Source organism: Sorex fumeus, unplaced genomic scaffold (genome assembly GCF_029834395.1).
Source record: "Sorex fumeus unplaced genomic scaffold, SorFum_2.1 ptg000043l, whole genome shotgun sequence".
Taxonomy (NCBI): Eukaryota; Metazoa; Chordata; class Mammalia; order Eulipotyphla; family Soricidae; genus Sorex; species Sorex fumeus.
The window spans coordinates 8,820,819-9,089,391 of NW_026606100.1; the positions used below are offsets into that span (position 1 = coordinate 8,820,819).

General features: G+C 42.5%; 2 protein-coding genes and 1 pseudogene across 3 annotated transcripts; 2 read left to right on the forward strand and 1 right to left on the reverse strand.

Annotated features, from left to right (window-relative positions):
- The first annotated feature begins 12,040 nt into the window (after window positions 1-12,040).
- On the forward strand, window positions 12,041-47,602 carry ATAD1 (ATPase family AAA domain containing 1). The gene is made up of 10 exons (XM_056120835.1): window positions 12,041-12,091; window positions 16,968-17,142; window positions 24,990-25,088; window positions 25,403-25,523; window positions 30,435-30,635; window positions 32,302-32,408; window positions 37,416-37,505; window positions 38,962-39,012; window positions 43,958-44,091; window positions 45,944-47,602. Exons 2-10 carry the CDS (start codon window positions 16,981-16,983, stop codon window positions 46,062-46,064), a joined length of 1,086 nt encoding a protein of 361 aa, XP_055976810.1. The 5' UTR covers window positions 12,041-12,091; window positions 16,968-16,980; the 3' UTR covers window positions 46,065-47,602.
- Window positions 47,603-50,361: 2,759 nt separating this feature from the next.
- On the reverse strand, window positions 50,362-151,586 carry PAPSS2 (3'-phosphoadenosine 5'-phosphosulfate synthase 2). Of its 2 annotated transcripts, XM_056120457.1 has the most exons (13): window positions 151,312-151,586; window positions 86,014-86,131; window positions 81,928-82,163; window positions 80,872-81,010; window positions 79,747-79,865; window positions 79,511-79,624; window positions 76,671-76,782; window positions 69,776-69,790; window positions 66,731-66,936; window positions 58,279-58,414; window positions 55,445-55,713; window positions 52,861-53,090; window positions 50,362-52,101 (listed from the first exon to the last, which is right to left on the reverse strand). In XM_056120457.1, exons 1-13 carry the CDS (start codon window positions 151,336-151,338, stop codon window positions 51,960-51,962), a joined length of 1,863 nt encoding a protein of 620 aa, XP_055976432.1. In that variant the 5' UTR covers window positions 151,339-151,586; the 3' UTR covers window positions 50,362-51,959. The 2 variants fall into 2 exon arrangements, with proteins under 2 accessions (XP_055976432.1, XP_055976433.1); XM_056120458.1 differs by lacking the exon at window positions 69,776-69,790.
- LOC130029956 (uncharacterized) lies at window positions 78,440-78,564 on the forward strand (annotated as a pseudogene).
- Window positions 151,587-268,573: the final 116,987 nt, after the last annotated feature.

Below are 268,573 nucleotides of genomic sequence, written 5' to 3' on the forward strand. Positions count from 1 at the left end.
GGATTGGAAAATCAAGGTGCTGGGAAGAGTAAATCCATCTTTTGCATATCCTGGACCCATTCTGGTGACATTCTACACCAGGGAATTTTCTTTAGGGCCATTCTCTTTCTAATCTCACCCCACCCATTTTCACTCCAGTCCCTATATTACCATATCAGTAGTGGGTAAATCTTCTTAGAAACCTCCATAACTTCTTCATATTTTAATGTAAGCTCCCAAAACTGAAGTTCAAATTTAGCATTTCTTTAATCAATTCCAAAGGTGAAAATGCAAGCAAACATTTCCTCCACATTCCAGACAGACAAAAGCACTAACTCAGGGAATTAGAAAAATGGGTGAAACATACTCGATTTCTGAGGAAGACGTTCAGAAAGGCTTCCTAAAGTGGGTCAACTCCTGGAACTGGTTCGTTCCTTACTTTACAATTTCTAAAAATCTCAGTATTTAATAATTTAGACTTTTTCAAATATTCTTCAAATTATGTGATAGTGGTTTTATTTGTTCTCCCCTTTCTGGCATTCCGAAATACTTTTTCTGTGCTTCAACAAAAAGAGAACTTGGGGAAAAACAATTAAAATGGAATATCATAGGCCTTATTTTCCTATTGGAAAAAAAGAAGAAAATAATTGCTTCCTTCAACCCCTGCAGAAACTTTAGATGTTCTCTGTTTTTGGCCTGTAAGTGTGAGACATGTGTTGACAGTCCTAATATTTCACTCAAATGATTTCACTCAAAGGCAAAATGTCATCATTCTCTCTCTTCACTCCTCACCCCTAAAACCCAAAAGGATCACTTGTAGCTCAGGATTTTAAACACTAAACATTTAAACTGTTTCCTTGTTTGCTTCTAAGAATCCCAAGAAGAGGGAAGGGCCATTGAATACTAGCTACTGAGAACACGTAATAAAATACGGAAGCCAGTTTGTCTAGCTTGAGTAGGATTAAATCATGGATGGATTGGAATGTGAACTCCGTTCAGCCAAAGGTTCAGGAACATTGAAACAGAATTCTAAAACTGCTTTCAGCTGGTGAAGAATCATTAACATCTCTTCAGCTTTTAACAAAACCCCAAGGGGAAGAAAACACTGCTGGGGAGTCCGCCTCTTTGTCTCCTTTGCTGTACTATCCCTTCCAGATCTCTCATTCACCTGAGAACTCAGAAGACAAAGAAAAGGGTGTAGTGCAGGCCTCTGGCGCTAAGCCTTCGGTCAGCATTCAAAGCTCTCAGAATGGTTCTGTTATTTAAACATAATAAAGCAGCAGACTGGAGAGTAGAAAGGTTTGTGAAACTCTACCAGGTATGCTATTTTGAAGTTGAATGCAACTTTGAACCCTGCTAAAATAGTACACTTAATTTGTTTCCTGCACTTCTCTAACTCAAATTACAGGCCTTCTATTTCTATTCTCTTCTACTTTCCCCGGTTTGCCTTTTTGGTTTTAGAAACATGACAATAAGAAGCGGGGGCGGTTGATTTTATTTATTTTCCTACCCTCGGTGGCTTTGCTGTTTGTATTGCAATGATCAGGGTTGTGTCCATGTCTGGCTGTGGTACGCATGCCTGGTGGTGATGCTTACAGACTCAGCTGAGGTCCCACACATTTAGCGGCAGTGCTGGCACACATGCTTACCACATGTTGGACCTTTTAGTAGTTCCAGTGTTGGCACTGTTCAGTTGTGGGATTCTCGCCATTTTTTAACACGTGATTATCCTTCACAGATTAAAGATAAAAAAATTGAGACCTGGAGAACTTATTAATTTGCTCAGTCATAGTGCTAAGTAACAGATCTTAAATTCAAATCGGTGTCTGTTGGGTTCTTTAACCTCATGCAGGCTGGAACCCAGAAAAATAGTACAGGAGTTCAGGCACTTGTCTTGCATGCTTGCATACAGCCAACATAGGTTCAATTCCTGGCAATCTATGTGGTTTCCCTCAAGCATCACCAGAAGTGGTCCCTGAGCAGAGAGCCAAGCCCTGAGCATAGCACCTGTTTCCAAACAAAACAAGAAAATGTGTGGATTTCAAGACTAACCCTGATGGAACTGGGACTGCTCTCTGGTGAAGACATCGGGGACATCAGGAGCAATACAATAATTATAGTTCGTAAAGACAGTTTGATTCCATCCACCCTATCTTTGCACATTTGCATTTTCTTCCTTTTATTTTCTTTCCCCTAGTAGTTTAGATCTATGGGAATGGAGTCTGAAAAGTAGATATATGAGATGGGGAGGTTGGGGTTGGGGGAGAATCTACTGAAGGGGCTGGCTGGGAGATTTGTAAAGGGCAAATGTGCATCCTTTCCATACAGGTGACCCAGGTTTGGTTCCTGGCACCATATGGTCCCTAGAGCACTTCTAGGAGTGACCCCAGCAATGTACTGGAAGTAGCCCACTAAGTGTGACCCTCCCCGAAACAAATAAAAATGAATGATATGTTTACTAAGCCCCTCTTATGGTCAAGACATCTCTCTTCTTGGGACTGGAGCAATAGCACAACGCGTAGGGTAGGGCATTTGCCGTGCACACAGCCGACCTTGGTTCGATTCCCAGCATCCCATGTGGTCCCCTGAGCACCGCCAGGGGTAATTTCTGAGTGCAGAGCCAGGAGTAACCCCTGTGCATCACCAGGTGTGACCCGAAAAGCCAAAAAGAAAAAAAGACATCTCTGTTCTCAAGAAGTTGACAACTGAAGCTGGAGAGACAGTACAGAGACAGACAGACAGACAGGTAGGCATTTGCCTTGCATGCAGCCTATGCTGGTTCAATCCCTTGCACCACAAATACACCCCTCAGCATCACCTGATGTGTCCCTGGAGGCTTCTGCACACAGCCAGGTGTAGCCCTGGAGGTCACCCAGCACCCCAGTGACCTGGGTTTTCCCCAGCCCTGCGGCACCACATCTTCAGGTTCTTGCATCGAACCAGTGACCACAGTGGAATAATAGTCAGGAGGGGCTGATGGGCCTTCTGAACAATACCTGGGAGGCTCCAAAACAATAGAAAACAAGCAAACAAACAAACAAAAAACAAAAAAAGAGTTCACATCTGATAGGTGAGCATAGAAACTTAAACCCCTATTGTAATTCTGTGAGATGAAGCCTAAGTCAGTGTTAAGAACAGTAAATTATTGGGGCTAACAGAACAAATGCACATTTTAGGATATTTGTATCTAGAAACAGAAGATCTCAAATTCTTGTCCATGTTTTAGTTTCATGTATGCCTCAAGATTATGTTATTCTGACCAGTGAAAAAAGTTGGACTGGCAAGGGGAAGGTTTTAGGCAATCTTAATTTTTTCAAATGCTCAGCAACAGCACACATTATTTTCAAAATGTTTTTCAAGGGCATTTTCCTAGAATCAGGTAAATGAGAGCAAGTAAGTGACCTACTTACAGCAAAAAAATGGTCCAGGTTATAAAAGATGGGAAGCCAAGAGCATACTGGAAACCACAGCATCTGGTCTTGTTTTATGCCTCATCTATCAATCTGCTGTTACAGGAACTGAGAATTAATGCTTCAACTACTGTTTCTTCTCCTTTTTTTTAACTAATGTATTCCCATCTTTGATCTTTGTTATTTTTACTCAATCCCTCCTGCCTCCTCTTCCACCTAAAAAAATAGGCATTTATTAAGTCCCAAAGGAAGATCTCTTATTCTTCCCTGAAAATTTTTATAACACAGATATAGTAAGATTAGACTAAAAGCTACATTACCAAATATGGGTTTGGGGGGGGGGGTTGCTTGTTTTTTGTTTTGTTTCTGGGTCATGCCCAGGAGGGCTCAGGGATCACTCCTGGAAAGGTGCTCAGGATCTAACCTGTGTCAGTCACATGCAAGGCAAGCCAAGGCAAGCACCCTAACCTCAATACTATTTTCTGGTCCCTAATTCTCTGTTTATCATCTCTAATGCTCCACAGATAGTATCAGTTGAGAAATATATTTATTTTTAGTATTAAATTAAAGCTAAATAACAAAATGCTGCTGGCATTTAATAAACATCTGAGTTCTAGAGGCAAGAGAGATAGTGCAGCCAGTAGGGCATTTGTCTTATACACAGCCAACATGAGTTTAATCCCGGTATCCCTTATGGATCCCTGAGCCTTTCCAGTAGTAATTCCTGAGTGCAGCAGAACCAGGAATAACTGCTTAGCACAGCCAGGTGCGGCCCCCAAGTCCACCCACTTGCACACACACACACACACACACACACACACACACACGTACGTTCTAAAAAGAAGTTAATTCTTAGCACAAACTGTGAAAAATGTATAGTTGGGAGCAATGCTTGACAAAAGATTATGTAACAATATAAGAATTACATATACATACATTTTCATATTCATTCATTCAAATTATATATAAAGTCTAAAAACAGATCATGGAAAGTAGATATACAATGATAAGCAGCCAACCCAGGTCTGATCCCTATTAGTTTCTCTGAGCAGTGCCAAGAATGACCCCTGAGCACAGAATCAGAAGCTCTGAACACTGCTGGGTAAGATGAAAAACCCAGAACCAAAACTAAAACAAAACCCCGATATGCTCTTTTGAGACTGTGTCTTAGTTTTGTTTCTTTCTTCCTTTTTTAAATAGAGAATGAAGCTATCAATTCATCTCCCTACTTCCTCCAATTTGTTGAAATTTCCGTTTCCCATTACTTTTGCCTAGACTGCATCACTTTCTATTGGAACGTCAAATATGTAACCTTGGTCTTTCTTCGTGTCTCATAACTTCAGGTACAGCTGATTCTTTCCCCCTTTCTTTCTCCACTCATTTACGTAGTTTAACTTACCAACTACTAAGTAAGGCTACTCTTTAAAAAATTTTTTTGAAGTTAAATACCATCATTTACAGATGTTTATAATACAGTTGTTTCAGGCATTCAATGTTCTAACACCAATCACCTCCACCAATGTCCCCAGTTTCCCATCCTCCACCCTATGTCCTCCCCCTTAGCAGGTACAAAATAATTTATTTTATACTGCTTGTTACAGCATATATCTCACAATGGTGTTACCTAAGTCATTGAGGATTTACAGAGCTGTCAGGTGCTAGTTGAGCCTTCTGTGTTATTGCTCTTACTCATTGAGTTTAGTGGGCTTTTACACAATTTTCTCATCTAATTTGCAGTGCTCCTACTGGGCAGGCAGCACCATGAAATTTAGAGGTGGTTGCACATGCATTCCAGGAGCTGTGGAACTGGGATAATTCCGTAGCTTGGTGTCTCTTTAAGAGCAGAACCAGAGTTGTGAAGCTGCACTGCTTATATGCCAGAGGATGTCAGGTGTGGATTGGGCACAAGGCCTTCCAGCAGGTGGGGGCTCACCCATTCCATGGAAGCTCCAGAGACTCCAGCCCAGAGACCAGGCCTGTCTGGGACAACATAGCTGCAGCGTTTTTCCCAGTAAGGCTATTCTTTGTCAGAGAACAAAGGTTACCAAGTGACTATTCTATTGGTAAAACAACTACTGTGTGATTTTTATCTATTTGTCAAAACTCTACCCTTTTTTTTTGGCTTTTTGGGTCACACCTGGCGATGCACAGGGGTTACTCCTGGCTCTGCATTCAGGAATCACTCCTGGCGGTGCTCAGGGGACCATATGGGATGCTGGGAGTCGAACCCGGGTTGGCCACGTGCAAGACAAATGCCCTACCCGCTGTGCTATTGCTCCAGCCCCAAAAACTCTACCCTTCAAAAGTCGCTGTCAAGTGAATCTTTTCTAATGAGCAACAAATAGTACTAGGTTTACTGTCCTTAATCACTTAATCACTTAATCCCCGTTATTCATCAATTCACTCGAGCGGGTGCCAGTAACGTCTCCAGTCATCCCGGTCGCATGCTAGCGTAGCCCAATGGTATCTGTTCATTCTAGGAACATGCAGAGCCTCAAACCGATCATTCAGGGTCTTAACGAAGAAGTCTGACCATCTTGTAGGTGGGTGTCCATGTGATCTTTTTACTGTCCTTACTTATTAAAAATTTTTCTTTCTTTTAGGCTTTTGGATCACACCTGCCAATGCTCAGGGGCTATTCCTTCCTGGCTCTGCACTCAGGAATTACTCCTGGTTGTGCTTGGGGGTACCATGTGGGATGCTGGGAATTGAACCCTAGGTTGGCCGCATGTAAGGCAAATACCTTACCCACTGAACTAAACACTCTGGGCCCAACTTATTCAAAGATTTTTGATTTGTGTGGTCTCTAACTGAGTTGTTTTTCTTTTCTTTTCTTTTTTGCTTTTTTGCTTTTTCGGTTACACCCAGCACAGGGGTTACTCCTAGCTTTGCACTCAGAAATTATTCCTGGCAGTGTTGGGGGTGGGGGGGACCATATGGGATACTGGGAATTGAACCTGGGTCAGCCGCATGCAAGGCAAATGCCCTAACCGGCTATACTATTGCTCCAGTCCCTACCTGAGATGTTTTCGTCATCTTGAAGTTTTCTTACCTGGATTTTTCATTTTTTGGTTTTGATTTTTATCTTGAGTCTTACCCTAGGGTTGCTCCCTGAGGTAAGACCATGTGGTACCAGTGAATAAACCTGGACCTTTGGCATGTAAATCATGTACTCAGCCCATTGAGCTATCTTTTGGCATGTGTTTTGATTTCTTAAAGCACTCCAGTTTATTTAATGGTTCAGTTTATCAGATAGACCTTTAGGCAGTACAGATTTTCACAAGGATTAGAGCAGTAGTACTGCAGGTAGGGCTCTTACCTTGCATACTGCAAACTCCAGTTCAATTCCCTACACCACTTAAGGGTTCCCTGATCCCTGACAAGAGTGATCCTTAAGTGCAGAGCCATGAGTAAGCCCTGAGAAACCATGGGTCCCCAAACCCAAAACCCAAATAAAACACAAACAAAACACTCCACAATCTTCACAAAAACACATCTTAAATAGTCAATGACTTGTGCAAAGTTTCTAAAAGAGTAGCCTAAACTTCATATTCTCAAATCATTTACATGCTTATTCAAAATGTAAATCCTGGGGGCCGGGAAAATAACTCAAAGGTTATAGTCCAGGCCTTGCATGTGTGATGGCCCATCTTAGTACTCACTGGCCAGCACAGCTGGGCCGAGTATGCCAGGAGTGGCTCTATGGCCTCCAACTATTAAGAGGGAGGTCCCACAAAATAAATAAAGACAAATAAGGGGGAACCCAAAATGTGAGTCCCTAAGCAAAAACCTAGAGCACTTAAATGGGACCCAGGAATCTGCATTTTTCCAAATTGTCCAAGTGAACAGATCTACAATAAAAGTTAAGAACTCCAAGGCGGGGCTGGAGTAATAGCACAGCAGGTAGGGCGTTTGCCTTGCACGTGTCCGACCCTGATTCAATTCTCAGCATCACATATGGTCCCCCAAGCACCGCCAGGAGTAATTCCTGAGTGCATGAGCCAGGAATAACCCCTGTGCATTGCCAGGTGTGACCCAAAAAGCAAAAAAAAAAAAAAAAAAGTTAAGAACTCCTAATTAGGGCTGGAGCAATAGCACAGCAGGTAGGGCGTTTGCCTTGCATGCAGCTGACTGGGTTCGATTCCCAGCATCCCATATGGTCCCCTGAGCACCGCCAGGAGTAATTCCTGAGTGCAGAGCCAGGAGTAACCCCTGAGCATCGCCGGGTGTGACCCAAAGAGAAAAAAAAAAAAAAGAACTCCTAATTAAAGAAAACCTCATCCTTCAGGGTTTAGGACATGGAGTAACCTCAGGTTCAGAGAAAACTAACCACACCCCTATCTAAGTAACAAAAACACTGAAAAATTCATTTCCATGTGGAGAGAATTACCATGAACTGCTTTTAGAGACATTAAAGTTAAAAAAAATCTACAAATGAAGTGGTTATTTTTAGTATGTTGATTCTAACAAACACAGAGGGAACACCCAGGAAGTCTACAAAAAAAAAATCTGTTGTTAGAATTTCCTGATTAATATTACACATAATGTATTATTTATTGAACCCCTACTGTGGTTCAAATATGGTGTTTTGTGGTGCCAGGGATTATATAAAGCCATCGTGAATGAAAAGCATATGTTCAGTCTTTTCTATTCTGAAAGAACGAACTTAATTTAGTGATATCTGGAAATGAACTGGCATATAATGAGGAAGATCAGTAATTTGATGTTAGGGCACATCTAGAGAGGGCATCCTAAGGATTTTCCAAATTACAAAAAAAATAGACCAAATAAAAAGGTATAGGTTCCTACTTAAACCACCAGAAAAGCAGTAAGTTGATTCATTTAGGACTTCAGAGGTACAAACTATATGGTCAGTCTAGATTACTTTATTCAGCAACTCCCATTCCTCTACAATCATTCTCAAGATACTAGAAGAATTTCAACTAAATTTCAACTGGCAGCTCTATCTCACTCTGGAATTCGTTCAGGATGTCCTCATAGGGTGACCCACTATTTACCCTATGCCTGAGTTAGTTTGGTGTTTTTGGGGTGGTAAGGGTGTTGGTTCAGGCCATCGAAGGTGGGGCTCTGCTCTCAGAGATCACTTCTGATGAACTCAGGGGACCAAAGGGGTATCAGGGATTGAACCCAAGTTGGCTACGTGCAAGGCAAGCACCCTATCTGCTCTACTGTTGCTCCTGCTCCCGAATCTTTTAGTTTTAGTACTGCCAAGTCCTATGCTCAAGAATTCTTGGGTCAAGAAATTACTCAAAGGAATTTTAGAGCACATGGGGTAGGGGTGGGGGCCTGGGCTCAATCCCTGGCACAGCATGGTCCCTGAGCACTGCTGGGAGTGTTTAGAGCTGAGAGTAGTCTTTGACCATGGCCAAGTGTTACATAACACTCCCCTACCAACCCCCAGTCCCCCAGGAAATCCTAAATTTTATGCAAACTGACTAGGTTGGTTACCCTAATTCTTCAAGTAACACATGTGAGTTTCTTAGTTGACCTGCACCTCTCAGTGAATGACAGAGGTTCATTACCATCTCTCTTTTCCTTTTTCCTTTCTTCCTCCCTCCCTTCTCTCTCTCTCTCTCTCTGTCTCTGTCTCTGTCTCTCTGTCTCTCTGTCTCTCTGTCTCTCTCTCTCTCTCTCTAGGCATGGAACCTATAGGACCTCACACAGGTAGGTCTTTGCTCTATCACTGACCTATATGCTCTGCCTTCCACAACCATCTGAAATTTCATTTCTTAACTCATTTTCCTTACAGGTGGCAATGGATCCCAGTGGACCCAAAACTTCAAAGCTCTTTCCTTTAGTAGCACTACCTTTTAGCCTAGGTAAGCATGTTCTCCTAAGCATCACCATTCTGTTCCAAGACTTCCAAGGACTGATGATTTTCTTTTCTCTTCCTTTTTTTGTTTTTCCTTTCTGCCCGATCCGCAGATTTACCTCCATTCTGTCTCTCCAGCCTAATAATCATTTCAAAACTTTCAGTGCTGGGCTGGAGAGATAGTTCAGTGAGTGACTCAGGCACTTGCCTTGCAGGCCGCTGACCCAGGTTCTACTCAAGCTCCCCTGAGCATCTCTAGAAGTGATTCCTGAGCGCCAGGGGTAACCCCTGATCTTGCCAGTTGTGCTCCCCCACACCTCCTCCACCCCTGCCAAAAAAACCCTAAGTAAACAACAATAAAATCTATTCAGGATCAGGGGCTAAATGAGAATCAGAGAGGCTCAGAGAAGAAAAAAATAGTGGGGTGCTTTTCTTCACAAAGCAGACTAGGGTTCCATCCCCTGCACTATGTATGGCTTCCTGAGCACCAGCATAGTGATCCCCAGAAATCAAATCAAGTCAGCCTATTCAGGACCAGGCCTGCTCCCATTAGATCAGGGCAGCAAGTTTTGCTACCATGTACCGCCAGGAGCCACCCCCAAGCACTGCAGGGCATCTCCCCACCTCCCAAGCAAATAAACGAATAAACAATGAAAAACTTTCAGGTATCATTGTCATCCCATCTTTACCCTTTGAAGACATGATTTTTTCCATTTCTTTCATTCATTCATTGAAAATTTAAATTTGCATCAAATTACTACCCCAGAGGAAAACTGTTAAGAGGTGCAAAAAGAAAGTGTAAAATGTAGAGTTTGAATTAGATCCAGAATCCAGGAAAATTTGGCCACTTTGTAGGCACATGAACTTTCTCTGGGTTTTAAACTTTCTTCTTTTTTTGCTTTTTGGGTCACACCCAGGGATGCACAGGGGTTACTCCTGGCTCTGCACTCAGGAATTACCCCTGGTGGTGCTCAGGGGGACCCTATGGGATGCTGGGAATCAAACCCGGGTGGGCTGCGTGCAAGGCAAACGCCCTACCCACTATACTATTGCTCCAGCTGCGTTTTAAACTTTCTTGCTTATAACAACAAAACACACCAAAACCTGACAACAAAGAGAGAAGATAATAGCTATTTTATTTGGTTTGGGGGCCACATTGGGCAGTGCTCAGGACTTACTGCTGGCTCTGTGCTCAGGAACCAATCGTGGTGGGCTAGGGGGACCATATTGGGTGACTGGGGCAGACCCTCTGGTAGGACCTGTGCAAGGCAAGCACCCAACCTGCTGTACAATCGCTCCAGCCTGATAATGGCTATTTTATTTTATTTTACTTATTTATTCAGCTTTTTGGGCCCCACCCAGCAATGCTCAAGGTTTTTTTCCTGGTTCTGCACTCAGGAATTACTCCTGGCAGTGCTTGGGGGGCCATATGGGATGCCAGGGATTGAACCCGGGTGGGCCGCGTGCAAGGCAAACGCCCTACCCGCTGCACTATCTCTCCGGTCCCCTGATAATGGCTATTTTAGAGGACTCCCAGCCCCAGGAGAAATTTACATTACGGTCATCAAGAAACATAACAAGTATACTTCCTGACTGCTAGTAGACTACAAATTGTAGCTCTTGTCCTCACCACAGTAAGACATGTCTGTAGCAACAGTAGCATTCGCCCTGCCCAACAATTAGGCTGCAGTCAACTGAGACCTTCCTAAAAGCTGAGAGGGACCAAGTGCCTCCCATGGAGGGTAAGAAAAGGAAAACCCTAGAGGAAACGTGTGGTTGCTCCAGTCTCCTCTGAATGAAGCAATACTCTTTCTCTCGGGGTCCAGTGTGGAGCCTCATGCCTGCTCTCAATCTGTGTGCAAGAGGCACTGACTTTCAGGTTCACTCCCTTGGGGCCCCAGTGTCACCTCTCTCATTGAAGAAAAGGGAACGGGGTACTAAAAAGGGGAAGTCACCGATATGCAAAACCTGCCACCAGAGGCCCTTTTCTGTCTCAACCGTCAGCAGGTCTAGGTGGGCTGGCCAAGATTTGCAGGTACCACCCTCAACTAGTCAGCGTAGGGGCGGAGGTGATGAGCTCATCCTAGAAACTGAAAAGGCAGTTGGAGCGGGGTGAGGGGTGGCCACGCGAATCTAGCTAATGACTTGCTGCCCGGAGACCCGGCAAGGGGAGAGGCAAGGGTGCAGAAATCAGAGAGGCGTGTCTTTGCAAGAGACCCAGAGAGAGCACCTCTTCACGCTCTGCAGAACACTCCGGATTTGTCGGAGCTGGCACACAGGGCAAAGACAAATAAGAAAGAAAAAGAAAGGAAAAAAGAAAGAAAGAAAAAGAAAGAAAGAAAGAAAGGAAGGAAGGAAGAAGGAAAGAAAGAAAGAAAGGGGGCTGGAGCAATAGCACAGTGGATGGGGCGTTTGCCTTGCACTCGGCCAACCTGGGTTCGATTCCCTGCATCCCATAGGGTCCCCTGAGCACCGCTAGGGGTAGTTCCTGAATGCAGAGCCAGGAGTAACCCCTGTGCATCGCCAGGTGTGACCCAAAAAGCGGAAAAAAAAAAAAAGGAAAAAGATCAGCGCTTTGGGGAGGCCGGAGAGATAGCACAGGGGTAGGCAGTTTGCTGCGGCAGCCTCGGGCGAGCCTCCGCCGGCAGCTTGCCAGTGGAGCGTGCGCAACTCAACGCCGCCGCCGCCTGGGCCGCTGCCTCCGCCGTCAAACCCGGAAACGCGCTGCTGCCGGCGGCGGGCCGCGGGCGCGCATGCTCGGAGCGCGGGGGCGGGGCCTAGTGCCCGCCGGAAGCGTTCTCTCGGCGGGGGCTTTCCCTTCCTGGGTGAGCCGGGCTCGGGCCGCTCCGCTGCTGCTTTCCTGCTCGGGGTGAGTAGCGGCTTTCGGCGGGGCCTCGTGGGCCGGTTTTCAGGGTTCCCGCTGAGCTCCTTCTCGGAACCGGCCGGGATCCGGGCAGCCGAGCCGGAGAGGGTCGCCTCGCTGCCTCCTGGCGTGCCAGCCCAGTGTCGCCCCCTCACTGTCCCCCGGCCCCCGGGTTCCTCGCAGCCCTGGGTATCCCGCGGATCAACCTCCAAGGGCGTCCGGGCCTTGACTCTGCCCGGGGCGGCTCGCGGTCCCCAGGGGTCGGCCGGCGCTGCCCCCCGAGTGTCCTGCCGTTTCCGGAGGAGTCCCTGGGGCGGCTGCAACCTCTCGGCGCCGGCGGCGGCCGGCCCCGGCGCTGTCCGAGCCGGGCCGCGGGGTGGAGGCGGCCCCGGCGCGCCCGACCTCATTGTTGCACGCGCCTGGCACCCACCTGGTGCAGGAGGCGGAGGAGGGGCCCGGCCCGCTCCGGCGGGAGACGGTGATGTAGGCGGTGACCTCTCCGCTGTGAAGGCTGGCAGGCTTTAAAGTCCTTTTTTTTTTCAGTCACACACTTGTGTTCCCAGGGCCTTGGTGGCTGCAAAACGGGCGCTTGTGGCCCGCAAATAACTTTGTGCCACACTGTAGTGAATTAGAGAAATCCTCGAGTATGCGCACGGGCTCTTCGTGTCCGCGGGTCGGCTCGTTGGTTGCTGGGGGGATCGCGTCTCACCAAAGTTCCCCTCCTCCCCTAAAATGAACTCTTTTGCAGACGAAAAGAGTCTCTTCCTTGCGTGTTAGATAATTCTGGCTTTTCTTTTTGGGGGGTCTATTTCTGAGTTGTATGTACATATTTTTTGCATATGTAGGCATTCACTTAATTGATCTTAATGTTTCGGCAAGATCGAAAGCCCTTAGGAGAGTATGCTAGCTCATGGTACTTTAATTTTATATTGTGCTGTCTTGGTGTTAGCAGTAACCTCTTAACATTGTTATATTAATATCGTATGAATGATAGATGAATGTAATCCCAGAGTACACGGGCGAAACCTACAAGTTTCAAGTTTCAGTTTCATTTTAGGATTTTGAATCAATTTACCAAAATGTGGACTATGGTGTTAGGAGTGACCTTAGATCTGGAGGACTGTTGCTGCAATTAATAATTTAAGTATAAGAAGTTATATAAAGAAATGTTCAAATAAATAATGAATTACCTTCCAGTGTACCACATAATTAAGTTTATAATTAAAAATTTTATGCAATATATTTTATATGCCAGAGTTGAAATCTTAGTTATGTAAACGACAATAGGCAATATGTTATATTGAATTAAATTATTTTAATTTCTTTATTTCCATAGGTTAAAATCATATTGCAGTCAATTAACACAAGTTGACTTTTGTTGATCATTTTTTATAATTCCATTTTCCGTTTAAGTTTTTTGAATCAAGAAATATGAAATAAATTATTTATATGGCTGCCATCGGGGGCAGTCTGAAGATTGGGAGAGAACATGGGGACATTGGTGGAGGGAAGGGGACATTGGTGGTGAACAGTGTTAGTACATTGTTTGCCTGAAACAGTTCTACTATGAACAACTTTGTAAATCACTGGTGTCTTAATAAAAATTAAAAGAAACAACAAAAGAGTTATATAAAGAGGTTTTTGTGTCAATATTTTTGTAACTTTAGAAGTTAATTATATTGATTAACTTAATTATATAGAATGTAGATCTTCCTAACAGCACTAGTGCTTGTAGTTCAGTGAACAGCCAGTAGATGGCAATCTTATAATTCTAACAGACTAAAAGAAAATGTTTCATTGAAATATTCCTAGTTTCTACAGATTGTTAATGAGCTCGATTTTGCCTATTGGTTTATTTTCGCCTACAGATGAGGCCCCAGCAGAATCATGCCACATATTCTAGTGGCATTTTCAAATTAACTTTCTTGGAATATTATTGACCAAAGAAGACAGTTTTTTACTTCCTGTTAGGAGTGAAGTATTGTAGACCTGTTTTCAGGAATACTAATAGAAGAAAGCACATTTTGATTTACTTGAGCCAAGATATTTCCAAGGTACCAGAAAGATATGCTAGAGGAAAAATAGCATGTGACAGTTTGAGATGACATGGACTCCAACTATTGAAAGGTTCTGTTAAAAAATGATGAGAAGGAAAGTGCTTAAGAATTACACATTCGGTTTAGATTAGGAGTCTTTAATGCTTTGGAATCCCATAAAAGGGAAAGTTTTGGGGGGAACTTCTGTTTGGGAGAAACAGATTTTTTGTGGGGGGGGTGGATTGTGCACACCCACCTAGCAGTACTCAAGGGCTACTCATGACTCTGATCTAGGGAGTCATTCCTGGTGGTACTTGGGGGCCCATAATTGTTGGGGATTGAACTAGGGATTGTCTGTGTGCAAGGCAAGCCTCTTACTATCTCTCTGACCCAGAACAGATTCTTTAATGGAGGTCAAGGTATCTTAAAGGATTTTAAAAATTGCTGTGAGCTATTCTGGAGGTAAAGAGGAACTTGAACAAGTGTCAGTGAAACATGGGACCTGGTGTGATAGTACAGTGTATAGGGTGTACACTGCTTGTGGCCTTGCATGTGGCCAACCCGGCTTTAATCCCCAACACCCATGTGGTCCCCTGAGCACTGCCAGACATGATGCCTGAGCACCCTCAGATGTGCCCCCATCCAATAAAAGAAAAGAAGTAGTAGTGAAAGAATTTTGATTTTGTTGGTTCTGAGCCACACTCTGAGGTTCTCCATGCCACTCCTCCGGGGTCACTTCTAACTGTTCAGGAGACTGTAGTGCCAAGGGATTGAACCCAGGAAATGACCCCGGTGTGCCTGTATGCAAAACCATGTGTCCAAACTCTTTTAGCTATCTCCCTTCTCTAGCATACAAGTTTAGAATTGTAAGGACGTTCAACTTTTTTTTTGGGTCACACCTGGCGATGCTCAGGGGTTACTCCTGGCTCATGCACTCAGGAATCACTCCTGGCGGTGCTTGGGGGACCATATAGGATGCTGGGAATTGAACCCGGGTCGGCCATGTTGGCTGCGTGCAAGGCAAACACCCTACCCGCTGTGCTATTGCTCCAGCCCCAAGAACGTTCAATATTAATCTGTGATTAGTGCCTAATTTTCAACACTGCAGATTAATCTGTATAAATTCCTTTTTACATATGTGCAAAGGCCACACATTTGTCTTATTATAGTCCTATGCCATGAAGAGTATAATAGAGTTATTTAAAGCATTTATTACCTTCCAAACTGTAATGGTCACATCATTCCCCACTTGCTTATTCTTCTGGGTAGTTATTGCCTTTCAGCAAGGGAATGTGTGCTTTCCATTATCGTAGCTGGGATTGAGGTAGCTGCTCAGGGATATAAGTAAAAAAGTAAGCATGGTGCCACTTGTTTTCTTTTTGGGCTGAGTGCTATATTCTTGACTGAATTTTTGTTTTAGTTTCCCTTCTCTCCCCCACTTTTGTTTGGTGGTTTGAAGCAGTAGCATGGCCCCAGAATTTAATGTCACTAATTGATAAAGTGTTTGAAATATAAGTCAATTCATGTTTGAATTTCACTAAAAAATTATTGTAAAAATTATTCTACTTAGCAGAAATTCTTTTAAAAATTGGGGGGGGAAGGACATAGCCCAGGGTGCTCGTGGGCTCTGTGCTTACCCTTCTGGCCTTCTCGGGGGAACATGAGGTGCCAGGGATTGAAAGTAGGCAAAGAATGTGCCTCCCACCGATTGAGCCCGCAGAAGAAGTTCCATTTTTGTTTTGTTTTGTTTTGTTCTGGATCCATACCTGGTAGTACTTGGAGTTTCCATCTGGTGGTGCTCAGCGGACCAGGTGGTCTGGGGCATGGAACCCTGGCGTCCTGTGTACAAAGCGTATCCTCAGCCTGTTGAACTATCTCCTCTTTGCCCCTTGGAAGAAATTCTTCCTGTCATTTCATTGTTAAGCTGCCTTTTTGGAGGGGCTAGGGGCGCCACACCCAGTGGTGCTCAGGGCTTATTCCTGGCTCTGCACTCAGAAATAACTCCTGGTGGTCTCAGGGGATCATGTGGGATCCTGGGGATTGAGCCTGCAAGCACCATACCCGCTGCACAATTGGTTGTGGCCCCTAGATTTGTTTCTGAGTCTCTGGGATCATGGTTGTTAAGCAGTTTGATCAGGAACCAGAGAGGCCATGCCTCCAATTATATAGCGGAGCTGGAGGTGGTTTGTGGGTGTGTCTCTCACATACCTAACTTTTGGCCGTTTACTTTCTTGGTAAACTTTGCCCCATGTTTTTGGGGTCTGGCCAAAGGCACAGAAGCAATTTTGGGGTATCTGGAAGTCTGAAGGCGCCAGCAAGCTGCTGATGCCCTCGCCTCTCTGGTTCAGATTGACCATTAGTTGTTTACTGAATTCTTAAAATAGAATTACTTTCTTAAATCATATGAGCTTTTAGGACATTTGATTAAAAAATGGTGATACATATCAGTTTCTAAGGGGGAGCTTAAAATGTGTTGGCTTAAAAAAATGCATGTTTCTAGACCGCTACCGTTAGCTTGCCTGCATTGCAGGCTTGAGACTGAGAATTTGAAACCATATACCAACTGCAATCCCAGTGGCACAAGTGAATGATCTCCAGGACATCACAACCAAGTGTGTGACCCTGGCAAGCACTGCAACCAAGTGGGCAAGCACAATTAAGTTTATGACTCGTTGAGTAGCTCCACAAAGGAAAGGGAAGGGAATAAGAATAAGAAAAGCCTATTTCTCCATAAGACATTTTAGAGGTAGCTAATGTTAAATTTGACTAGAAGTTAATTTCCTTTGTTTCAGCTACTTACCAGCAATTTTGTTATTACCTAGTGACATTTCTGTTTGTTTTTTAAGGTTAACAATCAAGATGGTACATGCTGAAGCCTTTTCTCGTCCTTTGAGTCGGAATGAAGTTGTTGGTTTAATTTTTCGTTTGACAATATTTGGTGCAGTAACATACTTTACAATCAAGTGGATGGTAGATGCAATTGATCCAACCAGAAAGCAAAAAGTAGAAGCTCAGAAACAGGTATGATTACAATGTTAAATGTTTGAGAATCATTTTCTTATAGTTAGATCTTTTTTTAAAAAAAAAAATAAAACAATATGGTAGAATTATAAATTAATGAGTTCTACAAAACCCAAACGAAACTATCATATTTAGTATAATTCTTAAAATATTTATTTAAATCCTTTTTAACTCTACAAGCTAGTAGGGAAAAAAAGAAAAATCACAAAATTTTTGTGTAAAGCATCCTCATTAGAATATTTTTGAAGAATATTATTTGAAGCACTCTGAAGTTTTCAAAGGACTGAAAGCTATCTTCTGTTATAAGTATTGGTAAAAATATACATAATACAATTTTCACTCCTTAGAATTAGAAAACACTCTAATTAAGGAATTGCTTTAAAATATTATCTCTTATATGTTACAGTTTTTATTTTTAATTTTTATTCTTTTTAACCATAGCCTCTCATCATTTCCTTACTAAGATGATCTATATGTTTCAGTTTCTAATCTTTCTCAAAAAGGAAGTGTGCTTAAAGGGAGTCTCTTTTTTTTTTCAATGTCTTAAGGACAACTTATATTACATAAGGTTCATAGACTCAGATTTCTGTGAGTTATGATTTTGATAGTAGTAATTTATTGAGTTATTAGTAAATGCTTGGCAACAGGGATGAAATGTGTTATTTCAAAATGCAGTAGCATAGCAGGGAAAATTTATATGAATAAATGACTATCCACAGCTCTTACATCCAAGACCCAAGTTTTATGAATATTGTTTTCTGTATCTATCTGAAAAGCAATTGAGATGTATATAAGTTCTCATGAATTTGATTGTGAAGTAGTTGACTCAAGGTCTATATTACTTCATCAGTCAGTTGGTGAATAGGAAACTGGATCAGTATAGATATTTAGTTTTGTTTAGCTTATTTGGGTATATCCATGTGTCAATCTAAAAGCAGCATTCATTACTTCCTTGAATTATAAAAATCCAGTTTGTGGTCAAAACGTTGATGTCATACCACTTTTAGAGCATTTTTTTTTTTTGAGATTGGGCCAAACCCAGTTCTTGCTGGTGACCACCGCATCTGCATGCCTTACCTCCTTACCTATCTCTACCGATTTTTCTGGCTCCATTTTTGGAGATTTGGGTTTTGGGCCACACCCTGTGGTGTTCAGACCTGCCTTGTAACTCTGAGCTCAGGGGTCATTGCAGTTGGTGCTGGGGGATCATGTGCAGTGCTGGAGGTAGAATCCAGGTCAGTTGCTGTGAGGCATGCACCTTAGCCCCTCTCCTGTCTCTCCAGCCCCTTTCATTAAAAGTTTTTTAAATTTTGTTTTTGGGACAAACTCCAGCCTTTCCTCGTTCCACTCCTGACTTGTGGGTCTTCACGGCAGTGCTCAAGGACCGATTAAGTGCCAGGAATCAAACCTGGACTTCCTGCAAACAAGAACCATTGAACTATCACTTTATCCCTATTGTTTTTAAATTTTTTGGGGAATACTTGGCAGTGCTTAGGGGGCCAGGTGGTATGATTTCTAGCCTCCTACATGTAAAAACATGCACATTTTCTCCTTGTACTATCTTTGTGGCCAAGGTAATTTTTGGTCATACCACAGCTGGTGGTACTTAGGGGTTACTCCTAGCTCTGCACTCAGGAATCATTCCTGGTTGGGGTTGGGGGACCATATAGGATACTGGGGATGGAACCTGGGTTGGCTGCATGCAAGGCAAGTGCCCTCCCTGCTATTCTATGACTCCAACCCCCAAAGTATCTTTTAAACAAAGAATTTTGTCATCAATTTTCTTGACTTGGTATAGTTTTCAGGTATGCAGACATATAGGAAGCCAAAGAAATATCTATTAAATACCACGTTTAAGGCTTTATTGAAAACAGTGTTTAAAAGGCTTTATTGAAATCTGTACATATGTTCTAAGTATCTGGAATATGAAATATTAGACCCAGGATCTGTTCTCGTAGTGTGGTATGAATAGTTCTTATGTGTAGGGAGAAAAGCCTTGTGCATGTTCATGTTAACTGTAGGTTTAAGTAGCTCGTCCTAGTGAGCACTATAGATGAACTGTGACATTTAGAAAAAGGTACTTTTGTCTGTATCAGTAGTCATACTCATCTGTCAGTGAATGAGGCAGTTGTGGATGGCTTTGTGAAAGAGATTGACCTCGAGAAGATTCATAGTTTCATATAGAAAGATAATTACAAAGAGAACCGTAATGGCGTTTGGATGACAAGCTCTGTTAAAGGAACAGAAAGTAAACTGGTTTAGTTGGAGTAGAAGGTTCATGTAATTTTAGGAAAACTTGGAGAGAAAGCTATGGAAGTAAAGATAAGGGACTCTATTAGTATGAAGTTGGTAATAGAGCTGTACTTTTTTCTTACCCTGTCCTTGTAATTTTTTGGGTGGGTGAATACAAGCTCATAAATGCCACAGCTTTTCAGAAGTTGAGAAGTACAAATGGTTTTGGTTTAGCCTCCACTGTCTTTCTGTTACTCCTCTCTCACCCCTTCTTTCCCTCCCTTGCCAACTATTGAAATATGCTGTTGTTTTATTAGAAATTTTCTATATAAACAGTAATTTTCTGTATAAACAAAAATCTTAAAAGATTTTTGATTATGTGGATGCTGTGCAAAGCAGTATGTTAAGGGGACCAGCCATGTGGTTGACCCCAGTTTAAATTCCTGGCATCACATACGATCCCCTGAGTACACAGAATCAGAAATAGGAGAAATTGGAATCAGGGAAAGTCAGCAAGATCTGCTGCTGATAGACAGCGGTAGTCCTAGTAATTATGTAGAGTCTAGGGGGGAAAGTCCCGAAATGGGTGAAATACATGAATAAGAACAAATGCTTAGAAATACTTTGTGATGTTATAGGGAAAATGAAAGGACGTATTACAAATGAACCCAAGAATTGCCTGATGTTTTCAAAGAAATTGTCTGGTGTGTGTGCGTGTTGCGTGTGTGTGCGTGTGCGCTTAGAATCTGGTAGGTGGAAAAAGTGTATAGGATATAATAGTTTAGCCTTTATATTTTTTATAATTAAAATTTTGCATTTATATAGTGTTTAAAAGGTGTTTTTTTTTTGGGGGGGGGGGCGTGAACCTAGTATTGCTCAGGATCTATTCCAGCTCTGTGCTCAGGGTTTGCTTCTGGCAGTGCTAGGGATGAGGGAGATTGTGAGGTGGTATCCTGGACTTTATGCTCAACCTGTTGGACTATCTCTCTGTTTGGGGTTTTGATGCACCTCATCACCCCCAAGGTATCCAAGATCCTTCACCATTGTCCCTATGTTACTTTTAGTCTCTCTCTTCAGTATCCTCCATCATCTACTCCTGATTTGGTCATACTGAGATTGTGTTAGTGGTAGAAATCTATGAAAAAATGCTCATCTAGTTGTGGACATTTTTAAATGAAATTTTGCGTCCAAATCTCAAATAAAGGTCTGTACTTAGAGATCCTTTATCATATTCTCATAAATAGTACTTATTAGAGCTATGTGTTTCACTGGGATGGAAATAAAGCCCAGGGTTATTCCTGTGTAGATGAGTATTTATGAGTTTCCCCCTATGAAAAATGTTTTTTATTTGATAAATAAGGACCACTCCCAGTGTTTCTTTGGTGAGGAGGGGCTGTACCAGGTGATGCTTTAGAATGCTTACGACCTGGCAGTACTGGGGCCTCCAGAGATACCTGGCTGTGCTCAGGGACCCATATGCATGTGCAGAGCATATGCTCAGCCCTTTGAGCTAGGTCTCTGGTCCCATGGAATATTTTTATAAAATAGGTTTTTGGGCCACACCCGGCAATCTCAGGGATCACTCCTGGTGAACTTGGGGCCATGGTGCACTTGTTTCAATGCATGCATGGAGCACTTAAAAAGAAAATTAGTAAGGATATAGAAGATAAAAACATTCAGCAAAGTTTACTCTTGTGGAATTTATAATATAATGTAACCCCAAAATGAGAGTGCATATCACAACCACAAGCACATGAATGATACTTATGAAATTGTACCAGATGCTAAAACAAGTTTTAATTTTTTTTTTTGTTTGTTTTTGGGTCACACCTGGCGATGCTCAGGGTTTACTCCTGGCTCTGTACTCAGGAATTACCTCTGGCGGTGCTTAGGGGACGGTATGGGATGCTGGGAATCGAACCCGGGTCGGCCGCGTGTAAGGCAAACTCCATACCTGATGTGCTATTGCTCTAGCCCCACAAGTTTCAAATTTTATAATACTGGTAGAATAATAATTATCTATTTCCAGTCTACAGTGCAGCATTAGAAATAGCCAGTAATGGGGTCAGAGAGTTAGTACAGAGGATACTGTGCTTGCCTCACACTTGACCAACCTGTGTTCATTCTATGGCACCACATAAGGTTTTCCCAAGCACAGCCAAGAGTTATTCCTAGCTAGGAGTAAGTCTGACTGAGCACCACCGGGTGTGTTCCAAGCCCACCCACCCCCCCCCCCCCCCAAAAAAAAAAGAGAGAGAGGAAAAGAAATGAGTTTGGAAAGTGGGAAACATTTCTAGATAATTTGTAAATAAAGGAAAACATCCTTTGGTTATTGGTGAGCTTGACTGTTTACTGGCAGTCCTTGAGTGTTTGCTGTGCTGGTAGCTAGGGCTGAGGTCTCAGCCAGCTCTCATAGCCCCTTGAGCATGAACTACTCAGGTAGCCACCCAGGTCTGCAAGATTGATCCCAAACTAGCAGCCTGGCACTTATGAATGCAAAACTCACTGCCAGATGTCTGCTTAATTTTGGCAGTAGAGCCAGTGGCAGCTATTCAAGACTGCAAATCCCAGCAAATTCCCAAGCTTCCTTCCTCTAGTTTGGTGCCATGGTTGTGGTCAGGCACTTGTGACTGTGAATCCCTTGTCAATGCCACCCTCCCAGATCTAAGCGGCCTTATCATCACAGTCATTCACAACTGCAGAACCCAGCCATTGTTGAGAGCTGAGTATAAGCCCGTTACTCCCAGTAGCACTAGACATAATAGGAAGATGGAGGGACTCATCACATGGATGAATCAAGACAGTAGTCTGGAGAAAATTACCAGTACATCAGCTGTGCAAGCTACCTGATGTGATAACACACTGGAGTGAACCCCTAGTACAGCAAAAGCTATGCAAGATACTTGGACTTCAAATGAAGCTCCATCCTCTCGATGGCTCAGTGAAATGAAGGGTGCAGTGGAAGTTTCCAGCATGAGACAGAAAAGTATGAGAAAGGTTCAAACAAAATGTAGCACTAAAGAATGTGTGACTGTACTGGGGGGAAAATGTAATAGATGGGCTCAACAGCAAAATGGAAGAAGCTAAAAATTGAATTAGAGCTAAGTGTGTATTCAAAAAATAAATTATGAAAAGCCACGTGGCTCTCTCTCAGAGCCTGTGTTCAGTGGTCTCTCGAAGGTTCCCCCGCCCTGGGGTGGCCGGTGGGTAGACGAAGGAAGGAATGAGGGTCAGGCTGGTTGGTATCAGTTGCAGTTTATTCCAATCTCATCTCCATTCTCCTGATTCTCCTGCTTCTTCCTTATTCTCCACCTGATCTTCCCCTTCCCCTATACTTCTCATCCTCCTCTAGGTAGGATCCTGCTCCGTCGTACTTCTCCTTCTGCTTCTGCCTCTCCTTGGGTCCTTCTCTTTTCCCCAGCCCACTCTTATAACCTTAGTTAAATCCCAAAGCATGAGGGGTTGGGGCTTACTCATAGGTATGGTCGTACAATCAACAGAGGTAACTTCCTTCCCTCAAGGGAAGCTGCTTCTAGGACAGATTCTCATTCTGCAGGACGACCCATCCAAGAGCCACCCAAGAGCAGAATTTTACGGGTGTGTTTCTCCTCTCCTTGTCCAGCAAACATATAAACATTCATAACACAAATCATTACATATGAGATACAGTAAGAGATACATTAAGTTTATAGGATTGCTCTCCTGGGGCCATCTTGCTATAGATCTCAAACTACAGTGCTCAGACCAGATTGTAGCACTCTAGCACTGTCCTCCTGTTGTTCATCGATTTGCTTGATCGGGCTCAGTAACGTCTCCATTGTGAGACTTGTTACTGTGTTTGGCATATCGCCTACGTCACGGGTAGCTTACCAGGCTTTGCCATGCAGGTGCAATACGCTTAGTAGTTTGCCGGGCTCTCGGAGAGGGGCGGAGGAATCGACCCTGGGCCGACCTGGTTGGCTGTGTACAAGGCAAATGCCCTACCCGCTGTGTTATCGTTCCAGCCCAGACTAGTCTTTCCTAACCCTAGCATGGTCCTAATTTCATCTTTACTTTTTGGATCATGACAGAATTTGTCCATGACCACACTCTTATAGTTAAGTATTGTGGCACTTTGGCCTAGCCCATTTTGATTCCAGGATAGCTCGCCGCTTGCCCTGGGTCCATTCAGTCCCTTGTCGGGACCCTGCTTTTGAAGTGCTAGGAACTAAGGGCAACTGAGGCTTAAGCTGAGAAAGCAGATGCCTGGGAGTGAATATTATTCAGAGTCAGTTAACTCCCAAGTTCCAAAAGCATAATATTAACTATCTTCCTGTGTCTATACAAAAGGACATTGCTTTAAAGTCAACCATGCAAGAGATATAAGGAGAGGAGAAAGGCAATATATCACTCATGAATACACATCAAGTGTCCTTAAGAATATCTGATATTAGAAGTTAACAGAGTCTTATTAGGGGGAAAAGGTGATTGGTTGAGCACAGAGAAGTTACAGATAAGCAAAGGAATGGTAGTGGCTTGGGAGCACAGTGATGGGTGTTACCCTATAAAACTAAGCTCCCTGTGGCAAGGGAGAAAGACAAACCAATATTATCTATCCTACAGGTAAGCATCCAAAAACCCAAAAACACCAGTGAAAAGAAGGAATTGGAAACAATGAAGTTCACATAGGGACTTTATTGGAACTGTATCAAGAGGAGTAACATTTGCCTCATAAGATGGAGAAAAGAGAGAATGGTTCACAGTATATGTTTGAGAAATAATCAGAGAATTCCAGGTTGAAAAGGAATTAGGCACCCAGATGAAGGAAGCCACCCAAATCCACCCTGATTCAAATAGTCTGAAATTAATGAAATCCAAACAACTAATAAAGATAGTGGGCTGGGGAGAAGATGCCAAGGGCAAGAGCAAGAGCACATGCTTCATATGCTACAGCCCCAGGTTTTATCCCCAGTACCACATGGTTCCTTGAGTACAATTGTGAGTGAGTCTCAAGCACTACTGGGTGTGGTCCTCCAAAAAATTTAAAATTAGGAGCAAAGCAAAACAAACCAAAACCCCAAACACATAGACTACTTGTAACACTATCAAGAGACATAAGACTATCAGGGGAATGTTGCTTCAGAAGCTATACTCTATAAAAGAAAGTGTATAGTACAAAGTCCAGAGTGTAAAAGACTGCTAATCAAGACTGTTATTATAACCAGCTAGATTATAGTTTAGTTTTGAAGGAGGAATAAAGAGCTTTTCTGACAGCTAAAGGAATTTATCTCCACTAAACTACTAGTCCAATAAATATTAAGATTTCCATAAAAGGAAAAGAAAGCATTTGGGGACCAGGAATGTTACTCTGTGGTAGGCCTTGGGTTCAGACCTCAGCACTGCAATGGGAAACAAACAAACAAACAAACAAACATAAAAAGAAGCACCATTTGAAGTAGCAAGATACCTAAAAAACTGAAACTGTGGAAGATGAAATCTAAAGGCCTAGAATATCCCTGGAAAAATCCTTAGATGTCTGTTCACCAATTAGTATAGTTTTTAGGGGTAACAGTTTGGAAGTTCCAACATCGAAATATCAAACTAGAAGCATTTTATTGTTTATTTTACTTTCCTAGGCAGAAAAATTAATGAAGCAAATTGGTGTGAAAAATGTGAAGCTTTCAGAATATGAGATGAGTATTGCGGCCCATCTAGTAGACCCTCTTAACATGCATGTATGTATACACTCTATTCTGATCTTATTAAAGTTTTTTTTTTTTCCTCCTAGCAGTTTGTCAAGAGCTAGATCGTTCCTGGGTCAGCTACTTATAAGGCTAGTGCCCTACTATCTGTATTATATCTCTGGTCCTTAAACTTAACTGTTTTATCATCACCATTCAAATCTACTCACTGTGTATCATATTACAAAAGAACACATTATAAATTTTTATATAATGAGATTAAAGTGTCAATTGTGGAGGGTGTGGGGTATTTTTTTGTGTGTGAGTATTTACTGTAAATGTGTGTTGCTATTGTTGCCTTTTACCAGGTTACTTGGAGTGATATTGCAGGTTTAGATGATGTCATTACAGATCTGAAAGACACAGTCATCTTGCCTATTAAAAAGAAGCACTTGTTTGAAAATTCCAGGCTTCTTCAGCCTCCAAAAGGTGTGGTAAGGTTTTTATTTACTTTACTTTTATTTATTTAACAGCGGGTAGGGTGTTTGCCTTGCATGCAGCCAACATGGCCGACCCGAGTTCAATTCCTCCGCCCCTCTCGGAGAGCCCGGCAAGCTACCGAGAGTATTTGATGTGCCAGACACAGTAACAACAAAGTCTCCAATGGAGACGTTACTGGGCCCGCTCGAGCAAATCGATGATCAACGGGAGGGCCTTTACCTTTTTACCTTTACCTTATTTAATTATTTAAAATCCGGGGCATTTAGGGCCACCTCCAGCAGTGCTCATAGGCTGTTCTGATGGCTCAGAAGTGACCCCTTTTGGTGATGGGGTTCATAAGATCCAGGTGTGGGGATTCAAACCAGAATTGGTGGCCATTATGGCCGCGGGCAATTGCCCTTCTTCTTGCACCATTTCTCCATCTCCCAAATTTATGTTTATTAAAAGTACAAAAAATCTAGAAGACATTGAAATATTCTCCTATTATAGGATTGGTATTTTGTGACCATATCCTGTGGTGCTTTGGGTCTCCTCTTGTCTCTGCTTGGGAGTGGCTCTGGACAGTGTTCGGGGGACGATGTGGTGCCCAGAACTGAACAAAGTATGATAGGACACAGTGTAGGGCTGGTGTGTTTGAAATTCGATTCCCTAGAGTGCTGAGTTCAGTGAACCGTTTTATAGATAATAGTTCTTTCTCTTTTGGGGGGAAGTTGGGGTGAGAGCACACAATTGGTTATGCTAAGGGCCTACCTCCAGCTCTGTGCGCACTTCTGGCAGGGCTCTGGGGACCATCTGCAGTGCCTGGCAACAAGCCCTGGTCAGTCATGTGCAGGAAAAGTACCTCACCCACAAAGCAGTTTCTTTTTCTTTTTCTTTTGTGTTTATTGTTACTTTTTTTCCTCAAAGAAAATTTCAAATGATTTTTAAAAATTTTTTAGTTTGATGAGTCACCATGAGATACAGTTACAGATCTACAAACTTTTGTGATTATGTTTCAGTAAAACAATGTTCGATACCCAACCCTCCACCGGTGCTCATTTTCCACCACCAGTGTTCCTAGTATCCCTCCCGCCACCTCCACCTCTTCCCAACACCTGTCTCTGTGGCAGACACATTCCCTCTTATTCTCTTTCTCTCCTTTTGGGTGTTATGGTTTACAATATAGGTACTAAGCGGGTATCATGTTTGGCCCATAGTCTACTTTGAGCTTTCATTACCATCTCGAGCGAGCCCTCCAACCAACATTTGCTTAGTGGTCTCTTCTCATCCCACCTGCCTTTTCCCCCAGCACTGAGATTGGCTTCTGAGCTGTGGAGTGATCCTCTTGGCCTTATCTCTGCTATCCTTAGGTTTATTCTCCAATTATGTTACTTTATATTCCGCAAGTGAGTGTGGTTATTCTGTGTCCATCTCATTTGACTCATTTCATTTAGCATGATACTCTCCATGTTGATCCACTTATAAACAAATTTCATGGTTTCATCTTTTCTGCATAGTATTCCATCGTCTAGATATCCTAAAGTTTCTTGAAGAACCAATCATCTGTTGTCCGGCACTCAGGATTTTTCCAGATTCTGGCTATTGTAAAAAGTGCTGCAATAAACATACAAGTGCAGATGTCATTTCTATTGTACTTTTTTGCATCTCTGGGATATATTCCCAGAAGTGGTTTTGCTGGGTCAAATGAGAACTCAATTTCTAGTTTTTTGAGAAACGTCCATGTTGTTTCCAAAAAGGCTGGACCAGTCGGCATTCCCATCAGCAGTGTAGGAGATACCCTTTATCCCCACATTCACACCAACACTGGTTGTTTTTATTCTTTTGGATGTGTGCCAGTCACTGTGGTGTGAGATGATATCTCATTGTTGTTTTGATCTGCATCTCCCTGATGCTTAGTGATGAAGAGCATTTTTTTCATGTGCCTTTTGGCCATTGGGATTTCTTATTGAAGAAAGTTTCTGTTCATTTCATTGCCCCATTTTCTGATGGGATTGGATGTTTTCTTCTTGTAGAGTTAAATCAGTGCCTTGTATATCCTTGATGTTAACCCCCTTATCAGAGAGATAGCACTGTAGCACTGTCCTCCCGTTGTTCATCGATTTGCTCGAGCAGGCATCAGTAATGTCTCCACTGTGAGACTTGTTACTGTTTTTGGCATATCAAATACACCATGGGGAGCTTGCCAGGCTCTGCCGTGTGGGCCAGATACTCTCGGTAGCTTGCCGGGCTCTCTGAGAGGGGCGGAGGAATCAAACCCAGGTTGGCCGCGTGCAAGGCAAATGCCCTACCTGCAGTGCTATTGCTCCAGCCCCCCATATTGTCTCTCTCTCTCTCTTTTTTTTTTGCTTTTTTTGGGTCACACCTGGTGATGCACAAGGGTTACTCCTGGCTTTGCACTCAGGAATCACTCCTGGTGGTGCTCGGGGGACCATATGGGATGCTGGGAATAGAACCTGGGCCAGCTGCGTGCAAGGCAAACGCCCTACCTGCTGTGCTATTGCTCCAGCCCCTCTCCATATTGTCTCTTAATAAGGCTCCTTTATGAGTGATCTCTAGAGCCAGAAGAGGTCCTGAGTGCCACTGGTTATGGCAAAAACAAAATACAAAAAGGAAGGTTGGACAGACTTTCTACATGCTTTACTCTTTTAAACAGTGTTAGTGAGTTTAGGAAAGTGGGGGAGTGATATGGTATTAGAGGAAGCTTTTCTCATCCAGGTAATTGACTTAAATTACCAGGTAGATTTGTTTTAAAGTCCCAGTTAGTATAGAAGATACCAAATTATGAGGGATAATTTCTTTTTTTTTTAAATTTTTATTAGTGAGACATCATGAGGTACAGTTGTAGACTTACAAATTTTTGTGCTTGGGTTTTAGTTATACAGTGATCAAATACCCATCCCTCCACCAGTGCCCATTTCCCACCACCACGGATCCCAGTATCCCCCACCCCCCCATCCTCCCCATCCCACCCTGCCTCTGTGGCAGGGCATGAGGGATAATTTCAACACAAAATATCTGCTTGTTTGAAAGGATTTTCCAGAATTGAAGGTGGTTTCTTGTATTTTTGACTGTTTTATAAATTACATGAGTAGCTCCTGTTATATAATCTAGAATTTTAATATTCCAGCCTTTTTTTAGCTTTGCAGTTTGGGTAAGCTTTTTTGTCAAGAATGAAAATTGAAAAATCATTATTGACTTTTTGACAGACAACATATATCAGATATTCTCATACAGGGGCTAGAGTGATAGCACAGCGGTAGGACGTTCGCCTTACAAGCGGCCAACATGGCCAACCCGAGTTCGATTCCTCCGCCCCTCTCGGAGAGCCCGGCAAGCTACCGAGAGTATTCGATATGCCAGACACAGTAACAACAAAGTCTCCAATGGAGACGTTACTGGGCCCGCTTGAGCAAATCGACGATCAACGGGAGGGCCTTTACCTTACCTTTTACCTCATACAGGTAGAGTATAAAAAGTCAGTTGCAAGGTCAGGGAGATAGCTTAGAGGACTAGAACATACTGGTACTGCGTGGTTCCTTGTGCTTGGCTAGGAACAACTTTTTAAGTGTGGAAATTAGAGTAGCCCCTGAGTACTGCAGGGGATGCCCCAACCTACCTCCTACATCAGCCCTCCATAAAAGAAAAGAAATACCGGTTGCACCATTCCCTACTTGTTTTATTTTTGGGTTGAGATAGTTTCCTTAGGTAATAATTTTTATGGCCAATGTCATGGTCATAAAAATATTAATATTACTATTAAAATGTTGTGAATCATTTTATTTGGAAAATGGTGATGACTCCAAATTGTTGAAGGTCTTCTGCCGTTTGCAATCCCTTAATATATTAAAAGATTTAACTTTAAATTGTATTTAGCAGCAAACTGCTTTCAGTGTAGACTCAAGTTGATAATACAGCTTATAATTTTTGGAAATTAGTGCAGGAGCGATAATTTATATTTCTTTTATCTCTTTGAAAAAAGACATGTGTCCTTTTGGCTAAAATGTGTCTGTAAGGATACCCCAGGGCAGCCAGAGGTGAAAATAGCATGAGACAGGGGGCCGACTAGTATGTCGGGGTACCAGAGGAAGGGAACACGGTTGGAAGGGGACCATGAGAAACTCTGCTCTACCCAATATTAAAATAATGGTGCTTCTGTCTGTTTTGAAGCTGTCATTTTCTTGAGGCTGTTATGCAAGAGCTCCTAGCTTGTGGAGGTAGAGGCATTAGACTTAACTATTTTTTGTTTGGGGGAGTCACACCCTGTGAAGCTGAAGAGTTACTCCTGGCCGTGCTCAGGGGACTGTATGGGATGCTGGGGACTGAACCCCAGGTTGTCCACATTCAAGGCAAAACCCTACCCACTGTGTTATTGCTCTGCGCCGTTCCCCCCCCCCCCCCCCCCCCCCGCCATTTATTTCTATTTAAGTTTTTTTCTTTTTTGGGGGGAGGAGGACCACACCTAGTGGTGCTTACGGCTAACTTGACTCTGCTCAAGGATCACTGCTGGCAGTTTTGGGGGGGACTATATGGGGTTCTGGGTATTGAACCTGCATTAGCCATGTGCAAGGCAAATGTCCTGCCTGCTCAGGCCCAGACGACGTGTTTATTTTTTAACTCTTGATTTAGTGATGTGAATTTGGATTGCAGTATGATAGTCTTTGGTATTTTGAACTGGATCTTTTTGTGAAAGATGAGGGGTACATCCCAAATATATATCATTACTAAAATTGAGTATTCCTTCTTTGTTTTTCTGCTATAATAAAGGTTAATCTTTCTTATAAAAGCACAAACCTATATTGGGGAAAATTTTATTGTGGGAGAGTTAATATGTTGATTGTCTTATAAACTAAAGAAAATGTCTCATTTTCTTAGAAAATGAAATATCACTTTAATTTCTAGGTGTTCTCCTCTATGGGCCACCAGGCTGCGGTAAAACTTTGATTGCCAAGGCTACGGCCAAAGAAGCAGGTTGTCGATTCATCAACCTTCAGCCTTCCACACTGACTGATAAGTGGTATGGAGAATCTCAGAAGTTGGCCGCTGCGGTTTTCTCCCTTGCCATAAAGCTGCAGCCCTCCATCATCTTCATAGATGAAATTGGTATGCCTTGCGCACTGTGTGAACATTTTGGTAGTCGCTATAATTTTGTTTTGTTTGGGGGCCCATATTTGGCTGTGCTCGGGCTTATTCCTAGCTCTGCACTCAGGGAGACACTCCTGGTGCTGTGTGGGGGACTATCTGGGATGCCAGGGATCGAACCTGAGTTGGCTGCATGCAAGGCAAGTGCCTCACCCCCATAATATCCAGCCCCTGTGTGAAGATTTTAAAATCTTTTTAAAGGGTGGTGTATAGATGATCATATTTATTTTTTAAATTGTATTGAATCCAGTAAAATGAGATTTTAACCAATTTTAACCGATCTCCTTATCTGCTGTGTGTAAATTTTATGTGGTAGAATGAACCTCCCTACTTGATTGTTTTTGTTTCCTCTTATAAACAGTATGCAGTGGTTGTCCATGGAGTGGTTTTCTCTTACTGTCCAAGGTACATAAGTAGAAGTGGAACCATCAAAGTCTGGGGTCAAACACATTTGGTTGGGTTGGGAATTATATACAGATGAATTGTAATGGTTCGGCTTAGGAGTTTTTCAGTTGTCGTGGTAAGATCGAATAAAAATTTTACAGAATAAGCTTTCTGAAATAAATGTACTTTGAATTTTGAAAGTATACTTTCACTATTCAATGATTACATGAAATACTTAATATTTTATTATAGAGTTTATATTAGGTCATTTTGCCCAGCTGTAGACTAAAATGGAAGTATTCTGAGTAGAGTTAGGTAGATAAGGGTAAACTATGGTGTGAGGAAGGTTATGTATACATATTAAGTTACATTTTCAGCTTACAGTATTAACTTAGGTTTATTGTAATCCTCCCATTGTAAATTGAAGATTTATATTAGTTTTTTAAGAAAACTTACAACTCATGAATATGTATTAGTTTCCTTTAATATCTGGGCTGGAGCGATAGCACAGTGGTAGGCCGTTTGCCTTGCGTGCAGCCCGCCCAGCCGAGCCGGGTTCGATTCCTCTGCCTCTTTCGGAGAGCCCAGCAAGCTGCCGAGAGTATTCAATATGCCAGCCACAGTAACAACAAGTCTCAAAAATGGAGATGTTACTGGGCCCACTCGAGCAAATCAATGAACAACGTGAGGACAGTGACAGTGACAGTGTAATATCTAATGTGCTGTTAAGCATTTATTTTTCTTACTTTGTATTCCATGTTATTTCTATACATCCCATGTTGGAGGGTTTTTTTGTTTTGTTTTGTTTTTGCTTTGGGTCACACCTGGCAATGCACAGGGGTTAGTCCTGGCTCTGCACTCAGGAATTACTCCTGGCAGTGCTCAGGGGATCATATGGGATGCTGGGAATTGAACCCGGGTCAGCTGTGTGCAAGGCAAACACCCTACCTGCTGTGCTATCACTCCAGCCCCTGGAGGTTTTTTTTTTTTTTCTTTTTTGGGTCACACCCAGCGACGCTCAGGGGTCATTCCTGGCTCTGCACTCAGGAATCACTCCTGGCAGTGCTTGGGGGACCATATGGGATGCTGGGAATCAAACCCAGGTCAGCCGCATGCAAGGCAAATGCCCTACCTGCTGTGCTATTGCTCCAGCCCTGTCAGCTTTTTTTTTTTAAACTGATAAGTTTTGTACCAAGTAAATATTTATGATTAATTTCTAAGATTAAGGGTCTTTTCCTTCTAGACTCCTTTCTACGAAATCGTTCAAGTTCTGACCATGAAGCTACAGCCATGATGAAAGCTCAGTTTATGAGTCTCTGGGATGGATTGGATACTGATCATACCTGCCAGGTATTTGAGAGAAATTTGCCTCAAATAGTTGGTGTTTGTGTTGTTCATAGAAAGCTTCTAGGCTACTTGTTATGACATAACTATACAGAAATAGTGGGGATCCTAGAGAATATGACACAAACACTTCCATTTGTTTGAGGGATTTCCTAGTTTAAAAAAGTGCAAATTCTTTTTATCACTGTCATCCCATTGATCATCGAATTACTCGAGCGGGCACCAGTAATGTCTCTATTACTCCCAGCCCTGAGATTTTAGCAGCCTCTTTTTACTTGTCTTTTCCCAATGATTGGAGGCTCTTTCAGGGTCAGGGGAATGAGACCTATTGTTGTAACTGTATTTGGCATATCGAATACACCACGGGGAGCTTGCCAGGCTCTGCCCGTGCGAGTGGGATACTCTTGGTAGCTTGCTGGGCTCTCTGTGAGGCATAAATGGGTAGGAAGTGTCTTGATATGTCTTATAATGTGATGCGTGGCCGAGAAGTGGCCTTGCAGTCTGGAAAGTGGCCTGGAGTGTGGCGGTGGTTGGGCAGTGGAGGTCGGCTGCTGGGGCTGATTCCCTTGGGGTGGGGAGGGCTCTCACCCGCCCCACAGCCTGGTGTGGAGTCCAGTGGCATGGTTCTGGAGCCTCCTTTTATACTCCTGTCTGGGAGGAGCATCCATGAGTTCTGGTGGGTGGCCGATGAGGATCTGGTGCTGGCAGGGTGTGGCTTATGGGTGTGATCCCTGGGTCACTGGAGACTGGGGGAAGCAGGCAGAGGATCTCTGTTCCGGGTTCCCTTGAGTCCAGAGTCCAAAAAAAAAAAATGCAAATTATGTGATCTAAATTCCTGAAATAAATTTCATGAAAAGAGAAAGTCAGGGTAAAGCTTCTGTCCATGGAGTTTGTTTTGTTTGTTTTATTTGGGAGCCATAGTCTGTAGCACTCAGGGCTTACTCCTCGTTCTGTGCTCAGGGATTTCTCCTGGCAGTGCTTAGGACCATAAAGGATGCTGGGGATTGACACTGCATGCAAGGCAAGCACCCAATCCACTACTCTGGCCCTGTTTCTTACTTTTTGACCAAATTAATGTATTTTTGAAGAAAAATACACTATAAGAAAAAAATCACTGCTGAAAGAAGTTTCAGAAACATTTTTATTTTCATGAATTACCTATTTTAAATGTTTTTTAATTTATTTGTTTTATTATTTAGCTTTGGGCTGGAGCGATAGCACAGTGGTAGGGCGTTTGCCTTACAAGCGGCCAACATCACCGACCCGAGTTCGATTCCTCCGCCCCTCTCGGAGAGCCCGGCAAGCTACCCAGAGTATCTCGCCCGCACGGCAGAGCCTGGCAAGCTCCCCGTGACGTATTCGCTATGCCAAACACTGTAACAACAAGTCTCATGATGGAGACGTTACTGGGCCTGCTGGAGCAAATCGATGAACAACGGGAGGACCTTGATTTAGCTTTATGGGATCACATCTGGCGATGCTCATGGGTTCCTCCTGGCTCTGCATTCAGGAGTTACTCCTGGCGGTGCTCAGGGGACCATACAGGATGCCGGGAATTGAACCTTGGTGGGCCCTGTGCAAGGCAAATGCCCTCTCTGCTGTAATATCCCTCCGACTTCCCTATGTAATTTTTTTTTTCTTTTTTGCTTTTTGGGTCACACTTGGCAATGCTCAGGGGTTGCTCCTGGCTCTGCACTCAGGAATTACCCCTGGCGGTACTCTGGGGACCATATGGGATATTGGGAATCGAACCTGGGTTGGCTGCATGCAAGACAAATGCCCTACCCGTGTGCTATAGCTCCAGGCCCCCTATTTAAAAGTTTTAAAAAATTATAACACCATGATTTTCCAAGTTACTCATAATACAGTTGTTTCAGGCCTTAAATGTACCACCACCAGTCCCAATACCAGTGCGACCTTCTCTCCACCAGTGTCCCCAGTTTCCAACCCACCACCCTAGTCTGCCCCCTTGCAGGCACAAACATGCTTACCTCATATTGTTTGTTACAGCATAACGGCAAATGGTATTATCAAACCTTAGATCAATAGTTGTCAATTTGTGATCATTTCACAAAGATGTTACTGAAGTCATTGTCTGAGGATTCCACTGTGCTGATTGAGCTAGTTGAGCCTTCTTTGTTACTGTTTAGTCTCACTGAACTTGGTGGGCTTCTATGCAACTTTCCCATCAGATTTGCTGTGATCCCACTTGGCTCTGAAATTTTATAGTGTGTGGCTCTAAATGTGGCTGCATGGTACAAGAGAAATAGATCTGAAACAATTTGGTGGCTTGGCAGTTTAATGAAATCAGGTTGTGTTGTGCCGTTTCTATGTCGAGAGTGTCAGATATGGTGTGGTCTCTAATTTTGGTGTTGAGGGTCAAATCCAGGATGTCCGCATGCAGGTGAGGTGTTTACACTGAGTCATATTCCCTGCCTAGATCTTAATTTTTTAAAGTGTAAGATGATTGGTGGATAGGGGGCCACACTCGCCAATACTCAGGGCTTACTCCTGGCTCTGTGCTCAGGAATCACTCTTGGTGGGACCCAGGGGGTACTAGGGATTGACCCTGGGTCACTGTACTGTCTTTCTGGCCCTATGTAAAATAATTTTTTTTCAAAGTTGAGCTTTTATATCATTTTAAAAGATTTTGTAGTTGGGCGGATGTGTATTTGTGGGAGTGGTGAGGGGTTTGGGCCACACCTTGCTGTGCTTTATGGCTTCCTCCTGTGTCCAGGGCTCACACATGGTGCTGGCAAGTACCTTAACCCTTTTAGTATCACCAGCTCCTTTTAAATGATTTTAAAAATCTTAAAAAAATACCTAAATGGGTACATTAATTTTGCTGCTTAAATACTAAAACTGTTGCTACTGTTTTACATTTTAACTTTAATTTTATACAGTAGTTAATGTATATAAAGAGTCTGTTTTTGCCCTTTAAATCAGTCTCTAATAAATGATTGTGATCACTTTTTTTTAAACATGAGTATCTTTTATTGTCTTGTATATATTCATTAGAATAAGTAATATTTATTTAGATTCCTTGATCCTAAATTGTAGCATTTTTATCTTCCGTTGTGGAATTTTTGTTGTTTTGTTTTTGTTGCTGTTGTTTTGACCATTCCTGGCCGGGAGGGGGGAGGGGGGTGGGAATATGCAGTGCCGGGGTCTACATTGGGGCTCCCATATACGGGTTTTTTTGTTTTGTTTTAGTTGTTGCTATTCCTAGAATGTTTCTCAGTTTGTCAGTTTCTTGTATAAATTTTCTTAATGGTTTAAAAAATTTCCTAATTCTCTCCTACCTAGTATGGTCAGTCTTTGCTATCTTCCATATTAATTTGAATCTGTCTTGTAGCACTTAAAGGTACAATCCTTTATATTCATCCTTTGCCTTATTAGTCTTTTGATCTACGGCTTGTCTTAATTTTACAGCAAATTTTAGGGAGTTGTAGAAGTCAGTAAAGAAAAATAGTATTGATGCTGTGAATGTAGGACCACCTAACTGAAATCTGAAATTGAATTTTACTGAGAAAGTAACATTTCTCAAGATTTATTTTTATATTTGTATTTATTTTTCCTCTAGGTGACATCCTTTCATAGTTAATTGGAAATAATTTGGCTCTTGAATATCAGATGTAAAGAATGGGTGCAGAATATAAGATTCAGTGCACCTTTCAATGTTCAGAAGTTCAGAAGTTAGATTTCAGATTATTTTGGGAATCAGAAATCTTTTAGGTTGAAATAGAGTAGTTATGAAATGAAACTTTCCACTGAATTTCATTTGTGGTAGCAGATGCCTGCTGTTCATAGGTTATACAGAAATGTCAACAGGCTTGAAGCCCTTCAGAAACAAATGCTTTTATCTTTGTCTTGTTCAGTCATATTTTATAAATGACATTAATCGAGAGGTTTGTCAGGGTCATTAGCTTTTTACTTTTTAAAATTCTGCCAAGCATTTTGCTGCAGTTTTTATTCTGTAGCCCTTTTCTAAAGTTTGATTTGAAACTTATTATCATTACGGTTTCACTTTCAGGTCAGAGAGGTTATTCAAAGGGCTGGAACACGTGCTTTGCATGTGGGAGCCCTGGGTTCAGTCTCTGGCACTTCATGATCTCGGTTTGGCCATAAAGCAAAAGATAATTGCTTATAGTGTTGAAATAGTACTTTGAGGTGAAGATATGAAATCTTGAGCAAGATAATCCTTGTTATTTATTACTATTACCAGAATCCTCAGACTGGGGGAACTGATTTTTTCCTTTAATACTATTATTAAAAGTCTTGAAGTTCTACCCAAGCATGTATATTCTCATGCTAAGCTATAATGTAAATGACTTAAACTACTTGGCCTGTAGCCACTGAACAATTCTCTCTTGGAGAATTTAAAAAGTTAAAAATAAATTTTATATCATTTAGATGTAATTTTTTAAAATACAATTTAGTTTTATATCATTTAGTTCTCTGAACTTGACTGGTTTTACTGGCTTTGCTTACTTTGGGGATTAACAATAATTTGTATCTAAATATTTAAGTAATAGTTGGCTTAAATCATATTCTTTTGGGGGCTGAGTCCTGGGACCACATCTGCTAATAATCTACTCCTGTCTGTCCACTCAGGGGTCAATCCTGGTGGTGTTAGGAGACCATATGTAATGCTGGGGATCAAACCAGGGTTGGCCACATGTAAGGCAAGTGCCTTGATGCTCGACTATCTTTTCGTCCCTATAATCACATTTCTTACAGAAAATTCAGTTTAAATGGTTCTTAATTTTCAGTACCTTATCAATTCTAGTAATAACACCATATTTGGGGGGGGCAGTAGGTGGACTGGATATGATACGAAGGCATGAGGGGGGGGATTCCTTAGGCACTTGGACGATGATGAGTTGCGGTGACTAACACCAAGACTAAACATCAACACCATTGTACACACATTACCTAAACTATAATAAAGTTATAAAAAAGAATGCAATTGTTAGATTTAATTAATACCTTGTGTGTTCTTTGTTTATGTAGGTCATAGTGATGGGAGCTACTAATCGTCCTCAGGATCTTGACTCCGCTATTATGAGAAGGATGCCAACAAGATTTCATATCAATCAGCCAGTAGGTGGTTTTGATTGATAACTAAATAGTTACACAGTCATCTTTTATGATACGTCTTGTGATTTCAGTAGGGAATGTTTTGGGGTGGTAGACAAGATGGCTCATACTTGGTGGTGCTATGTGGTACCACGGTTTGAACCAGTGTGAACTGGGTGGAAAGCAAATGCCTTAACCCCTGTATTGCCTCTCTAGACCTTTTTTTGTTTTTTTTTTTGGGTTTTTAAGTTACTGTTATTTTTTGTTTGTTTTGGGGCCAAACCTGGTAATACTCAGGGGTTACTCCTGGCTCTACACTCACTGGTGTGCTTGAGGAACTTTATAGCATATCAGGGATCGCACCCAGTTGGCTACGTGCAAGGCAAATGTTCTCCCTGCTGCACTACCACTCCAGCTCCTTTTTGTTTTTGTTATATTTTGGGGCACACCTGGATATGCTCAGAGTCTATTCCTGGCTCTGCTTGGGAATGACCCCAAAATGGTGCTGGGGATTTGAGCCTGAATTGTGGCAAACGGAGTCTCAGGTAAGGCCTTCACTCCACTAATACTTCTTGTCAAAGGATTATTATTATTATTATTATTATTATTATTTTTAATGGGAGTTAATGGTAAAGAAGAAAGAAATAGAAAGGAACTGTCCCCAGTTCCTTTGCTGTCTTGCAGTCCTTCCATTCCCTTTTTTTAATTCCGTTTTTGGAAGATCAGTGCGATTTATTTCTACAACATAGTTAATCTCATTTTTATCTGTTCATTTACTACTGCTGTGCTTCGCTCCATAAGATATATATATATATACATACATATATATATATAATGCTGGAGTGATAGCACAGCGGTAGGGCGTTTGCCTTGCATGCAGCCAACATGGCCGACCCGAGTTCGATTCCTCCGCCCCTCTCGGAGAGCCCCGGCAAGCTACCGTATTCGATATGCCAGACACAGTAACAACAAAGTCTCCAATGGAGACTTACTGGGCCCGCTCGAGCAAATCGATGATCAACGGGAGGGCCTTTATCTTTTACCTTTTATAGTCAATGATAATCGCTAGACATTGTGCTAGTCAGTGTTAGGAATTCAGAAGAAAAAGATCTAGTAGTAAGATTATTCAAAGTGACTAGAGCATTGTTTCCCAAAGTAGGTGATACCATACCTACTGGATGACTGGAATGATCCAGAGATTAGTAACCTTTTAAGTGTTAATTAGGGTTGCTTTCTGTTTTATTGCTTGATGAAGGTAGGTTTCTAAGGGGATACTGAGTGATTCCTGGCCCCCCAAAAGAGGGAGAGTAGACCACATAAATTTGGAACCTCTGCTCTAAAGAGAGGTTTAGCTACTAGTTTGCATGACTTCTGTCAATTTCTATTATTTCCTACAGCTGTTATCTTGACAAAAAAAATTGGGAAAGCAAGTTAATCCTTTTTTTTTTAATGCTAACTAACCTAGAAATTATTTTTTTAGGCTTTAAAACAAAGAGAAGCAATCCTCAAACTCATCTTAAAAAATGAAAATGTAAGTAGCAAATTACACTTTGACCCATCCTGTAAATATGACATTTATGTCTATAAAATGATTTTAGAGAGAAATGGTATAATGATCTTTTTAAAAAACCTTACAGTTTTCTATCTGTAGATTAAAAATCCTGCTGTTGGAATGTCACTTTGTTACAAAAGAATTATATATATATATATATTTTTAAAGGAATATGGTTGGTTTTTTTTGTGTGTGGGGGGGTGGTTTTTTTTTTTTGCTTTTTGGGTCACACCCGGCGATGCTCAGGGGTTACTCCTGGCTCATGCACTCAGGAATTACTCCTGGTGGTGCTCGGGGGACCATATGGGATGCTGGGAATCGAACCTGGATCGGCCATATTGGCTGCGTATAAGGCAGATGCCCTACCCGCTGTGCTGTCGCTCCAGCCCCGAGGGGGGGGGGGGTGGTTTTTAATTTTTTTTAATTTAATTTAAATTTTTTTTTTGTGGGATGGGGCACACTTAGTGTTCCTTAGGGATTGCCCCTTGCTTTTTGCTCAGGAATCCTCCTGGCGGTGCTCAGGGAACCATATGGGGTGTCAGGGATCACCCTGGTTGGTCATATGTAAGGCAGGTGTCCTTTGTGCTGTGCAATCTCTCTGACCCCTGTTGTTTTAAAAAATTTAATTGAAGTAGGGATTTAGATTTTTGTTACTGTTTGCGTTTGATTCTTCAGGCACACGTGGCAGTGCTCAGGGCTCACTTTTGGCTCGCTACTCAGGCATCACTCCTGGTGAGGCTTGGAGTATCATATGGGGTGCCAGGGATCAAAACCTGGTCTGCCATGTGCAAGCAAGAGCCCTACCCTACCCGCTGTAATATCTGTCCAGGCCCAGGAACTTAGATTTAAAAGGCACACTAATCAAATTCTTCAGGATTCTTGTATTTAACATTCAAAAAACAAGTAATGTTTCAAAAAATTAAGAATGTATAGTAGATATAGAGAAATGTCTATCATCTTTTAGCTGACGTTATGCCTATATAAGCAAGTTGCAATATTAATTTCTCTTCCCTTTTATACAAGAACTATATTTAATCACTTCCATATTGAAGGATGTTTGGGTTGATTTCATTCTTTCACTATTAAAAAAATGCTGCATTGGATAGCCTTTCTACATCATAGTATCGCTTAGCCTGGTAGCACTGTAGTACTGTCCTACCATTGTTCATCGATTTGCTCGAGTGGGCGCCAGTAATATCTCACAACAAATTGTGATACTGTTTTTGGCATGTCGAATACGCCACAGGGAGCTTGCCAGGCTCTGTCATGTGGGCTGGATAAACTTCGTAGCTTGCCAGGCTGTCCAAGAGGCTTAGCCTGGTGTATTGTAATTTTAATTTGCAATCTTTGGGGAAGAAATAAGCATGAAGTATTTAAGAGACACTTGAATATTTTGTTCATGTTTATATGGGAGGGTTTTTGTTTTTGTTTCAGGGCCTTCTTCATTTTGGCAGCCTAGTTTGGCCTTGAGATTTTTATCAGCCTCCTTCCTCCTTCTTAATGCTGCCGTATTGGTGGCTCTTTCAGCATCAGGAGAAGCGTAACGACAGCGTTAAGAAGGATGAGGAAGGAGAGGCTGATAAAATCTCAAGGCCAACCTAGGCTGCCAAAATGAAGAAGGACAAAAATGACTGTCTGTCCTTTCAACGCATGTACGCTGGTATCAGAAGCATCCATCGAGGGCCTGATGGTGCAGCATGAAAGATCAAGTATGGCATCATAGGTCTGACCGGAGACGGGAAGGCATTAATCACATCATGCCGTTTTCGACTCTGGAGAAGAACTGTTCCTCAGAACATGTGACAAAAGAGGCGAAGGTGGTGACCGTATCCTTGTCAACATGAACTTGGCCACGAGCATTGATTCATTCGAATGCCTAAGAACTTGAACCAGATGATTACACTTGAATAGATGTGGCTCACTGCTGGCAGTTTCTATCTTTCTTGTCTATGCACCAACATCCAGTTACAATGAAGAAAAAAATTGAGAAGTTCTACATGGAGCTGGAGAAGTTATATAAAGATATATACCATATCTTCTACAAGATCATAGTCTGTGATTTTAATGCCAAGATAGAACCAAGGAGATCGGCCGAAGAACTCCACATCGGGACCCATGGCCTAAAATGGAACAAACAGGGTGACAGACTATCCGAGTTCATCATGTCGACCAAGACCGTCTATGGTAACTTACAGTTCCAGAAGGCCGAATCTAAACGTTGGACATGGGAGTCTCCCAGTGGATGGTTCCACAACAAAATTGACCACATCATATTCAGTTGATGGTCTTGCCTGACCGATGTTGCTGTTGTCCCAAAATTCCCAACGGGATCGGACCACCATCTCTTTCCTGCAAAATTCTACTTAACGGAGCAGGGAGAAAGGGCTGCAAGGTTTAAGAAGAGAACTCCCTGAACGACCACCAGCTGGGAGCTCTTTGGCACTACTGCGGCAACGTGGGAAGTTGCCGTCATTGACAACATTGACGAGGAATATGATCGACTGGTTCAGCACCTCCATGATTGTGCAAGGTAAGCTGAGAAAGAGATAGCCACAAAAAGACGCCTGTCTTCAAAAACTCTCAAGCACATTCTCCAGTGTGGCTTGGCTCAAGCCTCAGACGACCACAAGCGAATGTCCGAGTTCACAAAGCAGTGCAGAGAAGTAATAAAGGAAGACGTAAAAGAGAGAAGAGCAGCAGTGCTGGCAGATACAGCAGAAGCTGGGAAAAGCATTCACAACGCCCACCTGTCTTTCACCAACTACAAGACCAAGATGACTGCCCTCCGATGTCCTGATGGATCTATCACATCTTCCAGAAGGGCAATGGAGAAGATTATCTATGACTTCTACTCAGATCTCTTCGAGAGCCACGTCCACCTGTTCACATACCAAATTCCGCAGGATGGATATGTCATTCCCAGCGTTCTCCCATCCAAAATCCAACACGCCATTTTGTCAGTAAAGAAGCGAACAGCACCTGGCCCAGACAAAGTCATACCCGAACACTTGAAGAATCTGCCGTCAGTACTCATCGGTACACTGGCTCGGCTCTTCACATGCTACCTGTCTGAGCAGTACTGTACTACTATACAAGAAGGGAGACATCCACGACATTTGCAACTATCGCCCGATCTGCCTGTTGTCTGTCATCTAACAAGCTGTTTACTCGAGTCATCCTGAATAGGATGAAGGACAATCGTGCAAGCAAGTCAGGTTCCGAAAAGGATTCAGCACGATCGACCATATGCACACGGTGATCACAGCTCATTGAGGTTTTTCGGGAGTTCAAGATGCGGCTCTGTCTAACGTTCATTGATTTAAAGAAGGCCTTTGATTCTTTTGAGACTGAAGTGGTCATTGAAGCCCTAGCTAAACAGCTTTCAAACTCATTACATCAGGATCCTCCATGAGCTGTAATGGTGAGATCCTGGTTATGGATTCACTACCAGGATCTCACCATTCTACAAGGTAGTGATCTTCTATGTCAAGAGAGGGGTTCGGCAGGGTGATACCATTTCACCGAAACTTAAGTGCCACCATTGAGAACATCATGCAACGACTGGAATGGGAAGGAATGGGAGTGAAGATAGACGGTTAGCAACTACACCACCTCTGCTTCGCTGATGACATCATTTTAATAATACCAAACATTAGCCAAACAGCACAAATGCTGGCCGACTTCGAGCGTGAGTGTGGAAAGGTCGGACTACAGTTGAATCTCACGAAGACAATGTTTATGAGAAACGGACTTGTTCCTGACGTTCATTCGCTCTCAACCGAACGAACATCTCCGAATGCAACAGTTAATGTGTACCTAGGTTGAGAAGTCAACATGACCTGACAACTGAGTTGCGTAGGAGGAAGACAGTGGCTTGGGACGCCTTCAAGAGCGTCAAAGAAATAGCTAAGAGGATAAAGAACCTCCGGCTCTGGGCACATCTCTTTGATTCCAATATTCTTCCTGCATTAACATGCCTCAGAAGCCTGCACCCTAGGAAAACAGGATGAGAACGCTCTCTGGGTCTCCCAAAGAGGAATTGAAAGAGCTATGCTTGTAGTATCACGCTTCACTCAAGTGAGAGAAAGAATCTGGAGTTCCGACCTCCGTCCACGATCAAGAATCAGGGACACTGTTGCATTTGCCAAGGCATCGAAAATCAGATGGGCTGGAAACATAATGAGATTTGGAGACAACTAGTGAGTGTACTAGAGCCATTACCGACTGGATTCCACAGGACGTCAAAAGAGCGCGTGGCCGCCCACCTAAGAGATGGTCAGACTTCTTCATCAAGACCCTGAACGATTGGTTTGAGACTTTTTGTGCTCCTAGAACGAGCAGGTGCCATTGTGCTATACTAGCACGTGACAGGGACAAATGGAGACGTTTCTGGCGCCAACTCGAGCAAATTGATGAGTAACTGGATGTCAAGTGATCAAACAACTTGGCGATGCTCAGGGCTTACTCATGGTTCTGCACTTAAGAGATCACTCTTTGTGGTGCTTGGGAGACCGAACATATGGAATGCTGGGGATCAAACCCAAGTCAGCTAAGTGCATGGCAAGCCCTGCCTGTTATACTCCTCGAGTCTATATATTGCAGTTTTTTTTAATCAATTTTTTTAAATACAGTTTCTCAAAGGGGTGTGGTGACACACCTGACAGTACTTGGAGGTAACTCCTGGCAGTGCTTAGGGGAGCATGTGGTGCTGGGGATTGAACCTGTTCTATCCCCAGCTCTAGTTCTTTGGATTCTCTTTCTAGCCCTACTTTTAAATGATTCTTCTCCCAAGCTGCTGCTGACCCCTTATACTAATGTTCTTTAATTCTAATAAGTGTTTGCATATGTTGTTTCCAGCATATTACATATATACATATCTGTGTATATCTTATTTTTTAAATGCATGTTTCATATTTGCTTGAAGGTGGATAGACATGTGGACCTGTTAGAAGTAGCCCAGGAAACTGATGGGTTTTCCGGAAGTGACCTAAAGGAGATGTGTCGAGATGCTGCCCTCCTCTGTGTTAGGGAATATGTTAATTCTGCATCAGAAGAAAGGTATGTGTATTTAGAGTTGGTCTCTAATTTCTCTAATGGCCGATATCTTTTAAAGCTATTTAATTTGTTTTGCAACACCAGCTTTGCTACTAATTCCTCCAGTTCTGTTTACTTTTTTTCCAAAAAGAGATTTTCATGGAAATGGTCTGGAAAGAAGAGTAAGAAATTAAAAAATTAAATTTCTACTACAAACCTGTGGAGTAAGTCACAGAAAGTTAACTGATTACTAAGATTACTCCTCATCTCTTGGAAATCAGGGTTCTTAAGTTTTATTTCACATGGATATGAATGCCTTGTCTCAGAAGTTTTTATGTTGCAGGAGCCTGCTGGGGACTAGACTTCCAGTCTAATTAAAATACATGTTTATTAAACCAAGGCATGATTTATGACTGCTGAGAATTGTGCTTAAAACCAGTTTCAGAATATGATGAGCTTTTGAGAAACCACTTGAAAAAATTATTTGGTTTGGGGCCAACACTCACTTTTGCTCAGGGCTTACTCCTGGCTTTGTGCTTGGAAATCACTCCTGCATGGCTTGGGATCCCAGATTTGATCCCAGCACGACTATATGTGGTGCTGGGATCAAATCTGCGTTGGCCACATGCTCGGAGGTCCCATGCCCGCTGTACTACCTCTCCAGCTGCAGGAGACCAATTTTGTGGCAACCCTGTTACAGCAGCAGTTAGTGAACTGGAATAATTTAGTTTCGATAGACCCTTTAAAAAGTTTTTTTGGAAGCAGAGAGAGAGCTCTCTGGCTGAGTACCTACTTGTGGGAGGCTGGGTTCCATCGTTGCAATGCCAGGAGTGCTTGTCTGCCACCCCCAGTTGTCCAGTCAGTAACCTTTGATTTCTGTTTTTGGAATTGCCGGTCCATTTAGATTGACACTAAACTCTTTCACCTTATGATAATCTATAATTATATTCTTAGTGTAAAGTGGGCTGGAGTGATAGCACAGCGGGTAGGGCATTTGCCTTGCACGTGACCGACCCAGTCGACCCGAGTTCAATTCCTCCGCCCCTCTCGGAGAGCCCGGCAAGCTACCAAGAGTATCTCGCCCGAATGGCAGAACCTGGCAAACTACCCTAATGTTTTCGATATGCCAAACACAGTAACAAGTCTCATAATGGAGATGTTACTGGGCCCGCTTGAGCAAATCGATGAACAACGGGAGGACAGTGCTATGACATTGCTACTACTACAGTGTAAGGTATTTAATTTATAGTTACTACTGCTATAATGTTTATCACTGTCCATCGTAGCTTTCTGTGCCTCTTAGTGAAACTTTTATTGATTGATTGATTGATTGATTGGTACTGGGGATTGAACTATTTTGGGGTCACACCCGGCATTGCACAAGGGTTACTCCTGGCTCATTCACTCAGGAATTACTCCTGGCGGTGCTCAGGGGACCATATGGGATGTTGGGAATCGAACCTGGGTCTGTCGTGTGCAAGGCGAACACCCTACCCACTGTGCTATCACCCCAGCCCCTGAATTAGGGTCTCTTATCGCTAGCACATGGTCAAAGCTTAATAAAGATTCACATATGGGACTGAGTCTTGTACACAGCTGAACTGGGTTTGATCTCTGGCTTCCCATATGAGTACCACCAGGAGTAATTCCTGAGTGCAGAGCCAGGAGTAACCCCTGAGCATAGCTGGGTGTGACCCAAAAAGAAAAAATGTCAAGATTAACATAAAGACAGGTGATAGAGTAATTCAGAGAGAGTCTGTAATTATGGTTGTCTTTGGTCTTGGATAGGATGGAAACTTTTTTAATCTTGATAAATATTTAAAGAAGTATATTATTTGATGTTATTTCATATTTGATGATTTTGCTTGCATTTTAGCCATGATGAAGATGAAATTCGGCCTGTGCAACAACAGGACCTGCATCGGGCAATTGAAAAGATGAAGAAATCAAAGGATGCAGCATTTCAGAATGTTTTAACACACGTTTGTTTAGATTAAGAGTAAAGATCATTTGTACAGTTCAGTGTGACCCGGTTTGGTGTGTCCTTTTATTAGTGGAAATAGAGTCGAAGGAGTGTTCTTTAACTAGTGAGGGAGTCAGATGTTTGACACATTTTTTATACTCTGAATTCTAAGTTATTGAGATACAGTTATATTACTACTGTCACAAATCATGAGGAGGAACAATTTAATCCATCTTGACTGTGGGTGCTTGTGTTTGACCTCTTTAGCCATATGTTGCAGCCTTATAGCATGGTCTTAAAGTAACAGATGAGTCATTGAGACATTAGTGAGAAATGGGGATGTGATTTAAGTGCCGGTTTCTAGATAAGTATGTGTGTATGTATGTATGTGTGTATATTAAGTGTATATATTCACACATTTTATATTGACATTCTGTAGATATGTTTGAATACAAAACCTTTTTTTTATCCACCTACTGAATCAAAAGGTACCAAATAGTCTATATAGAAAAATGAAGATTTAAAGTTGTGTCTGAAAGGTACAGTGATTCAGTTATTTCCAGTTGTCACTTTTTTTTTTAAAGTTAAAGTATTCCCTGTGGTTCAGTAGTTAGAAGTCAAGTACATCTGAATACTTTAGATGTAGTTTAATTATTGTGGTTGCCAGGATAATAAAAATACTCCTTGAGTGATCACATTGAATGGTTGTCATGCAGTTGTGAGAGTGAAATCATTTTCACTTCTTTCTGCAAGCACAATGGGCTGAACATTGTTTTAGTTGCTCTATGTAAAGGTGGACTGAAAGTCTTTCACAGAATGGCTTTGAAAAAGCCCAGTACCATTCAGTCTATGAATGTGACTTTCCCTTCTTCAGCTAATGTGACATAGTTCTGTTTTAACCATATTTTTCAAATGTTATTTTAAAGTTGTTCCTTTATTAGGATCAAATACCATGAGGTAATTAAAAAAAAGAAGTATGTTTAAAGCTAGTAGGTGTTACTAAATGTGCTAAAATAATCATTAAGATTTTTTTTTTAAAGTTCTCTTAGTATAAGTTGTGCCCAGGTAGGGCAGACATCCACATCAGAATTCTCATATTAACGTCTATAGTCATTTGATGCTCTGTGCACTACCTATGAAAAATATTTTTATGACCAATATTTCACTAATCGGAATTTTGTTATAAGCACTTAAACACAGCATGAGGAAAATGGCACAATATGATCTTGAAGTGCGTGCCTTCTGAATCAACCATAAGATTAAATTATGCTGAATATATTTTGTTTTTTTTTGTATTTCTTTGAAAATTTTGTCTTTATTTGTGAGTTACTGAGTTAATTTCTTTTATAATGAGTCTCTCAGTAGTCTACTGGATAATTTATTCTCTTAAATTGTGTTTTGGTGGGTGGCACAGAGATTGCAGGAAAACACTTCATTCGATAATGAAAAGCCAGTTTTGAAAATAGTCAAGATGATTGAAAAATGCAAAACACAAGATACCAAAAATAAAAATTTCATTTCCATTTTTAATAACTATTATGTTATTATTTAATAAATTGTAATAAAGAGGTACCTCTTTGAGTGTTCTCTATTCCTTGGTCTTTTTGGTCATGAAATTCCTGTTTTTTTCTCCTCTGGTTTATAGAACTTGCCTTTGGACTGCTTTTGTCTTGTTGTGTAGCTTTCAGTCATTTAAAGCATACATTCTAGTAATCTAAATAATTGCTTTTAGTACGAATTTTATGACTTCATTTAGTAAGAACTTAATAACTTCCTTTAACTTTGATGACATGTTGATTTAAAATTAGTGCTCTCTAATTCTCATGTTCTTTTTATTTTCTCTTAAATTCAGAGTGTCTAATAGAAGTAGTTACTAAAGTTTTGTCCTTTTAAAATGAAGTTTGAAATACACTAATTTCAGCAAACATAACTTACTGGGCACCATTGTAATGTAATTAAGGAAATTTATATTATTTATAAAGCATTTTACTGTCATGATTTATTCATCTGTAAACATGCATTTGAAAACATTTGGTTCCAGGCTTTGAAGTATTATCTTTGTGGTAAAGGCTGAAAGTACAGAATCTCGAATTATACTGCCCGAGTTTAAATCCAGGCTCCCTATTAGTAATTATGTATTCTTGGGGCTGGAATAATAGTACAGCAAGTAAGGTGCTTGCCTTACACACGGCCGAACCAGGTTTGATTTCCAGCACCCCATATTGTCCCCTGAGTACCACCAGGAGTGATTCCTGAGTGCAGAGCCAAGAGTAACCCCTGCGCATCATTATGTAGCCCAAAACATTAATTCTTGAACTTGTTTTCTAACTTGTCCTCATAGAAATTGCAAAATAGAGAAGCAGTGGCACTCACCTTATACAGGGTTGTGTAATAGTATGACAGTACAGTATAGGGGCAGTGGGCACAGAGCCCAGCCTAGTCACTGCTGAATAGCTCTTTCGTTAATTTTACTATGTTTACACTTTGATTTATATATCTGTTGAACCATGCTGTTTTATAGCATTTCTTCCTTCTGAAAACCATTTTGCTAGGCCTGTACTCCAGGGATCAAGATTGATTTTGGGGCAGGTGGTCACACCCAGTGGTTTTCAGTACTTACTCCTGGCTTTGTACTTAGGGGTCATTTTTGGTGGAACTCATGGGATGGCAAGTGCCCTACCTGCTGTTATTGCTCAGCTCCAAGATTGAAAGGATCAGCTCTGTGACGTTTCTCTAGGGTTGAAGTCTTCTGATAAATCTGTTGTGTGTCAAACTATTCCCAGGCCTTTTCCAGGAATAACTTAAAGACTTGAGTCAATTCAGTATCTCTGATTTTTTTTCTCCTGTCATTCAACAACCTCCATCCACCCCTCACCCCCAACACTCTCTCTCCCTCCCTTCCTCTCTCTCTCTCTCTCTCTCTTCCTCCCTCACTCACTCACTCACTCTCCCCCTCCCTCCCTCCCTCCCTCCCTCCCTCCCTCCCTCCCTCCCTCCCTCCTTCCCTCTCTCTCCTGTAATGGTTTGGGAGTGGTGAGGCTGTAGCAAGCTCTGCATGTGCCTTTATAAAAATGGCAGTGGCATTCCTCATTTGTAGGAGTTCGTTTTTACTGGAATTGTGTTCAACAAATATTGCTACCTTCTGGATAAAGACAATAAATTGGATTATGTATGTATTCTCTATAATTTCTCATAAAGTCAACATCTCTGTTTCGGGCTTTTTCAGCTTTTGTTTTGGTGCTAAGTGCAGTGTTTGGAGGCTATCCTGGCTTAGTACTTGGGGAAACTTGTGGTGCCAGAGATAAAACTTGGAGCTTCTGCTTGCAAAGTCTGTACCCCGCCCCTATGAGCCATCTCGCTAGCCCCTCAGAAATCAGAACATTGAATAGAATTATAATATATTACATTATAATATATATATATCACTGGAGCGATAGCACAGCGGGTAGGGCGTTCGCCTTACAAGCGGCCAACATGGCCGACCCGAGTTCGATTCCTCCGCCCCTCTCGGAGAGCCCGGCAAGCTACCGAGAGTATTCGATATGCCAGACACAGTAACAACAAAGTCTCCAATGGAGACGTTACTGGGCCCGCTCGAGCAAATCGACGATCAACGGGAGGGCCTTTACCTTTACCTAATATTTGCAGTTATAAATCAGCATTAAAAAAATTTGCGGGGAGGAGAGTAGATTGGGCGCACCCAGAGGTGTCCAGGGCTTCCTGTTGGCTCTGTGCTCCTGGTGGGGCTTGAGACCATATGTTCTAGGAATCAAACCTGGGTCAGCAGTATGCAAGGTAAGCACCTTACCTACTGTATTTACTCTTTTGACCCAAACAATTATTATTATTATTATTTTGCTTTTGGGCAACACCCAGCAGTATTCAGGGCTTATTCCTGGGACTATAATCGGGTCACTCCTGGCAGGATTGGAGGAACTATATTGGGTGCTGGGGATTAAGTCCTTCATGAAGAATAATTTGAATTAACCATGTTTTTCTAGTCAGAAAAGTTGTATTTAAATTTTACCTGGATTTTTCATGTTACTCTAAGTGAAAATTTTCACATTCTACGTTGTAACAATCTGCAAGACATGTAAAGTTCATTTTTATAAAGTTCATTTTCACTTACAGGTTTTGTTCCTAGCTGTGGAATGTATATGTGTGTGTAAGTGCTTTACCCACTGTACAGTTTCTCTGATCCCGAGGACAGCCTCTTAATTATGATCTGAGAAAGACTTGCCGGCTGCCACTGTTGCCAGTTATATAAAGTCACAAGCACTCACGAGGCTGGTCAGCTGCACTTCAGAGTTAAAAGCAGGAAAATGTCAGTCTTCGTATTAAGAAATTTATTAAAACAAGATAAAGCTTCAGTTGTACATAGAAACATCATTTGCACTAAGTATAGTACTAAAGCATAAAGGCAGTTTTAAATCTACCTTAAAAAATCACATTGGTTAAGGCACTACATTCTGTCTTATTTTCAATAAATACACTGTATCTTTCAAAAGCCTCAGTAGCGAGCATTTTGGGTATAGGCACTATATAATTTGGAGCAATTGAAGTCTGTTGTGGCCATTGTATGTCACATTCTCAAAAGAACCTTAATTTGCTAAGATCATCAACTTTTTTTTTTAAATGGAGAATATGGGGTGTAGAGGGGTGGAATCACTTTTCTTTCCAGTTTGTCTCCAGAAAGACCTAGGTAAGGTGCGGTTTCTTCATATAATTCCTTAGTAATAAAGAATTAGACATACAGTATGAAAGATTGTCTCCCAGAAAGCAAAGAGGGGGAGGTCTCAAAACAGCTTAAAAGGGGAAAGTCATTTTCTCAACTAACAAAATTTGTAGTTGGGTTCAGAAAACTGGATCCTTATGCATCCAAGATGCTTGACAGGTGCGCCCCAATGGGAATGCTAGAGATGTAACCTGGATCAGCTGTGTGCAAGGCAAGTGAGTGCCCATCAGCCTGGCCCCTCCTGTCAGTCTGTTGCATGTAGTGTAGTGCCCCAGAGCTCAGGAAGCACACACATTGTGCATCTTTTCAGTTTGGTCACCCCAAAGATGAAAGGATTGGTTTCAGTGTTTCCTGCTGTCTTCCAGTTCTAGCTTCAGACCCCAGCTCTGTGAATTGTTCTTAGTTAATGCTGACTCAGTCTGCAGGATGCCAGGGCTCTCAGTCACCCAGCAAGGAGGAGAAAAAGGAACTTCACAACATTGCCACTCTGTCTGAGCCTGGCAGCGAATCTTTTCAACATGGCACTCACTCCTTGTTACCATTTAGTGGAGTGAATTGTACTCACAGGAGGTCATGAAGACATATTAATAGACAGTATCAACTTTTGTGGTAGAGCTAGGTTGCATAGATTTCTGAGGTTGAATTCACATTTTCACATACATGGTTTCTCCAAGATACATAAGAGATTGGGCAGTGAGGCTGTTTTCACATGTGGCTGAAAAAATTAGCAAGAATCTTGAAGAATGAGCCACATCTCTTGAAGGGCGAGGAAAAAAAATACTTCTTTAGTGTCAGTTGCATAGAAGATGCTGCTAGTCTATTTTATGACATTCAGAGTTCAGGTTGGCAGGACATAAGGAAATAGGCTTTATTTTTGGCCAGTTAACCAGATACATCAAAGTTTTAAGAAATCTGGGACCTACCAGCTCAGATGTAGTAGATGCTATGGCTTAACTCTGAAGTCACAATATTATTTTCACCTGCCAAGATTTGGTCTAATGTTTTGAGTATTTTAAATCGTGAACTTGAGTTTAAATTATAGACACTTTTGCTTATCTCATTGTAAAACTCTAAAAAATCAAATTGAGAAGCAACTGGATACAAAGCATCTAATCACAAAAAAAAAAAAAAAATAGAAGAGGAACTATGAAGAGCACTTCAGGGAAAAAAAAATCAGTGGTGCCAAGGGCACTTTTAGTTGTTCTTCTCCAGGGACCTGTAATAATCCGTCAGGACCTTCCATGCTTTGGGAGCCATGAAACCATCTGGAGGATTTTCTCCTTCCCGTGCAAGCTTCCTCATCCGAGTTCCTGAGATGAAGTCAAACTCGTTGTGCCTGTCACAGAACAGCAACAAAGAACTCAGGTGATGTTCGCCCCAAAGGGTCCTGGACTTCCTGGATTCTGTTTTGTTTGTTTTGTTTGGGGGCCACATTTGGCCGTGCTCTGGGGTTATTACTCCTGGCTCTGCACTCAGGAATTGCTCTTTGTGGGCTTGGAGGGACCACAGAGGGTGCCAGGAATTAAACCTAGGTCTGCTGTATCCAAGGCAAGCACCATACCTGCTGTTCTAGCTCCAGCCCCAGTTCTAGATTCTTGAGGGTATATTTATTTTCTGGGAAATGCGGCGTGTTCTAAAATGATCAGTTCACTAAAATGATCAGTTCATTAAAAGAACTTTCCAGAGGAAAAGGAAAATAATATTTATTATCACTATCTTCCTACTCCATTCAAGAAGTTCCTACTTTTCTATTATTCTGCCCACCTCTGAGGTTTGGGAATGGTGAGTGCATCACAAAGACTAAAATCTTTTTCTACATTAACCTCCCCCCTCCCCTTCACCCCACTTGTGCTAGGCATATAGTGCATTCTCTAGGAATCCATGTGGAAAGAGAAATACTGAGTGACCATATACTATATGCAAGGGACTGTGTTCTAGCTTTCCAGGTCTCAGAATGTGAAAGACAAGGTTTTGGTGATTTCAAGGGGCTTAGATTAGGAGCCCGCACAGACGCACAAGTTTCTCAAAGGGTCCAAACTGCCTTCCCATCTGTTTGCACAGATGTTAATGAAATCATCTCTCTCTGAAAACATACCTTGTTGAATCATAGAAGTCCATAGATTTTTTGGTTTTGTTGTAGGCAGCCACTCGGAAAGGAATGATTTCCACAGAGGTGAGGCCGGGGGCCATGCTCAGGACCTTCCCACCATGAGTAGCCTCGTATAGGTCCTTCTTGGTCTCAGGGTGGGGCATTCCTGCAGGGTCCCGTCCCACAATGTAGAAATTGGCCCCTGCAATCATCCGGGCCCTGCAGTGCCATTGAACCTAGGAAATAACATGTTAGGGACATGATCATCATCACTGGCCAATTCTGGGTCCCTGTTAACCAAACTGCCTTTATTCTGCTTTAAAAGAATTCAGTGATGTGAACCAGTGACTAATAGCGGAAAAGTAAGGAAGGTATCTTTTCCTCATGACCCGTTACATGAGGTGGGGCAGGAGTTTTTAGCCTTTCAGAACCAGAGTTTCTATGTCCCAATCTTTCCAAAGAGGCTATCTGACCAAGAGCACGAGATCTTTTCTGTTCTATATAAAAGTACATGAATTTTACTTTATAGTTTCCTCCCTATTTGGAACAAATCACAGTTGAAAGGAAATGACACAATCCAGAATCTCTTAGTATCTGACAGCCACTAATGACTGCCTTTTATGTGCAGACACTGATTTCAGTTCCACACAACATGGAGGTTTCAAAATGAATTGCTGTCTTTTTAAAGCTCAGATAGAAATCTAGAGACAGAGAGGAAAGCCAGGGACCTCGAACTTTGATCTGGTTGAAAAGCATTAATTTATTAAACTCAGTTTAAGGCATTCCAAAGGGTTGAGACCCTTTCAATTCATCATACTTGCCACAAACTTGTTCAAATACACTACAGTGGAACAAAGGAAATCTATTTGATAGCCTCACGATGTCATGATGAAAGGGAGACATTCAGCTTTTAAGGACACACTCTTCCTTTTAATGTAGTGAATCACTTAAAGTAAATGCAACTTAAGAAACCAAATAATAGGTTGCATACAACTCGCCTCATAACCCAGGTAAGATGCATTATCGACCTCATTTGCATGCTAACTGCCGTATTCTTAAAGGCAGGTTATTTCTAGCATTGAAATTTCATTTATTATTTATTTGGAGTTTTGGACCACACCTAGCGGTGTGGTCTTACTCCTGGCTTTGCACTCAGGATTTACTCCTGGCACGGCCCAGAGGTCCATGCGTGGTGCTGGGGAAACAACCTGGGTCAGCTGTGTACAAGGAAAGCAGCCTATCCTCTGGCCTTCTGACACTTTTAGATACATTAAATGGGAACATTATTAAATGTTTAAATGTCTTGGTATATCTAGATGTTTTAATATATGAAATATTTTAGTGTATCTAAAATTGTCTAATTGGAAATATTAAGTCAGGTAAAGGAGAAATGAAACCAGTACCAAGGGAGTTAAAATCTGGACTGGAGGGGCTGGAGCGATAGCACAGCGGGTAGGGCATTTGCCTTGCACGTGGCTGACTCGGGTTCGATTCCCAGCATCCCCTGAGCACCGCCAGGAGTGATTCCTGAGTACAGAGTCAGGAGTAACCCCTGAGTATCACCGGGTGTGACCCAAAAAGCAAAAAAAAAAAAAAATCTGGACTAGAAACAGCAAACTTCTCTGGGAAGGGGCTCTTAAAATGTAAAGAATGTTCTGTTTTCCCTTGTCTTGTTCTCCAAAATGCCTGTGATAAGAAGACAAGATGTAGGCAGAGACTTAATCATAAATCTGTCTCTAGATCCACCGAAAGGATACAAATGAGCATGCACTAGGGGACCACCAACAATGAAATTTATTGACCACACATGCCCACCAGTTCTGCCTAAAAATAATTTTCTGAGCTGGAGAAACAATACAAGGGCTTAATCCGTGGGTTCAATCTCCAGCAGGATGGGGCTCTCAAGCACTGCCTGGCCGTGGCCCTGGAGTCCCTAGCACTAGACCTGAGTAGCACCTGGGTCAGCCTAGCATGGAACCACCAGCCCTGTTGGTGGAGGATCTTGAGCACTGCTTGAGTGGGAAGGGGGCGGTGGTAAAAGAAATGAAATAACTGTCCTGTTCCTTTCCTCCATAAACTGTTTCTTGGGACCACCATGTAGGCAAAGTGGTTCTCTAGAATGGGAACCCATCTTCCAAACTGTGATGTTAACGCAGCTTCTTCTCAACCCATCACCTCGTCTATCCACTGCTTGCCCCCAGACGGAGGCAGTGGACCTTAGGGTTTTCTTGGTTACAAAGATAAGGAATTGGATAAAGAGACTTAAAAAAAAAAAAGGAAGAAGGTGGGGTGAAGAAGATCGAAGATCTCAGAATGTGTTTTTTTTCTTTTTGGGTCACACCCGCCCGGTGATGCACAGGGGTTACTCCTGGCTCATGCACTCAGGATTTACTCCTGGCGGTGCTTGGGGGACCATATGGGATGCTGGGGATCGAACCTGGACCGGCTGACTGCAAGGCAAAACGCCCTACCCGCTGTGCTATTGCTCCAGCCCCCAGAATGTGCTCTTAAAGAAAGAAGGATCCCCAAGACTCTTGCTCTTCCATATGATGTTTTGGCCAGAACTGCCAGGTTTCCGCGATCGGCTCACCTCTGTGGGGCCAGCGTAGAGCATGGGCGAAGGGAAAATGGCAACGATGGTAGACTTGGGGTCCAGGACCCCTTCCTCCAGCACGGCCGCATGCTGCTTCATCCTCCAGTCCAGGGGCACGTCGTCATCCTTGGTCCAGCCACCCAGAGGATGCAGCAGGAGGACAGGGTGCTGGTAGCCCCTCTCCAGGAGCCGGCGGTGGGTGTCCTGCATCAGCAGAGCGTGGCCGTTGTGCACGGGGTTGCGCAACTGGAACGCGAACACGGCGTCTGGGAGAGGAAGAGGCCAGAGCCAAGGTCAGAGGAAGCCTCGGTGCACAGCCGCCGGGACGCAGAGAGAGCTGCCGTGTGCTCCTCCCGGGGACGCAGCGCGACCACTGGCTTTCAACAGTCAGCCAGAGCCCGCCCGGATCTGCCAGGGCTCGAACCCTAACCCTAACCCTAACCGGCCTCTCCTGGGCAGCCGAGGCAGGCACCGAGGAGGGCGAGGCGGCGGCGGCAGCAGCAAAGAAGCGCCTCCCGCACCCGAGGACGACCACTGGCAGCACCTGGCCGAGGCCTCCCGGGCCATCTAGCGAGGGGCTCCTGAGACCCCTGGCTTTTCTTTCTGGCTATGACATGTGTACACAGTCTGTATGGAAAACATGAAAAACATGCAAGCAGCCCAAGAGAGAGTATGGAAAACTGTCCTCAACCCTATCATTCCTTTCTCTTTTTCAAAACACAGGAAGTAGGAACCTCCCCCTAGGCCCAAAGCCATTTGTCAAGAAGCAGTGGCCCCGCGGGTTGAATTCGCCTGCGCTGCCAGACATGCTTCCATCCAGACACAGAAGTGGGTTATGTTCTTAATGAGTTAATGAGTTTAGGTTTTGGGGCCACATCGAGCGGGGTTCAGTACCACTCCTGGGGTGCTGCCGATTGAACCCCAGTCGGCACATGCAAGGTAAGTGCCCTACCCTCTGTGTGACCTCTCTGGCGCAAAGGTTAAGTTTTTAAAAGCAGTAATAGTTGGTCAGCATGGGAGCTAGGGCACTGGCCCATCCCTCCCCATGCAGTGGATTTGAGTGTAAAAATAATAAGGCAAAAATATTATTTTACTTGAGAGTATAGCTACTCACATAGAGATGAATGCCAGTGGTTTTTTTTTAATAATTTTTATTAGTGAATACAATGAGGTACAGTTGTAGACTTAGAAATTTTTGTGCTTGGGTTTCAGTTGTACAATGATTGAGTACCCATCCCTCCACCAGTGCCCATTCTCCACCACCACTGATCCCAGTATCCCTCCCGCCCCCCACCCCCCATCCCTCACTGCCTCTGTGGCAGGGCATTCCCTTTTGTTCTCTCTCTCCTTTTGGGTGCTGGAATGTCACAGTGTTTTAAGCAGCTACTTGCAATATTGAGTTCACTGCTATAGTACAAGAGGTAATTACAGCATTATACCCTATAGTTAGCTTTATGCAGTGATGACTTAACACTGCCTCTTTAATTTGTTTATATTTCTCGGGCCGGAGCGATAGCACAGCGGGTAGGGCGTTTGCCTTGCACGCGGCCAACCTGGGTTCAATCCCCGGCATCCCATTTGGTCCCCCAAGCACCGCCAGGAGTGATTCCTGAGTGCAGAGCCAGGAATGACCCCTGAGCATTGCTGGCTGTGACCCAAAAAGCAAAAACAAACAAACAAGCTTAATTTGTTTACATTTCTCAACTGCAAATGCCCCAAACAACTCTGTTGGTGTGGGCTGAGCTTTGTAAGTTTTCACTCCTTATAATTTGTGTATACTTTTCAGTAAACTTAAATAGCCTATTTGTAAATCACTAAAAATACTTTAAATGTATTTACTGAAAAATAATCTGTGAATAAACTGAAACCTATTAGTGCCAGGGTTAAATGTATTGCATTATATTTTTGTTTTCCAAATTATACGCTGTATTGTTCTGCAATTTGCATTTTTCTCTTAAATATAGTTAGGAAAGTTTACTGTGGCACATTTCTTTTGGGTTTGGGGCCATAACCAATTGTGTTCACAGCTTACTTCTGACTCAGTAATCACTCTGGGCAAGGATTATGGGACATATGTGGTACTGGGGACTGAGCCCAGATTGGCTGCATGCAGTGCAAATGCCTTACCTACTATATTAATCTCTCTGGCTCCCTCACTTCATATGTAGGTATGTATATATGTATATATGTATCTATATATATACATATATACATATGTCACATATGTATATACATATATACATATGTCACATATGTATATACATATATACATATGTGAATATACACGTGTATGTCTATGTATGTTACACTTATACACACATACATATATAGCCCAACTATGCTCAGGGTTATTCCTGGCTCTGCTTTCAGGGAATCACTCCTAGTGATGCTTAGGGATACCCTACAGGGGTACTAGGGATCAAACCTGGGTGGGCCACATGCAAAATAAGTGCCCTGCCCACTGTACGACCTCTCTAGTCCCTCAATTCATATTGTTACTGGGACAGTTTTCCAGTATATGGAGGCTGTCCAACATCATAAGCTATTTCCATATCAATAGACATTTTAACAGAAGATATTTCCAGATTTTTTTTCTTTTTTGTTATAGGGCCACACGCAGCAATGCTCAGAGGATTGCTCCTGGTTTGATACTCAGGAATCACTTCTGGTGGTGCTCAGGGTACCATATTAGCTGCTTGCAAGGCAAATACCCTACCCACTGTACTATTGCTCCAGTTGGTCCCTATTTCCAGATTTTAAAAACTATAAACACAGCCTATAAAACAGGGAAGTAAAATGTATTATCAAATGCACCCCACTAGCCAACATACCTGCATTCATTTCTTTACACTTCTGTTTAAGCTCCGCAGGGGTGAGGCGATACTGGTCTAATCCATCATTCCACTTTATCCTCTCCAGCACCTGAAGGTCTCCACCAACCAGCCAATCCCCACTTTCCATCACCATCTAGAAAAGTCATTATTAAAGTTATAAGTCATTAAAATTTTTTTTCCTCACTGGATGAATCTTGTATTACTGGCATAATATTTCTCACACTCCTTGGATGCACAACCCTTTTATTCTCTTTAAAATTATGGAGGGACCCAAAGGCAATTCAGTGGTAGCTCAAGGGAGGCTTGAGGCTGCAAGTTTGATTCTTGGCATGCCAGGTGTGCCAGGTGTGATCCAGGCGGCACCAATATTAGGATCCCCAGTGCCACATGTGTATCTCTGATGCATCACAATCATCTATGTGTGATCACCATAACTGAAGGGTGTGATACCCAACAAGCAACACAACCACAGTGTGTATGTGTGTGTGTGTGTGTGTGTGTGTGTGTGTGTGTGACACCCTTCACCCCATTGTTGCAACCATAACAAAGGGAAGAGGAGGGAAGGGGAAAAGGAAACTGCTTTAAAAATCTGTAAAAAAATATTACTGAAGTCCCCCCAAGAAGTTCCCCCTAGGGACTGAACCCAGGTCAGGTACCTGCAAGGCAAATGCCCTTCCTGCTGTACTATTGTTCTGGCCTAGGACAGAGCAGATTATAGCTCACAGTTTGTTAGTTAAGCACGTAACTTTTTTTTTTTTATAATTTTATTTATTGAATCACCGTGAGAGCAGTTACAAAGCTTTCGGGTCTAAGTCTCGGTCATACAATGAAACACCCATACCTTCACCAGTGCCCATTCTCCACTACCAAAAACCCCAGTATACCCCCATCCCTCACCCTCCCCCTACCTGTGGGGCAGATGATTTCCACATTACTCTCTCTCTACTTTTATCACATTCAATATTTTGACACCAAACCCACTATTATTATTTGAGATTTTACCCCAACACTCAGATCTGCTGAAAAGGCAACAGTAGACAATTTGTGTTCTATTTCTGGTTATGAATAACATGATGTCGCGTGGCTGCAGTAGGGTCACGTGATTTTGAAATTCCGAAATTTTTTTTTTTAAACACCATGAGGTACAGTTGTAGATTTACAATTTTTGTGCTTGGGTTTAGATTATAAAATGATCAAATACCCATCCCTCCACCAGTGCCCATTTTCCACCACCATGGATAATATCCCTCCCACCCCCATCCCTCCCATCCCACCCTGCCTCTGTGGCAGGGCGATCCCTTGTGTTCTCTCTCTCCTTTTGGGTGTTGTGGTCTGCAAAAAAGGCTTTGAGTAGCAAACATGTTCAGTCCATAGTCTACTCTCAACATGCATCTTCCCTCCTGGGAGGATCCTCCAAACATCCTTTATTTGGTGCTCCCTTCTCTATCTGAGCTGCCCTTTCCCCTAGAATGCCTGGCTGGCCTCTAAGCTATGGAGTAATCCTCCTGGTGCTGATCTCAGCTATTCTTGGGTATTAATCTCATATTTTGTTACTTTATATTTCCCAGATGAATGCAATCTTTCTATGTCTATCCCTCTCTTTCTGACTCATTTCGCTTAGCATGATACTTTCCATGTTGTACCACTTGTACATAAATTTCATGACTTCATCTTTTCTAAGAGCTACATAGTACTCCATTGTGTAGATGTACCAAAGTTTCTTTAACCAGTCATCTGTTCTTGGGCATTCAGGTCTCTTCCAGTTTCTGGCTATTGTAAAGAGTGCTGCAATGAACAAACAAGTGCAGATGTCACTTCGACTATACATTTTTGCCTCTCTGGGATATATTCCCAGGAGTGGTATTGCTGGGTCAAATGGGAGCTCAATTTCTAATTTTTTGAGCATCATCCATGCTGTTTTCCAGAAAGGCTGAACCAGTCGACATTCCCACCAACAGTGAAACAGTGTCCCTTTCTCGCCACATCTGCGCCAGCATCGGTTGCTTTTGTTCTTTTGGATGTGGACCAGTCTCTGAGGTGTGAGATGGTATCTCATTGTGGTTTTGATCTGCATCTCCCTGATGATTAACGATGTAGAGCATTTTCTCATGAAGCACGTAACTTTTGTTGGTTTTTTTTCCCGCTTTTTGGGTCACACCTGGTGATGCACAGGGTTTACTCCTGGCTCTGCACTCAGGAGTTACTCCTGGCAGTGCTCAGGGGACCATATGTGATGCTGGGAATCAAACCCGGATCAGCCACGTGCAAGGCAAATGCCCTACCCGCTGTGCTATCTCTCCAGCCCTAAGCACGTAACTTTTTAACATATGAAATATGGCTTCAATTGTATTCTTAACCTGCACCCCACAAAATATCACAAGTTGAGTGAGCCTGCCATAAAGAATGGTTAGAGATAATTCCTAAGAAAAACCTGACAGCACAAGATGAGAGGAAAGCAGAACAGTGCCCGCTCAACAGGGACATGGAGACCTTCAGAAATGGTAACACAAATGGACAAGACATTGTCACGTGCTTCGTAGCACCTTACCACAGTTTGTATGTGATCTGCCTTAAATTTACACTATTATATGTCAGTTATAGTTCAGTGAACCTGAGGATGACAGAAATTTTGTTCCTTCTATAAATTTAAACATGGCTCATGGGATGTGGCTGTGCAATCAATTATAGCATTTCTCAGACCAGTTGTCTCTTTCAAGGCCTGAGACAAGCATTACTGAAATGTTTATACCTCAGGCAAAGGCAGCATAATCCTTGATCCAGTTCTATGAATGCTTTTTGCACTGTCCACAGGCAATCACTGGAGGGGCCAGAGCAATAGTATAGTGGGTAGGGCGCTTGCCTTGCATGTGCTGAATAAAGTTTAATCCCTGGCACCCCATAGGGTCCCCTAAACCCAGTGGAGCCAGGAGTAACCCCTGAGCACTGATGGATATGGCCCCAAACAAAAAAAAAAAGAAAGTCAGTGGAGAGGGAGATGTTGATTTTATTATTGTTAATTATTTTGGGAGCTTAACTCAGCAATGCCTAGGGGCTACTCTCAGCTCAGTACTTGGGGATCTTTCTTGGGCATGTTTAGGGGATTGGACCCCAGGTGTCCTATATACAGAGTACCTGTTCCAGCCCAGTAAGGTCTCTTCGACCCTGATTTTAGATGCCTTGTTGAAAGACACCAAAGTACTGATGACAAGCCTCTGTTCACATTTCCTGTCATGGTCAGATATCAGAGTTGCCAGTGGCTCGCTTCCCAAAGAGCTTTGGAGAGGGCCAGAGAGACAGTACAACAGGTAGGGCACTTGCCTAGCATGCAGCTGACCTGGGTTTGACCCCCAGCATCCCACAGCCCTGTCAGGCGTGATCCCCGAGTTCAGATCCAGGAGGAAGCCATGAGCACTGCTGAGTATGGTCCTCAAACAAACAAACAATGCCCCTCCCTCCAAAATAACAAACAGAAACATAAAACCAAACAAAACACAAAGGAGTTCAGAGAATGGGAAATCAGGAAGAACAGTGGTTCTCAACTGAGGGTGATTTTGCTTTTTCTAACATTTGGCGACATCTGAAGACAATGTTATTGTCACAACAGGGTTGGGGAAGGACAAGCTATTGTTGTCATGTGTTAGACGACAGACCACTGCACAGCATCTTCCTCACAATAAAGAACTATCCAGCCCAATCGTCAATGGCCCTCATGATTGAGAAATACTGCGTAGGAACAGGTGATTATACAAAGAATTTGTGTCTTTATGGCTTCCTTATAAGCTCTGTGCTCAGGAAACTCACCTGACAAAAAATACTGTCGAATGTTACCATAACATTTACACATTTACTTTCTTCGAGAAAGTAAAGAACAAAATAGAGAATAAAATGGAGGTAGGACCTCGTTTTACTGGAGCAAGATAGTTCATGGGCTGAATGACATGTTTTACATTCAGGAGGCCCAGGTTCGACCCCTGGCACCATCAAGAGCAACCCTGAAGAGAGTCAGGAGTAGCCCCTAAACATCACCAAGTGTGATTGGAAAAAACCTTTCAAAAAGCAACCTTTTTTCTTTTTTTTTAAATCCCAGAAGGTGTAGTAACCCATTTGGGACACTAGGGGTCCACACTGTCAGGGAGTTTTCGCAAGTGGACACGCAGAGAAAATAGGCCGAGGCTTCGTGAAATAGTAAAAAAAAGTCTCGGCTCAGAATCCAGCTAACAGGAAGGCCCAAACGAAGAATAGGATGAGGTACTACTAGGATGAAGACTAAGAAAGCTGTGGTGAAGAGACCCAAGAGCACCAGGGGAAGAAGAACGGAAGGAAAGAACATGGGGAGATTGTGCACATGGAAATAGGAGAGGAACAGAGATCAGAGTGGAAAGGGGAGAGGAGGGAGGGAAGACACGAACTGGTGGGCTCCAGAAAATTAGGCCATGTAGAAAGGGCCCGGAACATGGAATTGGGGGTGGGGGGTGGGGTGAGGAACTAATGTGATGCTGGTGAAGAATTCATTTCTGTGTCATCGCTCAGAGTGTAGCTTCTGGCAACTCTGGAATTCTGGAGCTGTAAGAGATCATCTGGACAAATTGACCTCCAGTTTTAGGTGAGAAGGCAATTTTACAGAGAGTGATGGAGTCTGGGTGCACACTGTCATACAGAGTCAGGGCCTGGACCCAGGGGCCCCTCCAAACCAGGTTTTCCCTACTGACCCTTCTCAATGGTCTCCATGTGGGATTTGGGGGCTTGCCATCCATTCGCCTCCAATTAGCATGGACTGTGCCAGACCCTGGACTTATTGCTGGGGATTTTTTTTTCAGTTTTTATTATTTATTTTATTTAATTTTTTTCTTTGCTTTTGGACCACACCTGACTGTGCTCAGGGCAGACTCCTGGCTCTGTGCTCAGGAATCACTCCTGTGGGCTTGTAGGACTATATGGGATGCTGGGGATCAAACCCTGGTTGGCTGCGTGCAAGGCCAAGTGCCCTACCTGCTGTACCCAGCTCTGACCCTGCTTCTGGGGATTTGAGGGTGATCAAAAAATGGATTAGGATGTGCTTCTTGATCTCATGATTTTGAAGACTGAGTGGAATCACAGAAGAGTAAGGATACAGGACAAGAGCAGGGTGCTCTTAGAAGACAACAAGGGGATCTGGACTTCTGGTTGATGGGAGTAAGGCTATGAAGGAGTGATGATGGAAGGAACAATGTCCTAAGATGTCCCAAGACTAGTATGTGAAAAACTGGAGGGAGCTATAGCCAAATGTCCAGCTCAGAGGAGGAGATAATGTGCTGAGAGGTGATAGTGAGAGATGGTAAGGTGAAAGAGATGGTAATGTGGAAGAGAAGTTTCCAGTTTGAGGTTTGCCAGCTACTCTAGCTGAAGGCCAGAGCATGGACTAAGAAGCATTTAAGACAAGAGACATAGAGGAAGTATAAAGGCCCAAGTAAATAGACTAATCGAAGTATAAAGGACCAAGTAAACAGAAGAGATGTGAACACATTCAAGTAGTGCCAATGAGGCAGGATTATGAGGACTTAGTGGCTGAGTGACAAGGAAGCAAAAAGCAAAGATGACATCTAGATTAGGGACATTAACCTCTGTTTGGTCCTGGAGTTATTTGCTGAGATGGGAGGTGATGTACAGAGAACAGGGCTGGGGAAATGTGGCCCAGGCTGAACCTAAGTTCTTCTATCCAGATTTTTCCTATGAGAAATGGCTCCAAATTCTCTCTCTCTCTCTCTCTCTCTCTCTCTCTCTCTCTCTCTCTCTCTCTCTCACACACACACACACACACACACAAAACCCCAAATAACAACAAAACAAATGCAGAGGTCTTCAACCTGCACTGAGCATTAGAACATCAGAAAGCTTTAAAGCTCCCCACACTGGAACTGACCTCAGTCCCATTAGTTAGAATCCTGAGGGTGAGGTTCAATATGAGGCAATTTTTAAAGCAACCCAATGGTTCTATTGATCTAATTGGCCACAGGGCTATACTGCAGAACAAAAGGATATAAAACTAAATCCTACCCTTTATTGGACACAAACTCTGTTCCTTTAGTTTCTACATCTGTAAAATGGAAGTAATGAGATTCTTCTGTATTTCGCAAGAGCACTGTGGAAATTAATTACTGTTTGGAAAAGCTTTGAGGGCCACGGATGAAAGGCAGTAAGTTTTCCCCAAGCATTTTTAATACAAGTTTCACCTGCTCCTCCTCCCTCATGATTTCATCTCCTACTGGTAAGTCAAAAGAAAGAAGGCTGGAATGTCTCAACTAGATGGGTCAAGGTGACGTCAAGGAGAAGGGCCACTTGTGTCTCCACCCCCCACTTCGCAGGCAGACCACTTCTTAGTAAGCCTGAGCATTTTCCATAACTCCAAGGGCCTCATAGAAACACAAGAATACCTATGATTACCTATGTGGAAGGGACTATTTTGGGACAGTCTGGGGCTCTTAAAAAAATGCATGTTTAGTGTGAGTTTCAGAGTGCTTAAAAAGAAGTATAATGAAAAGAGTTTCTTCCTCAACAAAGCTAATATGTCAGGTTAGTATATAAGTGTAAAACAACAAAAAAACCTAAAATGCCTTTGGCCCTCCCACCAAAGCACATACTGGGTGAGTGGTTTGAGTTCCTGTTATCCACAGCCCATTTCTCCCTGGTAGCTGACAGAGGTTGTTTGTAGAGTTCCTCTAATGGCCTAGCAGGGCAGAGTTACTGACTCTCTTATCCAGGCCATGACTCATATCACCACTCTCTGACTGGAGCCCCAACTGCCAACATATATTGGACAATAAGGTAAAAAGAAATCATTGCTTATGCATGTCTTTAATTTTGTTTTATTCTTTTTCATGCTAATTGTGTGTATGGATCTGTGAGACCCAAAGAGTGGGAACATCTCAACTGGTCACTAATGATAGTTTCCAGAATAAAGATCAGATCTAGAAGCTGCCTGGTTGGGAAAGAAATGAAAAAGGATCCAACCCACCCCAGAACACAGAGTTCTCGCAGAGTTCTCTGTCAGGCGAGAGCTCTGTCAGGGACTATCCTCTAGGCACTTAAAGCAAAACTCTTTGGTTGATTTTGAGCAGATCAGAGGTGTTAAGATTAAAATCATTTACTTACAGAGTGGATTGCTGTACCTAATAAGTGAAAAAGCTGCATTTCTTTCTCACTAACCTCTGGAAAGGGTCTTGTAAAGACCATTATCTTGCACCATTTTAAGACTTAAAATAAAAGTTTGCCAGATGTCTATTTTGCAATGTCATGGGGCTGGAAGAAAACCCAGACTTACTGAGTTGAATTCCCCTCCCTTTATAAATAAAGAAATCCAGGGCCAGAGAAAGGGCATGCTTTGTTTAATCACAAGATTTGATAGCGTCTCCTGGACCTCAAATCACTTTCTTTCCATAGAAACTTTGATGAAAAGTTAATTTTTCCAGTTAGAATTAAGACCAAATTATTATTATTATTATTATTTTAGGTTTTGGGGATACACCCAGCCATGTTCAGGACTTATTTCTGGCTCTGCACTCAGGAATTACTCCTGGCAGTGCTTAAGGATCCTGGGAACAGAACCCAGGTTGGCTGGATGCAAGTCAAGTGCCCTCCCATCTTTATCTCTCCAGCCCCAGAACTGATATCAAATTAGTAGCTAATGTCAACTCTATTGCTCTCTAATCTTGAATGAGGAATCCTTTTTTTTTTTTGGCATTAAATTTCACCTAGATTCCATTATGGGAAATAAACATAAAGGAAATCCCAAAATAGCCTTTTGGGATTTCATACCAACAATTAGAAATTGTGAAGGAATCAAAGGAGTTTAGCCTAGTTTGCTTTGAAGTTGGATAGACTCAGAGTGATTCTAATCAAATGAGCATATTTTCAATTTCTTAAAAAATATCCACTGAAGAAAGTGTGCTATATTTCCTCCAGATACTGTGCCTCTGAGCTGAATTTTGTTTACTGAAAGGATATCCCTGATTTCCCTCATGGAACACAGATCTCCAACTCTGAGTGTCTTCCCAGTGGTTGACTGAGTACATTTTGTATGAAAATGTACTCCTTTCCGAATTTTCAAAATAAAGAGGACTATAGGCTCTCAGTGTGGTTTTGTACACAGCCAGATCTATGCTTTTGGTATTCTACTTGTGATGCTAGATTTAATTATCTACCCGATACTACTGTTTCCCATTTAGCTGAGGATACATGCAGGGTCTAAGGACTCTAAAGATCATTAAATTCACCCCTCAACTAAAAAAAAACCCCACAAACCCCTTATTTGCTACTTTCTAAAAAAAGTAGTCATGCCTGTAAAACCTTCCATAGAAATGTATTCTTCCATCTAAGCCCTGTTTTCCTAAGCTCTTTATAAAGAAATGAAAAAGAATAATTTTTGGAAGTTGAAACAGATCAAGAACCATCTTCCGGGGCCCTTGCAACTTACTTTGATATGTGGGTGTTTGGCACACGTTGTTCCCCACACACGGGAGCAACGTTCCTCTTTTCGATGTTCGTAGAATTCGGGGTCTCGTAAGACGGCCACTTTTTTCCCACCGTGCATCAGAACAAACTTGCTGCACCCTTCCAGCCGCGTCTTATCCTCTGTAGAGACGGGCAGTACGATGGGAACGCTCATGTTGATCACGCCGTCTGTGGAAAGAGCCGAGAGATGTGTAAAGATGACACAAGGTGTGTGACCCTTGAAGAATGACTGAAATGGGCACAATGTCCCTTCCACACATGCCTGCAATAGGCATTAAAAGTCCTTCATTCAACATGTTGTGCTTGCTACACTGGTCTTTCTACACTGGTCTTTCTAGGGTCTACGAAGAGAAGTCCCTGAACTTCTCAAAATAAAAGATAAAGTATTTGTGAAAAGTGAACTAAGTTTCTCTTTGGGGTGCTGGTTTCAGTAGGAAACCTAATCTGGAGGTCGGAAAGAGGCGTGTGTCTATTCCCAAATCCCCTGTTTAAGCTAGGTCCTGATCTCAAAGCATTAAGGAACTCAAAGTCCTTAAAAACCCAAGTAAATAACTTACAAGTTGGCAAAACAAACAAAAACACCTTGTCTTTCTTGGATGTAACTATAACAAGTGGCAAAACTCTCTTCAAAATCACTTAGTCTTTAGCTGCTTTTCAATCACATCGAATTGAAAAAAAAAATCAAACGGCATTCATCAATATAAGCCTTCTTGATGTCTGTTGACTGGGGTCCAGCTACAGTATCGCCTTTCAGTATTTTGAAAAGTCTGGCAGTTGAAAGTCTTGCTAGTTCAACATAATCGAGAAGCATCAGCCAGATGGAGGAATGAAAAACAACTTAGATTATTTACTGAAGCATATGTACTTTCTTTGAAGAGGGAACACTTCTCACCTGATGCTGAGTCTCTTAAAAAGAATTAAGCCAGGTGTTCTGGTTTCTTAATATACAAAACAAAAATTGGAAGGTGTGGAATGTGGTATTCAGAGAATTTATATCTTCAGCTGCAAGAAATGTCAAGAGGCAGCCTGACTGAAAAGGAAGAGGCAGGAAAGATTTCTATCTATGGAAAAACATAAAGATTTCTGTCTATGGGGAAAAAAAGTGTGAAGGTTCATTTTATGCACTATTCTCGGGAAGATAACAGTATCCAGATATTTGGTCAAATATTATTCTAGGCAGTTGTCTGAATTATTTTTTTCAGATGAGACTAACATCTGCTGAGTAAGGCAGATTACTCCCCCAAACTGGTGAGCCTCACCCAAATCTCATGACGCTCTTCATATTTGACACCATTTATAAACAATGACAATTCAAGTAAAAAAACACAACGCAAATCTAAAGTGGGGCAGGATCCTGGAGGAAGCCTCGTTAAGCCTTCATGTGATTGCTGTGTGCTGTTCTCCATCGATTAGCCTGGTTGAAATCCAAGGAATAAACATCCCACTTTTCTGTTGCAATTGCCTCTTCGTGTCCAATAGGATCCTGCCCCATGGAGTCTCTGATCCACCTTCATCTTGACCTTGAATGAAAATCCAGACTGAAGATGCAATACACACTCCCTTCCAGCTAATCTTTGGGACCTAGGGAAAGTTCTACTAATACTGATGAAATTCCCGTCTGTAACTGTATATTAATGCATGGGTAAAAATAAGTTTCCCTATCACCTCTATTGGCTTTTACAGAGTGAACGTATTAAATCATTTATCTGGGTGCTGACACACCATTCATGCCTTCAAACATTAACTTGGACTTTCAGCCTTTGTCCTCTGCTTCCATTCTAGTAGCACCATCTTGACTACCCTCTTTGCTGCATGCTTCCCTTTAGGAAAAAGGGCTGTGCTTCCTTGGGCCACTGGTAGTTTAACTTATAACTTCATGTCAGTTGAATAACTTTGCTTCTATTGTGAGTAATTTTGAAACGTTTTACTTTAACCTTGTATTTATGCTTACCAGTTGCTTGGGCCATTTCTACTCAAAACCTAAATTATTTTTGTTGCTTAAACTAGGCTTTTAAAAGGAAAAACAGCAGTAATATAAACAATACCCCCAAAATGATATATTCAAAGCTTTACCTTTTAGTTCTGGTATGATGTTTTACAGATACAGCAAATGTGTTTATTTCACAGCTCTACAACTATCAATCATCATAGCTGGAAATTAAATTCATGCATAATCACACATCACAAACAAATGAAGTATAATCATCCACAATCCAACCAGGTGCACTTTAAATTGCAGCTAAAATGGATTTATCCTTTGTTAATTGCAAACGTTTAATAAATGCAATAGAAAAAAAAACTTCCAAGATTTGTGGAACTAAATGAGGGCCAATACTCAATAGAAATAATTAGCAAGGAGGATCAGACATTTAAAAAATCTCAAAAACAAAATGTTCAATGATAATTTAGACATTTACTCATGTCAGTTAAATAAAACATTACAAACAGCTGTATCTTATTTGAAATCCAATCAATAGAAGAATGTAATTCTGTAGTCCCCCTCATCTGAGGCTTAGGTTATCTGTAGCCAGCTGTGGTCACCAAATATTGTACACAATGATATACTTTTAGAAATACAACATTCACATAACTTTTATTACAGCATATTGCTATAATTGTTCTATATTATTATTTTTGTTAATCTTTCTGTGTCTAACCTTTAGATGTATAGGAAATGTATAGGTATATATGTATAGGAAAATATCAATAGACATAAATGTATATGTCTACTATACACTTTAGGGTAGGTATATATGTATAGTAAAAAACAGTAGACACAAGTCTCAGTACTACTTAATATGTGAGGTCTCCATTGGGGGTCTTGAATAAGTTCCCCACAAATAAGTGGGAAACTACTGTATTATTTTATAATAACTGGTTGGATCATGAATTGATAGCAATCCCAACTGGTTCATTTGGATTTTTTGAGTTATGTTTTTACCATTGTCAATTAATGTGACATTTATAATTACAGCAATTAAACTACTTGGAAAGGTAAAGTACATACCACGAAGGACCATGCCTAGAGAAATACAAACACAATTGAGAAACATGTTTTTAGGTCTCCACAAACATAACCTTAAAGCAACAAAGTCAAGGATCAAATTCCTAGAATGAAACTTCATACAACATGCATGGTCCCTGAGAACTTTGCTGATACTATTTTTAAAAGTAGAGAACATATGGCAGCAAAACAAAGATAAAACCAGATTTTTGACTACCGTTTATTCAGGATATTTGAATAGTGTCCAGGGACACTATTCAGGTATATATTATAGCTCCTCCACTTGAGAAAGAAGCTGTCTTTTGCTAATATGTTAAGTTATAGTCCTACTAAAGGGACATGAAAATATGCCAAGCAGAGTAATTACAGAGCACAGGATGAACTGAATTTGAATTCAAGCTTTCCGATACTCATTTCATCTTATGGACAAAATGTCTTCATAGTGTTTTTTTTTTGTTTTGTTTTTGCTTTTCTGGTTTTGGGCCACAGCTGGAAGTGCTCAGGGTTTACTCCTAGCTCAGTGTTCAGGGGTCACTCCTGGCGGGGTGTAGGGTGCTGAGGATTGAACTTGGGTCAGCTTCCTGCGAGGCAAGCTCCCTGCCCGCTGCAGTCTCTCTCTGGCCCTGCATGGTGGTTCTATCCACATCAATTGTGGTGTCCCATGCCCAGCATCAGGATTGCAGCACAGCAGATTCTGAATAAGTGCTGACAATTTACTAGGAAAACCCTGAAGCCCTGCCTTGGAAAGAAAGAGTCTGAGAAGATGTGCCATTAAATGACCAAATTTCATAAGATTTCCATATCTTGATTCTGTGTAGAGGCCTCCAGTCTAGAATATAATTTCAAAGTTCCCTTATGCGGGGTGGGGCACACCCAGTGGTGATCCTGGATCTGCACTCAGGGATCGCTACTGGTAGGGCTCAGTGTTCCAAATGCAGTGTCAGGGACTGAACCTGGGTCGGCTGCTTGCAAGACAATCACCCTACCTGCTGTACCACCATTCTGGCCCTCCTCAAGGCTTCACTTTTTAATTCAGTGAACAATTTTGCAACAATTTTGAACAGAGGGCTTGCAATAACTCCAGAAATTCTGTGAGAAATAAAGTGATAGAATGTCTTGATAAGACTGTAGAGCCTTGAGTAATACAGAGGATTACTCAACTGGTAGGAGAGTAGAGATCATACAGAAACTCATTATAGCATAATCAAAAACACTAAATTGTATCTTTTTTGCTTTTGAACTGAGTAGAATGAGCTAATTATTATTATTATTATTTTATTCTGGGCCACACCCAATGGTTTACTCAGGGTTTACTCCTGCCTCTACGCATGGGGATCACTCTTAGGGGGCCATAGGGAGTGCTGGAAATCTAACTCATATCAGCCGCATACAAGGTAAGAAAACTGCCCACTCTACTACCACTTTGACCCCAAGAATTACTTTTTTAATTTAGAAGGAAATGTTAACATATGAGAAAAACAACCGAACAAAATATATCTAAGGAATATGGTCAGAATAGAAAAAAACACTATAATATGCACATTGTTTGGTGAATTTGGCCCTATGCTTGTGACTCCAGAAATTGTTTCAAATTATAAATGATGACCATTCAAGCTTTAATTGATTGTTTAAATTCAATCTCTACAAAAATGACATATATTTTTGTGGGGGCCACACCTGCCTGGCAGTGCTTAGGGCATGCTCCTGGCTCTAGGCTCGGGGGACCTTATGGGATGCTGGAGATCGAACTTAGGTCTGCTGCATGCACGACAACTGCCCTACTTACTGTACTATTCCTCTGGCCCCTACACGAATGATATTTTGTCTAACCATTTAAATATATGAATATATATTTAATATGTAAATACATAACTTACTTTTTGGATTTAAATTCATTTACTCAGGCTAAAAGTCATCAAGCCAAGTTCTATGTGTATTTGCCCTGGAGAACAGAGAGCAGAGGGCATTCGCGCAGGTGTCTCAGAGCGACACTCCAAGTGGGAAAGAAGCAAAGTCCACCCACTTCTATAGAAACTGTTCCAATTTCTTCTGTTGTATCACAACAAAGTGATGCCTGAGCCTACATAGAGGCATCAGATTTCACTGAGTTCTCTGGCTTTAAAAAAATACACATTTTCCAATCACTGACATAGTGGGAAGGATTCCAAGAACTAGGTTTGAGAAGATGAGCTGTACAATCCCAAAGAGCTCATACTTGCCTTCATTATCACCCTGTCTCCAGACTCTAAAGCATATATGTTCACTCAATAAATCTCTGCTTCAAATTGATAATGTACTCTCTATAGCAAGTCTCTTGGCTTCTTTGCGACCTCCAGTTTCTCAAGGTGGGTACCACTAGGGGGGAAAGGGTGAGAAAATGGACAATGGGGGTTAAGAAGTACAAGCTCTAAGTTAGTATAAACTAATTAAAGCCTGGAGATATAATGAGCAGCCTCGGATCTGTAGTTAGAGTGCTGTGCTGTACATTTGACAGTTCCTGGAATAACATCTTAAAAAAAGTTTTTAATAAAAAACAGGCACTGTGTTATGATGGATAGTAAGTATACTTACTGTGGTCATTAGTTCTCAGTATATACAAGGACTGAATCAAGATCTGTAAACCTGAAACTTTCTCCCCGTCTGGTACCCACCATGAGCTGGAGGTCTCAAAGAAGCCAAGACTGTGTGCCTTACACACAGTGCATCATCAGTTCAAAAGTGACACAGGATGTTCATTGCTGCAGATATTTACTGAGTTATAATATTGTATGTCAATTATATATTAACTGACACATATGTGCATATAGATAGATATTGTTTTCGGCTAACATCTGGTGGTGCTCAGTGCTTTGAGACCAGATGTGGTGCTGTGTGCAAGGCCAGTGCCTTAGTCCTGAACTTTCTTTCTCACTAAAAAATATTCTAAAGATCAGTTTATTCTCATTGTAATGCAACTTGCGCTTGTTAATGTCCAGAACATTTATTATTGGACCAAGAATACTTTTAAAATTTAGTACTTCAATTAGACAGTTTCTGTTATTAATAACCTCATTTAATAGATGAGGGAGTTGGGCCCCCGAGAGTTAATTTTTTTATTTTGTCTCTCCCTTCTCTTTTGTTCTCAGATACCTTAGTTCTATCATCAATGCCCATTGGGTTTTCTTTTGTTTGGATTGTTTGCCACTTTTATATCCTATGTTGTGTAAATAAGTTAAATTATTATTATGTCTTTTTCCTTCTGACTTATCTCACTTAATATAATTCTCTCAAGCTCCTTCCATTTTTTAAAAAATTTTTGTTAGTGAAACGCCATGAGGTACAGTTGTAGACTTACAAATTTTTGTGCTTGGGTTTCAGTTATACAATGATCAAGTACCTATCCCTCCCATTCTCCACCACCACTAATCCCAGTATCCCTCCCATCCCCCATCCCCCCATCCCACCCTGCCTCTGTGGCAGGGCATTCCCTTTTGTTTTCTCTCTCCTTTTGGGTGGGTGCTGTGGTTTGCAAAAGAGGAATTGAGTGGCAATCATGTTTGGTCTAGAGTCTACTTTCAGCATGCATCTCCCATGGGCAGATCTTCCCAACACCCTTTATTTGGTGCTCCCTTCTCTATCTGAAGCTCCTTACATTTTTGTTGCTAATGGAAAAATTTCAAAAATGCTGTGGAGCTGGAGAAATAGTACAGTGGCTAAGGTGCTTGCCTTGCACGCAGCTGGTCCAGGTTCAATCCCTGCTCATATGATTCAATCCCATATGATTTCCCAAGCACCTCCAAAAGTAATTCTTGAGTACAGAACCAGGAGTGACCCCTGAGCATTGTTGAATGTGGCCCCAAAATGAACAAAAATTGTTTTTTTTAACATGTAACTGAATAACATTCTATTGTATAGGTCAATAGTTTTCAACCTTTTTACATCTTTGGACTAGCACCAATCTGCAGACCAGAAATTGAGTATAATGTGTAGAACACATTATAATGTGTATGTAATGGGATAACGTGCTGCATCTTTATGCAGTAGCCTACTGATGGGCCCACTTCCATATTTTAGCTACCATAAATAACACTTCAATAAGTACTGCAGTGAATATAACTTTTTGTGTTAATGTTTTCATATTCTTCAGATAGATACTCAGAAGTAGAACTGTGGATCAAATGTTGTATAAACAAGTTTAATTATCCTTAGCTTCCTAAGGCAGCTCCATAGTGTTTTCCAAAATGATAATTACACTAATATACATTCCCAGACCTGGAGAGTTAAAACAATTTGCTTGAGTTTCACAGTTTATCACCCAAACAGCAGAGGTCCCGTTCTTACTTATACAATATTCTGCCTCTGCTTAGGTAGAGTTGGGTAGCATATAATCTCCCTGCTATCTTTTTTTTTCCTTTTTTGGGTCACACGTGGAGACACTCAGGGTTTACTCAAGGTTCTGTGCTCAAGAATCACTCCTGGTGGTGCTTGGGGGACTATACAGATGCCAGGGATTGAACCTGGGTTGCTGTGTGCAAGGCAAACACCCTACCCGCTGTGCTATTGCACCGACACACCTGCTATCTATATTTAAAAACTGACCCACACAGGACTTGAAGAGTCTTCTTGAGTGTGTTTGGACTTTAAATTCTGACTACATATGGGAATGATCAGTGAACTCCAGCTGAAGGGGTAAATAAGGTAGGACTAGCAAAGAATCCCTATGGGAGGAAAAAAGAAAAGAACTTGGAGAGAATCCCAGGAATAGACCCCGCAGGTTAAAAAAGAGTAAGAGTTACAAAAACGTGCAGGACACTGGCCTTGACCCCCACCCCCAGCCCTCACTGGATATGGGCAGCCACAGGAGAACAAAAAAGTGTATGGGTTATGAAAGATCTCATAATTCGCTAATGCAGTAAACATCAAGCAATGTGCTAGGGAGTCCTTAACTGAGGCTAACAGAACAGAAGAGTTCATTCTCCTTCCTATGCAAGAAGGATGATGAGCAGCTACAGACTTCCAGCTGTCAGGACTTTAGTGACCAGAGTGAATGGGTAGGATCTGTCCTTCTATGGGTGCACAGAGCCACACAGATCTACATGGCCAGTGGCCATGGACCTTACTCAGAAGATGGGAAAAAACTCCTTGAGAAGTCTTTCAAATATTTTAAACCATCTTTTTTCAAGAAAGGACATCCTGTTTTTCTTTCCCGAAAGTTCTGGAATCACAATCAGTAGTTAAAAAGAAAATTAAGATGACGTTTTTCCCACCCCTTCTCAGTGTACTTTCCCCCCACACTTTAAATGACATGCTCTGTTTGAGAAGTTGGGACAGTTCTAGGAAGGAAATGATCGTGGCCCAGTAGTTTCGTAAATAACACAGGCTTCTGACCTTGACCAGATCAATTCTCTGAGTGCTGTTGAGGCTATGCCCAGGGAACTGTCTCAGTCCTTCCCTGTAGAATTTAGTGAAGGGCATCAGCCTAATGGATTCCATATGAAGGAAGCAGCTGCTGTAATGTTTGACCAGAGCAAACTGGAACATGGAAGGTATCAGCCTATCAACAACAGACACTGAATTCATTTGGGCCAGTCCACCGGGCTGTAAGCACAGTGCTTCCACTACCCCTTGCTTCTGAATAAAGATCAGCAAAGAGAAGGTCGAGGTGAAATAGATGACCTTCTCTTGGCTCTGTGTACAACTGAAAAATTTCCTTTTCAGTTCCTTTTAATTTGTGTGTGTGTGTGTGTGTGTGTGTGTGTGTGTGTGTGTCCAGATAATCTTACCATCCTAAAAATGAAAGCTAATGCATCATAGATTCAAACATATCATAAGTGATCTAACTATTCAAATATGATCTATAAACCAAGGATCAGCCTTTCTTCTCTTGCAAAGATCTCTAGAGAGTAAGGTTTGTTTTCTTGAAAACAGAAGAGGGGGGCTGAAGTGATAGAACAGTGGATAGGGTATTTGCCTTGCACGCAGCCGACCCAGGTTTGATTTCCAGCATCCCATATGGTCCCCTGAGCACCACCAGGAGTAATTCCTGAGTGCATAAGCCAGAAATAACCCCTGTGCATCACTGGGTATGACCCAAAAAAGAAAAAAAAAGACCAGAGGAGGGATCATTTGGGTTGGGAGATGTGTGCTGAAAGTAGATAAAGGACCAAATGTGGTAGCCTCTCAGTATCTGTATTGCAAACCATAATGCCCAAAAATAGAGAGAGAGTATGGGGGGAGTTGCCTGCCATAGAGGCAGGGGGAGGGTTGGGATAGGAGGGGAAATCCTGGGGACTTTGGTGATGGAAAATGTACACTGGTGGAGGGATGGGTATTCGATTACTGTATGACTGAAACTCAAACATGAAAACTTTGTAACTGTATCTCACAGTGATTCAATAAATTTTTTTAAAAAAATAGAGTAAGCATGCTGAAAGTAGACTATAGACCAAACATGATTGCCACCCATTGCCTCTTTTGCAAACCACAACACCCAAAAGGAGAGAGAGAACAAAAGGGAATGCCCTGCCACAGAGGCAGGGTGGGATGGGGGGGGTGGGGGGTGAAAGGGATACTGGGATCCGTGGTGGTGGGAAATGGGCACTGGTGGAGGGATGGGTATTTGATCACTGTATGGCTGAAACCCAAGCACAAAAATTTGTAAGTTTACAACTGTACCTCATGGTGTCTCACTAACAAAAATTTAAAAAAAAAAGAGTAAGAGGGGCCAGAGAGACAATACAGCGGATAAGGCACTTGCTTTGCCTCTGGTCAATCCAGTTCCTATTGCCTGTAATCCATAATGTCCAAGGAGCACCACCAGGAGTGATTGATACTGAGTGCAGAGCCAGGGGTGCATTGCTGGGTGTAATCCCAAAACTAAGGAAAATAAATAGTAGGAAATAAAAAAAAAGAACCATACCATCTAACAGGGTGTCAAAGTGTATAACCTGCAAGTACTCCTTCTCCCGCATAAAGCCTTTGAGGGGTGTGGCCCAACCTTCACTCAAAACTTGCACCCACTGAAGATCCAGCTGCAAAACACAAAAAACAGGTAAACATTTCCATGAGTGTTTTATTTATTTATTTATTTATTATTTATTTATTTGTCTGGCCAATTATTCATTTGACAGGAACATAAAGGGAGAATATTTTATGTTTTCAGTGTTCCTGAGTCACATGCTGAGCCTTGATAGGTAAAATAAATTTAAATCTAGAACATTCCTATGAAAAAGTGGTGAAAAAACTTCAATGAAAATGATTTATTTGAACATTTTAGGCTGTATTTATCTTTATGGTATGTAACTGTGTTGAAATTTTATTGCTTATTCTGTTTTTTCTCTACAAAAATTCTGGTTTGGCTATGTGTTCTAGTTATTTGGCTGAATTGAGCAAAATCATTCAACTCTAAGATAAAACTGAAAAATAAATTTAGTATGATACTGAACGTCTTTTTTTTTTTGCTTTTTGGGTCACACCCAGCAATGCTCAGAGGTCTCTCCTGGCTCTGCACTCAGGAATTACTCCTGGTGGTGCTTGGGGGACCATATGGGATGCCAGGGATCGAACCCAGGTCTGCTGCATGCAAGGCAAACACCCTACCCGCTGTGCTATCTCTCCAGCCCCGATACTGAAAGTCTCTAAGCTCTGTCCCCAGAAGATCCTGTAGGTGCCTTTATTTCCTGCTATACCCCACTCAGAGACCTATTCACCAAAAATGCCAACCACTGTATACTCTAAAGTACACATGAGGTTTCAGGCCTCTCCTATTTGACCTGGAAACCCACCTGTTTATGCTTTAAAACCTTGTCCGTGGACCATAGCTCTGAACCATTTCCCGTCATCCTAGGATCAAAATAAATGTTCTTGCTTGTTTATGTGCGACATCCAGCAGTGCTCAAGGGCTACTCCCAGCAGTGCTCAGGGGACCATGTGTTATGAGTATTGAATGGGGTCTCCAGCATGTGAAGCATGCACTCTAATCAACTGAGCTAGCTGTCTGGCCTGGATTGAAATAGTTTTTCATTAGATTCCTTGAAGTTTTTCTGCACCTTGCAGACTATTTATCACTGAAATTATCATTACATGTAGTCATCTGCCAGAAGTACTGGAACATTTGGAATTTAATTCGCAGTCAAGGAATTTTGCTTGGTCTTTTGTCATGACATATTCAAATTTGGAATCATTTTTGTTGTTTTTTGTTGTTTTGGGGTCACACCCAGTGGTGTTCAGGGCTTACTACTTGCTCTGTGATCTAGGATGACTCCTGACAGGCTTGGGGGCAGTATGCGATGCCAGGGATTGAACCTGGGTCAGCTGCATGCCATGCAAGCACTCTGCCACTGTACTATTGTTCTGGCTCACAAATCTGGAACCTTTGTGAGTTAAGGGAGGTTTCCACTTTGTTTTGCCTCATATGAGAATGTCACAGCTTTAATGAGTAACAAAAGACACTAATGAGCCTGTCATCACCTGGTCCGGATGGAATAACTGCACTGATTGATAAAAAGGTCCAGGCATGTGCACGACAATTGCGAGAGTTGCATCTTATACCTTCCAGGTAGTAAGAATGAAATGCAACCAAAGTTGTCTGTCTTCCTCACAGTGGGCACTTCCTGATAAGGGGAGAGTGGGATTTGCAGAAAAGAAAAGGTCTAGGTGTTCTTATGCCTTCAGAGCAGAGTTGTTCAGGTGCAGCCAATTAAGCTAACCATGCTCTCTGCCCCGTGGGGCCCCATGTGCAATGGCAGCAAGCAGCCTCCTCAGTAGGGTACGCAGCCTATGGCTTGTATTATCCTTGTAATAAGGATACATTCTTTGCTGTGGTCATTCATATCTGCTCTCATACCAGCCCCAACTGCAGGCTTCAAACAGCATAAGTAACATGTGATTGAGGCTCGGTGCTGGGCTAAGTTCGTTTCCTGGTCGCCAGAAAATCCACATCTCCAAGGGGTGGGACTTTACTAAGTTTAATGTGAGTGAGTTTGAAGACATGGTGGCCAAGAAGCAGTTCATCCCGGATGACCGTGGGGTCAAATAATCCTGAATCATGGACCTCTGGACAAATGCTGGGCACTGCACTTGAGTCTGCTCTTCCAGTCCCTGCTCACCACCACCCCATCCCACCAACCACCATAAGTCCTGCTTCTTAACCAAAAAAAGAAAAGGAAAGGAAAGGAAAACAGAGTTGCTTTTGGTTTACTTCAGATTCCTTCTCTACAGCCCAAGGAGCACTTGCATTTGAACAAAAATGTTTTCTCAGCCACAGCTGCCAACAAATATTTCCTGCCTGATGCCAGCTCTCTGGCATCACTGAAAAAATAATGACAAGTATGTAAAATGGCCCTATGCAAATATAAACATTGCCTTACTTATCTGCTATCTTTTGGCATCTTTTGCTGTTGGCTTTGCTTGGAGGAACAATGTCTTTTCCTAAAGGCAAGAATGAAGTATTTTTCTTTATGGACATTTTACATCTATTAAGCACATCTTCCTTGTTCTTACAAGTGATTGTAGGGACTGAGAGATAGTACAGGGCTTCTATGCTGTACACATAGTACAGCACTTGCCTTGCATGCTGATCACTGGCAATGCTTATAATCCCCCAGATACTACCAGGAGAGACCTGTGAGCATAAAAGTAGGGGTAGCCCCTGAGTACCACTGGTGTGACCCCAACATCCCTGAACCCCCCAAGAGAGTGACTGTAAATGGATTATAATGGTAAGTATTAATTCTCCTTTGACCAAGTGTACCCTCTTACCTTGGTAATTGACAATGAAGGGAGAGTTTCTGCCTCAGTTCGGACTTGATTGAGTTTGTTTTCTGGCACAAAGAGTTCGTGGATGCCTTTGATTGCAGTGTGAGGAACAATATTCTAAAATGAAGCAGAATGGGAAGACTTTGAAATGAACACTGTAAAAGAAATGCTTTTGAAAATAAACGATCTTTCTCAACTATTACACTTAAAAAAAAAAAAAGGACAAGCAGGCTACTCACCTGCTCTTGTAGCAGCTCCACGACCTGTTGGACACAGTCACTCACTGAGGACAAATTGGTTTTAAGCACCAGCTCAGGATTTTCAGGTTTCTCATAATCAGAATCAATACCGGTAAATCCTGTAAGACAGAAGGGTGAAGACTGCACCCCCATATTCCCTGCCCCTCCAGGGTCAGGGTTCAGATCCAGGATCTCACATAAGAAGGATATGTGCTCTGCCACTAAGCCTCATCCTTGCCCCCAGAATAACCTTTTTAATTGATAATAATTGACAAGGCCTAACACAGATGTAGTGATCAGAGAATTTGATTATAACCGAAAAGCCCAACAGCCTTCCTTGACCTTAAGCCAAAGGTAAGAAAATGCAAAGCTGTTTCTCCCTCCCTCCCTCCCTCCCTCCCTTCCATATAGGGTACTAGGCCCACACTCTGTAGTGCCTATGCCTACTCCTAACTCTGTGCTCAGGATTGACCCCTGGCAGTGCTCAGAGGATCAGAGCAATGCTGGGGATCACACTGCTATTGACAGCATTTACTGCAAGGTAAGTGCTCTCTCTCTTAATTCCTGAACCATTTCTCCTGTACTCTGAGCTGTATTTTCAATATATTTTTTCTGTTTCTCTTGTTTTTATTGGGGTTGGTTGTACCTGAGGTGCTCCGGACTTCCCTTAGCTTAGTGCTCAGGGATGGATCCCAATGATGAGCTCTGATACATCCCAGAGATGGGTCCACATGACCACATGCCTACTGAGCTCTCTCACTCTGGTCCTGTACTTTCAACATTGAAAACCCCCAATTATCAACAAATTCTATCTGGCTAATCCCACACCCTGTGCAGTAGATTAGAATCTAAAAGGAAAATGAAGAAAAAACCCCCAAACCTGTGGAACACTCCCATGCACACACTCCTCCCGCCCCCAAGCCCATTTTAATTCAAGCTTGCTTGCTGTTGAGGTGTCTGTCAGTTCCTGGAAAACAGGAGCCCATATTTTAATAAGCCACAGACATACTAAATATGTCGTGGTTTAACAAAAAGCTGTGTATACTCTATGCCTTTGAGGTAACAGTTCTTGAAACTTCAGGCTGATATCTGGGGGCAGATTAAAAAGGGACTCATGGCTCCTACCTTTGATCTCCCCAGCCCTCGCCCGTTTGTAGAGGCCTTTCACGTCTCTGCTTTCGCAGATGTTTAGGGGTGCGTTTATAAATATTTCAAAGAACGGCAGTCCTGCTGACTCATGGATTTTGCGCGCATTCTCACGGTCCTGGACAAAAAAAAGATGATGTTCAAGAATGTACAATGAGGTTTGCTAGTGAGATTTCTTGTCGCTCAATGTAACATTGTGTGCCCGTGTGTTCGGAAGCCTTTAGAAGGCGCTTGGGTCCGTGCTCTGCAGAGGCGGCAAGAAACTAGTCTGCTAGAGAAAAGCCCAGAAATTTCGGTCCAATAAACACAGCTCTCTTGAGAACATTCAAAGACCTTGGCAGGCAGCTTCTAACACTAGAAATTTCGGGAACATGTCGTTCAGAGGAGTGTTTTTTCAATGCATTGTAGTAGACATATCTGTAGCTGCTGGAAATTTCCTATTTTAAAAATAAGCACGGTGACCCTTCCCTCAGCCTGGGAACATTGAACACACAGAATCTGGTGCTTTGACAGTGGGTCTCGGGGGTTCTGGTGCTGTTTTGTTCTGGTTTTGAGTGAAGGAAGCATTCTGACTTGGACAGAAAAGAAAGAAGAGAATTTGTTTTTTTCTTTTCTTGTGTAACCTTCTCCTTTCAGCTCGGACCAAGTGTAACTCGTAACTGTCAGCTGCTGTCCTGGTGCCAGAAAGTGAAGGAATATTTGTTTATTCATTTTCAGAGCCACACCCGATGATGCTCAGGGACTATTCCTATATTCTGTGCTCGGGGATCACTCCTGTCTGGGCTCGGGGACTATATGTGATGTAGGGGATTTGAACCTGGGCTGGCCACGTGCAAGGCAAGTGCCCTATCTCCTATACGATCTCTCTGGCCCCAGGGACATTCTTTAGATAAGTAATATTTCATGGAGGGAAGGAGGATGCAGGTGCAGAGAGGCAAAGATGGGGGGAACTTGGGAGAGGGCATTGTTCCTTTTCCTGCTACTGAGATGCCCTGGTGCAGTGTGTGGGAATAGTATGTGGGAACAACCAAGTACCTTTGCAAAAGGAGAAATGAAGCTGGTGATGCAGACCAGACCGGCGTCAGCGAAGAGCTTGGCCACCTCAGCAATCCGGCGGATATTTTCTTCTCTGTCCCCAGCAGAGAAGCCAAGGTTTTTATTGAGACCATGACGAACATTGTCTCCGTCAAGAGAGTAGCAAGGGATGGCATGGGAGACCAGGTATTCTTCCAGGGCAAAGCTTATTGTTGTCTTTCCAGCACCGGAGAGACCTGTTGAGGGAAGAGGCAAGACAAGATGACCACTATTCATGCTGATCTAAGGAGGTACACTGTGACCTGATCTGCATTTTTCCCAGTTTGAGCGGAACTAAATCTTCATGACAATCATTTCAAATCAAAACCATTACGATCTATAAAAAGAGAAAAATCATTGTTTACTACAAGTAATTTTTTTTCAAATCTTGAAATAATGCTTGCTCCTCATGGGGATTATAGGTTTTCCAAACAAGCAGGAAGCAGGATCCTTTAATGGGAGGCCAGGGGAGCTATAGCACATCCTTATGTCAGCTGTGCTGTGTTTTCCTTTTTTCTTTTTTTCTTTTTTGGTCACACCTGGCGATGCACAGGGGTTACTCCTAGCTCTGCACTCAGGAATTACCCCTGGCGGTACTCAGGGGACCATATGGGATGCTGGGAATTGAAACTGGGTTGGCCGCGAGCAAGGCAAGCGCCCTAACCGCTGTGCTATCGCTCCAGCCCCTGTGCTTTTTTTTTTTTTTGCTTTTTTGGGTCACACCCAGACGATGCTCAGGGGTTACTCCTGGCTCTGCACTCAGGAATCACTCCTGGCAGTGCTTGGGGGACCATATGGGATGCTGGGAATCGAACCTGGGTCGGCTGCGTGCAAGGCAAATGCCCTTCCCGCTCTGCTATTGCTCCAGCCCCATGTGCTGTATTTTTTAAAGATTAGAAAGTAGTACCTACAAATAGAGATTATGGTTTCTTTTGACAAAATATGAAGGTCTTAGGAATAGTGAATTCATAGCTCCGTGACAGCAATCAGCTGGGACAGAGGGGATAGCCAACTACCCAAAGCCCGGGACCCACACACTTGCTAACAGCCACGTAACAACATGCTGTGTGCGTGCATGTGTGTGTGTGTGTGTGTGTGTGTGTGTGTGTGTGTGTATGTGTGTGTGTTTGTGTGTTTGTTTTATTTGGAGGGAGCTTTACCCAGCATTGCTCAGGGTTTATTCCTGGTTTTGCACTAAGAAATTACTCCTGGTGGTCCTTGAGGGACTGTATGGGATGCCGGGGATTGAACCAGGGTCAGCTGTGTGCAAGGCAAATGCTCTACGCATTATACAGCTGCCTAGGTCCCTTGTCCCTTGATTCTTTTCTAGTGTTTTGATTTTGAGTCACATCTGGTGGTTATCAGGAACTACTTCTGGCTCTGGTCATGAGGATCATTCTTGATGAAGATTGGGGACCATCTGGGGTGCCAGGGATCAAACCTGGGTAGGCAAATGCCTTACCTGCTGTACTATCTCTCTGGATTCTATCGTGTTAATCTTAAGATTTTTCTAACGTGACTCTCATGAGAGAACATTGTCAGAACAGAAGAGAGTACATTCTGATCTAGGTTGTAGATATATGTACATGTCTCACTTCACTGTGCATCACAAATACTGCTTTAAAAATGTAAATTTGGGGTCAGAACCACAGGACCTGGGTTTAATCCCCAGCATCCCATATGCACCCTGAACTCACCAGGAGTGACCTCTGAGCACCACCGAGTGTGATTCCAAAACAAACAAAGCAAAAGAACAAAAGAGGCAGAATAAAAGCAATCTAAACATGTAAATTTTTGTTTGTTTGTTTACAAAGGCCAATCTGCACCATTTTCCCAACAAAACAAGCTCTATTCATGTCCCTGTGTTTCATTTAATTAAGGCGTGCACACTGGAAAAAGTTGTTGCACCAAGGATGTATGAAATTAAAAAAAAAATGGTACATACCATGAGTATGGGACCAATCTTGAAAGAGTCTGATTTAGAATGGAACAGGAAAGACTGAATAGCAAGGTTCCTGCCTGCCATATTCTATAGAGTTTCTTCAAATTAGCAAAAATCTGCGTAAGACAGTGACATGTGAGCTGATTTCACACCTGAGAAAGCATCTTTGCATCTCGGCTCACATCCGCGGGAGACACCACATCTCTGAGCTGAGCTTGGTATTTTATTTGGCCAGACTTTTCCTTGCAATGTTGCAATGATGAAGGTCAAAGAAATGGCGGCTGTGGCACTCCACATTTGGCTGCAGTGCTCACACTCAGAGGGGGCATCCACGGGGAGCTGAATTCTTTGTATTGTGCCTGTACATTTTGGTGGCAGTGCTCGCTGCGGTGGGGGGGTCACTGTGGTGCTCACACACATACTTGCTGTGGGGGTCACACTCCTGGCCTCTGTGCTCAAGCATCTTTGGAATTATGTTGTTTGCAGGGCTCATACCCTTTTATTTCAATGCTCACACGCACCCGGTTGTGGTGTGGCCAGAGATGGCTGGTGGCACCATGGACCACAGCCAGCACAGCCACCAGCATGAGCTGGCAGGACTAGGACGGGGCTTGCTGCAGCCGCTCCTGGGATCTATCGTTTGGGCTTAGGCCGTGAGGTAGGCACGTGAGCAGCTGAACCATCTCTCAGGTCCTGGCTTTTCCATCTGCGTGTGAGCTACATCAGCCTTTTATTTTTAAAAACTTTTTATTTTTAGTTTTAATTTTTTTTTCTTTTTGGGTCATACCAGGTGACCCCTGGCTCATGCACTCAGGAATTACTCTTGGTGGTGCTAGGGGGACCATATGGGATGCTGGGAACCAAACCCGGGTCGGCCGTGTGCAAGGCAAACGCCCTCCCGGCTGTTCTATGGTGCCAGCCCCTACATCAGTCTTTTAGTCCCGGGGAGAAACTTCTGCCCCTGGTACTCAGAGTCTTAACAACACAGAACTAATTCCAATTCTGTCACTCACCCTTAAGTCTTGTTATTCCATGGGCATAAAATCACAACAAAAGGGGAATTCTTTAGTCAGCTCTTATTTCTATGCAAAAGCAGCAATCCTTAGCTAAGTGGAAATTTACTTGCACAGATTTTAGCTTTTTTTTTTACGCTAGCAATGTAGTGGACTGGAAGGTTAAGACATCAGCAAGACAATAAAGAATATTAACTAAATGTCTGAAACTTTATGGGCTGCCAAAAGGCTTGAGGCCAAATTAGAAAAGCCCCATTCATTAGCTGGTAGTAAATCTTGTTTAGGCACAGAACTGGAATTATGAAGTTTCTGAGAGCTTAAAGGGAAACTCATTATCACCCTGTCCCATGTCCTCTCTTTTCAAAGAGGATAAAAATTGGAACACAGAGACAGTACAAGGATTAAGGCACTGACTTTGAATGTGGCCTACCAGTTGACTCACCTGAACCATGTATGCTTTCTAGATTATATTGGGAGCAATGGGGCTGCTGGGTCTGGCCAAACCTCAGGCCCTTCTCCTCCAATAAGAAGAGGAAAAATAAAAACTAGAGACCTGCCATGGCCTGATCAGAGCTCAACTCTTCAGTGGGTTTTTGTTTTGTTTGGGGGCCATACCTAGTGGAGATCAGGGCTCACTCTTGACTCTGGGCTCAGGGAAAACTCCTAGAATGCTTGGAGGGCCAGATGGGGTGTCAAGGATCAAATCAGGGTCAGCTGCATGCAAGGCAAGTACCTAAACCTCCTGTACTGTATCTTTGATGCAATGCCCAATTTTCACTGATATTAAAATTGGATGAACACCCAGCTTCTCTACTACATCTCTTGGCCTCCTCCTAATGGGAGAAGAAATATGCACTCTGTCACACCAATTTCCTTAAAAATCTGTCAGTGGCCAGAGAGACAGAAAGGTGCATGTAGGTAATCCAGGTTTTATCTCCAGCACAACTCATGGTTCCATGAACACTACCAGGAGTGATCCCTGAGCACAGATTAAGCCCTGAGCAGAGCTGGTGTGTGGTCCCCAGACAAATCTGTGACCACTCAGAATCTACCCATCGACTAGGTCAGCAGCTTGTATGGTATGGCGCTTACCTGTGAGCCAAACCGTGCAGCCGCGGAATCCTCCCCGTGTTCCAACCACCTGCCCTCTCTTATTCCTGCTCACATGGTGGGCTTGGTAGACAACATTGGTAGATTTCTGCTGGTTCTCCTACACAACAAGAGAAGACCAGGCACACTATTGAGTAACACAATGAATATAAGATAAAATAATTGCGTTAGCTTAAGAAGAGAAGAGGTTCCATGAAGACTTCCCTCGCCGAAACACCTCTTTTAGAAGTACCTTGACAAAGAGTCTGTGGTCCAGACCAGAGTGGAAGATGACACTCAGAGATCAGAGACACTGGGCTTAATGTATGCTCAGGGATCACTCCTGGCAGTGCTCAGGGAACCAAATATGGTGCTGGCAATAAACCCTGGATTAGCTGCTTGCACCTTATTTTATCTCTGCCCCCTGACAGTCATCTGGGCCTTCCAGCCAGTTCCCTAAAGGGGGCACCATGCACTGGGCTCTTTTCTCACAAGTACTAGACTACTCCATTCTCCCTAGGGTCAGTGTGTGAATGTCTAATTTCTAAATTGCTTTTGTTTTGTTTTGGGGTCACACCGGGGATGCTCAGGGGTTTCTCCTGGCTCTGCATTCAGGAATTACTCATGGTGGTTCTTGGGGAGCCATGCAGGGTTACCATATAGTACAGTATAGGGGACTGAACCTGAGTTAGTCGTATGCAAGGCAAGCACTCTCCCCTCTAAACTATCTCTTCAGCCCTAGGTCTGTGGAGTCTTTTAAATACAAGGTGTGTGTATCCCCAGCTAAGAAAGCACCAATATTTATCAAACAAGACCCAGTTGTAGAAGGGCCTAGCAATTGTTATAATATGGAATTGTTATAAACTGGAATCGTTATAATCTTCTTTAATGCCACCTCTTCTGAGTGGTGGGAGGAAGGGCATGTGATACTGGGGCTGTGTGAAGGATTAATAAATTAACGAATGTGAACATGCTCTGCCAGTGGCTAGTTTTCTACCGACAAGGATGCTGACAAGGGTTATTCAGTGTACATCCTTGAATAAATGGAAAAGCTGTAGCTCACTGGATTAACACTCAGGAAATGGCTCCAAAACCAGCTTTCAGGTAGCTTTCAGAAGCCCCTTTAGACCTCTGGGACTCAGAAAGACAGTGTACCTGCACAGGTACAGGACTGCCAGTGAGGCACAGAGCCTAGCTAAGAGGCTCCGGTGACAGGCAAAGGCACTAACATTGTCAGAGGGAACCAAGAGGGGCCGAAACTGGGATCAGCTTAATTAATTACCTAACACTCTGAAACTAGATACAGTGATCCCCTGCCAAGCAAACCTGATTAGACCCTCACGAGGAAGGGCTCAGCCTATCTTTGAAGAAAGCAATTTAGACAGTAGAGGGTTCAGACATAGGGATAAATCAGACTAGTCTACAAGATTGACGGGTAGTACTTTCCCTGGGTGAGGGCGAAAAAGAAGTCTCTGATGGTCTTTGGTGCCAAATATATTTTATTACTCAAACATTGTTTTTCTTCTATTTCCTTGTTAGCCGCTGCCATTATACTCTTGAACATTGTTTCTGGATCTCAGAGCCAAAGTCATTTCATTATCTATTCATTTATTGGTTCTTTTGACCAATGTTTATGTTAATGAGCTCCTATTATGTGCCAGGGAACATCTGGGGGACTGGGAATGTCGTACTAAATAAAACAGAACTCTTGGCATCATTTAGGGGGTAAACACAAAAAGATCAAGTAACTGGGACCTTACTCCCTGGAGAAGAACCTCATGCATATCGTAGATAGTGTATGAAGACATTAAGAATAACCAGCAACACAATAATAAAAAGACCGGGACTGGAGCAATAGCATAGTGGGTAGGGCGTTTGCCTTGCATGCAGCTGACCTGGGTTTGATTCCCAGTATCCCATATAGTCTCCTGAGCACCAACATGGATAATTCCTTAGTGCAGAGCCAGGAGTAACCCCTGTGCATCACCGGGTGTGACCCAAAAAGCAAAAAAAAAAAATAAAAATAAAAAATAAAAAGACCAACACAAAAAGTTAAAAAAAATGGGCTAGGAACCAACTAGAGCAAGGAAGGTGCTTGTACTGCATATGGTCAGCCTCTGTTGTATCCCCAACCCCCTTACCATGCTCCCCTGAGCACTACCAGAGTGATCTTGAAAGAAAACACACAAATAGCTAGTGCTTATTGGCACATGAAGAGTTTTAATTCGTCACGAAAGAAAAGCAAATAAAATCAAAGTAAGGTGCTACTGACAGAATCTAAGGTCAATAAGGACTGATATCATATGTTGATGGTGGAGGGATTAAGTGCTCAGGCCACCCCAGAAACAAAGCTGGAAATTTATGTAAGTAAACATTTGCCTCTCTATGCCTTAGCAATCACATTCTTAAACATTTATTCAAGAGCAATAAAAGCACATATCCACAGAAAAAGTTGCATCAGAATAGTCTTAGCAATTCATTTGGGGTAAAAACTGGGAATAACCAATTAGCCATTAGTAGAAAAACTAGATTTAAAAGAATACCCAAGTCAAAAAAATTAAAAAAAAACCTCAAATCAATAACAACCTATACACACAATGTCCCACGCTGTAGAACTCTTGTATAATAAGCTACTACTCAGCAATAAAAAGGAATCGACTGTTGACCCAGGAAATTAGGAAGATAATAAGTGAAAGCAGAAATGTGAGTCGAAGAAGTATCTGACATAAACAGAGTTGGGAATAATTACATTAATATGAAGTTCCCAAAACTAACACCCAAGAATGGCCGAGATTAGTACCAGGAATTTTACTCCATGACTTGGAGGCCAACCACACATACTAGGGGAAAAGGGAGCTCAGATAAAGAGGGGAACACCAAATAAAGGTGTTGGGAGGATCCTCCCAGGATGGGAGAAGCATGCTGAAAGTAGACTATAGACCAAACATGATTGCCACTCAATATTTCTTTTGCAAACCACAACACCCAAAAGGAGAGAGAGAACAGAGGGGAATGCCCTGCCAGAGAGACAGTGTGGGATGGGGGAGCTGGGGGGGTGGGAGGGATACTGGGATCCGTGGTGGGGGGAAGTGGGCACTGGTGGAGGGATGATGTTTGATCATTGTATGATTGAAACCCAAAGTCTGCAACTGTACCTCATGATGTCTCACTATTCAAAATTTTTTAATAAAAAAATATGAAGTTCCCAGGTACGGAAAATTATTTTACTAGATTACATCAGTTTTTGCCTCTGGGGTGATGTACAAGTTGTGTGTCTTAATAGAAACATAAGGACTATGGGTTCCACCTTTGTTGGAACTTACTGAATGCAAACTGAATATGGATATTCCACTAGGTGTGAATTCTACCACACCTTAAAAAAAGTGTTGTTGTTGTTTTTGTTTTAAGCCAGCAACTAGAAAATATGTAAGATTCAGATGGTATGATTATATTGTTCCTTGGGCCCAGGAACAGGACCTGATCCCAATCATAGTGTATTATAGCATTCTGTGCACCTGTGAGCATTACCCTACCCATCCTGGAGCTTAATTTGTCCAGAGAAATGTTTATTTACTCTCTTCTGGCTGTTTCTTTTCCCTGTGGGCTGAGATCCAGAATAAACTCCAGGCTTTGCTAATTTTCTGTGGAAACTTTGTTATGATCTTGTTAACTACCTCTCTCAAAGTGCTTGGTTTTCAGAAACAGCTGAGTGCAAGGACTCAGTTTACTGTAGTATTTAAGAGCTGATTTCTGAACGTTTGGTTTATATTGACTGCATCTTAATCATAGGTGTTGTGCAGACTAAATATCATTCCAGCAATGCTTAAACAAACAAAGAAACAAAATCTTTTCAGATAACCAGATACTGAGCTTTATGGTTCAGAGAGATATTTGTGTTTTTTATTTATCTCAAATGTATTCTTGATTTTCTCCCAAAGCCAAACAAATAAAATAAAAGCAGATGTGTTGAATGGTTTTTGAACTGCAGAAGGGTAGGACAGCCAAAAAGATTTTATTTTCTTGATGAAACCTTTATTTTCTACTAAAGAACATATGGTGTTGTGAACTTTAGAAAGAAAGTGGTTGTTATAAAAAGGCTTCTCTATGGAAAGCAATACACAGATTAAAGAAAAAGAGCAACAGACTTCTTTGGCTCCGTGTCTAATACTACCCCTTGGCAGGAAGTGGCCCAGAAACCACCAAGTTGGTGGCATACTTCTATTCTGAGTCTCTAAGAAAAAATTTGCAAAATCTGCCTCTTCTTCCAGGTCACTGGCCCAGAAAACACTCTTTCCAGAATTCACAGGAATAGCATGTGTCTGGATATTGAAGTTCAGCAAACTTGCTTTTGAAAGCTGCTTTGCAGTCTCCTTGCTCTCACCCTGGGACAAATTTACTAAGACCCCTTATAAAATGGGATGGAGCATAGTTTCCAAACAGGATTGCTTGCAGCATTAAGTAAGTGATTTTTCTACACGAAGTATTGAAGAAAATGCTGGACACACAGGATTTGACTGATGAGCCCTGAGTGATATATTTTTTTGGGGGGGTCACAGCCAGCGATGCGCAGGAGTTACTCCTGGCTCTGCACTCAGGAACTACTCCTGGCGGTGCTCGGGGGACCATACGGGATGCTGGGAATCGAACCCCGGTCAGCTGCATGCAAGGCAAACGCCCTACCCGCTGTGCTGTCGCTCCAGCCCCCTGACATTTATTTATTTATTTATTTATTTATTTATTTATTTTATTAGTGAAGCACTGCGAGGTACAGTTATAGACTTACAAATTTTTGTGCTTGGGTTTCAGTTATACAATGACCAAGTACTCATCCCTCCACCAGTGCCCATCCTCCACCACCACGGGTCCCAGCATCCCTCCCACCCCCCTTCCCCCGTACCCCCATCCCACCCTGTCTCTGTGGCAGTGCATTCCCTTTTGTTCTCTCTCTCTCTCCTTTTGGGTCCTGTGGTTTGCAAGTGAGGCATTGAGTGGCAATCATGTTTGGTCTATAGTCTACTTTCAGCATGCTTCTCCCATCCTGGGAGGATCCTCCTAACACCCTTTATTTGGTGCTCCTTTCTCTACCTGAGCTCCCTTTTCCCCTAGAGTATGTGGCTGGCCTCCAAGCCATGGAGCAAAACTTTATGTTCCCCAGATGAATGCAATCTTTCTGTGTCTATCCCTCTCTTTCTGACTCATTTCGCTTAACATGATACTTTCCATGTAGTACCACTTGTATGTAAATTTCATGACTTCATCTTTTCTAACAGCTACATAGTACTCCATTGTGTAGATGTACCAAAGTTTCTTTAACCAGTCATCTGTTCTGGGGCACTCAGGTGTTTTCCAGATTCTGGCTATTGTAAAGAGTGCTGCAATGAGCAAACAAGTGCAGATGTCACCTCGACTATACTTTTTTGCCTCTCTGGGATATATTCCCAGGAGTGCTATTGCTGGCTGACTGATATTTTTATGTAGTCTGGGGATAATATGGTGATTTGAAGTCTAAGTTTGGGAGTGCTCTGGAGATTTGGATCCACTCTAAGGCTCATGATCAAATCAGATAGATCAGCAATTTATATGGGGTACACACACAGTTGCTGCTGTTATTATTTCACCCAAGGACCTGTGCCACTCTTGGATGTACCACTTTGAGTGATCTTTAGTCTACCCTAGAATTGGTCATGAAATCTAGTTAAGAGTATGTGATTTGACTTTGCCAGGGTCAGAGGGAAGTGCTCGGAGTCAGGACCGTGCCCCCAAGTCCGGGGTTGCAGGGCACTCTCTGATCCTCCCCTCACTCCTGTTGGTGGTTCTACCAAAGGAATGTCAGTGCAGAGAGGTGGTGAAGTGGTGACTGCAGGAGTAAGAGTTGTATTGAAAGCCGGAAGCCCCCTGAGCCCTTCAGATGTGAAGCTGCAGCCCTGCAGGATTCTAACCTATAAATGGGCTTTGATGTATCTCCTGAACTCCCAGCTTTGGGTAAATAAGATAATAAACTTTAAAGTGGAGCTTCTGCTGTCAGACTGGATGGCAATTACTGAGGTGCTGTTTGCTGCAAATAAATCTTTTAGGGGGCCAGGGGACGAGGGCTTACTCCTGGACTCTGTGCTCAGGATCATTCCTGGTGGGACTCTAGGGTTACATGTAGTGTGGAGGATGGTGACATGCAAGGCAAGCAAGCGTCCAACCTGTCAAACTCTCTCTGGCCCTAAAAATGAATTTTTAAATTAAATCTGCAAGCTCCACACCAAGCTTGGAAGCTTGCAAAACTTTTCATTTTTCTTTGTGCAGTTAAAGCACAGCCCAATGGCAGCAAGGGTCAAGTTCAAAGTGTATGTGTGTGGGGGGGGGGTGGAGGAGGGCGTGAAGGGGGCAGGTTTGCAATTCGAGAAATAAAATGGATTTGTTTGCCCTTGCGTGGGAGGTCCAGGAGGGTAGAGGAAATTCAAATCCACTTTTTTTCTGTTTTCTATGGAAGACAAATGCACTTGTCAAATAAACCTTTGCTCACCAGAAAACTCATAACCAGACACTGGTTTTCCAGCTTCCGTGTTCCTCCAGGTCTTCCCTGGCATGCACACACTGAAACTCTCTCCCTCTGCCTCCCTTGGATGGGGTCCAGGGAGCCCCACCCCTCTACGAAACAGCCATTCTCCCTCACTGGGCCTATCCTATCCTTCTATCACACGGAATCAATTCTAAGAGAGGACTAAATGACTTCATGCACAGATGTCCCTCAATTTACAACAGAGTCTTGCCCCCCGCCCTGGCACACACACACACACACACACACACACACACACAACCCACTGTGAAAAGTTAAACACTGTCATTGGGATGTGGTTCAAACAGTGGAGCACATACCTTGCCTGTGCAAGGCCCTGAGCTGGACCCCTGGCACTGCAGGCTCCAGACCCTACACTTCTATAGTAGTCGTGGTGGCCTCCCAGCACTGCCTGGAATGGCCTCTAAACACCTCTAAGTGTGGTAACCATGACCACCAGCCCCCACATTCCCCCCCAAAATTATTTTGTTTATTCGTTTATATTACCTACCAAACATCATGCTTAGAGCACTCAGGGCACTTTCATTATCTCTGAGCAATCTCTTTTTTTTTTGGGGGGGGGGTAACACCTGACATTGCACAGGGGTTACTCCTGGCTCTGCACTCAGGAATTACTCCTGGAGGTGCTCAGGCGACCATATGGGATGCTGGGAATCGAACCCAGGTTGGCCACATGCAAGGCAAATGCCCTACCCACTGTGCTATCGCTCCAGCCCCTGGGCAAACTCTTATATCTGCAAAGTATTTTAAAACCAACTATTATAGATCCTGTCATTTACCAACTCCTGTTCTGAAAGTGATAAAGAGAAGAGTTCTACAGGTTCTCACTACTGGCGTGTACATAGCTAGCTGTTAGGGCACTGTGTGTTAAGCCTGGAACTAGAATATTGCAGAAGATGCAGACATGACAGTGACAGGCACATCCTCTGCCCTTCTCTGAGACTCAAGATGAGCTGCAAGGGGCTTAAAGGGACAGAGTTCATTCTCTGCACATAGGAGACCCAGGTTTGATCCTCAGCAACACGGGGTCCTCCAACCACTGCTGGCATGAATTCCTGAATACTACTCCAGAAAAGGTCCCTAGCACGGCTGGGTGTGGCTCAGAAACAAACAAGCACAAGATTAGCTGTTGTTCACCCTGTGACAATGGTGTGGCTGGTTGCCACTCTCCAGAGTCACAGGGAGTCTGCTGGCTGGCAAAGGATCAAAACCCAAATTTTGAAATACGTTACTACTAAATGAGTGTCACTTTCATACCATTAGAAGTTGAAATTGAAATTGTGTAGGTGAAAGCAGTGTAATTAGGAAACTATATATTATGACCTCTGATTCCCTGTTCAAATGTAAACAGCTGAAAGCTCATTTTCATACCCCCCTTACTTCACGTGAGTAATTTTTAGTGTTTAACAATGATAAATATTTACTTATTCTTCTTTTCGAGTGTTTATATCACTGTATCACTGTCATCCCATTGATCATCGAATTACTCGAGCGGGCACCAGTAACATCTCTATTTCTCCCAGCCCTGAGATTTTAGCAGCCTCTTCTTACTTGTCTTTTCCCAATGATTGGAGGCTCTTTCAGGGTCAGGGAAATGAGTCCTATTGTCGTTACTGTATTTGGCATATTGAATACGCCACGGGGAGCTTGCCAGGTTCTGCCCATGCAGGCGGGATACTCTCGGTAGCTTGCTGGGCTCTCTGTGAGGCATAAATGGGTAGCAAGTGTCTTATAATGTGACCAGCAGCCGAGAAGTGGCCTTGGGGTCCGGAAAGCGCCTGGAGCATGGCGGTGGTTGGGCAGTGGAAGTCGGCTGCTGGGGCTGGGTCCCTCGGGGTGGGGAGGGCTCTCACCCACCCTACAGCCTGGCATGGAGTCTGGTGGCATGGTTCTGGAGCCTCCTTTTATACTCCCGTCTGGGAGGAGCATTTGTATTTATAGAAGATGTATAAATCAAGGTGAAAGCATGATTAAAAGTTGAAAACTATTTCATGGTCTTTTCATGTACTATCAGCTCATTTTACAGAAAGGCAAAGTTACTAAGGTACCATAAATATGTTTTTAAGTTTTCTTTAATTTATGTTAGCAATTTTACTGGCTTACTTTCTTCTACTTTAATTTTGTTTGTTTGGTTTTCAGGCTATGCCTGGCAATTGCTTAGGGGTTAATCCTGATTCTTGCACTCAGGGATCATTTCTGGTAGGGCTCAGGGGACCATATGGGATGCCAAAGATCAAAGCCAGATCGACTGTTTGCAAGGCAAGAGCCTTACCTGTTGTACTACCTCTCTGGCCCCTACTTAAAATTTTTTTATTAGCAGTAAGGATATGCATTTTCCCAAAATAAATAATCAGTTACTTATGATTTTTGTGTGCTTGTCTCTTGACAGATTTATTATAATTTGGGAAATTATTTCAACCACTTTCCATGTGCTTTATATAATAAACATTTTATTAATTATAATGCACATGTTAATTCACTTGTTTTTCTTTCCATCCTTCAATATGTAATTAACAGGTTGCAAAGATATTATGAATATACAAAAAAAATACAAAAATATTCTTGCTATCTTGGATAACTCTTCTATTTGATATTTATTATTTCTGAGTCAATTATGCTCTTCAGAATTCTATTTTGATATGATTAAACTGCATTACTTTCTTATGCATCTAATATTGTTATACTGTCATCTGCTTATATGTATGTTTTATTTCTCTTTCGTCATTTCAGCTGAAGACTTCTGAAACCCAGCCACAGCCATGCTTAAGAGCACTTTCCACACACTCGGACGCATGAAGGAACCGGCAGAGGAACCCAGCAGTGTGGGACCCGGGGCTGAGATCTCCAAGCCTGCTCGGATTGGTACTGAGCCTCCTCCACCCAGATCCCCCATCTTCCAGTAGCTTGGCATTACACCCACCGACTGCCCTCGGAGCCATGTAGTCCCAATCAACGGCCAAGACCCACAGAGTATAAAACCAAGCTCCCAGAAGCGACTTCTTATTGTCGAGTCTTGCTCTCAGAGAACCTGGCAGGCTACCGAGAGTATCCTGCCCACACGGCAGAGTCTGGCAAGCTCCTTGTGGCGTATTCAATATGCCAAAACCCAGAAACAATTATGGGTCTCATTCCACTGATCCTGAAAGAGCCTCCAATGTGGCATTTGCTAAAATCTCAGAGCTAGGACGAATGGAGATGTTACTGGTACCTGCTTGAGGAAATCGATGAATAACGTGATGACAGTGATACAGTGATACAATGATCTTAAATTTTTTTTTTATCATAATTAATGTTCTAATTGTATGAAAACTTTTGGTTTTGTTGGGGGGCCATACCTGATGGTATTCAGGGCTACTGCTAACTCTGTTCCCAGTGTTGTTCTCGGCAGTGCTACTGGTGTCATGGAGTATTGGGGATCAAACCCAGGTGTCCTGTTATAAAGCATGTACTCAGCCCTTTAAGCAATCTCTCTGGTTCTCTTTAAAACTCTTAACAGTTTGAATATATTTCTTGTTTCTTATAACTCATGTAATTTTATGTATTTATACACAAGTTCTCTACCAGTAATTCAAATATTGTTTTATTATATATTATTTTTATTATATATATTGTTTTATTATATATGTTTATATATATATACTTGTTGATTTAATTTTTTTTAAGTTTTAGTTTATTCTAAAGCACATTCCTCCAGGGAAACAAGATTAATAAGACTATGGAGCCAGAGAGATTATAGAGGGGTTAAGGATGTGTGCAGCTGACTGCTAGTACCATTAGGTGTGATCCCCGAGCACAGAGTAGGAGTAAAGCGTGAGCACTGCTAGGTGTGTTCCCAAAACAAAAAAACTATGATGATTTTGTTAATAGCATGTAATACTTCACTCTAATTTTCCTGCTAGTCATCCTCACTTTCAAAGAAGCTTGACATAATAATACTACAAGAGTAATCATTACACAAAGATGTTGTTCATAGTACCATTTAAAAGAGTGAGATGAGAAACAATAAAAAACATGCATAAACTAAATAGATCTTGTCATATCCATGTGCTATATATGTAATCTAGGTATTTGTTTTGTGCTTTACTCTGGGCCACACCCAGAGGTGTCCAGGGCTTACTCCTGGCGTTGTGTTCAGGGATCATTCCTGACAGTGCCATATGTGATGCCAGGGATTGAACCCGAATCAGCCGGTTCAACCTGGGTCAAACCTGGTAACGCAAGTGCCCTATCTGCTGTACTATTTTTCTGGTCCCTATATATGTTTATTCACTTAAAAAAATCATGAGGGGGGACTGGAGAGATAGTACAGAGGATAAGGCGCTTGCCTTGTGCGTGTCCGACCTGGATTTGATCTCCAGCATTCTGTAAGGTCCTCTGAACACCACCAGGAGTAATTCCTGAGTGCAGAGTCAGGAGCGACCCCTGAGCACCACTGGGTGTGCCCTCCCACACATGCAAAAAAAAGGCTCCAAAAAAATATCATAAGGAGGAAGAGTGAGCTGAAGGTATCCAGTAGACTTGGTGGAGGAATATCAGCACTTCTAAAAGGACACAGTATGTAACACTGTAATTATAAAACACAAAAATTTACACTCTTGTAAATCAGTTCCTGCCATAGAAAATAAAATAAAACATTTGAGACACATGCAGAGATAAAAGTATGTAGAAAAATTAATATTAACCCTATTGTTAAGTATATGTATTTAAATGAGTGCATATATACTTAAATGTATATAAATATAGGCATTTCTAACCTAGAAAATAGAGGGGGGGAAATGCTAATAATCATCTTGAGGATTCAAGATTAGATTCAAAATATAGAGATGAGAAGGATCTTAATTTCCTAGACTTACTGATGACAGTAAGTCTAGGAAATTAAGATCCTTCTCATCTCTATATTTTGATTTTTCTGTTTTAACAGTTCAATAAATACATATCAAAAATGGGCTGGAGCGATAGCACAGTGGTAGGGCGTTTGCTTTGCATGCAGCCAACCCGAGTTTGATTCTTCTGCCCCTCTCGGAGAGCCTGGCAAGCTACTGAGAGTATCTCGCCCACACGGCAAAGCCTGGCAAGCTACCCGTGACGTATCCGATATGCCAAACACAGTAACAACAAAAGTCTTACAATGGAGACGTTACTGGACCCGCTCGAGAAAATCAATGAACAATGGGAGGACAGTGACAGTGACAGTGACATATCAAAAATACAAAGAATCTGTCCAACACAATATGTTGAAGTCTTATGATTTGTTGTCAAAGGTTAACAGATGTGTGGACATTTACACATTGCAAGATAACTAAAAACAGCAGAAAAACCATCAAATGAAATTACCCAACTTAAAATCCATGAACTGTTACCCTAAAAGATTTCGCAACAACTAGACCCTCTAATGCAACTGAAATATTGTGAACATTAAGAGACAACATTTAAGATTCTGTTCATCTCATTTGATCCCAGTGATTGAATATGTCCCTGTCACCACCAGCTCATACCTGGCATTCCAAAAAGCTCTGAGGCGGTGGCCATATTGCTGCTGGGGGGAAAAAGGCAGAAGGGAGCAACACCCTTTCCCTCCTGGGGAGGCATGGCGCCGTGGTTTAACGCATGGTCCCTTCACTTTTCTACCACAAGCTGCCGGGCTCTGGACTTAGTCCTTTTGCCTCTGGAGCCATGGCCGTGCAGGAGAGCCGCTCATGGGGGGCAACTCGTGACCTTGGGAGGGCGTGAAGGATGAGCCGGTACCATCCCCTTTCCATGAGACTGCAGTTGCCCCATCACCGCCGACTCATACCTGGCTTTCCAATAAGCTCTGAAGCGGTAGCCACCTTGCTGCCGGCGGGGGGGGGGGGGGGGGGGGGGCGGGGGAGAAAGGCGGAAAGGAGCAAGGGAGCAACATCCTTTCCATCCCGGGGAGGCATGGCGCTGTAGTTTAACAAATGGTCCATTCACTTTTTTGCCACAAGCTGCCAGCTCTGGACTAAGTCCTTTTGCCTCTGGAGCCATGGCTGTGCCAGAGAGCCGCTGGCAGGGGGCAACTCATGATTTCAGTAGGGGGTGAGTGAAGGACGAGCCAGTACTGTCCCCCTTCTCATGAGACTGCAGCTGCCCCGTCACCGCCGGCCCATACCTGGCTTTCCAATAAGCTCTGAGGTGGTGGCCACCTTGTAAGCGGTCCAGATGCATTTCTGCCAAAAGCTGCTGGGTTTCGAGATTTTTTTCTGAGTCTCTGGGATCATGGCCGTTAATCAGCTTGATCAGGAGCCAGAGAGGCCCTTTGTAGGTGGTAACTCGGGGTCTCGTTGGGATGGGGAGGAAAGGGCTTGCTCCACCCCCATCTGGTGAGGCCCCGCGTGTCTCGTCAATGAGGCCCAAACCTACTTTCCAATGGCCTCTGGAAAATGGCAGTCACCAGGCCGCCTTGGGGAATAGACCAAGGCACGAAACTTATTTCCACCTGGAGTGGCCCAGCGCCAGTCACCCACTGCAGGAACAGGACACATTTCTGCCAAAAGCCTTTGGGTTCCTAGATTCGTTTCTGAGACTCTGGGATCATGGCCATTAAGCAGTTCTATCAGGAACCTGAGAGGCCATGCCTCCAATTATATAGCTGAGCCAGAGGTGGTTTGTGGGTGTGTCTCCCACATACCTAACTTTTGGCCGTTTACTTTCTTGGTAAACTTTGCTCCAAGTTCTTGGGGTCTGGTCAAAGGCACAGCAGCAATTTTGGGGTATCTGAAAGTCTGATGGTGCCATCAGGCTGCTGATGCTCTCGCCTCACAGGTACAGATTGACCTGCTGGCGGCACCATACCCCCTGCCCTGAGACTTGTATATGAAAATAGTGATTACCATGAAAGAAATTTTAGGATGGATGCAAAATTTCTTTAGGATCAAAAATGATCATTTTTATAAGGTTTTACCACTGAATAATTATAGATAAAATATTTTATATAATTTTGGGTGGGGCCTACATTCTGGACCCATTCCTGGCTTTGTGCTCAGGTGTGTCTCTGGCAGTGCTTGGGGACCAATTTGGTTCCAGGGATTCTAACTAGGTCAGATGCATACAAGGCAAATGCTTTACCTCCTGTACTATCTCTTTACCTGAAGAAAAGTATTTAAAGGGAAACTATCTGCAACTAAACTGATTTGGTTTTTAAAAGCCACCACTCCAAAATTAACCAAAGACTGATGTCAGATGGACATGAATTTAAATACAGTCAAGAAATAACAAAAAAATAAAAGTCCCAGTAGGAGGCCACCGATAAGACATCCCCTAAAAAATTCTATATGGCTTTGCTTATTAGAATGTCTTATAGTATTTAGTATTTTCAAACTATCTGAAAAAAATTAAAAGTGCAAGTTTTTGGGAACCCCTAAATAGCAAATGGAGACAGTTTGCAAAATTTTTTCAGTTGTTTGCCAAGGAAAATAATGCTTCCCTCTTCATGGGGTTATTCTTGGTGTGAATGGACCTCTCTAGGGTATGTGCATCTATGTGAGAGGTAGCCCAGAAGCTGTGTGGTAGTTACACACAGAGCATTGTCTGGAAAGGAAAGGAAGGGACCATCGGCTGGTGAAAAACCCTGCTCTGACTTTTCCAGAAACTCTGTAGACAGCTTTAGGGCACTGAAGAAACTCTATTGCATTATCAGCTTTGTGTATTGTCTTCCTTTTCATATTCACAGAATCTATCCACTCTTCTAGAACATCAGTGACTGAAAGAAAACTAAGTTCTGTTCTTTTTTGTCTTGCATTTTAGACTTTGCCTGATTTTTCTTTCACTGCCACCACAAAGTTAAAAGTAAGGGGCCATAGACATAGTTCAGTGAACTGAGACATATATGACATGCAGGAAACAAGCATGACATGTGATTTTAGGTTCATCCCCAGAATCACATTTCCCTAAGCACTACCTAGAGTAACCCTGAGCACTGCCAGGTGTGGCACCCAAACAAAAATAAATAAAAGTTAAAAGAGTTAATAACAGTAAATCAGGTATATGAAAACTGTATCAGCTGTATCATCTCTCATCTTTTCTCTAAATATTAAAGTGCATTAGGGGCCAGGATGTGGCTCAGTAACAAAGTGCATGCATGCCTAGTGTGTGTGAAGCCCTGGGTTACACACACACACATACACACACACACACACACACAAAGCTATTTTACCTAGATTTTGTAATAAACAAAATCATAAAAATCTTAGCATTACATAATTACTTTCTGCTTCTGCTCTGTTGGGTTCTTTATCTTCCCTGATCATATTTCTCTTAACTGCCTTCATTATTTTATTTCCAATTAAAGGATTAAAATTTTCGGTGTTCCTAAACCCGAAAGCTCTGTAACTTTTCCCACAGTGATTCAATAAATAAATAAATAATAAAAAAAAATTAAAAAAAAATAAAATAAAATTTTCGGTGTTGTTGAGAAATTCTTGCATAAGTACACTGTGGAGTAAAGCAGAAGGGAGTGGACAAGACATTGCTAACAGTTAAGCGCAGATAAGAAGGGTGGTTATGTCCACGCTGTTTATGGACTGTGTTTTAAAATCTCCTAAGTGAAATTTTGGTTTGAGGGAAAACTAATGTTCCCAGCAGTGTTCACTACTGAGCTCCGTTTGTTTCTCCCAAATGGAGGTGAATCGATTCTTTCTCGGCCCTCTTTGTGTCCTCAAACATCCTTTATGACATATGTCACTGTCACTGTCACTGTCCTCCTGTTGTTCATCGATTTTCTCGAGCGGGCCCAGTAACTTCTCCATCGTGAGACTTTGTTTTACTGTGTTGGCATATCAAATACGTCACGGGGAGCTTGCCAGGTTTTGCAGTGTGGGCGAGATACTCTCGGTAGCTTGCCGGGCTCTCCGAGACGGGCGGAGGAATCAAACTCAGGTCGACCATGTTGGCTGCATGACATATGTAACTCTTAGTTTTCCACCTAGAGAAATCTGAGTTAAGAGAAGGTGGAGGTTGGGGGGAGGGGAAGGCCATCTAAAACTTCAGGAGAAGGGAAAAAACCTTACAAAGGGTGATTTTTTTTCTGCTTTTGTCTCAGAAACATGAAAGGGGTAGATAAGTTATTAGATGACGTTTACTGTGCAGTTAAAGAGTCAATATAGGGGCTGGCGCGATAGCACAGTGGGTAGGGCGTTTGCCTTGCACTCGGCCTACTGGGGTTCGAATCCCAGCATCCCATATGGTGCCCTGAGCACCATCAGGAGTAATTCCTGAGTGCAGAACCAGGAGTAGCCCCTGAGCATCGCCGGGAGTGACCCAAAAAGGGAAAAAAAATTAAAGAGTCAATATATTTGGACTAAATCATCCTGAAATTGCATTCTGTCCTAGAGTAGAACTAGAAAGAGAATTAGATGGTTGGACGAAGGGGGTGCATGCATGTGGGGTTGTTTCTCAGGATCTTCATGAGAAGGGTTTCCACACTCAGAGCTACTCCAAAATCTTCATCCTTGAACCCCCAAACCTCCTTCAGTGATCTGGACTGGGATAGCTTGCAATTGTCCAGATATGCAGGTGGGAAGATAATATGAGTGAGACAGAGAAAGATGAAATTCCACGTTATGTGGGGAGCAGCGATACTGCTGGCACACTTGACTCATCTTTTAAAAACACTTCCTTGTAGGAAAACGTCCTTGAGCATGAAACTTTTCCAAGATGCAAACAAGATTTTCCAAGTTCATCTTTGCAGCATGCCTTGCTCCTTATGGCATGCTCAGTTTTCTTTACATAGGCATCACCTTCCTATTTTGCTCCACACACCCTCTCAGGGCAGGCTCTTTCCTGGCCAGCTCCCATTGCTAACACAGACAGTCTTCCTGTCTGAGATATATGTGCTCCCGATTCTGTGGCTTAATCCTGAGAGCTGAAACTCTTGCACATCCACAGGAGCAAGCGTCCAGGTAGCCTCCTTCTTGTTCCATAGCTAGTTTCTGCCTTTGCAACATGCTTTCTAACAGAACTTGTAGGGGTTCCTGAGCTCAATGTTCTTTCCTTCCCATTCCCCCCCCTTTGGGGGCGGTTTTCATCACAGGAGTGTCACACACCTGGTTGCAACGCTCACATGCATTTTTGGCTGTGGTGTACTCCAAGTGCCACATGCTTTAGTTGTGTAGCTTGTACACACTTTGGTTGGTTGTAGTGTTCAGCAGAGGCCGCATACTTGGTTGTGATGCTTACTGAGGGTCAGACCTACCAGTTTCAGGGCTCACACATTCACAGTTGAGGTGCAACAGAGATCACACACTTTGCCGAAGCATGGGAGAAATGGACGTGCCGGGGGGGGGGGGGGGGGGCGGAGCCAGAGATACAAGTCTCCCCTTTACTGAGGCCAGGCAGGTTGCCTAGCAACTACGCTAATCCCAGGTCCTTCACTTTCTGTTAGTAACTGAGTTCCCCTGCTTAGACTGTCCTAATGTTCTCAAGCTGTGACCTATGCTTATCTCTTTGGGAATTTTTTGTTATTTTGAGCCACACTTGCTGATGCTCATGGGTTACTATTTCCACCGACCTCCAGGATTACTCCTGGTAAAGTGCTTGGGGGACCATATGGGATGATGGGGATCAAATTTGAGTTGGCTGCATGCAAACCAAATGCTATTGTACTATGGCTCCACTATCCCACCATATATCTTTTCTTTGTTTAATTTTGGGGGATGCACACCCCGGGGTGTTCAGGAGTTACCCCTAGTTACCCCTGTCTTGGTGCTCAGTGGACCACATGGAAGCTGGAGTTCTTGCAAATAAAGCATGTGCTTCAATCCATTGAGTTCTCTCCTCAGTCCTTTGCTTATCTTTTCTTTCTTCTCTTTTTGAGTTTAAATAAGTGTTTATTTAAGAAAGAGAAAAAACTAGCTCTTCCCATGGGACAAATATCTTGCTTATCTTCTTGATCATGATTTAAAGTCCCCTGGTTACACCACCCTCCATTCCTATGAATGAATGACCTTCTTGACCCAGCCTAAACCCTGCTCCTTCTGAGGTTTAATGGTTTTGTTTTATTTTGTTTTTAGGTGCTGGGTCATATCTGGCAATGCTCAGGGGTCACTCCTGGCTCATGCACTCAGGAATTACTCCTGGCGGTTCTCAGGGGACCACATGGGATGCCAGGAGTTGACCCTAGGTCAGCCACATGCAAGGCAAGTGCCCTACCCACTGTACTACCTCTCCAACCCCTGATATTTTTCTCTAAGATTTAACACATATACCCCTTGGCTTGGAAGCTTGGAAAACCTTCATTTCTATATTTTTCTCTACCAATTTACTTTCCTAAATCAATACTTTCCTATACAAAACTTTTAATGGTTTCCTTTTCACCACAGAAGAAAGACCTAGTTTTAGATAAGGATTTAAGGTCCTGCCAGTCAACCCCATTGACCTTTCCAACCACATTTTCTACTTTCAGCAGCAGAACTTCTGTTCCCACTCAAGCTCAATTCAAAGTTTCCTGAACAGTTTGCTCATTCTGCCTCTACATTCATTTTTTCTCACTCAGCTCCTTCCCCAAGAAGAATAATTACACCTGACCATCTTCCTCCTCTTCAGCTCCCCACTTAATGATGCCTGTTCTTCAAACAAAACAAAATCCACAGGCTCAGATTGCCTTCCTTGATGCCTCTCCTAAATTCCTGTAGCCATGAGGATGTTCTTCATGAATTTGATAATTTATCCATATCTTGTTCATGTTTTCCTCTGTCCCTGTCACTTTACTTCTGTTCTTGGATGTTCTAGTCTTATACTTAATATTCATAGACTTTGTGACTTAAGTCATTGAGACTTCACTGTCTACCCTACATGGTGGGGGCATGGCTTAGATAGCATTCCTGACAGGGCCACATGAAAGAAGATGGCATGGATACTAAGGTTGGACAGTGGAGTGTCAATTCAAATGCTGGATGCCCTATTATCTGGAACTCGGTGGGGTTTTGGTCATTGTTTGTTTGTCTTTGGGCTACACCTGGTGGTGCTCAGGGCTTAACTCCTGCCTCTGCACTCAGGGACCACTCCTAGCAAGTGTGGAGGACCAAATGGGGTTCTGGGGATTGAATCCAGGTTGGCTTCATGCAAAGCAAATGCCCTGCTCACTGTCCTACCTCTGGAACTAGTTAAGTCTGTAGCACTGTAGCACTGTCCTCCCATTGTTCATTGATTTGCTTGAGCGGGCCCAGTAACATCTCCATTGTGAGACTTGTGTTTGGCATATGGAATACGTCACTGGTAGCTTGCCAGGCTTTGCCGTGTGGGCAAGATACTCTTGGTAGCTTGCCAGGTTCTCCGAGAGGGGTGGAGGCACTGAACCTGGCTCGGCCTGGCTGGCCTTGTGCAAGGCAAATGCCCTACCGCTGTGCTATCAAAAACAAAACAAAACAAAAACCTTGTCAACAAGATTTTTGTTGCAAGGATTAAAAAGACCTTGCAAAAGTGGATCATTTGGACTTTTTGAAATTTTAAGTAAATAATTGAGTAATAGGAGGTCAACAAATATTTTGCTGGTTGTCTGAACTGAAGTGAATATCCTTATACACACTCTGCTCCTCATCAGCACATTAGTACTGAGTATTACCACTCAGTTAAAGGACATAATCCAAACATTGGTGGCAGTCACCTTTCTGTTATGTCCTAAAGTCTTTTAAAATGAGACATGCAGTGTCCTGTGTCTTCTTAGAATGTCACAATCAAAGCCCTGCAAAGTTTTAAATAAACATAACTTCCATGTATATGCAATGTATATGCAAAATAGTCTTTGAAATATGTCTCATACTCTTTTGTGTTGTACCTTGAGTTTCTCATACTCTTTTGTGTTGTTTTGTTTGCTTGGAGACCACATCCAGCATTGCTCAAGGACCACTTGTGGCTCTGTACTCAGGGGCCACTCCTAGCTCTGAGCTCAGAGGCCAATCCTGAGGTGCTTGGGGAACCATATGGGGATGCTGGGATTTGGACCTGAATACTGCCACATGCTCGGCAATTGCCTTAACCTTTGTACTATAGCTCTTGTCCAATATTTTCCATATTATCTGAGAAACAATTAAACTGATATAACCCAATGCATTTCATCTAAACACAATAAAATATTCAATTGGACATGTATTTAATACATTGCTTGAGAAAACTACATGAGCCTCATGCACTCTAAATACATCCTTAGGTGAATTTGCCCATGTTTTTCTTTTTCTTTTTTAACCAGTATAATAAATGATCTGTTACTGTCACTGTCCTCCAGTTGTCCACCGATTTACTCGAGCGGGCCCAATAACATTGTGAGACTTGTTACTGTGTTTGGCAAATCGAATATGTCACGGGTAGCTTGCCAGGCTTTGCCCTGCGGGCAAGATACTCTTGGTAGTTTGTCGGGCTCTCCGAGAGGGGCAGAGGAATTGAACTCGGATCGGCCGTGTCGACTGTGTGCAAGGCAAACGCCTTACCTATGTGCTATCGCTCCAGCCCATAAATGATCTAAATATAAATATTATCTAAAAATTATCTAAAGAGAATCAACTGAAAATATATGTTTTGTGGGGGTCAGAGGGTAGATAAGATAGAGAAGGGTCCAGATGACAATAATAGTTGGAAGTGATCATGATCACTCTGAACAAGAACTGAGTATTGAAGGTAGGTAAAGGGATATGCATGATAACCTTTCAGTATCTATATTGGAAACCATAATGCTCCAAATGAGAGAGAGAGAGAGAGAGAGAGAGAGAGACAGAGACAGAGAGAGAGACAGAGACAGAGACAAAGACGGAGGCAGAGAGACAAGAGAGAGATGCCTGTCATAGAGGCAGGCTGATGAGGGGGTATTAGGTGGACGGGGGAGGGAAACTGGGGACACTGGTTGTGGAAATGTACACTGGTAAAGGGAAGGGTGTTGGAACATTGTATGACTGAAACCCAATCATGAACAACTTTGTAATGCTCTCTCATGGTGATTCAACAAAAAAAATCTGCAAAATCAATAAAAAACTTAATGTTACTATGAACAAACAGAGTCCTCTAGCTTGAAATGATCTGAAATCACCATTTTGCAAAGTTTACATCAAAAAGCAGGCACGAGGTTCGTCGAGGAGCTGGGGAGCATGTCCCTTTCCCATGCCCCATATGCATGCCCCTTTCCCCGCGCAGGGCCCCCACTGCCGGACAGCAGGAGGAGACTTTGGGGAATACCTGCCCGAGTTCCAAGTTCTGCCCGACCTCCAGCCCACCTCATCGTGGCGCCGCCTTCCCCTGCAGGTTGTAGGTCATTGCATCCCTGGGACTGGCTGGGGGTATAGCCTCCACAGTAGGGGGCATGGCCTCCTCAAAAGCGGGCATGGTATTCTGTGTGGTTGCAGTTATATTCCGCACTCCCAGCACTCCCGACACACATCCCAGCCTTTATCACCTAATTCTGTGGAAAAAGTCCTGGCCGCCTCAACCACAATACAACAATAATCCACTGGCCTACTCCAATTCCACTTACAATAGGCAAGAAGCTGTGCAAGCCCAATATAAAAGAGCACCTCCTCCAGTGCTTCACTAGATGCCCAATATGTCACAGAACAATGACTGAGAGGAAGGACAGATTCTAGAAGGGGAGAGGGTGACCACCATCGACGAACCTTATTCAGAATCCTTTCCCACAATAAGAGGGAACAGTGCTAGTGAATTCCAAGGTTTTACCTCTAGACAACCACAACAGCATGAAGAAACTGCGCAAATCTCCACTATGAGGAGAGGACGAAGAAAAGAGTCCCAAATCCTCAACAGGGGTTACCCACAAATATGTTCTCTCTGATAAAGAATTCCGAGATGAAATGCAGATGATGTTCAAGGAACTACTCAAAAAAATCAATGGAGGAGATATCCAGAAAACTAAAGGAAGAAATAAAAGAAACAGTAGAATGGATAAATTCTATAGTCGAGAAAATAAAGGAAGAAATGAGAGTAGAAATTAAAAAGCTACAAAAAGAAGTGTCACAAATAAAGGATTCGGTAGATGAAATTAAAAATTCAGTGGATGCCCTCAGCAGTAGAATAACTACAGCTGAAGACAGGATCAGTGAGCTTGAAGATGAGCAACAGAAATCACACAGGGAACAACAAACAATGGGCAAAGACCTCAAAATAGCTCTAAGGAGAATCAGAGACATAGGGGATGACGCCAAGAGGAACAACATTAGAATCATCGGAGTACCAGAAGGACAGGGAGGCAACTCCAATGAAAAAGCCACAGTCAAAGAAATCATTGCTAAAAAGTTCCCAGAGAATGCAGACATCCAGATCCAAGGAGCCAGAAGGGTGCCAGCTAAAAGAGACCCTAATAAAAAAAAACTGCAAGGCATATCATAGTCAGAATGATGGATGCCGTGGATAGAGACACAATACTGCAAGCAGCAAGGTCAAAGAAGGAAATCACATACAAAGGAGCACCTCTTAGAATTACAGTAGACCTATCAGAGGAAACCCTCCAAGCCCGAAGACAATGGTGGGATATAGTGAAAAAACTCAATGAAATAAACACCTCATCAAGAATACTTACAAAATTGAACCAAGAAGACTTGGGATACCTGAATAGAGCCATTCATATCAAGGAAATTGAAACTGTAATCAAAAGTCTTCCAAAAAACAAAAGTCCAGGCCCAAATGGATTCATTCCAAACATTTAAAGAAGACCTGTTGTCAGTTCTTCTCAAGCTTTTCCAGGAAATTGAAAAATAGGAACTCTCCCAAACAGCTTCTATGAGGCACATATCGCCCTAATACCAAAAGGAAACAAAGACAAACAAAGAAAACTATAGGCCAAAATCCCTGATGAACACAGATGCAAAGATCCTCAACAAAATATTAGCAATAAAATCCAACAACTCATCAAAAAAGATCATACACCAGGACCAAGTGGGATTCATCCTGGGGATGCAAAGATGGTTTAACATTCGGAAATCAATCAACATAATCCATCATATAAACAAAAGTAAAGATAAAAACCATATGATCATATCAATAGACTCAGAGAAAGCTTTTGACAAGATCCAGCACCTATTTATGATGAAAACTCTCACCAAAATGAGTTTTTTTTTTTTTCTTTTTGGGTCACACCCGGCAATGCACAGGGATTACTCCTGGCTCTGCGCTCAGGAATTACCCCTGGCGGTGCTCAGGGGACCATATGGGATGCTGGGAATTGAAGCCGGGTCGGCTGCGTGCAAGGCAAATGCCCTACCCGCTGTGCTAATGCTCCAGCCCCACCAAAATGAGTTTTGAAGGTTTTCCTCAAGATAGTTAAAGCCATCTTGACAAACCCATGGCAAGCACTATCCTCAATGGAAAAAACTAAGGGCCTTTCCTCTAAGATCAGGGAAAAGACAAGGATGCCCACTATCACAACTTCTGTTCAATATAGTACTGGAAGTACTTGCAATAGCGATTAGGCAAAAAAAAAAAAAAGACATTAAAGGCACCCAGATAGGAAAGGAAGAAATTAAGCTTTCACTATTTGCAGATGATATGATACTATATCTCGAGAATCCTAAATACTCTATCAAGAAACTCCTAGAATTAATAGTCTTGTACAGTAAAGTCTCAGGCTATAAAATTAATGCCCCAAATCCATGGCCTTCCTATCTGCAAACAATGAGAGAGTGGAAAGTGACATGAAAAAAAATCCTGTTCACAATCGTGCCCCAGAAAATCAAATACCTTGGAATCAGCCTAACTACAGAGGTAAAGGACCTCTACAATGAAAACTACAAAATGCTACTCCATGAAATAAAAGAGGACAGAAGGAAATGGGAACATATCCCCTGCTCATGGATAGGAAGAATTAGCATTGTCAAAATGGCAATACTCCCCAAAGCATTATACAGATTCAATGTGATCCTTATAAGGATACCCATGAAATTCTTCAAAGAAATCGACCAAGCACTCCTGAAATTCATACGGAACAAAAAACGCCCACGAATAGCTAAAGCAATTCTTGGGAAAAAGAAGTGGGGATGCATTACCCTCCCCAACCTCAAACTCTACTACAAAGCGGTAATAATTAAAACAGCATGGTATTGAAACAAAGGCAGGGCCACAGACCAATGGAACAGGGTGGAATATCTGTACACACAACCCCAAATGTATGAACATCTAATCTTTGATAAGGGAGCAAGAAATGTGAAGTGGAGCAAGGAAAGCCTCTTCAACAAATGGTACTGGCATAACTGGACAACCACATGCAAAAAAATGGGCTTAGACCTCAACCTAACACCATGTACAAAAGTCAGATAAAAATGGATTAAAGATATCAACATCGGGCAAAAATCCATAAGGTACACTGAAGATAAGGTCGGCAAAACCCTCCACAATATTGAGGCTAACGGTATCTTCAAAGACGACACTCCATTGACCAACCGAGTGGAAACAGAGATAAACAAATGGGACTATCTTTTTTATTTTTGCTTTTTTGGGTCACATCTGACGATGCACAGGGGTTACTCCTGGCTCTGCACTCAGGAATTAGCCCTGGCAGTTCTCAGGGGACCATATGGGATGCTGGGAATCGAGCCCTTTTTGGCTGCATGCAAGGCAAACGCCCTATCCGCTGTGCTATTGCTCCAGCCCCAAATGGGACTATTTTAAATTAAGAAGCTTCTGCATCTCAAAAGATACAGTGACCAGAATACAAAAACAATCTACAGAATGGGAAAGGATATTCACCCAATACCCATCTGATAAGGGGTTGATATCAAGGATATACAAAACACTGGTTGAACTCCACAAGAAGAAAACATCCAACCCCATCAAAAAATGGGGTGATGAAATGAACAGAAAGTTTCTCAAAGAAAAAATCTGAATGGCGAAAAGGCACATGAGAAAATGCTCTACATCACTAATCATCAGGGAGATGCAGATCAAAACAACAATGAGATATCATCTCACACCACAGAGATTGGCCCACATCCAAAAGAACAAAAGCAACAGGTGTTGGCACGGATGTGGTGAGAAAGGGACTCTCCTTCACTGCTGGTGGGAATGCGACTGGTTCAGCCCTTTTGGAAAACAGTATGGACGATTCTCAAAAAACTAGAAATTGAGCTCCCATTTGGCCCAGCAATACCACTCCTGGGAATATATCCCGGAGAGGCAAAAAAAGTACAGTTGAAATGACATCTGCACTTCTATGTTCATTGCTGCACTGTTCACAATAGCCAAAATCTAGAAAAAACCCGAGTGCCTGAGAACAGATGACTGGATAAAGAAACTTTGGTACATCTACACAATGGAATACTATGCAGCTGTTAGAAAAGATGAAGTCATGAAATTTACATACAAGTGGTACTACATGGAAAGTATCATGCTAAGTGAAATGAGTCAGAAAGAGAGGGACAGACATAGAAAGATTGCACTCATCTGCGGAATATAAAGTAACAAAATAGGAGACTAACATCCAAGAATCACTGTCACTGTCACTGTCCTCCCGTTGTTCATCGATTTGCTCCAGCGGGCCCAGTAACGTCTCCATTGTGACACTTGTTACTGTGTTTGGCATATCGAATACGTCACGGGTAGCTTGCCAGGCTTTGCCATGCAGGCGAGATACTCTTGGTAGCTTGCTGGGCTCTCCGAGAGGGGCAGAGGAATCGAACCTGGGTCAGCCAGGTTAGCCGTGTGCAAGGCAAACGCCCTACCCGCTGTGCTATCACTCTAACCCTAACATCCAAGAATAGTCAAGATAAGTACCAGGAGGTTCACTCCATGGCTTGAAGGCCAGACGCACATGCTAGGGTAAAGGCAGCTCAGATAGAGAAGGGAACACCAAGTAAAGGGTGTTGGGAGGATCTTCCCAGTATGGGAGATGCATGCTGAAAGTAGACTATAGACCGAACATGATTGCCACTCAATGCCACTCTTGCAAACCACAGGACCCAAAAGGAGAGAGAACAAAAGGGAATGCCCTGCCACAGAGGCGGGGTGGGATGGGGGGTGGATGGGGGGGTGGGAGGGATACTGAGATCATTGGTGGTGGAGAATGGGCACTGGTGAAGGGATGGGTACTCGATCATTGTATAACTGAAACCCAAGCATAAAATCTTGTAAGTCTACAACTGTACCTCATAGTTTTTCACTAATAAAAATTAAAAAGAAAAAAAGAAAAAGCAGGCACAAGTAAGCTTTGCTTACTCTGGCGAGGAACAACTGAATAAAAAGTTCATCTGCCTGTTCTCTGTGCACAGTTCATCCAGTTCCTAAGGATGAGAGAGGTCTGGGGCAAACAAGGACAGCAGTATGCCCCAGACCTCTGTAGTTCTTCTTGCCCAGTTCCAAGAAATCTTTTTTATATGTAATATTTTGATGACTTGCCTGAGAGTTCAGAAAAAAGAAACAAGACCAGATAGAACGTTTTCTCAATCAATCACTGCGTGGACCCTAAAAAAGGTTTTTTCCTTTATAAGGCGGAGCATCGAGCATTTGTGGAAAAAACAGATTAGTACTTTAGTAGAGAATCATTGGCATCATTACATAGGGAACTCACGTCTCTTGCCATATGATTTCTATAACACTGATGGGTTCAAGCAGATTAAATAAAGCAGTACATATGAATAACTTAAAAAATGACCAAATATGTGGTCACTATAATGATCTGCATTGAGTAGATTTGTAGTGCTTATCTTTAAAAAAATTAACAATTTTTTATTTTGGGGGGCCACATCCGGATCTCCTCAGGGACTCCTCCTGGCTGTGGTCAGGGATCACTCCTGGCTGAGTTAGGGGCATCAAAGCAAGAGTCTTACCTGCAGTACCATCTCTCCAGCTCTGTAAGGTTGATCTTCCATGATCTAAACTGCTATAATAGACTCGACCTCACCAGCTACCCTCTTTAGTCAGAGTGAACTGTACTGGATCGACCCAAACAGAATCAATACACAGGCTGGATTGATTGGCTTCTTTGAAGAGTTTGTGATGTACAGGCCAGATGGCCGGTCAGTTTTCCGCTTAACCCTTGGATTGGAGATTCATGTAGGACCTGGACTAGAGTAAAAGCAGGCACGGGGGCCAGAAATCTGAGCAGCCAATACTGGAACAGTGTGCCCTTTCCATTTTATCCAACTGAACATACTTTCTGAAACTCTCTTTCCTTGGGTTCCAAGATCTTCTTTCGTCCCACTGCTTTTCTGGAGGAGAATGCTTTTTCTCTCACTTCCGCAGACTCCTTTACATCCATGATCCTCTTACTCTACCTCCTTTTATTTTTATATGAAAAATTTTAAATTGAGGTATCCTAGTTTATAACAATATCAAAGTCATTATTTTAGAGCAAAAAAACTACTACACCAATTCTTCCGCCTGGGTTTCCAGATCCCCCCACCGAGATCCCAGGCTCACTCCACCCCCTCCTCATTTCCCAATTTCACTGATTATGTTTCAAGATTGGTTTCCACCAGGAACAGTCAAATTCCTTTCTTTGTCCCTCTAGATGTCAGGGTGTCTATCGTTCTGCCTTCTCCTGCTCTTCCCCTGTGACCTCTGGTGAGCCACAGTCGAAGTTGTACCTGCTCATGGTACGCCCTGGCTGCCAAATCTCTATTTCCAGAGTACACGTGTCTTACAGGTTGGGTCTTCAAGAACCACTGAAGCTCTACATGGCCAAGATGGAATTCATGTTTCTACCACCACCCCTGTCTCTTTCCCTTATATTCCTTACCCTTGTAATGACCCCCATTCCTCTACATTACTGAAGCTGCAAGACAGGCTACTGCCCCCAAACTCATAAAAAATAAAACACCAAAAAACAAAAACAAAACCCCCAGTCTAGGCTCCAGGAGATAGTAGAGCGATCAGGGCAGATGCCTCACCTGTGCTTGACTTGGGTTTCATTCCCAGCAACACATGGGCCCCTGAGCAATGAAGGGTGGAGCCCGGGAGGCCCTGTGAATAGCCAGGTGTGGAAATGCCAGGTTGGCCCAGGTAATACCCAGCACTGCCTCCTCAGGTTTATGTTGAACTGCCAGCTCACTGATAATCAGCCTCACCAGGTACCCTCCCCAGTCAGAGCAGGAGAGAGTCATTAGTGGGGCCTCCTGAACACTGTTTGGGACCCCTTCCCCCCCAAATAAACCTCAGTTTATCACCAAATCTTGTCCATTTTCACTTAGAAGCACCTCTCCAATCACAGACTGTCAGTTGTCTATTGTACATTGTTGTTAATTGCTCACAGGGAACTTCAGACTGAATCTCCAATCTCTCTCGTAGCAGGTCACTCTCTGCTTGCCATTAGAGTGTGATTCTCTTGCTTAAAATTCTTGTACTTCTCAAGTTCTCAGATCTCGCATGGAGCCATCACCATTTTTTAAAAGCCAACTACCTTCTTGGTCTCTAGCTCCATGAACCAGTCCCACAAACTCCATGAACCAGAAAATAAATCATTCTCTTTCATGTTTCTAGGCTTTTGCTGACATTCTAGCTTGGGATGTCCTCTCTGGTCGGCTTACTCACCCATGCAGGTGTGGCTTAAACACTGCTGGGAGGCTTTGACTAATCTTCCCACCCACGGACACACTTAGCTTCTTCCTTGACCACACAAAATCCTGTTTCTACTGACAGCACATCTTCCAAACTGACTGAGCTATAAGGCTCGGATGGGGGAGTTGCTAAAAATACAGGTTTCCAAGAGTCTGATTCAAGGAAGGAATTCTGATGAACCTGACACTAAGGTCTGTTGGTGATTCTACAACTAAAAGAAACCTAGAGAACCTAAATGATGTTGGAAGACATGTGCTTATGCTTGTCCTTTGCTGTCACTCCTGTCTATCTCACAAACTGGAAGCTTCATGACACCTCTGTCCACATCTGTCTTGAATACACATGTCCAGAGTATGGCAGGGATTGGAATTTTATGGAATGAATATCAAGCATCTTCTAATTTGCCACTTCCATAAGAGTTCATAAAATTTGATTTGTTGTGCAAACGTCTACTTTGGTGGGGTGGCACGAGATTAGAGCTCTGCAGTTAGACAGTCTTGCCATGTGATGTCAGGGGCCGATGCTACACATGTGCCACAGGCATGCCTCAAGCTACTCTTTGTGCCTGGCAATTCTGAACCTGGGTGTGTGTGTGTGTGTGTGTGTGTGTGTGTGTGTGTGTGTGTGTAGGGAGTAAATCTCAGGGAAAGCCCAGAAATGGAACAGATAAGTAAGCATCAGGAGTGTGCTCGGCCCCCCACCACCCAAGAGTACAAACAGACTGTGCACAAGCACCACCGCTCCAGAATGTGGAAATGTGAAAATGTGATCCCCATGAGCACATGTGCAAAGGCTGAAACCAAAGAAGGGGGACTCTCCGTGAGTACCATCGCTGAGTGTGTGTGCAACCACCAGACATCACAATGGCAACAATAGTAGAGGGATGGGAAAGAGAGAAAAATTGGAAAGATAAAAGGCCCTTGATGGGCTAAGATAGTTAGGCCAGAAGTCAAGCTAGCATGAAAAGAACCTGGCTGTCCAGGTTGAGGACTGAGTGACAAGGATGGGAAACTTCCTCCCACACCTCCATTTATTCTTGACTAAGTTACAGATTTGGGTGTAGCAATACCTATTATCTTTGTGTGAGGAATTCAATAATACTAGATAAAAATCACTGCTCAGAAAGATACTGCTGATCCCTACCCCATCTCCCTTCATTGAGTATATGATCCCTTGGAGAGGCAGAATCATATATATATATATATATATACATATATATATATATAATCATATATATATATCACAGTCACGGTCACAGTCCTCCCGTTGTTCATGGATTTGCTCGAACGGGCCCAGTAACGTCTCCATCATGAGACTTGTTGTTACTGTGTCCGGCATATCGGACACGTCACGGGTAGCTTGCCAGGCTCTGCCGTGCGGGCGAGATACTCTCGGTAGCTTGCCGGGCTCTCTGAGAGGGGCAGAGGAATGGAACTCGGGTTGGCCATGTTCGCCGCTTGTAAGGCAGACGCCCTACCGCTGTGATATATATATATATATAAAACATAATATATATTTTAGCTGCAAGGACACACTCTGCTGTGTTCAGGCCTCACTCTTGGCTCTGTGCTTATGGATCAATATTTTTTTTCCCTTTTTAGGTCACACCCAGCAATGTACAGGGGTTACTGCTGGCCCTGCACTCAGGAATTAGTCCTGACGGTGCTAGGGGAACCATATGGGATGCTGGGGAATCGAACCCGGGTCAGTCACGTGCAAGGCAAATACTCTACCTGCTGTGCTATCACTCCAGCCCCAATTAGGGATCAATCTTGATGGGACTCTGGGGACCATACATGGTGCAGGGGATTGAGCCCAGGTTGGCCACATGCAAGGAAAATGCATTCCCCACTGTCCTATCTCATTTGCTCTCTAGAGAATGGTAAGAAGGTTCAGAGCAAGGGCTTCCCCATCAGAGACAGGTTGTACATCCTGGTTCTGCAAGTTGTTGGCTGCATGCCACTGAACAAATTTTGTAACCTCTCTGTCGAATAGTTTGCATAACAATGGCCGCCTGAGTGATGTCATAGAGGATTACATGAAAAGAAAATGTATATAAAATAGTGCCGGGCCTTACCACTAATTGAGTCCTTACCAAATGTTGCTAACATAAAAAAAAGTTGTGGTTGTTGGTAATTTAAATAGCTACATTACTATTAATCAATTAATTATAAACAGAATTTCAATAAAAACTTGTGGCAATAAAGTAAATGATTGTATTTTATTTATTTATTTATTTATTTATTTATTATTGTTTTGCTTTTTGAGTCACACCCGGCTATGCCAGGTTACTCCTGGATCTGCAGTCAGGAATTACCCTTGGCGGTGCTCAGGGGACCATATGGGATGCTGGGAATCAAACTCAGGTCGGCCATGTACAAGGCAAACACCCTACACACTGTGCTATTACTCCAGCCCCCAATGATTGTATTTTAAATTATTAACCCTGGTTAATAATCCCCAGCCAGTCCCTGGGAAAATGAAGGCTTAAAAATCTTGTTTTCAAACTATTAGCTGCTAAAATCAAGTATATTTGGGAGAAAGGATGTGTTATCTTCAGAGTTTACCAAATTACAACCAATTTTGAAATTTCAGACATAGTAATTTTTCAAAGATTAGATAATTTTTCGAGAAAGATCTAATATCCGAATTTAAAAATGAGCAGCTTTCACACAGTGCTGTAAAATTAGTGGTCAGCGGGTTTGCTGGCTGGAGGGTGGCTGAGATAGATTACAAAATGCTGGGGTATGAGAAGCGTTATATGAAGAGGGTCTTGGGTACTTTGTGATGAGATGCAGTAACTGCACATGAGCACCATAAATGTTACCACTATTAACTGTAAATTATAATTCAAAAAATTTTAAAGAAGATATTGAAGAGAAGGAAAAGAAATCTCAGAATCGAGAAATGTTGAGTTCAGGGACCAGAGCAATGGTACAATGGGTAGGGAGCTTTCCTTTCATGTGTTCAACTCGAGTTCAATCCCTGACTCCCAACATGGTCCCCTGAGTCCATCAGGAGTGATTCTCGAGCACAGATCCAGGAGTAAGCCTTGAGTATCACCTGGTGCGACTCCCCCAAACAAAACAAAACAAAAAATACGGAGTTCACATATTCTAATTAGCTGTCCCCTCTCCTATTAGCTACTAGTGAGTAAAATTACCTCTTTGGAACTGGGGTGCAGGAGGGGAACCTATTCTCCTACTTGGCTCACAGACTCCACAGTGAACAGAGAGTGACTGGAAGAAAATGAAGTTCTACAGAGAACAGCTTGTGCTTTTAACTCCTGTATTCAAGGGAAGTACCCTAAACCCTGTGCTATCTCTTTCACCCTTGTACTTTTGTTGTTGCTGTTGTTTGTTTTTGGATGACTTTTTGCAGTGCCCAGGGTTTACTCCTAGCTCTGTGCTCAGGGATCGCTCTAGGCTCAGGGACCCTATGCAGTGCTGGGGGTTGAATCCAGGTTGGCTGTGTATAAGGCAAACAAGCGCCGTACCTGTGGTACTATCTCTCTTGCCCCTATACTTACCCCAGTACTTGCCCCTGAGATCTGAAAAGTATCTTAACATTTTTAACCTGAAATGTCTTCACATTTTAACTTATTTACACACACACACACACACACACACCCCTTTGTCACTAAAAACATAAACAAAAAAGCAAACTTCTATCCCATCTTAAAGGGTGTCGAAATTATTTCTTTTATGGAGCAGAAACAAAACATAAGATTTGTCTTCCTGTTAGGAAATGTCTTAGCTTAGGGAGAAGAATGTCTCACGTCAAAGGGCCGGCAAACATCTGGCACGCTCTAAGATAATCAGGGAAAGTCACGACCTTCTGAGCATCTCACAAGCACACATGGGAGTGAATGGTTCTACTCTGGCCCCTCTATTTGCTTCCAGGAGAAGCCAACAGCCCACCTTCTATAAATAAGCTTCCAAGTACTGAAGTCCTAGCAAGGCTTGAGAATTTGCTCTCTCTCCCTCTCTAATAATAATAATTTTATTTTAATACAATAAAATGATATTTATTAAAGAACTGTGATCTACAAAGTTACTGGTAGTTGAGTTTTAGGCATGTATAGTTCAACACAAATCCCACCACCAGTGTCAACTTCTGTCCACCAATGTCTTTCTAATTTTGCTCTGTTGCCTCGACTTTAAGATCTGTAGTAATGGAAAAAAAAACACATATAGGTAAATTTCATCCCCACAAGTAGTCAGGGAAGTCTCAATATAGAGGAGAAACTCCTCAACATGGGAAAACCAAACAACCGTCCTTGCCCTGTCTTTGGTTTTCTTCATACACTATCTGACAAAAGTGAAACCTAAACAGAAAACCAGAGAGATAAGCTAACAAAAACTCCTCTCGAGTCAACTCCCCAGATGAATGCAATCTTTCTATGTCTGTCCCTCTCTTTCTGACTCATTTCACTTAGCATGATACTTTCCATGTAGTACCACTTGTATGTAAATTTCATGACTTCATCTTTTCTAGCAGCTACATAGTACTCCGTTGTGCAATGCCTCTTTTGCAAACCACAGCACCCAAAAGGAGAGAGAGAACAAAAGGGAATGCCCTGCCACAGAGGCAGGGGGGGAATGGGAGGGATACTGGGATTCGTGGTGGTGGAGGATGGGCACTGGTGGAGGGATGGTGCTCGATCATTGTATAACTGAAACCCAAGCACAAAAATTTGTAAGTCTACAACTGTACCTCATGGAGTTTCACTAATAAAAATTTAAAAAAAAAGTCAATTCCGCTTCCAGGAAAAAAAAATTATAGTGTCCTCCAAAAAAAAAAGAGTCAATTCCACTTTTAAATATACTCAAAATGGGGGATGGGCTTGTCCTGCTTGAGCCTGGAGAGGATTTCCCAGGACTCAAGCCCATCCAGGTGAAGTGATGGGGCCTGGGCAAGTCATTCTTCTCTTTCTCTCGAATAAACTTGACCAGGAACAAAGTGCTAGGCCCCGAGATAAGCCATGGAGAGCTGATGACAGAGATTTGTGTGCTGATTCAGTTTTTACAAGCTCACAATTGTATCATATATTTTTAAAATATTTATTTACATAGTTCCAAGTAGTGCACAGGAGGCTGGGGTCTGGCAGGCCCATGTGAGGGCCTGAAAATGAGATAACAGCTTAGGCCCCACTGTCTGTGGGTACCCAGCTACCACTGTGATTCTAGGGTCTTCCAGGCTGCACCCCGAGATACTGAGGGGGGACATGAGATGTTGGGAATCAAACTGGGTCAGGTCCTGGGCATGTACCCCAATTGTTATGCTTTTCCATATCCCACAATTAAATCCTTTAAAATAACAGGGGAGTTAGCATGGAAGTAAGGGGTTGGGGACAAGTCCAGGGCTGGGTAAGTACAAGGGTTAAGTACTTTGGTGGTATGCACAAAGCCAACTGCTTAAATCCACAGCTTCACACATGGTCCCTGAGAACTACCAGGGATTATTCCTGAGCACAGAGCCAGAAATTGTTCCTGAGCCCAGTCCCCAAACCAAAGTAAATAAAATGACACCAGAAAGATAGCAACAAAGAACTGCTTCCACCAAGCACTCAGGCAGGTAGTGAGACTTAGCAGAGTGGGCAAGAGAGCACTGGCACACAGGGTAGGGGCCTTGGGCTCAGTCAGGCTAGACCACAAAGACCTTGGGACGTGAGACAAACGATTTCAAATGCTGCCCAAAGCCTCCCTTTTCTCGTCTGCAAGATGAACAGAACAACAGCCTCCACTTACCAGGACTGATCATGCATACTGAAAACTACCCAAGTGCCTCTCCATAGTAGTCGGTAAGTAAACCAACATTTCTTTACACAATGGAATGGCACAAACAAGAACGTGCAAAGGACAATGGCACACAAAATCCAGGACGGTCTTACAAAAACAGAGAGTGTTGAAAGAAGGCAGACATGAAAGGAGTACATGCTCTCTGATCCCATTTATCTAGAGCTCGCAAGCAGGCAAAGCAAATCATCCGTCCAAATCATTCCAAGCCAAGTTGGACATCCCCAGAGACTGTGCGCATGTGGTGTGTGTGTGTGTGTGTGTGTGTGTGTGTGTGTGTGTGTGTGTGTGTGTGTGACATGTCACAGGAGGAGCTGGAAACATCACAAGCAGGTATGAACCACCCCCCGAGCACTTACAGAGGACATTTGTCAGGGTGGGAAGAGAGCCTGGAAAACACAGATTGTCTCCGAGCTGCACTGAAATGCTGTGTCTGCAAGTCATGAAGATGGAAAGAGACTGTAGCATTGTAGCAAGCACTGTCCTCCCGTTCTTCATTCATTTGCTTGAGCGGGCACCAGTAATGTCTTCATTGTGAGCCTTGTTGCTACTGCTTTTGGCATATCGAATATGACGTGGGGAGCTTGCCAGGCTCTGCCGTGGAGGCGGGATTCTCTCAGTAGCTTGCCAGGCTCTCTGAGAGGGGTGGAGGAATTAAACCCAGGTCGGCCGCATGCAAGGCAAACACCCTAACCACTGTGCTATCACTCCAGCTCAGAAAGAGTCTGATAATGAAGAAATCATGAGCCATTTAGTCCAATCAAAATCTAAGGTACTGAATGAAAGACCAAAAAGACCAGGACTTTTTTTTTCTACTTTAAAACAGGATTAACCTCTGGGCTAGCTTCAATCTTCAGTATTTATCATTAAAATCATCACACAACTGTCAATGTTTCAGCATTTTGAGAACAGCTATTAATACAATGTGACTAAATTAATTCAAAATGGTTTGCAGGCTGCCTATCAATTATCCAGGTATTTTGTTTTGACTTTTGCTACTATGTTTTATGCAAGGTGTTTTGTTTGAGTAAGGAAGAGAAGCTTATAATAGTTAAGAAGACTCAGAGTCCCTGTAACAAATCCTGGGCCTTGGATCACAAAACTGAGGAGGGGAAAGGAGATCAGACGAGAGGTGACAAATGAACGGTGGTGGAGTGCTGTGGGCACTGTAGCTGGGAAAGACGCAGGCACATGATCCGTCAATACTGTGAACTTTAACACGATTGGAACCATCTTACCCAAATGATTTTCAAAAAAAGAGTTTCTGACCATGTGTTTAAACCTTCACAAATTATTTTCCACCTCAGTTTTGCAGAACCATCATGCAGCAACTTTGCACTCCAATGCCAATTTAGTTCCCAGAACCCTGTCTGGTGCCTGTCAGGTGAGGGAAACAGTAGGTGCAAGGTAATGCCCCACAGATGTACACAAAGCCTAACTGAATCTAGGTTGGGTCTAGTTTGCATGTATTAGGCCATACCATGTGGAATATTCTCCAGTGCCAACAGCAGCTCAGGGTTCAAAACCCCTCTTGTCCTCTCTCCTCATTCCCTGGATGAAGGAGAGTTTTCCAGATAGGTCACACTTTCTCTCAGTCCCAACTTTCTCAGCTCCACCTGTTGGTCTCACAGTCTGGCCCTGTCTCTGGACTCCCTCTTCTCTGAATACATTAACATAAGGGAGCACTGAAGTCAGTACTGTTTTGTGTACTCTGTGTATCTGCTAACATCAATTCTGTCAGCAATAGCTTCATTTGATGGAGATGGCTTGACATGGGGGATGGAGTGATGGGACCATTCTTTATTAGTACATACTTGTCTTTAGGTGGTTTTTTCCTTCCTCTTTCAAGCATGTGTGTGTGTGTGTGTGTGTGTGTGTGTGTGTGTGTGTACACTTAAGGTATTTCTGGCTTTGTGATCAGGGATCATTCCTAGAAGTGTTCAGGAATATGTAGTGCAGGGATCCAACTGAAGTTGGCTGCATTCACCTAAACCCGTTTCTGTGCTGTCTCTGGGCCTTTGTTTTATTACCTTTCGAGTGTGTATGTGTGTGTGTGTGTGTGTGTGTGTGTGTGTGTGTGTGTGTGTGTGTTGCGCCTGAAACTGAACTCAGTGCTTATACATGCAAGACACGTGTTCTACTACTGAGTTATTTCCCTGACCATTCAAACATTTTTCATTATTTTTGCCTTTTGGGGGTCATACCTGGCATTTCTCAGGCTTACTCCAGACTCTGCTTAGGGATCACTCCTGTAGGGATCAGGGGACCATGTGGAGTGTTAGTGATCAAATCCCAGTTGGCTGTGTGCAAGACAAGAATGTTACCTGTTCTCTCTCTCTTCATCTCTCTGGCACCTCAATCGTCTTTTCAGCAGTTGAGAGACTGTGCATGGGTTAAGACATTCGCCTTGAGTGGAGCAGACCTGGATTAGATCCTGAGTACCACCTGGTGTGGCCCAACTTGTCTTTTTAGAGGCCATGTTTTATGATTTTTCAGGAACAAATATTCTACGTGGTTAAAACAGATGAGCTTCTTGTATTCCCAGAAAATAGTCTCAGAATACTTGATAAGTATTCTTATCCAGTATGAACATGACAAAAATGTCGTGTGTGACTGTTATGAAATCTGCCTCTCCACAAATACGGTTTTCTTGGCTCAGCTAAAAAAATCAGCCTCAAAGCTGTGTTAACTGGATTTTATGCATCTACCTCACAAGCTGTGCCCATTGTTGATTTGTGTCAGCAAGGCTGGGATCGGGGCATGTTATACTTTGTATTTATATAGATCCATGGAAATCAACCAACTCAGCTGATTTTAAGCATACAGAGACCTTTTATGGTCATAACTATAAACATAGAGACCTGGCTTAGGCGAGCAAAAATTTCACATTTTATGTTTGCTTTTGTGTTCTTCCAATCCCTCCCTTTCCTCCTTTTTCCCCTTCCTTTCCTCTTTTCCCTTTATCTTCCTTTCTCTCAAACAGAGCATTTTTTGAACTTAGATGGAAATGTAAATTTTATTTTTTAAAATTTTTTAGGAAATGTAAATTTTAATTTCTTTGAATTATCACGATAAAATATGGTTTAGAAAGCATGGATATTGTTTACATTTTTCAGTACTGAAAGTTTATTTTGTTTTCTCCCTTATTTACAAAAAATTCATGCTTTCTGGCAACCAAAAGGTCAAGTTAAGTCTGAACAGCACACATTAAAATATGAAAAATATTTATCCAGTGAAAACTGGGTAACTGAAATGTTGAAGATAAAATTTTACGACCTATTTCATTCAGAGGCAGCCATGTAGTTGGCTGAAGTGTTGTGTAAGATTTAGTTGTGTCATGTTATTTGAAATCTTAAGAGTAGAGCCAGGGCTGGAGAGATTGTGCAACATGAGAATGTTTGCCTTGCGTGCAGTGGACCTGGGTTTGATCCCTGGCATCCTAAATAGTCCCCGATCCCCACGAGGTATAATTCCAGAGTACAGAGCCAGAAGTAACCTCTGAGCATGGCTGGGGCGGGGGGTAGGGTGTGGCCCAAGCCTTCCCTCATCTCTAACTGCCCCCCAAAAGTAAAGCCAATCCACTTCACTGAAATCGTTATAAAAATTTGATACTTTACTGAATTAAGAATAAAGTGGCACTTGTTACCTAAAATAAGTTTTATGGGCTGGGGAGAGAAGTAAAAGGGCTAGTGTCTATGCTTTGCCCATTGGAGGCTCAATTTCAATCCCTAGTACTGCCTGGTCCCCCAGCACTATGAAAAGTAGCCTCCAAACACCAGACTAGGAGTTGCCCCTAGGCACTGTAGGATATAACTCTCCCAAACAAAAATAAATAGATAAATATATCTATTTGATATAAGCAATTTGATTCTTATAAGAGCTCAATCTGTAATTTGAATAAGGAGCTAACCATAAGTGATGAAATCTGGCTGTGTTAACACTTTATAGACTGTGCTCTCCAGATTGTCTCTTGAGAAAATTTTTTTCAAAAAATATTAAGTGGGCATCAGCATAAAAAACTTGGGAAGCACCAACATAGTGGTCAAGGATTTGGCTTAACCTCCTGGTACAGTTTAATTTCTTTTCTAATAAAATGAGAAAAACAAAAACAATTCTATTAAACAAAAGACTTGGAATTCTATTTCAACTTGAACAGCCTAGCTTAATTTTGCCCTAGTGAGAATATAATTATATGTATCAGGCTGCATAAGCAAGTAAGGATCTACTAAAAGCACTGTCTCTTTTTTTTCCCTTTATTTTATTTTATTTTTTTTACAGTTGTAGATTTACAATTTTTTGTGCTTTGGTTTCAATTATACAATGATCAGATACCCATCCCTCCACCAGTGCCCATTTTCCACCACCATGGATAATATCCCTCCCACCCCCATCCCCCATCCCCCCTGTCTCTGTGGCAGGGCAATCCCCTGAAGCACTGTCTCTTTTTATAATGTGGAGTTTCATTAATTCTATTGCAAAAAGAAGTTCAGGTCCTATGTGTAAAACTCAGTATTTTTTATGTTGAGTCATATAAAAGCTGTCCCTTGGAAGGAGGGTGGCAAAAGGGGAGGAGAGAAGTATGACTGACCAGTGTAAGGTCTTCCTGTCCTCCCCATGCTCCCTCAGCCTTCATACCAACACTTGCATAGCTACTAGTAGCCTAGAAAGCACAACTCTTCTGGTTTAATAAAACGAGTAACTCTCATTCCATGAAGTCACACGATCCCACATAGCTAAACAATAGGTTCCCACTATTTGAACACCTTCAGTGTAAGGGGGCCAGGTGAGGGGCACTCCATTCCGATGGTGTCTGGCATCAATTAATGTCCTATGAAGGCAGTTCTGCCTCATGGTAACTCCTTTGGGCTCTCAATGTTCAATCTTCACGTGTGGTCTCAGGGACCGTACTTTTTTTTTTTATTAATAGTAAACCTCATTTATTCTATGTTGTTTCATTTTAGGGCCATACCCAGTGGTGCTCAGGACTTGCTGTTTGCTCTACACTCAGGGACCCCTCCTGGAAAGCATGGGAGACCTTCTGGGGTACTGGGGATAGAACCCCAGGTTGGTCACATTCAAGGCAATTGCCCTACCCTATCACTCCGGACCCCCCAGTAAGACCCGCTTCTGATACAGAATGATAATTTTGGATAATTTTGGATAAATTATTATGACTCTCGCATGTGAGCTACAAGTCCCAACTTTAACCAGAGTGCTTTTTCCTCAACACGATCTTTAATACCAGATATGCTGGGCCCACATATATGTTCTGCTCTTGCAGAGATCTATACTTTCAAGTTACATTTTCATCATAAGATTATAAAAAGAGGCATGGTTAGTGACTTTCCTTAGTGCAAAGAATGAGTTAACACGTTCCAATTTAAAGATAGAATTTCGTTGTGCTGTAGCTTGGCTTAGTTGGTTATAAAATACTTTTAAAAGTGAGGATCTACATGGAGGCCAGAGTTCTTTCCTTTATGTAAGGCTAATAATGTTCCTTGTGTCATCTCCAGACATCTCCTTTACACAAAAGCCCATTTGGGTTAGTCCTCTAACTAGGGGTGCCCCAAAATCTTTCACGTTAACTTTTCACAATAGCCCTAAACTGAAAACAACCCAAATAGCCACCAACTTTTGCAAGAATAAACAAAATGCAACATGCAGAATCTCTTAAAATTCAGGTGTTTCCAAAACAGAGAAGTTTGTGTATCACCAAGACTACAATGATGATCCATTTGACTTTAATGCTCATCTTAAATAAAAGAACACCTCTTGTTTTAGAGTTTCCTTATTTGGAGAAGACTGTGGTAAGCATAGTTTTCAAAAATGTCAAAACCAGGTCTGAGTTGCCTAATGCTCACAAATGCTCAAATCAGGGCCCTAAGAAATAGGTGAATGATCAATTGTGGTATACTCACACAATAGAGTACTATGTTTCTCCTTGGCACTTGATAATTTGGGCCTCGTGGTGGTGATGAGGCTGTCCTGTGCATTTTAGGAAGGCTAGTAGCAACTTTTCCACCACTTCCCAGTTGTGACAAGTCATCTCTGGAGACCTCTGCCAGATCTCCCCGAGGGCTGATCCTGGTTGAGAATCACTGCCAGGCAGCAATGAGAATGTATACATTCCCACCACAGACAAACTATCTGGGTAATGCAATGACTCCCACAAATACAGTTTGAGGCGAAAGAAGCCAGATAACAAAGATGACGTATGACTCCATTTAAGAGAATTTCAAAACCAGACGAATTGAATCAGAGAGTTAACCTAGGAGAGTCAGTCACTAGTAGGAGCTTTTTTCCCCCTTTTTATGTAGGAGTACTGCTATTTATTCAGCCATAGTAGGAGCTTTTGGAATTCAAGTAGAATTATTGCTCCTAACAGAGGAGCTGGGCATATGAGTGCTGACTTAAAGACAGTTCACTGGGCAGGGCACTTAAGATGTATATGTTTTTCTGTATCTATGTTATACTTAAATGTTAAATTATGGGGTACTGCCTTACGAGGGACTCGGCACCTCTCTAACAGGACATTAATTCATCCCTCCACAGACCTACTATGACTCCGGCCCACCGCAAACTCCAAGACAAAAATCCAGTGTGTTCCCCTGATGAATGACAGCTTGTTCTTAAGGTACTTTGCTATCCAGGTGCCAAAGCCAAGAAAACCACTGCTACCCCACCGCATGCCCAGAGACCATTTTCAATTCATACTTGCAAAGCACAGACCATTGATTTCAGTATAAACTAAGCTCAAGGAGCCCAAGGAAAGGAAAGCTCACCTTAGTCCCAAATAGGTGGTCTAATTCACAAATCTGAGAATATATAATAATATATATTATTAGACTCTATATTTACATACTTACTTTTACTCATAAAGCTAAGCAAAGCTGAAAAATTTTTATAAACTTTGTGATCACATTGTAAGATTTTTACATTTTGGTGGCAATTTAAAGTATTTGTATTTTCATTTAGACCTGGAACCCACTTTCCATCTACAGTGATTCAGAATGCATCCACATGTGTGCACATAAAATAAATGTTAAATGGTTAATGTTCCTCTTTAAAGAGATAATGGATAGCTCTCCATTATAGTTATAGAAGATATATTAAAAATCTAAATCATATTGCCTATATATGTCTATGGTACAGAAGAGGCACATACAGCTTTCTGGGGGGAGGTAATTCTATTCTTACCTGTTCTGCACACTGTTTTTACATAACATTGGTGAAAGGGCTGACATAGAATTCCCTTCTTTTATCTACTCTGGCTGTCAAACACTCGAGATATTTTTTATTCCAAGGTATTCTAACCAAGAGATGAACTTTGCTTTTTAGTCCTGATAGTTGTATAGGAGAATTATAGGAAAAGAAAAGCCAAACATAAAATTCTTTAATGCTTGATATATATAAGTTCATAGTTTTCAAAAATATTTATAAAAAAATTTCACTTCAAAGTAAGACAGGGAGGTTAGCTGAAAGGTATCACAGGGGGTTAAGCACTTGTCCTGCATGCGGCTGACCTGGGCTGGATCCCAGGCATCACAGGAGCAATCCCAGAGTGCAGAGCCAGGAGTAAGCCCTGCCTTTTGGTGTGACCCAAAACCTAACCAAAAGAAAAAGACAAGGAAGGATAAAAGCAAAAGAAAGTGTCTGTACTAAAGAATTCAACTGCAAATCAGAAAACTTGCCATGAAGACTTGAGTTAACTAATATATCTTAAATCTAATATCTGCACTGTCTGATTTTCTGTCATTTGTATGCATTAAGATCAGGCAATATCTGAATATAAATGCTATGTGAGAAACATAAAATTAATGTTTAAGCTAATAAAATGTTGACTGAAACCTAAAATGAGATAAAATGGGATTAGAAGTTTATTAGCATGGGTAGGAAAGGCACAGTGATTATACATTAACCTGATTTATAGATCAGTAGACAGTATTTCCCCAGGAATTTGGTGTGTACTTTTACTAGAAAGACTGAGGTTATACTGGAATTCGCAAAAGAAAGGTAGGTTCATTTCTAGCGGTACCTTCCAATATGGGTCCATAATACTCATAATTCCAGCAAATATGAGAAGACAATCCTTTCCGATTTATTCCCATTGAAAATATTAGGTTCAACACAGAGATATGGAGACTTAAATTACCAAGAATCATAAGTTACTTGCACCGAAGTGATAGTACAGGGATTACAGTTCTTGCCTTGCACATACCTGACCTGGGTTGGATCCCTAACATTGTATATGGTTCCCTGAGCATAGTCAGGAATGTTCCCTGAGCCCAGGGCCTAGAGTAATCTCTGAGCACTGTCAGATATGGTCCAACACCTCCTCCCCACCAAAACCACAAGTTACTTTGAAAAACTGGCTATTCTAATGATTTATTTGGGGCCAGGAACCACTTCCAGTTATTCTCAGTCAGTCAGGCCAATGGTTCAATGGGAGCATCCAAGCATGGAACACTGCCAATAGGCACTGCAGTGCTGGGGATTACCCAAACCACCCAGACAGTGCTGGCAAGGATGGTGGTGGGTGGGCGGGTGGGGGGTCCCAGGACTGCTCCCACTCATGCTTAGGGGGCCAAGAGGTGTTGGGAAGGGAACCTAGGTCCAGGGCATGCATCTTAACCCCTTTACTATTGTGACAAATTAAATAAGGAATAGGGCAAATTTCCAAGGATAAGGAGTCACAATAGCCAAGAACAGCTAAGAAAAAAACTGTCTCTGGGTTTTTCCAGAAAACTGTCTTTTCATTATGTAATGGTAAAACAGGACTACGATGGCAAGCATTTAAAATTTCCAGCTGGAATATTTAATTTTAGATATTCTCAAGGAATGCAGTAATCACAGAAATGTGCCTAAGTCTACATTAGCTGGTAAACTGATCTAACATTTCACAAAGTCTGAAAAGGGTAGACTGCCTTCTGAAGCAGAGAAAATCCATCTGCCACTAAGGAGATGGTAGCCTTCCTGTGACAATGCTTTACATGTGCATAAATGAAGGATGCAATCTAGGCCAGTGGTCTTCAACTACCCTAGCACTGACTCATGCTGGTCCACAGGTATAAAATGGCTAAAGTACAGGGATCTAGGCCGTGGTGCTCAGATCAGACCAAAAAAGGAACCTCCCAGTGTGCTTTTAAAAAATTTAACATAGACCAACAAGGAAGGTTCTCAGGACTAGAGTTGAAGCATCCATATTAAGCAGAGTTTTAAAATATCAGTGTTTTCAAATAGCAGAGTTTTAAAACTTAAAATATTTATAAGGTCCTAATGGTATTTTAATAAATGATTGAGAAGAACTAAGGGAAGACAAATCTCAAAACATTAAGGAAAGAATTCATTACACCTAAATAATAAAGGTAAAAGGTAAAGGTAAAGCCCTCCATTTGCTCGAGCGGGCCCAGTAACATCTCCATTGGAGACTTTGTTGTTACTGTGTCTGGCATATCGAATACTCTCGGTAGCTTGCCGGGCTCTCTGAGAGGGGCGGAGGAATCGAACTCGGGTCGGCCATGTTGGCCGCTTGTAAGGTGAACGCCCTACCCGCTGTGCTATTTACTGTCACTGTCCTCCTGTTGTTCATCGATTTGCTGGAGTGGGCCCAGTAAGATCTCCATTGTGAGACGTGTTGCTACTGTGTTTGGCATATTGAATAAGTCACGGGGAGCTTGCCAGGCTTTGCCATGCGGGCGAAATACCCTTGGTAGCTTGCCAGGTTCTCCGACAGGGGCGGAGGAATTGAACCCGGGTTGCCTGTGCTGGCTGCATGCAAGGCACTGCTGTGCTATAGGAAAGGAAAAATCCCAGGCAGGAGTACAGTAAATCCTACTAGGAACTGACAATAAATAAAAGAGACTGAGAATAAAATTCTCATTAGATCTTGCCTTTATGAACAACAAATATGCTTGATTAAAATAAATAACAGTAAAACCATTCATGCCATTACCATCCAGTGATATTTGTACTTTTAAAAATTAATTTCCAAACTTATGACACACACACACATATAAACACGTGCATGTGCACACACACACAAAATATATATCTGGTTCTAAAACTTTTTAATTTTTCACGAGAGTTGATCTAGTGATCTTGTCAAAAGCCAGGAGAAGTGACTTTATAAAGACATATACAGCCCTTGTCTACATATATGTCTTTAAAAAAACATTGTAAGTGGTAGCGGCCAGAATCAATGCTCAGACTATGGGCGTTAGGATGATTCTGAGAAATGGACCATTTGAATGGGGTCTTGGATAATAAAAACACAATAAAAACCCTCCCTTTTGTGACCTGATATATTGAATTTTAGCCAAATAGGAGAAAATTTTAAAAAAATTTTTATTGAATCACCATGGTTCACCATGGGCTGGAGCAATAGCACAGCAGTAGGGCCTTGCACGCAGCTGACCCAACCAACCCGGGTTCAATTCCTCTGCCCCTCTCAGAGAGCCCGGCAAGCTACCGAGAGTATCTTGCCGGCACGACACAGCCTGGCAAGCTACCCATGACGTATTCCATATGCCAAACACAGTAACAACAAGTGTCACAATGGAGACGTTACTGGGCCCGCTCCAGCAAGTCGATGAACAACGGGAGGACAGTGACAGTGATTGAATCACCGTGAGAACAATTACAAAGCTTTCAGGTTTAAGTCTTGGTCATACAATGATCAAACACCCATCCCTTCACCATTGCACATTTTCCAACACCAAGAACCCCAGTATTACCCCCCCAACCCCTCCAGGAGATAAAATCTTAAACTATGAAGGTTGGAGAGACAGTACAGCATAGGACTCTTGCCCTGTACATGGCTGACCCTCAACTCTTCCAGGAGTTATCCATGAGTGCACATTCTTAAACCAGAGATATAGTTGTATCATATGTGTATATTTCCCCTAAGTCAAGAAAACTTATGGTAGCTTATGGATTCATTCTCAGAAATCTTTTTTTTTCATAATTTTATTTATTTATTTATTTATTTTTCTTCTTATATTTATTTATTGAATCACTGTGGGAAAAGTTACAAAGCTTTCAGGTTTAAGTCTCGGTCATACAATGATCAACCACCTTTCCCTTTACCAGTACTCATTTTTCACCACCAAGAACCCCAATATACCCCCCTCCCACCCCTCCCAATGCCTGTGAGGCAGATGATTTCTACTTAACTCTTCTCCACATTGATTACATTCATTATTTCAACAAAAGATGCACCATTATTGTTTAGAATTCCCCCCCCAACAATCAGAAATGCTGAAAAAGCATTGTGAAATACTTTGTTTTCTCTAGCTGGTAATGAGAATCATATAATGTAGTGTGGCCGCGATAGTGACTGTGCGATTTTGAATTTCTCCAAAGAGCCAATAATTACGAGACTGTGCATCTGGTGTAATGGCTGTGCCAGAGAGCCATGCGTGGGGGACAACTCATGACATCAGTAGGGAGTGAAGGATGAGCTGCAACCATCCCCCTTCCCATGAGACTGCAGTTGCCCCATCACCTCCTGAAGCTCTGAGCTTTCCTATAAGCTCTGAGGCGGCAGCCACCTTGCTGCCGGGGGGGGGGGGGGGGGGGGGGCGGGGGAGGGGAAGGCGGAAGAGAGCAACACCCTTTCCCTCCTGGGGAGGCATGGCACCATAGTCTATTCGCTTTTCTCTCGCAAGCTGCCGCATTCTGGATTAAGTCCTTTTGCCTCTGGAGCCATGGCTGTGCCAGAAAGCCGCTTGTGGGGGGTAACTCGTGATTTTGGTAGGATGTGAAGGACAAGTTGGTACCGTCCCCCTTCCCATGAGACTGCAGTTGCCCCGTCACCGCTGGCTCATACCTGGCTTTCCAATAAGCTCTGAGGCGGCGGCCACCTTGTATGCAGTCCAGATGCATTTCTGCCACAAGCCGCTGGGTTTTGAGATTTTTTTCTGAGTCTCTGGGATCATGGCCGTTAATCAGCTTGATCAGGAGCCAGAGAGGCTGTTTGTAGGCGGCGACTCAGGGTCTCGTTGGAATGGGGAGGAAAGGGCTTGCTCCACCCCCATCTGGTGAGGCCCCGCGTGTCTTGTCAATGCAGGCCCAAGCCTACTGTCCAGTGGCCTCTGGAGAATGGCAGTCATCAGGCCGCCTGGGGGAACAGGCCAAGGCACAAAACTTATTCCCACCTGGAGTGGCCCAGAGCTAGTAACTCACTGCAGGAACAGGACACATTTCTGCCAAAAGCCTTTGGGTTCCGAGATTTGTTTCTGAGACTGTGGGATCATGGCCATTAAGCAGTTCAATCAGGAACCAGAGAGGCCATGCCTCCAATTATATAGCTGAGCCGGAGGTGGTTTGTGGGTGTGTCTCCCACATACCTAACTTTTGGCCATTTACTTTCTTGGTAAACTTTGCCCCAAGTTTTTGGGGTCTGGCCAAAGGCACAGCAGCATTTTTGGGGTATCTGAAAGTCTGACAGTGCCATCAGGCTGCTGATGCACTCACCTCACAGGTACAGATTGACCTGCTGGTGGCACCATACCCCCTTCAGAAATCTTTTTAAATGGTAAACACAAAGTATTACAAAGAAGAAAAGGAGTGCAGATATCAAAATGGATTAAAAAATTTCTACACATTTTTAATTTAAAAATTAAAAAAATTTCCCATATTAAATAACAACGCTGTTCAGACAGGCAGCAAGATTAGCTGTCTGAATTTTGTAGTAGTAAGAAACAAAGAACTTCCATGATATAGGCAACAATATAACATGGTATGGAATGTTCTGCTTGATTTCTGTTGATGACATAATCACAGTTACTATTGTTGCTATTGTGGTTTTCTGTGCCTTCATTATAAGAAGTGATTGAAGGAATAAGGCACTCGCACTGCACACAGCCGTCTCCAGGTTGATCTCCACACACTGCATATGGTCCTCTGGAGCACCTCCAGGATTAATCCCTGAGCACAGAGTCATGAGTAAACCCTGAGCTTGGCTGGGTGTGGTCCAAAACCAAAAAGCAAACAAACAAGCAAAAAAGAATTGATCAATTCTATTACAGGTCATAAGCAGTATTTTCCCATTCAAGTTCACAACTTCCTTGAGTTCTCCGGTCCCTAGATAAAGATGATAAAGGCTCTTATTCATATCTTTATTCATCTCAGCTTGTTTATAATTCTCTAGGAAAGGAAGAACATTAGGCCACAAAGTACTCAAAATACAATGGGTATTTCATAGACAGATTTCCATAAGCCCCAGAGGATACAGAACACCAGGCAGCCACAAAATACTAGGGAAAAGGCAGAAACATAAGAGAACTTAGTGAATTTCTATAGCTAAAATTCACATGCATTTAGTATTTTTTTAAGGTTCTGCACATCTTAAAGAAATACATAATGACTGGAACTAGAGGGATGGTACAGGGATTAAGATGCTTGCCTTGCACGCTGATCTTGGCTTGATTCCCAGCACTGCAGAATCATCATTTCTTTAGCATCACCAGGAATGATCCCTGACCACAGAGCCGAGGATAATCCTAGAGCACTGCCAGGTGTGTCTCCAAAAGCAAGCCATACCAACAAAATATACTGTGTCTTGCTTATAAGATACATACAGAATGTCAAAAGCTCACTTCTGAATGGATGAAAAAATAAGAGTTAAGAGAAATAAACAGGGTATAAATAAAATAGTACCAAATGAGAAATTGGTGAAAATGTCGATTCTTAGTGGCTGAAACTATAGTAGGAATGTTGCCTTGTATACAACTGACCTAGGTTCAGACCCTCCGCACCCCATATGGTCTCCCAAGTCCTGCCAGGAGTGATCCCTGAGTGTAGTATTAGGAGTAAGTCCTGAACTTCACTGGGTGTGGCTCCCCCAAACAAACAAAAATATTGCTTCTAAGTTGTCTGGCAGATATTTTGAAAAAGGAAACTGGGACTGTTACAGAAACAGTTTTCAAATTATTATACAACCACCACTACCATTGCCAATAAACAAAACAAAACAAAAAAGACCCCATGAAATTCAGAAAAATATGACCCTTTTGGTACTAAGATCAAGAGAAATTTCCCCACGATTTGTTATGAGGAGAATGTCATGTGTTCTTATGAATGAACAATGACCTCAATAATATTACAGGAAACATAACAATGAGTACCGTAAACATTTTATAAAGAACAAAACAGTGGTAATATAATTAATGAAATTCAATAGGGGCTCGTGATGTCAAGCTAGGTATTCAATTCTCTGAATTCAGATGTGAGTAATAAAACAAAAGGACACTGGCATAAGCAAGTCAACACTGAACATCCCCTACACACTTACCCTCCGATACTAGTCAGCAGCAACAGATATCAAAGTTTTCTTAAAGGGATAGAAAACAAATGTTTTCACTATTACAGACTATACAGACTAATGCAATACTCATCTATGCCATGAAAGCAGCTGGAGAGAATGTGTAAATGACGGGGCTTCATTTAACGTTTTAAGTTTTATTTATAGATACTGATTTCTTTCTTTCTTTTTATTTTTTTTAGCTTTTTTGGTAACACCCATTGATGCTCAAGGGGTTACTCCTGACTTTGCACTCAGGAATTACTCTTGGCGGTGCTTGGGGGACCATATGAGATACTGGGTATCGAACCTGGGTCGGCCATGTGCAAGGCAAATGCCCTACCCACTGTACTATCACTCTGGCCCTGATTTATTTCTTAAAATACACAAAAACATTTTTAACTTGTAGGTCATTTCAAAATAAATGGGAGATTGGATTTGGTGCAGACTGTAACTTATTAACCACTAACATACAGGTGCAATATTTTCCCCACCTGACTCCTATATCCATCTTTTTCCTGAAGCCTCTGCTACATTCACTTTGTTAAGTATTAACTCTTTCCACATTCTATATGAAGCTATAGACAATCCAAGCAGGATGAAATACACGTTGAGAACATGGAATCAGAATTTCTTTGTTCCCTGAAGATAAGAAGGTAATCCAAGATGGATTAGCTGCAATTTGGGAAAAGATTTAACTTTTCTTCTCTTTAAAATAAGCAGAAACATACACAGCAGGGGAGAAAGAAATGTGAGTGTACAACTTTCTCTATTCCAAAGAGATCATGTGCTAATATTTCTAATCATATGAAATGAGGCCAGGGTCCAGAAAGATGGTACAGAGATTAAAGACCAAGTCTTGCAGGAAAATCCCAGTTTAATGCCTGATACAGCCACCTACCAAGCATTGCTGGTGCAGAACTGGAGGCCCCAGAGCCCTGTCAGGTTGGCCCAGATAATCTTTGGTAATTCCAGGTCCAAGAAGGACAGCATTCTCAAGCCCTAACACTGAAACTCCAGCTCCATTGACTGAGCATTTCCAGAGCCCACAGAACACAGGCTGGAGACGTTCATATAAAATTGCACTGTCGCACTGTCCTCCCATTGTTCATCGATTTGCTCGAGTGGGCCCAGTAACATCTCCATTGTGAGACTTGTTGTTACTGTGTTTGGCATATCGACTACTTTATGGGGAGCTTGCCAGGCTTTCTCGTGTGGGCAAGATACTCTCGGTAGCTTGCCGGGCTCTCCGAGTGGGGCAGAGGAATTGAACCCAGTTCGGCAAGGCAAAAACCCTATCCGCTGTGCTATAAAATAAAATAAAGTTATATTTGTCTTTTTCAGCACATAATTAACTTGCTACAATCTCTCAAAGAATTTATTCTAAGAATCATTCAGATATCTCAGTTTTTGTCATTTTGAAGATGAAATAAAATGCAAGTGACTTGACAAACTTGGGTTGTCTCTTCTATACATACCCAGAGAAGGACCAGGGGAATTCACCTCATCTCTCTACACTAGTATTCTCATTTACGGTTTGTCATGCCTATGACTACTCATGCTGGAGGGCTACTAGGATAACTAATAAGAAAATTTGTGATTAAGTGTTAATGAGTATGATGAAAGGAAGGTATTATGCATTCCCAGGGGAACCCTGCTACAGTGCAGGGAGGTGGCAATTACCCTCATGGAAGCACAACACACCTCAAATTGAGCCTTCTCAAAAAAAAAAAACTTGAGCCTTCTCGTAATGGTCACTGCATTTGGAAGATGCAATCACACAATTGCAATGTTCAACGCAGATCTTAGGTGCTCTTCTGACCACTGGCCCTGCACTCTCCTTTGGAGGCTGGTTTTGGTTATCTATGTGCATTTTTGTGATGTTCTTCAGCCACTAGTTCAGATAATGAGGCTGTGTGTATGACACATGCTCCTTGAATCATGAAAGATTAAAATTCTGTGCTGAGCTGTAGAAATGCCAGAGAAACCTCTGATACATCCAGAGAACAGGCCCATAGCTTGTGAAGCTTTGGGAACTTGTAGTTCATGAATGCTCAACTGTGCAGGGCTGGCATAATGAACAAGGCAGGGTCTAGAGTTACATGTAAGTCACTGCAATTATTTCTAAGGACACTTATTCTTGAGTGTACGCATTCACTCACAAGAACACTGAAGCTTTGTACCATGAAGGTGAAATGTTGGGTTCAATTCCAAATACTACTGTTTCTAAAACTGGCCGCAGTGCCTCATCCAAACTAACATTTATTGCCTTCTATGGCATCTGCTAAAATCCACATCTTCTCCTTTTTTTTTTCTTTTTGGGTCACGCTTGGCGATACACAGGGGTTACTCCTGGCTCTGCACTCAGGAGTTACTCCTGGCGGTGCTCAGGGAACCATATAGGATTCTGGGAATCCAACCCGGGTCGGCCACGTGCAAGGCAAATGCCCTACCCACTGTGCTATCTCTCCATCCCCACAATCCACATCTTCTATGGATTAGAACACATTTCAAAAATCCCCCCAGGAAAGTCACTTTCAAAGCAGCAGCATCCTTTAGTTTCTTTGCTGCATTCATCCGCATCTTTATAAAGGCAAAACTGAAATGCATGTTTAAATAATCAGGACAATCTGCATTCTGACAGCCACAGTCTCCATTACATGTATCATATTAATGAAAGGAAAAAAAGAAGTGATGGAAGACATGGCACTCATAGTATATCCTGAGGCAAGTGATTAACCGCAGACTTATAGTTCTCAGCTCTAAAATTAGAATTTGTTCGGAGATTCAGGCAGATAGCTCTCATATTCCCTCAACCAAAGAGTATTCTCTATTTGGGGAAGACTATCCTTTTTGATCAAGCATGGGGTTTTGGGAAGGACACACATAGTGGAGGGAGGAAAGGGACACCTGCCTAGCCAGTCAGATCAGCGAATCAATCAATGGAGTGACAAGTTGCAGCCACATTACCCTCAGATTCTCAGCTCTAAAATGAGGGCAAAAACATGTCCTGCTTCTTGGGCTAATGTGAGGATGAGAAGGGATACTGGACAGAGAGTTCCTGGATTCCTACTTAGGGACTCCAGCTGCATCAACAGGTATTTTTCTGAAACTCAAGGGAAACTTACATCATCAAGAATTAATATGACAGGGGCTGGAGCGATAGCACAGGGGGTAGGGCATTTGCCTTGCACGCGGCTGACCTGGGTTAGATTCCCAGCATCCCATATGGTTCCCTGAGCACTGCCAGGAGTAATTCCTGAGTGCAGAACCAGGAGTAATGCCTGAGCTCGGTGTGACCCAAAAAGAAAAAAAAAAGAATACGGTAGTGTGAAGTTTAGAAGAATTATTACATCACAACCCCAACACAGAAGAAAATGGAAGAAACCAGTATTAGGGATGACCCAGATTTCTCTACCCAAATCCTTAGGACAGAATTTTACATCTAAGCTCTTTGGAACTGTGAAGACCTGGATACTGTGATCTAATTTCAAGACTGTGACCACTCCCCACTCCTCTGAAGGGGTTCAGTCTTACTCTCTGCCACTGCCCAGCCCCTGCCTCTCTCTGCCACAGGAGCCTGGGATCTGGCCTTCTTTACAATGGTCTCCTGAGAACCAGATCCAAATCTGTCTGACTATTATCAGAGAATAAGGTCCAGAATTGCTAGAAACTTAAGAGTTTTTGGTGTTTTTTTTGACAGAATAACACATCCACCCCCAACTGTTTCTTCTGAACAACATGGAAGGTAGTTTTTTTAATTTCACAATTTCATTATCTTCCATATCCAGTTATTAATATATTTAAAAGCTCTGACTTTCAGTTGGGTTATATTTTTTTTGTGTGAAGTCCAGGGAGAAAACTCAAGTGACAGAGCACAAGTTTAGAATGTGTCAGGCCCTGGACATGATCTCTGCCACCATATGTTCCCCCCACCATCCCCAGCACCAGTAATGACAGGTGTGACCCCTTAGCATTGCACTTGTCCTCATCCCTCCAGCACCACGGGGGGTGGGAGGGTGGTGACCCCTATAAAAATAAAATAAGTTATTGTATAAAAATGCATTGGTGGTTTGGATTTCCTTTATCATCTACAAATGACAGTCATAGCTCGGTTTAAGTAATAGCAGCTCTAGTGGAAACAAATCATTGTTTATGTTTGCTTAATATTACCGTGGGGGCGGGGGAGGCTAAGTAGTAAAACTATTACCCAAACTCAATGAGTGGGCAAAGAAAGAAAGTTTATTTTTCCATTATTCTCCTCATGTCACCATGAGAAAGTAATGTGGACTAACAAGAGTCATATGCATTTGCTTGTGCACTTTTACTCTTTTTTAAAAAAGTGCTGGGGGATGTCTCTAAATAGATTTCATTATTATTATCTTGAGATATTAGCACTAGATGACTGCCAAAATATTTTACAAATGAAGCAATAATATATTCCTAGTTACCTAATCCGGCTGTGTTTGCTACTTGGCATTGTGTCATTCCCCCTATGAAATAAACAACATATTAACCACAGAGGAATTAATAAGATTCTGGCTTCTCCTTTGAGGGAAACTCTCCAGAGACTTATTCCAGTTAAATGAGTTTCCTGCTTACTATTTTTCACAAACTTCCTTCGTGAGACGGTGAGACAAATCTCAAAACACGTTATTGCACAGGAAACCTCTAGAACAGGACCCGCCTGTTCTAAAATGTTCAACACTAGTGATAACAGGTCACAACAGAGCAGGAATTTTATAAACACAACTGCTCTAAAAATGGAAACTCTTACTAAATATGCAAATTCCACAGATGGAATTTTAATGTTTGGGTTGCATTAGATCTCTTTTATCTGACTAATTTAAACAAAATGGATACATGCAAATCTTCCATTTTTCTTTCTTCTTTCTTATTTTTAAGGAACCACTTAAAACATTCTTGTATTAGTGACTGTTGGTCCCCAAAGTGCCATTACTCATATGCTTCAGAAAAAACTTTATTGGGATTCAACAATTCACCTGACAGGATCCCACAATATTTGAAATCTACTTAATGGCCTTTCATGAACTTAGAAAACAGGAGAAAAGGTAGATTGAGAGATGAAAAGGAAAATGCTGAGACTTACAACAGAACAAAGACTTTAATGTGCAACTGAACTTGGATCAACTTTTGCTAAATGTATCATGCACTGTGTAATCATCGGCATCTGTTTTTGAAAAAATAATTATAAACCATTTGAGAAGGTGGAGGAAGAGTGAGTGAGATTGGGCTAGTGGTTGAATTTTCTAAAGAAAAAGGCTGACCAAACAAAATTTTTCAAACTGAAGTTATACTCACACACACACACACACACACACACACACACACACACACACACTGCTCTTTGGTCTGTATTTTCTATCTCCAAGGGTCAAAAATTAAACTCTTAATTGAAACCATAATGTAATGATGATTCATTAACAGTTGATTCAGAAGGGTTTTTTTTTTTAAACTTATGGAAAATGTTTCTAAGTAAATAAGAAAAACAAAGGTATAAAAAATGGGTAGGGGGTATGGTGCCACCAGCAGGTCAATCTGTAACTGCGAGGCGAGTTCATCAGCAGCCTGATGACACCGTCAGACTTCCAGATACCCCAAAATTGCTGTTGTGCCTTTGACCAGACCCCAAAAACTTGGGGCAAAGTTTACCAAGAAAGTGAATGGCCAAAAGTTAGGTATGTGGGAGACACACCCACAAACCACTTCCAGCTCAGCTATATAATTGGAGGCAAGGCCTCTCTGGTTCCTGATCGAACTGCTTAACGGCCATGATCCCAGAGACTCAGACAAATCTTGGAACCCAGTGGCTTTTGGCAGAGATGTGTCCAGTCCCCGCAATGGGCTATCAGTGCCGGACCAGCCAAGGGGGAAAGGGTGTCATCCCTCTGCCTGCTCCCCCTTTGCGGTTTGGTGGTCACCATCTTCCATAGGCCACTGGATAGTCAGGATTGGGCCCGCAGTGACAAGACACGCGGGGTCTCACAGGATGGGGGTGAAGCCGACCCTTTCCTCCCCACCCCAACAAGACCCCGAATTGCTGCCCACGAACGGCCTCTCTGGCTCCTGATCAATCTCTTAATGGCCATGATCCCAGAGATTCAGAAACAAATCTCAAAACCTAGCAGCTTTTGGCAGAAATGCGTCGGACCCAACAGTAGGTTACTGTCATTGGGACACCCCAGGGGGGAAAGGGTGTTGTCCCTCCGCCTGCTCCCCCTTGGCGGCTTGGTGGCTGCCATCCTCCAGAGGCCATTGGAAAGTCAGGTTTTGGCCCGCAGTGACGAGACACATGGGGTTTCATGGGATGGTGATGGAGCTAGCCCTTTCCTCCCCACCCCAACAAGACCTCGGGTTGCCGTCCACAAATGGCCTCTCTGGCTCCTGATCAAGCTGCTTAACGGCCATGATCCCAGAGACTCAGAAACAAATCTCAGAACCCAACAGCTTTTGGCAGAAATGCATCTGGTCCCTGCAGTAGGTTACCGGCACCAGGCCATCCCAGGTGGGAATAGGTTTCATGCCTTCCCTTGTTCCCCCTGGTGGCTCTGTGGCCGCCATCCTCCAGAGGCCACTGGACAGTCAGGTTTGGGCCCTCAGTAAGGAGACATGTGGGGTTTCACGGGATGGGGGTGAAGCCGACCCTTTTCTCTCCGCCCCAACGAGACCCTGAGTTGCTGCCCACAAACGGCCTCTCTGGCTCCTGATCAAGCTGCTTAATGGCTATGATCCCAGAGACTCAGGAACAAATCTCAGAAAGCAGCAGGTATTGGCAGAAATCCCTTCAGATTTAATTGTTAAAATTTCAGAATTCCAAAATTTTATGTTATTTATAACCAGCAATAGAAAACAAATTGTCTACTGTTACCTTTTCAGCAGATCCGAGTGTTGGGGTAAAATCCCAAATAACAATGGTAGGTCTGGTGTCAAAATATTGAATGTAATCAAAGTAGAGACAGAGTAAAGTGGAAATCATCTGCCCCACAGGTAGGGGGAGGGTGTGGAATGGAGGGGGGGTATACTGGAGTTTGTGGTTATGGAAAATGGGCACTGGTGAAGGTACAGGTGTTTCATTGTATGACCGAGACTTAAACCCGCAAGTTTTGTAACTGCTTTCATGGTGATTCAATAAATAAAATTATAAAAAAAGAAAAAAATGGGTAGGACATCTTTCAAAGGGCATCTGATAAAGAGAGAAGAGCTAGGTGTGCACTTAGGTGATCAAAGTATCAGTGTAGTGACAGTATCACAGCCAACAGATCAACAAGACCACAGACCTTAAAATTCAAAGACACGAAGTATCAACTGCAATATAAAGGACTTGAAAGATGAGCTCCCAATTCAAAGAAATTGTACCGTGGGGAAGTTGCTTGTCTTGCACGGAGCTGACGTGGGTTCGAATCCTGGCACCTGGTGTCTGAGCTTCACTAGGAATGATACCTGTTTACAGATTCAGGATTAAGCCTTAAGCACTACCAGATGCCCCAATATCACCCCCTAAAATAGACGAGCTCTTAATTTTCCTTCCACAAGTTAGCATTCTTTTAAAAATACGTTTAAAAGATCACAGCCTGAATAAAAAGTAGAACTCTCAGAGCTTCAACTGAATTGAATAAAAAACTTTTGAAAATGTATGAAAAGTCAGTTGAGAATTTCACTGCTTCTGGCCCAAGGCCACAACAAAATTTACTGGGCAGAAGATTGAAAGAATAGGAAGGCCGTGGGTGGGTGTTGCAATTAGAAAAAGCAAACGCTCTGTTTATAATAGATTTAAAGATGGAGTTTGAATGAGCAAAACCACTATAATTAAAAAATATTAGGCCTTAGTAGTTATATTTAATTATGGCAAGCACTACTTCTGGTTGGGTCATTCAATAAATATTTATTGAGTGAACGAAGTGAACAAATGCATAGATCAGGATTTGAAAGGAGCTAAAAGGAAAACGATTTTACAGGGTTTTTTTTGTTTTCTTTGTTGTTTGGGAGGGGCCACTCCTGACAATGCTCCACCCAGGTGTTCAGAGGCCAGAAGGGCTTTACTAGGGAGCCAGGGATGGGACTCAGGGCCTCGCATATGCGGTGCATGTTCTTTGCCTCTTGAACTATCTCCCTGGGTCTTTAGTAATCTTAAAGAAACCAAAACTATATGCAATGGCACCACCGGCAGAAGACCAAAAAGTCATTCCAGGTTTGGGGGTTTTTCCTTTTAATATCCAGGAATCAAATAATTTTTAACAGCAGCAAAATATAAAAATAAAAATCACCACCAAATTTTTCAACTGCTGGTCATGCTAGAAATGGAAAGGTATGAATTATGTGCAATTAAATGATGATCAGGAAAGGGACTACAGGAAAATGAAGTAATGGACATCAATCTTAGATGTGATTGTAGGAGGTTTAAGCTGCAAAATTAAGCCTGTAAATGAGTTTTTAAAGCACACACTCAGCTTAAATTAAAAAGAGAAAAGTGATTGTTAGATTACTAAGTTTATACAGGTGTTTTGTAGATAAAAATACCTTCTATAACAAAATGTATAAAGCAGGGTCAGAGAGATAGTACAGAGGGTAGGGTGCTTGTCCTACATGCGGCCAACATGGGTTTGAATCCCTGGCAATGTATATGGTTCCCTGAGCACCACCAGGAATGATCTCTGAACATAGAGCCAGGAGTAAGACTTGAGGACAGTCGGTGTGGCCCTAAAATAAACAAACAAGAAACAACAAAAAAATTTAAAAATATATGATTTTTCTGTTACTAACTACACTGTTAAGGCAAGTATTAACTTAGCTGAAAAATCACCTTTATCGATGTAGATTTTGATGTATTTATGATTGTAGAAATATTCTGATACAATTCACATACTTTTATTGCTAAAATTTAAAAATATTTGATGCCAAACAGGTTGGGGCTGGCATATTTATGTTGCAGCCATGTTTCCAAAATACCAGTCAGAGGGGCTGGAGCGATAGTACAGCGGGTAGGGCGTTTGCCTTGCATGCAGCCTACCCGGGTTCGATTCCCAGCATCTCATATGGTCCCCTGAGCACTGCCAGCAGTAATTCCTAAGTGTATGAGCCAGAAGTAACTCCTGTGCATCGCCAGGTGTGACTCAAAAAGCAAAATACCAGTCAGAGCAAAGTTAACTTGAAGAGTAAATGTGAAATGCAGAAAACATTGCTGATAAGATTTTAAAGGAAGTCACACCAACGAACTGATGAAAGTGATTTTATATGTCACACAATGTCAGAGGCAAGTTTCAATATAGTGATTCATTCGTGGAGAGAGAAACAAACCTTCCATCTACTTTAAGTTGCAAAGAATTATTTGGTGATCAAAAAGGCAGGGGAAAAGGAAGAAGAGAACAAAGGCTGTAATAAGTTCAAAGTTTCTAATCAACCAATTAGCCTTCTTGAGAAGCATTTTTGTTCTTCTTATAAAGAAGAGATGGGAAGGGAGCTGAGAAATCAGTCTGAGCCTTTTGAATTTCTTTTGTTGATCTTTGTGAGTATTTTATATATCCTGGGTATCAAACCTTTATCTGATGTGTTAAATGCAAATATTTTTCCCCATTCAGTTAGCTGTCTTTTATTTTAGTCCACATGGTTTTTTGCCATGCAGAAGCTCTTTAACTTTATGCATTCCCATTTGTTTATTTTTCATTTTGTTGCCTTTACCAGTGGTGTCATGCCCTTTAATAAAAATCATTTAAAAAAATCAGTAGGAGGGCTGGAGCGATAGCACAGCAGGTAGGGCATTTGCCTTGCATGTGGCCGACCGGGTTCGATCCTCAGCATCCCATATGGTCCCCCAAGCACTGCCAGGAGTAATTACTGAGTGCAAAGCCAGGAGTAAGCCCTGAGCATCGCTGGATTTTATATATATATATAAAGGTAAAGGTAAAGGCCCTCCCGTTGATCATCGATTTGCTCGAGCGGGCCCAGTAACGTCTCCATTGGAGACTTTGTTGTTACTGTGTTTGGCATATCGAATACGTCACGGGGAGCTTGCCAGGCTCTGCCATGCAGGTGAGATACTCTCAGTAGCTTGCTGGACTCTCCGAGAGGGGCGGAGGAATCGAACTCGGGTCGGCCGTGTTGGCTGCATGCAAGGCGAACGCCCTACCCGCTGTGCTACTGCTCCAGCCCATATATATATACATTCAGTAGATCCTGAGAATGGAAGTTCTGTCCTTCCTAGTGCTGGACTTAGGGAGAGAGAGGTCAGATTACTTCAGAGATGATGAAAGCAAGGGGCACTGGGCTTAATGCTGATCCCTGACAGACGCCAGAGGAGAGATGAAATGAATGACCTCCAGCAGCCTCAGAGCCCTCAAAGTCCCAGCCTGGTCACACCAGAGCTGGGGTCTGGAAGCAGGGACCCCAGTTAGAGTTGTCCCCATTGCTTACTGGCATAGCATGGTGACCTCAGGCCTCCAAGGAGAGCCCTGAATGGACAAGGCAAGGGGTTGTGACTGAAAGGCCTTGCCAACACAAAGGTGCTTGAGCTCACCTGACTCTAAGAGAGGACAATGGACATCTGTCTCTAAAGACATGCCACCCAGAACAGGTGAGTGTCCCTCACCCCAGATCTTAGCACTCTATATGAAAACACATTTTTTGGATTAGCGGGGGTGGTGGTGGGGGGGTGTTTGAGCCACACCCTATGGTGTTTGGGGCCTAGTACTATACTGTGGAGTCATTGTCAGAAGTCCTTGGAAGACCAAACGGGGGTCACCCACATGCAACCGTGTACTATCTTTCCAGCACCTATAAACCAGTGTTAAATTTACTTTTTAGATGTAAGTTTACTTGCTTTTAAAGTGCTCCCTTCAAGAAATTGATACAGGTATGGTAAGGTAAAGGCACACTATGGAATATTACTGAAACACAGGAAGCAAGAAGAGGTAGCTTTTTTTTCATTCCCAGCATTGTTGGGTTCTAGGTTCTATTAACCAGTGCTTCCAGAAGGACAGATCTGAATGCCAGTGATAGTATGAAATAATCAAACTGGAAACAGCAAATAGCTGACCAAAGTATCAGGGCAAAATCTGTGGGAATAAAGGAACTCATCAGGTAAGCAAGCAGGGATGTACTTTTCTCATGAGAGCATACACTCACTGCTGGGGCCCACTTGAATGGATTTTGACAGCATCTCAGGGGGTATGAACAGAAACCCATGACCAGAATCCGTGAGGGGTGGGGGCATAAATACCTTCCTCTTGAAATCAAAATAAACATGTGAGGGGCTGGAGAGGTGATGCACAGAAAAGGCATTTGCTTTGCATGTGGCCAACCTAACACCCCATATGATCCCTGAGGTCCTGCCAGGAGTGATGCCTAAACGTAGAGCCAGGAGTAAGTAAGCCCTGAACACTGCCAGGTGTGACCCCCTGCCCCCCGGTAAAGCAAACCAAAATAAACAAATAAAAAACTTAAAAAGAAAAGGGTCTTTCTTACATGAAGTTGCACTCCTAATAGGCACACTCAAGATAGAAGAAAGGTGCCTGCCAAAGAGGCGGGGGTTGGGGGGAGGCGAGGGAAGGGGATGAGAGGGAAACTGGAGACACTGGTGGTGGGAACTGTGCTCTGGTGGAAGGACGGGTATTGGAGCATTATATGACTGAAACCCGATCATGAACACCTTTGTAACTGTGTGTCTCACTGTGATTCAAAAATTAAAAAGCATGCAATTATAGCACTGCAAAATAAAGGAAATTTAGCAGAGAGATGGAATGATTTAAAATAATTAAATTGATATTCTAGAAAATAAGAAATCTTTAGTTAGAAAAATCAAAAGAAACTTGTTTTGGCAGGGAAGGTGCCAGGGATGTGATTCAATGGTAGAGCTAAAGCTGAGCACTGAGAGGCCCTGGGTTCAGTCCTGTGAAACAAGAAAAAGAGGAGGGTTTAGAAAGTGGGGGTGGTGGCTGGAGAGACAGCACAGTGGGTAGGGCATTTACCCTGCACACAGCCGACCCTGGTTCAATCCCTGGCATCCCATATGGTCCTCTGAGTCAGGAGTGATCCCTGAGAGCAGAGCCAGGGGTCAACCCTGAGCACTGCCGGGTGTGGCCCCAAAAACAAAAAACGAAAAACCAAAATAAAGTGGCAGGTGTCGGGGGTTGTCCTTTTGAGACGCTGTATTCAGCATCTGCCCATTGTGTGCAAAAATGTGACTCGGATTCATTACACTTATCACCTGACTGGTTTAAAAAGGTGTAAGTGGTAAATTTAGGCTAACATGGCCCCTGACAGTGATGCTGCTCAGACACAGAGCAGAAAGGAAAGCAATTTCTCTCTTAGGCATCTTTCATTTCAAAGAATGTTTGCAAGCAGTTTTTCCATGGGGAATGACAAATATTATCCTGTGATGAATTCCATATCCGTTTATGTCTCTTTATTGAAAATCTACTCTAACAGTCTGAAATTCAGGTTGCTGGACATCGTGCATTTCAGCTTCCAGGTGCACAAATCCAGGGGAGGAACTGACATTATATCTATGTTTATTTTCTTTTACTTTCTGTGTTTTCTGCAGTCTTCCAAACACAAGGCTTAATGAGTTCCCACTGCTATTTAGTGAAAGATTTGGAGATGAACAGTAATCTCAGAGGACTGAGACTGACATCATCGATTCGCTGCCCCGACCCTCATTCCCTGAAGGTTCTGTGTTCGAGCTAAGCCTAATTTATCCCCTAAGCAAACCTCAGAGCCATGTGCATTAACAGAAATGTGATGAAAGACAAAGACTATCTCAGAGACATAACACTCAGAGTTAACTGCATGTATCTTTAACTGTAAATGTCCAAACTGATCGTCTTGGTACGACAGCACAAGTTGAACCACATTAATTTTGGCTCTGTGTTCAGGAATCGCTCCTGGTGAGGCCTGGGAGACCATATGCAGTGCTGGGGATCACACCTAGCAAGTGTAACTTGCTGTCTATCTGCTGTACTAACTCTCCGTCCCCAAACACATCCCCAAACACATTAATTTTAAGGTAGATCCAGAAACCATTAAAGATGCAGGAAGAATGGAGAGAAGTTAATTCAATGTTTACTTAAAGATTGCCTTTTTTGGCCAGTTTCCAGCAAAATATTGCTACTTGGGTTGCTCTGGTATGTCCACATCAATAATCAACCTTTGCTTTCTACCAGCTTTTCACAATAAGGACTCGAATGGTGAGTCCAATACTTTGTATTTGCTCTTATTAAGTGTGTTATTACGTTTACTTTTTTTTTCTTTTTGGGTCACATGTGGTGATGCACAGGGGTTACTCCTGGCCCATGCACTCAGGAATTACTCCTGGCGGTGCTTGGGGGACCATCGGGGATGCTGGGAACCAAATCTGGGTCGGCCGCGTGTAAGGCAAATGCCCTACCCACTGTGCTATCGCTCCAGCCCCGACATGTTTACTCTTATTAAATTTTCTTTTTTTTTATTGAATCACTGTGAGATCCAGTTACAAAACTTTCATGTTTGAGTTTCAGTCATACAATGATGGGACACCCATCCCTCCACCAGTGCACATTCTCCACCACCAATGTCCTGAGTATTATCACCCCCGCCCCCTTTGCAGCCCTCTCCCTGCCTCTATGACAGACAATTTTCCCCATACTCTCTCTCTACTTTGGGGTATTATGGTTTGAATCTTATTAAATATTCTGGTGGTTTATTGTGTCTTTAGGATGGTGTGCCCCATGCTTTCTTCTCCATACTTGACAAACTATGATGGAGTATGAAAAACAGCAATGATTCTGATGATGATGGCAATATGGTGAAAGTGATCATAGCTACTGTAGACAGGGTACCTGTGCTGGCCTAGAACTATTTAAAACTCATATATCCTCACAACAACTCATATATACTCACAACAACTGTTAGTGACTATTATTAACTTTGCTTTACAAATGCGGACATTTTCGGACAAAATGGTGTATCCTGAAGCAGAAATATAGCAAGAGCAAAAGCGTGAGCACAAAGTTGAACAGTGCTGCATTAAAATCCTATCTGCCATGGCTTTTCTCTTCCCCTAAAGATGGGCTTCAATACTCACAGCCACACTATGGGAAATTATGTGTCTAAACGCCTGGTATCTGGTAAATGCTTGCTTCCTTCTGATGAAAGCTATGTCTTGCATTAGGAAGCATCTGCAATTAGTTTCAAAAAAGAAACGTACAGGAAAATGATTTCAAGGTAATTTTAAAAGTAGATAATCTCTTACAAACATGAAGAATTTTATAGTTTTCAATATCACTTCACTGCTTCACAACCATGGTATTATTAATACTTTGGAAAATATTTTGGTATCTTGGTTGACTTAAAATTTTTTTTTTTTTACTTTCTTCTGGTTCTGCACTCAGGGATCACTCCTGGCAGGGCAGGGGAGGCCATCTGGGGTGTGAGAGATGGAACCCAGGCCGGCCATATGCACAGGGTAAGTGCCTTACCCATTGTACTATCTCTCCAGGCCCTCAGCTGACTTTTTGAAAATTGAGTGTCTCTGGGCATATTAACATTGTGGGCCTGGAGACATGCTAATCCAGGAAATGATGCAAGAAGACAGTAGGTCTTTTCCTTTCTTCCAAGTCCTCTGGAGGCATGTCTTCTAGAGCATTCTAAACTGAAAGATTACAATCATTCAGAATGTGGCAAAATAATCTTGGGAAACAAGCATCCACTTCAGTAGACCACCAAGCATGTAGTAGGAACACAACAAATATTTGAAGCTGCTGCGGGGGCTGTGATGCAAATTCACTGTCCTATGCTTATTAAGTGAGGAAACAAATGCAAAGATTCCTGCTAGTCCCTGAAAAGTTCTATCCAGGTTTACGTTCATGATAGTTTCAGGGCAAAAGGACTCGCTCCTCAATTAATCACGCTGCTGGAGAGATAGCACAAGGCTTAGGCGCCTGCATTGCGCCGGACAAACCCTGATTTGCTCCCTAGCACCTCCTTGAGTAATCATAATCACAGACCACAGAGCCAGGAGCAAACCTTGGGCACCACTGGGTACGGCCCTCAAGATAAATAAATCAAATAATTGATTTGTTCAGAGGTCAGATGATGTGGACAAAGTTTGTATTTGATCTTCAAGATTTCAAAACACATTTGATTTTAACAACTGAAATTTGAGAGATTTTATTTGTGCGCACAGCAGGCTTGCTATACTCAACACTCCCTGTTGCTTTTTGTGGGAATTTGTGCTGTGCTTGGATTATATTCATGTTGGCTAAACAGAAATTCAAAACTACTGTCAGCTGGTTCAGGTGTTCGTTTAATCCTATACAGTATGTGCACACAACCCAAACAAATAAACAACAACCAAAAAAAAAAAAAAAGCTCAAAGAGTATAACTAGAAAAAAAATCAGACATGCCAGTACTCAAATTTCTTTTTTTTTTTTTTTGACTGTGCCCTTCCCACCATCAGTTTGCAAATACAGTTTGCAAACCCTCCACTTCACAGGTCCTTATTGACTAGAGACGTGAAGGGGTAAGTTCACCTGGTCCTACATTCCTAGTGCTGGACAAAGCCCCCATCAGAATGAGAAGAAATTATGAATGAAAGCAGGGAGGAAGAGTTAAAACTCTGCGGATATAATAAGCTACCAGGTGCCCCTGCAGTTTGTCATTCAGAAGTCACCATTTCAAATTTTATAGCTATCAGCCAAATTAGAAATAAAACATGAACGATTTTCCACTCGGTATGTTACCATATTGAGAACCCTCCCTCTATATTTATTTTTTTGGTTTTGTTTTGGGGCCTCACCAGTGATGGTTAGGAGTTACTCCCGGCATATGTATGGGATGTGGAGGTTTGAACTCGGACTGGCTATGTGCAAGGCAAACGCTCTATCCTCTGTACTAGCTGTCCTACTCTCCACTTTAAAGTCATTCAGTATCAGAGGCAGCTGGGCCCTGGTCGTGGTCCCTTCCCAAACTGAGGCCGCCGTGTTCCCCCGGGGATCCTCCTGTGCTCCCCTGCAATCCCAAAGATTCCTCTCCCTTGTCCTGCAGCTGGGCTGGAGCGATAGCACAGCGGCTAGGGCGGTTGCCTTACACGTTGGCTTACCCGGCCAACCCGGGTTCGATTCCTCCGCCCCTCTCCAGCAAGCTACCCAGAGTATTGCCCACCTGTGCCACATTTGGTATGCCAAACACAGTAAGTCTCACAGTGGAGATGTTACTGGGCCGCTGGAGCAAATCGGTGAACAACGGGAGGACAGTGCTACAGTGTCCACGGGTCTCTCCACCCCCATTCTTCCCAGTTGTTTTTCTCCGTTCCCCCTTTCTCCATCCAGGTCAATGCTATCTCACCCATTGGTACCATTTAACAACAGTCACGGACGTGCCCTGGGCGCCTATTTGGAGCCACAGCCTAGTCTAATCTTTTGAGAACGGCTGGTCGGTTCAGGCACCCCACAGCACCCGAGATCCTCAGTAAAGACGCGGTGGGGTCGGGCCCTCCCGCGGGCTGGCCTGGAAGACCACCTGGGCGGCGGCCCCGGCTCCGCTCTCGGAGTCCGTCGGGGACGGGACGCCGCCCGCGGTCAAGCCTCGCGTCTTCGCTGACCGGGGCGGCCCAGGTGAACTGTGGACCAGCCCGAGCCTCCCGCGAAGGGCGCTCCTCCTCGCTCCGCCACGCCGGGGCGGGGCCGGGCCAGCGAACTCCGAGGTGCCGCCGCTGCCCATCGGTCCGAACCGAGCTGAACCGAGTTCAAGGTGCGCTGGGCGCAGCCGTGCACGTCTTGGGTGCGTCTAGGACTCGCCGTTCCCTCCGGGAAAGTGTGCAACGGCAGCGCACTCGAGGGGGCTCCGCGGTGGGCCAGCCCCGGGGGCAGGGCCGCCGAGGTGTGCCCGGCCCCGGCCCGCGCGTCCCGAGACAACGCCCGAGGAGAGATGCGCAAAAGCCCTCGGGGGCGTGGGCGTGGGAGCGGGGGCGGCCGAGGACCGTCTCTCCCGCTGCCCTTCGCCGCCACCCGCTCGGAGGGGCGGGGGTTCCTCCCGGGCGCGGGCAGCCGGGGGCCCCCCGCGGTCCCCGCCCGCGCTCCCGCTCCTCCCGCGCCCCCTTCTCCGGGAGGGGCCCCGCGCGACGGGGGCGGCCGGGCCCACCTACCGTCTTCTGCTTCTTGACCCCCGACATGCTGGCTGGCGCGCTGGAGCCGGGAGCGGAGAGGCGAGGCGCTGGCGGCGGCGGCGGCGGCGCGGCTGAGCGGCTCCCGGGGAAGGAGGTATAAAAAGGCTCCGCAGACACGTCGCACTTCCCTTGACCGGCCCCCTCCTCTTACTCCTCCTCCTGCCGCGCTCCTCTCCGCCCCGTCGGCGCTGCCAGCGGCGCCCAGCCCCGGGGACCCGGCCGCCGCCTTGGGCGGGGTCCCCCGCCCGGTTCCCGACCCGCCCGGGCGCCCGGGCCGATCGGCCGCGCCGCGCCGGGCAGGCCCCGCCGGCCGCGCGGGGTCACGCTGGTCCCGGCTCAGCCGGTCCCCGGAGCGCCCCCAGCCGCCGCCCGGCTCTCCCTCCCGGCCCCACGCGCACCCCGCTCCCGGCGCCGCGTCTAGGAAGGCTTCCTGCCTCGGGGTCCCAAAGCACGTCTCGGGCTCAGGGCAGGGATGCTCGAAACTGCCGGGCCTGTTGGCCGGGTCTTGGCGGGCAGCGTCGCCGAGCGGTCCTCCCCGCGCTCGCCCGAGCGCCCCTGTCCCAGGCAGGGACTCCTGATTTCTCCCCGTCACATTCGAAGCGGTGGAGGTGTTTCCCACACCGTAAGGGTAAATCTCAAGGTGTATTTTATTTTATGTTATTTTATTTTGCCTGGTAAGCTGCTTCACCCCGGGGCTGTCTCTCTCCAGTGTCCAGACTGCACCAGCACCCCGGGACATGATGCTGATTCTTGTCTGCGCTGCGTCGGCCAGGCTGAGAGGTACCATTCAGCGCATTCATCCCGCGGGGGCTTCCCTCCCGTTTGACAGGGGTCAGCAGGTGGCTCCTCCTCAACAAATCAGATAAGTAAGGGCCGCCCAGAAAATGGCCAATGGGAATCCAGCCACTTGACCCCTAAAATATCCCCATAGCACTGGTGTGTTTTCAGCCATGAGGATGGACCTGGTGAGGGAAGAGTCTAAGGAAGGCCTGGTTGGGGAGATTTATGACGCTTAGGGCTCCAAGCGTTTATCAGAGGTTAACAAGAGGCAAGTTCTCTTACAGATCTCCAAAGTATGAGACAAGCAGAAGTGGGAAGGAAACTATGACTAATTTTTGTTGGGGGCCATATCCTGCAGTGCTCAGAGGCTATTCCTGGTTCAGGAGTAAGCCCTGGAGGTGCTTGGGGATCACATATGGTGCCAGAGATTTCAACCCGGGTCAGTGGGATGCAAGTGCCTTACTTAACCCCCGCACTATCTCTCTTTGCCCAGACTATGGTTTGTGCTCTCTCACTCCTTGTTCCATTTCATGAACAGATCCACTGGATAGTACCTGCAAAGGCACACAGGAGCCACATTGCTTGCTACAACTTGGAGCCTCTTTGTATAAAAGACCTGGGAGTTAAAATCTGCAGAGGTGAAGGATGGAAGAAGGTTCATGACTAATTGTTTTTTTTTTTTTTGGTGGGGTTGGTGTTGACCCAGTGGACTGTTTCTCGTTCTGTGCTCAGGGGACCATGTGTGGATTGGGGATCAAATCAGGTTCAGCTGCCTGCCAGGCAAGCACTTCAACCCCTGTATGGTCTCTCCCTGCCCCTTTAATTTTATTTCTCAAAGGCTGCCAGTTTCTAGACAGACACCTGAAAACTGGAGCAACTATTAACCATTCTTCTCCGTGGGAAGGTGGGAAAGAAAAATAAATCCAGAGTCACAAAAAACAGAAAAGACAGCCTGTGAATTCGGGCCGTCTTGAAATGTCAGTGTATTTATTTTCTTACTCATTTTTGAGTACATTGCCACCACTCCCTTTAACTGTGCACAGCTAGAGGGCAAAGCTTTGGATTGGGTTCTTGTGCTACACACAAACCAGCATATTTTACACTTATGTGAAGTTTCAACAGTAACATCCTGTTCTAATTTCATTGCAAAAGTCCTTTTGTATCAGTTCCAACCATATCTTGGACCCTGCCAGATTCTGCCCTTAGAGAGAAGGTAAATTAAGTGTGGATAGAGAAATAGCAATTTGCATGATTGTTGGTTTTTGGCTTTTACATACTGTCTCTTAAAAAGCTGTGTTTTTGAAACAGAAGTTAAGGGCAATTCCCAAATAGCTACTTCCTGGAAAAGAAATATTGGATCAGTTTTCCAGAGATAATTTTCGAGATCATATGTCCAGTTTCTCTATTCCTGTTTTTCTACATATGGGCCACATGAAACTGGGACAGAGAGAAGTGAGGTAAACTGAACCTTGTCACTAGTTAAGGGGTAGACTTGAGATTCAAACCCAAGTCAACCAAGCATCACTGTCACTGACCTCCCGTTGTTCATCGATTTGCTCGAGTGGGCCCAGTATGTCTCCATTTTTGAGACTTGTTATTACTGTGTTTTGGCATATCGAATACATCACAGGTAGCTTGCCAGGCTTTGCCGTGCGGGCAAGATACTCTCAGTAGCTTGCTGGGCTCTCCGAGAGGGGCAGAGGAATCGAACCTGGTTCAGCTGGGCTGGCTGTGCGCAAGGCAAATGCCCTACCACTGTGCTACCACTCCAACCAAACATACTCTTCATTAAATCCTTCAGCCTTCAGGACAGTTATTCCAAGACCTCATAATAACAACAGGAATATTATTTTATTTCAGATTTAATTATCTCTCAAATAATACTTTGAAACAGATACTCTTTTCCTTGTCTCAAGGATGTATGACATAAGAGATCCCATCTCTCTTGGACTCAAGACTGCACTGTCCAAGTCTTTGGTTTCAGAGATGGTCACTTTAATTGTGAGTAGGCTTGACAGCTCATGGAAAAGTATGTCAAAGCATTGCACGTTTTAATTTTCCCAGGGCCTTTCTTTTAGAACCAGTGTTTTGCTTCTTTTTCATCTCTCTGACCTCTTGTTCCTAGAAGACATTCCTTGTGAAAAGATATGAGCAACAGCAGCTTCACTGCAGAGTTTATGAGTCCAGTATACCAAAGTCATTCTGGGGAAAGAGGGAGTGTTGAGGTTTAACCATTCATAGCCCTCCAGAACTCCACAGTAAAACATCCTGGCCAACAGTGTGCCATTCTGTAATGCTGGATACTACTCACAACATTTGTATGAGGGGTTTAGAAAAGCTCCTGATTTCTTCCTTTTGGTAATTTATTGGGCTTTAATAGATTTAATGAGATGATGGTGACTATTCGCTCTATCCTTTTACTTTGTGGGGAAGAGATGCAATCAGCAAACTTTATCCAAATAAATAGTGGAAGCATATACAAAAAATGCCAGCACTGGTGAGATGTTTATACCATAGGATTCTTCAACTCACTTTAGGATCTTCATTACATTTTAGGAAGGGGATGGAGTAAGAGGTACCTCTCTGGATGGTTCTTCCAAAGGAATGCGGCTGTGTTGCCCTCTGGTGGCTATAATGCATCAAAGAGCCCTTCCTTGTTGAAAATGCTTTTTCATGTGTTACGTTAAGTGCCACTGGTTTCTTTGTGTCTAGAGCCTTACAGAAGTCTTCTGGATCCAAACACTCGACCCAGATATAGGTACCACCAAAACATGCAGGAAGCAGTACCTGTTTTCAAGGAACTCCGAGTCTAGAAGAGACAGATTCTGCAGTTTCTGCCCTCATCTCCATGCAGTCACAGCATTAGCACACATGACCGAGACCTGTGTAGACAGCGCACGTCTGCTGGAGACACTGGACCTTGTCTTGACATACATGCATGTCACTACCTTAAACACAGGGTGGAGGGCTTCTGTTGTGTGAATGCGCTCATGGAATCCCCCAAACCACTCTCAAGAATGAATCATCTTCAGCAATTTCCAGTTTGGGATTTCATAAAATGGAGTTTAAAAGTAAGGACACTTCAACATTCTACACAGAGATTTCTTCAAGAGCAGAGTCAGGATTGAAGATATAGAATAAGGGTTAAGGGGCAGATGACAGGGTTTCCCGAGCACCTCCAGAGTGGCCAAGGGTAATCTCTAGCAAGACACCACATGCTCAGCCCCTCATTGAACCACAGCTCTCTTAGTGGAGAAATGCCCTGAGGGGCCCTCTGGGATTCTGAGCACCACTTGGGAGAGTCCACTCCTCTCAAAAAAGAGTACGACGTCAGCAATTCGTCTGTCTAAGGCATCCATCTGTTCTCATAGGAAACGCAAGTTTTATAAAACCTTTAAGTCATATCCAACTAAATGAGTTAATTACACTAACGGGTACCCAACTAGCAGAAACAGAGTAACAAACACAATGGATCAGGAAGCACCCAGCTGAGAAAATGGGACGCAGACATATCCAGTGTGTCCTACATCCATTTTGCAGTTAGACATTGGTCATATCATTTTTCTGGAGGAAGAGGCCGAGAAGAGCACTTGACTTGCATGTGTGAGGCCCATGGTTCATTCCCTGGCACTGCTAAATAATGGTGATGATGACAACAATATAATTCATTTGTAAATGAACAGAAGAAATGAAGATCTTGAATGTAGCTGGTTCGGCAGTAAAAAAGAAAGAACACGGTAGGAGCACAAAGGAGGGAGCACCAAGTTCTACTTTGTGGGGAGGAAGAATGGAGAGAGACGCCAAGAAGATGAACTGGGACTCAAAAGAACAACGGGGTGGGGGGCTGGATCTATAGCACAGCAGTTAAGGCATTTGCCTTGCAAGCAGTGACCCTGATTCCCAGCATCCCACATGGTCCCCCGAGTACCTCCAGGAGTAATTCCTGAGTGCAGAGCCAGGAGTAACCCCTGTGCATTGCTGGGTGTGACCCAAAAAGAAAAACAACAACAGGGTTTTGCCAGTCCTCTCCTCCTCAAAGTGTGCATATGTAGATTCAAAAATGTTAATGGCAGAGAGAAGAGTAAAATAATATGCTTTGTTCATAAACTTATGAGCATCTGCATTCCCTGAGTTTAGGAGATGGAACAGAAGAGTGGGAAAAAGTTGTAACAGAGAATACTTCATATACAATCAGGCAGCAGCAGGATTTTGCGTGTTCTTGTTCTTTTTTTTTTTTTTTGCGCGTTCTGTTCTTTTTTTTTTTTTTTTTGCGTGTTCTTTTCTTCATGCTTATCAGGTGCATTAGCTCTGTGGCTGGCTTCCTCTGTGCCTGGATAAGGAGTCACTATCCCCAGGTGTCCCTAAGATGGTGGGGAAGATGACCATGAGCACCAATAATCCCAGGGGATGTGATGACTCAGCAGGGAGGAATATATGCAATTATATGGAAAACGCCAATAGGGGTGGTGTCTGCGGGATTCCTCTGGGTAGGCAGTTGAGCCCAAGCTTCAAGGATACAAGAAAGCAAGATGGGAGAGAGGAATCTGCCAGCCAGTTGCTGGAGAGGTGGCCGGGACTGATGTTCCCAGCAGCGTGCAATGTTCGCTTCTGCCATGCTTTTGCCTGTGCCTCCCTGAAGTCCTGGAGAGTCACTGAGGACTGAGCAGCAGCAGAACCACGAAGTTGATACGCAGGTTGTCCACAGCGTTAAGACATTCAAGGAAGCCCCGAGTCTGGGTCCAAGGATCGTGCCTCCACTTCTGGACTGAACTCCAGTCTAAAATTTTGATTTACAAAACAACAATGAGGTATCATCTTACACCACAGAAACTGGCACATGTTAATAAGAATAAGAACAACCAGTGCTGGCGCGGATGCGGGGAGAAAGGGACTCTCATTCATTGTTGGTGGGAATGCCGATTGGTCCAGCCTTTTTGGAAAACAATATGGACATTCCTCCAAAAACTAGAAATTTCATATGACTCAGCAATACCACTCCTGGGAATATATTCCGGAGATGAAAAAAATACAGTAGAAATGATATCTGCATTTGTATGTTTATTGCAGCACAGTTTACAATAACCAGAATCTGGAAAAACCCGAGTGCCTGAGAACAGATGACTGGTTAAAGAAACTCTGGTACATTTATACAATGGAATACTATGCAGCTGTTAGGAGAGATGAAATCATGACATTTACATATAAGTGGATGGACATGGAGAGTATCATGCTAAGTGAAATTAGTCAGAAAGAGGACAGACATAGAATGTCTGTACTCATTTGTGAAATATAGAGTAGCATAATATGAGACTAACACCTAAGGACAGTAGAGATAAGGGCCAGGAGGATCACACTATGGTTTGGAAGCTGGCCCCACGTGCTGGGGGAAAAGGCAATTGGGGTGGAGAAGGAACCACTAAGCAAATGATGATTGGAGGGATCGCCCAGGATGGGAGATGTGTGCTGAAAGTAGACCAAGAACTAAACACGATGACATTTCAGTGTCTATATTGCAAATCAGAATGCCCAAAATTAGAGATAGAGTAAGAAAGATTGTACCTGCCACAGAGGCAGGGAGTGGGATAGATTGGGGGTGGTGAGTGGGACACTGGGAACAATGGTGGTGACACATGTACACCGGTGGAAGGAGGGGTACTTGAGCATTGTTAAAATGAAACGCAATCATGCAAGTTAGTAACTGTATCTCACAGTGATCCAATAAAACTTCTTTAAAAAATTTTTTTTGATTTACATTTTGTTCTTCTTTAGGAAGAGCTGTATTTTGTGGGAAGAGGGCAAGTTACATAAAGGAAGTAAGTAGCCTGCTACTGTGAAAGAAATTAGATTTTGAGTAGATAACCATGCAGCAGACATGGAGGCTGAACTCCAGGGCTATAACCTGAAATAATAGTAGAAGGCATGTGATAAACCTAGGTTACTTCAAAAACAATGTTTAGACTACACTTGTCTTGCATGTAATTTATTGACTATATTCATATTATTATGCAACATAGAAGCAAGCTAGGAAAATTTAATTCAGCAAGCCTCAGAGAACACACATCACGTTTATTTACTGTCAGCACATCAGTGATTTCAGTAGATTCATTGCCCAATTTTTCAGTTTTCAATATTAAAAATAATGTTTAGCAAAAGGGATTGGGATGTGGCTGAGGAGTAGAGCATGTGACCTGAACTGGTGATGCCCAGGGTTTGATGCCCCCACCAAAATAAAATCTGCCCAAGATGGAAGACAACTCAGTCTATATCCCATATAACACAGAAGTTTTGTTATTAAAAAATTAGCCTATAAAATATCCAATTTAAAATTTTATATTAAAATATCTAATTAAATTTCAATGATTTAACTGTCAATAAATTAAATTATTTAAGTTTCAAGTGTTAGCGAAGTATTCAACGATGTCTAGCGGGTTTCTCAGACATCTTTTGCTTGATGCCCACCCCCTCACCCACTCCCCACCTTCCCTTTGCTGCAATTATTAGGGATCATACATCTTTGTTGTAATGCCCAGACACTTGGTCTGGTGCTTACTGGAGACCACACACTTTGGTTGTGGGGCTCCCACACACCTGGCTGTGTGCCAGAGATTTCACACTCTGCTGTGGTGCCAGAGATTCTAGACAGCGGAGCCACACCGACTTTACGTGGCTGGCACTGAGGGTCAAATCCAGGGCTTTGTGCATGCAAGGCAGGCACTTTTTGCCACAGAGCTGTTCCCTGAGCCTCCAAGACATGTATTTACTTTTTGCCTACTTATTTATTTTGGTTTGGAGGTCACACCTGGTGGTGCTCTAGGCTTATCCTGTCTCTGTGCCCAAAGATAATTGGGGCTCAGAGGGACCATATGGGATGTCAGGAATTGAACTCAGATCAGCCTTGTGCAAGGTAAGTTCCCTTCCTGCTATTTTCTCTCTGGCTCATGTATATTATTATTATTTCTGAATATATTTAATTGCTGCAGTAAAGAATAAAGTGTCTATTCAATTAAAATTATAAAAATTGTTTCCCACGGAGGTATGGTGCCGCCAGCAGGTCAGTCTGTACCTGTGAGGCGAGTGCATCAGCAGCAGCCTGATGGCGCCTTCAGACTTCCAGATACCCCAAAATTGCTGCTGTGCCTTTGGCTAGACCCCAAAAACTTGGGGCAAAGTTTACCAAGAAAGTAAACGTCCAAAAGTTAGGTATGTGGGAAATACACCCACAAACTCCTCCGGCTCAGCTATATAATTGGAGGCAAGGCCTCTCTGGTTTCTGATTGAACTACTTAATGGCCATGATCCCAGAGACTCAGAAACGAATCTTGGAAACCAGCGGCTTTAGGTAGAAATGTGTCCGGTCCCTGCAGTAGGTTACTGGTGCTGGGCCAACCCAGGTGGGAATAGGTTTCATGCCTTGGCCTGTTCCCCCTGGCGGCCCAGTGGCCACCATCCTTCAGAGGCCACTGGACAGTCAGGTTTGGGCCCCCAGTGATGAGACACACAGGGCCTCATGGGATGGGGGTGGAGCCAGGCTTGTCCTCCCCACCCCAACGAGATCCCAAGTCATCGCCCACAAATGGCCTCTCTGGCTCCTGATCCAGCTGCTTAACAGCCATGATCCCAGAGACTCAGAAACAAATCTCAAAACCCAGTGGCTTTTGGCAGAAATGCGTCTGGACCCCACAGTACGTTACTGTCGCCGGGCCACCCAAGGGAGGAAAGGGTGTTGTCACTCCACCTGCTCCCTCTTGGCGGCTCAGTGGTCGTCATCCTCCAGAGGTCTTTGGACAGTCAGGCTTGGGCCCGCAGTGATGAAACTTGTTGGGCCTCATGGGATTGGGGGGAGCCGGGCCTGTCCTCCCCTCCCCAACGAGACCCCAAGTCATCGCCCATGAATGGCCTCTGGCTCCTGATCATGCTGCTTAACGGCCTTGATCCCAGAGACTTAGAAACAAATCTTGAAACCCAGAGGCTTTTGGCAGAAATGTGTCCAGACCCTGCAGTAGGTTACTGTCGCCAGGCCACCCCAGGGGGGAAAGGGTGCTGTCCCTTCACCTGTTTCCCCCTGGCGGCTCGGTGGCCGCCATCCTCCAGAGGCCATTGGACAGTCAAGCTTGGGCCTGCAGTGACGAAACTTGTTGGGCTTCACGGGATGGGGTGGAGCTGGGCCTGTCCTCCCCACCCCAATGAGACCACAAGTCATCGCTCACGAACGGCCTCTCTGGCTCCTGATCAAGCTGCTCAACAGCCATGATCCCAGAGACTCAGGAGCATATCTCGAAACCCAGTGACTTTTTGCAGAAATCCCTCCAGATTTAAGTGTTAAAATTTCGGAATTTCAAAATCACATGACCCTACTGCAGCCACGTGACATCATATGTTATTCATAACCAGCAATAGAACACAAATTGTCTATTGTTGCCTTTTCAGCATATCAGTGTTGGGGTAAAATCTCAAATAATAATGGTGGATCTGGTGTCGAAATATTGAATGTGATCAAAGTAGAGAGAGAGTAATGTGGAAATCATCTGCCCCACAGGTTGAGGGAGGGTGTGGGATGGGGGTATACTGGGGTTTTTGGTGGTGGAGAATGGGCACTGGTGAAGGTACGGGTATTTCATTGTATGACTGAGACTTAGACCCAAAAGCTTTGTAACTGCTCTCACGGTGATTCAATCAATAAAATTATAAAAAATGAAAAAAAATTTTCCCAATCCTTATATACTATTTTCTTTCATCAAATGGTAAAAATATAACTAAAATCACAGGGGCAATAAATCACTTAAAGATACATGGATGGGACTGGAGCTATAGTACAGTGAGTAGAGCCTTGCATACAACTGACCCAGGTTCAATCTCCAGCATCACATATGGTTCCCCAAGCACTGTCTGGAGTAACTCCTGAGTGCAGAGCCAGGAGTAACCCCTGTGCATCGCCAGGTGTGACCCTCTCTCAAAAAAGCAAAAAATAAATAAAGATAAATGGAGTTGTAGTCCTATAAAATAAAACAAAATTGTTTATAACGCTATTTGCACTGCTTAAATAATTTTTGCTTGAACCTTGAAAGCCCTGCTCTCACTTTTAAAGCCCTGTCTTCTTGGGCAGGTACAATAATATAGCGGGAAGGGTTCTAACCTTGCATGTGGCCAACCCAGGTTGGTTTGATCGTTGGCACCCCAAACAGTCCCAACCAGAGTGACCCCTGAGCGCAAAGCCAATACTGAGCCCTGAGCACCACCAGGAGTGACCCCCAAACCCAAACTAAACAATTTTAACTTTCTTATGTCCACACTCACTTGTTTTTTCTTCACTTTTAGTTAGAAGCAATTTAGTTCTGGATGGGAACATGTTCTTTTGAAGCCGCAGAGTTTCACAAATTTCGCCCTACATTTAGGAAGCCTTTTAGAAAATTGCACTAATGCGTAGCACTGCACTGTAGCACTGCTCGAGCAGACACCAGGAACGTCTCCATTGTGAGACTTGTTACTGTTTTTGTCATATCGAATATGCCATGGGGAGCTTGCCAGGCTCTGCCGAGTGGGCAGGATACTCCTGGTAGCTTGCCGGCTCTCTGAAAGGGGCGGAGGAATAGAACCTAGGTCGGCTGTGTGCAAGGAAAACACTCTACCCGCTGTGCTATTGCTCCAGCTTAATTAAATAAAAATCAGTAGTGGGTCCCAACTGTAAGTACTTTTTAGAGTTTCTTTCTCTCTTTTTGTGGGGCCTTATCCAATGTGCTTGGAAGCTACCATTTCAGTGCTTAGGGGCAGCTCAAGAGAGACCTTGTGGTGCTAGGGGTTGAACCCAGGGCTCCTGCGTGAAATCATGTATTCAAGTCCTTTTTTTTTTGTTTGTTTTTTTCTTTCTCTTCCTGTTCTAGGGCCGTATCTGGCAGTGCTCAAGGGACATGTGATGCCGGGGATTTCCAACCAGGGTCAGTGGTAAGAAAAACAAAAACGTTAATCCCTGTGCTATCTCTGCAGCCCATTCCAAGTCCTTTCACCTTCTCCCCTGCTCCTTACAGCTTCTCATTAAGAGAAATCTAAGTTTTTTTGAAACCTTAGCTTTCAAGGTAAGGATGAAACTAAAAATATACAGCAGAGAAGTAATGTTTCTTTTAAAAATGCTACTGTACTTTTGAAAATTGTATGGCCACGTGCAAAAGAATGAACTAATCGCACTCTTCCACCATATATAAAAATTAATTCAAAATAAATACTTGTACGTAAGATTTGGAAAAATGAAACGCATTTGAAGAAAATAAAGGTGGTGTGCTCTCTTACATCAGCCCTAATGATGTTTTTGTGGACTTTCAAGGGCAAGGGAAACAAGCTGAGACTTAAGCTACAAAGCTTTTATATGGTGAAGCCACTACTAAAGTAAAAGAGGAAACCCACTGAATGGTGAAAGATAATCAAAAGTCTTATCTATAGATACACACATATGCATATAATGTGTGTATTTGTGTGTGTGTGTATATATATATATATATATATATATATATATAACAAGGGATTGATATCCAAAAGATACAAACAAGTTGTACAACTTAACAATAATAAAACAAATAGATTTTTTAAATGGGCACATTAATTAAATAAATATTTTAGCCAAAAACATATACAGATGACTAAATGGCAAATGGAAAAAATATTTGTAATACTTATCATTAGAAGTTATCATTCATATTAGGACAATGTGAATCAAAACCATGAGATATAACCTCACACCAGTGAACATGACTCTTACAGGAAAGAAAAGAATTGAAAAGAAAAGAAAAGTGGGGGCTTGAGCGATAGCACAGAGGGTAGGGCATTTGCCTTGCATGTGGCCGACCCGGGTTTGATTCCCAGCACCCCATATGGTCCTCTGAGCACCACAAGGAGCCATTGCTGAGTGCAAAGCCATGAGTAATCCCTGTGCATTGCCAGGTGTGATCCAAAAAGCCATGAAAGAAAGAAAGAAAGAAAGAAAGAAAGAAAGAAAGAAAGAAAGAAAAAAGAAAAGAAAAGAAAAGAAAAGAAAAGAAAAGAAAAGTGATGGGAGGATGTAGAGAAAAGGGAACCTTGTGGAAATGCAAAGTAGCACAATCACTATGGAAAACAGTATGGAGAATTTTCAAAACATTTTTAAGAATAGAAATTCCATATTATTCAGCTGTCCCACTGTGGGTATTTACCTAAAGAATATAAAAGAATTAATTAAAAAGATTTATGTGTCTCTGTGTTTACTGCAGTTATATTAACAATAGCTAGTTATGGAAACAACTTCATTGTCCACTGAAGAACGAGTGTATAAAAAGGTTGTATATTTGTGCAATGGAGTACTATTCAGTTATAAATAAAGAGGAACTCTTGCTATTGGTGACAACATGGATGAATCATTAGAGGTGCATGCTATTGAAACAAGTCACAGGGAGAGAAACACATACAGTATTATTTCACTTACACATGGAAGATAAAGCAAACAATGAAACAACAATGAATTCATATATTATATGAAAAAAAAATGATCACCAGAAAAGAATGGTGGGCTGTAGGGAAGGTCAATTGTATAGTTGTAGATGGGAATGACTTTTGGTGGAAATCATAATGCAATTGGTATAGACGTTGGATTATAGTCGAAGACCTTCAGGACCAGCCACCACCATGCTGAGACCACTCTCCGCACACCTGAAGGTACCGTCAGAGGAACAAAGGCAAGCGGGTCCCGGGGCTGAGATCTCTAAGCCTACTCGGATCGGGGCTGAGCATCCTCCACCCAGATCCTCCGAATTCCAGTAGACGGGGGTCACACCCACCAACTGGCCCCCTGGTGCCGTGTAATCCCATCAATGACCAAGACTCAGAGACTATAAAAACCAGCTCCCGGTCGCAAATGCAGCCGCGTGACATCTTATTATGACATCTTATTATCTCATTCCTACTTTGGACAAACTGGCAGGCTACCGAATATAACCTGCCCACACGACAGAGTCTGGCAAACTCCCTGTGGCGTACTCAATATGCCAAATACCAGCAACAATGATGGGTCTCATTCTCCTAAAGAGCCTTGAATATAGCACTTTCTTAAAAATCTCAGGGCTAGGATGAAGGAGACGTTACTGGGGCCTGCTCGAGGCAATCGACGAATAACAGGATGGTCGTGATTCGTGATTCGTTGTTGGATTATAAAGCTACATACCTTTGGCCCCTTGTTGCTACCTTACTGTCTTATCTTTAGGACCCACATGTGAGTGAGATCATTCTGTATCTATCCTTTCTTTCTGATTTCACTCAGCATGGTATCCTCTAATTCCATCCATGTTGCTTAAAACTGCATGATTTTTGTTATTTCTTAGAGATGTATTGTGTTTATACATCACAACTTCTTGATCCATTCACACATAGCTGGGCATTTGGGTTGTTTCCATATCTTGGACATGGCTCTTTTAACTCACCTTTATGTTTTAATTAAAAAAAATTGAACCTCATATTTGGTTCTCAGGGCCAGTTATGAGGGCGATTCCAGGTGATTCTCTGCCAAGTAGGCAGGTGGTTCAATTTTTTTTTTCATTTCGGTTCTACTTTTATTTTTTTTTATTTTTTATTTTTTATTTTTTTTTATTAGTGAAACACCATGAGGTACAGTTATAGACTTATAAATTTTTGTGCTTGGGTTTCAGTTATACAATGATCCAGTACCCATCCCTCCACCAGTGCCCATCCTCCACCATCACGGGTCCCAGCATCCCTCCCACGCCCCATCACCCCCATCCCACCCTGCCTCTGTGGCAGGGCATTCCCCCTTGTTCTCTCTCTCTTCTTTTGGGTACTGTGTTTTGCAAGAGAGGCATTGAGTGGCAATCATGTTTGGTCTATAGACTTCTCTTAGCATGTTTCTCCCACCCTGGGAGGGTCCTCACAACACCCTTTATTTAGTGCTCTCTTCTCTTTCTAAGCTTCCTTTTCACCTAGCACGTGTGGCTAGCCTCCAAGTCATGGAGCAAAATTCCTGATACTAATCTCAGCCATTCTTGGGTGTTAGTCTCCCGTTTTGTTGCTTTATATTCCCCAGATGAATGCAATCTTTCTGTGTCTATCCCGTTCTTTCTGACTCATTTCACTTAACATGATACTTTCCATGTAGTACCACTTGTATGTACATTTCATAACTTCATCTTTTCTAACAGCTACATAGTACTCCATTGTGTAAATGTACCAAAGTTTCTTTAACCAGTCATCTGTTCTTGGGCACTCAGGTTTTTTCCAGATTCTGGCTATTGTAAAGAGTGCTGCAACGAACAAACAATTGCAGATGTCACTTCGACTACACATTTTTGCCTCTCTGGGATATATTCCCAGGAGTGGTATTGCTGGGTCAAATGGGAGATCAAATTCTAATTTTTTGAGAATCGTTCATACTGTTTTCCAAAAGGGTTGGACCAGCCGGCATTCCCACCAGCAGTGAAGGAGGGTCCCTTTTAGGTGGTTCAATTTGAGGGCCCAAGAAAATGGAACTTTTCAGGCCCTGTGGTATGAGAGACCCTAAAGATTCTCTGGAAATGCTGAAGAGAATCCAGAGTCATAAGTGGTACTCTGGGCCTTTCACAGTTATATCTGGCAATGCCGAGGACCATACAGTACCAGGAAACAAACCAGGTTGCACACACACAGGACAAATCTTTAAGCCCTGTATCATCTCCCAGGTCTTGGTTTATTTTCAACAGGAAAATTTGAAAATAAGAAAAGTAGAAGGTGTATGAGGGAAACAGTCTTGGGTAACAGCGTTAATCATCCCATTACAGAGAATAAAATATCTGACTTACAGGGTTAATAGGTAGGAGTGATAGCATAGCAGGTAGGGCGTCTGCCTTGCATGCGACCGACACGGGTTCGATTCCTCCGCCCCTCTCGGAAAGCCTGGCAAGCTACCGAGAGTATCTCACCCGCACGGCAAAGCCTGACAAGCTACCCAAGACGTATTCAGTATGTCCAAAACAGTAACAACAAGTCTCACAATGGAGACATTACTGGTGCCCACTGGAGCAAATCGATGAACAACGGGAGGACAGTGCTACAGTGCTACAGGGTTAGTGGGGAAGGCAATAATTCTTCACCAGGAGTTACTAGCTCTAATAATGAAAAATTATCTGGGAGGCTTTAAGCAAACAATTCAGTTGCTGGTTTCAACTCCTGTTCTCTCCTCCCCCTTTTCTCCCCTCTCAATATACAGTTCTCAGGTAGAAGCAGAAGCTGAATATTTTCAAGCCTCCAGGCAATTCAGCCAGGTGAGGAACCACTAATCTAGCCCGCAGTTCTGCAAATTCAGCCAGCTCAGAAATTCCCTGGGTTGCCTGTAAAAACATGCATTCCTGAGTCCCACCATCAGAATTCCTCTGTGAGATCACTTTGCTCTAGTTCTAGTGGAGGGTTTTTAATTAGACCTTGGTACTTTCTCTCCCCCAAACTTTGTTTATTCAGCATTCCTCTTTTTTTTTCTCTGAAGACCTTCAGCTATGAGACACCCGAAGCAGGAGACACTCTAGCTATAGTTTCTATTTCAATCCTGATCCCCAAAGGATCTTACACTGGAAAAGGGGAAGGATATGAGAATGCTATGTATAGATATCAGATCATAATTTAAAAGTGCTTTCCCACTATAGCATTTTTTAAAAAATCATTATTTAATCATTTTCCAATTCCTTTATCAGTTTGTTGTGATGCTTCTTCTATGAAGCCTAAGAGGAGCCTGGCAAAGCCTGGCAAGCTCCCCGTGGTGTATTCGATATGCCAAAAACAGTAACAACAAGTCTTGCAATGGAGACATTACTGATGCCCACTTGAGCAAATAGATGAACAATGGGAGGACAGTGCTACAGTGCAGTGTTACCTTGTATCTATGTTTGGTTTTCTTGAATCTAATACATATGGAAAAGCAATTCCTATGAAATTATGAGTGGAATTTTCCACCTTACCACCTTCTATCATTTTTGTTTTGAAAGAATGCTATGTTATTATAGTATATTATATGCAGCCATATATAATATGCACAAAAACTTCATTAGCTATTTAACTAGATAAATGAAACCACATTCCTTCCCCCCTCACATACACCCCACCCTGCCACTCCACTTAGATATAATTCAGATATACTTCTGAGAAACAGCACCCCGAATGAAGAATGGAATCAGAGAGAAACTCTGTGTGCTCGGCGGTACAAGGTCCTTACTGCAAATGGTATCACCAGCACTCTGAGTGTGGTAACCTAGGGTGGTCCAGCTCATGACAGCGTTCTCTAAAGGACACAGCAAAAATAATGCTAAGTCATATGTTTTTGTCTGTCCACTCCCTTCTGTTCCATGAGGTCGGCATGGCCCCAGGTGAGCATGGCCTCAGAACAGCTCCAGAGTCAATTTGGACTCTAACCCAGAACTCTTCTGTAGCAGAAATGGAGGGAATTCTGTCCCTTCTTAGACAGTGTTGTCACTGTATAAATCCAGATGTACTAGTGGCCATATTTCCTATGTGAACAGCTTCGAAAATGATAGAAAGTTGAAGAGGAGATACAGTTCTTGGTTTCTATATAAGGACTACCCAGTAGTACCGGGAATTGCCCTGTTCCTTCGGACTCTGTGATTCTCCGAGTTATCTCAGTAACTGTCTAAAGAGTCAACCTGCTTATTCTGACTAAGATCATTTGAGTTGCACAGACTCCCTTGGGACCAGAATAGGTCTGACTTACTTAAAATGATCTTTGATACTCTGGAAATGGCATGAAGAGATCTGCAGGGAAGTCCCAGCATGGTACTGAACAATGCTCAAAAAATTAACTGAAATCAATTGAAAAAAACAGTAATTTAATTTATATCAATGCCTTGTCGAATGTGTAATCGGCGAATATCATTTCCCATTCTGTAGACTGTCTTTGTGTTTTGCTCACTGTTACTTTTGAGGTGCAGAAGCTTCTTAGTTTAAGATAGTCCTATTTGTCTATCTCTGTTTTCACTGGCTTGACCAGTGGCATGACATCTTTGAAGATACCATTAGCTTCAATATCATGGAGGTTTTTGCCAGCTTTGTCTTCAGAGAACTTTATGGATTTCGGTCTGATGTTGAGGTCTTTAATCCATTTTGATCTTACTTTTGTATATGGCGCTAGGCAGAGATCTGAGCCCACTTTTTTGCATGTAGCCGTCCAGTTTTGCCAGCACAATTTGTTAAAGAGGCTTTCCTTGCTCCACTTCACTTTTCTTGCCCCCTTATCGAAGATTAGATGAACATTTGCTTGGGGGGAGATGTCAGTATATTCAACCCTGTTCCATTGGTCTATAGCTCTGCCTTTGTTCCAGTACCATGCTGTTTTAATTATTACTGCTTTGTAGTAGAGTTTGAAGTTAGGGAGGTTGATTCCTCCCATTTTCTTTTTCCCAAGAATTGCTTTAGCTATTCGTGGGGGCTTATTGTTCCATATAAATTTCAGGAGTGTTTGCTCCATTTCTTTGAAGAATGTCATGGGTATTGTAATAGAGATCACATTGAATTTGTACAGTGCTTTGGGAAGTACTGGACTCCACAAGAAGAAAACACCCAACCCCATCAAAAAATGGGGCCATGAAATGAACAGAAACTTTCTCAAAGAAGAAATCCGGGGGTGTATGGCGCCACCAGCAGGTCAATCTGTCCCTGTGAGGCGAGTGCATCAGCAGCCTGATGGCGCCTTCAGACTTGCAGATACCCCAAAATTGCTGCTGTGCCTTTGGCCAGACCCCAAAAACTTGGGGCAAAGTTTACCAAGAAAGTAAACGGCCAAAAGTTAGGTATGTGGGAAACACACCCACAAACCACCTCCGGCTCAGCTATAAAATAGCTGAGGCATGGTCTCTGGTTCCTGATCGAACTGCTTAACGTTCATGATCCCAGAGACTCAGAAACAAATCTCAAAACTCAGCGGCTTTTGGCAGAAATGCATCCGGTCCCTGCAGTAGGTTACCAGTGCTGGGCCAACTCAGGTGGGAATAGGTTTCATGACTTGGTCTGTTCCCCCTGGCGGCCCGGTGGTCAACATCCTCCAGAGGCTACTGGACAGTCAGGTTTGGGCCCGCAGTGACGGGACACGTGGGACCTCACGGGATGAGTGTGGAGCCGACCCTTTCCATCCCACCAATGAGACCCCGAGTGGCCACCAACAAACGGCCTCTCTGGCTGCTGATCAAGATGTTTAATGGCCATGATCCCAGAGACTCAGAAACAAATCTCGAAACTCAGCGGCTTTTGGCAGAAATGTGTCTGGGCCCCACAGTAGGTTACTGTTGCTGAGCCACCCCAGTGGGGAAAAGGTGCTGTCCCTCCACCTGCTCCCCCTTGGTGGCTCGGTGGCCGCCATCTGCCAAAGGCCATTGAACAGTCAGGTTTGGGCCCTCAGTGATGAGACACGTGGGGCCTCACGGGATGGCAGTGGAGCTGGCCCTTTCCTCCCCGTCTCAACGAGACCCCGAGTCGCTGCCCATGAATGGCCTTTCTGGCTCCTGATCAAGCTGCTTAACGGCCATGATCCAAGAGACTCAGGAACAGATCTCAGAACCCAGAAGGTTTTGGCAAAAATCCCTTCAGATTTAATTGTTAAAATTTCAGAATTTCAAAATCATGTGGCCACTACTGCAGCCATGCGACATCATATGTTATTCATAACCAGCACTAGAAAACAAATTGTCTACTGTTGCCTTTTCAGCAGATCTGAGTGTTGGGAAAAAATCCCAAATAACAATGGTGGGTCTGGTGTCAAAATGTTGAATGTAATCAAAGTAGAGACAGAGTAATGTGGAAATCATCTGCCCCACAGGTAGGGGGAGGGTGTGGGATGGGGAGTATACTGGGGTTTTTGGGTGTGGAAAATGGGCACTGGTGAAGGGAAAATGTTTCATCATTGTATGACTGAGACTTAAACCCGAAAGCTTTGTAACTGCTCTCATGGTGATTCAATAAATAAAATTATAAAAAAATTTAAAATAAAGCAAGGTGGAGTTCATGCCCAATTCAATCAGCTAATTGGTGGCTGAATAAATAGCAGTACTCCTACATTAAAAGAAGAAGAAGAAGAAGAAGAAGAAGAAGAAGAAGAAGAAGAAGAAGAAGAAGAAGAAGAAGAAGAAGAAGAAGAAATCCGAATGGCTAAAATGTACATGAGAAAATGCTCTACATCATTAACCATCAGGGAGATGCAGATCAAAACAACAATGAGATATCATCTCACCCCACAGAGACTGATCCACATCCAAAAGAACAAAAGCAAGCAGTGCTGGCGCGGATGTGGTGAGAAAGGAACCCTCCTTCACTGCTGGTGGAAATGCTGATTGGTTCAGCCCTTTTGGAAAACAGTATGGACGACTCTTAAAAAATTAGAAATTGAGCTCCCATTTGACCCAGCAATACCACTCCTGGGAATATATCCCAGAGAGGCAAAAAAGTATAGTCGAAGTGACATCTGCACTTGTTTGTTCATTGCAGCACTGTTTACAAAAGCTACAATCTGGAAAAAACCTGAGTGCCCGAGAAGATGACTGGTTAAAGAAACGTTGATACATCTACACAATGGAGTACTATGTAGCTGTTAGAAAAGATGAAGTCATGAACTTTACATACAAGTGGTACTACATGAAAAGTATCATGCTAACTGAAATGGGTCAGAAAGAGAGGGACAGACATAGAAAGATTGCATTCATCTGGAGAACATAAAGTAACAAAATGGGAAACTAACACTGGAGAATAGCCAAGATAAGTACCAGGAGGTTCACTCCATGGCTTGGAGGCCATCCACACGTGCTAGAGGAAAAGGGAGCTCAGATAGAGAAGGGAGCACCAAATAAAGGGTGTTGGGAGGATCCTCCCAGGATGGGAGAAGCATGCTGAAAGTAGACTATAAACCAAACATGATTGCCATTCAATGCTTCTTTTGCAAACCACAACACCCAAAAGGAGAGAGAGAACAAAAGGGAATGCCCTGCCACAGAGGCGGGGTGGGGTGGGGGAGAATGGGGGGGTGGGAGGGATACTGCGACCTGTGGTAGTGGAAAATGGGCACTGGTGGAGGAATGAGTACTTGATCATTGTATAACTGAAATCCAAGCACAAAAATTTGTAAGTCTATAACTGTACCTCATGGTGTTTCACTAATAAAAAACAAAAAACAAAAAAACCAGTAATTTACAATTCCCTTTTTAAGTGAGCAGGCACTAGACATTCTATCTTTTTCTCCATAAAATTCCTAGGCCTTTCTCTTGCGTCTTGATTCTGCCTTTCTCTCAATGTTAAGAAATGATTGGGGGCAGAATAGTACAGAGGGTAGGACATTTGCCTTGCATATATCTGACCCAGGTTCACTTCCTGGCATGCCATATGGTCCCATGAGGCTGCCAGTAGTGATTTCTGAATGCAGAGCCAGGAGAAAACCCTGAACATTGCCAGGTGTGACCCCAAAACAAAAAAAAATATTTTACGGAGCATGCGGAAAGACAGTACAGAAACTATGGGGCTGGTCTTGCATTCTGGTTATCCCAGTTTCATCCTGAGCACCACTTACGGTTCCCAGAGTACCACTAAGGATCATTCCTGAAACAAAGCCAGGAATAACTCCTGAGCACTGCTGGGTGTGGCCCCCAAACAAAACAAAACCAAAAAATTAAATAATCCCACACATTGTGTAATTAATGTTCAACTAAGAGTCAACTACCGATGAGCAGAAAAAAAATAATAGAAAGCAGATTCCTGATGACCTAACCTAACCTAACCACCAAAGGCCAACTGAAGGGTAGTCTGTTATTATACCATGATTTTATTTTGTATTCTGCAAAGAAAAGGTTAGCAGTCCCAGTTAATTTATAAAATTACTCAAGACAGCAAGAAAGTGGGATGACTGAAACCTTTCTCCCTCAACAGCCCACTACCCTTTTCTCTTATTGCATACTCTTTCACCAGCCCTTTATAAATCCCAAGCCCTTAGCCTGAAAGTAAGATGCAGTGATTTTTGTAAGTAAGATTGGGGTGTGTGTGTTGCGGGGAGGGCTGTTTGGGTACACCTGGATGTGCTCAGGGTTTACTCCTGACTCGGCATTAATGGTTCATTCAGGTGAGCTCAGGGGACCATATGGGATACCAGGGCTTGAACCCAGCTCAACTGCATGCAAGGTAGGTGCCCTTCCTGTTGTATTATCGCTCTGGTGCCATAAGATGCTTTATGAGACAGCAAATCTACCATCTTCTTAGGTGGCTAACACCTGAATTAACCTGTTTTTCTCCTATCAACTTGAACATTGACATTCAAGTGATAAGCAATTGGATCTTCGATGAGATAACACTTTTAAATTAATGAAAATTTAGGATTTCAGGATTGATGAAAAAGTCTGTTGTGATTTCTAGGCATATTTATCACTTTCAAATGTCTAAATAAGCTTGAATCCACCCCAAAATTTGAAGATTCCCTCAAATATGGATAAACAGAAAAAATTTCAGGTTATCATAGAAATAGCTTTCAACTAGCTTCAGAACTGTCAGTTTTCCCATATTATTTAATACGGTCACGCTGGTTAAAGAAACTTTGGTACATCTACACAATGGAGTACTATGTAGCTCTTAGAAAAGATGAAGTCATGAAATTTACATACAAGTGGTACAATATGGAAAGTATCATGCTAAGCGAAATGAGTCAGAAAGAGAGGGATAGACATAGAAAGATTGCATTCATCTGGGGGATATAAAGTAACAAAGTAAGAGATTAATACCCAAGAATAGCTGAGATCAGCACCAGGAGGATTACTCCATAACTTAGAGGCCAGCCGGGTATCCTAGAGGAAAGGGCAGTTCAGATAGAGAAGGGAGCACCAAATAAAGGATGTTTGGAGGATCCTCCCAGGAGGGGAGATGCATGTCGAAAGTAGACTATGGACTGAACATGTTTGCCACTCAATGCCTCTTTTGCAGACCACAACACCCAAAAGGAGAGAGAGAACACAGGGGATTGCCCTGCCACAGAGACAGGGGGGATGGGGGGATGGGGTGGGAGGGATATTATCCATGGTGGTGGAAAATGGGCACTGGTGGAGGGATGGGTATCTGATCATTGTATAATTGAAACCAAAGCACAAAAAATTGTAAATCTACAACTGTAAAAAAAAAATAAAATAAAATAAAGGGGGAAAAAAAAATACGGTCACGGTCACGGTCCTCCCGTTGTTCATCAATTTGCTCGAGCGGGCCCAGTAACGTCTCCATTGGAGACTTTGTTGTTACTGTGTCTGGCATATTGAATACGTCACGGGGAGCTTGCCAGGCTCTGCCCAGCGGGCGAGATACTCTAGGTAGCTTGCTGGGCTCTCCGAGAGGGGCGGAGAAATCAAACTCCGCTCGGCCATGTTGGCTGCGTGCAAGGCAAACGCCCTCCCGCTGTGCTATCGCTCCAACCCATTATTTAATACAGTTTGTATAAATTTAAAAAATTAAAAATATATATTATATACATTATTAAATCTTTGTATCCACTGAGATGTTTTAAATGGTAATCTGCATAGAAAAATTCTCTTCTAATGTTGCTTTATTTTTACTCATTTTATTATAAATGTGTTTCTTTGCAGAGGTTTGCTTATTATATGCTGAATCTGACATCACAATAATTTACATCCAATTAATTAATTAGATTGTCAACTAGATTGCTCATGATGATTTCTATACAATTGTCCTCTTCTGAGAAAATACTATGTCCAAAGTCATTTTGTTTTGTCTTTGAAATTGATTATTCTTTGATATTTTGATTTCTCTTCACTTAAAAGAATTTTTTTGCTATTATTTTTGGACCGCAATCAGAAGGGCTTAGGGATTATTCCTGGCTCTACACTGAGGTATCATTCCTGGTTGTGCTCAGATGACAAACTGGATTATGGGGATCTAGCCCAGGTTGGCCATGTGCGAGGCAAGGGCCCTTCATTTAAAATTTTTATTGAAACTTAGGATAAAATGGTTACAATAGTGATAATAATTATGCTTTTGATGTACAAAGTTACGACTCCTCGCCAATACCAAAGTGCAGAAGACCCTCCACCACTATTCTCATATTACCTCCTCATTCCCTTCCACTCTCCCTTTATTGCTTCCTAAAGTGTTTTGTAATGCAAGGCCATGAGTAGCCATTCATTTGTCACTGGACATCTGGGTGGTTTCCATATCCACTACAATGAACACTGGTGTACACAGCCTGGCAAGCTACCCATGGCATATTCGATATGCCAAAAACAGTGACAATAAGACTCACAATGGAGATGTTACTGGTGCCCACTCGAGCAAATGGACGAACAATGAGACAACAGTGCTACAGTGCTGTTTTTGTGTTTGGGGTAGATGCCAAGAAATGGAATCACTTTGTCGTATGAAAGCTCTAGTCCTACTTCTTGGGGGGACAGGAGGTCATACCCAGAAATGCTCAGTGGTTACTCCTGACTCTGCACGCAGGAATTATTCCTGGTGGTGTTCAGGGGACCATATAGGATATCGGGGATTAAACCTAGTTCAGGTGTGTGCAAGGCAACCTGCTATACTATCTACCCAGGCCTTCCTGTTAATAGTTTTTTAAATGTAGGAATACTGCTATTTATTCAGCCACCGATTAGCTGATTGAATTGGGCATGAACTCCACCTTGCTTATTTAAAAATTTTTTTTATAATTTTATTTATTGAATCACCATGAGAGCAGTTATAAAGCTTTTGGGTTTAAGTCTCAGTCATACAATGATGAAACATTTTCCCTTCACCAGTGCCCATTTTCCACACCCAAAAACCCCAGTATACTCCCCATCCCACACCCTCCCCCTACCTGTGGGGCAGATGATTTCCACATTACTCTGTCTCTACTTTGATTACATTCAACATTTTGACACCAGACCCACCATTGTTATTTGGGATTTTTTCCCAACACTCAGATCTGCTGAAAAGGCAACAGTAGACAATTTGTTTTCTAGTGCTGGTTATGAATAACATATGATGTCGCATGGCTGCAGTAGTGGCCACATGATTTTGAAATTCTGAAATTTTAACAATTAAATCTGAAGGGATTTTTGCCAAAACCTTCTGGGTTCTGAGATCTGTTCCTGAGTCTCTTGGATCATGGCCGTTAAGCAGCTTGATCAGGAGCCAGAAAGGCCATTCATGGGCAGCGACTCGGGGTCTCGTTGAGACGGGGAGGAAAGGGCCAGCTCCACTGCCATCCCGTGAGGCCCCACGTGTCTCATCACTGAGGGCCCAAACCTGACTGTTCAATGGCCTCTGGCAGATGGCGGCCACCGAGCCACCAAGGGGGAGCAGGTGGAGGGACAGCACCTTTTCCCCACTGGGGTGGCTCAGCAACAGTAACCTACTGTGGGGCCCAGACACATTTCTGCCAAAAGCCGCTGAGTTTCGAGATTTGTTTCTGAGTCTCTGGGATCATGGCCATTAAACATCTTGATCAGCAGCCAGAGAGGCCGTTTGTTGGTGGCCACTCGGGGTCTCATTGGTGGGATGGAAAGGGTCGGCTCCACACTCATCCCGTGAGGTCCCACGTGTCCCGTCACTGCGGGCCCAAACCTGACTGTCCAGTAGCCTCTGGAGGATGTTGACCACCGGGCCGCCAGGGGGAACAGACCAAGTCATGAAACCTATTCCCACCTGAGTTGGCCCAGCACTGGTAACCTACTGCAGGGACCGGATGCATTTCTGCCAAAAGCCGCTGAGTTTCGAGATTTGTTTCTGAGTCTCTGGGATCATGAACATTAAGCAGTTCGATCAGGAACCAGAGACCATGCCTCAGCTATTATATAGCTGAGCCGGAGGTGGTTTGTGGGTGTGTTTCCCACATACCTAACTTTTGGCCGTTTACTTTCTTGGTAAACTTTGCCCCAAGTTTTTGGGGTCTGGCCAAAGGCACAGCAGCAATTTTGGGGTATCTGGAAGTCTGAAGGTGCCATCAGGCTGCTGATGCACTCGCCTCACAGGGACAGATTGACTTGCTGGTGGCACCATACCTCCTCTTCCTGTTATTTTTTTACAGTTATATCCATACCATTTCCATACCAGAGGTGGAGCAGATGACATTCTACAAATAGTGAATGATGGTTCGTTTTTCACCATCACTTGTATCACTTGTCATTCCGTTATTCATTGATTTGCCACTACTCAGCCCCTGCCACGCTTTTTCACCATATCCCCACCAAAACTGTTGTTTTCAGCGTTTTTCACTTATGCTGTTGTCACTGATGTGAGACAATATCTCACTGTTTTCATTTACATCCCCTTGATGGTAAGTGATAAAGAATACATTGAATGTTTTATAGTTCAGGAAGTTGCAATAGTATTAATATTTATGGTATTGGCATAAAAAATCACTACATCCACAACCATCAAAGTGTCCATGACCCTCCACCACTCTCTCTGCCTATCTTTAGTTTGATCTTTTCCCCTCCATTTGATAACTGGTTCTGTATTCCAATGCCAATAATTTATTATTATTCAATATTAGCTTAACATTTTTTTCTTTCATTCCCCAAGACCACTGAGCACAAATTTCTTTTGCAATACCCAAACATGTTCCTTTAATATAAGCATCAAGGTTAAGTGCTAATAAAATTCTGATAACTAGTCACTATGGGCATAAAAATATTTATAATCCTGGAAACAGGAAAATCAAATCCATTTACTCTGTAGCCATTTCATCTGTAGTCATGACTTCTAAAGTTAAAGTGGGACAGGCCTTAGATCAACCATTCTAAGAACTGTATGTTCAAAGAACCGTCCTACTGGAAATGTCAGGATGGTGCCCTAATGGAAAGTCAAACATTGGTTCTCCCACTCTGCCCCCAAACTAAGATGAATAGTGGTATGACATCTTGGCTTCCACACCGTAATACTATATTTTTAGAAAGGTACACAAAATGCTGTATTCCTGCTGGCATTAGAATACACAAGAACACAGATGAGCAATTTTGAAAAATATTTTATACATATATCAGGTTTGAACAAATAGGCAAATACATTGCAGGAGGGAACTAGATTTCTCACTGCTAGTGAGAAAAATTACAAATGAGGTATGAAGGGAGCTAGGAGAAGCTGGTAATAGTGAGTTGGAAACAGATATCAGTATGAACTCTTAGGTTCTTAAAATACATACAGGTAGATACACAGATTATCATATGTGAATCTGTTAGTATATTTGTTTTTTTAAACTCTTTCCACGGAATCTAAATGCAATTAACAACATTTACTGCTAGTGTCCATACATTTAATTTCTAAATATTATTCTCCAATGAAAGAAACCAGAATCTTTAGAGAAGTGATTGGAATACATTAAAAATGCATGAATTAAAAAGAGAAAGAATAAACCTTCCTCCAGACAGATTCTAATTTATAATGTAGACAGATGAAGGAAAGGGTTAAACAACATTAGAACGTCGCACTAGTAACTGTGGCAGACAGGACACCCCGGCACTATTTTTGAGCACCCCCGGTACTCAGGGCTTACTTCTGGCTCAGTGCGGTGGGGACCGCTCCTGGCAGGCTTGGGGGACCATCCTATGATGCTGACTCACTTTTAAATTTAATCACATGGTAATGGGTGCACTGAAAGGAAGGCATGTGCCTTAAACCCTGTGCCATCTTTCTGACTCTTATTTGTTTATTTAAATTTCTTATTATTGAGGTTGCATAATTAATCATGTTCACATTTCTGCTTTCAACGTAAAAATTATTAATTACAAAGGGAGAAAAAGAATAACTTCCAGTGAATAAACTGTGTCTGGTGCAGTCAAAAGAGGATATTGCTTCTGTGGTCTTCTTGCCCCCCAAATGAACATCTTTAATGAAAATATCTTTTTTTTGGCTTTTTGGGCCACACCTGGCGATGCACAGGGGTTACTTCTGGCTCTGCAATCAGGAATTACTCCTGGTGGTGCTTAGGGGACCATATGGAATGCTGGGAATCAAACCGGGTTTGGCTGCATGCAAGGCAAACACCCTACCTGCTGTGCCCTGACGTTAGATGAATCTAAGGAAGAGTATTCTATGAAACAACTTAGCAACGCTTTTTGCAAGAGTCATAGTCATGAAAGACAAGGACCAGGTGACGAACTGCCACAGTCTGAAGAAGACTAAGGTCAAGTGATAGACACACTGTAAAGTGACCTTTGCACCTCCCTCACCTGACGCAAGGAAAGCATTAATCAGATGCCGGAAGGCCACAAAACCATGAGTAAGCAGAGCTATGAAGTAAAGTGGAGCAGCACAGAGATATAGAAGCAGAGGCTTAGAATAATTGTCTCCAAGAATGCAGATGCCCAGGAGCAGAGAACAAAGGACACCTAGGGCTGAACTGAGCTGGTGCTCAGAGCCCTGCCAGTGTGCACATCAAAGGGACCCAAGTGTGTAAGACATCTTCCCCACAAGACACCAGTCAGCGGGAAGTAGGCTCCTGGTTTTTTGGGAAGTCATCTGCCAGGAGTGTCACTGCAGTTGTTGTGACACTGTACAAGGAGACTTTGCCTGGCACGGGCTTTCCTTCTGCTCTAGTACTGTGAGCCTTTCTGAAAAATGCCCTTGACTGTGGAACTCATCGAATTCTACCTGAGTACAGGTGTGCAACAGATTGATCCTCTAATTGCTGGGGGTATCCAAGAATCTACCTGCCTACATCTTTCAGCTTCCCTAATGGTTTGGTCTATTCCTCCTCAGTGCTCAAGCGTCTTGGCCAGTTACTGTTGCCATTTGCGTCCTTCCATGTCCTGAAACAATTTGTGAATGGATGGGAGTAAACAGAGATTATGCTTTCAACCAGGATGTCATAGTTGACAAGTGATATTAAATACCCACACTCCAATGTAAATGGAGCCAAAGGATTCTCACAGAATGTTTTCTTTTTTTTGTTGGGGACGGGGGTCATACTCAGCGATGCACAGAGGTTATTCCTGGCTCATGCACTCAGGAATTACTCCTGGCGGTGCTCAAGGGACCATATGGGATGCTGGTAATCAACCCAGATTGGCCGTGTGAAAGGCAAATGCCCTACCCACTGTGCTATCGATCCAACCCCACAGAATGTTTTCTTGATATTTGTCAAATTCTTTAATTTATGAATGATTTGCCAAGTGGGATTGAATCCTAATTTGCTAGTTCTTTCCCCAAAAAATGTATTATCATTCGATCTGTTATTACCTATTCCTCACATTCACACAAATTATATTCACCGTAGTGTAACCTTTTTCAGCTCCGGTTTATATATATATATATATATATATATATATATATATATATATACACACATATATATGTATATATATATAAACTGGAAAATATATATATGTGTATATATATATAAACTGGAACTTTATGTGTTCATCAATGAGTGGCTTCTTTACTAGATTAAAACTTTGCATTAGTGGAAGAATATTTCTTCAACATTCACAATGTAAGAGCCCTAGTTATGACTCATTTTTAAATTTAATCTCCATTGTTCACCTTATCATCATCATGACTGTAACTCTAGACCAGAGGTTAGGAAAATATGTCCTATTTATTTTTGTATGGCCCAATTGGAAATGGATTTTACATTTTTAATGTTTTAAAAATAAGCAAACGAAGAATAACATTTCAAAGACATAAATTTTTGTAAAGTAAAAGTAAAGTAAAGGCCCTCCCGTTGATCGTCGATTTGCTCGAGCGGGCCCAGTAACGTCTCCATTGGAGACTTTGTTGTTACTGTGTCTGGCATATCGAATACTCTCGGTAGCTTGCCGGGCTCTCCGAGAGGGGCGGAGGAATCGAACTCGGGTCGGCCATGTTGGCCGCTTGTAAGGCGAACGCCCTACCCGCTGTGCTATGTGTGCATATAGCTCTGTTGGGGCCCAACAAAAGCAATTCTCTCTCCCTCTTTTTTTGCTTCTTTTTTGGGACACACCCAGTGATGCACAGGGGTTACTCCTGGCTCTACACTCAGGAATCACTCCTGGCAGTGCGCAGGGGACCATATAGGATGCTGGGAATTGAACCCGGGTCGACCGCGTGCAAGACAAATGCCCTACCTGCTGTGCTATCGCTCCAGCCCCAGCAATTCTCTTATGTATCGTCTAGGTCTGCTTTTGGCTGCAGTGGTGGGTGTGAATAGCTACAGCACAGACTGAATGGACTGCATTTCCTAATATTTGTATTTTCTGATATTTTACAGAAAAAGACTCTGACTTCTGCTCTAGTTAATCAACAAACAATAAAGCAAGTTCTGATTTGTAGATTCCTCAGAAAAATATTCCCACCAGGTTCAGCTGAGATTCCAGCTAAGCTCTTTAACCCCGGCTTTATTTGCCATTCCTCAGTGGTCTGAAATAACAAGGTATTTCACGCGAAGTCATGGAATTTTACAACTTACTTCTCTTTGCCTTTGGGCAAACTGTTCACTCATTTATATCTGTACCTGCATTCCTTCTAGTTTTGTTTGTACAGTCCTTTCAGAAAAACACCAGTGCTTTTCAATGGTAGGAATTAGAACACTGGGTATTTCTTTCTTCTGTACATCATACTAATATTTTGAGTTATGAACCAAAGGCACTGGCATATTTTTAAATAGTTAAAAGTAATATTATTGGGGTTGGAGTCATAGTACAGTGCGTAGAGTACTTGCCTTGCACTCAGCTGAAGGGTTCTATCCCTGGTACCACATATAGTTCCTAGACCCTGTCAGGAGTGATCCCTGAGAGCAGAGCCAAGGGTAAGCCCTGAGAGCTGCTGAGTATGGCCCCTAAAGCAAAACAAACAAGCAAAAAAAAAAAACCAAATCAAAAGGAATAGTATTATTTCAAATTTGTAGCATAAACAACTGTTTTACTTCATGTTCATGTGAGTAAATTTTACAGGATAAACTTCCAAAAGCTGTGATACCAATAATATCCATTCCATCCTGAAATGTTTCTGTATTATGAAATGTTACTGCATTTTGAAATGCAGAAGGCATTAACAAAATGAGAATTAGTACTACTACTTAATGTATTAGTAAATACTTTCCACTCATTATTGATTGGTGTTGGTATGTGACATTTTTTCTCAATAAGTAAGTCAGTTAAGTTGGAAATGTTTTCTAAGAAGGACTCAATAGAAAATGCTAATATGTTGAACATATATATATACTTGCATGATAAAGCACAGTAATCTAATAGAATTGTAAAGATAGATCTGAATGCTTAAAAAGCCATTCTAGGAAGCAATTGTTCTAACTTATTTGTTTTATCACAAGTCTGGTGATTATTTAAGTGGCAGAGTCACACAAGATACACAAGCTTATGTCCACGAGCACAAAACCAAGAGAGGCCACATACCACCCCTTACCCCCAATTTCCGAAGAAGTACAACAAAGAAATTTGAGTTGTTAGGATTAGTTTACTGCTTTAGCTCAAAGCCACTTGGTTAACTATTGCTAATGATGGCATGTGCGTTAGCCATTTGGTACTATTCTAAGTGCTTTATCTATATTAACTGACTTAATTTTCACAACAATCTATGAGACAGGTGATAGTGATACGATCATTTTACAAGAGAGGAAACAAGACACAAAGAGATGAAAGTACCTAAGTAAATGACAGAACCAGGATTCTTGCCTAGAGACCACAGTCCAAGCTGTAATAGCTATGTAGGTGACCCCTTGTGTACCTATACATGTATTAGAAAATGTGCACATGTATTAGAAAACAACAACACAGAGCCAAAGAGATAGTGCAGTGGGTAGGGTGTCTGACTTGCATCCATTTGATCTAGGTTTGACAGCCCATATGGCACCCTCACCCACCCTTCCCCAGAACTGCCAAGAGTAATTTCTGAGTGCAAAGCCAGAAGTAAACCCTGAACACCACCAGATGTGGCACCATGTCTATCCCCCAACATCTCCTGCCCCCCGCAAAGAACTTATGAAACATATTAATGTTCATTAATTTGGAGTTATTCCTAGGAAAATGCCTGAAACTGAAGAGATATTTAAATAGTTTTAGATTGTATAATATTTTAAAATTCTTTATGCTTTAAAATAAATGGTTTTATTTACTTTTGAGTGCCTCTAGCAGAAAGAATTAGCTCCCAACCCCTGATCTATGTTTCCAGACAGAAAACTTGCTGGGGAAGGAAAATGTGTATTCACTGCCATAGCTCACAAAAGTTCATATGAAGAACTTTAAAAAAATTTGTTATAAGTGTGTTTAACACATTTGAAATATGTTCATAGTTAATTGCTTAGCCAACCTCCAATTTGAAAGAGTGTTTTTGTAGCTCTATCTTGAGCCGGATTCAGATTATGTAATCAGAAATTTCTTATCACTTGAGTCCAAAGGAAAGATCTTGATTTTGATTTAACTGAGTCTAATTTTTTACATTTTTTGATGAGAATTTCTTCACTACCTCCACAAGCCTAGGTAATTGACTAAGCATTATTTCAAAATCATAAATAGTTTACCCCTCCTGTTTGTCAGGATTGCTAGAATTCTTCCTTTCATTTTCTCTTTCCCTCCCCTAGTTGCTGTTGTGATCGACTGGGGCTCGTGCAGGCTCAGCTGGGTGCTCACACACTTGCTGTGGTGCGTTGTACACTGTGGTTTGCACACATGCTCTTGAGGGGTGGAAAACCTGTCCACATTGCTTGCACATTTTTACTTGTGGTGCCTACTGGAGGTCTCACACTTGATTGTGGAATGAAAATCACATACTATGACAGCACTGGGGGGATCACACACAGAAAGGTCACCTTGTTCAGTGCATGTAGGCAGCACTGCGGATCAAACTCATTACACTTGCAAGACAGTTTCTTTTACCCATTGAATCAACCCCTGGGACCTAGAGTTTTTTAAGTAGAGTCCTAGGACTTTAACCAAAATCTGGAAAAATGGTAAAACCTCAGCAAAAATAGGAGTTCTTTACAGACTTGACATTGCCTGTAATAGTTGACTAGATTATCCAGTGACTTACTTTTACTCTATAATGACAGGACTTGAAACTAACTTTCCTTGCCAACGGGGTTTGGGGGGGGGCAGGGGGGGAGGAATGGCAATGAAAGGAAGACCTGCTGAGCTTGTTTGAAGAAGCCTCATTGAGTCATGAGATTAGCAATGAGGCCTTGATTATGCTGTAAGACAGAAGCAAGACTTAGAACAACCTCGCTCTTTTTAAAAAACAGCTTTCTTTGGGGCTGAAGCAATAGTACAGCGGGTAGAGCGTTTGCCTTGCGTGTGGCCAACCGGGGTTCGATTCCCAGCATCCTATATGGTCCCCCGAGCACTGCCAGGAGTTAATTCCTGAGTGTAGAGCCAGCAATAACCCCTGTGCATTGCTGGGTGTGGCCCCAAAAGCAAAATAAATAAAATAAAAACCATCTTTCTTGAAAAATAATTCAAATATTGTAAAAGCACACATCAAAGTATGAAACTCAATGGGTATTAGTATATTCATAGAGTTGTGCTATATACCCGCCATGAAAACAAAATTTAGACTATTTTCTTTATCCTAAAAAGAAACTTCACATTCCTTGGCATTATCCCCTGGTTTTCCCATGCTCCAGTCCTGGAAACCACTAATCTACTTTCTGACTATATAAATTTGCTTATGTTGGATTTTTTCTACAAATTGACTCATATAATGTGTGTCTTTCTGAAACCTGGCTTCATTCATTCTGTAGGGTCTTTTAAGGTTGACGCCTGTTGCAGCATGTATTACTACCTCATTTCTTCTTACAGATGAGAATATTTCATTCATCCAATGACCTACCCACAATTTATCCATTATTAATGAACTTTGTTTCTGCTTTCTGTCTATTGTATCTAGCTCTAGTTCCTCTATGAGTAGTCACAGCCAGTTTTGGGGTAGACATCTATTTTTTTCTCACTTGGCTATATACCAAGGGGTAGAATTACTGAGTCATAGGCCAACTCTATCCTGGGGGTTTTTAATAACTTCCAGGCTGTTTCCTGAAGAGGCTTACGATCCCATGAGCAATGTACGAGTCATAATTTCTCCACATCCTCACCAATACTTGTTATTGTCCACCTTATATAGCTATCTTTGTAGGTAGGCAGTAGTATCTCACATTGTAGCGAAATGCTTTGCATTTCCCTAATGGATAATAATGTTGAACATTTTGGGGGGGTTTATTGGCCATCTGTGAAACTTCTCTGAAGAACATCTTAATCATCATATTTTTTCTACTTAATGGTTTTCATTATTTTATTGGGGGTAATGTTTGTTTATAACACTATGCTGTAGGAATTTAGACCTTTCCAAGTATTTATTACCACACCACACCCACCACTGAACTATCAATAATCCTCCATAGTTGTTTTCCAGGGGAAAGGTACTGCAATATGATACTGCATCCCTGATACTGTACCAGGTACGCGACTTATTACAGTAGGCAACCTATCAGGAAAACATATTTGTAACGTCTATGAATAAGTCAGGGGTTATCTGCATCATCAAAGTGTCAATTTTAATAGTGCTCATTACTTCAATAACTTCTTTTTAGCATTTCTTTTAATTTTAAATTGAATTACTATGAGATATATCATTTCAGAGTTGGGTTTCACTCATACAGTGTTCCAACACCCATCCCTCTACCAGTGTACATTTCCCAGCACCAATGCCCTCAGTTTCCCTCCTATCATGGCACAACTACCCACCCACCCCCATAGCCTGCCTCTATGGCAGACACTTTTCTTCTTTCAGTAACTTCTTAAATCAAGTTCAAAGTCTTCTGTAAAAAAGGTCTCTTAGATCTAATTACCTTATCCAAAGCCAATCACTCAGAACAAAGTTCATCACAGAGAATAAGAAACATTAGGAATAGAAAAGTAAGTTAAACAGGAAGTTCACATGAATGATTCAGAACATTTCAAAACCCAAGGGCAGCAACTGAACACAACAGCTTGCTCGGCATTGTCCTCCTTTGTAAACCACTTAGTCCTTGGTAAGTTTAGTTGGTTAGTCCCAAAGATTTCCTCATTCTCCCAGTGATTTAAAAAATACATAACTGTTTTATATGGTTAAGAAAAAAAAGGGGGGGGGAGAAGACACAGGGTTCAAAGATAGAATACGGATCAAAGTTGCCCAGAATGTGGCAACCCTATTTGGATCATTATGATTACACATCCCTGGGCACAGAGACGAGAGTAGCTATGAAACTACTTCCAGATATTGCCCAGAACCTCTCTATCCAATATTTTAAAAAAAGTAAAAAGCAAAGGAGGACACAGGAGAGAGTATTTATTTATTTTTTTAATTAAAAAAATTTTTAATAGTGAGACATCATGAGGTACAGTTGCAGACTTACAAATTTTTGTGCTTGGGTTTCAACTATACAATGATCAAATACCCATCCTTCCACCAGTGCCCATTTCCCACCACCACGGATCCCAGTATCCCTCCCACCCCCCATCCACCCCATCCCACCCTGTCTCTGTGGCAGGGCATTCCCCCTGTTTTCTCTCTCCTTTTGGGTGTTGTGGTTTGCAAAAGAAACCTTGAGTGGCAATCATGTTTGGTCTATAGTCTACTTTCAGCATGCTTCTCCCATCCTGGGAGGATCCTCCCAACACCTTTATTTGGTGTTCCCTTCTTTATCTGAGCTCCCTTTTCCCCTAGTATGTGTGGTTGGCCTCCAAGTCATAGAGTAAAATTCCTGGTACTAATCTCAGCCATTCTTGGGTGTTAGTTTCCTATTTTGTTACTTTATGTTCCCCAAATGAATGCAATCTTTCTATGTCTATCCCTTTCTTTCTGAGTTATTTCGCTTAACATGATACTTTCCATGTAGTACCACTTGTATGTACATTTCATGACTTCATCTTTTCTAACAGCTACATAGTACTCGATTGTGTAAATGTACCAAAGTTTCTTTAACCAGTCATCTGTTCTTGGGCACTCAGGTTTTTTTCCAGATTCTGGCTATTGTAAAGAGTGCTGCAATAAACAGACAATTGCAGATGTCACTTCTACTAGAGTATTTATTTCTTTTACTCATTCAGCAGCTTAGTTTTGAAATCTTTCCCCACCACTACTTTATTGACTTGTGCATTTTGGCATGTTTGTTTAACTTGGTAAACCCGAGGGAACTTCAGGTGAGATCTGTTAAGGTCATATCTAACACAGTTTAAGTTCAAAAGCCAAATTCAAAGGGTAAAAAAAAAAATCTAAGGGTATCATTTTTTATTTGTTTGATTTTTGCTTTTTTGGGTCACACCCAGCAATGCTCTGGGGTTACTCCTGTCTCTGCACTCAGGAATTACTTCTGGCAGTGCACAGGGGACCGTATGGGAGGCCAGGGATCAAACCCAGGTTGGCTGCATGCAAGGCAAGCGCCCTAGTTGCTGTACTGTTGCTTGGGTCCACTAAGGGTATAATTTTTATCAATCAAAAATCGCCTTTCAAATCCATCAAATAGAATACAAGCATAATTATAATACAAGGTCTTGTGCAGTTAATGTTGAGGATAATTCTAGCAAGTTATAAAATTGTTTATTACCTCCAATAAATTCCTTACAATCTTTTCTTACCAATCTGATACCTGCCACCAGGAACATACTTTTACTTTTGAATCAAACTCTTATGATCACCCACAAAGTTTAGCCAACCTGCACTGCTGATTTCAGACACAACTACATTCACTTCTGATCACATGCTCATCGTGGAGATCAGCAGAACAATTATCTGCATTATCTGCAATCACCTTCTCTTTTAGAAACACCCATGTGGCTCCCACTGTGAAGAATATCAACCACTTAGCAGATGGCTGAATAAATAAATCCAGAGAAACAGCTTCAGACATGTTCAAGAGAAAGTCAAAGCTCCCCAAATCTTTTTGTGATGGTGGTAGCAGTTCTCTGGTATCTGCTCCTGAGAAAATACTAGAGTGTACAGAGGTTCTCGATGCCAGCTCACAACTCTGGAACAGTGGCATTTTAAAAAAATTTTTTATTAGTGAAACACCATGAGGTACAGTAGTAGACTTACAAATTTTTGTGCTTGGGTTTCAGTTATACAATGATCCAGTACCCATCCCTCCACCAGTGCCCATTCTCCATCATTTACATTTTTAAAAAAATTTTTTGTTAGTGAAACACCATAAGGTACAGTTGTAGATTTACAAATTTTGTGCTTGGGTTTCAACTGTACAATGATCAAACACCCATCCCTCCACCAGTGCCCATTTTCCATCATCATGGGTCCCAGTATCCCTCCCACCCCCTAACCCCTGTCCCACCCTGCCTCTGTGGCAGGGTATTACCTTTTGTTCTCTCTCTCATTTTGGGTGTTGTGGTTTGCAAAAGAGGCATGGAGTGGCAGTCATGTTTGGTCTGTAGTCTACTTTCAGCATGCTTCTCCTATCCTGGGAGGATCCTCCCAACACCCTTTATTTGGTGCTTCCTTCTCTATCTGAGCTCCCTTTCCCCCTAGAGTGTGAGGCTGGCCTCCAAGCCATGAAGCAAAACTCCTGGTACTAATCTTGGCCACTCTAGGGTGTTAGTCTCCTGTTTTGTTACTTTATGTTCCCCAGATGAATGCAATCTTTCTATGTCTATCCCTCTCTTTCTGACTCATTTCGCTTAACATGATACTTTCCATGTAGTACCACTTGTATGTAAATTTCATGACTTCATCTTTTCTAACAGCTACATAGTACTCCATTGTGTAGAAGTACCAAAGTTTCTTTAACCAGTCATCATGAACAGTGGCATTTTAAAGACTCTCCGAAGCTACTGTCCTGGAAGTCATATTCCCCAGCATCCCATATGGAAACTGAACACCGCCAGAAGTAATTCCTAAGTGCAGAGCCCGGAGTAATCCCTGAGCACCACCAGGTGTGACCCCCAAAGACAAAAATAAATAAAAGCTGGGTTTGAGTCCTCCACCCCTCTCGGAGAGCCTGGCAAGCTACCAAGAGTATCTCGCCCACACAGCAAAGCCTGGAAAGCTACCCGTGACGTATTCAATATGCCAAACACAGTAACAGTAAGTCTCACAATGGAGATGTTACTGGGCCTGCTCTAGCAAATCGATGAACAACGGGAGGACAGTGCAGTGCTACAAGTTGTTAAAAAAAAAAAAGTCTGCCTCTGTGTGACAAGGATTAAAATTCCTACTGCCCTTTTTGTTTTCTGGCAAAATAGATTTAAAATCATTAAGTAAACTTGTCCATGTTTGTGTTGGGATATTTCCCACATATTATTCAAAGAAATGTTCCAGTAGTCTTCCAAAGACAAAGATAAATTGGCTGATGATGGTACCTGGATTGGGACTCAGAGTTAAATGGCTCTGCTGGTTTTAATCCAATAAAAATTCTTAATTGGGAGGCCAGGGAGATAGTACTGTGGGTAAAGGACTTGTTTCACACACAAGGTATGGATGGCCCCAAACCAAACAACTAACAACAAAAAAGAAATTCTTACTTGGCTCTAAGACAATGAAATGTGTAATGCAATGGAAGGGAAAAAAGTGACTTTATAAAAATACTTCTAATTTTCATCTAGTGACGATTAAGTCAACTTTGAAAAACTGTGGAGGTGAGAATTTACAATCAAAGAACAAGTCACGAGTGAACTTAGATGATAAGAATTAGGTGACACTTAAGCTTCGCATGGGAAGAGTGGATGTTCACATAGCTCTTCATTCACTTTACAAATTTTACTGAGCCTTCACCCCGTTGATTCTAAGCACAGTGCAAGCAGCTAGGAGTAAAATAGAGGTAGCAGTTTCATGTTTACTTGCTTACAATTCATTTCCCCCTTTCCTTGATCTTCCTTTATGAAACTGCTCATTCCTTAGTCTTGGCTCATCTGGTTGTTTCAGAAGAGACTAATATTCCTCTCTGGCACTTATGAGAAACAGCATCCACGTGTTCAGGAAATGCACCTGGAATAATCTAGGCCTCTGGCCACAGTGCTATGCATGGGACTCAGAGGAATGCAACTGGGACTTCTGTGGGATTAGGGAGAAGACATAGTTCTCTCTCCCAGCGTGGTCAGGGGTGTGAGAATGTGAGATGAGCACTGCCACAAACCCCACACAGAGGCCAACAGAAATAAAAGTAGAGAGAGAGAGAGAGAGAGAGAGAGAGAGAGAGAGAGAGACAGAGAGACAGAGAGACAGAGAGACAGAGAGACAGATTATGGGTATTATCAGTGGTTAGATGCAGCTACACCCAAAGTATACCTGGGCTTTATTAGAGCCAAGATCTAATAAAAATTTTCCTTGTTCTGCTTATGCCGTTGGGAGTTAAGTGTTTGTCATTTGAAATTAGAATATTCCTGACCAAAAGAAGAGGTATTTGCTCCTTCCCCCAAGGCATTCCAGCCCTTTGGGGGAGAGACAAATGAAAACTAACTACCGCATGATAGGTTTTATGATGACATACAGACATGATAGTATAAGAACATAGAACGATACAGATAATGTGACGAGACATCAAGTTGTGAAAGATCTTAGAGTCTATTTCAGCTAATCCTCTCATTCAGATAGAGATGCAATGTCTAGACTTATCCAATGTGCAAAGAAAAAAAATACCAAACTATATTCTACTACTTTAGCATGAAAGAAAAGTTTTTTCCTGATAACCAAAATAAGAAATTTAGAAAACATAAAAACCACCAAAAATAAAACAAACCACATCTATAAACATTATCCACCAAAGACACCTACTATGTTACAATTTTGGTTTATACCTTTTCAATCTTTCTCTATGAATTCCATTGAATTTCAATTGAACAAGTTAATCCAATCATGTATTAAATTGCTTTTGTTTTACAAAATCAAACCATTCTTATTTTATAATCTGTTTCTTAAATTCAGTAGTTTAATATTTATCCATATTTTTTGAAATCTAATTGGCAAAATAAGTTATTTATTCTTTTGAGTGCTTAGGCTGCTTTCAATTATTTATTCTTCAGACAGTGCTATACAGTGCAATACAGAAATTAATGTACTTACAAATAAATCCTGTGACTATTTTCTTAGAAAAATTCCTGTTCATGGAATTGCCATATCAAAGTACATACATAAAATAAAAACTCTCATTTTAATTTTAAGGTCAATAGGTAAATATCCTTTTAGTATTCACTTAACCTTTATTAGAAGGGACAAAATACTCAAGCCAGTTGTATACAGGAAACAATGTGAGAGGAAAAAAATTCCTAATTTTCTAATGAGAGAGGAAGAAAATCATCTCATTGAGGCAGGAAGACTATCTTACTAGAGAGGAAGTTTATGGATGCACAACTGGTATGAGTTAATGGGCAAAATACTATAAGTTTAAGTAGTAGTAGAAGGAAAAAAAGCTAATGGAGATAGATCTTCAAACTCTCTTTTAAATTAATCCATCATAGTGGGGCTGAAGTGATAGAACAGCGGTATGGCATTTGCCTTACGCACAGCCAGCCTGGCCAAGCCAGGTTTGATTCCTCCACCCCTCTTGGAGAGCCTGGCAAGCTACCGAGAGAGTATTCAATATGCCAAACACAGTAACAAGAAGTCTCACAATGGAGATGTTACTGGGCCCGCTCGAGCAAATCGATGAACAACGGGAGGACAGTGCTTGCTCCCACGGTAATGGACCCCAAAATATGGATCAAATCTTGCCACATCCTTGTCTGAATTCTTGTGATTCCCAACTGCCTCTTGACTAAATTATTTTTTAAAGTATCTGAGCTCTTTAAGGTTGACTCCCAAATGCTGGGACCTTTATCTCCCTCTTGTAATCTGTCCGAGTGCATCTAATCCTGTAGTTGTGACAATCGCTTGTCTAAGAGACGTTGCACATGATCAGTTCCATATGTTGATCCACACTATTTGCATTTTCAGAATGACATTTCTCTCCTATTTATACCTGTTGGAATTCTACTATTTTTCAAGGCTCAAATGCTCTCTCTCTCTGTAAAGCTCTGAATTTGCCCCAACAGATTACTCCTTTCCTGACCTATGACATCTAGATGCCCTGATGTCCTGTGGGGTCTTGGATGGCAAGAACTAGGCTCATTAAATTTCCTCTTGTCAACCAGCTCTGGGTCTTGCAGTGCACCACACTAAATATTTGTGCAGTAGTATTTTCATGTAGTAACTCTATGTGAAATGGTACAGTTTATTAACCTATTTGAGTTACTTCTCTTTATTATGTTATGTCACCCTCTTCTTTTTTTTTTCAGGCTTCTTAAGCAATCAAAAATAGGCTAATTACTACCAAAAGGAGCATGAAAATTCCTCAAAATAATTTATAAAAAGAAATCATATACTATTCCATTATCTAACTTTTGGATTACCAGAAGAATATAAAAATACTAACTGGAAGACATATGCACCTCTGTTTTCAGTGTAGCAGGATTAACAGTAGTCAAGAGTTGGAAGCAATGCTAAGTGCCCATCACTGGAGGAGGGGATAGAGAAGATGTGGTTTAGATATGCAATGGAAGGCTACTCAGATATTTAAGAAAATACGAATCCTACAATTTGCAATAACAATGATGGACTGAGAAGATATTATGCATAATGCGATAAGCTTGGAAAGATAAACATCAGGTGATTTCCTTCATATATGGTATAAAAAGAAACAAATAAATAAATAAAATCAAACAAAAATAAATGTTTAGACAATAACTTCAAATTAGTGGTTTCAGAAGGGAAGGAGAAGTTGGGTGGATGAATTGGGTAAAAAGGGTCAATTAAAAAAAAAGGGTCAATTGCTAGGTGAAGGATGGAATTAAACTTCTAGTGGCGAATATAATGTGGCATTTACAGATGTTGATATATAATGATACATGCCTGAAACTTAGATGATGGTAGAGTACAGTTACTTCAAAGCTATTTTTAATTTAAAAATTAATCCATTTTTCAAAAGAAGTTCATGATTGGTGGGTGGGGTGGTATTTGCAATTCACTTCAGTTTGAAACACTGCCCTTCAGCATTTATTGGCAGTGTGTAATTCTGTTATTTGGAATTAGACACTATAGCTTATCTGAAAGAAACACAATTAGGGTTCTGCTTAAAAAATGGATTAAATAAGGTATTTAGGCTTTTCCTTCATGCTCCCCCAAACACACACAGAAACCTATGTATGAAGCTCAAACTTTCCCTTAACAGGACTTTATGAAATAATCCTCTAGTGTACATCTGATACAGTTTTGAAAGGGGCTTTAGAACAGCTTGACTTGGTGCTGAGATCCCATCAGGATGAGGTGCACCAAGAGAGCCTTGTCTGATTGCTGAATCACTTCTTATACACTTCACTCTGCCAGAAGCTGAAGAATGTGTGTTTTATGACTCACTGTGGGTAGTTGGTATAGGTGAGGTGGACACAAAATACTTGCCAACAAATAAATGTACAGTACATTTCCTAGGTGGTCTCAAAAAGTCTGATGTGCAGTAATGCAGGCCCATTTAGAATGCCTGGGTTTAAAAAAGTTGTTGTTGTCATTTGAAAAAGTCCCCCAAAGAGGGCCACATCTGCTTCTTAATGAGCAGCCTGGACCCTCTTTCCCAGGTCTCCTGGGCTCCATACCTTTTGTTTAGCCTCTGAGTTGGATTCTGGGATATGGAGCAGGCCCGTCGCTTTATCACCAGCATCGTTCTCAGAGCTGATGGTGCGGTAGGGGAAAGCAAATGAGTAAGTAAAGAACCGAATGTTGCATCATAAGTGAAGAGCTGGTTGTGGGGGGGACCTCAGCTAGGGGGCAGAATATAAAAGTGACTTCACAAGGCATGTGATGGGTGAGCTGAAGTTGGCAGAATAAGCAAGAGTGTGTAAGGGAAGGGGGGCGGGAGGCAGGAGCGGGGACAAAGGGCAGCCTAGGCAGATGGAGCACTGTGTACAGAGCACAGCAACATGACAAAACCCTACGCAGTGTAGGGAATTACCACGGAAACACCAAGGGGAAGGTCTGTGAGAGGCAGGAGGCAAGGCTGGGAAGAAAGGAAGCTGCTGAGGTCACCAGAGATGTGGCAGGGGCTGGCCTCTCACAGGGACGGGAGTCAGGAAAAGGTCCTGAGCCATTAGTAACGCTGCCCGATTTTCATTTGGAAATGCTTCTCTGGGAAAGTAACTATCAGTGCTCGACAGTCTTTTTTTTCCTTTTTGGGTCACATCCAGCAATGCTCAGAGGCTACTGCTAGCTCTGCACTAAGGAATCACTCCTGGCAGTGGTGGGGGACCATATGAGATGCCGGGGATCAAACCCGGGTTGGCCGCATGCAAGGCAAACTCCCTACCCACTGTACTATCACTCCAGTCCCTTAACATTCTTCATTCACCTTCCAGATTGACCCTCACCTCCCTACTCTGCCCCAGAAAGCAGCAGATTTCCCCCAGTTTGGCTGCACCTGGCAGAGATGCTAGCAGGAAACCAAAGGGTTTGAGGAAAGAGACTGTATTACGCAGGGGCTTCTGAGAGACAGAGCCAATGAGATATCTTGTGCATACACCTCTCTTTATAGATGTAATTGATATACATATATAATCATGCATGTAAGTTATAGCAAATAGACATTTCAAGTCACTTACAGTTAGATATGTTTAATTACATATGAAACTATATATGTTTATAGTTCTCCATATAGGTTTATATGTGTATCTATGTGTGTATGTGTGTATATGTATGGTGTGTATGAGAGACTTTTAAGGAGTGGCCTACAGCCTTATAGGGACTATACTATAGTATAAGGACAATTTAGCGATTAGAAAATCTGCAGGACAGACTGGCAGGCTCGAGATCCAGGAAAGAGTTGTAGCTGTGTGTGTGTGTGTGTGTGTGTGTGTGTGTGTGTGTGTGTTTGGGGGCCACATCCAGCGATGTTCAGGGGTTACTCCTGGCTCTGCACTGGGGAGTTACTCCTGGCAGTGCTCAGGAGACCAGAGGGAATGCCAAAGGTTGGATGAACCTAGGTCAGCTGCACAAAGGCAAACACCCTACTCTAGCTGTACTATCCCTCTGGCCCCAAGTTGTGGCAGTCTTGAGACTGAAGGCAATCTGGAGGCAAGACTCTTTCTTCCTTGGGTGATCTCAATCCTTTAGCATAAGAAGGCCTTCAACTGATTGAATGAGGTCCACCCTCATTACAGAGAGTGATTGTTTTCACTCAAAAATCTAAAGATTTAAATGTTAATCATATCCTCCCAGTTCCTTCAAAGCAACATCAAGACTAGGTGAAAGGGGTAGCCAAGTTGACACATAAAATTAACCATCACTGTTACTGCTTTCACTTTCTTTTTTGCCAGGCTGAGTTAGTACTGGTTTCCATCATTCTTGCTGGGTGAAACAGCTTTCTAATACAGTTTTCTCCTTAGCTTTCTGACCCAGGAGTAGTCACAAGGCACTGCCATTGCTCTCTCTCTCTCCATTTTTTCTTTTCTTTTTTTTTCTGTTTGGGTCACACCCAACGATGCATAGGGGTTACTCTAAGCTCATGCACTTAGGAATTACCCCTGGCAGTGCTCGGAGGACCATACGAGATGCTGGGAATCGAACCCCTGTCAGCTGCTTGCAAGGCAAATACCCTACCCACTGTGCTATGGCTCCAGTCCCTCTCTACTTTTCTTAACTCTGCTCACAACTTTGTAGCAGTAAAAAAGATCCACTTCCATATAGTACTGCTCTCCTGGCAAGATGTTGACATTAACTCTCAGGTCCCTCTTTTTTTTTAATTTTTAAATTTTTAATTTTTGGGGGGTCACACATGGCGATGCTCAGGGGTTACTTCTGGCTCTGCACTCAGGAATTACCCCTGGAGGTGCTCAGGGGACCATATGGGATGCTGGGAATCAAACTCAGGTTGGCTGCGTGCAAGACAAATGCCCTACCCACTGTGCTATCACTCCAGCCCCTCAGGTTACTCTTAAGTGACTCTTTCACTACTTTATGGCAACTGTATCATCTTAAGTTTCACAATCTTAAAAATAAATACATAAATAAATAAAACAATGCATACCCAACCGGACACATGCCTGTGTGCATAAGTACCCTTGTCTTATTCAGTGATCTATGTGCCTGCTATGCATTGCATGCTCAAAAACCATTAGCAGAATGACAACTGTGTCTCCATAGGAAGAGGGCTGGAGCAACTTGACAGTGGGCACACAACGAACCTGAGTTCAATTCTGGATATCACATGTGGTCCCCCAAATCCTGTCACAAGTGATCCTTGAGTAGTACCAAACGTGCATCCCACAAAAAAACCCAAAATAATTAAAAACATGAAAGCAACCTCAATCCATATGCCTAGGAACAAGGAGAAGAATCTCTCAGGAAAGAGAGTGGATCTTCTGGAACCAGGGCTTCCCCTACACTGAAACAGTTTATTGAAGGAAAAGGAAAAGAACATGGCCTAGAGCTGAAATAGGCAGCTGAGAAGCAGAATATCCAGGAAATCAAGACTCAGACCACTAACCCCATCTTGCAACAAAGGTGCAGAATATCCAAGGAAGGAAGAGGGCTTTACCTCTTTGTTGCAAAACCAGAATGATCACTGTGATTTTCAAAGGTTTTGCACAGCTTTCCAAACCAGAATGCTAATGGATATGTCAAAGTGGGGAATTAAGAGCAGAAGGTCACATTCAGTGGGCATATCAGCCTGCCATGTTGACTTTACTTGGTTTAGGACTCTTTGGGTGGGAATTTTCAAACCCAGATGTCCATCATATCTTCACAGGACAGGCCGTTCCCCTCCCTGGGTCCTGGGTCTCTGTCTCTATCAAATTCAGAGCCAAGAAAGTGACAGATTCAGGCTTTCTACTGGCCATAACAGAGCTGGGCACCATGTTCACTAAATATTCTGAGGGGCACTAGATTGTGCCCCACGGAGAAAGATCAGAATGGTTTGTAAGTTTGTAAATTACGGCCTCTAGAACATAGATTGGGGTGGGGATGTGGCAGAGAAACAATATTTTGGTTTACATAGATGGTGGACAGTTCACAGACTTGGTTCATTGAATGGTGAAAAGAGAAGCTTTATAAAAGATTGAACTCCATGTTTCTGAAAGCATTCAAGAGTGTAACTTTAAGGATTCTTTTTTTTTTTTTTTGCTTCCTGGGTCACACCTGGCATTGCACAGGGGTTACTCCTGGCTTGTGCACTCATGAATTACTCCTGGCGGTGCTCAAGGGACCATATGGGATTCTGGGAATCGAACACTGGTCAGCTGCATGCAAGGCAAACGCCCTACCCGCTGTGCTATCGTTCCAGCTTCTCAAGGATTCTATTTTACAGTTTCAAAGGGAGGCTGTCTTCTTAAATGCATCCAGCTGAAAAGTTTTGTGGTTTTGAAAAATGTGTAGGAAAAATATATATTGATATATTATCAAGGATTTTCCTCTTCTCCCAAAGCATGTTGCTTTCTTCTATTTCTCAAAATAGTAATAATTATGTGCAGATTTAAAACTCTTCAATTAAGATGATGCAATGTTCCTGAAAATAATACTTTGGCATGAGAAAAAAATTCATTTTTTCCATTGAAAACATATTGGTTAAACACCTGGTGGTAGAAATAATAATGACAATTGGTAGCATATATAATGTTATGTCAACTGTTGGTTTTAAAGCAAATTAGCCCATTTAATATCAGTTACAACCCAATAATTAGGTGATAGTATTATCCCTCTCTTGTCCTTGATGAAACCGAGTCACAAAAACCATTAATCACCTGATTTCCAAAAAAAGGCAGACAGAATTGAAATCCAGACAGCTTAGCTCCAGAAATTTGTCTCATTTTTCCTCCTTTGTTCTGTTGATGTTGTGATGGCCCAGAAGCTGGACTGTGGTGCTTGCAGGGAACCCCAAAGTTTGGCGAGGTGCAGGAGACCATGCTTGTTAGTGCTGAGGGGGAACACTCTAAGTATGTGGGTGGAGTCAAGCACCAAACTCAAGGCCTCATGCCTGAAAGGCAGACACTGTCCCTGAGCTATGCTATCCAGGTCCCCTATGACCTTCTTTATTTTAATTGTCCACCAGCTAGTAGACAGGGACAAAGCCGGGTCCCTTTGAACTTCTAGCCATCTAGCCACCAGCCTGAAGAATGCGAACTTACGGAAGCTGGAAATCTTTACTGACATGTGGAATAATTCTGTGTTCCTCTTCTTAGATGCTTCTGAAGGACAAATGGCTATAATCACACTCTTGAAAAATTGGTACTTGAATTTGGCCTGGTGATGAAAATACTGCTCCTCCTCTTTTGAGGGGACATAAGGGGAAGGTGAATGACAAGAAATTCCAGGTGCAAGCAAGAACATGATCAAAGGCAGGGGGGGCTGGGTGGGGGGGCAGGGAAATAATCATGCACAGGTAGGCCTTGGGAGAGGATGACGGTGTCAGGTCAAAAAAGGCTCCCTCCACTTCCTTGCTAGATCTCTGGAGAGTAATGGGGAAAGGTAATTACAGTTAGAGTGAAGAAGTGGACACTCTATTTTGCCACAGAGAAGCAATTTTGTCTAGAAAGGAAAGGAGTGTGGGCAGTGGCGCAATGGATAACGCATTTGACTGCAGACCAGAAGATTCTAGAAAGGAAAGGATTTTCATCGAGACGAATGCAGGGAGCCTTGTTGGCTAGAAGACACCCAAACTGCTTGTCAGAAAAGAAACATTCTCTGACTGGTGAGTGAGAAAAAGATGGGGCTGTTGTTCTAGTAAGGCAGATGTAAAACACTGTCTAGAGCTGAAGGACTCCAAGGAATACAACTTGAGACTTACATAGCACAGACTTTAAGAATCTCTATTTTGGGAGCTGGAGTGATAGCACAGTGGGTAGGGCGTTTGCCTTGCATGTGGCCGACCCAAGTTTGAGTCTCAGCATCCCATTAGGTTCCCTGAGCACCGCCAGGAGTAATTCCTGAGTGCATGAGCCAGAAGTAACCCCTGTGCAAAGCCAGGTGTGACCTCCCCCCAAAAAAAAGCACACACATACACACAAAATAAATCTCTATTTTGGCCTCACTCCTCTTCATAATTTAATTAACATAAAGCCACAATAATTCCAAGAGGAAGGATGACACTTACTGGTGGCAACACCAAGAAGTCCAAGATGGCATCACTGAAAAAATGCTTTCTTGGTAACGCTATCTTGACACAATGGGCCTCGAACAGAACAACCTAACATCATCCTGGGTCTCAGCACACTTTGAAGCTTCTTCCTTTAGGTTTTCTGAGATGCAGAAGGAGACCTCCTGGCCACCTGACTCCCCCAGACCTGGAGGGTCAAACAGCAGCTCCTCTAGGATTCAAACATAGAGGGTCTTCCCTCTATGGAAGGGAAGGAGGACTGTGGGGCTTCTGCATGAGTTCTTTAGTGGGATTATGTCAAAGTGGACATATATAGAACTATCAGAATAGTGTTGGGTGACTAAAAATATTTTTTCAATGTATGAGCTTTATTGACATATAATTCACATGTATATACTTCATGTACATAACTATGTGAAGTGTACAAAAAAATCATGCATATAAAGAATATTTGTTGGGGGTATGGTGCTGCCAGCAGGTCAACCTATACCTGTGGGGCGAGAGCATCAGTAGCCTGATAGTGCCTTCAAATACCCCAAAATTGCCCCTGTGTATTTGGCCAGACCCCAACTTGGGGCCAAGTTTACCAAAAAATTAAACAGCCAAGAGTTAGGTATATGGGAGCCACACCCACAAACCACCTCTGGCTCAGCTATTGGCCTTATTTCAGAGACCCCAAATCTCGAAAGAGATCAAGAGCCAGAGAGATCAAACAGGAAAGCTTTGCAACTATCTCACGGTGATTCACTGTCACTGTCATTATCCTCCCGTTGTTCATCAATTTGCTTGAGCAAGCCCAGTAACGTCTCCATTTTGAGACTTCTTGTTACTGTGTTTGGCATACTGAATACATCATGGGTAGCTTGCCAGGCTTTGCCGTGTGGGCGAGATACTCTTGGTAGCTTGCCGGGCTCTCTGAGGGGCAGAGGAGGCCGGGCTGGCTGCACGCAGGGTGATTCAATTAAAAAAAAAAGACATTTGTCCTAGCCCTGCATATACTAGGGCTCATCTTGCTTACAGGTCAGGAATAGAGAAATAAATGTGCAAATGGAAGTAAAACTGCTTACACCATAAAGGTTGGAACAAACAGTCCATTGAACTTCTGAAAGATACAAAAGAATTTGTGTCTGTAGAACAAATTAAGGTGGCACTATGGTGAGATATCTGCAAATTATGCAATTGCTAAAAAACGCTTACATAGATTTGGAGTCAGATAACCTAGACAGATGTCCACTAAAGACGCCAACAAACCTCTATCACACTTTGATCATCTGTCAGCCTTTTCTTACGTTGATAATGATAAAGACGTGGAGGAGACAATTATAACTGGGTGACAGGTGACAGCAGTATACAGGGACCACCCCAAATGCTTTAAAAGCATACTTAATTCTTTCAAACATTCTATTAGGTAGTTGGTTCTGTGATGCAGTTATTATTCTCACCTGCTAACCATAAAATAAAGAGAAAGGCAACACATCCAAGACTGTGTGTGAATATAGCAAGCAACATAGGAGTCAAAGGTAAGTCTGACTCCAGAGTCCTTACTTTGGTTGCTTTTTACTTTATTGTTATATCTCCATTGCCTAATCCAAAGTCACGAAGCTTTCAACCTATGCTTTCTAGTTCTACCACTTTTATATAGGTCTTTACTCTATGTTGAATCTATTTTAGCATATAGTATGTGATATGTGTTCAACTTCATGAATGGGGATAGCTAATTGTGTCAAAATTATTATTCTTGCTATACTGAATTGTCATGGTGTCCTCATCAAAAATCAATGGGGTTTTGAAGCTGGAGAGATAGTATGGTGGATAGGGCATTTGTTTTCATCTGGCTGACCAGGGTTTAGTCCATGGCACCCTATGTGGTTCCCTTAGTCCTGCCAGGAATGACCCCTGAGCAGAGCCAGGAGTATGCCCTGAGCATAGCTGGGTTCAACCCAAAAAACCAACAATGGACTTTAACTCTGTTTTTACACTCTCTAACTGCATGTATATAGGCACATGTACATATATATGTTTATATCTTAATTCTTACTTTTTAATATATTTCACAGATGAACATTTAACTTGGAAATATTCAGTAGCAAATGGAGTGAAATGTACCACTTGTTCCTTTTAGTAACTTTAATCATTTTGCTAATCATTTTCTATTGCATTTATAAATTATGCAAATATATGAGTAAAGATCTGATTATGTGTTTCCATTTTTTCTGTTTGTGAGTTTGTTTCTACAGAGCAATGGTTAGTTACCACTTTGCCCCCATTTCTAACACACATATAAAACTCACTAAAACTTCATTTAGAAGAGTTTTAAAGCAACCTAGAAAATTACTTTGTTTTCAAAAGTCAATCCTGAGTATTTAAAGGTATCATTAAACTTTTGTAATTTTAGCAACAAAAAGTGCAAAACTGTGGAAATATTTTTGAAGATTAATTTACATAACGATCTACTAATGCCCAAGTTTGCTAACTTATTGTTTAAGGAGTACCTAATTTATAAAACTTATACTAAGAAGTATGAGAAATACCAGCCCTTTCAGTTATTCAATGTGTTTACATTAGTTTATCCTTTGCTTTTTCTGATTTCTGTACACAAAATATTTTTTTTCTCAATCCAGGTGTTATTTTTATTGCTTTTTTTTTTACAGTTGTAGATTTACAATTTTTTGTGCTTGGGTTTCGATTATACAATGATCAGATACCCATCCCTCCACCAGTGCCCATTTTCCACCACCATGGATAATATCCCCCCACCCCCATCCCCCCATCCCCCCATCCCCCTCTGTCACTGTGGCAGGGCAATCCCCTGTGGTCTCTCTCTCCTTTTGGGTGTTGTGGTCTGCAAAAGAGGCATTGAGTGGCAATCATGTTCAGTCCATAGTCTACTTTCGACATGCATCTCCCCTCCTGGGAGGATCCTCCAAACATCCTTTATTTGGTGCTCCCTTCTCTATCTGAACTGCCCTTTCCTCTAGGATACCCGGCTGGCCTCTAAGTTATGGAGTAATCCTCCTGGTGCTGATCTCAGCTATTCTTGGGTATTAATCTCATATTTTGTTACTTTATATCCCCCAGATGAATGCAATCTTTCTATGTCTATCCCTCCCTTTCTGACTTATTTCGCTTAGCATGATACTTTCCATATTGTACCACTTGTATGTAAATTTCATGACTTCATCTTTTCTAAGAGCTACATAGTACTCCATTGTGTAGATGTACCAAAGTTTCTTTAACCAGTCATCTGTTCTTGGGCATTCAGGTTTCTTCCAGTTTCTGGCTATTGTAAAGAGTGCTGCAATGAACAAACAAGTGCAGCACTTCGACTATACAGTTTTGCCTCTCTGGGATATATTCCCAGGAGTGGTATTGCTGGGTCAAATGGGAGCTCAATTTCTAATTTTTTGAGAATCGTCCATACCGTTTTCCAGAAGGGCTGAACCAGTCGACATTCCCCCAACAGTGAAGGAGTGTCCCTTTCTCGCCACATCCATGCCAGCATTGGTTGCTTTTGTTCTTTTGAATGTGGGCCAGTCTCTGAGGTGTGAGATGGTATCTCATTGTGGTTTTGATCTGCATCTCCCTGATGATTAATGATGTAGAGCATTTTCTCATGTGCTTTTTTGCCATTCGGATTTCTTCTCTGAGAAAGTTTCTGTTCATTTCATTGCCCCATTTTTGGATGGGGTTGGATGTTTTCTTCTTGTGGAGTTTAACCAGTATTTTGTATATCCTGGATATCAACCCCTTGTCAGATGTGTATTCGGTGAATATCCTTTCCCATTCTGTAGACTGTCTTTGTATTTTGGTCACTGTTTCTTTGGAGGTGCAGAAGCTTCTTAGTTTAAGATAGTCCCATTTATCTATCTCTGTTTTCACTTGCTCGGCCACTTGCGTGGCATCTTTGAAGATACCATTAGCTTCAATATCATGGAGGGTTTTGCCAACTTTATCTTCAATGTACCTTATGGTTTCTGGTCTGATGTTGAGGTCTTTAATCCATTTTGATCTTACTTTTGTACATGGTGTTAGGCAGAGTTCTGAGCCTATTTTCTTGCATGTAGCCGTCCAATGATGCCAACATAATTTATTAAAGAGGCTTTCCTTACTCCACTTCACATTACTTGCACCTTTATCAAAGATTAGATGATCATATGATTGAGGGGAGATGTCAGTGTATTCAACCCTGTTCCATTGGTTTGCAGTTCTGCCTTTGTTCCAGTACCATGCTGTTTTAATTATTACTGCTTTGTAGTACAGTTTGAAGTTAGGGAGGTTGATTCCTCCCATTTTCTTTTTCCCAAGAATTGCTTTAGCTATTCGTGGGGGCTTATTGTTCCATATAAATTTCAGGAGTGTTTGCTCCATTTCTTTGAAGAATGTCATGGGTATCCTTATAGGGATTGCATTGAATTTATACAATGCTTTCGGTAGTATTGCCATTTTGACAATGTTAAGTCTCCCGACCCATGAGCAGGGGATATCTTTCCATTTCCTCATGTCCTCTTTTATTTCCTGAAGTAGCGTTTTGTAGTTTTCTTTGTACAGGTCCTTTACTTCCTTAGTTAAGCTGATTCCTAGGTACTTGATTTTCTGGGGCACAATTGTGAACGGGATTGTTTTTTTCATATTGCTTTCTTCTCTCTCACTGTTTGCGTATAGGAAAGCCATGGACTTTTGGGTATTGATTTTATAACCTGCAACTTTACTATACGAGTCTATTGTTTCTAGGAGTTTTTTGGTGGAGGTTATTGGGTTCTCTAAGTAGAGTATCATATCATCTGCAAATAGTGAGAGCTTGATTTCTTCCTTTCCTACCTGAATGCCCTTAATATCTTTTTCTTGCCTAATCGCTATTGCAAGTATTTCCAGTACTATATTGAACAGAAGTGGAGAGAGTGGGCATCCCTGTCTCATCCCTGATCTTAGAGGGAAGGCTCTCAGTTTTTCCCCATTGAGGATGATGCTTGCTGTAGGCTTGTGGTAGATGGCTTTAATTATGTTCAGGAAGGTCCCCTCTATACCCATTTTGGCTAGGGTTTTCATCATAAAGGGGTGCTGGATCTTGTCAAATGCTTTCTCTGCATCTATTGATATAATCATATGCTTTTTATCTTTTCTTTTGTTGATATGATGGATTATGTTGATTGATTTTCGAATGTTAAACCATCCTTGCATTCCTGGGATGAATCACAAAATATTTTTTTGGCTACAAATCTGCTGTCTGAGAGTGTGTGATCTAAAGTTTCATAATATTATTTATTGTTGCTCTCTTTTTGCATCATCATTTATTACTTCTTGCTACATTTTTAGGGGTAGTTCTGTTGTTTCTCCCTAAACTTTCTAAATTACATGTTACTAATTTCTCCTTCCTCTTTTTTAGAATTTTTAGTCAATCTGACTGTGATCAGGTTTACTCCTGGCTTTGTGCCCAGGAATCACTCCTGGTGGACTTGGGGGACCATATGGGGTGCCTGGGATAAAAACTGAATCGGACACGTGCAAGGCAAGAGCCTTAACTCTATCTGCTCTGCTCCCAATTTTTCCTTTTTTCAACTGCATTTATTTTCATCTAAGAGCTGCTATAGTTGTATCCACACATTTAAATAGTTTCCTTGAGAGGGGCATTTTGGGGCCATAGCTGGTGCCTCCATGCTCAGGGTTCAGTGCTGGTGGTGCTGGGGGAATATTCATTGCCAGGGATTGTACCTGGGCTTCCTGATATACTGCCATAAATTATAAAGTTCCATAACATTTAAAAATCGATCAAGAGGCCGGAGCAATAATACAGCGGGTAGGGTGCTTGCCTTGCACACAGGCAACCCGGGTTCGATCCCAGGCATCCCATATGGTCCCCTGAGCACTGCCAGGAGTAACTCCTGAGTGCAGAGCCAGAAGTAACCCCTGAGCATCGCCGGGTGTGACCCCAAAAAAAGATTAAAAAAATAATAAAAATGATAATCGATCAATAATATAAATTTGTTTAATAAAAAATACAAATTTGGGGGTTAATTTGGAAACTTTTAAGTCAAATGCATTGTGGTCAGCAAAAAAAGTGGTCTCTGCACTACTGATGATTAAAGTTTGTCAAGTCATGGTCTCTAACTTTATTGCCAGTAGAATTTTGTAAATATTTGCCCAGATTAAATATTTGTCCAGTCAAGTTGCAAAGTTTGATGCAATCTACATACAATATTGTCCTCATTCTTGATGCCAACTATAATGGACTATAATGGATCCTTATATAACAGTGTTTGATTCTATGCAGTTTCCTCATAAATACGATAGAGAAAAAAGTCTGTGATGTTTATTCTAGGACCTGTTTTTGGTATATATTGTTTTGTTTCAGGTTATAGCTTTCAAAAATTTATCAAAACTCACAATACAATGTGCCAGAAGTTTGTACAAAGTTAAATAGGGGCACTCCCCGAGATTGGCCTCACTTCTGTCAAGGGCAAAATTAAAAGGAGGCATTTCTTAAGATTGATCTCACTTATGTCACAAACTACAATCTCGTGGGTTCTTACGACCATCCTCAGATCCAATAATTCACCAGAAGAACTTAATGAAAATTTTTATGATTATGGTCCGCATTTATTGCAAGCAAGAATGCAGATTAAAATCAGCCAAAGGGGCAAGGGAGAGAGCTCAAAATGACGAAGCACACGTTTCGCATGTGCAAGACCCTAAGTTTGGTCCTGATCACTGTGTGGTCCCACACTATCTGGTATATAGTCCTGGTAAACATCCATCCAAGCATTACAGGGAATCGCTTCAATAAAAAGTTATTGGTTTGGGGCTGCAGAGAGAATACAGGAAGTAGAGTTCTTGCCCTGCAGTTGATGACAGTTTGAATCCCTGGTTTCTCATATGGTTCCTCAAGCACCAACAGGGATCACTCCTAAGCACAGAGCAAGGACTAGCCCCCCTGTGGCCCAAATACCCAAACATCACTCTACCCCCAACAAAAAAAGAGATTTTTTTCAGACTCTGCTCTTAAAATTTCCTTCCTTCCTTCCTCTATCCCTCCCCTCCCCTCCCCTCCCCTCCCCTCCCTTCCCTTCCCTTCCCTTCCCTTCCCTTCCCTTCCCTTCCCTTCCCTTCCCTTCCCTTCTTCTTTGCCACACTTTGTAGTACCCAGGGTTTAATCCTGGCTCTGTGCTCAGGAATCACTCCTGGCAGTGCTTGGAGGATCATCTGGAATGCTGGAAATTGAGCCTGAATTGGTCTCATGCAAGGCAAGCACCCTACCAGCTGTACTATCTTTCCAGCTCAAATTTTATTTCTCTTTGCTCTTGCTAAATTTTACATTTGAAATATTTACCTATTTCTAATATTAATATACCTCAAAAAGAATAAGATAAATATTCAAAAAGAATATTTTTGAAAAATATTTTACTCTATCAACTGATCACTAATGTATAATTTTGTGGAATTTCAGATTAGCTCTGTTCATCAATCTATGTGTAGGTGTTACCACATTCACAATCAAATTTTTTTAGAAAAGATCTCTCATGTGAGATTTAAAAAAAAAGAAACATTAAGGAAACAAAAAATTATTTTGCCAATAGAACTGTGCTTCATGGGAGGTGAGGAGGGAGTGGTCCTTGGGACACTGGTGGAGGGAAGCAGGCTTTCTAGTGATGGCATGGCCCTGGAATGATGTATGCATGAAAAGTATAATTAACAGCACTGTACATCCTGACACCTCAATTAAAATGATTAAATTAATTAATCATCCTCAGGAAGAGCAGTTGTCTTCTCCTGTGGAGTCACGAAGCATTACCCTCCAGACAATGATCTATGCCAGTGCTCAAGACTATTTACAACCTAAGCAGCTCATCTGAGCCTCCGTGTTGTTTTTATCTGAATTCCACGATGTATACTTGATTGCCTGATTAAATGACTTCCCCACACAAATGAATTCTGCTTCCACATTAACCAAAAACCCAAACTTATCAGGTTCTGTAAGACAGTAGGGCTAAAATTTAGGAACCAATTCTTGGAATTTTTCTTGTCTGGAAATCTGTTTAGCCAACTGAATCTGATCCAAGTTTCCCATTCACCCCAGAAGTAAAAAGTTACTAGAATTCTTATCTCTCGATTGGAGGGAGAACTCACATTTGTAAGCCTGGTCATGTAAGAAAACCTTATCTTTGTTAGCAAAGCCTCTCCTTCTCAAGTACTTCTGTTTTACAGCAAAGCTGGAATCTGCTGCTTCATTCTATGGCTCCTTCTCTGACTCTCATTTGAATGCCTGACTCTTTCCTTAATGCCTCATGAAACTTTGGATGCAGGCTTAGCGCACACAAGAAAGTCTGTTTTCTTCATGGTTATTTATTTACTCTTCCTAAATTCTGATATCCTGCAATCTTTGACTTATATCCCCCGACACTTTGACTTATATCCCCAGAGCAATGATTACAACATAGAATGAGTTGGAGCTGTGAGATACTGAAGACTGACAGGAATAAGAGAAAGATAGTACGAATCTCATCAAGACCAAGTTACTCATGCTTCTCTCTGAATCCAAACTCTAAATTAACACTGAGAAATTATTCCTATGTGTCACATTTTCCTTCTTTCTTTCTTTCTTTCTTTCTTTCTTTCTTTCTTTCTTTCTTTCTTTCTTTCTCTCTCTCTTTCTTTCTCTTTCTTTCTTCTTTCTCCCTCCCTCCCTCCCTCCCTCCCTCCCTCCCTGCCTGCCTGCCTGCCTGCCTGCCTGCCTGCCTGCCTTCCTGCCTTCCTGCCTTCCTGCCTTCCTGCTTTCCTGCCTTCCTGCTTTCCTGCCTTCCTGCCTTCCTGCCTTCCTGCCTTCCTGCCTGCCTTCCTGCCTGCCTGCCTGCCTTCCTGCCTGCCTTCCTGCCTTCCTGCCTTTCTTCCCTTCCGTGTATCTGTCTGGTTTTTTTAATCACTGTGAGACAGACCCTTACAAAGCTATTCATGATTAGGTTTCAGTCATACAGTATTCCAACACCCATCTCTCCCCAGTGTCCCCAGTTTCCCTCCCATCACCCACCACACCCTGCCTCAATGGCAGGCTCTCTCTCTCTCTCTCTCTCTCTCTCTGCTTTTGGGAATTGTGATTTTCAATACAGATACTTGAAAGGATGTCATATATATCCCTTTACCTACTTTTAACTCTCAGTTTTTGTCAACTATTATTGTCATACTAGACCCCTCTCTATCTTACCTACCCTCGACCCCACACACACTTGTGGTAGATTCCAATCACTGACCAGTCCTCCTAGTCCTTATTTTCTCTGGTCCTGGATAACAGTCTTCTACTATATATTTTTATATATAACAAATGAATGCAGTCATTCTATATCTGTCCCTCTCCTTCTGACTCATTTCACTCAACATGATATTCTCCAGGTCCATCCATCTATAGGCAAATTTTATGACTTCATTTTTCCAAACAGCTGCATAGTATTCCATTGTGTAGATGTGCCATAGTTTCTTTATTCATTCATCTCTTCTCGGGTACTCAGTTTGTTTCCAGATTCTAGCTATTATGAATGGTGCTGCAATGAACATAAGAGATGGTGTTTCTGCTGTGTGTTTTTGGGTTGGGTCCCAGGGTATATTCCCAGTATTGCTGGGTCAAATGGGAGCTCAATTTCTAGTTTTTTGAGGAATGTCCATATTGTTTTCTAAAAAGGCTGGACCAGTCAGCATTCCCACCAAAAGTGAAGGAGAGTCCCTTCCTCCCTACATCTGTGCCAGCACTGGTTGTTCTTGTTCTTTTAGATGTCTTGTTCTTTTGGATGTCTTCCAGTCTCTGTGATGTGAGATGATATCTCATTGTTTTGATTTGCATCTCACTGATGATTAGAGATGAAGAGCATTTTTAATGTGCCTTTCATACGTGCCACATTTTTAAAAAAAACTGTTTTTAAAAGTGTGAAACAATTTAAAGAAACATTTTGTAAATCTACAGATTATCTACACTCTTGAAACAACACTCACCATTGTTCTCATGTCTTATTTGAAAAACCATTTTCACTTCTAGAAAAAAATAAGCTATTTAAAAAATCCCTGTTCTTTAAGGGGACAATCTGTTCTATTTTATTTGTTAAAAACACTTTATATTATAATGATGTTTAATATATTAAAGGATGTTTATTTTTTAAGGGAATCTCCCAAGCAATGCTCAGAACACGAACACCTCGAGGCACTTCCAGGGATTCTCGGCCAAATGGGCCATAGTTCAATGAGAGATCCTGAAGATATAGTGCTGCTCAGTCCTGCAGTACTGGGCATTATCAAGCCAGGCCCCCTTAACCAGATCACAGAGGCCACCAGGGCCACACCCACAGATGGGAGAGGGACCATGTAGTATCCGGGACCAAATCAACACCATATGCCCTTAACCACTATCCTATTTTTCCAAACCCTTTTATTTATTAAAATTTAGGAAATTACAGGACCCTTAAATATTAGATGTCTGACTACACTGACTTATCATTAGTTCTGATACAATATTGGCAATACTAGTTTCTACTTTCTATGGTTTTGAGTTACTGGCAGTCAATCATGGTCTGAAAATATTACATATATTTAGCTACCTGAGGTCAAGGAGAGAAAGAGAGAGAGAGAGAGAAGGGGGGAGGGAGAGAGGAACAGCAAGTACATCCACAGAACTTTTTACAGTATATTGCTATAATTGCCTTATGATTTGTTATAATTGTTAATATTTTACCATGAATGCTTAATTTTTAAATCACCTGTCCAGAAATTTAGTATTCCCAGGCACTGCCACACTCTAGGACGTTTTCTGGACACGCAGGCCAAGACTCACGCATGAGTGAATCCCCACAGAACCAGGGAAGCGGAACTCTGTGACCTTGGACTCCAGGCTCAACGGACCCGGGTACAGAGATCCTCTACCTGCTTCTAGCAACCTGGCAGACCTCCACTACCTCCACTACCTCCACTACCCAGCTGCCGCCACGCTCCAGGACGCTTTCCAGGTACTTGGGCCAACACTCATGCACGAGTGAAGCCCCACAGATCTGAGATAAGAAGGCATCAATCACATCACACCGTTTTTGACAATGGAGAAGAACTGTTCCTTGGAATATAAGACAAAAGAGGCATCGGTGGTGTCGCTGTCCTTGTCAACACAAACTTGGCCATAAACATTGATTCATTCGAAAGCCTAACAACCCAAATCAGATGTTTACACATGAATAGATGTGGCTCACTGCAGGCAGTTTCTGTCTTCATTGTCTACGCACCAACATCCAATTATGATGAAGGAGAAATTGAGAAGTTCTACATGGAGCTTAGCTGGAGCAATTGCACAGTGGTAGGGCGTTTGCCTTGCGTGCAGCCAACCCAGCTGAGCCGGGTTCGATTCCTCCACTTCGATTCCTCCACCCCTCTCGGAGAGCTCAGCAAGCTACCGAGAGTATCTTGCCCGCATGGCAAAGCCTGGCAAGCTGCCCATGACATGTTCGATATGCCAAACACAGTAACAACAAGTCTCAAAATGGAGACATTACTGGGCCCGCTCGAGCAAATTAATGAACAGTGGGAGGACAGTGTTTGTTACATGGAGCTGGAGAAGTTCTATAAAGAAGACCACACCTACAAGATCATTGTTGGTGATTTTAATGCCAAGATAGGACTGAGAAGATCAGCCGAAGAACTCCACATCAGGACCCATGGCCTAGAATGGAACGAACAGGGTGAGAGACTGTCTGAGTTCATCATGTCAACCAAGACCATCCCTGGTAACTCACAATTCCAGAAGGCCGAATCTAAATGTTGGATATGGGAGTCTTCCGGTGGACAGTTCCACAATGAAACTGACCACACCATATTTAATCTACGGTCTTGCCTTACTGATGTTGCTGTTGTCCCAAAATTCCAAAAGAGGTCAGACCACCATCTCCTTTGTGCAAAATTCTACTTCACAGAGCAGGGAAAAAGGGCTGCAAAATTTAAGAAGAGAACTCCCAGAATGACCACCAACAGGGAGCTCTTTGGCACTATTGATTTAAAGAAGGCCTTTGATTCTGTTGCAATGGGAGCAGTCATCAAAGCCCTAGCCAAACAGGACATTCAAACTCAATACATCAGGATCCTCCGTGATCTGTATTGCAGATTCACTACCAGGATCTCACCATTCTACAGGGAGGTGATCATTGATTGACGTCAGAGTGGGGTTCGGCAGGATGATACCATTTCACCGAAACTCTTCAGTGCCACCCTCAAGAACGTCATTGTGATGGCTGGAATGGGAAGGAAAGGGAGTGAAGATAGACAGTCGGCAACTACACCACCTTCGCTTCACTGATGACATTGTTCTAATAACACCAAACATTAGCCAAGTGACACAAATGATGTCCGACTTCAACCATGAGTGTGGAAAGGTCAGACTACAGCTGAATCTAACAAAGACAATGTTTATGAGAAACAGTCTCATTCTTGACGTTCCATTCACTCTCAAGGAACAAACATCTCTGAATGCAGCAGTAATGTGTACCTAGGTCAAGAAGTCAACATGACAAATGACCTGGCACCTGGTTGCGCAGGAGGAAGAGAGAGGTTTGAAACACCTTCAAGAGCATCGAAGAAATAGCTTAAAGGCTGAAGAACCTCTGGCTCCAGGCACATCTCTTTGATTCCACCATTCTTCCTGCATTAACATACGCCTCAGAGACCTGGGCCCTACAAAAACAGGATGAGAACACTATTCGGGTCTCCCAAAGAGAAATAAAAAAAGCTATGCTTCACTCAAATGAGAGATAGAATCTGGAGTTCCGATCTCCGTCAACACTCAAGAATCAGGGACGCTGTCTCATTTGCCAAAGCATCAAAAATCAGATGGGCTGGACACGTAATGAGGGTTAGAGACTGAGCCATTACTGACTGGACTAGAGTCATTACTGACTGGATTCCACGGGATGTCAAAAGATTGCGTGGCCGCCCACCTATGAGATGGCCAGACTTCTTCGTCAAGACCCTGAACGATCAGTTTGAGGCTGTTCATGTTTCTAGAATGAGCAGACGCCATTAGGCTACACTGGCTCGCGACAGGGACGAATGGAGACGTTACTGGCCCCTGCTCGAGCAAATCAATGAGTAATGGGATGTCATGTGATCAAGTGATATTTATAAATGTGTGTGTGTGTGTGTGTGTGTGTGTGTAAACCTACCTGGAACTCCATGGAGGTTTTGTCCTATGTGCAGTTTCAGGTCTTAGAACTGTGCAGCTAAAGGGAAACTACAGTACAGTTCCCTCTTAATTTCGCACAAAATCAGATAGGATTCCACTTACGAGCAGTAGTGTTCTCCCAAGAGAGGTAAGTACATATGCCACAATGTAGCACTGTAGCTCTGTCCTCCTATTGTTCACTGATTTGCTCAAGTGGGCACCAGTAACATGTCCATTGTGAGACTTGTTTTTTGGCATATTGAATACGCCATGGGGAGCTTGCCAGGCTCTGCCATGTGGGTGGGATATTCTCAGTAGCTTGCCGAGCTCTCCAAGAGGGACGGAGGAATCAAACCCAGGTTGGCCGCATGCAAGGCAAACACCCTACCTGCTGTGCTATCAATGCCACAATGTAGATTTTAAGAAAAAACACACTATTGTGTACATGCATAACATTAAGCTCTGCTGCTAACATGTCCTTTTAAATGAACATATTGCCAAACTTCTGGTACCACTGCTAGTAAAACAACTAGATACAAAACCACATTGTCCCCACCCATTCGATTATCTTTTAGAAACTTGTGGGAAACCTAGAACACTGATCGCTTCAGTGGTTCTATTTCCCCTGCACTCAAATTCCTGTGATCCTGTTTCCTCTACACCCAGATTCCTGCAGTCATGCTTTAAGTTTGCCAATAGAGTAAAGCCACAAATCCCCATGCATACTCTAAGAAAGACACAGCCTTCGGCCAGCATTTCTTTCTTTTCTCTCCACTTTCAATCTTTCAGTGTGGCCTCTGGCAGACTGGGCAACACCTACCCTAAGAACAGCGCAGTGGGTGATCAATCTTGTTCTTCAAAGTTTCTGAGGGTTTTGCGAGATAGGTCAGTAATCATGCTAAGAACCACAAGGGCAGGACTGTTTCAACACTAGTGTTAGTGTGTGTGTGTGTCGGGGGGGGGGGGGGCAGCAAGTTTGTGAGGCTCCTTACAAATCAAACCGGCCAGGTTCTCAGCAAGAACATCATTACCCACAGGTTGAGACTCACACACCAGCTTCATTGTGAAGCTGTACTATGCCTTCATTTTAAGTTATTCTGGATGTTCTCACATGCACAGAAATAGCAAATCCAAGTATTTTCCTAGAGAATGTCCCCTCATGTCAGGTTGTAGCCACACATAGCAGATAATAAAATATACTTGACTTTAGAGCAAAAAGAGAATATTCAAGAAAAAGAGCCATCAGAAATGAGAGATCACAGAAGCAACAAATAATAAAAGCAGTTCCAGCTATGAAATCTTTGGGCAAAACTTTTAAATATATGACAGAAAAAGGGGAATAAATGGTAGAATAATAAGAATATTTATTATTTGATCTCTTTTTATAGTAACTTTAAATGTATGTATAGACAAGGCAACCAAGGAACTTTGGAAAGGAATCAAATGGAACTTTAAAAATTAAAAAAATATAAAAACTAGAATAGAAAACAAGTGGAAGCATTAGACAGACAAATCACCCCAATTTGCACTAAAATTAAGACCATCCCAAAGCACCACTCTGAGTTGGGCAGGGACCTGAAGCAAGGCATGGGGACAGGAAAGTGTTATAGGACAAAAAAAAAAGGGAAGTTTTAGAGGTACCCAGTGGGAGGGAGCCTGGAGACAGGTTCCCTTGAAGGGGCTCCAATATTTCGTGCAGCCCACATGGGAAGCAGACTCTGCCTTTTCAGTCCTATCTGCAATGGTCTTTTGCAGAAGTCAGAACAAGAAATAAGAAATGCTGGCACATACCACATCTTGATTCTGCTGAACTCAGGGACTGACTGCTTGCTGTGTGGCTACCTGGGATTTTTCACAGGGGTCAGAGATTCAATCATCATTGTCCTCTACAGGGTCAGTTTCTTTCTGTGAGAACTGATGACTAAAACACTGATCTGAGAAAAAGTGTCAGAATGCAACCTGGAGAGACAAAGAAGAAAGGGTGAGCTGTGGATGGTAGCATGAAAGGGCCACTTTCTTTCTGATAAGATTTTTAGAATGAAAGAAAAAAACATTAAGGAAAGGAAATATTAAAAGAAATAACAGTTGAGACTCTGTAAAAGTTAGTGAATGATTTGGATTAATAATGCTCAAACTCAAAAGGGAGATCAGATAGAGAAGGGAGCAGCAAATAAAAGGTGCTGGGAGGATCCTCTCAGGATGGGAGAAGCATGCTGAAAGTAGACTATAGACCAAACATGATTGCCATTCAATGCCTCTTTTGTAAACCATAACACCCAAAAGGAGAGAGAGAACAAAAGGGAATGCCCTGCCACAGAGGCAGGGTGGGATGGGGGGATGGGGGGTGGGAGGGATACTGGGACCCATGATGCTGGAAAATGGGCATTGGTGGAGGGATGGGTATTTGATAATTGTATAATTGAAATCCAAGCACAAAAGTTTGTAAGTCTACAACTGTATCTCATGGTGTTTCACTAATAAAAATTTTTAAAAAAATAATACTCAAACTCAATCAGCAGAAAATACAGGTAAATACTATATTAAAAATCACCAAACACAAGTTTAAATTAATATATTATGTTAGAAATAAAATAGTAAAAATTCAATACTTTAAAAGGATAATTTGGATAGACTTTTCTCTAAAGAGGAGTACATGTGACCAATAAAGGCAAGAAAATATCTGTAATATTATTAGTAGATAGGTAAGTATAAATCCAAACTGTAGTAAAATATCCCACTATGATGACTCATGGTGATTTGATATAAAAAAAGAAAAGAACAAAAAGAAAAGGCAGAGCAATACCAAGTTTTGGTGACACTTAGAAGGAAAATTGGAGCATGCACTTTGGAAAGCAGTCTGGCATTTACTGACATAGTTAAATTGAGTTAGCACAGTTGTGAGTGGGTCATACCCAGCAGATTTACTCCTAAATCTGCGCTCAAGGAGCACTTTGTCACTGCTAAGAGATATGCAGTTCTGGGAATTTTGCTAGGGTCAGCTGTGAGCAAAACACGTACCTTAACCCCTGTAGTATCTCTTCTGGTAATACCAGTCCCCTCCCCCAAACATATTTAACCACACTGATCATATTCTTCTCATTGACAAAAATCAATGTTTTTTGTAGAATAACTAAATTAAAAAAAATCATTTAAGAATATTTAGGACAGAAGTCGGAGGGAATGGTACAATGGGTAGGGTGCTTGCCTTGCAGCTGGATGACCTAGGCTCAAACCCTGGTACCCCATATGATTCCCCAAGAAGCATCAGGAGTGATCCACCACCCCAAATAATATTTTCGGGTTAGAGATACAGTTCAGTGGAAGAGCACATGTCTTGCATGCTGAATACTCATACCACCAAAAGAAAGAAGAAAAAAATGTTAAAAAGTTTTATATTTATCTTCCCTCTAAGATTTAATTCTGGCTTATTTTATATTACACATAGAATACTAATGCTTTAGTACAAAATATGACATACAAATAGATAAATATACAGATTCTGGAGATTAATGCAATAGGATGGAAGCATCAACATCAAAGGTTTAGGGACCACCACTCTGCTGCCTTGTTCAATACGCTACTATTGAAAATACCCTCAAAATGCAGGAAAGTTGATAAAACTCTGCAAAAGCGTAGACATACTAAAATTTTAGCTTTTAACATTAAGACCTCTTTGGTCATTTGGATACATGATTGAAATAAAAACATATGTTTTTAATCTGTACTAGGAATGTCTCGGAAATTTCTCTAAAAATTCCTGTGTAGACAATTTATGAAATTTTAACTCACACTAATGTTTCATTATGGGGCAGCAACTTCGTGCTAAGTATATTTCCATTCTGTATGTAAGGATTTCATCGTATAACTCTGCAATAAAAATACATCTTTTTTGAATAATAGCATTACAGTTCTTTCTCCAGTCCTGTCCCTGACTGCTGGCCAGACACTGGCATGCTTCACCAATTCAGCGGGACTGCAGACGTTGTCTGGCCCAGCATCCAATTTCTCTTCCCAGCTCAGCCTCGAAAAAAGACAGTAGAGTCCCTGTATTCTGTGAGCTGCCTCCTCAACTGTTTTTGTGGCCTCATTACCTCATTAGACAACTCTGTGACTGTCTGCTACACAGCACTGATTCTGTGATGGAGCAGAAGCCTCCTTTGAAAGTGAAAGAGCAAAATAGAATGATCTGTCTGGCCAAACTTGGAAACTACTGTTGCCAGGTTGCCATTGGTTCAAATAAAATGCGTTAGCAATGAATTGGCCCCAAACTCTGTTCCTGACACCCTGCTGTGATGCTTCTTACACAAGAGGAAAGTCTCAGAGGAAAGTCTATCCTTTTGCTGGCATACCTGTCCACTTCAGAAAGTGCTTTACAATCTGAGTCACACCAAAGCTTGGAGTCACTCTGTATCCACCTCCCCACATGACCAGCTACTTGTCCTAGAGAGAAAATAAGGTAAAGGCCCTCCCGTTGATCGTCGATTTGCTCGAGCGGGCCCAGTAACGTCTCCATTGGAGACTTTGTTGTTACTGTGTCTGGCATATCGAATGCTCTCGGTAGCTTGCCGGGCTCTCCGAGAGGGGCGGAGGAATCGAACTCGGGTCGGCCATGTTGGCCGCTTGTAAGGCAAATGCCCTACCCGCTGTGCTATCGCTATACTTCAGTTTATCTGGTGACATTGTAGAAAGAACATCTAGACAATCTGTCTTTAGATTTCAGGTCTTCCAATTACTGCCTGGGGGTGGGGGGTGGGGGGTGGAAGCTAATTTCTCTACCTATAAAATATGGGTTGTTTCCAAATACATGCATACCTACCTTCATTGCAACTTTTAGTACAACAGCCAGAAAATGGAGACAAACCAAATACCAAACAGCAGGTGAGTGGGTCAAGAAAGGTGATAAAATTACTCAATGGATTATTATTCAGCTATTAGAAAGGATGAAATTCTGCAGTTTGTTGCAACTTGGATGAAACTGGAAGGTGTCATATGAGGTGAAATGAGTCATAGAGTAAAAGGTAAATACCAGTAAAAGGTAATACCTTATTCACAGGCAGAATATAAAGAGATAGAGAAAGGGATTTAGACAACTCCCAATTTATTAGAACGAATTAGTTTTCTAATTTCTCAGGAAACTAATCTTGAGCCATGATCAATAGATCTGGTACTCTGATACAATAGTAGAGGGATCCTGAAACACTGGTGCTGGGACTAATGTAGTACATTAGAAACTATAAAATAATGACTTTAATACTATTGTAAACTATAATACCTCAATTAAATAAATAAAGGAAAATGAAAAAATCCAAACAAACATCATTATTTATTTATTTTATTTATTTATTTTTTTTGCTTTTTGGGTCACACCTGGCGATGCACAGGGGTTACTCCTGGTTCTGCACTCAGGAGTTACTCCTGGCGGTGCTCAGGAGACCATATGGGATGCTGGGAATCAAACCCGGGTCAGCCGCGTGCAAGGCAAATGCCCTACCCGCTGTGCTATCGCTCCAGCTCCACAAACATCATTATTTAGGTGCTTATAGATGAACTTCTTTACTTTCACATGCGCTCTCACATTTGTTGAGGGCATATGTGGCAGTCTGATTGCTGGTCCCAGTTATTCATGCATTTCAATTTGGGACACGACTTCATAGGTCCAGTCATGGAGTGGTGGAGTCTATTCCCCCACTTCCATGATTATGGATCATTCTTGTGATTTTCTCTGGACAGCAGAATGTAGTCAAAGTGATTTGTGTTTACTGGTTCCCTGCTTATGCATTAATAGGCGTTTCCTGCTTCTGACCTATGTCCTGGACTCCTGTGACTGCCATGTGAACAAACCCAGGATAACCTCCTTAAAAAAAGAGAAGCCACATAGAAGAGAGTCAGATTCTAACCAGGTACCACCTAGGCCGTGTGCCGACAAACCCCAAACCTATGAATGAGCTCACTAGAAGTCAGAAGAGCTCCCTGCAAATGTACCACTGCTGATTTCAAATATGAGAGAATTCAACCATGAGAAACATTCAGACTATTAATAGGTTCTTGATCAATAATAGTCATTATTTTAACTCATTGAGTTTTGAGACATTATGGTATGTTGCAATACGGATAGAGCCTATAAAGCATAAGGCACTGGACTACTATTCAATGCACCCCCCCCACCACCACACACACATCTTTGCAGCATCATGGATGGAGCCCAGGGACCATAATGCATGCAATATACGTACAAATACATACAACAAGATATGCACTCTACAACTGAGGAACCCCTAGCCTTTTGATAATTATTATATGCTTATTAAGTGCCTGGCACTTTGCTCACAAAAACTGCTTATAGATTCTCCTGGTTATCTTGTAGTTATCAATTTATTTTTTTTAAATGAACCATCTCTATCTGAATATTTAATTTATTTCTGTTTTTCTTTGGGGGGAATATCTAGCAGTCCTCACAGATCACTACTGGCTCTGTGCTCAAGGATCACTCCTGGAGGTGTTCAGGGGTAACATTTGGTGCTGGGGATCAAACCCAGGTCAGTTGCATGTAAGGCAAGTGCCCTATCTGCTGTACTATTGCTCCACCCACAGCCTCTATATTTTAAAAAGGCAAATTTTCATAAAACTGAGCTGGAGTGACAGTATAGCAGGTAGAGCACTTTTTGAACCCTAGAACCCCATATGGTCCCTTGAGCCCCGCCAGAAATGATCCTTAAGCACAGAACTAGGAGCAAGTCCTGAGCACCACTGGATGTGGCCAAAGAAAGGAAAGTGTGATAGAACTATTGTTTAAATGATCATTTGGAAAGGTATCTAATACCAGGATGATTGTTACTGAGGATTAACTCAATCCATCACATTGCCAAATCAGTAGGAGACTCTATTTCAAGTTTTACTGTGAGAGAATATTTTGGATTTAGGCAAGAACTATCCTTCTTACCTTCCTCCCTTTTATTCTTGCACAAACCTGACGTGTTTGAAAAATGAACATTTAAATCCACCAGGGCAAACTTTGGTGGTTCTACTCAAGATCAGGGTAACATCAAGTCTACAAGCCAAACTCTAAAGCAGCACAAGTCCACAGGATTCAGAAAACTTGAGTCAGATCTAGGATTACTTTTGGAAAATTTTAAAACTAGTAAAAACCTGCATCTAACAAGGACATGTTAGAAATGACTAGGTATCAATGAAGCAATTCACTTCACAGACTGGAAAGAGAAAGCTGGGTAATGGCTTTGTTTATGTCTCAAGCTTAAAAAAAAATTGTTCGGAGGCTGTGTTCTAACCTGGAGTATGAGGCCAGTGGTCTAGAAAACATAGTGGTTCACTGTGATGAAAAGTCCTAGTATATTTGACATAATGCTACCATCGTTCCTACAGACATGCAATCTTCTTACAAAATGTCATTTTTAAATCTCACTGCTCACTTCAATGTGTTACTCCAAGAGGATTTAAAAAATGTTTTTGCTGATTCATTGAACACCAAAGTTTCCCCAGAATAATGAAAATCCACTTGCAAAACATGTTTTCTAGTGAATTAACATATTTGATTGTGGCTTTGGATATAATACAAAGCAAGTTTTAAGCTTCTTAACAAATTTGTTTTCTATGCCAAAACCTCATAATATATCAATTCTTCCAAAAGACCCATTTAAAACAAAAAATTAGTTACTACATTATCTCAATAATGAAAAATAAAAAAGGAAAGAAATATAAACAGATGTAACCATGTAAACCAAAGTAAGCAGTCCTTTGGTTTTGTACCTTGTTCTGAGGTATTTTCCAGTTTTCAGATTAAATTTTAATTTATTAACATTCATTACAAAGTGCTTTTGAATGTTTTTCCCAAAAAGCCAAAGCAATTCTGGGAAATAATAAGGTGGGAAGAATATTATTACCTAAATTTAAATTACACTATAAAGTTCACTTGATCACTTGACGTCTCGTTACTCATCGATTTGCTCGAGCGGGCACCAGTAATGCCTCCATTCGTCCATGTCGTTTGCTGGTGTATCCCAATGGAATCTGCTCATTCTAGGAACACAAGAGCCTCAAACCGATCGTTCAGGGTCTTGACGAAGAAGTCTGACCATCTTGTAGGTGGGCAGCCACCCGGTCTTTTGACATCCCGTGGAACCCAGTTGGTAACGGCTCTAGTCCAGCAGTCATTTCCAAATCTCATTACGTGTCTAGCCCATCCGATTTTTGGCACCTTGGCAAATGAGACTAGCATCCCTAATTCTTGACCATTGATGAAGGTCGGAACTCTGTGTTCTTTCTCTCATTTGAGTGAAGCGTGATACTCCAAGCATAGCTCTTTTGATTCCTCTTTGGGAGACCCAAATAGCGTTCTTATCTCGTTTTCATAGGGCCCAGGTCTCTGAGGCGTATGTGAATGCAGAAAGAACAGTGGAATCAAAGAGATGTGCCCGGATGTGGTCTTCTTTATAGAACTTCTCCAGCTCCATGTATAACTTCTCAATTTCTTGTTCATCATAATTGGATGTTGGTGCGTAGACAATGAAGATAGAAACTGCCGGCAGTGAGCCACATCTATTCAAGTGTAATCATCCAATTCGGGTTGTTAGGCATTTGAATGAATCAATGTTAATGCCAAGTTTGTATTGACAAGGACACCGATACCTCTTTTGTTGCATGTTCAGAGGAACGTTTTTTCCCCAGTGTTGAAAATGTCGTGATGTGATTGACGTCTTCTCGTCTCAGTCAGACCAATGATGTCATACTTGATCTTTCGCGCTTGCACCATCAGGTCCTCAATGGATGCATCCGATGCCAGCATATGTGCATTGAAAGTACAGACAGTCATTTTTGTCCTTCATTTTGGCAGCCTTGGTCGGCCCTGAGATTTTATGAGCCTCTCCTTCCTCATCCTTCTTAACGCTGCCATATTGGCAGCACTTTCAGTGTCAGGAGAATGGGACCCATTGTATTTACTGGTTTTGGCATATCGAATACACCACAGATAGGTCTGCTGTGTGGGTGGAACACTCTTGGTAGCTTGCCAGGTTCTCCGAGAGGGATAGAGGCTTCTAGGGTGGCCTCTAATCGCACTTACACTATAAAGTTATAGTAATCGAACTATAAAGTACAGAAATAAAGAAAGATTTTCAGACCATTGGAATAGAACTGAGTGCCCAGAAATAAATTCTGGCTAAAATAAAGAGACATAATACTAAATAGAAGAGATCTGCACATAATATATCAAATAAAGGTTAACATTCAAGTTAATATTCAAGTTAAACATTCACAAAGCTCAACAACAAAACAAATTCCACCAAAAATGGATATATAGTGACTTCTTGAAAGTGTACGTACAGATAATTAGTAGGCATATGAAAATGTGTTTACCATCTGCGGCTGGAGAGATAGTGCACCAGATAGGATGACTGCTTTACATGCTGCTGACCCACATCCCTGGCATCCCATATGGTCCCCTGAGCACTGCCAGTATTGATCCAGGGAATAGAACCAGGAGTAAACCCTCAGCACTGGTGGGTGTGACCCAAAAACAGGAAAAAAAAGCTTATCATCACTTATTATTGTGGATATGAAAATCTAGTATCATCATTTATCATTGTGAAATGAAAATCTGGAGGACATATTACAGAGACTGAAAACACCAGTATTTGTGTGGAGAAATCCTCATCCACTGTTGGTAGAGATACCATTTTTCTTTTTCATTACACATCAAATTATATTCCATGTTACCTAATTATATAAAGTGAAAATGATTTATCAATTCATTTTAACATATTAGTAAACAATTCAGGAAGAAATATGAGACACAAAATCTTAGTAAAATATATATGACACAGGAAGAGCAGTAACATAATTCACACTCAAATTTAACTTGTCATAATTTGTTAGGAATATACAAAGACAAACTTTTAAAACATTATATTTACTATGATTCTGGCTTAACTTTTTTAACAAGACACAGCACACCAGGCCTACCACTCAACTGATTTATGCTACATCTCAGCTTCAATATGAAGTTGTTTCAAAAAAATCAAAAACCGCTTTTTATATGCTAAATATCTTGGCAAGTATGCCATTAAACACAGTAAGGAATTTGAGATAGCAAGAATAAGTAGTTAGCAAAAGTTAAGTATTACAGCCTAAACAAAACTTATACAAAACAACTATCACAGGTTACATAAAAGTTTCCTGTTTAAAATTTAGCAGTATAAAACATGCATTTTAGGATCTTTAACTATGAAGTTTAAGAAGTACAAAAAGTACTTGAAATGATTCCTCTTTAAAGTCAAGGTGTACCCAAATACAAAAATTTGTAAGTCTACAACTTTACCTCATGGTGTTTTCACTAATAAAATTTTTTAAAAAATAAAATAAAATAAAAATCTCATTCCAGGAATAAATAAATAAGTAAAGTCAAGGTGTAGTGAAAATTAATCCAAATGACACAATACATTCTAAAGCTAAAAAACATTCAGTATTATTATTGAAGTGGAGGTAAGTCCCAGAGTCTTGGGAGCTTTTTCTCAGTTGCAAACTGGCTAGAATTCTCTAGTTCACTCAGAGTAGCGTACAAAAGAGACAATGGATATCATAAACGCAGTGAAAGACAGCTGGACCCAGCTCAGATCTCCTCATGAAGCATGACTACTGTGTCCACAAAAAGTAATGTTTAAAGATAAAAGGCATTGCCATTTTACTAGCAAAAGAGATACCAAACCCTCCTCACTGAAAAGCTCATTCCCCAGGTAAGTAAAAGATACATGGGGAACCCTGCAAGCCCCACAGGCGTCCTCACGGACCTTGGGAGACAAAGCAGCTCTGAGCCTCTGCCTCTTCCTTTTCGTCCCCCAGACTGAGCTGGTCTTCTCCCCCACCCAGTCTTTACTCCCCCTACACACACCAGGTTCCCCTGGGAGTGTGGTCACTTTAGAAGTGGGCGTGGCTTCTGTAGAAGTGGGCGTGACATAATTTTTGGTAGGCCAAAGCTCGTGCAGCCACAGGCAGTTTACTCATAACAAGAAATCTAGTCCTCACACATACACACCAACATGAAGAAACAACGCAAATCCCCACCACAGGGTGAAGACGATGAAAACAGTCCAGAAGCCTCCGTACATGCTATTAACCTAAGGGACCTCTCTCACAAAGAATTCCGATATGAAGTCATGAAGATGTTCAATCAACTCAATGAAACAGTCAGACAGATATCCAGTAAATTGAAAGAGGATATGAAAGAAACAATGGATCGCACAATCGAGAAAACACAGAAAGAAATGAGAGCAGAAATTGGAAAGCTACACACAGAAATGTCACGAATCAAAGATTCCATAGATGAAATAAAAAACTCAGTCTGTTCCCTCAAAAGTAGAATGACCACAGCTGAGGAAAGAATCAGTGACCTGGAAGATCAGCTGCACCAAGCCAACAGGCAACAACAAACAATGTCAAGGGACCTCAAAATAGCTCTACAGAGAATCAGAGCCTGAAGGGTGCCAGCTAAAAGAGACCCTAACAAAAACACTCCAAAACATATCATAGTTAGAATGATCAATGCTGCCGACACAATACTGAAAGCAGCAAGGTCAAAGAAGGAAATCACATACAAAGAAGCACCCCTTAGATTCACAGCAGATCTATCAGAGGAAACCCTCCAAGCCCGAAGACAGTGGCGAGATATAGTGAAAAAACCTCACTGAAATGAATGGTTCACCAAGAATACTCTATCCGGCTAAACTCTCACTCAAAATCGTACGAACGGTACACTATTTTCTAGATAAAGTTCAGGAACTTCATAGACTCAAAACCAAATTTAAAACAAGGGCTAAAGGGGCTACTATAAGACAAGACAAACCCTACAACCACAACAGACACTTATAAAAAGATGACACAAAACCCCATAAAAGTAATCTCTCTCAATGTCAACGGTCTAAATTCACCATTTAAGAGACACAGAGTGGCAAAATGGACACAGAGACAGACCCCAACATTCTGCTGCCTACAAGAAACTCATCTCAACAGTCAGAGCAAACACAGACTCAAAGTCAAAGAATGGAAAACAATCCTGCAAGCAAACAGCTTTTTCATAAAAGCTGGGGTGGCCATACTAGTATCCGACAACATTAATTTCACCTTGAAAAAGACTAGAAGGGACAGTGAAGGCTATTTTCTCTTCATCAAGGGAGATGTACAACAGGAAGAAATCACACTCTTAAATGTATAAACACCTAATGAGGGAACACCTAAATATTTAAAACAACTGCTAACAGATTTTAAGGAGGATATTGCTAGCAACACAATAGTAGTTGGAGACGTCAACATCACCTTATCACCTCTGGATAGATCAACAAGAACAAAACTCAGCAAAGAAACATTGGCTTTGAAAGAAGAAATATAACAGAAAGGGCTTATAGACCTTTACAGGGCCTTACACCCCAAAAAGAAAGAATACACATTCTTCTCTAGTGTGCATGGAACATTTTCCAAAATAGACCATGTGCTAGGCTACAAAACATACCTCAACAGAATCAGGAAGATAGAAATAGTATCAACCATCTTTTCAGACCACGATGCATTGAGGATAGAAGTGAATCACACACAGACACGGAGAACCAAATCAAACACCTGGAAATTAAACAACTCAATGCTGAACAACGAGTAGGTCAGAGAGGAAGTCAAGGACGAAATCAAAAGATACCTGGAAATAAATGAGAATGAAGACACGAGCTACCAGAACTTATGGGATGCAGCAAAAGCCATATTAAGGGGGAAATTTATAGCTCTGCAAGCATATCTCAGGACGAAAGAAAGGATGCACATAAACAACTCGACCTCACAGCTCAAGACCTTAGAAAAGGATCAACAGAAAGAGCCTAAATCAGGCAGAAGGAAAGAGATCATAAAACTTAGAGCAGAATTCAATGACATGAAAGCCAAATATACAATCCGAAAGATCAATGAAACCAAGAGCTGGTTCTTCGAGAAAATAAACAAAATCGATAAACCACCAGCAACACTAACAAAGAAACAGAGAGAGAGAACCCTAATAAACCGAATCGGAAATGAGAAGGGGTATATAACAACAGAAACCAAAGAAATCCAAAAGATTATCAGAGACTAATTTCAAAGTCTGTATGCCACGAAACTAGAGAACCTAGAAGAAAAGGATAAATTCCTGGATTCCTATCATCTCCCAAAGCTGAGTCAAGAAGATCTAGAGTACCTGAATAGACCTATTAACATCAAGGAAATTGAAACTGTAATCAAAAGTCTTCTCAAAAAACAAAAGCCCAGGTCCAGATGGATTCACTAGCGAATTTTTCCAAACATTTAAAGAGGACCTACTGCCAGTCCTTCTCAAGCTTATCCAGGAAATTGAAAAAACAGAAACTCTCCCAAACAGATTCTATGAAGCCCATATCTCTCTAATACCAAAAGGAAACAAAGACACCACAAGAAAAGAAAATTACAGGCTGATATCCCTGATGAACACGGATGTGAAGATTCTCAGATACTAGCAAATAGAATTCAACTACTCATCAAAAAGATCATACACCATGACCAAGTGGGATTCATCCCGGGGATGCAAGGATGGTTTAACACTCGGAAATCAATCAACATAATCCATCATATCAACAAAAGAAAAGATAAAAATCATATGATCATATCAATAGATGCAGAGAAAGCATTGGACAAGCTCCAGCACCCGTTTATGATGAAAACCCTCGCCAAAATGGGGGTAGAGGGGACTTTCCTCAATATAGTTAAAGCCACCATAAGCCTACAGCAATCATCATCCTCAATGGGGAAAAACTGAGAGTCTTCCCCCTAAGATCAGGGACTATACAAGGATGTCCACTCTCTCCGCTGCTGTTCAATATAGTACTGGAAGTATTTGCAATAGCGATTAGGCAAGAAAAAGATATTAAGGGCATCCAGGTAGGAAAGGAAGAAATCAAGCTCTCACTATTCGTAGATGATATGATACTATACTTAGAGAACCCTAAAACCTCTATCAAGAAACTCCTACAAACAATAGACTTGTATAGCAAAGTTGCAGGCTACAAAATCAATACCCAAAAGTCCATGCTTTTCCTATACACAAATAGTGAAAGAGAAGAAAGTAACATGAAGAAAAAATCCCGTTCACAATTGTGCCCCAGAAAATTAAGAACCTAGGAATCAGCTTAACTAAGGAAGTAAAGGACCTGTACAAAGAAAACTACAAAATGTCACTTCAGGAAATAAAAGAGGACACGAGGAAATGGAAAAATATCCCCTGTTCATGGATCGGGAGAATTAACATTGTCAAAATGGCAATACTTCCCAAAGCACTGTATAAATTCAATGCAATCCTTATAAGGATATCCATGACATTCTTCAAAGAAATGAAGCAAACACTCCTGAAATTTATATGGAACAATAAGCCTCCACGAATAGCTAAAGCAATTCTTGGGAAAAAGAAAATGGGAGGAATCAACCTCCCTAACTTCAAACTCTACTACAAAGTGGTAATAATTAAAACAGCATGGTACTGGAACAAAGGCAGAGCTGTAGACCGATAGAACAGGGTTGAATATACTGACATCTCCCCCCAAGCATATGATCATCTAATCTTTGATAAGGGGGCAAGAAAAGTGAAGTGGAGCAGGGAAAGCCTCTTTAACAAATTGTGCTGGCAAAACTGGACAGTTACATGCAAAAAAAGTGGGTTCAGATCTCTGCCTAACGTCATGTACAAAAGTAAGATCAAAGTGGATTAAAGACCTCAACATCAGACCGGAATCCATAAGGTACATTGTAGACAAAGTTGGCAAAACATTCCATGACAATGAAGCTAATGGTATCTTCAAAGATGTCACGCCACTGGCCAAGCAAGTGAAAACAGAGACAGACAAAAGAGTCTTTGAAGAATGTCATGGGTATCATAATGGGGATCAAATATTGTATGGGACTATCTTAAACTAAGAAGCTTCTGCACCTCCAATGAAACAGTGACCAAAATACAAAGACAGTCTACAGAATGGGAAAGGATATTCGCCAAATACACATCCGACAAGGTGTTGATATCAAGGATATACAAAGCACTGGTTGAACTCCACAAGAAGAAAATTTCCAACCCCATCAAAAAATGGGGTGATGAAATGAACAGAAACTTTCTCAAAGAAGAAATCCGAATGGCTAAAAGGCACATGAGAAAATGTTCCACATCATTAATCATCAGGGAGATGCAGATCAAAACAACAATGAGATATCATCTCACACCACAGAGACTGGCCCACATCCACCAGAACAAAAGCATCTGGTGCTGGCGTGGATGTGGCGAGAAAGGGACCCTCCTTCACTGCTGGTGGGAATGCCGACTGGTTCAGCCCTTTTGGAAAACAGTATGGACGATTCTCAAAAAATTAGAAATTGAGCTCCCATTTGACCCAGCAATAGCACTCCTAGGAATATACCCCAGAGAGGCAAAAAAGTATAGTTGAAGTGACATCTGCACTTGTTTGTTCATTGCAGCACTCTTTACAATAGCCAGAATCTGGAAAAACCTGAGTGCCTGAGAACAGATGACTGGTTAAAGAAACTTTGGTACATTTACACAATGGAGTACTATGTAGCTGTTAGAAAAGAGGAAGTCATGAAATTTACATACAAGTACAAAGTATCATGTTAAGTGAAATGACTCAGAAAGAGAGGGATAGACATAGAAAGTTTGCATTCATTTGGGGAACATAAAGTAACAAAATAGGAGACTAACACCCAAGAATGGCCGAGATTAGTACCAGGAATTTTGCTCCATGGCTTGGAGGCCAGCCACACATGCTAGGGGAAAAGGAAGCTCAGATAGAGAAGGGAGCACCAAATAAAGGGTGTTGGGAGGATCCTCCCAGGATGGGAGAAGCATGCTGAAAGTAGACTATAAACCAAACATGACTGCCACTCCATGCCTCTTTTGCAAACCACAACACCCAATAGGAGAGAGAGAACAAAAGGGAATGCCCTGCCACAGAGGTAGGGTGGGATGGGGGGGATGGGGTTGGGAGGGATACTGAGATCCCTGGTGGTAGGAAATGGGCATTAGTGGAGGAATGGGTATTTGATCATTGTATAATTGATCCAAGCACAAAAATTTGTAAGTCTACAACTGTACCTCATGGTGTCTCACTAATAAAGATTAAAAAAAAAACAAAAAGAATCATATTTCCAAAAAAGATACATGGGGAAAAATTAAAATGCACTTATTTACAGAGTAAAGACTTTTAGTATCAATGTAATTCCTAGATAAAAAATAATAACTAGATTCATCTGGTCATTTCTGATTACATCTTAAAGACATTTATATACCTAAATTTAACTCCTAATCTGAACTAGTTGTCTCATGTTTTGTTAATTCAATATTTTTATTTTTTTAATTAAAGCATCATGAGATTCACAGTTCCCTTCCGTCCCTCAATCACTGCAGGTTGCTTCCATGACAGACACTTTATTCTGTCTCTCGCTCTTTTATTCTCTCTCTCTCACTCATTTTTCTTTTTACCTTTTGTTTATTCAATATTGAACAATAAGCAGGAAAAATCCAAGTCTTCTCTAAAGAGCCTTTAGAAACTCAAGTTACTGAGCTCTCCTAGCAAAGCTCAGGTTTCACATAAGAATTACTAGGAGGAAAAAGCTAAATCTGCTCCAAATTTGAATGATTACTTTACCTGACCTCAGATTTCAAACACTAAAAACGGTAATTTAGGGGATGAAGATGTGACTTGAATAGTACAGCACATGCCTAGTCTGTGCAAGACTCTGGGTTTGATCCCCAGGGAACTTCTGATTCTTGGTATATTTATTTCTATTTAATCCATTCATAAGCTTGAGTGTGTACTTCTGAGGAATGAATCTAGGGCCTCACATATGAAAGACATGCAATGTACCACTGAGTCACATCACAGGATGTCAGTCCTGACCATCCATTGATAAACTTTTATTATTTAGAATCTGTAAATAATGGGTGGAGAGACTAAGAGATAGTACAGAGGTGCTTTTCTTACAAGCGTCCAACCTAGGAGCAATTGCAGGTACCCCATATTGTGCCCCCAAGTCCCACCAGGAGTGATCCCTAAGCATAGTCTTGCAGGGTGTGGCCCCAAGACAGAAACAAAAAGAATACACTCTGAAATACGCTACGCAAAATTCCAGAAGATGAAAAAAAAGTAAGCATTCTAAAAGTTATCTGAGGGAAAAGACACCACATCCACAAGGAACGAGAGTAAGATTTTCAGAAGTTAATGAGCCTTTAAAAATGTAATTTAGGATGCAGGATTTTGTATTTAGCTGAATTATCATTCAAGTATAAAGGAAAAATAAAGACTTTTTGCATTCTTAGAAAATTCACTACTAAAAGATTCTCAAGGAAAGAATTGCACTAGTTTTCAGTTCAGCAGGAGGCGGGGGAGAATCTAAAGAAGGGCTGTGGAAGTCACAATAAGCAAATAATTCATCAAAATATAGTAGCAAGTCAAAATGAAGAGTAAAAAATTTTAATGTGTGTCTAAACCCTAGCTGGTGTCAAAATTTTACAAAGTAGTCATAACATGAGAGTTGGTGTATGAGTATGGAAACAGTAAGCTAAAAGCTAAGTTATTTGGCAAACAGAGATAGAGATTACATTTAAGTTGTAATTACATTACATTGAAGACTTACATTACATTTAAGACTTAAGTTGGAGAGTCTAAATCTAGTCAGGTGTTTATTTCCTCATTTATTTATTCATTTACATGGTGGTTCTCACCAGTGGTGGTGGTGCTCAGGACTCTGTGTGGGGATGGGAGAGTTGGGGTGGGGACAATCCCAGTGGAGCTCTGGAGAATACGTGGTGCTGGCGATTGAACTGTCTTATCAACTGCTGTAATTGTAGATGTCTCTCCCTAGATAGTTCTTTGAGGAAACTTCTCTCTTTTCACACGTGAAACAGCAGAAGAGGAAAATGTGCAAAAATGAAAATGTAGTCAGCACAATAAAAGGCAGGTCTGGAGAAGAAGTGGGGAAAGCAGAGAAAATGTAAATAGCCCTGATGACAGTCTCTGAGCCCCTGGATTCAGCCCTACTTGAGACTGGCTGCATTCCAGGACTCGTTAATATTTAAGACAACAATTCAACCTGTGGCTAAACTTGGATTACTTAATAGATGCATCCAAAAGCATCTTCATCTATTCAGCCTTCATGTTCATCACCCATCTGTTAAATTTTTGCTTCACTTGCCTTTCCTTTCCTAGTAAATTAAATGCTCGCACATTTACATCGTGTTATGATTTTCCCAAGCTTCCAAAATAGAAATAATAATAAAAATACATTACTGCCTTGCTATATCCTTTACTCCACTGACTCTTCAACATCCTCACTTTGTCATTCCCTGGGTCTACAGAGATAAACTATTTTTCCACTTCAGCCTCTGGACCCCAAGACACTAGTTGGAAAAATGTTTCTTAAACACCCACTGCTTTCTACTACAAATGATGTAATTCAACCTCTCGATGCTATTTCCTGTCAGAATCACACATGGTATAAATGTGTGAAGTCTTGTGGCTCCACATTTGAGAGCTCTGGCTTCACAAAGCCACTTCACGTGTGTGAATCTTGGGTCTCAGCTACAGAATCACATGGCCCTTCCAAAACTCTGATTAACACCATTTTGACCTGACAGGACTTGTGACAGATCATTCACCCGTTCTCCAGAAGCATTAGCTATTTAACTACTGCTACCTAACCCATGACTCTAAACCCAATCATTTAAAAGTTTTTCTGCTTTTCTAACACCCTGCACCAGGAATTTATGCATGGCTTGGGTGTATGCCTTTGGCTCAGGATCTTTCACAAGCCAGTCAAGGCACTGGCTGAAGTTGCAGTTTTCTTAAGGCTTCACCTGGAGTGTAGGGCCTGGGGGGTGGAGAGTCTTTTAAAGCTCACCCAGGCACTGGATGGAAGATTTTTAGGTTCCTGTAGTTAGTTGGAGATATAAGTTCCATGTCATATGGGCTTCTCCATAGGGAAGTTGGTGCTCAGGGGGCCCCCAGTGCCAGGAATCAAGAGCACATACCTAGCATGCACCCTAACCACTGGACTAAGTCCCAGCCCCTCCTTGTTTCTTTTTCTTAAAGCATTTAACCCCTAACTAGTTTCAACAGTGACTGCTGGAGGATTACGTTCTCTGATGCAATTCTGTATTTTCTTTATTAATACGCGTGTTTTTTCATTATCAAACATGGCTTTGCTCGAATTATTCTAAATAATTCTGGTTCTAATCTAAGTCTGGCTGGAATGAACAAGTTATTCTATCAGCCATTCAAAGTTGTTTTTCAGCTGTCAGTCTTGTTTAAGTGACTTTACATAAGGTCACACCTTCTGGGAGGCCACTTCACAGCCAAAGAAGAAACACATGAGGATAGGAAACCTGGGCTGCGTCCAAAAGTGGGATATCGAAAGGTTCATCTCAGCCCCAGAACTCCTGTGGGGTTGTAGGAGGCCTTCATTGGACTGCATCTCAGTTTAACTTCTGCATAATCTGGCGTCCTTCTTACCTTCCTGCTGGTGTTAATCTCAAGCACTCCCTGCTAACCCCTTACACTTTAATCTCCATCTCTGACTTTGTCAGAGCATCCTAAAAAACTTCATGAAGATGATGACTATGGGATGAGTATGGAATTTGAGAGGAAAGGAAGAAACCAGAATTGCTCTATAATAGAATCCATACTAGGGAGTAGAAACAATTTAGGAAGTAGGAAAAGTCCCTTAAAACCCGGAACAAAAATCTCTCTGGTTTTTCAATCAATGATTCCAGAGGGCATAAACCAAGTACCATTTGGCTTCCTCTCACGTTCTATTAAAATACTCGTGCAGGGATCCGAGATAGTAGAATAGGTAGGGTAAGGCACTTGCCTTGTAGGCAGCAGACCTCCGTTTAATTCCCTAGCACTACATACAGTCTCCCTGAATATCACCAGGGTTAACCCCCGTGTACAGAGCCAGGAAGCCCTGAACACCGTTGTGTGTGTGACTCAAAAACAAAGAAAACAAGAATATTCCCATGAACACAAAGATAGGAGATGAAAAATTACACTGTTTCTAGAAACTAGAAACCCTTCTCAGTTAACTCCCGCATGTCCGGAAGAACTTTTACCACTAAAGCCTGGAACAAGTCCAAGTTGGGTGGAGAGGTAAATAGGAACAGAAATACAGACTGCTAGAGATTATTCTCCCTAGGGAGGAGGAAACAAAATAAATCCATTTTGACGCTCACAAGTCCTATCTTGGGAGCGCTGGAGCAATCTATCTCTTAGCAGACTTACCCAAAGTGGGTAATTTTGCAAAGATCTGGGAAGGTGTCCCTATCTTTTCTTTGGGGGTAAAATGGGTTGGAATGGGGAGGGAAGGCATTGGAATGATCCAGGGTGACAGCAGTAGTGTTAGGTGGAATTGGGTTGTGCTTTCAGCCTGTTTACTTAAAGAAGGCTTATTTCTGGGGTTAGAAGCAGGGAGTTGGGAAAGGTTGAATAATTTTTTTCTGAAAAAAAAAATAGGCCAAATAAGCTTGGGAAGCTCCGCTAGAGTGGATCAATAAAGAATGAATAAAAAGACAGCAAGCCAACACAGAGGGGGACAGGGTGGTTCAAAGATCCAGTCCTCAAATCTAAAAGGCAACAGAAATCTTTGTACTTACCATGTCCTCATGATTCCAGGTATCCACCACTGCTGATATTAGCTCTGATTTTCCAAGAATAGCTAATATTTTAAATGTGGTGGGAATGTTTATAAAACATTAGAAAATACAAGCAACAGAGAATCTGGCACTGCCTTTAAGAAGAAAACATGTTTGAAAAGTATTTCCACAAATATTTGAAAATGCTAGTTTTCTAAAACATCAGGCTTGCACTAAAATGCAGATTGACAAATTCAAGTAAAGGTAAAGGTAAAGGCCCTCCCATTGATCGTCGATTTGCTCGAGCGGGCCCAGTAACGTCTCCATTGGAGACTTTGTTGTTACTGTGTCTGGCATATCGAATACTCTCGGTAGCTTGCCGGGCTCTCCGAGAGGGGTGGAGGAATCGAACTCGGGTCGGCCATGTTGGCCGCTTGTAAGGCGAACGCCCTACCCGCTGTGCTATTCATGAAAATGAAAATCAGATCAATATATAAAAGATAAATATGGATAAAAATCATAAGATGAAAGAACTGGTTTGAATCAGAAATTAAATGCTGTGTGAGATAAGGGCATTATTGTTCTAAAAAAATAAAGACAATCATAGAACTAATAACCTTAAGAGACAAGAACATTACAGCAGTGGAGAATAAATGAGAAGACCTCTCAGGAAGCAGAAGAAGAAGATGTGATAGATCATGCTATTAAATATGGATTTTACAATTCTTTAAATTTTATTGAGCTTCTGTGATTTATAATACTGTTAATGATGGTTTCTCATGCACATAATTCTAACACCCACCAGCAATGACCCCAATGACCTCCCTTCCTCCCCCAAGGACCCCAATGCCCATCCCTTTCAATATCCCGCACTTCCACCAACTAACTTGTATGAATCAATTCTCCCATTGTCTTGCCTTTGGCTCTTTGTTGCTACCTCCCTGCATATCCTTAGGTCTCACATGTGAGAGAGACCATTCTGTATCTTCTTTTCCTTCTGACTGACTTCACTCAGCACTCTCGTTCCATCCATGTTGCTGAAAATTGCATGATTTATTCTTTCTTAGAGCTGCATAGTATTCTACCGTGCATATATGCCACCAACATCTTGATCCATTCATGCATAATTGGATAGTTGGGTTGTTTCCAAAACTATGATTTTTTTCTTTAAACAAAGAAGTGGGGGGCCTGGAGCAGGTAGGGTGTTTGCTTTGCACACAGCCAACCTGGGTTCAATTCCCAGCATCCCATATGGTGGTCCCCTGGGCACCTCCAGGAGTAATTCCTGAGTGCAGAGCCAGGAGTAACCCCTGAGCATTGCTGGGTGTGACCCAAAAAGGAAAAAAAAAGTGGGAATTATAAGTCAATATGAAAAGCTTCAATTCAAACTTAAGAATTCAAGTCTCCTAGGAACAGGTTCCCAGGGAGGAGAGCAATGGGGAGGCCTTGGAGGTGCGGCAGAACAGTGGGGTGGGAGGCTGAGTCTCCTCTGTAAGCACCAGGAGAGGGGGCGCTGCAACTGCCCTTTGCATGACCTGCAACTGTGTCTTGGGAGAACGAGAGAGGCTGAGTGTGGGTCTGGGGACACAGAAGTGACAATGGCAGAAAAGAGTCTTTTTTGCCCTCCAGCTTGCGCAGATGGTGCCAGGTGGCTGCCTACCTCAGCCCAACTAGGCTCAAGGAACTTCACTCGAGGGGCCCCTCTCTGATATGTGGCTGGAGCCCTCCTCTCCCCTGCCAAATGGAACCGGAAATCTCTCATCTACCTCTTAGTTTCCACATGTGGAAAGCAAGTATGAGGTCTAGTGTCCTCATGACACTCTTTTGCACCTAAAAATTAAAATTTAACTTCCTTGGAAAGTCAGTCCAAGGGTTCCTATGGTTTGTAGATCCTACACCTGAATTATAACTGGCATTGGAGACCTGGATTTTGGTCTGTCAGCCTTAACTATGCCTAGGCATAATCATTTCTGGTGATCAAATCATAAAGTTCTATCATATCCCCAGTCAGTGATGCAGCTCTGGCAAAAATTTTAGATTTTGATATAAAAAATTCAAGTGTTATATTTGCTTTTTTCTATATATTTTTAATATTTGCAATCTCAAAAATGTAAGTGTTATATTTGCTACTTTTAATATATTTTTTAATATTTACAGTCTCAAAAATGTCAGTGTTATATTTGCTACTTTTATATATATTTTTAATATTTACAGTCTCAAACATGTGATAACACATTAACCATAAAAATAATAGTTTCATTAAAAACCAATAAAAGCATTAATAATAAGCCTACTAAACATAAGTTAATTTCATTAACTTTCTTTTGGCCTTAGACTTAATCACTTAATCACTTAATCACTTAATCCCCGTTATTCATCGATTTATTCGAGCGCGTGCCAGTAACGTCTCCATTCATCCCGGTTGCGTGCTAGCGTAACCCAATGATATCTGTTCGTTTTAGGAACATGTAGAGCCTCAAACCGATCATTTAGGGTCTTGACGAAGAAGTCTGACCATCTTATAGGTGGGCGTCCACGTGATCTTTTGATGTCTCGTGGAATCCAATCAGTAATGGCTCTAGTCCAGCGGTTGTCTGTAAACCTCATTACGTGTCCAGCCCATCTGATTTTTGATGTCTTGGCAAATGAGACAGCGTCCCTGATTCTTGAGTGTTGACGAAGATCAGAACTCCGGATTCTATCTCTCATTTGAGTGAATCGTGATATTCCAAGCATAGTTCTTTCGATTCCTCTTTGAGAGACCCGAATAGCGTTCTCATCCTGTTTTCGTAGGGTCCAGGTCTCTGAGGCATATGTTAATGCAGGAAGAATAGTGGAATCAAAGAGATGTGCTCGTAGCTGGAGGTTCTTTGTCCTTTTAGTTATTTCTTCAATGCTCTTGAAGGCATTCCAAGCCGCTCTCTTCCTCCTGCGTAACTCAGGTGCCAGGTCATTCATCATGTTGATTTCTCGACCTAAGTATATATAACTGTTGCATTCGGAGATGGTGGTTCCGTTGAGAGCGAATGGAGCGTCAGGAACAAGGCTGTTTCTCATAAACATTGTCTTCGTAAGATTCAGCTGTAGTCCGACCTTTCCACACTCACGGTCAAAGTCCGCAAGCATTTGTGCCGCTTGGCTGATGTTTGGTGTTATTAGAACGATGTCATCAGCAAAGCGGAGGTGGTGTAGTTGCCGACCATCTATCTTCACTCCCATGTTTTCCCATTCTAGTCGTCGCATGATGTTCTCGAGGGTGGCACTGAAGAGTTTTGGTGAAATGGTATCACCCTGCCGAACCCCTCTCTTGATATGGATGATTACTTCTTTGTAGAATGGTGAGATCTTGGTAGTGAATCCGCAATAGAGCTCACGAAGGATCCTGATGTATTGAGTTTGTACGCCCTGATTGGCTAGGGCTTCCATGACCGCTTCCGTCTCAACAGAATCAAAGGCCTTCTTTAAATCAATGAACGTTAGACAGAGCGGCATCTTGAACTCCCGAGATACCTCAATGAGCTTGGTTATTGTGTGGATATGGTCGATGGTACTGAATCCTTTTCGGAATCCAGCTTGTTCACATGGTTGTCCTTCATCTAGTGTTCTGCTAATCCTATTCAGGATGACTCGAGTGAATAGTTTGTAGATGACAGACAATAGGCAGATTGGGCGATAGTTGCCAATGTCGTGGATGTCTCCTTTCTTGTATAGTAGTACAGTCTTGCTGGTTTTCCATTGGGATGGAACCTTGCATTCAGACAGGTAGCGTGTGAAGAGTCGAGCTAATGTATTGATGAGTACTGATGGTAAGTTCTTCAGGTGTTCAGGTCTGATCTTGTCTGGGCCAGGTGCTTTTTGTTTCTTTACCGACGAGATGGCATGTTGGATTTCGGAAGGGAGAACATTGGGAACGACATATCCATCATGTGGTATGTGGTATGTGGGCAAGTGGATGTGGCTATTAAAGAGATCTGAGTAGAAGTCATGAATAATCTTCTCCATTGCCCTTCTGGAAGATGTGATAGATCCATCATGATGTCGGAGGGCAGTCATCTTGGTTTTGTAGTTGGTGAAGGACAGGCGGGCATTACGAATGTTTTTCCCAGCTTCTGCTGCATCTACCAGTACTGCTGCTCTCCTGTTTTTGAGGTCATCCTTGATGGCTTTTCTGCACTGTTTTGCCAGTTCGGACGTTTGCTTGTGGTTGCCTGAGGCACGTGCCACGCCACGTTGGCGAATAAGTTCAAGAGTGTTCGAAGAAAGACGGTTTTTTGTGGTTATCTCTCTCTTGGCATTCCTTGCACAATCATGGAGGTGCTGAATCATTCGATCGTATTCCTCATCAATAGCCTTAGACTATTTCCTAAAATATTGTGCCTTCAATAAGGTATTAAAACTATTTCTCTTTGTTTTTAAATTTTAGTGATGATACATATATTTTCTTTTTAGTTAAATTTCACAGTTGACTATAACATTTATCTAGACACAAAGTTTTTAAGAACTTTATCTAGACACAAAGTTTTTAGAAAGATATTTCCCTTCTATTCAGGTATTTTTTAATTTATCCTTCCATTATTTAAATAAACATAAATTCTTACAGATCTTCCTATTTCCCTCATTTTTAAGTTAAAATTTATCTTTAATTTAAAGATGTACACTGGGTTTCCCCCACACACACACTTAAAAAGTAATCTGGAAGCTACAAATGTGGTTGAGTGGTAAAGTGAGGGCTTGCATGTGTGATTTCTTGAGTTCAAGACCCAATATGCCCCCCACCAAAAAAGGCCCTCAAGACTACTCCATATCAACCGATAGGGGGTCCCCTATGGACATGATATTTCTGTGCCATTATAAATCGTAACAGTGACAATCTGAGTGCCTATCATTATATTTTGCCAGTGTAGTTTTGGGATAGAGTCAGAGGGGAGAACTGCCAGAATGAAGAGTAATAACATTAATAATGTAATAAAGTTACAACTGCAGACATGGCCAAACTTCCCTTCACAGGGTTATTTTGCACCTCCCAGAAAAAACGTAGAGTGGCTTCTTCCCATGGTCTTACCAATAAGCCATCAAACTTCTGCATTTTTGCCATCTATGTGATGAGAGGTGATAACAAAATGGTAACAATTTCTATGCCTAATATGCTGAATATTGATTAAGCATCTACCTATTCCCTTAGGGGTCATGCAAAATATATTTCAATTCAAATATATTTCCTGCTGGAGACATTACTTTTTCTTCTTTTAAAGTTGGAGACAGGGGCTGGAGTGATAGCACAGCGGGTAGGGCGTTTGCCTTGCATGCGGCTGACCCGGGTTCAATTCCCAGCATCCCATATGGTCCCCTGAGCACCGCCAGGGGTAATTCCTGAGTGCAGAGCCAGAAATAACCCTTGTACATCACCTGGTGTGACCCAAAAAGCAAAATAAGATAAAATAAATTTGGAGACAAAAATTGGAGACAACACACTGGGTATGATCAGGCATGAAACCAGATAATATTCAAGCAAGGTCATGGGCAATGGGCTTCTTGGAGTAGAAAAAGTCCTATAAAGTTTTATTTAAAAGACTACGTGGAGGAAATTTTAACCATCAGGCTTTAACATGGATCTATATAAACCCCATACAGTGGTATGCCCCTGCTGAAGTGTCCTCTTCAACTGTGTATAACATTCACAGAGTTTTTCCACTTACTTTTTACTGTGCTGAGGAAACAATGTTAGAACCTTGCACAAACAAATGTGTTCTTTAAAAAACCATTTTCCCGGCCCAGAATTTTTTTATTTTAAATACAGTAAAAGATGCTGGGGCCCATGTTTGAAATACCCTATTAAATCTTCCTTAATGGATCCAGTCCTTAATGGAGCCAGTCTACGCACATTTAGAGGGTCACCAAATGTCTAGGCAGATATCCTACTTGTCAGGTATAGTTTTGGGGGGTACACTGGAAAAGCAAACTGGAACACAGAACATATACAGTGAGAGATGACTTAATTTAGCAAGGAGCTCTATCTTCATTGTCAGGCTCTTTCAACTGTAACTTCTTCAAAAGCACAAGATAAGGTAACTTATCTTTTCCTTTTATGAATCCCTCCCCACAGATCCTGGCATAAATTAAGGTTTGTGTAAAGTGCTAGGTTCAGCAAACTATCCCCTCATTTATACACACGACTGACCTGAAACTCAAGCAACTTAAGTCCTGGCACGTTATTAGGAAAGAGAAGAGAATAAATGCAGGGTCTGACACAGTGCAGGCCCATGGCCATCTTTATGCTTTAAAAAACAACCAACATTTTCAAAAGTCCAAAAATCCAACAGCTTTACAATTATGTTATTCACTGTATCACTGTAGCACTGTCATAGCACTTTCGTCCCGTTGTTCATCGATTTGCTCCAGCGGCACCAGTAACGTCTCCATTGTGAGACTTGTTACTGTTTTTGGCATTTCGAATACACGATGGGTAGCTTGCCAGTCTCTGCCGTGTGGGCAGGATACTCTGGGTAGCATGCCAGGCTCTCTGAGAGGGACGGAAGGAATCGAACTTGGGTCAGCCACATGCAAGGCTGATAGCAAGCCCTACCCGCTGTGCTATCTCTCCAGCCCATTCACATAATTATGTTATTAATTATTAATTATGTTATTCACCTAACTATGTGAATAATTATGTTATTATGTTTATTTCCTAAACACATTTCCCCAAACTTTACATTGATGAAATTTGGTACCATTTGTAACTTCATAGCATATGGGTGTTACTCAGCCTTCATGGTTTAGTCCAGAGCTCACCTTGTTGTGGAAGCTTCTCTGACCACCCCAGGTAGAGCTTATCATTCTCAACCTTTATTTCAGCACTTGCATAGTGTAAAGCAAAATCCTAAGGGCATGTCTCCCTCAAAAGACCTTAAATTTCCTAAGAAAGGGTTCAAGTCTTATCTTGTGTGTAAGTACTTATACGGAAATAGAGACTCAAATGTGAAGAATGACACCCCAATTCCAACATCATATTTATTTCTTTATCTACTTGTAGTGCTGGAGATCCAACTCATGTCTTGTGCATGCAATGCTGACATTTTACATTGTCACAGTCCCAGCTGGCTGGCATCAGATGTAGAGGAACGTTGTTAAAACATATGGGATAACTGACTGGGAGTCAACGGCTCTCCTGGCTCGCTCCAAGACTCTTCAGGGAATCATTACTAGAAACGAACCTCTCTAGGAGATCAGAATTGAAGAAAAATATACAATCCATTATTTTTTTTATCTTGGAGTTAATCCTACCAATTACATATTTTTTATGATCCTATCTTGCTGTGACCTTTCACATAGTTGTAACTTGTATTTTTTATAATTACCTTGAATAGTACAGTTGAGAATGAATCAGCCTTGGTTAACATTCATAAATATCTGAAGGGGAAGGAGAGAGAAAAAAACCTTCGGATTCACCTTTCTAGCTGAGCAAAGCTCAAGTAGTCATTTTTAAAAAGTCATTTTTGTGTGAAATAAAGTGATTTTACATGCTAAAGATAGATGTGCTTGGCATATAAGGATGTTACTCCTTAAACTATTTTTTGGATATATTCCAGAGACCTTTCTTTTTCATCTAAAGGTTAATTATACTTCTGGCAAACACTGGAGTCTCTATGTCTTTCTTCCTATATGTACAGAAACTAAATATTTCCAAGGGCACCCACATAGATTATGGAAAAGAAATGTGGTACTTTTGTCCCTTGGCTGACCTGCTCATCATCCTGGACTAAAAGTAGTTTTTTGTGCCAACAGCGCACTGTTGCACTGAGAACAGAAAGCCACCCTTTGCCCTGGTGTTAAGTTATCTTGCTACTCCCAGTTCTTCCATAATTTTGCTAAAATACTCTAGTCTTCTCTAGAGTATTAATCAATGTCCTTTCCAAGTCACCTTTCAATGCATCAGAACGTTACAATTTCTACTTGTCAATAAATGTTTTAGGAATGGTTGATCAAAGTTCAGGTTTCTCTTAAGACAAACTATGAGTAGACCCAAAGAACCCCTATACATAGGTGGACGCACAAAGATATAAGTAATCCACCCATTTAAAAAGTCTCACTTATTCTTTTATGTGAAGAATGACTGATACACACTGGTGTGTCACTTAGTGAAGTGGATAAAACTTTAAGTCAAAAGGAAGTTTGGATAATGGTGGAATGCCAAATTGAAGCCAGCAGATTGGGAAGTATCCTGGGAGTCTTCCTTATACCCTCAAAAGCAAACACCAAATCTAGACTAGACTGGGAAAGGCAAGCACACTATTTGCTGTTCCTCAATAGTGGAGACTGGGGAGGGAAGCCCATATACTGTATAAGAACAGTTACTCTGGAGTCAGATTGTTGGAATTGCATTAGACTGATGCTGTCTGATTTCCAACAAGAGACTTCTCTCTTAGAGCCTCACTTTTTCCTCTGTAAAATAACAATAATGACAGGATTACTACAATGATCTATGAGACTACAGGTGAATGGTTTGGTCCAGGACCTAGCAGATAAGGTTATATAATCTGTTCGTACCTCTTGCTCTTTGTTCTTGCCTGTCAGCATGACTCAACAGAAACAGGAGGTTGGCACACAGAGAGAAAATGTTTCTGATTATGGCCTCCAGACAAATTTCCCATGAATACTGTCAGTCGTACTGAAAAGAATCAAAGATTGATGTAGAAAGGGAAGGCAGGAAGGGAATGACTCAGAATTCTAAGTCTCTCTCCTTCCCCTTGATTTTTTTCCCTTTTTGCTTTTTGGGTCACACCTGGCGATGCACAGGGGACAGGGGTTACTCCTGGCTCTGCACTCAGAAATTACTCCTGGAAGTGCTCAGGGGACCATATAGGATGCTGGGAATCAAACCTGGGTCAGCTGTGTACAAGGCAAATGCCCTAGCTACTGTGCTTTTGCTCTACTACTCCCCTTGATTTCTTAAGGGGAAAGAAAAGCACAAAGGACAAGGTCCTTTCGGCCTGATTTCCTGTACATACTATAGGCTGATATATTAGGCTGGTCCACGGGGAGGGATTTGTTTGTCTCTTCCGTAATGGCTAGAGATTGGCTAGGGCATTGGAGCAGAGGAACTCCTTTTCTCCATCCTTCCAAAGTCTACACCAGGTTTCTTTGAATCTGACTGGGAGTGCATGAAGAACCAGTATGTCAGCAAGCAAGAAATATACTTGGCAGAGCATGCGCCCCTCACCCAGTCTCAGTCTCAGTTTTCTCACCCAACTCAGGCAAGTGTGAGTCCCTGGACTCTGCTTAGATAAGCCTGTGTCTGGAGAAGAAAGAGTCCAAAGACCGAGTCAAAAGCAACCACCACTACACCCTACTCAGGACTTTGACTTTTCCCCCCCTTCAACCCACGTTTATTTTATTGAGCTCCTATTATCTATCAGGAACTCGGTCCCGCCCATATCAGTTTAGAAGTCACCACAAAGAAAAATTTCAAGGACTTATTCCCTCCCCACCACTCAAACCTGCCCTCTGTTCTCGTCTTCTCTTTGTGCTATAATGGCTTTGCCCTTTTCCCAGACCCACCTGAGAGTAGGCTGCTGAAGAGGGAGAGGGGCAGTAGAAGGGGGTGTCGGCTTCCACAGTCCGCCAGTACCAGAAGAGAGAAAGAAGGCAGAGGTGTTCTGTTGCTTTCACTGATTTTGCTTTCCTCAGGGATGGGATAGGTCAGAAACTCCAGTCCTGAAGCCAGAGGGATAGTACAGGGGTTAGGGTGCTTTGCCTTGAATGTAGCCATCCCCAAATCAATCCCTGTCACGGCAGGCATATGGCTCCATGAGCACTACCAGGGTCACTCCTGAACAAAAAGCCAGAGAAAGCCCCTGAACAATACTAGGTATGGCCCAAATTCCCTATACCTCCTCCTGCTCCAAATGCCATGCAGATATCCCTGCTAACCTAGGTCCTCTCACAGGGTCTTTTGAGATTTCAAATCAAGGTACAAAGGCCTCCATATCTCCTCCTCAGCTCCAAATCATCACAGAATGTCTTGTTCTACTCACAACAAGAAATGATCATTTCATCTGAGTACTCAGAAAGAAAGTGTCTTGCACAAGAGAAAAGATATATAAATATATATAATATATATAATATATATATATATAAATCAATTGCACATCTTTACATTAGAAAGGAAACTCATATAAAGAGCCTCTCCTAGAAGCAGACTGGGAGGAGGGAGGCAAGTGGACCGGCAAGGCGGGAGGCCATGGGTGGAGGGACGTGGACACCGGTGAAGGAATAAGTGCTATAAAGCTGGATGCCTGAATTCAAATCATGAATAACTGTCATTTATTATGGTGACTTTAAAAAATTAATTTATTAACTTTTTAAGAGAAAGACGTCTGACTATCTTACATCACAAGGAGGAAGATTTTGCATAAGACTAGTCCTGAGCAATAATAATCCACTCATGTGTGTTTAGCTGAGGTGAGATCTCATGCTAGAGATGGTTAACAGATTTCCCCGCAGGGATGAGGTATATGATTCAAGTGGTAGATCACAAGCTTAGTCTGTGTAAGGCCGTGACCTTGAGCCCAGTAGAGGCATGGTCCCCTCAGCCCTGTCAGGTGGGGCTTCTATAATAATTAAAATTGTTTTTGGGGGGTCACACCTGGCTGTGCACAGTGCTCACTCCTGGTTTTGTGCTCAGGGATCACTCCTAGTGCTCCTTGAGGAACCATATATGGTACTGAAGATAGAACCTGGGTCAGCCACATGCAAGGCAAGTGCCATACCCAATGTACTCTCTCTCTATTCCCTATAAATTTGTTTTATTTTATTTATTTATTTTGCTTTTGGGGTTACACCCAGCGATGCTCAGGGATTATTCCTGGCTCTACACTCAGGAATCACCCCTGGCAAAGCTCGTGGGACCATATGGGATGCTGGGGATGGAACCTGGTCAGTCGCATGCAAGGCAAACACCCTGTACACGTTATACTATCACTCCAGCCCCATCAATTTGTTTCAAAAGATGCCTCAGCAGACCTTTCCTTTCCAGACCAATCCCGACATCAGTGATGCCCATGTCTGAAATTGAAGCTGGAGGTGCAGTGGAGAATAAAGCTCAGTACAGTCTCATTTATAATAGGGCTTGATTCATTCTTGGGTTTTTTTTCTGGCGGGGTTGGGGAGGGTGGGGGGAGACGGGAAGCAGGCGGGAGGGCTGTGAGCATGAGAAGCAGGCCCCTTAAATTCCCACTCACTGTCCCCGATGATATTTTAAAATTAAATCAGTTCCTACTTCTATGCTTATATCTTTACTTTGCGGTTTTGAAATGGAACCAAGTCTGTGTTTAAACACAAAGAATAAACTTCAAAAAGGAGGAAAAAAAAACCTTCAGACTTCAGGATGTAAGTGTTTGCTTACTTGCTTTATCAGTGACAGACTTAACTCTCTTTGGAAATCACTTCATTTACCAGATGATAATTTTTTTAAAAATGCAAGGAAATAAGTCCCCTTCTAGGGTCACATAGCTGGTAAGTGACAGGAATCACAGCCAACCCCAGGGCAGGACTTCAGTCCAGGGCTTTCTTTGCCTTTGTTTTTGTTTTCTTTTGTTCTTAAACACAATACAGTTTTCCTGTTGTTCACAGCTTAAGCTACTTTGTAAGCTAGCCCACTGCATGCCAAAACAGAAGCCTGGAGTTGTTATTTTTATTTTTTTATTTTTCACATGTCATATGACTATCTGCATTTCTTTTTTTATTTTTTTTTATTTATTGAATCACTGTGGGAAAAGTTACAAAACTTTTAGGTTTAAGTCTCAGTCATGCAATGATCAAACACATTTCCCTTCACCAGTAGTTACTTTTCACCACCAAGAACCCCAATATACCACCCCCTCCCACCCCTCCCAATGCCTGTGAGGCAGATGAATTCTAATTAGCACTCTACCTACTTTGATTAGATTGATTGTTTCGACAAAAGATGCACCATTATTGTTTAGAGTTTACACCCCCAAAATCAGACCTGCTGAAAAGGCATTGCAAAATAATTTGTTTTCTACAGCTGGTTACAAGAACCAAATAGCGGCCGCATGATTTTGGATTTCTGATATTTTACTTATTAAGCCTGGAAATATTTCTGCCGGGAGCAAGATAATTATGAGATTGGTTTCTGTGGCTCTGGAGGCATGGTGCCATGGATTAACACATAGTCCATTCACTTTTCTGCTGCAAACTGCTGGGCTCTGCATTAAGTCCTTGTGCTTCTGGAGCCAAGGCCGTGCCAGAGAGCTGCTCGTGGGGGGCAACCCGTGACCTCGGTAGGGCGTGAAGGACGAGACAAGAATGCCCCCCTTCCCATGAGGTTTCAGTTGCCCCATCACCCTCGGCTCATACCTGGCTTTCCAAAGAGCTCAGAGGCGGCCGCCATCTTGCTGTCCAGGGGGGAGAAAGCGGAAGGGAGCAAGCCTGGAGTTTTTGAACTGGCTGGAAAAAAGAATTAAAATGATAATAGGAAATTATTGAAAGGAAGTAAATTGACATATATGATAACCTTTCAGTAACAGTACTACAAAACACAGTGCATGAAAAGAAAAAACTGAGAGAGAGAGAGAAAGAGAGAGAGAGCGAGAGCAGTGTATGACTTAGAGGCAGGTTGGGGTGGGGAGGTGGGAAGACAGGAGGAGGGAAAGCAGGAGGGAAACTAGGGACACTGGTGGCAGGAAATGTGCACTGGTGAAGGGATGGGTGTTGGAACATGGTTTGACTGAACTCAATCATGAACAACTTTGTAACTGTGTATCTCATGATGATTCAATTAAAAATTTTTTTTGAATATTAAGTTTTTCAATGGTTTAGATCTTGTGGCTTTTAAAAGCCATCAACTCAAAACAAATTAAACTTAAAAATCATATCTTAAGTAGGCTTGGTTATTGAATAGAAAGTAACAGGTTTAAATATTTTGAGGGGTCCACGACCTACTTCCTTGATGATGTGCGAATGCGAATCACTGCTAGCAGAAAGTCTCCTAACAGTCATTTCTTCCAGTTCTGGATCCAGGATGCACTGCTTTACACTGACTGTTGCTTGTTCTTTGCCTAACATTCAATTTTTGCATCAAGACGGCTCTTCCCTGAAAGCTTATGCAATCTTCTATTTGGAATTCAAAATAGAACCAACTCTGGAAGGAAAACTGGGAAATCCCTAACTTTCTGGTAAAACTGGAATGAGTAGATTGAGCACACGGTGAGTTTGGTTTCTTGATTCTCTGTTGTGTTGACAATAAAGATAGCTATGAGGTATAGCAGAAACAGCTCGAGTCATAATGCAGAAAATACATGTTTTCTAAACATCCTGCATAAAATGTTAGCGAAATGAATATGAACACTGGTTACCTATATATGCTCATGTTCACTAAGCTCATTCAGAATTAGAATTTTGGGACTAGGGAGATAGTATAGTGGGTAAGGTGCTTGCTTTGCACTGAGCAGACCCGGTTCAATCTCTGGCAATACATACGGTTCTCTGCTTTTGGGTCACACCTGGCGATGCACAGGGGACAGGGGTTACTCCTGGCTCTGCACTCAGAAATTACTCCTGGCAGTGCTCAGCGGACCATATAGGATGCTGGTACCATATAGGATGCACTGCCAGGAGTAATTTCTGAGAGCAGAACCAGGAGTTACCCCTCAGCATCTCCAGATGTGGAAAAAAAAAGAATGAGAATTTTGAATTGGAATGAACTTCATGGTCTTTGGAACAATAATGCTGCTTTTCAGATAAATAACAAGGATCACCAAGCTCAATGGATGAAAATAGTAATACAAAAGGCTCAACCAGCATCAACCAGCCCTTTAAGTCCTTAATGACTAGTGGCACCTGTCACTGTCACTTTCATCCCATTGCTCATCCATTTGCTTGAGCAGGTGCCAGTAACGTCTCCATTTGTCCTTGTCATGCTAATGTAGCCCGACGGCATCTTGGGGGCTCTTTCAGGGTCAGGGGAATGCGGACCACCATTTGTTACTGTTTTTGGTATATTGAGTATGCCATGGGCAGCTTGCCAGATTCTGCCGTGTGGGCAGGATACTCTTGGTAGCTTGCCAGGCTCTCCGAGAGGGATGGAGGCTTTTGGGGCAGCCTCTAATCACCTTTACAGGTGTTCCCAGTAAGGCATATATGCGGGCAGGATACTCCCAGTAGCCTGCTGGATTCTCTGAGAGCAAGAACTAGAAAATAAGAGGTCACGCAGCCGCAAATGCGGCAGCGTGCTTCCGGGAGCTTGGTTTTATAGTCTCTGGATCTCGGCCATTGATGGAATTACAGGGCAGTTGGTAAGTGTAACTGTCTAGCTACTGGAAGTTGGGGGAGCTAGGTGGAGGAGGACCAGTCTTGATTCGAGCAGGCTTGAATCTCAGCCCTGAGTCCTGTACACCTGGGTTCCTCTGCTGGTTCTTTCATGCATGAGGTTCGTCTGAGCATGTGGAAAGTGGCCTTAGCATGACTGTGACTGGGTTCCTGAGGTCCTCAGCTGCTGGGGCCCTGCTTGGGGCGGGAAGGGAAACTCAACCAGTCCTCTCCAAGGGGCCCCAGTGAGGACAGCCGGATGCTGGGGCAGGAGACTAGTGACACCATTGTGAAATATAACAATGATCACAAATGGACTTTTATTGATCTATTTTCTGATAACTCCATTTGCTGTTTTGCTGTAACAAGCAACACAAAGTAAATTTTTTGTGCCTGGAGGAAGAAGACTCAGTAACTGGGCACATTGGTGGAGGGAAGGTCACATTGGTGGAGCACCAAATGTCTGAAACAACTGTCTTAGGAATAATTTTGTAAAACCCAGTGTTCACATTTTTTTTAGAAAAAGGCTCAGAGAAATTCAATAAATTCCTTTTAGAAGTGATTAACAGAAGTTATTTAATATTTAAAGTCTGTGACATTTAAAAATAGATATCAATATAAAACATGTATCACTGCATTTCCTTCAATGTCTCAATGACAATCCTCCATTTTGACATATCTCCTTTTCAAATAGTAACATAAAATTATAAAGATTAAGGGTTTGCCTTGCATGGGGCCAATCCGGGCTCAATTCCCAGCATCCCATATGGTCCCCCAGCACTGCCAGGAGTAATTCCTGAGTACTGAGCCAGGAGTAACCCCTGAGTAACACTGGGTGTGACCCAAAAAGCAAAAAAATCAAAAAATATTTAAAATGTAGGGGCTGGAGCGATAGGACAGTGGGTAGGGCATTTACCTTGCACGTGGCTGACCCGAGTTCGATCCCCAGCATCCCTGAGCACTGCCAGGAGTAATTCCTGAGCAGAGCCAGAAGTAACCCCTATGCATTGCCGTGTGTGAGCCAAAAAGCAAAAATTTAAAAAAGTAAAGAAGACATTCAATGGAGTTTTAAAAAAGAGAGAGAGAGAGATAATATAGCCCACAAATCAGAAACAGAAGAGTAACCTGGAGCAGTGAGGGGAACTGACGTTCCTTGTGGCAGCTAGCTGGGCCTGTCATGTCTGAAATTTAATAGGGAGTAAAAGTGTTTTAGATGCGATGGGAAAATAATAATATATGCAGACTATAAATCAGTATAAGAAAAGGCAGACAATCCAACAGAAAAATCAATAGAAGACTTGGACAAGCGCCTCATACACACACACAAAAAAAACCTGTAACAGTGGGGTTGGAGCAATAGCGCAGCAGGTAGGGCATCTGCCTTGCACCACCCAACCCAGGTTCAATTCCCAGCCTCCCATAGGGGGCCTTGAGCACCGCCAGGAGTGATTCCTGAGTGCATGAACCAGGAGTAACTCCTGTGCATCACCAGCTGTGATCCAAAAAGAAAAAAAAAATTGTAACAGTCTCTTGAAAAGGATCTTGATTTCATTAAACTCAAAGAAATGCAAATTCTTTTGACAGTTCAACTAAACATGATTTTCAATATAAGTATTTTTTTAGTTTTAGTTTAATTTTATTACAGCCATAAATGATTAACTTTCTAAAATATAAAACAAAACACATTTATACTCTAATGCCCTCCCTGGGTGGACCTAGTCATTGCCTCAGTATTTTGAAAGGAAATGTACAAGTCACTGACAAAGCTTAATCTTATATAAGCAAAAGAGTCAAATGTCCCTTTCAACTCTTTTTTCAATGAATGAGAAATGACTTATTTGTCAAAGGAATCTGAGATAGGTTTATGGCTATTAAGTCGGACTTAATATTTATTTCTTAAAATTCTAAACTAAAATGGGCCAGAGAAATAATACATGGGGAAATGTAGTTCCTTTGCATGGGAGGACAGTGCTACAATTATATGTTATGATACGAATGTTTCCATATTTTATCATTATTTTATTATGATATTTAGTCATTTGCCTCTGGAATATTATTTTCTCTATGAACTTCTATACAAACATATACATCTATGCTATTATGTTGTGATGTATAAGAAAGTGTTTGTCAAACTACAAGGAAAGGTAGTCTATATTGCCTAACACTTAGATATCTTACTTAATACCTAGATATGCTTAGATTTTTCCCACTTTTTACATTTTTATTTACTTCTCAGGTTCACATTTTACATGCACTTAAAACTGAACCGCCGCCACCGGCATCATCTAACTGAGAGTATCGCTCCTGGTCATCTTCGTTCCCCTTGGAATCAGTCATGGTCCGCCATAATTCTTCGATGCGGCTTAGCATGTCTTCACCCTCCTTTAAGTAGCTCTCTTGGGGAGAATAAGCAGTTGGCAGAATGGGTTTATATGGCTTACTGCTTTTCGTTACCAAAGGTCTTCCATATTGTCCTCTGTGAAGCCTGACCAACGACGACATCTTAAGTCCTGGCCCAGGTGGCCTTGCTCGCCTCCCTCCAGCCACCTCTGCGCACTGCGCACCTCGCCTGCAAGTTCCCTCTCCCGGCTTCCCCCGGGGCCACACCCTACCTCCACTACCCAGCCGTCGCCACACTCCAGGACGCTTTCCCGACACATCATAAGACACTAAATACTCATCTTCCGGAATTGTCGTACCATATTTGATAGGGTTCAAATATGATAACACCTACAAGGGTGATTAGAGGTCGCCCCAAAAGCCTCTATCCCTCTCGGAAAGACTGGCAAGCTACCGAGAGTATTCCGCCCACACAGCAGAGCCTCGCAAGCTATCCGTTGTGTCTTCGATATGCCAAAACCAGTAACTACAACTGGTCTCATTCACCTGACCCTGAAGGCCTCACCGACATGGCAGCACTGAGAAGGATGAGAAAGGAGAGGCCGACAAAATCTCAAGGCCGAACTAGGCTGCCACAACGAAGGAAGACAAAAATGATCGTCTGTACTTTCAATGCACGTACGCTAGCATCAGATACATCCATCAAGGACCTGATGGTACAAGCGTGAATGATCAAGTACGACATCATTGGTCTGACCGAGACAAGAAGGCACAAATCTCACCATGCCATTTTCAACACTGGAGAAGAATTGTTCCTTGGAACATGCGATAAAAGAGGTGTCGGAGGCGTCGGTGTCCTTGTCAACACAAACTTGGCCAAGAGCATTGATTCATTCGAATCCCTAACAACCCGAATCGGACGTTTACATTTGTTTTGCTTTTTTTCCTCACACAAGATTTTAATTTTAATTTTTTATTTTTTTTTAAATTTATTTATTTATTGAATCACTGTGGGAAAGGTTACAAAGCTTTCAGGTTTAGGTCTCAGTCATGCAAATATCAAACACATTTCCCTTTACCAATACTTATTTTTTACCATGAAGAACCCCAATAAGACCCCACCCCCCACCCCTCCCAGTCCCTGTGAGGCAGATGAATTCTAGATAACACTCTATCTGCTTTGATTAGACTCATCGTTTCACCAAAAGATTCACCACTATTATTCAGAGTTTAGCCCCCCCCCCCCCCCAAATCAGACATGCTGAAAAAGCATTGTGAAGTGATTTGCCTTCTACAGCTGGGTTCAAGAATTAAATGTTGGTTTTGGATTTCTGCTATTTTACTTATTGACCCTGGAAGTATTTCTACTGAAAGTCAGATAGTTAAGAAATTGGTTTCTGTTCTCTGGAGTCGTGGCTGTGCTGGAGAGCCGCTCGTGGGGGGCAACTGGTGGCCTCGGTAGGGCGTGAAGGGCGGACCGAAACGCCCCCCTTCCCATGAGGTTTTAGTTGCCCCCACACCCCCGGCTCATACCTGCTGTCCACAAGGCTCCCATGCGGCCGCCATCCTTCTTTCCAGAGAAGAGAGGGCGAATGGGGCAACACCCTTTTCCCTCCAGGCAGACATGATGGCCTGGATTAACGCATAGTCCTTTCACTTTTCTGCTCCAAGCTGCCGGGTTCTGCATTAAGTCCTTGTGCTTCTGGGGCTGTGGCCGTGCTGGAGAGCCGCTCGTGGGGGGCACCTGGTGACCTCGGTAGGGCGTGAAGGACGGACCGAAACGCCCCCCTTCCCATGAGGTTTTAGTCGCCCCCACACCCCCGGCTCATACTTGCTGTCCACAAGGCTCCCATGCGGCCGCCATCTTTCTTTCCAGAGAGGAGAGGGCGAATGGGGCAACACCCTTTCCCCTCCGGGCAGACATGATGGCCTGGATTAACGCATAGTCCTTTCACTTTTCTGCTCCAAGCTGCCGGGTTCTGCATTAAGTCCTTGTGCTTCTGGGGCCGTGGCCGTGCTGGAGAGCCGCTCGTGGGGGGCACCTGGTGACCTCGGTAGGGCGTGAAGGACGGACCGAAACGCCCCCCTTCCCATGAGGTTTTAGTCGCCCCCACACCCCCAGCTCATACTTGCTGTCCACAAGGCTCCCATGCGGCCGCCATCTTTCTTTCCAGAGAGGAGAGGGCGAATGGGGCAACACCCTTTCCCCTCCGGGCAGACATGATGGCCTGGATTAACGCATAGTCCTTTCACTTTTCTGCTCCAAGCTGCCGGGTTCTGCATTAAGTCCTTGTGCTTCTGGGGCCGTGGCTGTGCTAGAGAGCCGCTCGTGGGGGGCAACTGGTGACCTCGGTAGGGCATGAAGGACGGACCGGAATGCCCCCCTTCCCATGAGGTTTTAGTCGCCCCCACACCCCCGACTCATACCTGCTGTCCACAAGGCTCCCATGCGGCCGCCATCCTTCTTTCCAGAGAAGAGAGGGCGAATGGGGCAACACCCTTTCCCCTCCGGGCAGACATGATGGCCTGGATTAACGCATAGTCCGTTCACTTTTCTGCTCCAAGCTGCTGGGTTCTGCATTAAGTCCTTGTGTTTCTGGGGCTGTGGCCGTGCTCCAAACTTAACTCTGATTTTCAGGGAGAAACGTTGGGTGGTTTACTTCCCATTGATTACTCTGTATATAGAGAGATGTCGAGCGGCCGCGTTTTGAGGAAAAGTCCTAGTTCCCGCATACTCGAGCTGTGCTTGTAGAGGCTTCTGGTCACCGGGGTTCCATCTGGGGGAGGCGGGATGTGGTACCTACCCCATCTGGGACTTCCTGATGATCTCGGCTCTTTTTGGAACCTGTTTTTTTCTTTTTCTCCGGGAGCTGTGGGTCCCGCCCTCCATGTGGCCCTTCTCTTCTGGCTGTATGCTGTAAAGATGGCGCTGGGGGGCGGGCTGTGGGTGTGACTTCCGGAATCAGAGGTTACCGGGGAGCTGTAGTCCCGCAGATTTGAGAAAAAGTCCTAGTTCCCGCATACTCGAGCTGTGCTTGTAGAGGCTTCTGGTCACCGGGGTTCCATCTGGGGGAGGCGGGATGCAGTACCTACCCCATCTGGGACTTCCCGATGATCTCGGCTCTTTTTGGAACCTGTTTTTTTCTTTTTCTCTGGGAGCTGTGGGTCCCGCCCTCCATGTGGCCCTTCTCTTCCGGCTGTATACTCAGATGTTTACATTTGAATAGATGTGGCTCACTGCCTGCAGTTTCTATCTTTGTTGTTTACACACCAACATCTCATTATGATGAAAGAGAAATCGAGAAGTTCTACATGGAGCTGGAGAAGTTCTATAAAGAAGACCACACCTTCTACAAGATCATCGTGGGTGATTTTAATGCCAAGATAGGACCGAGAAGATCAGCTGAAGAACTTCACATCGGGACCCATGGCCTAGAATGGAACGAACAGGGTGAGAGACTGTCTGAGTTCATCAAGTCGACCAAGACCATCCATGGTAATCACAGTTCCAGAAGGCAGAATCTAAACGTTGGACATGGGAGTCTCCCAGTGGACGATTCCACAATGAAATAGACCACATCATATTCAATTGACGGTTTTGCCTGACCAATGTCGCTGTTGTCCCAAAATTTCGAACGGGATCGGACCACCATCTCCTTCGTGCAAAATTCTACTTCACAGAGCGGGGAGAAAGGGCTGCAAAGTTCAAAAAGAGAACTCCCAGAACGACCACCAACTGGGAACTCTTTGGCACTATTGCAGCAACATGGGAAGATTCCATTGTTGACAACATTGATGAGGAATACGATCGACTGGTTCAGCACCTCCATGAATGTGCGAGGAACGCCAAGAGAGAGATAGCCACAAAAAAACGCCTGTCTTCGAAAACTCTTGAGCTAATTCGCCAGCGTGGTTTGGCGCATGCCTCAGGCAACCGCAAGCTAATGTCCGAGCTTGCAAAGCAGTGCAGAGATGCGATCAAGGAAGACCTCAAAGAGAGAAGAGCTGAAGTACTGGTAGATGCGGCAGAAGCTGGGAAAAGTATTCGTTATGCCCGCCTGTCCTTCGCCAACTACAAGACCAAGATGACTGCCCTCCGACGTCCTGATGGATTCATCATATCCTCCAGAACGGCAATGGATAAGATTATCCATGACTTCTACTCAAATCTCTTAGATAGCCATGTCCACTTGCCAACATACCAAATTCCACAGGATGGATATGTTGTTCCCAACATTCTCCCTTCCGAAATCCGACACGCCATTTCGTCGGTAAAGAAACAAACAGCACCCGACCCAGACAAGGTCAGACCTGAACACCTGAAGAACCTGCCATCAGTACTCATCAATACACTGGCTCGGCTCTTCACTCGCTACCTGTCTGAATGCAAGGTTTCGTCCCAATGGAAAACCAGCAGGACCGTACTACTGTTCAAGAAGGGAGACATCCATGACATTGGCAACTATCACCCGATCTGCCTATTGTCTGTCATCTACAAGTTGTTCACTCGAGTCATCCTAAATAGGATTGGCAGAACACTAGATGAAGGACAACCATGAGAGCAAGCCGGGTTCCGCAAAGGATTCAGCACCATTGACCATATCCACACAATAACCAAACTCATTGAGGTTTCTCTGGAGTTCAAGATGCCGCTCTGTTTAATGTTCATTGATTTAAAGAAGGCCTTTGATTCTGTTGAGATGGAAGCGGTCATTGAAGCCCTAGCCAATCAGGGCATCCAAGCCCAATACATCAAGCTCCTCTGTGAGCTGTATTGCGGATTCACTACCAGGATCTCACCATTCTACAAAGAAGTGATTGTTGATGTCAAGAGAGGGGTTCGGCATGGTGATACCATTTCACCAAAACTCTTCAGTGCCACCCTCGAGAACATCATGCGACGACTGGAATGGGAAGGAATGGGAGTGAAGATAGATGGTCGGCAATTACACCACCTCCGCTTTGCTGATAACATTGTTTTAATAACACCAAACATCAGCCAAGCGGCACAAATGCTGGCCGACTTTGACCATGAGTGTGGAAAGGTAGGACTACAGCTGAATCTTACGAAGACAATGTTTATGAGAAACAGCCTCGTTCCTGACGCCCCATTCGCTCTCAACAGAACGACCATCTCCGAATGCAACAGCTATGTGTACCTAGGTCGAGAAGTCAACATGACAAATGACCTGGCACCCAAGCTGCACAGGAGGAATAGAGCGGCTTGGAATGCCTTCAAGAACGTCGAAGAAATAGCTAAGAGGACGAAGAACCTCCGGCTCTGGGCACATCTCTTTGATTCCACTGTTCTTCCTGCATTAACATATGCCTCAGAGACCTGGGCCCTATGCAAACAGGATGAGAATGCTATTCAGGTCTCCCAAAGAAGAATAGAAAGAGCTATGCTTGGAATATCACGTTTCACTCAAATAAGAGAAAAAATCCGGAGTTCCGACATCCGTCGACGATCAAGAATCAGGGACACTGTCTCATTTGCCAAGGTGTCAAAAATCAGATGGGCTGGTCACGTAATGAGATTTAAAGACGACCACTGGACTAGAGCTGTTACTGACTGGATTCCACGGGATGTCAAAAGACCGCGTGGCCGCCCACCTACCAGATTGTCAGACTTCTTCGTCAAGATCATGAATGATCGGTTTGAGGCTCTTCATGTTCCCAGAGCGAACAGATGCCATTGGGCTACACTAGCACGCGACAGGGACAAATGGAGACGTTACTGGCGCCCACTTGAGCAAATCGACGACTAACGGGAAGTTAAGTGATTTAAGTGATTAAAACTGAACCGATACAATGTAATGTCAAGTCCCACAGATTTGGCAGTGATACTGGTTATTCTCTCAGGGAATTGCCTGGAGCATTCGAGGGGCAAGAAATACCTTCCTGCTATCACCAGCTTGCTTTGTTTTGATGGGTGGAAAGGCAGTGTTTGGGGGGGGGCGGCTAACTGGAATCACAGGACCATGAGGCATGGGCCACACCAACAGATGTCTCACACAGTATTCAATGTTTTGACTGACTCATCATTTGTTTGGGCTGGAGCGATAGCACAGGGGTAGGGCATTTGCCTTGCACGTGGCCGACTTGGGTTCGATTCCTCTGCCCCTCTCAGAGAGCCCAGCAAACTACCGAGAGTATCTTGCCCACATGACAAAGCCTGGCAAGCTCCCTGTGATGTATTCGATATGCCAAACACAGTAACAAGTGTCTTAATGGAGACATTACTGGGCCCACACAAGCAAATCAATGAACAATGGGAGGACAGTTCTACAGGACAGTGCTACAGTGCATCATTTGTTTGCATTATTACAGAATTTCAGTGGTTGATATGAATACCTCTACATACACCTTGGTTCACCACATCAGCTGCCAAAGTTGTAGTGCCATCGCACCCCTACCAAAACTTCCACTTAATCCCATTTTACTATGATAACCACTATAATTTTCACCAAGTCTGAATTAGGTTTTTATCATTTTTGAACAGTTCATTTGCTTTAGCTATTTATTTTGTGCATAGGAGTAAAACTGACCATCCAGTAATAGTCCTTCATCTCCTTATTTCAATTACAAAATCACCTTGTTTCACAATTCTCACCCCAATAGCAGCATTTTATCATTTTAAAGACAGAGCAGAATTTCACTGAGAGAGAGAGAGAGAGAGAGTGTGTGTGTGTATATGTATATATATACATATACATATACATATACATATACATATACATATACATATATATATGACCAAAGTTTCTCTGTCCACTCATTTGTTGACAGATGTTTAGGGTAATTCCAAATTTTGACCATTGAAGATAGTGCTGCTATGAACAGAGGGAAGCAAATAACTTCTAGAATTACCTTCCAGATAAATGCCCATAAGTATTATTACTGAATTATGTGATCCTATTTTTCTTTTTAAAGAGTTACACATTTCTCCATTGAAGCTGTGCCGTTACATTCTCACTAACAAAGTGCCAGAATAAGAAATACAAAGTTGACTACAATGAATTATTCCAAAACAAAAATATTCTGGTTAAAAAAGTTAATGATAGGGCCAGAATGATCCCTGAGCACAGAGCCAGGAGTAAGTCCTGAGCTTTGCCAAATGTATCCCAAAAATAAAAACAAGTTAATGACTAAAATTTAAAAATATATGGATAACAGTGAATGTTAGTAGAATCCTAGCCAAATGGAACTTTCACATACTGTTGATGGGAGTGCAAATTGGTACAATTTATTTGGAAAACTGTTCAGCCATAATTAACAAAGCTGTACATACATATAGCCTATGTACTAGTAATTCTATTTCAAATGAGATTGTGTACATAAATAAAGTAAAGGCCCTCCCTTTGTTCATCGATTTGCTCGAGCGGGCCCAGTAACATCTCCATTGGAGACTTTGTTGTTTCTGTGGTTGGCATATCGAATACATCACGGGGCGCTTGCCAGGCTCTGCCGTGAGGGCGAGATACTCTCGGTAGCTTGCCGGGCTCTCCGAGAGGGGCGGAGGAATTGAACTCGGGTCGGCCATGTTGGCTGCGTGCAAGGCAAACGCCCTACCGCATAGATTTAGAAATACATGTTTTCCAAAATACACATAAATTCAATATTATTATAGTATCCTAAACTTTAAAAAATGAGAATAAGTAACCATAACTCATGAAACAACATGGACAAATCTCATAAAAATAATTTCATCAAAAGATACCAGGGACTGGGGGAAATATTTGCAATATATATATATATGTGATAAAGAATTTGAATTCAGAATACATAAACGACATTAGACATTTCAACTACTAAAAGATAAAACAACTTTTAAAATGGGCAAAAAGTTTGGACAGGTCTTTTATCCAAAAAGACATAAAAATGGTGATGATCTGCTGTAGGCTTAAAAAGGATAATATGAGAAGTTAACAGTGGTGGCATGACTTCATTACTGCCGTAGCTCATCAACTCCTGTAACAATAGAGCGATGAAACCACAAAACCAAACACTCACAGGAAATATCTACAACAAATGTTGAAGAACTTCATGAATTTCCCAGATGAAGATGTAAGGAAAAAGCCTAAGAAAGTTGCAAGACCCAAACCACCCAATCATCATCCTTGGAAAGAGCAGGGGGAACAAGGGAACTACAGATTTTGATAAGTTTAAGAAAGGAGCTCCTCGGGACATAAAGACACTCTCTCAAAAGGACACATGCACACCATTATTCTTTGCTACACTCAGTAAAATAGCTAAGATATGAATCAAGCTAGGTGCTCAACGATAGATAAATGGATTATGAAGATGCTTTTTATACACACATATATTCCATTCACACAATGGAATACTATGCAGCTGCAAGGAATGATGAAAGCATGCACTTTGCTGAAACCTGATTGGAACTGGAAGCTGTCGTGTTGAGTGAAGCAAGCAAGAAGAAACAGACAACATAGGATGATCTCACTTACCTGTGGAATACAGAATACTGGATGAGGAAATGTAATGTATTAAAGTGTAGTGGGGGGTATGCCTAGATCACCCTTGACCCCGGTGTTTAGAGAAGAGGAAAGGGAAAGAAATAAATCAAGGCAAGAAGAGAATGGGAAGTATTGGATGAACAGGCATCAGGGCTTCAGCTACACTTGTGATATGGGAGGGTGGTATAGCAGTAGATGCAAAACACCAATTTAACACTGAACACATGGCATCTAAGCTGCAACCACTGGAACTTTCTAATGTTCCTGTCAAGTTCACAGGCGGGAATGGGGTGGGGGTTGAGAGTGGGGAGGGAATACGGGAACACAGGTGGAGGGAAGTTGACACAGGTGGTGGGATTGGATTGAAATATTATATGCCTAAAACTCAACTATCAATAATTTTGTAAATCACGGTTGGTTAATTTTAAAAATGAAATCAAATTAAAAATGAAAATATCACAGAAAAAAGTAAAAAGAAGAGGGAAGCCTCACAGAAAGGGCAGAGAGCCTAGAGACAGAAGCCAGAAGTGACCTTATGTTCTGATGTGACTTCAGCAGGGAACCCTGTGAATGCTCGATCCTCACAGGCTTGCAAACCTCGCTGAGCTTCGGGAAAAATGTAACGAGGCTTCCAAGACGCAAATGTAGGTAGCGCTGCTTTTGACTTACCGAAGAATTCAATTGTAACTCACCCCCAGCTGCCAACGTGCACTAGTTATCCCCAGAACAAATTCGTTTATTGGCATCCTTTCACTGGCATAGAGGCCTCATGTGTCATGATGCAGCCTCAGGAAATATGTAAGCCTACTTCAGAGGCTGGGCCAGGTCTTTGCTGTCTGCTGGGGCTTACTGCTTCTTCAGCAGGCACTGTTTGATCCCAATAATTTACCAGTCCTGCCTGTTTGTTTCTTAGTGTCGAGGCAACACTCTTAAGACAATCTGAAAGGAAATGTGTCGCAAGGGCTCTGATGATCCACCCCAGTCTTGCAAAGACCGGCCTTGTCTTGTGGAAAAAACAAATTGCTTGGCCAGGAGAGAATAATCAGACCATTCCACAACTGCTAAGAACCATCTGAAAAACCATTATTTCGTTTGGAATTATGACTGTTGTCTGTTGAATAGTATTTCATACCCCTGGTATTTTATACCTTCATACTACCAATTTTAGTATTATTAGATGTTTGTGTAATCACTGGTTTATTTAACTGAATTTTGTGCACTGCCTAACTGTCACTTATATTAATAAATTACCCCGTCATTCTACAGGGAAAAAAATGGTTGGCTGCTCCCTTCTAGGACACAACCGCCTTTGCAGGGCAATGGAAGGGAAAATAAGCAGACACTATACCTATGGTTCCCATTTTTTTTGGAATTCAAATAACGGAGAGTTTCAAGCAAGGTCTGAAGTCTTTGAAATATTAAAAACACAATTCTAAGGGATGGCTGTAATACAGCCATTAATTAATCTTCCCCACGCTCCTGGTTAACTTAGAAAATCTTCTATACCACAGGCCCATGCCAGTAGGCTGAACCTGAGGTGATAGAAGGAACTGATTTGTAGAGATAGGGTCATCTCTGTCTCTCTGATCACACTTTGGCAGTCCCTTTCCTGCTGAATGTGCAATTTCTTGGCTCAGCCATGGCAGATCCTGGCAACAGAGAGGGGTTCAGGTGTCACTCTTTAAAAGCAAAAAAAAAAAAAAATTACTTTGCAGTCATAAGTAGAATCAGTTTAAGCAGCTTACAGTTCCTCTGTATTACTATTCAATCTGTACGCCAAAAGTGCCCTTAAATAAACTAAGTCCAAATTCCACTGGACCACTGATAGAACTATAATTAATCTGAATAGAGCTTAACGAATAAGAAAAATTCATGAGGGGCCATTGAGATAGTTCAGTGGGCAAGGAGTTTCCTTGTGTGTTCCCAAGCCAGGTTGGATCCCCAGCACCTGATATGATCCCCAGAGCCTGCCAGGAGAGATCCCTGAGCACATCTAGGAGTAAGACCTGAGCACAGCCAAGTGTGGCCCCACAACAAACAAAAAAGCACTCTCCGGTATGGGAAGGAGACAGTGTGGGGATGGCTAAGATGGCACATGTTGTGAGTGTCTGATCAGGTCAGACTTATTACTCTCAGATAGAATTACTTTTGGGGGAACTGACTGGGATTTCACAATCACGATCAAGACCATCCTGTTGTTCGTCGATTGCCTCGAGCAGGCCCCAGTAATGTCTCCTTCATCCTAGCCCTGAGATTTTAAAACGTGCCATATTCAAGGCACTTTCAGGGTTAGGAGAATGAGACCCATCATTGTTACTGGTATTTGGCATATTGGGTACACCACGGGGAGTTTGCCAGACTCTGTCGTGTGGACAGGTTACATTCGGTAGCCTGCCAGGTTGTCCAAAGTAAGAATGAGGTAATAAGATGTTGCTTCCGGGAGCTGGGTTTTATAGTCTCTGGGTCTTGGCCGCTGATGGGATTACACGGCACCAGGGGGCCAGTTGGTGGGTGTGATCCCTGCCTACTGGAATTTGGAGGACCTGGGTGGAGGATGCTCAGCCCTGACCCGAGCAGGCTTGGAGATCTCAGCCCCGGGACCCGCATGCCTTTGTTCCTCTGCCGGTACCTTCATGTGTGTGGAAAGTGGTCTCAGCATGGTTGTGGCTGGTTCTGGAGATCTTCGGCTGCCAGATTTACTGAATATATTTAAATCTATGAATTCATATTAATTATTAAATTAACAACTATGGACCCATTTGATATTTCTGGTTTGAAGGTTATTTTTCCCAGCTTTTAAAAAAACATTTTAATTTAGTTTTGCAGAATGAAATACTGCTCAGCTGTGAATAAAGATGATCTTGCAATCAGCGGCGACCAGGATGGAACCAAAGGAAGTCATGCTTAGCGAAGTCACAAAGAAAAAGAGAACTATCAGATGATTTAGTTCATATGTGGAGTATAAAGAAATAAGGCAAGGGATTAGACAGTCCCCAGTGCAAGTAATCCTGAGATATGGTCAACAGAACTGGATCTCAGGGTGCTAGGGGTTGGGGTGGAGAAACCTCGGAGGTAATGGTGGTGGGCACGGTATAAAACAATACTATGGTACAACAGACTGAACTTTAGACAGACCTTCCAGACACCAGATCTCAGACCTCTCTTTTCTTAGAGAATAGACTTTCTAAACCCCATATACTCTTCCCCCCCCCGCCCCCGCCCCTTGCTGGAAAGCCCTGACCATGGGGCAATCACAATTACTTCGGTACATGTGCAGCAATAAAGCTCCTGGCTTCACACTTGCCCAGGTGCTTTCTAAGCCACTGGGACCTCCTCCGGACCCTTCTCCCTGGAGATCCCAAACACCAAGACAGTTCTGATACCTCATTGCATAAGGCAGCACCGGGATTTGAACTCACAACCTTCCCTGAAAAACGATAAAGACGTGCCAGGCATTGAGCTGGTCTCTGAGGACAAATCTACTGCAATCCAGACATGATGGGCCCCCTCACAAATCATCCCCCCAATTCATCAAGGTGTCATACATTAAACAAATAAATTTGTACAGTTTCCAAAAACTGCATTTTCTTCCTCAATCTTGATTTCTTCCTCTACAAACAGGTTTCATAGTAGTAACTGCATACATTAAACAAATAAATTTGTACAGTTTCCAAAAACTGTATTTTCTTCCTCAACCTCAATTTCTTCCTCTACAAATAGGTTTCATAGTAGTAATTTCACTGTCTATAATGAAATAACCTTTTAAGTGAAATAACAATGTGTTTCCTTCACAGTCCTTGGCAGCAAGGTATTTCTTACTCCATGGCAACTATGATTTCACATGTGATTTATTTTACACATGATCTCTTTAACATCAGGTTCCTCTTGAAGTACTGAGAATCATAATGCAGCTTGTTGCATGATAGCTCTGATATTATTTTTCCAAACACTAGACTATAAACAAATGTTTGGGTAAACAGTAATAAATATGTGTATCCTTATTGACAATAGGGTTTATAATAATATTACTAATAGTGAATACTTAGTAATGAAAAAGCTTCTAGACCCATTAAAGAAAGTTCTTTGAAGCTCATATAGGTTCAGAGGTTGGAGAAAAGTCTTCCAGTCATGACAATTTTTTTTTCAAAAGTTGAGTTGATAGCAGCCAGACTTGAAATGCAACATTTCAGGTTCGTGGCTAACTCAGTACCTGCCTTGCAAGCAAGAGGCTGGTGAGGCAGCATGTTTGATCCCCACCCACGTACTCAAGTGTGATCCCAGCTGCTGTTGGGGATCCCTGGGTGCCAAAAGCGAGTGCATGATCTCTGATGCACTGCAAACACTGCAAACTCTGTGTGTGTGTATGTGTGTGTGTGTGTGTGTGTGTGTGTGTGTGTGTGCGCGCGCGCATCCCAACCAAATGAGTAAGCTCTGGCAAGCACTGCAGCCAAAATGTCCAGGAGCACCACATCTAAGAGTGTGAGGAACAAGAGAGGTAACACAGGGCCAAGGCATTTGTCTTGCATGCAGCTGACCTGGGTCCCATCCCCAGCAAACCATAACGTCCACCAGAGCCCTGCCAGGAGTTATCGCATAGTGCAGATCCAACAGTCCCAAGTATTGCCAGGTGTGGCCCAAAAATAACAACAAAAAAAAGTGTGCAGTCACAACTGTGACTCTTCCTCATCATAGAAACAACAAAAATAGCAACAAAGGGAAGTAGGGAGAGAATAAAAGAAAGTCAACTGTTACTTTATCTCCTACTTCTAGTCAGGTACCTGTGACAAACAAACCAGCATCATTGTATGAAAAGCATCCAAGTGTCAGCCACCTCGCTCATTTCCTGACAAATGTGAATGACATGCTAATGGACTGAAATGAAGAAGCCCAGTTATTCTTCTCCCAGACTTTCTTTTACTGCTTGTCTTTCAGCAAGGGCAGAGAATGGTTTTTGTCTCATTTCTTCATCCTTCTACCCCAAGGACCCCAATTTCTCTCTTTGAATTCTCTGTATTCATCTACTACAATCTAATACAAGATTGTAGCAAGGAAAGCTGGGAAATACTGCCCCTGCAAACACACACACAGGATAGCACTTGGATAGACTACACGACTTGGGTTTATTACAGAACTACAGCTTCCTAAAATCACCAAATTAGAAGATCCGGCCCTCAAACCAAACAATGCAAAGAATGACAAATTTACAAGGAGCAACATTGCAGGAAGGAGGTAAAAAGCACTTCTTTTTCTTACCAAGACTATTGTAACCTTCTCAAAAGGCAAGGAAAAAGGAAGAGAAAAGGAAGAAAACGGATCTAATGGAAGAGCCACTTTGGTTAGAAGAAAAACCAGTGTCCTTCCTATCTGCGACAAAGAATGTTTCTTATCGGGCAGGGACGTAGGTCAAGGAGTTGAGCCTGTTCCTTGCATGTGCAAGGCCCTAGGTTTGGTCTAAGAACCAAGTATCCCCACACTCCTCCCCTAGGTACCATGGAGTAACCCTAAGAGTACCCCCAGACCCTCAAGTACTACTGTTGGGAGGGTGACCCCAGGACTGTTTCTTTTTTTTTTATTCTTATATTTATTTATTGAATCACTGTGGAAAAAAGTTACAAAGTTTTCAGGTTTAAGTCTCGGTCATACAATGATCAAACACCTTTCCCTTTAACAGTAGTCATTTTTCACCACCAAGTACCCTAATATACCCCCCCCCCCCTCACCCCTGCCAATGCCTGTGAGGCAGATGATTTCTACTTAACTTTTCTCTACATTGATTACATTCATTATTTTGACAAAAGATGCATTATTATTGTTTAGAATTCCCCCCCCCCCAACAATCAGAAATGCTGAAAAGGCATTGTGAAATACTTTGTTTTCTATAGCTGGTTATGAGAATCTTATAATGGTTTTGGATTTCTGCAAAGAGCCAAATAATTACGAGATTGGTTTCTGTGCATCTGGTGTTATGGCTGTGCCAGAGAGCCACTCGTGGAGGGCAACTTGTGACCTTGGTAGGGCGTGAAGGATGAGCTGGTACCGCCTCCTTCCCATGAGACTGCAGTTGCCCTGTCACCGCCACCCCATACCTGGCTTTCCTATAAGCTCTGAGACGGCGGCCACCTTGTATGCGGTCCAGATGCATTTCTGCCAAAAGCCGCTGGGTTTTGAGATTTGTTTCTGAGTCTCTGGGATCATGTCCACTAAGCAGCTTGATCAGGAGCCAGAGAAGCCATTTGTCGGCGGCGACTCGGGGTCTCATTGGGATGGGGAGGAAAGGCCGGTTCCACCCCCATCTGGTGAGGCCCCATGTGTCTCGTCACTGCAGGCCCAAACCTGACTGTCCAATGGCCTCTGGAGGATGGCGGTGACTGGGCCGCCAGGGGGAACAGGCCAAGGCATAAAACCTATTCCCACCTGGAGTGGCCCAGCACCAGTAACCTACTGCAGGAACAGGATGCATTTCTGCCAAAAGCCTTTGGGTTCTGAGATTCATTTCTGAGTCTCTGGAATCATGGCCATTAAGCAGTTCAATCAGGAACCAGAGAGGCCATGCTTCCAATTATATAGCTGAGCTGGAGGTGGTTTGTGGGTGTGGCTTCCACATACCTAACTTTTGGCCGTTTACTATTTTTTTTAATTTATTTTTTATTAGAGAAACACCATGAGGTACAGTTGTAGATTTACAAATTTTTGTGCTTGAATTTCGGTCATACCATGATCAAATACCCATCCCTCCACCAGTGCCCATTTTCCACCACCATGGATAATATCCCTCCCGCCCCCATTCCCCTCATCCCCCCCTGCCACTGTGGCAGGGCATTCTGTTTTGTTCTCTCTCTCCTTTTGGGTGTTGTGATCAGCAAAAGAGGCATTGAGTGGCAAACATGTTCAGTCCAGTCTACTTTCAACCTGCATCTCCCCTCCTGGGAGGATCCTCCAAACACCCTCCATTTGGTGCTCCCTTCTCTACCTGAACTGTCCTTTCCCCGAGAATACCCGGCTGGCCTCTAAGCTATGCTAATGGTATTTTCAAAGATGCCACGCCACTGGCCGAGCAAGTGAAAACAGAGATAGATAAATGGGACTATCTTAAACTAAGAAGCTTCTGCACCTCCAAAGAAACAGTGACCAAAATACAAAGACAGTCTACAGAATGGGAAAGAATATTCGCCAAATACACATCTGACAAGGGGTTGATATCAAGGATATACAAAATACTGGTTAAACTCCACAAGAAGAAAACATCCAACTCCATCAAAAAATGGGGCAATGAAATGAACAGAAACTTTCTCAAAGAAGAAATCCGAATGGCAAAAAAGCACATGAGAAAATGCTCTACATCATTAATCATCAGGGAGATGCAGATCAAAACCACAATGAGATACCATCTCACACCTCAGAGACTGGCCCACATTCAAAAGAACAAAAGCAACCATTGCTGGCGCAGATGTGGCGAGAAAGGGACACTCCTTCACTGTTGGTGGGAATGCCGACTGGTTCAGCCCTTTTGGAAAACAGTATGGACGTTCCTCAAAAAATTAGAAATTGAGCTCCCATTTGACCCAGCAATACCACTCCTGGGAGTATATCCCAGAGAGGCAAAAATGTGTAGTCGAAGTGACATCTGCACTTGTTTGTTCATTGCAGCACTCTTTACAGTAGCCAGAAACTGGAAGAAACCTGAGTGCCCAAGAACAGATGACTGGTTAAAGAAACTTTGGTACATCTACACAATGGAGTACTATGTAGCTCTTAGAAAAGATGAAGTCATGAAATTTACATACAAGTGGTACAATATGGAAAGTATCATGCTAAGCGAAATGAGTCAGAAAGAGAGGGATAGACATAGAAAGATTGCATTCATCTGGAGGATATAAAATAACAAAATATGAGATTAATACCCAAGAATAGCTGAGATCAACACCAGGAGGATTACTCCATAGCTTGGAGGCCAGCCGGGCCGTTTACTTTCTTGGTAAACTTTACCCCAAGTTTTTGGGGTCTAGCCAAAGGCACAGCAGCAATTTTGGGGTATCTGAAAGTCTGATGGTGCCATCAGGCCCACAACTGTAATTAAATATAACCTTTTCATGTATCTGAATCCAGAGATATAATTCACCAACCTATATTTATATTATTTACATAAAAATATTTTTTCTCTACAATAAGAGTATTTGTTGAAAATTTTTGAAAGCATCCAAACTGTTCAAGGGAATACAAAAGGTAATCCAGAACTAAAATTGATAGCATAAAGTGTAATGAAATCTAAACATTTTCATGCTAACTGAATTTTCCTTAGAAGTTTCCCTCACTGAATGAAAGAACATTGCTATTCAGTAGCATTTGGTGGTTTCAGAGAGGAAAAACCTGCCTGCGCTATTTCAGAGAGAATGTGAAATAGAACTGGGGGGATATTTCAAGGGGTGAAATTCAAGCCTGGCATGTTCGAAGCTCCAGTTCCATCACTAGCATCTCTCATCCCCACCCACCCCCACCCACCCTCCTATACCCCTGGTGTGGTCCTGATCTGATGGTCCCCAGCACAACTTAATGAGCACCAAAAAAACTGGGCCTGAGCACTGAATTTTCAGATGCACAGGGCTGAGTATTGCTGGGAGTGGTCCAGGGACCCCGAGCATTGCTGGGGTACCCCACACAAAAGAATGTAAAATACTGAATATTTGAATGAAAAAATTTCATTATACTCAAAGTAGCATTCAGTTTGGAGGTTATCATTTTACTGTACACATACTTGTTCTCCCAGTAGAACAAATAGTGAACACAAACCACTTAAGTCTAAATAGTAGCTTAATGAGTAACAAATACTGGATGGCTGTTCTCTTCTGTGGTATACAGAAAGAGACAGGGAAATGGAAATTATCAAATGAGGTCAAGTCCTTGGCTCTGGATTACACAAGCATGGTTGGATGCAGTTCTGGAGGTCACCAGTGTGCAGAGTTCCCTGGGTAAGCACTGGCATGGCACATGACAAGCAGCACCGCACTCTGGGCCTTTACTTTGAACTGAGGGCCCCAGTGGTTGAGAATTGCTAGGAGGGGGCCCTGGACCTTCTCAGCGCTGCTTGAGAGGCCCCAAAGAAAAATGAGTAATAGATATCCCACAGCTGCCACCAACTAGAGTTCCCGCCCTGCCCAAACCCCCCCCCCCCCCCTGGCAGCCACACCCACAGCCTACAGCCACTGCCATGTAAACAGCCCAGCTTCTGCTTCTCAACTAACCTCAGGAAAGATGCCAAAGCAAATTGATGAAACTCACCACTACAGAAGTGTTTGGGTTGAAAACTCTGGGGCCCCTTCGGGAGGCGGGTGGGTTGAGAACTGCCCCAGTTTTACAGGTGTCCTGAAACGAGCAGTTGCATACGTGGTCACGTGGCATCTTCAAATCCACAGCACTGACAGCCCAGTAGGAGCACAGCAACTTAGATGGGAAAGTAGCAGAGAAGCCAAATAGGCTGAAAAAGCAAAACCCAGAACTAGCAACAAACAGCTCAGTAAATCCTCAAGGGTTTCAATAAGCCCACTGTGAGATATCACAAATTTTCACAAATTTTCTTTTACTATTTTTTTATTGGGTTGGAGCGATAGCACAGCGGGTAGGGCGTTTGCCTTGCACGCGGCCGACCTGGTCAACCCGGGTTCAATTTCTCTGCCCCTCTCAGAGAGCCCGGCAAGCTACCAAGAGTATCTTACCTGCATGGCAAAGCCTGGCAAGCTCCCCGTGACGTATCTGACATGCCAAACACAGTAACAAGTGCCACAATGGAAACGTTACTGGGCCCGCTTGAGCACAACGGGAGGACAGTGACAGTGATTTTTGGATACTTCTACTTACCATTTTCTTGTAACAAGCAAAATGAAATACACTACTTTGTGCCTGCTAAGGGAGCAAGCCTGGAGGGTGGGTGAGAAACTAGGAATAATGGTGGAGGTAAGGTCACACTGGTGGTGGAACTGGTGTTGAACACTGAATGCTCGAAACAACTGTATTATGAGTGTTTTAAATCGATTTTTTTACAAAGATTAAGAAAATGACTAAATAGGTCATTTATTAATTGGTCAAAATTGTCAGCACTATAGTTTAACTATTATGAATAAAATCTTATTAGCCAAAGATGATGGGGTTTTTTTGGATGATGAAGGTTTAGGCAATAGTCCACTGTGCATGGGGGTCAATCCAAGGGGTGATCCAGAGAACATACTGTGCTGTGAATTGAACCTACGTCTCCCTCAGGCAAAGCATGCACTCAGTCCTTTGAGTGATCTCTTTGATCCCAACAGTTTTTGTTTGTTTGTTTGTTAGCACAGTGGTAGGGCATTTGCCTTATTAGCGGCCAACATGGCCAACCAGAGTTCGATTCCTCCGCCCCTCTCGGAGAGCCCGGCAAGCTACCGAGAGTATCTTGCCGGCACAGCAGAGCCTGGCAAGCTACCCGTGATGTATTCGATATGCCAAACACAGTAACAACAAAGTCTCCAATGGAGACGTTACTGGGCCCGCTCAAGCAAATTGATGAACAACGGGAGGACAGTGACAGGACAGTGACAGTGATTAGTGAAACACCATGAGGTACAGTTATAGACTTACAAATTTTTGTGCTTGGGTTGCGGAGTCTCCTGACCCCGTGCCTGGTTGTCCTCGCCAGGGCTCCTTGGAGAGGAGCGGGTTGAGTTTCCCCCTCCGCCCTGACCAGGGCTCCGGTAGCCAAAGACTTCCAGAACCAGCCACCACCATGCTGAGACCACTCTCCACACACATGAAGGTACCGGCAGAGGAACAAAGGCATGCGGTCCCGGGGCTGAGATCTCCAAGCCTGCTCGGATCGGGGCTGAGCATCCTCCACCCAGATCCTCCAAATTCCAGTAAGCAGGGGTCACACCCACCAACTGGCCCCCTGGCGCCGTGTAATCCCATCAGCGGCCAAGACCCAGAGACTATAAAACTACCCAGCTCCCGGAAGCGACATCTTATTATCTCATTCTTACTTTGGACAAACTGGCAGGGTACCAAATGTAACCTGCTCACACGGCAGAGTCTGGCAAACTCCCCGTGGCATACCCAATATGCCAAATACCAGTAACAATGATGGGTCTCATTCTCCTAACCCTGAAAGAGCCTTGAATATGGCACTTTTTTAAAAATCTCAGGACTAGGATGAAGGAGATGTTACTGGGGCCTGCTCGAGGCAATCGACGAACAACAGGATGGTCGTGATCCTGATCAGGTTTCAGTTATACAATGATCAAGTAACCATCCCTCCAGCAGCGCCCATCCTCTTAAGCGAAATGAATCAGAAAGAGCGGATAGACACAGAAAGACTGCATTCATCTGGGGAACGTAAAGCAACAAAATGGAAGACAGTTTCTTTTATGTTGAACTTTTAATCTAGTTTGTTGCCATTGTTCATGGATTTGCTCAAG

Coding starts and splice junctions, on each gene's coding strand:
- PAPSS2 (XM_056120457.1), bottom strand. CDS start 151,338: ATGTCGGGGGTCAAGAAGCAGAAGACG. Junction 58,415..66,730: donor CCAAACACCCACATATCAAA/GTAAGTTGCAAG, acceptor TGACTTTTCTAG/ATGGTGATGGAAAGTGGGGA. Junction 52,102..52,860: donor GACTTCTATGATTCAACAAG/GTATGTTTTCAG, acceptor GTTCTGTGACAG/GCACAACGAGTTTGACTTCA.
- ATAD1 (XM_056120835.1), top strand. CDS start 16,981: ATGGTACATGCTGAAGCCTTTTCTCGTCCTTTGAGTCGGAATGAAGTT. Junction 25,089..25,402: donor TAGACCCTCTTAACATGCAT/GTATGTATACAC, acceptor GCCTTTTACCAG/GTTACTTGGAGTGATATTGC. Junction 25,524..30,434: donor GCTTCTTCAGCCTCCAAAAG/GTGTGGTAAGGT, acceptor TTTAATTTCTAG/GTGTTCTCCTCTATGGGCCA.